General features: G+C 40.7%; 1 protein-coding gene and 2 long non-coding RNA genes across 3 annotated transcripts; 2 read left to right on the forward strand and 1 right to left on the reverse strand.

Moving 5' to 3' along the window:
• Positions 1–3,180: 3,180 nt before the first annotated feature.
• Positions 3,181–6,456, forward strand: LOC133266416 (uncharacterized). The gene is made up of 2 exons (XR_009742389.1): positions 3,181–3,388; positions 5,878–6,456. It is a non-coding gene; the product is annotated as an uncharacterized LOC133266416 (long non-coding RNA).
• A 13,880-nt stretch (positions 6,457–20,336) lies between these two features.
• FOXQ1 (forkhead box Q1) lies at positions 20,337–22,496 on the reverse strand. The gene has a single exon (XM_061449342.1). It carries the CDS (start codon positions 21,761–21,763, stop codon positions 20,537–20,539), a length of 1,227 nt encoding a protein of 408 aa, XP_061305326.1. The 5' UTR covers positions 21,764–22,496; the 3' UTR covers positions 20,337–20,536.
• A 13,700-nt stretch (positions 22,497–36,196) lies between these two features.
• On the forward strand, positions 36,197–195,129 carry LOC133266417 (uncharacterized). The gene is made up of 3 exons (XR_009742390.1): positions 36,197–36,510; positions 42,084–42,306; positions 193,917–195,129. It is a non-coding gene; the product is annotated as an uncharacterized LOC133266417 (long non-coding RNA).
• The last annotated feature ends 33,747 nt before the right edge of the window (positions 195,130–228,876 follow it).

The raw sequence follows: 228,876 nt of genomic DNA on the forward strand, positions 1-228,876 counted from the left end.
GCAAAGTGGATTGTTTACATACCACCCCTTGAACCTGGACCGCACACTAAAAGCTGCACACAATGCTGCTATTTCTGATTCTGTGCTCCCTTCCCCCTAGATGTAGGTATTTCAGCTTTCAGGGGGGGCTCATTAAGGTTCATAAAACACAGCAAAGAAACTGGCTGGAGACACTCGTAATTCTACAGGTCCACCATGTGGGATATGCAGTAAATAAATAAATAAAAGCATAGCTAGAAAGAGATGTCCTCAATAAAAGACTTAATTGAAAGCAGCCCTGATGGTCAAAATGGTATCGAGAGGAAGGAACTACTGTGACACTCAGGTTTGCGTTTGTTTCCTCCGACACTGATTTCCTGTATGGCTTTGAGCGAGGCACTTAATTTCTTCAGAGGTCCATTTCCTACCCATAAAATGGGGATAATAAGACTGCTTTTCTTTTATTGTCTTTTATCTTACCTATTTGGACTGTGAGTCCTTCTGCACAGGGCTTGTCTCTAACTAGCTAACTGCTGTGGTTTAACTAACACTATGCATCCGAATGGTTGTTTTAAGGTACCAGTGTTACACTGTCAGAAGCCAGGCAGTATCTTTGCTCTTTTCTGCTGCTCTGGGGTTTAAGAGGGTTTTATTATCAAGTGCAGGACTGGGTGTTAGATTCTGTTCTTCTTCGTAGGCCAGCCAGAAAGCCCCTTTGCAAGAGCTCACTTCAGTCACTGAGACCAATGTGGGGGCTTGATTGAGAACTACTTTATTCTTATTTACCCCAGTGTACTTCCACTGAAATAATTTCAGTGGTTTTACAGGTTTTGCTTTTTTATTTTCTTCTGTGTTTTCTCAGTAAAAATATACCCATCAAAGACTGGCCCAACTCATATTTTAAACTGGAAACTTTCCACTAATGTCAACAGCTTTGGACTGACTACTAGAAACAAGAAAGAACCTACTCCAAAAATAATTTTTAACTTCTAAACTAGTTATAACCATGAAAAAGCCCTAGTTGCAGGGAGTGACATTTGTATGGCTTTGTGCTCTTCTTAAATTCAATATTCAATCTCAATCTTAACTTTGGCTTCTGTTCCATCTTGAAAATATAGCATGTGCACATAATATTCATTGTACGTTTCCTTTTCTGCCATAATAGCAATAGAAATCCCACATTACAAGTTCACTTACTTGGGATTGTGACCCAAGCATTATATGTAAGAAAGACAATAGGTGTATGGGACTGAAATTTTGGGGCAGAAAAGTCAGGAGTTAGTTTTGGAAATGCTGAAATATCATAGGAATTTTCAAAATTTCTATGTCTGCCTCAAGGGTACAGAAAGTTAAGGAACTCTTACTGGAATACTGAAAAACATGTACTAAATTAAGCTTATGAGGTTCACATCATTCTGTCTTTTTGTTACAGCTTCATATTCTTTCCCTTCTTCTGTGCATGCCTGGTACCCAGCTGGGAACCACCCAGGATCACTGTGGTGAGCACCAAGTAGTTCAAGGAATCCATCTGCATTCTGAAGAAGTGGACTATGTGGCAAAATAGTAGCCATTCCTTACAGCTAATGCCTATCATGTCCACTTTTAATTGTGCCTGCATCAGAAGAGTGCAGAAAAGGTTGCTATAACATTAGGAATTACAATAGGGACTAAGAACCTAGTATCCACCCCAAACATACATTATATAAACATGAGGAACCACTTAAGGACCACCCCCTGCCTGCTATGCTGAAGAGACTGGTCTAAGAAAACATAAAGAAGGTGGATACAAATGTTCTGAGCCTGAACAGCACAGTTATTTTCAATATACTGCTGATTAAGGCAAACCATGAAAACAAGGATGGGCCAAACACTGAGGTTGTGACTGTGTTGGGGGGCTTTCTATGGCTTGCAAGCAGAGGGGTTGTTGTAGTGCTTGTGTGTAACTTTTAGAACTAAATGGCTAATGAGTAGATGTAGTGTGAGTTGTCCCTATGTCTTCTGGTTAATCTGGAAAAGACAGGAGTTATCTTTAGCAGAAAGTGGTCTGTCTGAAGGTCATTGTTGATTGTGTTTTGGAGCATACGGTTTAGTTCTTGGTATCTTTGAAGTTAAAGTTGAGTGATTCTTTATTACTATGCTGTTAACTAAAACTAATTGAGGCAGAGGGTGTAAGACAAGTAATGGTTTTCAGGGAACCTCTGAAGGACTTTTCCCAGAAGGAGAAGGAGGTGCCATGAGTGCACTGGCTAAAATACTGAGAGAAGAAGGGTTGTTGTTGGACAGAGGGGCTGTTGGTGATTTGTGGCTGCCTTCTGAAGGGAACTAGCCCTCAGACTGCTTCCCTGTTGTTCTGGCTAGTAGGACAGATCCTTAGGCCACAATTGGAGATACTTCCATTCCCGTCATGGGAAGATGAGCTGTAATGGTGTTCCTCTGAGTGCTTTTAATTAGGTCAGTTCAGAGGTCCCACAACCAGGTGTGACTCTTCCCAGGCTAGAAATAAGTCTGAAGCTTAGGAAAGTCACAACTTCTGTCACTACTTTAAGCAGAGAGCCAGGCAGGGATTGATAGATGCCAGAGGGGAATGATGCTGAGCAAAGGGGCCTAACAGAGTTGCTCTGATCTAGGCTTGAAGGGAGAAGTCATAAGAGTCCACATGTAAATGAGTATCCTGGCACCTGTGGAAGGGATAGTGGGGAGCTGTATGGAAGCCATTAGAGAAACAGGACTGAGAGCAATAGGGCAGTGAGCTGAGCACTTGACATCTCTCTACACTAATGCCAAGAGTATGACAACAAAAAAGAAGAATTCAAAGCTTTAGACCACAGCCAAAGCTATGATATAAGAGGTATCACAGAGGCCTGGCAGATGGGTTGTATGACTGCTATATTAGAATGAATTGCTTTGGAAGAAAGATGGGGAAACGTAAGGGAAGAGTTGCACTTCATGCCAAGAATACAAATACTTTCTCCAGAGGAGAAGGGATGAGTGGCAAGTTTACTGACTGCTTCTGGGTAATAAAAGATCCAGAAGTCTCTTGGAGGTCAGAAAACTGAGTGGAGAGGTTTTATTAAAAAATATAACACGACAAAACTAATCAAATTGTTGGAGAGTGCTGAGAATATTTAACTGTGTAGGAATGTGGAGAAGGCAGTAAAAGAAGATGTCATTATATTTCTGGCTTTTATTGTTTGGAGGAACTCACAAAGAAGCTGAAGTTCTGAGGAAATTTAAATGAAGAGGATCACCTGAAATAGCTTGAAAACGGTGGTAGTGGAGCACCTGGCCTCCAAGGAAATGAATATGTTAAAGCAATAGAGGGTGACAATAGACTTGAAAAAAAGTAGTCCTAAATAGGCTACTTAGTGGGACTGCTTTGAGAAGATACCTGGCTTCTAGATCAAAGAAAGTAATGAGTATTAACTGATTTGTTTCCCACTTCTTTGCTCCTTTTCAGTTCTAAGCATCTATTTCCCCTCTTACAACACTGGTTCTGTGTACCACTGAATTTGTCTGTCATCTTGAGGTTTTTAGCATTTTCTGTATCCATAAAATACATAAACATCCAGGGTTAAAGAAATAATTTTACAAATTGCCTTAACAAAGGTATTCAATTATCAAGATGGGGATGTGTGTGAAAGGTAAGTCATAATTTCCTTCTACTCATGAACCCAGCCTGATTAATTTATTTTGGTCTACTTAACACTTAGCCTACAAAAGTGATTTCAAAAGATCCTCCAGTCTGTCACTGCCAGTGTGCTCTCCTCTGGGAGTGGAAACATGAGCAGCAGCCAGGTGTGTCCTGGTGTTATCTTAAAAGGCACCTGCAGGCTGCAGTGTTGCCTTGATTATCTGCACACCTCTACAGACGCTCTGCTTAGTTTTGCTCATAATGGTTGTACCCATCACCGGCTGTAGAGACGGGGGAAAGCCAGCAGAAGAGACTAGTCAGATATTTCGGTCACTGTTGTTCAAGTTAATGGGAGGGAAGAATAATGTGGGTGTTTTGTCAGTTCCATGAGTGTTTTTGTTTCTACCATGTGGCTCTATGAGACACAGTGTGTAAGGGATGGTGATGTTCCTGTTGGAAGGTAAACCCATCTTGGCTTAGAAATGGCCTTTTTCTGCAAGCATCAAACTATTCCCTCTGATCAAAAGGTGTTCAGCTTTGTGTTCAAGTAGAATAGATTACTTTTCCTTCCATTTGAAAGCATGTATGTAGTGTCTTAAGACCAGAATGAAGGTCAGATATCTTCTGAAGGCATAGCTTCCACTTTTGTAAGGGTGGATGATGGAAAAGAGATTGTGTTGAATCTGAGCTTCCCAGTCTGTGTAGGAAAAGGTGAGCATGTCTCTTCTTCGATGCCAGTGTGATTTTGCTTGGCTCAGGGCAAAAGTATCACACTTGCTGGGTCAGATTTGGAAGTCATGGCATCAGAAGATGGGGTACCCCCAGTTCCCTATAGAAGCGAGCACCTAGGCAGGTTCTTGGTAAATTCAGTCCCCAGATCTGGTGCAGGCACAAATCAAGGCATGCAGCCCACCTTGCTGTGCCACTGGTCTCTGCTCTGCTGAGTGGGAACCAAAAGGAATTAGTTTGATGCTTTGCTGGAGTCCCAGGCTATTCAGTGCTATTATGAATTCTACTATCTAGAAAGCAGTTGAACAAGAAGAAATGATGCTTTACTGAAAGGTGACCCTGTTACAGCTGACCTGATGAATTTGCCAGATAGTGTTTCTATGTTTGGATTGTGTTGTAGAGAAGCATTGTGCAGTCAGTCCTTGGATGAAGCCAGGCTTAGGGTTTACGAAGTACATTGCGCGGACTGTGGGCTGAAGGAGAAATTATGAATCTAGAGAGCTCAAGGATGTTTTATCAGTCTTGAGTGGTGTGACTGTCAGACCTGGGGGTGGAGATCTGAATGTTGCAACAAAGTCAGAAGTCTAGAAAACAAGCAAAATCCTGTGGGAGTCTGCCCAGTGGGGCATCCCTGCTCAGTTGCAAGGAGACTTCCGGTGGGAGCAAAACAAAGCACCTGTATCCTACCAGCCTAATCTAATGGCCCTTGGGTTATTAGAAAAGGCAATTAACAGTTGGACCCTTTCCACATTCATCACAATAGTCAAGAGACTGTAGATTTTTATTGTATTCTGAGGTGAGTTCCTCCCCCCTCCTCCACCCATAAAGTATGTTGACTCTGTTATATTATTGTTAACTACTACAGAGCAGTGCTTCCACAATGAGATACTTTTTTAACCAGGTCTTGCAAATTGATCCCTGCCAAGTCAGTTTGAAGTCTTTGTTTTGCTGCTTTTGCAGGAGTCTTGTGTTTTCCGGTAAATGTTCAGGATAATGCCTTTTTTTTTTGACTATAGTATTTTCCCACTGAGCTGTGTCTTGTCCACAGTCCTTAACATACCTAAAGGAAGGGGTGGGAAAAAAAAAAAAGCAGAGTCCTCACCTGCAAGCATACAAATAAACTGTTCCACTAGGGTGTCCACTTCTATCCAAAGGGCTTCCTGATGGACACGGCTGCGCTTACAGCTGAGAACTTTATTTCCATGCTGCAGATGTCATCTTCCTGTTATGAGTCATGTGTTTTGCATTTTTCTTCACATAAAAAAAATGCATAGGTCTAGATATATCCACCCGAATCTGAACTGCTTGTGATACTGCCTGCAACTCCTGCTAGGCCTGGCTGCATAGGTCAACGTTTCCAGAACTGATATACCTAAGAAGCATTTGAACCCATATTTTGAAATTTGAATTGGTGGCCAGCTTTTTTTTTTTTTTTCTTTGAAAGGATCTAAAGGAGATGTTACTATCACCAAAATCAGTGCCAGCTCCGAGTTCTCAGGTCTGACAGGAACAAATGCCTGTTTTTGTTTCCTCCACAGCTCCACTCCAGTTCCACAAAAATCTGAAAGGAAATTCTGCAACATGGAAAATACTAGATGTCTGACTCAAAGCATGTTGAAATGCAGGCAAATCACTATGATGGGCTTTGGATCAGGTCCTAAGTAAACTAATTCTTGAACTGTCACCTCTGGTCATAATGGCCCTTTATTCTGTCTTTTTAATGGCAAATGATTTTGTTATAAAAAGCCTTATGTAATTTCTGGCATGGTTAGACCTCATATACGAAAGGTGTGTAATCTTAGAAATGCTCTAGCTGGTTTCTTAGGTTGTGTAACAAATAATTATGGAATCTCGCTGAGTCTTGCTTTATTATTATAGAGCTCCAGGCTTTTACCCCCAGTTGCTTTACATGCTTGTTAATATTTAAGCTATCTTGTAGCTTGGGTAATTTGTAATGACTTTTTTGTTACTGAAGCTAATATTAAACAAAAGTTGTTGGGGGAAAAGCGAAAGGTGTGATGGATGAGTTGTTTTTCTGAAAGTGCTTTTCCTAATTTTAATAGCTTTTGGCTGATTTGCAAATACAAATACGAAATAGAAAGCTCTTCCAAAGCTTTTCTTGTGCGCTTCTCTGGCTAATCAGGAATGCCCAGCACCACTCTTCTCAGCAGATTGGGCAATGGTGGACAAGCAAGTTTGCCAGGAAGAATACTCTTGTATGAAATGTAGATACCTCTTAAAGATGGTGGTTTTGCATACTAAAACTAAAGCTCTAGCCAAAACACTATTAAAACGGAGGAGGTCTTCTGACTACAGAAAGCATCCAGGCCTGTAGAGAGGGCCCAAAGACTTCAGCCACCCTTTGCTATAAAACAAGGTGGAAAAGACAGTTCTTGTTCCTGCTGCTTTTGTCCCATCCTGCTGAACCATTGAATCTTTCTCTGTCTGCACCAATTAAAACCCAAGAATTTTCTAGTTACATCTGTGGTCTCTCTTCAGGATCAGAAAAAACAGAAAAATTTTGTGTAAAATTGGAGTAAGTCTTGAGCTGGGCTGGTGCTTCTGCTTGCACAGGTGGTAGCCAAGGCTTCAAGAATGGTATGTGCAACTACAAATGATCCTGGTATCACGTGGAGGGCTTCAGGCATGACTCGCTAACCTCGCCCTGCTTCCACCAGTTTTCATGGTGGCCTTCAAGGGGAGCTGAGGTCAGTGTGCTGCATGACTACAAAATCCCATATTGCTTACTTAAAGACAAAGGGACAGAGCTACACACCTAATAGTGGTGACATACATAGGTCCAAGCTGACCTGCTAAAGTTGGGATATGTCTGGCTTTTTGATATACAACTCAAATGGTTAAAAACTCGTCATAATAGTTCAGGTAGGCTCTGAAACAACACAACACAGGAGTGAGACTTTAATTTTCTTATGAAAACCAAAGATCCAAAGCTAGTTCCAGTTGAAAAAAACTTGTAGCATCAGGTACAGATAATTTGTTCATGAATACCAATTTATATTTATTTGGATAATACGTGTCCGTGGTATACTCAGCACTCAAATCCTGTACGTAGTTGCAGGCCTCCCACCCTTGTGCATTTGCTGCCACCTCTGTCTGTCACAACAAAGTACAGTAAAGGTGGAAGAGGTTCACAAGTATGATCAAGATGAGGAATGATTCTGAGTCATCTTCAACACGTGACTTGGAAGGCGATATGATACAGGTCTCAAGGTGAGAGAGAAAAGTGCTTAGGGGAAAGGCTGCAAAACTCTCCCAGATGACATTCATTGATCCTGTGGTCTGTTATTGGGTGGCACATGGACAGCGAAATAGCAAGAGATGTTTCTTTGCATGACACAAATCTAACTGGACTTGAATTGAAGAACAAGGCATGGGCTCAAAAAAGTGACAGGACAAAACTGTGAAGGAAAAGTTCTTCAGGGCTATTGAGTACAAGGGTCCTGTTTTGGCTCAGGAATATCCTAAGCACCAAGCAAGTGTAGGAAATACTTTGGAAATACATTTTCCTTCTGTTGAACATGCCCTAAGCTGTAGAGAGTAGGTATGCTGGAGACAGGACCATGGGCTAGGCAGATTCTTACTTTGACATAGAACAGGTAATTTTTTTAAATTTTACATATTTGGGGATTTTGGAACTGAGTGGCTTCCTATGAAAAGATGCCTAACAATTAGCACAACGTAGCTTGGTGTTCTTTATGACATTTTCTATTAATTATGGGTCATTGGAAACAGCTATATAGGTTGGATGTAAACTTGGGCTTTAAGTGAGACGTATTTGAGCTTCACAGGGTGTGTTGGAGTTCATTTGAACAGAGCCAGGGAAGAGGTAATTCTCCTGGCAAGGCATGCTGGAGGTAGTCTGGCAAGCCTGTCTGCCCTGCTTGGGTCTTTCAGCATCCTGTACAGGTACAGGCTGGGAGATGATGTTGCCAGAGCTCCCAGGTTCAAGTGAAATGTATGGGCCCCTGGGGCGATGAACAGTGTAGTATTCTGTGCCACTCTGCAGGTGCATGCTAATGTCCAAAAAGGAGACTCATTCCCTTGCTTTCCCACATCAAAAGGCTGGATTCCTTCCTCTTTGTAGGCTTTGTGGGCTTTTCTCTGATTGCAAAGCATGAAACTGGCTCTGCAAATTCTTTTTCATACACAACCTCTATTCTTACTGGTCCCGTTTATATCAGTGAAACAGTACTTGCAGGTTTAAGATTTTTAATTTTTTTGTAGCTAAGCCCTATGTTCATAGCTCAAATGTGACCAATTTTACCCTATGTTTCTTCTGTCATTATATATCTTTTAACCAAGGCAAAATTATTTCAGTGAATGCAAATATGTATGTATTGGTACAGCCAGGAAAATAGGGTATTCAGCTGTTTTTGTTGTGTAAGGGTAAGTGGTGAGTTGTTAAATAACTGAGACTTCTTAAAATATTGATACGATTGTTTACATCACGTGTGTTGTTAAAAGGAATGAGCCCATTTGCTGATATTTTTGTCAGAGTATATTCATAATAATTAAGGGGCTTTTGTTGTTGTTTTTCTCCTTATTTTGCGGGAAGGTACTACATAAAGCAGGTACAGGAGGAAATACAGCAAATGAAAAGCAGCAGTATGTTTTTTGGTGTTGATCAAGTCTCTGACAAATAAACCAAATAAATGAAAATTGAATAATTACAAATAGGATTTTTTCCTCATAATAGAAAAACTGCTTTTGGCTTTGTCCTCACTCATTATAATTCTATTAATGAAAATATGTAAATACCGTCAAGTTTTTCTGTATATTCAATCTGTAGAACTAAAGGTAAGGAGAGAAAGCCTCACGCAAGTATGGTACCAGTCAAACTTCTTTACTAGCCTGTACCTATAAGCATCTTGTTCAAGTATGTTTTTAACTTGATACGGATGATCAACACTACACGGTTATCACATATCAGTGTAACTTGAATGCTAGTTGTGTTTACATGATAGAAAATGATGACACATCTATGCATTGATGGGCAGAAGGGAACCCCCAGGGCAGTGCATTCAGAGCTGCACACAGTGATAAGAATATTTAAATTGGAGTGTTACAAACCTCTTGACTTGCTGCTAGTGCAGACAGAGGTACAGCAAGGTCTTTGGGAGACAGTCAAAGTTGTTCCCTTCTCCTTTCTCTACCTCCTTCCAGCTGCTGCTGTGGATGTTAGTTGTTCATCCTGAGAGGCAGCAGTGGTTGGCAGGGCTTGGGCAAAGCGTCTGTCTTTGCAGACAACCTGTGGAGCACCTTTGGCTAGAAGAACATAAATCCATGATTCTTTGGACCTCAAGACTGTCTCCAAAGTCGCAGTCCTTGTATGTGAGGAAGCAACTTTCCTCGACTTTGTTAGAGAATGATTAGTTACTGTTCATGGGTATCTGAATGACTTGTGCCTATTGTGACACTCCCTGAAGAATAAGCATGCATTTTGAAGTCTTCAGGGTTTTTTTTGTGTTATGTCCATCAAGGAAATGGGGCATTGGAAGACCTTGTCTGGTTGTCTTCCAAGACAAGTTGCTCATTGTTTTCACCTCCCACTGGAGTCAAAAGGCTCCTTCTGTTTATGGTAAGGATGGCATTGCACGAGACAAACTTTTCCAGTCTGTCTGGGGCAGAGCCTTGCAGTCTGTGGTATGGGCTGTTAATGTACAAAAGCAAGCATGATTGGCTCTTTAACGTATTCTTTGCTGCATGCTGAAATCCTCAGAAGTGGATGCAGCCTGGTTGTGGTAAGCTTGGCACCCTGAAATCCAGTGGGTCCCTCACAGCTTGCTCTGGTTGTGGCCTTAAGGTTCTTTGCAATAAGTTTAAGATCCAGGTTGCTTTTTACGTAATCAGCATGTTCAGCAGCTTAAGATCTCAAATCTGGTCCTTGTATAGGAGAGTTTAAAGAAATGGGGCAGAGAGATGAAAATGTGTAACAAACTAATGCTGAAACTCATCATTAAAACTCATCAAATTAACAGATGAAAATCAGTTTTATGATTAATTTTTTTTTCCTTTTTGCCACAATGAGCCTATTGCTCAAAACCAAGTTTCATGTTAGTGTTTGAACCTTCTAATTTGAACACTTATTTGGCCTTTTAATAATACAGGGGACAAAAAAAAATACCCCTTCATGAGCCTTGTTGCTCAATTTGGCTGGAGTTTCCCAGCCTATTTATAGAATAGCAATTAAGATTAATGTATAGCTGCTCACATATAGTTCCTGGCTCTGCTAGGTTTTGAGCCACTCCCAACAAGATCTGAATGACTGAGATATTTAGTGTCCATGAGAACTCCTGCTGAAATCAGCTGGAGATATCTGTCATGTAGATACGTGTGTACCTTGAAAGCAAATGTGTCTTATCTTTCTTTTTTGGTATCATCAACTCTTTTTTTTTTTTTTTTTCTGTTGTGCAATGAAATTGTGAGGCTGAAGCTAAACAGAACATGCTTCCCAGTCAATATATGGAAATATACTTTCAGTATTTCTCAGTCAGGTCTTGCCACTGAATGGGTAAATTTTCAAATAAATAGAAGGGAACTCATTACATGCATTCATTACTATGGGCCTTTTTCTTGGAAGAGGTGTAAGTCATGCATACAACTCAGATGTCTTATGACTGTTATGAAGTAGTGAAATACAATGATTGGTTTGTGGTATGTTTTACTGGTTGCCAGCTTTTACGGCTTGTGCACATGGACTTGGATGTAACTGTGCTGCACTTCATATAGTGATGGCTGATAGATCTCTGTAGGAGATGCTGCTTGCTGGCCTTGCATCAGAGGAGATGGACGGACAGTACTTATGAAAGCAACCAACCAAAGTAACTCAAGCAGTGTTCAATCCTGTTTTGCAAGCAATTAAATAAGAATGAATATGAGGATGAGGGTACAGTTTCGTCAGACCTCATCACATTTGTGAGACCTGTAGGCACCAGCATGCTAAGCCAGGCTTCTTGTCCTGGTGAGGAAAAGCAGAACTGTGCCAAAGGGAAGGGTCCCATGTCTTAGATTTTTATCTGAGTTAGACTCAAGTCTGGGTGCATATGACAGCTCAGAAATTGCAAAACCTCATTTCTAAAAGGATACTATAACAGGGTGTGTATGATATCCCAAGGAGCCTGCCTTTTCAATTGCAGCATCCCCTCTATTAGAGAATAGATTCTGGTAAAGTAACAACTGCCTGTGTTCCTGATAAAGGTAACTACCAGAAATACTCCAAATGTAAAATATATGGCTTAGTTTACAGCAAGTTTCTATATATTTTGATACTAAGGTAGCTGAAAAGATTTAATAACTTTAGTTCCCCTATGTACATGCACATCTAGAATCCTATGACTTACATATTTAAAAATCCATTCTTCTCCAGAGGTCCTCTTTCTCACTTGGAATAAACCTCCTGACTTGCACTGAGTCAGGGCCCTGAAACAATATTCCTTTTAATTGCACAAGACTGTTTCCTCCCCGCAATAACTAGTTATTGGATGATGCAGGAATCCTATAGGAAGGAAAAGAGTGTAATCCTGTAATTTAAATAGTGCACTACAATGGTATGTGCACTGAATTAAAAAGGGCTAAAATAATGGTGTATGAACACAATGGTCCTAGGTTTTGAATGGTTAACTCTTAGATACTTTATTGTAGGGATTGTTTCACACTGTCCTGAAAATAAAAAGGCTTATATACTACCTCAGAGTAAGACAGTAAACTGTAACCTCTGTTAATAGCATAAGCACTACCTCCAGAACTCTTTATCCCATCCTCTTCTTTGTTACATCAGCTTAAACAGATAACAGGTTTTTGGCACCATTCCGGTGTTCACAAGCCTGTGTGTGAACTGACTAATTTCTAGCTGCTTCAGCTGTTTCCCAGTTTGAGGAGACATCTCCACCCTGTAGGAAAACCCAACGTAATTCCCCAACATTTAAATCAAACTGTGACAATATATGCCTTTCCCATCTTTTCAAGCTAGTTACAGGATCTTTTGGTCTTGAGGTTTCAGCTGTACAAGGAACAAAAATGTGTCTAGCAATTTTTATTGATGAAAATATTAATTAAAAGTAATTCGGGTAGCCTTACAATCCTTGCTCTGGTTGTTTGTGCTGGAGAGGAAGAAATTATAATAACAAGATGATATCATGTGCTGAGCTTGTCAAGTCAACTGGTCAGATTTGAACCTGTCATCTGTGGTGACAGAAATGATGATGTGCAGAGGAAATTCTCCTTTGCAGCCACTGAGAACGTTGTGGGGTGGAGGATCTTATTCACAGCAAGGGGCAAAACCAATCTCCTTCATACAGAGTAAAGAAATGTGGAGCAATGCCTAGTCCCTGGGAAACAGGAAAATTCAAACCTGAACGTTCCCAGGGAGCTCTGACAACTGTTTTCTTCTGCCACTTTTAGAAGATGCAGGGATTGCACAAAATTCCTTGAGAAGTGGCACTAGAAATCTATGTTTATTTTGCTTCGGCCAAGGTCTCGGCAGTGACTTTGCCACAGGATGGGTGCGATGAGCTGAGTTAGGGGCTCTGACCAGGAAAAATGCAGCTTATGTGCCTTATCTTACAAATTCAGGTTTTGGATAGAGAGGCGCTGTCTGCAAGAGATTTGGAACAAAGCCATCTTAGCAAAAGATGCTAAGACATCAGAAGAGTCTGTGGCAAGTACTGTTGTCTTGTGCTCAATGTTTTGTAGACTAGATTCAAGGGAGAAATTGCTTCTGCTTCCTCAAGGACAGCACTGGATAAGGGCAAGAAAGATAAGGGAGCAGAGAGAGGTGAAAGGGGAAGGCTGTTTCTCTGAACAAGACTTCTGTTGAAATATTATGGTGAAGGGTTTTTTTTGGTGGTGTTTGCTGACAAGGTTGAGTAACTGTAGTTTCTGTACACTCTTGTCATGTGTTAGCCTTGCTGCTTAAAACATGTATCTTCTTTGTCCTTCTTTAACCTGCTTCTTCTGGAGCTGGGGGGGGGGTGGGAAGAACCTGACATGACTCCAGGTATTGTGACACAGAAAGCTGTGCTTTTGCTATGTCTTATGATTAGTCAGAAAGATGCTTCAGAGAAGTTCAGAGAAACCCAGAAATGACTAGGGGGCTTCCTGGACTGACTTATGAGGAAAAAGTGAGAAAGTTGCTGCTGTACATCTGTGCAGTTCTGCTAAGTGATTAATGGGGAATGTGATGATAACATACAACTAATTGAGGCTTGTATATGCCAAAGAGAGGGGAATTACTTTGGTGTTGTTTGATGAGGATGAGTAATGAGCACACCACTGCATTGAAGACGGCTGTGTGAAGTACCCAAGAGCAACAGCAGTTGCTTGATGGTGAAAGAGAATTGCATTAGCTGCTTGGATTGGGAGCATCAAATACTAAACCTCTGTTATTACCTGGCAGTGCAGCATCGCTTCTCTCACAGAGAAAAACATATTTTTGTGGGTTTTTTTCTTCACAGCTTAGGATGTTTTAAACAAGGATAGTAGCTATTATCTTGTTTCATAAGCTATTAAAAATAAACTGGAAGAAACTGTGCTGGAAGGAAACTGAATTGGGCAATTCCACAGGCCTCTTATGTCCATATTGCCATAGATTCTTGTTAAAAATCTAGGGAAAATGATTTCTGTAGTGAGATGCCACAGTTTTCAATCGTAAATGCTGTGGAATGAACTGAAATAAACAATTTGGTGTCTTATGTTTATTTTGAAAGGCCATATGTAACCTCTGAGGTCTTACAGAAAACTCTTTTAAAAATCTTGAAGTAAGATTGACAACTTTTACTTGGAATATTGAAGTTTATCTGGCCATTTGTAACAGCTACTGATAAAAAATAGAGGTTAGGAAACTGGACTCTCAGGTTTCTGCTGAAAGTTTAAGATCTCCAAGTCAGGTAACTAAAAATTCTACCAAGATAAAAAGAATTTCACAGAGTAGTCTTGTTTAAGTCTCCTCCGGTCCAGTGAAGTAGCCTGGGATACCTCATGGAGCCACAGAATACTTGTAGTTATGCCCAGTTTGGCTGTGGTGTGATATTCATTAATACTGCTTCTGCATGGTGGACTAAAAATACTTTAATAATAGTAAGGACAACATGAAAAACACTATTTATGTGAAGTGCTATAGCTGGCTGTCACATGTTACTGGAGTAGTAACCGAAATAACAGGAGTTCAAACACAACTAGAGTAAACCCTTTGGACCCTAAACCAGCTAAATTATATTTAATAAAGCATTTATGAACCCTTATGTACTGCTTATAAACATATACTTCATGAATAGCTATTATCAGGAGGAATACACTAATAATAAATAATAAGGAATAAACTACAGTGGAATTTAGAAAAACATGTGTAAACCTATATATTTTTTTTCTTTTCTCTTGCATCTTTTTCTACTTGATGGTCTTTGGTCTTAGGTCCTGCACACTCTGTTCAAGACATTTTACTGAAGAGTACAGCTGTATTGCTCCATCTTGAATATCCTCTGCTCTGCTATTAAAGAGAGGAAAGAACCCACAGAAGCACTGCTTTTCCCCATAGCAAAGGAGGTTATTAGTATGCCATCCTGCTTGAAAGAACTCTGAAATTTTGAAACAGGCCATAACAAAGAAAACAATACTGTGATGCAAGAGCACAAATATTATGACAGTGTGTTCTCTCAATCCTTCCTCATACACAACCCCTCTGGCTCTGGAAAAGAGGACAAAGGCCTCTTCAGTCCAGACATATAGAGGTAAAACTTCCTGAAGGCAGTAAGCAATGTTTAGCTCCTATGCCAGGCTGGAGACTACGTAAATTACTAGCTTTCTGGTATATAACCTAAATAATGATGTATTAATACAGGCTTGAATGTTTAGAAAGTACGAGGCTCGTTCTAGCTATCTGTCTGATTTTGTGCTGGGGTACTTAGGCTTTGTAGATGTCTTTTCTGGAGCTGGTTTTGAGACTTCAGAGAGTGTCAATGAAGATGAGAGTTTATTCAAGAAGAAAATATTTCCTCTTCAGGTTGTAAACAAAAGATGGAATCCTATTCACGTCTTCATTAAACAGCTACTGTAGTACTCGGCAAAATTGCAACAGAATACAAGCACCCTTGCCAAGATCACAGCTTAGTGCCTTGAATTTGGCTGGAGGTGGATTTCAACTTTGTTTTTATGTCTACTTCAGACTTAAAAGGCAAAAAGCCTGGCATAATACAGGGACTCTCTTGTCTGTTATTAAATGAAACACCTCCCCCAGCTCAATGAAGAATTGTGCAAAATCTGGACTTTGATTAAGAAGCTCTACACTTCCATGTGGGGCCGCAGTTGTTCTTGCTCTTGTATAGGAATTTTCACTGTGGGCTACTTAAGGTATGGTGCAAAAGATGAAGGGCCTATGAATCTGAGTCCTTTGTATGTGCTTTTTTTCTGGGGTGAAATTTATTTTAGTTATAGGGCCTTCTGTGCCTGACACATCCTGTTCCTAAGAATAACCTTTTTGGAAAAAAGGTTTGGGGTAAAAAATACCTGGACAAGGTCCCAAGGCAAAATTACATCCATCCTGTTTCAGTCCTCTCAGCGTCTAGTGTGAAATTAAGCTGATACCAAGGGCTGCACTTACTTTGCTTAGGAGCTTTCACTACAGATCTGTGTTGAATTGTGCTCTTGTAGCTAGAGCTGCTGTGCTGAGATGCCTCTTGAATAAAATAACCAATTTCAGTAGATTTATTCTTGAGTAAGGGCTAGGGATACTTGAAGGGCTACTTATCCCGTCTTACCGATCATAGGGAGTATAAGAACTGAAAGCAACTTTCAGGCTTTATTGGGTCTGGATGGTGAAAAATGGGGTTAATTAATTTAATGGGAAAATAACACAGTCAAAATGCTCCCCTACTGGCATGTCTCCACTTAAGATAAAAGTGTAAAACTCTTTGCCTCCTGTAAAGGATAATAGGCACAGTACTACTTTAGTATCCTGCTGTGTGGAATATATGTAATTTATACAAGCTGTTATCCACAGATCACTTTTGCAAGCTTGTTTCTTCTGTGAGTGCATGTTTAGCAGTTACCAAATGCCTAAACTTCTGCTTAAATCTCTCCTTTGTGTTAATTTTGTCCTAATCCACAAAGGAGGAGTTTATGCAGTTCTGCTACTCAGTAGGTTAAAGAGACTTAAGAAAGTGGCTAGGACTAACATTTTTCAGGTAACTAGTTTTGCCACTATCTAGTATGGAGTTGGGGTAGGATGGGGAGAAGCTTCCCCCAGATGGATGAAAATATTTTGATTGCCAGGTTTGCTTTTTTTTTTTCATTTTGTTTTGGGGTCTTTTAATTTTTTTTTTTCCTTCCTCTTTAAATCATGGCAAGACATCCAAAACCTGCAAAAGATGAAACTGTTACAGACAGAAAGTCTCAAACAAAACATATTTATCTGGAAAGCCAAATCTCTTTTCAAAAGTGCAGTTAAAACCAGAACCTAGTCTGATCCAGAATTCATGCATAATTCTACTAGGGCTGGGGTTTCCACCAAGCGCATGAAGAAATTGTGGAGGTGATGGAGCAGCCAGCATAGGATGTTTGCAGAGCCTCACATACTGATGAAGAAACTATTATGCTCCCTGTTCCAGCTGGGCTTTTTGTGCCGCTGACATCATTTTTGCCTGTCCAGTGTGTAAAAATCTCTCAGGTATCCTGAACTGCATCCATTTAACAAACAGATACCCTGGGCGATGTAGACGCTAGGAGGGCTGAAAGAACAGGGAGAAAAAGTATTGGCTTACTGCTGATGTGTCAAATATCAAAAGGAGAAAGGCTTTGACTCTCTTCTGTCATCCTGATTTATTAGACGTTAAGAAAGACAAAGTACCCAGACACGCAAACAGCGCTGTTTTGGGACGGTCTGAGAAATGGTTAATGAGCTTGTTCCACACAAAAATGTAAAGTGTCGGTTCTCTGATTACCTGCTGCTGGAAAGTGTTTGGACAGGTGCTGTGTTTCACCAGCCGTCTGTCTCAGCTGACAGCCCGGATTTATGGCCGTACAACTAGGGCTGGCCTTCCAACCCCCCTCGACTCCTCTGCCGGCTCTGGTCCGAGTCCCGGCCCTCCGCCTCCCAGCCCACTCCGCGGAACTGCCATGCAGCTACCCCAGCCCGGTACCCGGAGCAGGATAAGAGTAGAGACCCAGCTCCCCCTCCTCCCTATTATTTTTCACCCCATATATTCACTTGCATGTAAACAAACTGTCCCAGCTCCCTTGCTCAGAAACTCACGCATGGTCTAAGCAATATCGCAATGGGGCAATTTCCACCCGAAGGTCAACAGTGGGAAATTTGTCCCTTGCCTCCCTTTCAGAGAATGACGCTCAAGCAGAGGGAGGAGAAGACCCGGCCCTTTCTCCAGCCCTGCCATCGACAGGGCTCCGGACAGCGGCGGTGCTCGCTTACCCTCCCACCTCCTCGCCTGGCGGTCAGGGTGCAGCAGGGTCCCCTCAAATACCCATCCCAACCTGCTAGAGAAACCCAAACAAGCACTAGGAAAGGACCGCGAGGACAGAGAGATCACTTACAGATACTGTATAGATCCCTTATACTAGGGTTTGGCCGTAGGTTCAGCAATACATTAAAAAAAATCGAGATTTATAGAAGATAAATTCTTATTAACAAAGGCACGTCTCGAAATCTGTAGGCTGTCTTTATTATTATTATTATTGCTGAGTTATTTTTTAATGAAAAAGTGACTTTTCTACAAGTAAAAAGCCGAATGTCATCTTATTATACACGCGTTCAGCCCTGTTCACGTTTACGTACCTCCGATTAAATACACGCTTGTGGCTGTAATAACAAATTCCACTTTCCATCAAGGTGCTTTTAACATACCCTGAAATATGACCATTTACAAAACGACAAACCGAAAAATATTAGCAGTTGCATATTGACGGCTCGTGGACTCCTAGAAAGAAAGACGTTAAAATACAAATTAGAGGAGAGGGTAAATTCTAGAAGGGTAGATTAATATTTGCACAGAACCTTGAAGGCAGAAGGATGTCGAAACAGTGTGTGTGTGCATGCGTGTGTGCACATAAAAACCAATTCCTTCAAGGGCTGGATTACTTCATACATTAGTCACTAATCTCCCGCAATGTTCTGATGAATGTTATGGTCTGAGCTAAACGCACCGTGAAATCTGCTTGAGCTTTATTGAAACAAGTCGGTGTTTTTGCCAGCAGACTCTTCGGTTTGAAGCTTTCTTTTCCCAACAAACCTTCTCTACTCGCCACAGCTTTTGCGAGCAGGATAGAAGGGATTCAATAGCTGAATCCCGCACTGAAGGAAAAGGAGGTGGGGAAGAAAGTCCGAAACAAGAATAAATAGAAAAGAAAGGACAACCAGCGCCCCAAATTCCGCTTGTCACCGTTTGTTTAGGTGATCTGTGCTTACAGAAGACTTGGAGGGGAAAAGAACCCGCCTGTTGCTATCCTTTTCTAATTAAAACAAACAAACGAACAAACAAGCCCCGAGTTATCATTTCGGCGTTTGTTTAAAGCTCTTCGAGCCCGGGGACGCTACTGAATTGTAATTCAGTACCACCGGCAGTTAAAACCCCATCCTTTCCTTTTTCCGACTCAGTCTTCCTGAGGCTTTCCTCATCACTTCTGACAGGACGAATCAGCCTTAACATAACGCGTGTGTAAGCTGCTTATGACCAGCAGATATTCGAGAACGTATCATCCCACCGAAGTTCCGCCCACTGTAGGGGCCAGCGCGGCTGCCTCCGCCGGGAGCAGTTGGAGCCCGGTAGTACCAAGGATCTTCCCGAAGCGAGTTTTCTTTGGATCGAGGGGTAACAACAGGATTACATTTTGTGTGCTGTCCCTCGGGGGAAACAAATGAAAAAAAAAAAAAAAAGAAAAGGAAAAGAAAATACTACTAATAATAAACAAGGAAGGCAGATGCTCAGGACTTCCGCAGACTGCCCTAAGTCGGGCTACCTGCCTGCAAATCCGCCTGCCTGAGGCTCGCCAGCCTTTCTCCGGGGCTGAGCACCGGCGGGAGCCCTGATTTGATTCGAGGAATTGCAAAGGACTTCCAAAAAACCTGGCGGCAGCCCAGGAGGAGGAGGACATCTCTCACCTCCCCCAGTCAAACCAAGGTGGGCCCGTTCGTGGCCCAGCTGCCCGCATGAGGAGGATGCAGGACGGATGGGAAGGAGCAGGAGGGCGGCCCGGCTGTCCCGCAGCCCAAGCGCTCCCCGGGAAAGGCGATCGGTAGGCTCCCCTCCCTCCACGGAGGCACAGACACCACGCTCTGCTCCTTATTAATTACCGTCTTTATTTAGGGGGGCAGCCTTTATTCGGGGGAGAGGAGAAAGAAAAAAAAAACGAAGGGGGAAAGAGGGTGAGAAAACCATGTGGCCGAGGGTCAATAAAATGCACACGCACATACATTATATACAAACACAAAAATAAAATATGAAAAACAAAATTTCTCTTTCCAGTAGCGGCGGTCTTGGCCTTAAATGTACAACGCCAACCAGCACAGGAGACAACGCCTGACATTTCCTTGAGCCCTTGCCCCATTCCGCCCCCCAACCCCCCAGAACAATAATTAATTAAAAAAGCTGCACTCTCTTTGTGTTAAAAACACTACTTTTATAAATAACTTAATGTTCTCCCTTCCCACGAAATGCTAGTTGCCGGACAGGAGAAAAGGTTTCTTTTGGCACAGTGATGCATTGCTTTGCAGTACAGTCCTACGGCTCTGCAGCAGCCCCCGGCCCCCTCCCTTTCTCGCCCCGGCAGGAGCCTCCGGCCGTCCCCCCAGACGCACAGCGTACCCCTGCGCGACTGCCCAAGGCTTTGGTGGCAGGAGGTGCAGGGGCAAGGGGGAGGGTGGTGAGCAAGTGGTGAGGGAGTGGCCGAAGTCAAGTAGTCTCAACGAACAGTAAGAAGCACTTGAGGCTCATGGCTATGTCCAAACCGACAGCTGTTTTGGGATTTTTTGAAATTTTTCTTTTTTTTTTTTTCCTCCTTTTTTTTTTTTGGTTTAAGTTAACCCCACTGTCATATCACTAAGGCACAGTCACCGAGGCTTTTGCTTGGAGGCTTTGGTCGCCTCTGGAGTTAAAGTGCGGGATCCAGAGCGTCCTCCTTCCCCCCTCCCCGCCTCCCCAGGCGGGCCCCTTTCAGGGGAGAAGGGGGGCTTCGTCAAGCCAGGGGGGTCTCTACAGCGTACGGGTGGAACGCGGCCGAGCCCCCCGCCGCCGGCGGCTGCAGCGGCCCGGCGAGCCGGAGGGGCCCGTAGAGAGGGGAGACGGGCGGCGGCCCCCGCCCGCCCTTGGGGAGGCCGACGGGGAAGAGCGGCGCCCGCGGCCGCTCCGCCGGCGTTGGCTCACCCTGGGACAGTGCCTGCCGCCCGCCCCCCAGCAGCAGCGGCGGAGGCGGCTCCCCCAGCCCGTAGGCGCAGAGCTGGAGGAGCCCGCCGCCGTACAGGGCAGCGGCGGCGGACGCGGCCTGCGCGGCAGGTGGGTAGGGGAGCAGCGGATAGGGGCCGGGCAGCAGGTGCGGAGCCGCGGGCGGCGCCGGCCAGAGGAGGCGGGCGGGCCTCGGCGGCGGCTGCTGCGGGGCGGCGCGGGGCCCCGCCGGCCGCCTGAGCAGGCTCTCTATGGCGAAGGAGCTGGAGAACTTGGTGCCGCTGCCCCCCGCCGCCGCCCCGCCGCCCGCCGTTGCTGCTTCCTTGGCGGCGGTGCCCGGCCCGCAGTTGCAGGGCGAGCAGGCGCAGCAGCACCGCGGGGATCCGCCGGGGGACGTGGCGCCCGCTCCGGCCGCCTCCTGCGGCGGCGGTGGGGCGGCGGCGGGGCGGGCGGGCTGCGGCGGCGGGGCGGCGCGGCTGAGGCGCTTGCGGCGGCGGCGGAAGACGCCGTCGGCGAAGGTGTACTCGCTGCTGGGGTTGAGCATCCAGTAGTTGTCCTTGCCCCAGGGCCGCGCCGGGTCGCGCAGCACCTTGACGAAGCAGTCGTTGAGGGAGAGGTTGTGGCGCACCGAGTTGCGCCAGCCGGTGTAGGCGCCGCGGAAGAAGGGGAAGCGGCTCATCAGGTAGTCGTTGATCTCGGCTAGGGTGAGGCGGCCGCCGGCCGAGTCTCGGATGGCCATGGCGATCAGCGCTATGTAGGAGTAGGGTGGCTTCGGCCGCCGCGTGTAGGGCTTCCCCTTGCCGCTCTCGGTCGGAGGCGGCTGCGGCAGCTGCGAGGCGGGGGGTGGTGGCGGGGGTTGCCCCGGCCGCCCGGCCCCGCCACCCGGGCTGTTGGCGGCGCAGTCACCGTCCGAGCCCAGCTCGCTCTCAGCCGGCGCCGGGGAGAGGGAGCCGCTACCTTCCTGATCGCTGCCGGCGCTCAGCTTGTCCTCGTAATGCTGCGAGAACACCTCCAGCTTCATGGCGGCGGTGCCGGCTGCCCCCCCGCACACGGCGGCTCCGCTGAGCGGGCGCGACCCCCGTCCCTCGGCGCGGCCTCAAGGGGCGGCGGGGAGCAGCTAGGCTACCTGGGGGGGGGGGTGTTTGCCCCCGCCCCGGCTTGGACAGCTCCGCGGCGGCAGGCAGCGCAGGGCAGCGGGGCTCCGCGCCCGCCTCACCCGGCCGCCCGGGATAGCTGGCAGGCGACTGGACCTTTCCCTGCCGCTGGACGCCGAAGACAGGCGTCGGTACCCTGCCGCCTGCGGCGGCGAGGCGGAGAACGGGGCGCTTCCTCCGGCTTCCACCTCCTTCTCCCCCACCGGGGCGCTCGCTCTCTTTCCGCCCCCCTGTTTGTCCTTCTCGGTCGTTACGCCCGCTGCTTCATGGGTCGGAGGAGAGGGGCGAAGAGGTCCCCGCGGAGCCGGAGCGAGCAGGCGGGTGCTGGAGCCGTTTCCTCTCTGGGTCCCCCCGCTCCTGGTGCTCCTCAGGACGCTGCCGATGTTACCGTCCGGCGCTCCTCCAGCGCGGGGAGCTCTCTGGGGACGTCTTGTCTCGCCGGCTTCGGCCCCCGTCAATGCCGGGACGCCGGGCTGACTTCTCGCTGCGGCGCGGGCAGCAGCAGGGTTATTAGGGTTATTAGTGTTATTGTCATTATCTCTCTCTTCCCCTGTGGTTCTGTGCCTCTCCACCACTTTCAGACCAGCCCATTATAACGCCGGCGAGAGGCGGAGCCAGGACAAAGATCTGAAAGGGTGGTGGGTGGAGAAGCAAGGTAGCAAAGGTGGGTATGCGCTAATAAGCGCTATCAGAGCCGTAATTAGCTGAGATGACAGCGTGGTCTTGTTGGAAAGTTATTTTACGAAACTTGTTTGTATTTTCTCCTGCCAGGTCCCTCCCCTTCCCGGGCATTTCGAATGAAGCCGCTGTTCGGCACGACTTCGCAGAGCCGGGCCCGCCTCCCAGGTGTAAACTGCGGAATGACTTATAGGTGGCAGAGCAGAACCTGTTACGTGCAGTGATTTATTTTAATAGCGCTGTATATAGCAACAAGTTGTAATGTGACAGCTCAACAACCTGTTGGAAAATAATGTACGGCTTCGCAGTTGTGAATTCCTAATGATTTATGTAGCCTGACAATGTCGTTTCAGTCCTGGCCCCTCGTCCTTTCTGTCATAACCATACCTGGTGCAGGGGTGAAGTGGGAACAGGTAGGCAATACGATGAGCTTTGCTAGGAGAAAATTAGTCCAAACCTTAACCTTAGTTTTAAGTGTGTTAACGTGTATATAGTAGCATTGCTTCATCTCTTTTGAATTGTGTGTTTGTAGCTTCTCTGACACTGTCACTCTCCAATAAAATATTTTATTGTGATTGCTTTTATCTATTTATTTAATAGTTATGCTGCTTTAACGCTTTTTTTGCACATTATGGATCTAGATTTTCTATAAAACCTGGGGCAAAAGTATTTTATAAGTTCACCTGGACACTTTTCTTTAGTGATGATTTTGGGGGTTGTTTTTTAGGTTTAAATTGTTGGGGTCTTACCCTCCAGAGATTTTGCATCCTTCCACAGTATGCTGGTGAGAACAACTCAGTGAAGAGAGCCATGCAGCAATAGCTTCTCTGAAAACTCCCTCTTCAGTCCTATGCTGCTCGCTGTTCAAAGTCAATTGCAAAACACCATTTGACTTCATGCGGCAGTAGTGCTAGCGTCTGCAAAACAATAACAAAACAAAAACATCAGCAGAAATCTAGTGTGGTGCTTATATTTTATTTCTCATATGTACACTTTGAATTTTGTGTCCTGGAGTAACAGTTGGATTGCTCCATATTTTCCAAAAGCAGTCTTTCTAAATCAGACCTTATTTTAGGATAAATACTTAATGCAGAGTTGCTCTGGTTAGGACTACACCGTTGTGGTCTGGCTCTTGAAGAGTGTTGTAGAGGAACATGAGAAAAGGCAGGTTTAAAAGACCAACAGAAGAAACAAAGAACACTGGTTTCTGTCTCGATCTCTCTTGAGCAGAATATACCTTCCCACACACACCTGCATTTTGTTTCAATGCTTTGCCATTTCTTCTGTCTGTGTGAGTTTTAAATAGTAAATACTGAACAAGGAGAGGTTCTTCTGTCCTTCTGGTCATACTCTTCCAAACTTTAATGATAATAGGCTTGATATCTTCCTGTTCTCACTAAAGCTGTACCAGTTCAGAAACTCTAGCAATTCAGAAAGACAAAAGTAAGAGGAGGGAGACCTCTCTTGGTTCCTTGTTGTTGTTGTCTCCATGTAATGTAAACTGAGATCTTTCAGTAAAGGGTTGCATTAGCTGTAGGTGCCAATGTTTATGTTCCAGGGTATGGGGAAAAGCTATCGTTCCTTCCAAAACTTGTATTTTCTAAGATGATGCCAATGGCGAGGGTAGGTTTTTTCCTCTTCCTGCTTTTGTTGTAAATAGCACTGAAGTAGTGATGATTTGCTAGCTTACCTTTGATGTTTATTTTATTACCGTTCCACTATTTGTGTGGAAAATGTACACATTGTCTCTTATCTTTATTCAAAGAACTTAAAAAGTCATTCAAATGCTGTAGGTAAACACGTCAGACATAACAGAAGCTTTTTCACAGCCGTACTTCAAGACTAGGAGTGGATGGCAAAGCTGGTTTTGCAAGATTCAAGAGGGGACAGAAGCTTGTGCTCAAAATAATACAAAGCTATTAGCAGATGGGAGCAAGGATCCTTTCTAAGATCAGCACTGATTCTTGTTGTGGCTCAGGCTCTGCCTCTGATCAAGTGCCTGTTGTAAACTGGTCTTTGAAATCTGTGGTGGATCTTACCTGAGAAAACAAATGAAGGTGCTGATGTGAAGGACTGTGTATGGTTTCAATAGAGCCTTCCTGGCCTGAGTGAGAGCGGTGTCAAGTCTGTTGCTATTGCTGCCCATGAAACAACGAGCAAAGTTGTAAGAAGTGTCGAAATAGTCCAACTGCTCCCATCTCTCACCACTGAGAGTGTGTGTAACCTCAAGTCTTTTCCTGCTATAGTTTTTTAAAAGGCACAGTATCGCCTTCAGGTTTATAAAGATTAACACAATCATCGGAAAAACTGATTCTGTTAAGTAAACTTCACATCAAAAGCACTTTGATGTGCTGTATTATAGTAGAGCCAAACACTCCACCCCCATCACCCAAGTAAAACCTCCAAAAACTTCTAGTGAAGCAATGTCAAGAAAAAAAAATCTAATTCTTTGTTCTGAAATGAAATGTCTCTTCCTTTTTAAGGCAGCAGAGCAAGACTTTTTTTGATGTATGACCCCCCACTTTTCCTACCTAAACCAGTACCTAATCAAAGACAAAGGGGAGAAATGTGAATGGTTGCTTGAAAATGATGCACTCAACTTTGCTGCCCATTTTCTGTAGTACTTGACTCATTTAATTTAGAAATAGTGAGTGTGCCAATGGGTATTTGGAGGTAGAGCAGTGTAGTCCTTTGCAGTTTGCTTGAGCTATGAATTCTAAAAATATTCCTCACTAAATGTAGGAAAATGCTGCACTGTCTGGTGGTTGTGGGTATATTTTCGGTTGATTCAGTTCTAACAGAATGCCTCCATGGTATTTTAAACCATGATTTACTTTAACATTTCAGCAAACAGCGTGCAAAGGTGTGTCATGCTATGGTCTTACTTTTTTTTCTTAGTTTTTTTTATTTTTCATCCATCTTTTCTGCCTTCTGTCCTTTCAGACTGCTACCTAGATAAGAGAGGGCTTCCACATAGGATTGTATAGGCACAACTGGTCAATGAAAGTCTGTCTGTGGTGACTGGGAAGGCCCTATAGTTACTGGTAGGCAAGCTTATTAGTACATCTGAGATGTCCAGCACACCAGCTGGACAAAGCACTTCATCATCTCTTCTCCTCCTCCTGTAGCAAGCTCCAGGAGTTCACTGCCTTGCAGGAATGATGAAATTGGACAATGCAACACACTACATGAGCAACCACAGACCAGTTCAAAGAGTTCTCTTTGGATGGGCTGCTCACAGCAGGAGATGTGCCTAGCATGCATAAAATGAACTACAGACTCTCTGAAGGTTGGCTAATTGCACTATGTATATTTTTATAGTTAAAGGAAATCCAGCTAGAGACTGAGCGGTAAGAAAGGAGCTTAGTGGAAATTCATTTAAACCTTGAGAAGAAGCGTTTGATCACTGAAGCAGAATTCATGTTTGTGTGAATTGCAACACTGGAACTTGGATTTGCACTTTTGCACAAGGACAGCCATTCCCTGTAGGCAGAGGTTTTCTCATATCTTTGGCAGGTACTAAGAGCTGAATTTACAATGGGGAGTTCCATTTCAGCTTTATTTTATGCAGTCTTTATTTTCTTGGGAGCTGTAGTTCAGAATGAAATTTTTCCATGCCAAGATCTTAGTATCACTTTTCTGTGCCCGCTTCATGTCCCATAAAGAAAGTCTATAAGCAAATTTGTTTTCTCCAGTGTACTGGATTGTAACAGATTTTGGCAGGGACAAGTTTTCTCCTGTGAAGATGACATTACTGCTGTTGTTACTAATTCTTAGTACCAGAGAAATAATTCCTGGTTCCTACACCGTCCTTTCCACCCAGAGGTCTCAGAGCAATCTGATTTTATAGGCAGAAAGGAGTGAAAGGGAGTCCTCCTGAAAATCATTTGGGAAGTCGGTTGCAACCCTGTCTGTAGAACTGAGCTGTTCAGAGTCCTTGTCCTGTACTGTCTCCATTGAGGTATCCACCATGAGGCCTTGTGAGATGGGTTGTGCCATTTAGAAAGGAGCTGTCAAAATGGATATTGCTCTGTCCTGAGACTCACACAATCTATAGCTAATTCTCTTTTTTTACTAGCTCTGTGTTAAGCCTTAATGGCTTGAAAGAGCTCCACACCATCATAAGATGAACCTCTCCGGAATATATTGCAGGTCTGCAGTCTGAGAAAGTACACGACATAAGAGAGTGCAGGGTAAGGAGTGAGGTTAAGTCAACACAGTATTTACAACGTATTTTGTGATGACTTAACTTAGTAACTGTTCCCACAGGCTTTCCTCATAGCTGTTAACCTGGTTTCATGTAACTGCACCAAGAGAGAGAAAAATTCAAATGGTGATGGACTTATGGGTCCGTCTTAAAGGAGATTATTCTTACAGGAAGAAAGAACCTGGTATTGGAAAGCAGCACAGGTACTGATAAGTTTGGTTGTAATTGTCAGGACAGAATTGCTTGCTAAGAGACAGGCTTCACTGCAATTAGAAGTTGTGTTATGTTTGTTATGAAGTTATGATGCAGAAGCCATTTGGTAAAATTCTGTGGCTCTCTGCCAGGAATAGGGAATGTTTCTTGCTACTGGTGCCAAGCAAACTTAAAAAGAAACCATCATAGCTTGTAATTGCTGGTGCCAGACCAAATATCTGTTGGCGCCAAACTTGGTATTGATGCCAGAGGCTTGCTATCACTGGCCCATGATATGAGGAAACTTTTGTCTGAGCTGTTACAATAGCTTCTTACTGGCTTAAAGTCCATGCATTGATAGAGCAGAGTGGACAACTTTGTAAGAGAAGTACAGTAAAATTAACTGAGAGCTGAAGGGCTTTGAATGTGTGATGGAGTCATTGAACTTTGCTAGCCCTTCCTGGAGTACACCTAAGCCAACTCAAAACCGCATATATTTTACATGGGTAAACAAGTGACTAGAGATATGAAGGATATGTTTCCATTCAACTAAGTTAAAGTACTATTTATAGCACTGTGGAATAACAAGTGAATTACCTTTCCAATAATATTCTAGTTGAACTGCAGAAAGCATTCAATGTTCTGGGCTGATTTTTTTTTTCTTTGTTGTTGCTTTGTTTTCAGAAAGCTATTTCTGGTTGGAATCCCATGATTTACATAAGCATTAGCCAAATCTATAAATAAATAATGGTGAAAAAAAATTGGTTTCTGCTTTTTTCCCAAAGACCAAGTCAACTGCATTGTAATAGGTGCAGGCACCTGATGGCCAGGTCTTCCTGTGGTTGGCAGGATTTGACAGTAACTTCCCCAGTTTATGTCTCTTGTGTGTGTTGTCCTCCATTTTCTGTTTTCCCTTTTCCTTCCCTGCTTCAAGATCTAAATCATCAGCTGTTGAGTCATTTTGATATAATCCTCTACCCCCTGGACAGCTCCAGAGCATCACTGGGATCTTTGAAGATCTGGTCTGTGCTGCTGCTGCTTGCTTACTTCTGGGACAGGTAGCATAGTTACACTGAGGGTCCATCTATTACAGTACTGCAGTGTATCCTCCAAACTGTGCTGCAGACATCAGCTGTATTTTCAACATTGTCAGATGGCAGAGAAATGCAGTAAAAGCTTGAGGAGCTGGTTCTTCAGCTGCTGCAGATCTGACAAAATCATTAGTTTTGTTGAGTTGCATGGGTTGAGTATCTCATCTCCTGTTCCTGGATGAGTTCTTAAGGGATTAGCTGAGTTTCAGTCTCTTGAAGGTGTGTGCAAACATACTGTTGCCTCACAGACATGAAGTTTCTTCCCTAAAGATGTCAAAGTGCTTTGTGCAGAGGGTGTTGCTATTTCTGTTCTGTAAGTAAAGGTTCGCGGGTTTTAAATGTCTTGGCCAAACTTGAATGATCTAAGCTGGGAATAGGACATGGGTTTCCCAGTTCTTCCACTATTGCTCTGCCTACTAACTTAGTTGTTTCCCTGAACCTTTACATAGACTTGAGTAGATTAATAATTAACCTCCAAGTGGGGCACTTTGAAGCAAATGTAAAATGAAACCAAACACTTGTCTTGGTTTTTAGTCATACCAGATTTGCAAGTAGGGCGTGTTTAAATGATGCAGGTAGATAAAGTCTTGTTAATTTAGATTAGAGTAAAAGTCAGTGCCTTATCAAAGCAAGTGACTAATTAGGAAAACTATTACCTTTTGGAAAAGAAACAGTCAAACTATCACTCAAAATTATTTTAACTAATTGAACAGGACCAGTATTTATGCTGAATAAAGGCTCGTGCCACTGCTGGAGAAAGGAACAAAACTGAGAGCTTTTCCCAGGAATTGCCAGTGTTCTCTTTTTTTTTTTTTTTTGATAATTTTGTTTTTAGAAACTTAACAGTACTTTTCATCAGTGTGTAAATATGGGGAAGGGAGGGGAGTCCTGTGAGTCATCAGGGAGCCAAACTTAACAGGATTTAAGTGAAGAGCTGCAGCATTTGTGTTAAATATACTGCCTTCAGTCTCTTCACCTTACCAAGCCAACAGGACAGCAAAGTGCTTGTGAATGGTTTGAAATGACCTCGTGAATCTCAGGTCTGTAGTAACTGTGATCCGGCATTTGAGAACCTGCAGGGATGGAAACACTAGGACAAATTCATGGTGTGAAAAGAAAGATTACCATCAGACTGTTTTTATGTTCAGACAGATACATGCAATTGTGAAGAATCATTAAATAACTGTTAACCACACCTGCATAGAGCCTCTGGCAATGCTGGCTTATACAGAATCTCAAGAACTGCCATGTGCCTGACATCATACCTTTGCAAGGAAAGAAGTCCTGGGTGTTAGCCCAAGACTGGTAAGCAAAACATAGTCCACAGACTTGAGCCAGTTTAATGTCTGTTAGTGATTTTCTGCTGGGTCACACCCAGTACCTTCTCCCCTGTAAATCTGTCAGTAGTCCTGATTTCTTTGATTAAGACCAGGTCTTACTAAACATCTCAGAATCTGCTTTAATGCAATGGCTACTTACCTATAAGTCAGTCAGGACTGTGAGGAGGGAATAAGTATGCATGTGCTCGGGGAGCTTAGCACAAACAGTATCTTGACTTCTCTGGGCTTGTAATCACTGCTGTGACACAAAGCTGCTTGTTTGGGTTACTTTTTACATGGATCATTTTCTCTTGTAAAAACATTGGGGCTTTTTGACATTTTTTCATGATGGAAATGACTTTTCTGAACCTTTTTATTTTTCATTGTAAAAACAAAAAAAAACAAAGGGATGCCTATAGGGAAGGGGAGCAAGCAGGATAAATATAGCAGAGGGAAAGGAAAAGGGAATTGGAACAAAGCTGAGATGAAGAGATGGAGATGTGAAGAAAATTGGAGTAGATAGCTCTAACCAAGAGCACATTGCAGAGAGGTTCTACTAAGACTCTAGAAAATTTCCAGGATGCTCAAAGACCTCTTATTTGGCTGCTTCTGCTGGTGGAATTTTTTTGGCCTGCTCACTTCTAAAGCTTTCCTGAGGCTAGGGAGTTCTCTGGGTTTTCATTTCCCATGGTCCTTTTGGAAGCAATCTTCTTTCATTTGCACTTTCTCTCTTGGAGTATGTCTCTTTCTAACTGCAATTTCTGTACAAAATCTCTCCTCCTCCCCACTATCCCCGCACAATGAAAATCTCCAGCAACTGTGAAGAATAGGAGATTCTGAAGCAGGAACAGAGCATGAATGACGTACAGAGAGGGTTTCAAGATAGAACAATATTTCAAGGATTTGCAGACTTCAGTATTCCTGTCAGAGAAGTGCCTGGCATTTGACATTGATAGATCAGACTATGGAGATATTTACTCATCACTTACGAGAGTCCTTCTTCATAACTTGATTTATTTAAGCCATGCAGGTTTGGAAGACAGTCCATTTTTACTTTCTTCAGTTGAGATAGAGTCAATGCCAAGAAACTTAGCAAACCACAACATATATTAAAACTTTTAAGAGTTATCAAAGTGTTGTGGGAAAAATGCCCTCCCACCATGCTACTTTAAATACCCATCAATTCTGTGTAAGTAAATCTTGGTTACTTAGAAAGAGTTTATTTTGAAGGTAGGATATGAAATAGTAGACCCTGTGCCCTCTTACCCCCACTTTTGCCTTTAAATGCACTATCATTAAAAGTTGGCTCCTTGATGAAGCTGGGCGTAGTCAAGTGCAGAGGCAAACTGAATAGGTAGGGCTTTCACTCCAGTGGGCCTGAATTCAAGCCTTCAAAACTTTGGCTAGACTCATGACTCTTCACAGTTGAGACTTTAATTAAATGGTGTTGGATATGAGAGTTAAGTGTGGAAACTGTATTCTATTATACTAGCTCATGTTGCCGAAAGAAATAGAGCTGTGCTTCTTGATTGAAGAGACAGAGCTAAGTGAATAATTCGCAACAAATAATGAATCTAAATGTTTCTAAATGTTTCTTACAGAATCTGATTATGGTTGAGAAAGATCCCTATTTATTATTGCTATGGGACTCCCTTTCACAAGGGGAAAGTTTATTTATATAAGATTAATGGGTTGAGGTATAGACTTGCAAGTTCTTCCTGAGTCATCAGACCCAGAAAACACGTATTTTATATTAAGGTTAATACAATCTTCCAAGCGAAAGCATGTATGAATGTACTTTAACTGATGGGTATATGATGACTGACATTCCAAAACCTCTTCTGCAAACACCTACGCTGACATACTTTTATACATAGGAGTAATCCTAATTAATTTGAGAAAATTACTCTTGTGCATGAATGTATTCATTAGTATTTGAAACATCACGGTCTTAGTATGGTGAGTCTTGCAGATACAATCTTAATCTTACACTTAAAGATGCCCACAATGTCCCATCCGGTCTTTATGGCTATCTTAGCACTAGTAAATAAAACACGCCAGCACCCAGTCTTTGCCCCTGCGGGCTTGTGTCCATATGGCTATATTCTCTTCCTTTCAAAGAAGTGACCTTATCTGTACTGTCTAGAGGGAGCTGTCCTTTGTCCATGTTATCTCCTGAACCATGCCTAAGTGTTGTGTGAGGAAGTACTAAGTTATAGGGGAAAGCCCATGTCGGGAAACTTATGGCTTAGTTAAACAGTGTGGATAATAACATGCCATTTCTTGAGTCCAAGTCCTGGCTCCTTTTTGCAAATTCAAGATATAACATTTCACATCTTGAAGCTTTGATAAGGTGCTATCGCGCTCATCAGTTCTTCACAGGGAAGAGCAGCACTGTTGGTATGTTGGTATCTTCAGCAGTATACTTTTGGGGATGTGTTGGCTGGGTTTCTGTTCCAGTGAGGCTGAATAATTTTGCCCAACAACACTGCAGGGAAACTGTCTTTCTCAGTGTGTTGCGAGTTTTCCCTTCCAGATGTAAGATCTGTTGACAGCCTAAGTATACGTACATTATATATATTAGTAAACACCATTTTAGTCTGACACGAGAAAACTGTTGGCTAAGGTATTTAAAAGTTGGAAAGTTATGGCACTAAGGGGGGTGGCTTTATTTTGAGAAGGTAGAGAAATTCATAGGCAAGAAGAAAAGAAAAGCTGTGAACTGAAGTCATAGTACTGAGTTTGAATTGAAAATTTGTACCTTTAACAGTTCCTAAATATGTAGATTCTGCTTTGCAGATAGTGAATTCTCAGGTTTGCTGCTTGAAGTTGTAAATGCTTGCATATGTTGTCACACCGGGGAATTGTCATCACCTCATCCCAAAGCAGGTGCTTGTAGTACCTGAAGTGATTTGCATTTTGCAGTGCCTATATCTGTTAGCTGAAAGGAAGCCTAAGGCTTACAGGTGATCACCTGGGATGTATTACAGAGTTCTAAAAGTATTTAAGGTGAATTGCAGCATGCTTATCTCCTCTTAGGAAGCACCTAAAATGGAGGTATCCCAGTTTTTGGTGTTCAAGATACTCTGCTTAATGGAGGTTGTTTACATAAGATAATTGTGTAAAGAGAAGCTACTTTTGTCGTTAGTCAAACTTCATCCCAAAGTTAACGCAAAATTTCATATAGTGGGCTGCAGCAAACCACTGTATAAGGTGAGAGGGGTTGATCCTCACTCTTTACTGCTTAGAAGCTGCGCACTAGGTTCTACCTCAAGCATTCAGTTATCCTCTTTTTTTGCCTGGCTACCAATTGCTTATTGCTCTTTCTCGTATGACTTGTGCAGGACATTTCACATTGGACTGTTTTGTAACATCTTTCCATGAAATGCTAGAATGTCAATGCTTGCTCCAGGAAAAGGTGAGTTAATATGTATTTTTGCGTGCCCTGATGGTTGCCATGCATAATCAATAGTATAAAGGATGTCTTTATTGACACTGAGAGCTTTCCAAAAGTGTTCTTTCCACTGTTAGTGATATGTTGCTTAATAGAGGTGGCTTAATCTTGCACAGTGAGTTTTGCATTGTTTGCGTTACATTGGTTGGTTACCTCTTTCTGTTAACTTTCCGTGTACAATTTAATTAGGTTGTGAATAATAGCACAGGTTATCAGATTGCATGGCATTATTAACTTCAGTGAAGTGTTGTGTGATGAGCTAGCTAAAGATCTGGACAATAATTTATACTTTCTTCATATTTAACTGTCTCCCTGCATTTTGGATGAAGATAACTGCCAGCATATATGATTGTAACTCTGTTGCTGAAAGAGGTGTGTCTGTTTATGCCAGTGAGGTGCTTGACTGTTGGTATAAATATGATGGCATGGTAATTACTTAGTTACTGGCTGGGTTTAAACCATGACAAAATACAATAAAGATCAAACTTTTTTTCCATAGAGCATACTTTCATTATCTTTTTTATTATATTTTTTCCATACAGAATATTTTTACATCTCTTGTCTTTTCATGTGAAAATGCTAACCAAGAGTATGATATTTCAGAGCCAGAAACACGAGTGAAAAAAATCATAATGCTTTGTTTCTGAAAATAATTTTTATGTATTTATTTCTCATGAGCTGTGAACGTTGTTCTCATGTGACCTATTATATAAATGAATTATGATTTATTTTGACCAAAAAACAACAACAAAAATGCCTTTATAATGGCTATAATGCTTATGCTTGCTAGTTGTATAAGAAAAAAGGTATGGGTGTCCTTTTCTGATTAGATACTGTATGGAATAAATTAATCTGATGCATGTGTGAATAATAAGGAAAATTGTAAATAGGCCAACAATATCTAGTTTTAAAGCTGGTTTTCCTATGTATCTGACAATTGAAGTATATCTAGTCCTGTCTCTTAAAGCAAATAAAATATACATATCAATAGGAATAAATGTATCACAAATGTATACAGATGGAAGTTGGCTTTCAATAGTGAATGGTAATCCATCATTTTCATACTCAATTCTGTTCATGCTTCTCACTGAAAGGTGTATGCAGTATGACACAACCTGTTGTGACTCCCCAGCAAAATGTTGCAATTCATATTGGTCAAAGTATGTAGTATTTCAGAGTTATGCATAATTTGTGATTGCAACAGTCCCAAATAGGATACAAGCAATGGGAGCAAGTAAAATGCGCTCAGTGTTTCCATCTCATTCATAATTTTGACTCAGCAGTTCCAGCTGATTATTAATAGTTTCTCCAACAAGCCTTGATTGACTAAGTGAATTCACTTTAACGTATTCAAGTGGTTTCATTAACTGTGGCCTATGCAAAAGTGACTGTCTGAATTGGATTCTCTGCACTAATCTTGGTGCCTGTGCTAGCGTTTATTGCATCAAACAACAAAATAAGCAAGAAACAAAGTGGTAAAAAATATTATTTAAACTGGAAGTGAGGCAGAATTCATTAAAAAGAGAATATGCACCATGCTCATTATGGGATTTGCTAATGCTCACAAGTTCTTCCAGCTAAATTTAAGGTATGCAAATGATTATTTACAAGCAGTTATTATTGACAATACTAGTAACTTCAATATTAGAAATAATAGCGATCTGGACTAATTAACTGTTTGAATTGGATTGTGTAATATTTGCAAGTTTTCTCAGTTTTATGGGAACTAAACAAAACCATCCCCCTTGGCTGACACAAAACTCTGTTCATAGAATATGATTCTGAGTTGGGAGACAAGATTTGAACCAGAATAAAGAGGCGCCTGAGAAGGGTTCTGCTTGTGCCAACAAAATGAATGGAGGAATAAAGTTAACATAAATGTGTCCATTATGTTTTCTCTGTTCATATGAAACCAGTATGTTCTGGTTGAGTGTAAAAGGCTATTTGAGAGTTTTGTACTGGAAATGCTGTATTTTGATGGTTCCAAATGGTTTGGGAGGTGATGTTCTTATGTTGATTCTTTTCTGGTTTTCTGATTAGAAAGAAAAAACTTTGATTTACCGGCAAGATTTCTTTTTTATTCCTTCATAGCTGGGGCAGGGTAAGAAAAAAAGAAGAGGAATCTTGACCTGTCTATAAACAGAAAGTAGAAGGCAAGTTCATGGGAGCACAGAAAAGGGGATCTTGTAAATTTTAACAAATCTGTTCAAAATGGCTTAAGGATGGCAATATTGTGTGTTAGTGTGCAGATTCACATGGGACCTTGTTCTGTCTGTTTGGGCAGTAAGGTACCATGCACATGAGCCCTATATAAGACATAAAAATAAGTGTGAATGATAGCAATGCAGATAGTATTACCTCTTATAAATAATAATTAATGCTAATTAATGTTGTCTTTGTATGTTGTGGCTTGGATGAAACTCTGGCAGACATGTTGATATGAAATCTCCACCCACAAAGATCTGCTGAAAGAGCAGTATCTGGTGTAAGGGCATCTGCCCTTGTAAATGCAAAGAATACAAACTTTTTCTAATGACTTTTCTTTTTTTTCTATTTCTTTTTTTTTTTTTTTTCCTTTGTAGTGTTCCCTCCCTCCTTCACTCCCCCTCCCCCAAGACATATCAGGCTTACATCTTTAGAGTCTGTCTGCATGCAAGTGTCTCTAGGAACTGCAGACATGGAACAAATGTGAGATCAGATCATGTTCCTTATGTAAGCTTATACATAGTATTTCATGTTAACTGAAAATAGCACATGTAATATCATGTTCTCCTATAATACCCACATGAACATGTAGATGCTGACATACTTGTTCAGGGCAGGCAATGCCATTTCCTGAATAGGGTGGGGGGCAGCTAAGCCCTGCTGCCATGGCTGTGCCACAAGATGCAGGAATGCATGCCACACAAACTGGTGCCAATAGGGAGGCTGACGCCTCCTCAGCAGTCCTTTGTAAATCTGTATCTGTATGTGTGCCCGCACATATGCATGCTATTTTTCCTCTGTTGCTTCCCTCCCACTCTGAGCTGCCTTCCTTTCCAGGCTGCCCTCGAGCCAGGAGGTCAATGCTACCACTTCTTTTTTACCAGTCATGCTTTTCTTTCTATATTTTTTCCTCTGATTGTTACTTTCCATCTGTCCAGTGGAGGGGCAGCAAGAGCTGTTTGGCTGATTTAATGTTTTTCTGGGAAGGAAAGGATAAGACTTAGAAAAATAGGATGCTGATTTTTGCCGTAAGGCAAAATGTGTAGGGGGGGACATTCTTTTTCTTGAGGGAGGAGATTTTTATTACCAAGGAGGAAATTTCCACTAACGGAGCAGTTTTATCTGCGTTCCTCCTGAGACAGGCTGTGTGCTGTTGATATGGAGGATCTCGGGCTGAACGACCAATTGCCATCACAAAATCATCCAGCTTCCTAGAGGAGAGAAAGCAGTTATGTGTGGCCTTGCAAACAAGAAGAAAAAAGAGGGGAGGAAGTGCCTGGTTGCTCCTGGCTTGGCAGGAAGGGTTGCAGGGTCCCTGATCACTGCATTGACTTCCAAACACCCTTGCTAAGACCTGTAGACCAGACCCTTTGCTCGAGCAGCTCTGTGACTCCATCAGCTGCCTTGCAGGGGATATATGCTAGAGAAAAGCTGGGCCTATGGGACTGTGCTAGCTGGCTTTTCAAAGGTAAGACATTCAGCTTTCTTGTTTGTTTGTTCACTTCCCACTGGGGGATCAGTTTTATGTCGAGATGACTTGACTCGATACACACCTCTTTAGCAAATATGTTGATTCAACATTTAGAGGATCATGTTTCTTTGTGGTGCAGAGTTATTTATTACAATATTTGTGGTAGGCTGATGACACTGTTGTGATGATCAAAAACAGTAAGTTGTGTATTTTTTTAAGAATGTGTTAAACCAGTTCTGTCAAAATAGAGCAGAAAACCACCAGTGATTGTTTAGACAGTTGAAAAGGAACAATTCCCCACAATTTCTGAAAACACTGTAGGTAATGATTTGACTGAATGTGTATGGAGACCTATACTTACCTCTACATTTCTGAAGCTGAGTGTAGAGTACTATACTTGTTTTGTGTAAGTCTGGAATCTGAGAAAACTAGAATTTTTCCCTGAACGTGCCAAAAAATATCTGCATAAAGTAGGCTACCTTTAAATGTTCAGATTTCGTCTGCTGAACTGCTCTGGCAGAAGTGAAACATTAGGATAGCAAAAATGGACTACACCTTTCTTCTTAAACTGAGGAAGCTGGTAGAAGGTGGGCAGGGACCAGGGAGATGGCACAGGTTCTGCCAGTTCAGTGGAAGGTTATTAAGTGGAAATCCTCACAGACCAACCTGGCACTGATCTTACTTAACATTTTCATTAATGCCTTGGGTGTAGTAGGTTGGAAGCCGCTGATGAAATTCTCTGCTGACACAAGGCTAGGAGTCATTGTTAGTGTAGAGATAATGTCCAGTTCTTCCCATACTGGGAGTGTGAGGGCAGGAGCGATGAAACAAACTGAAAGTTTAATAGCTGAGGGCTTTTGCCTTTAGTAGAAATTGTTGGTCCCTGCAAGCCCATGCAGCATGAGGTGGGAAAGAATGTGGTAGAGAAAGATTTGGATATGCTAATTGACTACAGAATAACTGTGAGCTGCTGGTGTAGTCTGGGAAAAGCCAAATAGAAATAGAGTGGTCATTAATGGATAAGGTTTGTAATTAGGAGGTTACTAAAAATGAGATTCTTAATAATCTCTCAGCTGGAGTAGGAAAGGCAGCAAACCTAACTGGAGCTTCATGAACCCATGAACAGGGAGTCCTGATGCAGGAGCTAACAGTATCAGGAAAGAGTGTAATGACACAAGGCCAACCCAGACCTTATTTCCAGTGCAAGAGGTGTGTGTGGTTTATTTAGCTATACAGTGCTATACAGAGAAAGGGAAATTATTGTAGGCATTGCTGATTATAATTCTGAAATCCAATAAATAAATTTAATATTGAATGATGATGTACCATCTTATTTCTCTTAATTTTCATTAATTTCTCCATGTATGACATATTCTAGACTTTATAGAACTCATTATTTGTAATTGGTCTTGTGTCAACAAGATCAGATTGTCTGCCATTAGTGACAGTTGGCTTAATTTAATAATAGTACTTAGCAGTTATGTAGTGCTTTTTCAAATCCCTATTCAAATATTAGTTAATTAGTCATCACATCAATTACTTTAAATATTATCAGGTCTTTTTAAAAGATGGGTAAGTAGCTGTTCTTATCCATATTTCAGAGATGAGGAAATTGAGACAGAGATGGGCACAGTTACATCTCTGTGTATCTTTACATGTAGGTATTTCAAAGGTGTCTATCATTTCAAGGTCTAACAAGTCTTGTTAGTGCCCACTGAAGCCAATGGAAATCATTCTAGAAACTTCAAAAGCTCGCCTTGCTGCCAAATTGGATTATTCTGAAAAGGCCAGCTTCCTAATATTACCTGGTCAGTATAGTGCACTTTGAGACCAGTCAATGAAAAACACATCTGCCCTGGCGGTCAGCACCCTTAGTGTTGCTGTAGAGGATGAATGGAAGCACTCAGAAATGAGGAGGTTTGCTCAGTGAGTGAGGTCCTGAGGTGAGGCTCTGGGACTTTTGAATGCTCTGTTTTCTAGAAAAGTTATTTAAGAGCTTTAAAATATTGCTCATCTGAGGATGAGATTTTCCAAAGTTCCTAGGTACGCATCGCCTGTTGATTTTTGGAAGGAGCACCCAGCTATTTTGACAGTCCCAGAATATATTTTTCAGTCTATTTAGGCATCCACATGACTTTCAAAACCTAGCCCTGCACTTCAGTGGTACGTGGGAGTTAAAACTCAGGAAAAGCTCAACAGAGACTTGCCTGAAAAATCCGAGACTCAGCAACGTGGTTTTTTATGTTGCTTTTTAAAACCTGAAGCTGTGTGGAGAAGAAAAAAGAAGACAGACAAGAAATCTTAGCCTCAAGTGTAGTGCTAAAGGACCTTGGAAATCCTTTACCTATGAAGTGGCAGACAGCTTTGTAGTGTCAACTAAATGTGACATACCTGGTCAAAGTTTGACCATTTATGTGCAGTCTTACGGTTCAGCTATGTTCACAGACTAAAGAATGTGCTATCATGTATATTTATTCAGAGGTATTATTCCTTAAGCAGTTACTATGCTTTGCATAAGGACTGTCTGTTTTTGCAAATACTCCCACCCTTAAACTTGTTAGGATTTGTGACAGATAGCATAAACCAAGTGAAAGATCATATGGAAATCAGGTTTTTATCAAAATATATGAATGATTTTTTTTTCTTTTAATGTTAGTGCTTGCTTTAATGCTATTAGTCAATAATGCAGTATGCCCCAAGCTTTGAAAGATAATATTAAATGTGGGCAAGCAGAAGACAATGTTTTCCTCATTGTCCTGCCACATGCTTTTAAAAGCATGGAAATATTGCAGTAGCAAGAACATACAGAACAATCTTTTCTTTGGGTCAAAGCCCTATGCTGTGCTCACAACTAAAGCTTTTCACGTTTGTTACTTGTTACTCAACAGCAATCATGAAATGACAGACATTGTAAGGTAAACCCCTCCTTAGGCTTATGTCTGTAAAGAAAAAGTGATGAGAAAGAGACATGTTCCTCCACATGCTTCAAGATGGCAGATATTATTTGGGCATTGCAGTCAAACCAGTGTGTTTCTGACAGATCAAAGAGGTGAAATGAACCAGAGAGATTAAGTCTACTGAACCAAGCTCTTTCTGTGCGCTGGCACGTTAGTGGCATATGTTGTTTAGACTCAGAAATGTGATCAATAGTAACGCAGTAACAAACGGCAGCTGCTGGACCCAGTCTCTGGTTTTGGCTCCCCTTCAGTATAGAAGGGGTTGTTTCTTTCTGACCTTGTGAATTGTGTTAAGAGCCATAGCTCTGGTTAGCTGCATCTTCCAGAAAAATGAAATCCAAGTTGGATCCAGGATGCGTATGGCCACTGGCACCAGCCTCCAGAGTGTGAGCAGGGGCAAGCCTGGCTCTCCTCATCAGGATGCCTGCTTCCTCCCAAGGGCAGCTGCTTTCCCTGTTTGCTGCTAGCTACAGTGTTTGTGCATCTTGGTTGGTGTTCAGGAGGGTGTTGTGCTTGTGCAGTGGAAATCCAAGATAGCAGATGTGTTCCTTTGTGTCTGCTGGAAGAGTGGCAGCAATGGTCTGGCCATGCTGGCAGTTTTATTGCTCTACCACTTCCACCCGTGTTCTTGTCCTAAACCCCAAAGGAGAGGTGTGCCTTCATCCTTGTAGTTCTCAATAACAAAATTCCTCTAGGTGCCTTTACATTCTCTCCTTCCAAATTACATACATGCAAGCAATTTTTCTGAACGGCTTTGGAAAAAATTAGATCAAAGTTTCATTTTCTCACTCTGATTCTGCTTTTGTTAGCCATGTGGGATTTGTTTTATCTCCTTATGTGTTTTTTTCATTAGCAATATTGTTGCTTTTCTAATAAAAGACATTTAGAAGGAGACTCTCCCACATGTCACCTAGATACAATGTATGTTTCAGACCTCAACCTTTTCCCCCCACTTTCACTTCCTCCTTGGGTTCCTGTACCTGTGATAAAAGTCCTGACAGAATACCAGCAAGCAATTACAGTGGAATTACGTTTTTATTTTGTCAATGTAATGGGCTAAGTATGATCTGAGGGAAAATCGTGGCTTTGGTTTGCGGCTAGTGCACAAGAGTTTTTCTTAATATGAATTCTTAGCTCTCCTGCTCCTTGGCCTGAGCACATCATTTAACTCTGGGCCCCAGTTATCCAGCCTGCAACCTCAGGATAATGGTAAGGATCCACATGTTTCCTAAAGCTTAGAATGAAAGTGCAATAAGTGGCTCCTTTTTGAAAAGGAGAAGGAGGTCTCGGTCATCTGATCTTTCTAATGACCAGACTTTATGCTGTTAAAAATGGTTGAAATAAGATTTAGTCTTACAATAGAAACAAAGTCATGTCATGGATGAAGGAGATGCATAAAAAGTCAGGTAGAGATCTGTTGTAGAAAATAGTGAAGGCAGCAAAATTGCTTTTAAAAAAAATCAGCTATTATTCCAAATTGTGCAAAAACTGTAAATGGATAATAATTTCTAGGACTGCTTGAAATGGAGCTTGCTAAGGGCAGTCTCAGGCTGTCTCCTATAGTCAAGCAAATTTCTTATTAAGAAAACGAATGGGAGTTTGTTGAAATTATTGGATTGTAATCATCAGTTCTTTCTTTTCTGGTGGTCCTTCAGTTCCTCTCCTCATAGTGCCAAAAGCCGTACTTAGGTTTCACAAATCAACATATGCAGAGAGGAATAAGATTATTGTGCTAAAGATCGCCATCTCCCTAGAGTACAGAAAAAAGTCATATACACATACACATGCTCTGAAATGCATACACATAAAGAAAAGATGACAGCCTACTGTAAATTAGTGTAGCTTAATTGAAGTCAATCAAACTGCTAATTTGATTTAGTCAAACTGTACTAATTTACACCAGCAGCTGAGATTTTGGCCCTTACTGTTTATAGCTTTCAAATATATGGAGCCAGTTGATTGCTAAACTGTTTATTAGGTGTGGTTCCAGGATTACAACAGTAATTATTTTACTGAAACCCTTTATTTTCAAAAATGCATGTTTCAGATTTACATAATAGGACTAGACAATGACTAAGGGGCAAATTATACCAAGATTATTGCGTGCACTTACGCATGTGTTATGTTTTTATGACTCAGAATGGAGCTTGTTTGTGTTCCACCTTTGGACAGAGGTGTCTTTGGGGGGGTCAAAAACATTGTAGAGCACAAGAATTACAAAAGAGTCTCAGCCTGTGGAATTCTGTGCCAAGACATGATGCTAGACGATAAAATATTACTTAAGTGTGAAGGTGGGGGACTTGGTTATGAAATGCCAAACGGTTTTCCACAGCTCTGCTCCTTCAATATGGCTTTTATTCCACCCTGAGAAATGAGGCCTTCAGTGCTAATCCTGCCTGTGAAAGACCTCTCCTCTTTGCTACCTGATTCCAAGTGCTGTCACAGGAGCGTTTGGAATTCAGAATGGTATTTTGGGTGGTGGTTGCCTGGAATTACCCACTCTCAGCACCTTTCCTCATGCCAAAGGATGGTGTTGATAAGGACAGTAGCACAGTGCTTTGAACAAGCTTTGAAGTACTGTTTTTCCTCCCTTTCTTTTGGTGTGCTTCACAGAATAGTTTGCATCCATTTGATATGCAGGAAAGCTGCCAGCAATCTTCTGTCTGCAGAACCACTGCAATGAGAAGAGCTTCAGTTCAGCCCTGGTGCCTGTGTTGGGACTGACAGAGCCCGCCGCTCCTCCCTGCCAGGTGATTGGGCTTAGTCCTCTCTTTCCCAGTGGAGCCTTGTCAATCAGCAAGCCAGTTACTACTAGGTTTGATGGATGCTGATGGTGGTAAGGACGCTTTCGTGTAGGTTGGATACTTGAATGAACCTGTTCAGCCTGGTTGTTGGTAGGATCTTCAGTCTGAAGGAGAACGGCTTTAGACTCTTATCTCTTGAGCTGTGCAGCCTCTCTCCTGGCTTCTTGGTGTTTACAATAATTACCTTAACAAAATAGATTATCATCTGCTTGCTGTCATCAGGTGTGCAGAATGGTTGTTGGAGGGTTCAAGACTGCAAGATTTGCTTTCTTGTAGCCAGAAAATAAATTAGTGAAAACATTGCTCCAATAATCCCCAGCCCTGACCTCTTTAATGGATCCTTAAAACTAAATGCATATAAATAGTTATCTAGGTTTTGTAAACAACATGAGGTAGAAAGATACAACCCACTCTGGGATCACCAACTTTGACAGCAACTCTTTAAAAAAGAAGTGTCTGTGAAACAACTTACTGTAACTCTTACAAGTTTGCAAAATGACCTCAATCTTCATAACTGCTTGTTAAAGGGTTTTCTAAAAAGAGCAGCAACACCTGGAGGCTCATTTATCACTGTCTCTGCCTACTGGCAATCCCACCTACACACTGAAGAATGACTACTAACATAATATTTATGCAATAAACCAGCTGAAATGTGTAAAAAGAAAAGCCTTCTGTAGGTATGGTAGAGATTAAAGAAGTATTTGAAGTCATTGGTTATTTTCTGCGGCTTGATAAACAGGGAGGATTCTTTTGGTTTCATGGCACAGCTCTCTTGAAAAGAAAAAGACTTTCTGGTATCCATTCTGACACAGGAAGGCCGCCTAAGAACAAACAAGTTTTCCTGTTATGAAATAAGTCGTGTGTCGTTCCCCCCCCCCCCCCCCCCCCCCCCCCATTTTCATGCTGGTAAACTATGCTGTCATCTTCTGCAACTCAAATCTATTGAGCAGGGCTGTCTGAAAAATCTCTTGAAGCCATTTGTTCTTGAGCATCTTTAATGATGTTCAAAAGCTTCTGCCCTGCAAGACCAGCCTGATAATACCTAGAGATGTTAAACTTCTCTAACTGAAAAATGCTGTGAAGTCTCCACCTAAGACCCAGGTGTGTAGAGTGTCCAGCAATAGAGGTGCAAAACTTACAGAGGAGTCAAAGCTACAGGCAGAACTGGAGCCCTGGAGGTGCATTGGTAAGCACAGGCTCAGCCTAAACCCTACAGAGGTGAGTGGAATGACCTTGTATTAACTTGAGACAATCCAGCAGCTTTGGTTGTAAGCATCAATTGGTCCTGTGAACCAGTTCTGACTTTGTGTTTACAGACAAAAGGGCTCTCTCCTTAGGCTTCTGTCTCTCCTCTGCATTGGTCCTGTGCATTGAAATTCAGGAATGGCCATGAAAACCAAATTTTATCTTAGATCTCCAGGTCATCAACCCATGGAGTTCTTAAACAATAAAAGTCCATTAGTGGTAGTACAAATACACAGTAGCTATGTTGGTCAGTATAAATGAAGAGGACTATCACTTCAGATCATGTTGGTCAGACTAAATTATGTTGGTCAGTCTAAATAAAAAGGACCATCTTTTCAGATCTAGGAAGCTTGGCACCACTGGACTAGCACTTTAAAACCATGTATGATAATTCTGTTGGGTCATATGTTCATTTACGGTGCAAGTAAAAGGATTGTACAAAGGAAGAGCAACTTGTATACAGACGGTCAGCAAAAAATAGCTCTGTCAGAGCACAGGGAACGTAGCCACCAAAGATGAGCTGAGAGACACAGTGCCCATGCCCTCGTGTTAGTGACTGACCACATGGTGGATATGAAAATATGTTGTAGTCAGCAAGAGTCCTTACTGGATGGGATGATCTGTCTTCTGTCCACCAGCTTTGTTCAAAACAAAACAACAACAAAACCACTAAAACACAACAATGAGCCAAACAAAAGAAAGCAAAAAAAAAAAAAACCAAAAAAAAACCCCAAAAACCAAACCTAATCCAGAACCACTCAGGGCACACAAAAGTAACACTTTGGAGCTCTCCAATACCTCTCCATCAAGGCTTTGACCAGAGATAGTTTGCCCTTTAGTTGTGTTACTTCAGCAAAGAATGTCACCAAGTCATCAGTTTGTATGAGTAAGTAGCTGGGAAATACTTCTTCAGGAAAAAGCCTGGCAGGTGTGAACATGATTTGGGAATGCTGTTTAAAATAAATAAATAAATAAAATTACCAGCCCGGGACATACAACAGGAATGTAGCTGACAAGACACATGAAGTAATCCTATTTCACTCAATGCTGATAAGGCATCAGCTGGAGCACTGGATCTGATTTAGGGCTGTGCCTTTCTAATAGGATGTGAGCTCACTGGGGAGAATCCAAAGTGAACAAGGGAATGGTCAAAAGTCTGGAAAATCTAATGGTAAGGAGAGCTTGACTGAATTGTGGTGTTTGTTTTGGTTTTTTTTTGTTTTTTTTTTTGCTGTTTCCTGAAGAATGGAGGATTTCAGAGGGAGAAAGATTTAATAAGGATCCTCAAATATATAAAAAGCTCTGGTACAGAGAAGACTAATCAGAAGATAATTGTATCTAGTATAATCCTAACTGGCTCTAATTGCAGTATGTGAGACAATAGAGTGGATATTCAGGAATAATTTGTAGTGATAAGGATAGTGATTGCCTGGAGAAGTAGGTGAGTTTCTGTGAGTGGAAATCTTTTAGAAAATGTAGGTAAATATCTGTGAAGAATGATGTAGGAGCAGATGATTTTGCCCTGAGGAACCAAAAAGAACAAGTTTATTGGATTCTTTTTAGTATTTTGTTGTTTTACTTTTCTATTTTTTTATGGAGAAAAGGAAACAACAGAGAAGATAAGACTGCCAAAGGCTTATGATGCCTTTTGAATTTTAAGATGCAATTCTATCATGGTGCCATGTATACAGATAACTTCCTCATCATGTAACATGATTGCAGTCCACGTAGACCTATCTCACTGGTATACCCAACTGTCTGTATGAGTTGTTAAAAGAGGAGTACCACAGGGCAGTACCTGCACAGCACAGAAGATGTCATAGCAGCCCTCCACTGTCTGAAGGAGGTGTACAAGGATGCTGGGGAGGGACTCTTCATAAGGGACTGTAGTGATAGGACAAGGGGAAATGGGTTTAAACTCTAATAGGGGAAGTTCAGGTTAGATATAAGGAGGAAGTTCTTTACTGTGAGGGTGGTGAGGCACTGGAATGGGTTGCCCAAAGAAGCTGTGAACGCTCCATCCCTGGCAGTGTCCGAGGCCAGGTTGGACAGAGCCTTGGGTGACATGGTTTAGTGTGAGGTGTTCCAACCTCCATGGCAGGGGGGTTGGAACTAGATGATCTTAAGGTCCTTTCCAACCCTAACTATTCTATGATTCTATGTGGTATGGGTTAATCTTGGAATGTCGTAGCACAGCCAACTTTGTCTAGAGCATATCTCCATGTGGTATAACTCACAGGATTTTCTTTTTCCTTGTAAGAATATAGATAAGAATTTAATTGGAACTGGTAGAGAACAGATTGGCTAGATAAAGGCTATATGCTATGCATAAGATGTTACTTGCAAAAGCTGCTTGGAACTTGTAATAAGTGCTAGAAGCTATCAATTTGAGCTTTAGTGTCAGCAAACAAGGGAAAAAGCAGAATCTGAAACTAACCAAGCTTCTTAGTTGGCATTTAGGTGAGACTTGGAATATTATCTTCACTTTTTTTTGTTGTTTTAAGGTGGGGGGGGGGGGGAGCAAGAATCGGAGAAAGATGATGAAAGGTTTTAATTAAAACACATGGAGACTTGGCTGTTCTGGGAATTTTCATGTTTCTCCAAACATGAATGGCTAGAAATCTGAGAGTTTTGGTTTTCAGATAATAACAGCAAGTTGACTGCACATAGAAAATGTTATGTCAGGATTGTTGTGAGTCCTTAGGGAATGTGAAGGCAGGTATCTCATATCTCATGTGCCCTATTATATGTTGGAGTTGAGGTTTCTGGCCAAATGTTTCTCTCCTATAACGAACTACTGTATCTTATCAGGAAGTGAAACCATCAGGTGTTAAAAGAGAGGGAGCCTGGTGGGACAGTCTGTTTAATACAGGAAAATGCATATAGCTACTCGGAAATATAACCATTGGGCTATATGTTGAAGGTTTTTTGAAAGATGTTGTTTCTTGTAAGGAAAACAATGCTCTGTTTGAGAAGGAAATGTGCAGATGGTGTGGATAGTTCGTAGGGCAAAGGCTGCTCCTGCATCTCTGACAACTCTAGTTTTCTTTGGGAGACAGTAAAATGTGCATATTACTGCACAGCAGTTGTCAACTTTGTCCATTTTGAAGAGCTTACAGGGATGAGAGTGAGCTGTCTGATTTTTTCCATTTTTTTTTTCTTTTTTGTTTAAAAATCATTCTGTACCACATGCTATGGGCAGCAGAAAATGACAAGGTATCTTCTTTAGATCTCTGCTTTGCTGTGCTGAAGAGATGCATATGCCTAGTCTAAGAGAAATGTCAGATGGGTCACACTATTACATGGGATCCTGTGGTGGGCTGATGCTGGCCAGCAGCTCAATACCCACTCAACCTCTTCCTCACCCCTCTCTCTCCTCTGTGATGGGGAGAAAAAAGAAAGAAGATGAAAAGACTTGTACATCAAGTTAATGACAGCTTAATAAGGAAAGCAAAAACTGAGTGTGAAAGCAAAGGAAAAGGGAATTTATTTACTGCTTCCCAACAGCAGGCAGGTGTTCAGTATTCTCCTCCTGGGAAGCAGGGCCTTAGCACAAGTAACAGTTGCTTGAGAAGGCAAGTGCCATAACTATGAACAGCCCACGTCCTTCTCCTTTTTCCTAAACTTTTATTGCTGAACCTGATGTTATACAGTAGGGGCCATTCCTTTGGTCAGCTGGCATCAGCTCTCCTGGCTATGTGCCCTCCCAAGTCTTGCCCATCCGCAGTTTACTTGCTTTGTGGGGATGAAAGAAAGACTTGATGCTGTGTAAGCACTGTTTAGCAACCAAAACATTGGTGCATCATCAACGCTTTTAGCCACAGATGCAAAAGTATGGAACAGCATGGGCCACTTTAGAGGAAGTTAACTCCATCCTAGGCAGACCCAGTACAAATCCCAAGAAGAATACTGGTCCAGTGGCTGCATAGCTGTTTGCAGTGTTTGTATCTGTGTTTTACTTGTTCAATATCATACTTCTATCTTTTTGCTGTGGGTGGAGGGGCCTTGTGTGCTAAAAATCTAAACTAACAGTTGCATGTACAAAACACATTTGCAGGAAGCTGTAAATGTGATGAAATGGCAGAGACAAAAAAACCAAACCTAGAAAAATCAAAACAACCTGCTGCAGACTTGCCCTTTAAACAAACAATTGGGAAATGCCAGATACTGAAACACTCTTAATTTCTTTAGAGATTATCATAACTTTTTAATGGAGTGATTTGATATTGTTAAAAAATCCAATGAAACTCTTTGTCTTGCTATTCCCACCATGCAAAAGGAGAAGGGAGCTTAGTTTTAACTTCAGTTTTCTCTAGCAACACTGCTGGCTTTTCAAGTTGCTTGAGATCTGAACATGATGAAAGGCAGTTATCCAAAAGGAAGCAAAAGCATTCCAGGAAAGGTAATGTGTATATGTTTCCACTCCTGTGGGAGGATGGAGGTGCACTCAGACTTTAACACCAGCAATGTCATAATGCTAGCCTCTATAATTAAGTCGTTAGGGTGCTAAATGTAAGGAATTACTGTTTTGACCTCTTTGAATCAACTTGACTACTAGGCTGAGATTAATCAATTTATCATATTGTGCCAAAACCCAGCAGGAACGGCCATCCTCTGTCCAAGAGGCAGGTTTATGTAAAACGTCAGAGGATTTCAAATGCTATTTTCTTTCAGTTCTTCTAATTTTTCAGTGAAGGTATAGCATATATTTTAGCTTTTGTCTACAGTTTTTGAAAATCAAATACATCTCAATAAAATCTGAGACCTACACATGTTATGGGGGTAAAGGCTGGCTGATGCTTAAGGAGCTAATGTGGGACTGAAGAACATCAGGTTTTTTTCTTTGCTCTGCCACAACCTTCACCAGTGAGCTTTGTCAATTTAATTTTCCTGTGCCGCTGTGCTCCATCTGTAGTTGGGATAACAGCTTTTTGTTGCCTCACAGTCATCACTGCCTGTATGTTTTATGAGATGCTGACTAGCAAATCCCACTTGTTCCCTGAAATTGCCACATTCCATGTAGATGTCTAAACACTGGAAAGATTTGAAGACCGTAATTGCTTGTGTGACAAAATTGGATCCTTCTTTTAGAGCAATTTTAGTTTGATAATTTGCCTTCTTTTTATTGCATGATTTACAATTTGCAGCAATAACAATGTGTATTCTCAGGCCATTATTTTTGATTGGAGTATAAATGGGGATATAATTTTTATCTCATAATGAAATGATGACAGATATACATAAACATATAGTAACACATTAAAAATTCCCACAGAATTGTAAGTCAAGCGTCATCTAGAAGAGGCCAGGAGACTGAGCTACCATGTTATTGCAGGCAGACCTGGTAATGACACAGACAATTAAGGCTGACTAACTTTTTCATTACGTGACTTTTGTTGCAATTGCTGATAACATTGCCAAAGTTTAAACCACTTGGGCTTGGATTTTCCATGCCAGCTATTTGGCAGATTAGATTGTTGTTATTTTTGAGGAGCTCTTGGTGAAAAATGGTTCAACCATTTCTGAGAATGATGTAAGGAGGAAAATACACTGTTTTTTTCACTGAGTCCTTTGCTATTGAGCAAAGGCTGAATCTTAACTTGGGAAGCTGGACTGATCTGAGATGTATTAAAAAGATGTAGTGTTGCAGAGTTAAGTGTTGAGAATTTACTGCATGTTTGAATAAGGGCTGTCAGTGTAGTGCTACAGCAGGACCATGGTGTTCATTCAGAAATAATTTCTAATCACGTGATTGCATGCCCACTCTTCTAGTGGGTTTCCATCACATTTAGAGCAGAGATGGACCATAGCACGAGATGTTTAGAGGTCCATGCGATTGAATACTGCATTGGAGTAGTCGATATGTCAGTAAGAGTTAAGCTTTAAACATTGGCAGCTTTACGAAAATCTGGGAAAAAATAGATTATGAGCATGGAATGCAAAATTAGAGGGCAACTTTGAGATATACCAATGTCTCAGCTCTGGTCTATATGATAGGGGTAAGGTAGTTCTTCCTTTCTCAAAGGAAAGATGTTTTATGATAATGAATTAATGAGAATTTCTTTGTTGCTTGGGGTTTCCCCTCTCCTTGCCCTGAAAGTGCTTAGATACTTTAATGACAAATACAACAGAGAAGCGTGTGAAGCCATTCATGAATGCTGGTTTTAGTGTTGTTGTAAGAGGTTGTGTTTTAAGTGTTTTGTGTTAAAGAGGCAGAGGTCCTGGGGAAAATCACCTGTCATCATGTCATTGCAGAATGAATACACGCAAGGAAGGCTTGCATGAATTTGCACAAGCAACCATAAGCCTGATGCTCTCAATCCTATTAATTTTTGCACCCTGATTTTTTTTTTAAATGCATTTTGTCATTCATGGTAGGGGGGCTATGTGTAGTTTTCAACATGAAGCTGTACATTAATAAATATAAAATAAAAACCTAAAATGTTCTCTTCAAGTTTAGAATTACTAAAATGTTATTAATAAAGCCTCAAATGTGGCTTTTCAGACTGCAAGTAATCCAACTATGGTTAAACTCCACTTTCTGTTGCACTTGATGGGGGATGAGGAGGCGGGGACAGACTTTTGGGGTGTCCCTACTGATTCCAGATATTTCATATGGCAGCTTTGTGTTACATTATAACATGTATTAAATGTATGCTTAGTTATAATGTGCTCACTGGTGGATTCCCATCTGTGCAAGATACGATGAAAAGGGAGAATTATAAGTGGAAGTAAGGCAATATTGGCTGATATAGTAGGTAGTTAAGACAGTTTGATAGCATTACTGTTGTCAATGTTTTGATAACTTTTACAAATGGGTGAAGAGCAGAGGGCAGCTAAGGAAAAATACAGTGAAGTAGCCATTGCAGACATTAGAAAGAGCCCCTTAGAAAAGCATGACAATGTGAGAAAGCCAAAAATTACTGCTTTGAAAACTCACCAAGCACAAAGATGGAATTGGGTCTCCTGGACTAACGGCAGGCAAAGTCCCTCTGCATGCTGCATGAGGGTGGTGAGAAATTTGTGATGAAGTTTTCACAGCCTCCTAGTAGCTTACTCTATGAAAAAGAAAGGGTCTGTGGGAGAAACAGCTTCTTTTCTATTTCCTTTTGGAGTTAGCTGAGCTTGACTGTAGCAGGCTAAATCCTTCTGCTGGAATGAAACCTGTAATGGTGGCACTATTTGGGAGCAATGATATGACAGCCCTTGAATACTATTGGTTTTGAGGGAGTTTGATGCTGAATTGTGTTCCAAGAGAAATGAGAAAGTGCTTGCAAAAAGGTGTGAGGCAGAAAAAAAGAGAAAATATGTGAAAAATGGAACAGGCATTAGTCATTGTGAGGAATCGACATAAAAAAGATAATAGGAGGAAATGCAGTGTGCCAGACACATCTTCAAAGAGTACCATGCATTGTAGAAGATTAGCTTCTGGAGGTAAGTGAAGTAGATCATCTTATTTTATTTACTTTGATGTCTTTCATTCATGTAGAAAAATGTTGATTTTTCTCTTCCTCTTTTAATTGAACCACCTCTGCAGAAAATACAGGATTGAGTTACAAAAATAAGGTCTATTGTAGTCAAACAAGTTTTGTAGACACAAACATTACTCAGAAGCTTACAAAATCTGGAACTGTGAAAGATTCATGCATTCTGAGTCAAGACTTTTGCAGTATCTCTTTTGCCTTCTGAATACAAACTGCATACCCTCTGTGCAGTTTTACTGTGATTATCCTGGAGACAGAAGACTAGCTTTGGTCACTGTCTCAAGTGATGACAAAGATTTTTTTTTAAGCAATCACCTGCACTGTCTGCTCTGCAATAGTTGCAAGTAGTATAAATAGTTTTAATGAGCATTAGCTTCAGCAGTCAACGCTGAGCATGGGTTACTTGGAACCTTGGATCTTTTTCAGTAGCCCCAGCTGTTCCTTTATTGTTCCTCTATTTTGTGTGGTGTGAGTGAATGAGGCTTATGTCATTGGTTATTAGGCATCCAGCACTCATCAATATCAAAGTGATTTTGTTTCCCCTATACTTCAGAGGTCAGCAGCTTTTTCTGCACCCAGGGGGATTGACCAGTAGCTCATGATTTATATATTAAATTGAGTTATCCCTGTTCTTGTTCCACAGGTATCAGTGGCCAATTTCCATTGGACTTTTGTGCACTCAGATGCTCACATGAAAAAGTTTGTTTGGTTTGCTTTTGTGTCGCATATACTGGCTAGAGCAAGGAAAACACGAGAGCTACTGCAGGTGACTTCTCACGCCACCCTTATGGAGTGTGAGAAGTTGCTTATGGAGTTACTTCTCAGAATTACCAGAGGTGCCAAAACTCTTTAAGTTTCAGCCAAGTGTGTGTGTGCTTAGGAGTTCAAAGGAGGAAACCAAGGACATGTAGGAAATGTTTCAGAAGCTGTCTCAAAAATTTTGGTGCTGAAATAGGGGCTAAAGGAGTGAGGGAGGTTTAGTTAAAACTTGGACGCATTTTTTATCAGAATTTTAAATGCCATATAATGAAGTGCAATGTTATTAAAAAAAAAACAACAAACCCAAAATGTCATCTGGTCATGACAGTTGTAATCAGGTTATTATACCGAATAAGAATTCAGTAAAAAGAAAGTTCAAGAGCTGGGAACACAGCTAAGTAGAAAGATGGAAGGAGGCACCTTATGTGAAGATGAAGAGAGAAAAGGCAGGGAAATTACAAATTTGTCCATCCACAGTGATGATCTCATACTTTAATAATACATGTAATGTGTCTTTGTTTTTCTCCTTAGATATGTCATCACTAACAATAGGATGAATGTGGTATCAGTCAACAGGATTGGAAGAGTTGCCATACTTTGTGCCAACGTATCTTTGCATATAGCTTATTTGGTAGGAACATGGGGAATGAAACATTCTGGATCTAATTCACCCCAACTATAAATCTGGTCGACGTTAAATGATTTACAGCATGGGTGTGCTTGATTCAGTATAGCTACTGGAAGGAAATTATTTGTTTATTTTAGACTGTTATTTTTTAAGCGCTACAGAAATGTGACAAACTGATCCTGGCAGGGGGAGGGAAAGCATGGATCTCTACTCACAAAAGTTGAATGCCTGATCTGGTTTTAGTGGGTAATAACTTGGATTTAATCCTTAGTAGCCTAGGTTTGTTCATTGGTTTGCTGAGAGGAAAGTTGTTGTTTTGTTTTTCTTTTTTCTCCGAAGGAAATGCCGTCTGTTTTCCTTCTCTAACATGCTCTCCTACATCTTCAAGCAGTTCTGTAATTTCAACCATCTGTTGTTCTGCCACTGCATCAACAGACAAGGGGAGGAAGTGACTTCAGATTTTCAGCTATATGTAATTTTTTATTAGTATGTCTGTGTAAGCAGCTATTAAAAGCAAGAAAGAACATGTAAATGTAGAAAGGTGCTATCCAGTTTAACTATGTCATGAAAAGAGATGAGTCTACCCCCACCCACAAGACTACCTAGAAGTTGTATTTATTTTTAGAGGGAAGGAAGTATAAGTTGCTCATGTTTGACTTCCAAAAACATTAATATCCTATATCCAAAGAATGGGTCTAAAGATGTTAATTTCTACCCACAAAGGTGCTAGGAACTTGCACAACAGAAACTTTAACTGATGTTAGAATATTTCAGACATACTACTTAGTGTCCAAGATTATTTGGTTATTATTACTGCAATATATGTTCTCCTTTTATGATTTCCGTGTACACATAAAGTACACACATAGAATCCAATGCTGCCAGGAGGGGAAAATAAATGGAATCAAACAGGTGCAAGAGCTCTACGAATAGTCAGAGTGTGCAGTAGTGCCTTTTAATTTCTTTGGCTGTAAGCTCTCCTAGTATTTGTTTAGTGCAGAGCTCAAGTAACCAAGACACTTGTTTCATCCCTTAAGTCTCATCTGTAGTTGCTAGCTTTTAATTTGTACCTAACTCTTGAAAATGAGTTAATCCACCTAGCTGGCTCACTGGAGTAATTCATTGGTTGGCTGGTGTCTTTTATGTACAGCAGTGGTTGACTGTTCACAAAATCAGTGTTAAATAGAGTAAGACCTCTTTATCTCATTCAGACTTCTAGCTGGAAATGCAGCAGTCCTCCTTGATGCTGCATGCTCACTCTTCCCATTGACTCTAATGTAGGTTACAGGTAGATAGTCTGGGGGACTAGTATTAGGGAACAAATTCAGTAGTTTGGAGTGATGTGTAAAAACTAGATTTTATTGTGTTTATTTGAGAAAATCAAAAGGTTTTCCTACCTGGCCCATAGACCAGCCTGCTGTTTGTCATCTCGGTTCTTCAGAGGAAAATGCAAGTTAAACAATTTCAACTGGGATTACTGTTAGTGTTCCCTATTAGACTTGTGAATTCACTGGCTTTGCTTATAGAACTAGTGGGAGAGGGGTGAGGGGCAGGAAGGGCAGAAGACCATACTATTTCAAGGTACCTCACAACAATTTTTGGAGTTCACTAAACCGTATTACCTCACTAAATCTTTGGAGGTGAAGTAAGGTGAACCTCAAAGACCAATTACTTGCATACACAATTAAGGTAAAGTGTTTGCATCCAAAAATAAAGGGTGTCATCTGTGGTGACTAGCACAATATACCAATATGCATGCAGTCAGTTTTGGACATGAGCAACCAGAATAGCCACTGAAGGCCTCAAAGCCTGGGACATCCCTTCAGGCTGAATTAAGAAATCATAAGTCATCTAATGTGGGAATGAAAAAAAGGGTAGCTTAGTCTCTGCCTAGAGCCCCAGCAGGTAAATGGTTCTGTATAAATGTCTAGATCAATTAAATTGCTTAACAGTAACTATTGTGGCATTGCTGCTTTTGTTAGACTAGAGTCAGTTGTTACAGTAATGAGCATCGCATACAGTTTTAAGTCCTGACATTGTAAATTACCTCTGGTAGCACCCTCAGGCTTGATCCAAAGTGGGGCTTTGATGCTGCAACACTGAGTGTTATATTGCCGAGCTTTTATGTGGCTGGTCCAAGGTAAGCAGACACCTCTGTCAAGTGCCTTGGCCCCATACAAGTATGTGGGAAGAGCAAGGCACATCAGGATCAGGTAGTCAGCTTTCTATTAGGAAATGCTGAGGATACTGTGGGATTTTTACCAGCACGTAGCTACCTGTTACACTCTTCATTCCAAAAACAGAGCTTGTCTCTTCTTCTCTGAAACATGGCAGAAGTGTAGGTGGAGGTGGCCTTTTGAACAGGAGCCTAGTGATTAAAGTACTCCCCCAGGTTGTGGGAAATCTTGCTCAGTTATTGCTTTTGCCTGAGGGAACTCAAACTCACCTCCCAGAGAGTTTCCTAAATAATGTGCCTATCTGCCCTCTGCAGCGCAGATACTGACCCTGCTGTGGAATTAAAGAGAACTAAAGGTGAACTAGGCTGGAAACCAAGAGTAAGACAGTGCTTCCAAGAAGCACAGTGACTTCCCTCTTCAAGGGCCATTTCATTCAAAACGTTTTTGCCATGCATAGGGTAGGAACCTGTCTTCAAGATTTCCTTCCTCATGTAAGAGGAAGGTGAGGGCTTTCAGTTCTGGCCAGTGAAACAATTTGAGTGAGAGAAAAGAAGAACAGGGTATACTTCAGGGACTGGGGGGGATTGCATGGCAGATGAATAATGTGCATTTGAACTCTCTGTGGCTGGCTCTAGCATGGTGGTGGCAGTGGCCTGACAAATGAATTAAGAATGATATGGCACTACAAAGAAAACAGTAGCTGCTACTGCGTGTTACATGGTACCAAGTGTGTAGGGGTGCTCTGCAGACTCCTGGCAGATCAAAACAATGAGGAGAGAAGAGCAGAAGAATGAAGAATCTTTGGATTTTGCCTTGCTTAAGTGGGAGTTACTCAGTGCTGTTGAGGGTGGGGTGCTTTGTGGCACATGCATACGTAGAACTTCAGGTGTCCTGACAACTTGAAGTTCATATATGGAGGCATGTGTAGAATAAAGGTATCAGCTGAACTGTGTTATGGATCCACAGCCTTGGATTTGATGGAATTTGGGTATTTTGGTCCTTTTTTGGATCTATATTCTTGTCCTGTATCAGATCATTATAATTACTTCTAGGACTGTGTAAACAAAATGATTATGCCATGAGTAAATTTGTACCATAATATTTGGGCCACACAAAGTGGTGTAAACTAGCATTTGCTTATGACGCATTTCTACACACACTCTGGAGTCCTCATAGCAGCAAGTGTTAACAGAAGTAAATGCGAACACAGCAAGGGTTACTAGATGGTTTTGTCTTTGGGCAGTTTTAGCATCATGATTATGCTTGTGATTCAGTTGGTTCAGTAACTTTCAACTCAGAGTCCACTGAAAATTGTTCGCACTGGTGCCATGAATTCAGCATTCTGTTCTAGTCACCTGGCTGTGTTAAGGCACTGCCACTTCTTTCAAAGCAGTATCTGAAAGCAGCCAAAGTGAAGGCAATGACATCTTAAAAGAGGATTGGCTAGCCACGGGGTTTAGTGTTGAAGCATGTTATAGACGAAACCAAACAGCAAAGAATATTTCATACTTTTGGCCTTGTCCATATGCCATTATATGATAACATGTCATCAGGTATTTCCTAGTACGGTGGGATATTGGAGAGAAGAGAGATTTAGATCATATTCCAAATACCAGTGCTGTCTGGGAGAAATATTTCTTCATTTTCATGAACTAGAAATTTGCACTGGTTTTATCAGGTGAAGCCTTTAAAGGGCCTTTAAAACACAGCTGGTTGAACACTCGTTTACAAGAAGGGCTGAGCAAAAGCAAGAGTATTTTTTCTTTATAAAAATGTTGGCTTCACCAACACTGTTCTCAAGCTAGAAGTCAAAACACAGCACTGCACCAGTTAACACAAAGGAAAAACATGACTGCTACTGCTGAACCCAGGACAAGTCTGAACTGGGACAAAATAATAAATAGTCATAAATTCGCAAGGAACAAAAGGTCCAAAATTTTGAACAACATTTTTGAACAAAAGTTCAAAATTTTATGTTGCTGGTAGAAAAATATATATATATATTTTTTAATTCTGAAATGGTACCGGGAAGTTGTAGCACATTCGTCTGTCTGGGATCCGACTGATCAAATGTCAGATCTTATGATGTAGACATCCTCATCTGAGTATGTCTCTCTAGGATCCATTTTAGTCACTGTAGAGAAAGAGACATTTCTAGAATGACATTCATTTCATGCTAAAGCAAACTGTTAAATAGATCAGATAAATCAACACACTGGAAGTGTATTTATCTGAAGTTATCTGAGATGAATCCTACCTCCTGTGTATTCACTCTTGTCCCATAGTCAGGGAGAAGTACCTCTGCTGTGGTGTAGCTGCTATGGCTCCAGTTAGGGGGAGGGATTATGTTTCCTTATTGGAAGTGTTATCTGACCAAAATTCCAGATCAGTTGCAGCTGAGATAGTGAAGTATAAGGTCATCTTCTCTCAGCAAAACACTCCTAAATCCAGTCTATCCCTGTTCCCTTCTCCCCAGCTTGCTATACTAGCTGTCAGGCTATACACCATTAATGAAGGTCCTGTTTAAACTGTTGCTGTTGGCATTACCTGCTGGGTCACACCATTTTTCGTGTGCTCTTGATGCTCGTTATTTATTTATTTTTATTTTTCAGGTTAAGAATGAATAGCGAATGAGACAGCTTTGGCAGAAGTTTTCTGAGAAACTGTCATTCATGCTAGAATTCATGGAACCTTTTTGAAAATACTTGGCAATTGTCCAAAGACTCATGAGGGGGGGGGGGGGGAAATAAGAGTAATGGGATCTCACAAATCGTTGATGAGCTGTAGTCAGCATTCTGGTCTTGATTTGATTTTTGACCCACACTACCTTGCATTCGATTTTGTTAAAAGCTCAAACTCCCTCTTTCTAGTGATTCTTATGATTTTGAATTAGCAAACAGCTGCCAGGAAGCACGTGTGTGTGTTTGCAGGAGTCTTTGATAACTATAATCAACAACTGTGTTTGAAATATAGCGTAACTTCATCAACAAATAGCCTGCCAGTTCTGTTAGCTCCTTTTAACCCAAGAGTTGCTTTCAAAGGTTGGATCTTCTTTCATACAATACTATGTGTGAGCTTATAGGTAGCTAGGTGTGAATTCATGCTGAACAGTAACAGGCTTGATTATGCTTAACAGCCTTGGGATGGTAGCTTTCAATTCACTTCAATTAAGACCTTAGATTAAAAGTAAGTCTTTAAATTACCTGTACACTGATATTATACAGGCAATTGCAGCAATACTTTTTGCCCAGGCTACAGGACATATGTACCACGAATGCATATAGTACATGTCCTGTAAAATTTAACAGTGAAGAGACTACCACCTCCTGGCATTGTAGACAAGTAGACAAAAATCATCCAGTCTGGGTGGCTCATGTTAACTGGGGCTATATGTAGAGCTTAGACTGCTCTTGATGCAGTGGCATTATTATTAATGTTAATAAAACATGAATGCATTTTTATAGGATGCTTGTATGCAAAAGCCTTTGGACATTTAAAAAATACAACAAAGCATACAGTTATTTTCCATTAAAAACTGCAACATATCCCAGTGAAATTGGAAACTGGTAGGAGAGCAGAAAATACCTGCTAAACATCTAACAAAGCACAAACGATAGAGCAATCACCCACAATACACTAGATTTCTGTGCATGCCAATGCCTCCTGGCCATACTGACATCAGAGGGAGATTTTTCACGACATCAATGGGAATAAGCTCAATCTCAAAGTGAACTGTAGGAGAGGTATTGGTGAGGGAATGTAGACAGCTGTGCTTGTGCAGATTAAACTGAAAGATGTATTTCTTGGAGACAGCTGTAAGTGGATTAATGACGCTGCCTTTTAGAATTTAAACTTCCTTTTGCTGGATGAGATGGGAGCCCTTTGTGTTGACTTAGGCTGAAGACTGAGATCTGTATTTAAAATGTCTTGTGATGTAAAGGAGTTCTGTATCACCTCTTTATGGTTTTCCTTGATGTTTTGCTCTTTGTATGCATTCTGGCAAACTCTTGTTATCTCAGCCAAAAGGTGGTCAAAATAGACTTTGCTTTTTAAGGGAGATCTTTTCAAATCAATGGAGTTGATAAAAGTGTTGGTTTTCCAGAAGGGCTGGCACACCCTTGGAGATGTAACGTGGGTTTTTTTGTTGGATTGAAAGGTAGCTAAACCACTCAAAAAAAGGTTTTGCTGCTTTTTAGAAGTCTGAGATTCTGCCTTCAGTTTGTAAATCCTCATTTATGTAAACCACAGTTGTTTGTGGTGAAACTGCTCTAATAGAGTTTTCAGTATTGTAATACACTTTCTCTCCCAGTTGTTATGAGTAAGGATATGGTCTAAATTACCATGTTATCAGAAAACACCCCCACAAATAGCTTTCACTTCCAGCAATCATAAACTGCATAGTTTTTCCTGTTTTAGCAGACAGTACATTCACAACATTGCATATACTGGATCAGATCAAAGCAAAAAAACCCCAACATTGCTGGTATGAAATGAAAAGAAGCAGATATCACAAAGCTTGCATTTTCTCAATTCAGGAAGGGAGAATAAAGATTCCAAATGCATTGGAGAATAAAAGCACAATCATTAAGAAGGTGGCCTTTGGTGTGGTCACCTCTGTTGAGATTCAGTCTAACAGAACGTTGTTGTCTCTACTTGTTCTGTAATGGCCCCACCCTATTCATTTGTGTAGAAGAATGGATCAAAGTGAGCTTGAAGATAGACAAAGTTTATAAAAACAGAAAACTCATTTTCTCATACATTCTTTGGTGCCTGAGGCAGAGGTATTGATTGTAAGGCAACCGAAACAAGCTAAGCTATTCTTGCCTTCTGTATGTTTGAACACACTTGTAATTGTGCAACAGGCAGTGAAACAGCAGAGTGACGCACAGAGTGCACTACAAATGAGAGACAAAAGGAGCTGAATTGTTTAAATAAGGCAAGGCTGTGAAACTGAGATTCAGATGGGATTTCATTTTGTAGATGCTTCACATAAAGCCAAAAAAAAAAGAAAATCATTAACTTGCTGAGTGTTTTTTTTTTTCTTAACTGTCAGTTCATATGGCAACTCTATACAGTATAAATTGACACGTGTTGGGTTGCTTTGGTTTTATTTATTTATTTTTTTCTGTGAAGAGTCACTGCACTTTACACAGGTCCATTAACTTGTCTATTACAAAACTGGCTTGTGCTTCATCCAGGAGTAGGATGTTAAGGAGAAAATGAAGGGGATCTTTTGTAATAGTGTGACTCTTTCACTCTGCCTAGGGCCAACGCAAGCGTCTTAGCCATGACTCTGAGGGCTCAAAGAGGGACTTGGTGATTTTAGTGACTCTGAAGAAATAGGTTCTCTGCACTGGGTAATTGTATTTCCTGTAGGAAGGTGTAATTCAAAGTTGTTTGCAGAATCAGTTGTAGTTAATTTATAGTGCTGATCCATGATGTATGTGTTGGCTAATCCTAAGTGATTTTTACAGTTTTGCCTCTGTTTGCCTGTACACCATCTTAACTGTAGCAGCATGTATCTACTGCTCATCTCGTGTCCGCAGGACTGGTTTGCGGGCAGCCTGTCAGACATATTTGATGGTCCGCTAACCTCTTTTATGTGTCCAGGCATGCTCAGGTTTGCATGTTTCAGCTGTGTCAGCACTCTGTGTACTGGTTTGCTGCTTGTATGGTCATGAAGCTGGTTTTGAAGAGGGCTTTGAGGTTGCCCTCTGTGGGGTGCATAGTATACTCAGGGTGGACAGATCTGTCCAGAGATGAAAGTGCTTCTCCACAGGTATCTTATTATGTTTGAGGGAGTGGAATAAATTCTGCTGGTGTGAGATGCCCTGATACTGGTGTAACTGTATCCTTGCTAGGAATGATCCTCATCCCTGGCTGGTGTACTTCTACTGCTGCTGTTTTACTGGTATGGACCAACAGTAAAGCATCTTGCATTGCTGTGGCAGCGTAGAGGAACCTCAGTGGGGAAATAAATGGTATTTACACCCAATTGAAGGCTTCTATTTCATCCTAATGCAGCAGAGAGCAGATAGAGCCTAAGGAGGAACTAGGCTCCCAACTTGTGCAAAGAAGAGCTCATTACCAAGCCTCTCCAGCCCCTCCCTGGAATTCACCTGGACATGTGCTTCCTCAGTAAGATGAATGGTGTTCACTTTCTAATGTGCTGACTCTGGGGTAAGGGAGAAAACAGTCAAATCTGATATGTTCCTTTTTATTTTAATTAAGTCATCTGTATTTGAAGGTGGTGACAACTCGGCTTCAGGCTCCTCTTGTTCATCCCATACTCTGGGAAAAGTTCCAGTCTGATTTTAGCTTTGCTCATAACAAAAGCTTGTATTGGTTTCCTAGCCCTGTAATAAATTGTGAATTCTGTCATCAGCTCTAATGGTATAATGAAATTTCAACAGTTACACAATGTGCAATGTTCTTGTCTTCTAAGGTCCCCAGCTGAATGGCCAGCTACTGCTGGGGAAGTTGAGAGCTCCTTGTATGCTTCATAGACAGCTGAAGTCCCACTTGTTCCATCCCCCGCATTTCTACCTCTGTTGTAGTTAACTTTGCCAGTGCTCTGTCCTGTGCTCTCCCCATTTCCCTGGTCACTGAATGTGCAGGGAATGCTGGTTCAAATGTTGCTGGATACAAGGGGAAGAATATGCAATATAGTTGCTTATGGCTGTGGACATGAGGATCAGCCCTTCCTAAGTTTTTTTTGAGGGATTGCTTTATACCCTTGGATAAAGATCTTAAATTCTTCCTGAAGGTCCCATCTACAGAGTGATTCCTTCCTTTCTTAAATCCATCAATAGCATATGTCTTCACATCTATGATTGTAGTGAGTACCCTGACAGACCCTGGGGTAAGTTACCAATTGCATTTTACTTTCTTGTGTTTCCTAGCCATGTCACTATATTAGTCTTATCCTTGAGTGGTTTAATACAACAGGCTGATCAGATTTGCTCCTTGGCCCTTTTGCTAGGGATTGACAGCATTAGGCACTGATCTGTCTTCTAGTTCTGTCACCTCTTGGCACTGTGAAAGACAACATAAAGCTGGCTAATGAAAATTATTTCTGATGTAGAGATATATTCCATCTCAGGAAATATGGAGAAGATAGTCACATCATTTACACTCTAATGATGTTCAGATGCTGGAGACTGGTAAATTTACCACGTGTTCAAGTGGCTTAATCCTGTGTTGGGAGTCAAGCCACGAAACTGGGTAGCTGCAATGAAAATATAAAGGCTTTCTCTCCTCTTACCCGTATTCTGCAGGTAAGAATCAAAACAATTCTTGTGATGACTTTTCTTAAAGTTGTCCCTGCTGGAATTTCCTTGATTCCTAGGAGAAAGGCACTGTGTAAGCTGAAGAATTATTGTGGAATGGACAAATGGATGCCTTCACAGAAACAAACTCAAAGGGCCATTCAAAGAAGCCTGTTTTCCTGTTCTTGAAGCTAATTTCATCAGTTGCCCTAAAGGCAGGGTTAGTTACTTACCATCAACAAAAATTATTATGAATACTTTTCAATTTTTAAGTCTCCAAGTTAATTCAGTGCTGCCTGAGCCACCCCCACAGAGAACACGGATTCTGCCAATGTAAGCTTCTTGTTGCCAGCCTCCTGCCAAGTGTTATAAAAAAAATGCACAGCACATTCCAGATGGCAAGGGAAGAAATGGAGGAGACCTAGTCAGCAAGGATTTAACTGGGGAAGGTGCTTTGTACCCACAAATTTGACAGGATCCAACAGGAGCTGCACCACCTATCAGAAACTCCACAGATCAAGTTTCTTTAAAAGAAATCTGTATCATACTAGAATGTCTACTATGGAAAGTATAAAAATGGAAGGTGACAAACCAGAATTCTAGCAATCTATCAATCAGCAGCAGAAAGATACTTCAGGGTTTCATTTATTACCTTCTGATGTTTTTTTGCAGTATCCAGCACAATGCAATCCAGAATGCTATTCAGTGTTTCTAGGTACTACTATATCACATACAGCTTATACATCGCTAGAGAAGGGCATAGAGTGGCTACACACAAAGATCATGAAAGCATATGGCCATCTTCAAAGGAACAAGAGGTTCTCCTCTATTGGAATAAGAGGTTCAGTTTGTTGGATCAAAGATACTTGTGTTAGTTTCCTGATCAAGGCATTTGTTTATTCCTTCTATACAATTTTTAAGTCCTTGGTACAATGAGATAGGGGATAGAGTCGTGGGGTTAAAGACAAAAAGATTTTAGGTGTCTGCAGTTTTAAAGACTGTCAATAGCTTGTTCAAAAGAGGCACTCCTATTAATGCCTTATTCCTATTAGAATGTTCTATTCCCTTCCTGTTAAATTGAAGGACTAACATTAATGATCAATGCCATACCTAGCCTGAGACTATAGCCCACACACTGGTGACAACATATAGCTCCAAATCCTATATAGCATGTACTGTTGCTTGTGCAGGCTAACAGATGAGCACATGGAAGGGAATTGAGGGGTACTGTGATTACAACGGAAAGTGGTTGTAATTGAGGGATGTAGGGCATACATCTGCAGGAAACTCAGCTTCATCCTTTGTGTTGCTCATAAAACAGCTCATTGACCTTATGCCTATTAGTTCTCTAATTCTCCACCCATTTCTGCGAGGACTTGAAGAACAATAGAGAGAATGTCAACCTAGTGAATCACTGTTGACTATGTCCTCCACATTTTCCTTATTTGGGCAGCCATTTTTGCTCAGGTATGCTGAACATCCACAGAGTGCCTAGGTACTAAGCCCTCAGACACTCAGACAGGTGTCTCAGGAAACATTTAGGAGACTTACTTCAAGGTTCATGAACTAGATTTTTAAATAAGCCTAAAGAATTTAGATGTGGGATTTGGGACCAAATTCCCTTAGGCTTCTTTACTCTCTAAAGGCAAGATATTCAAACAATCTTGACCAAATTAGGCTAATTAGAGTCCTTCATCTTACCCTGCAGCGTATCTATTATACTTGTCTAATGAGTGTACTATTCAAACACGTCAGGGATCTTTGTTAATTTACTGGGAATAAAGAATTAATCATCAGTATTTCTGCTAAGAAGTTTGTGTTTACCATCAACATGCCAAGTAGATGTGCAGATGTTAGCCTAATGTGGAATTATAGACAGACATAATCTTGCATTCGGCCAGTTCATTAACCCATGTCTTATAGCAATTTGGGGCTGCATTTGGCACAGGGTTAGAGATTTCAAGATCTGCTGATATTTACTGAATGTGGTTGAGATAACACACCAAAGGGAGAGAAGCATAATTCATGCTTCAGTTTACTTTTGGACTTGTAGCCTTGAGGTGCCCTTTGTGTACAGCTGTTCTCTTGAGTACCATGAAGCTCCGTCTCTCACTGATGTATCTGGGACAAAATCCTGTGTCAGGTGATGCAGTCTTGCCAGACAGCTTTCCCAGCTGAAGAACTGAGTAAGCTGGGATTCCTTTCTTTACTTTTTGATTTACCTAGCAACCATAAGAGCCTTAAAGCCTGCAGTTTTCTTAATTTGTCATTTTTATTTGCATATCTGATCCAAAGGAACAGTAATACACAGTCAAGTGCCAAATCAGACAAAGCAGTTCTTGTTAGTGTGTGCGCTATACTCCACACTTTCAAAAAAAAAAAAAAAGGAAAAAAAAAACAACAAAAAAACCTGAAAAAACTTTCCAGTTCTATGGTCCATGTTTGTCTTTGTGCGAGTGTATGAATGAATTACGTTGTTGACATTCTACTCAGCTTTTTTTCACTGGATTATATTTGAAGGGCTTTTGGGAAGAGGTGCTTCTATTTCATTATTTGTGGTGTTCCCTTGTTGTTCATCTAGTGCCAGCATCTCATTCAAATCCAACAAGAGGCTAATAAATGAATCCTGACTGTCCTGTGGCAAGAGCTCCAAGACGGGTGAAAGCCAAGTAAGTCTTGGAATTATTAATAGTGTTTAACAGTGCTTTCAACACCACTTTCAATTGAGAAAGTCAACTGAGAAGATTTATATGGTGGTTTGTAAGACATGTTGATGGTTGGTAGTTTGCAACCAAATATATTGATTTCAATTTGAGGGGAAAAGACGTGGAACACTTGACCTAACTGCTCATCTGTGAATATGTGCCCAGGAGGGTATTATATGAAATATAGCGATTTATTCTTCAGTGGCACAGTGGTATTGAAGCCGTATTCTGTGACAACATCATCTAAAAGTAGATAATGCATGAGGTTAATGAAAAGATTGAGGGTGTAAAACCTCTCTGCTGCTTTGAAGTGCCATATTCCAAGTCATTGGCAGCTGTGCCTTTCATTCTGTCTGCCTTTAGACCAGCTTCTTCATGTTGGTTTATGTGACATAAATGAAAGATTAAGATACTTGCCAGCCTTGGGTGGTCAGTCACATCTGTCACAGGTTTTACACTTGCCTTCCTCAGGATTAATTTACTAATGTCAGTGGGGTTACAGTGTTGCGAGGTAAATGGGTATGATAGCTGATTCAGGCTTGAGGTATCCAGAGCACAGATCTGGTAACAAAAAGCATCACTTCAGTTTCAGGAATGACTCCTTTCTCCTCATCTCTTTCTTGCCCCATTGACCATTTCTTAATGAGAGGTCATTTTCCATGAGAGATCAGGTCTGTAAAGCCTGTAAGTTCGTTTCTGGTGTAACCCCACTGGGTGCAATGCAGTTACACCCGGGAGAGACTTGGGGCATTTTTCCTGTAATCAGTCACATGGGCCCTGTCAAGACAGCCTTCCCACGCAGAGTATTTGCACAATGCTTTCCTGGAATTTGAGGGTGAAACACATCTTGCCTGTTGTGCTTCAGGCATTTCACCCAATGAGACAGAGCCATGCTAGCTCTATCACGTTATCTGGATTAGAACAGCAGTGCCAGTCCTCCAGTTGTATCACTATGTGTTTGTCTTCATCTTGTAGCTGTTGACCATCATCCATGACAAGGTACTGGTCTGGAAGGATTTTTGCTTGGGCCAGATGATTTTTTTTTTTTTTTTTTAGCATCTGGTATGCTTTCCAAAAGAACATTTGGGGATGTACCAGGAAAACTGATTTGGAGGTGTTTGAAAATGATTGTGAAGAAAATTCCTGAAGTGCAGCTGCTGCTGATAACTTGTGATGACAATTAGCACTGCTGTGATCAGGTTTTACATGGTCCATTAGGCTGAATGGACCTAGGCAGTTTCTCCCCTATGTCACTTAAGGGTCCTTTTACTGCCCATTATTGTCACTGGGTTAAACCAGGTTGTTGAAGGACTGCCATGTCCCCTGCTGTTGTCTTTACCATGTGGGATGCTAGCGCTGTTTTTCCACGTTTGGTAGAAGTGGAGGGTCTCGGCCCCTTCCATTCAACGAAACATCTTGAAAAGTTCCTGAGAGCTTTTGCCTGTTTGCAGTTGAGGTCACATGGGAGCAAACCAATTGCTGGTTATCAGTTGATGAAATCAGGACTGATCTGCAACATAAACAAGGATAAAGGCTCTTCAACCTCCCAAGAAGTAGAGGATTCCTATTTTGTAATAGATTATTTATCCATAGTTTGAAAGCTGTCACTGATTTATAACATTTTTTTTTTTCATTGCACCTATCCCAAGCTCTGGGAAGCCATACCCTGGGGGATTTCTTTTCCACTCTGTTCTCTCAGTAAGCATTTTAAATGCGCCTTCATTCCAGATAATCTTGTAAAGGGAATTTCATCTTCCTGGTTCCTCCTCAAGTCAAATTCTGCCCTTTGTCCTTTTGTAATCAGATGCTTAAAAAAAAAAAAAAAATCCATACAGAGGCCACTGGGGGGCTGTTCAGTTTGAGGCACAGTTGGGGGAAATTAGTGCCCAGAAAAGAAATACATGGGTCATGAGTCTAGAACACATACAACCCTCTTCATATGCTTCTGTTATATGAGCTATGTGAAAATGTGTGAGAGAAACACAATGCAAACTGCTGACAAATAGAGATGACAAATGATGAGGTGTTTATTTATCCAAGACTTGATTTATCTATTTACTTGCCTAATCCATGTGGAAGATGTATTTTGGTGATAAATTCATTCAAAGGTTCCTCAGCTATCTCGCTTGGTCATTATTAAGTGGATTGCTTGTGGTGATCAATATTTCCCCTCTGCAGTGGGTAAAGTCAGTGAATTTTTTTTTTTTTTTTTAGTATTTGTTCCCCCACTACATTGTAGGTAATGAAAATAGTATAGATTACTGCATTTCATTGTTTTTAGTTGTTTAGGTCTATGGGTCCTATTTGTCTGCATAGCCCTCTTGCTAATGTGTGTAGCTGGTTTTGTCAGAGAACCTTATGTTCCTTACATAAGCCATTTCTTCTTGTTAATAGAGTATCATTTTTGCTTATATAGTGTATGCAGTTGCACAATTTATACGGGGCTTCATGCTTCACTTCTTAGCATTCTCATCTCTGTTCTTCCCAGTGAAGCTATGAGTTTGGTTTTTGGTTAGTTAGGCTTAAAACTATGGAACTCCTAAGATTCTCTGTTTATACAGACCTATCTTTGTTTTTGCTTTTGATTTGGGGAAAAAACACAGCTGTAAGTACCCACTGCAAACTGCAAGAAAGCATAGGAATAGCCTGCTATGCTGGGATGAGTACCTGCTCTTTAGTCCTCTACTCTGAGGTGCTCCAAGGTCTCCAGGTGGGTCTTTAAATATACCATTCAATATGACGAGGTTTAAGCAGATTTGTTTTACTATGATAGCTGGTCAATCTCTAAACAGTGGGAGAATTCCATTAAAAAATGTTATTTGATAAACTAGAGGTAGCAAGTGAACATATGAGTCTGAGCTGCAGTCTAGAGCTCTGAATGACATTGTTAATGAATATTAACAACTTCATCTGAAAAAAAACCCACATTTAATTGGGCTCATAATCAGTGGGGGAAGAAACAGCCCTACCTAATATTTATGAGTTAAAGATATGTGGTGGAAAGATTTGTACCACAGCCATGAAAGAAAACACATACAAAAATAAGTAAACAGTAACATGTAGTCATCTTAATAGAGGCTGTATTAGAATGGCTAGTGTACAAGAGGGATACATTGTGCTGCAATTTTTTAAGGTCTTAAACCTTGACTTTGCAAGGTGAAAATATTTTATTTTTTTAACATAAAGAGTTACAGAAAAAGGTTGGTTTGTATTTTAAGGTAAAAAAGATAAACAAAAATGCCATAATTTGACATTAGAATGAATGAGATACCCCCGTGCAGCTAATACAGGACAACTCTGTATCCTGGCCTTTGTTACTGGAGCCTGCATGAGTTCTTGTCTCCCAGTAGTGCTAGTGGTGTCCCACATCTCACTTTCTCCACCATGTCTGGCTCATCGTACTGGCCTTTGACCAACTGGCTGCAGCCAATCTTCTTCCCTTCTGTCTGGTGTAACGTATTCCTTCTACCAGCTAATGTGATTCTGATCAGACTTCTTTGCTGGCTTTCAACTCCAGTCTCTTTGTGCAAATGGTCCCAGTGCCCCTTTCTTTCACTCATTTGCTATTTCTGTTCCTCCACTCAGTTTGATTTCTTTGATTTCCCTACTCCCCCTGCCCTTTTCTGTGTTCTTGTCAAAAGCCTGCTTCTTCTGTACTTCCTGGGAGTGAGAAAGTGGGCAATTGCTAACATGAATGATAGAGGGTGCCAAGTCTGATGCAAAGCCTAAAGCTGGTCCAGAGCAACTCGGAGACTCAGCTGTGGAGAAAAATCTGGATTTCCCCCCTGTACCTTGGCTGAAAGATAATTTCAGTTGTTCTTTGGGGCAGGGGCATGAACAGTCTGAACACAATAGGGATCCATTGAATTGTGAGATGCTCAGTGAAGTTGCACTAGAGAGATAATTATTCAGTGTGTTCAGCTAGCAGCTTTGCTAAAAATGCAGAAAAGATAGAAGGCAAAATTAATTTTGCAGAGCACAGTAAATCTTCTCTTACTCAACACCTCCATAGTCTATATATGGCTCCCTTTTTAGGATTCAGCGTGGGCTATTGTACAGCTTAATGACTGAATTACCCAATCATAATGAGCTACTGTGTGCGACAGCTGAGCATGATAAAGCACTCCTAATGTGTCTACAATGCAAGGTATTTTAATTCTGACATGAGTGTTGCAGGAAGACATGGCACTCTTTCGCACCAACACATGGACAGACTTAGGTGGGTGGTAGTGCCATTGATGGAATAAAACTCCTCACAAGTGCTGAAATTTTTCTCTCTGGGTCCTAAATATAATATCTGAAAACCCTAACTTATATTTTGTTCAGTTTTATAAAAATGCCAGTTCTTGTTTATGTTAGAAAATATTTCAAATATATTTTTATGCCCTTAGAAAAATTTGTAATTCTTTGCTTCTTTTTAGGGCCTCTCTGAAGAAAGTAGTTCTGTTCTGCTTACAAGCTAAGAATTGCAAAATTACAGCATGAGTCAATTCTTCAGAGTAAGTACTAAGGCATCTGCTGAAGTTTGCCATGCAGAGCAGCTCCTCAGATTTTGGTGTTGCAAGATCGCTCTTGACTCCAGAACTATTCAGCTGTTTTACCTCATTTTGTCCCCTTCATGTTTGTAAGGATCCTATTTTTACCAGGTTTTTCCTAATGGAATATTCTCAGGAAGAGTGTACTTCTGTAGCAAAGATCCAGCTTCTTTCAGTATCTCTGGGACACATGAATTTCTGGCGTTCCTTCTGCATCTTTCTTTTCCTAGCCTATTATTTTTTCTGGGTCTTGGACATTGGAGTCAGCTGGAGAAATAGCAGGAATATTTATTACGGAAGTGCAGAATACCTGGGATTGGGACTTCATTCCCCCAGGTGTATAAACCTAGAATAAGACCTGTCAGGTTCGTGGCAGGGCTGGTATAGCTTATGAAAGGTTTTCTTCTGTGCTCATCACTGCAATATTGGTGTATTAGTAATCTGAAGAAACAGAGAAACAAGACATGGAGGAAGCTCAGGAGCAAAGAACTGACGTAGTTTCCTAAATCATGTGTTTGTGACAAACCAGTTGGATTGTTTAGACTGAGGCTTGCGGAAATGAGAATGGAAAGAATGCTGGGAAGATGAATAGCTACAGATCATTGTCTCCCTGGATGCAATTGTTGCCATCATCCTTGGGTCTAAGAATTACATTTCCATCTTTTCTCTCTTTGTGCCTCTGTTTGCCTTCTTTTAAAACCCTCTTCATGCCCAGCCATGAATTTAAGGATTGTTCTGTGGAAGGAGATTAATACTTTCTTTGGCTTCTGAGTTGCTCAGGTTAGCTCAGGCCTCTGTCCATTGCTTCTGGCGCTCCTTTGCGCTGTGGTAGCAACACGTAAATACATATACATTTGAAAAGGTCCAATTTCTGTTTCAGGGTTTATAGTGTTCTCTGCCACGTGCAAAGGGAATGGTGGTTATTCATAGAATCATAGAATAGTTAGGGTTGGAAAGGACCTTAAGATCATCTAGTTCCAAGCCCTCTGCCATGGGCAGGGACACCTCACACTAAACCATATCACCCAAGGCCTTGTCCAACCTGGTCTTGGACACTGCCAGGGATGGAGCATTCACAACCTCCCTGGGCAACCTATTCCAGTGCCTCATCACCCTAACAGGAAAGAATTTCCTCCTTATATCCAATCTAAACTTACCCTGTTTAAGTTTGAACCCGTTACCCCTTGTCCTGTCACTACAGTCCCTAATGAAGAGTCCCTCCCCAGCATCCCTATAGGCCCCCTTCAGATACTGGAAGGCTGCTATGAGGTCTCCATGCAGCCTTCTCCAGGCTGAACAGCCCCAACTTCCTCAGCCTGTCTTCATATGGGAGGTGCTCCAGTCCCCTGATCATCCTCGTGGCCCTCCTCTGGACTTGTTCCAACAGTTCCATGTCCTTTTGATGTTGAGGACACCAGAACTGCACACAATACTCCAGGTGAGGTCTCACAAGAGCAGAGTAAAGGGGCAGGATCACCTCCTTCGACCTGCTGGTCACACTCCTTTTGATGCAGCCCAGGATACGGTTGGCTTTCTGGGCTGCAAGCACACACTGAAGCCAGCTCATGTTCATTTTCTCATCAACCAGCACCCCCAAGTCCTTCTCCGCAGGGCTGCTCTCAATCTCTTCTCTGCCCAACCTGTAGCTGTGCCTGGGATTGCTCTGACCCAGGTGTAGGACCTTGCACTTGGCATGGTTAAACATGAGGTTGGCATCAGCCCACCTCACAAGTGTGTCGAGGTCCCTCTGGATGGCATTCCTTCCCTCCAGCCTATCAACCGATCATGATGTGGCTTGATGGAAAGCAGGGCCTGTGAGCCAAGTCACACAGAATGAAATGTGTGCTGCTTTGTATGAGGGAACCCTCTTGGGCAGTGTGAGGCTGAGATTACCACAGGTACATCCCTTATTAAATTTAATGCTGCGTTCATGAGTTCAGCACTCTTTACATGTGAGGCAAATATGTTCCCTCAAGAGGTGGGGGGAAAAATATCCATGTTTACTGATGAAGTACAAAACAGTGTTGGAACAATGATTTCTCTATCTATTTGGGAGTCCTATCATGCACTGTTGTAACAAGATAGCTGGAAGTTAGTAATTTTGCACTTGATGGAAAAACATATTGTAGAGCTTAATGAAATTTCATCATGCACTTTTAATTGATTTCAGCAAGGGAGACCTTTTCAAAGCAAATATAGCTATTAATCCAATTAGTGTTTCAGCTAATATACTGAAATTATATTTGTATATCAATATGTCAGACAAATATTTGTACAAGATAGGCATTTCAATGACTGCTTGGCTGAAATGAACTTCTTCGATTGTAAGGTCCTTGTTTCCTACAGCTGTACTTTGAAATTCATTTTCTAGTGTGAATGCTTAAAGTAGGCTGTGAAGTCCACAGTTAATCTGGAATAATTGACTTTTTTTCCCCCCCCCAAGTGATCTGGGTAGTTGGACAACTGAGAAATACTGCTGGTTGACTCTGTGGTCTTTTTTTTGTAGAGGGCCATGCAAATGGATCTAAGTCTCTGGGTCCACGCAGAGTGTGGAGAGAACCTTTTGGAATGGGGCGTTGGTTGGCTTCATACTATTACCCTTTCTGGATAAGATGAAGCTGACTGCACAGCCTGACATGCTCTGGTACCTTGTTCTTCTGACCATCCAGTATTTAATTTTCTTTGAAGCAACTGAGAGGGTGTTAGGTGGTTGATATCATTCCTGGATGGGGCCAGGACAAGGCTGTGGCTGAGACCTCAGTGCTCAGAAGCATTCCAAGGTTTGCTGCTTGGCTATAATATGTTTTCACTAATCTCAACTGCTACTGAGCAGCTTTCAATGGACATGTATACAAGGCAAAATAATCACCCACGGTCAATTGTAGGTCCTCACTTGACTGTTGTGTTGACCTCTGTGGTGCACACTCTGGGCTTCACTGAGACTGAAATGAGTTTTATTCCATGCCCATTCAAATCTGTGGCAAAGTTCTCAACTGAGTACATGATCAGGCACATGGGTCTGGATGCAAGAGAGGACCTATATATTCTGCAGCTGTCTGCCTTGAACCACCTTGAGTACAATCCAGACCTTTGGTGTCTGAACCTTTAGAGCCCTGTGTGGTAATTAAGGACAGTTAGACACTTCAGAATGAGATCCAAAACAGCCAGCAGGCTCAAGAAGTGCCAGCTACAAGCTAAAAGACAAACTGAAAGCAGGAATATGTCTGAAATCTTACCACTCTCTTGGGCTATGGCACCAAATACAATACTTCAGTCAAACACCACTTCATGCACCCACCTGACACCTTGAAGAAATAGGTCCAGAGACTTGAAGCCTCTTCTGCTGCTAGGTATACACAGCTTTGGTTCCAAATTGCTGAACAAGATTAATTTCTCTCTCATACAGCTCTTACAGTCAATTTTTTCTCACATTTATAGAACACCTTAGTGGCTGGAGCTCATCCAAGATCTGGCAGATCCAAGCCCAGTTTCCCACTTCACTTGAAGTGTTCTTACTATCGTCTCCCATCTCCAAGGGAAGTGTGGGAACATTTTCCACTGCTCCCTCAAAAACCATTCCACTAGTCAGGCAATAATTCAAGGGAGCCATAGAGGGCATGTAGTCAAGTTTGTCTTTGTAGGCTCATGGTTAGGGAACACAGCCAAAGAGGAGGAATCCAGGACTTTTATCCCTGTTTCTAGGACTGTCCATGTATTTTATTGCTTGATGTGAAGTTCAGAGGAGCAAAGGCTGGATCTCAGGTCTCCCCTTCTCAGATAAGTAAATTCCTTCCAAGTCCCACCTTTGATACCTAAATCGTTTATCAGACCTCTAACAGTTTTTGAATTCAACGATTTTTCACAAGGCTCTAGGTCTTTACCTCTGTCAGGTGTACTTCCTGGAAATGAATGGATTCCATTTTTGGACAGAAGGTTTACACAATTTTTTTTCTACCCAAATTCAACCTCCATTGTGAATCTTCCTTTGAGTTCCATGAGAAGTCATTCTACCTCAGAGGGAATTAGCTGTTGTGTTAAACTTTAGCGTAGTTATAGCAGTTCTCATGGGTCCTCTGTTATGACTCATAGTATCACGTTCAGTCTTTTGTGTCTAGTTAAGTAGTTGGCAAATTCTCTCCAGCTATGGCATAAAAAAACTTAAATGCTTTACTTAAGGTGGGTAGAAGTTGAGAACCACAGCTGCTTGTGACTGAGGTTACTGCTGTCACAGAGTACCCTGTTTAAAGAAGAATACCTGATGACGATGTTGGATAGAAATTGGGATGAAAGTAGATGAATAAAAGAGACAAAAAGGAGAATGTGAAGTGAACATATCTGTACAGGAGCCTAAAAGAAACAATCCATGCTGGGATATCTTTTATTTTTGCATTGTGCCATCTTATTTGTTATTTCTGCTGAGAAAGTTTAGAGACAGTTTTCAAGAATGATGAAAATACAGGAATTTCTTTGTGTAATCAGAGTCGTGTAGTGGAAGGAACTTGAATTATCACTCTGAAAACTCTTTGCTCTGGTCTATGTCATAGAAAAGAGAGATTGCAGCTAAAAAAGTGTACATTAGCCACCTGATTTTTGTGATGAGTTCTAATACCATAGGTTGCTAAAAATGAAAAGTGATAAATGTCAAATTACATTTATATGTAGGTTTCCCTGCTTCCTCCACTTCAGATGGTGCAGCAAAATGAAATATCAGTACGAGCTTCTGTTGGGAGTCAGTTTTTAGTCCATGTTGTGTAGCAGAGATGCAGTTCTAAAGTCCTAGATGCTTTGGAGGCTCTTCATTTTTTTTCTTAAGAAAATATTTCACTGCAGTAGGAGAAAAGGAGTGGAAATATTTTTCTAGTCTTGTATTTTGCTGGTTTCATGAATGCCTACATTTTGACTGCAGGATATGGACCTTTAAATGGAATAAACTACTGTCATCATTAAAAACACCTTCCTGGAAAGAATTCAGAAATGTTCAAGACTATACCTTTTTTTCCCCTGGCACAGTATTCTAATTAAGTCTCAACCATTTCTTGAGTAATGTTTTTAAGGTCACTAGCTTGGCTGGGTATTTGGTAATAAAAATTACACCCTATGTCTGCAATAGGACCACTAATTTAAAATAGCCATTTGATTCAAACTGACCTGTTTGCCAGCATAACTAATGAAGTGCTACTTTAATATTTAAAGTACTGTTCTTTCAAGGTAATTGCTATTTACTGGTAATTCTTCTTCATTTGATGGTTTATTAGGTACCTATAGGAATTTAAATTGGGCAACTGAAAAACTGTAATTGTCTAACTAGCAAAATACTTTGCTATAAATATGCTTGGGCACCTGTTTAAGGAAGTTTTTTTTTGTTTGTTTGTTTCTGTTTTTAAGGAAGTTTTTTTTCTTTTTTTTCCCCACTGTGAAAGAATGGGGAAGGCTGATTTGGGAAAGAGATTTTACCTATTAATAAGATATTAGAAAAGAGCCAATAGAGGAACAGAGGGGGGCTGACATCCTAAGGAATGCAGAGACTTGTTTTGGCTAATTCTGCACCCACCCACATGGGCGTCAACATTCCACTCAAACGTGGCAGGGCTTGGCTTCTCCTCATGGCAAGGGGGATAGATTTGGGGGAGGAGGGAGAGGAAGAACAGCTAGGAAAAAGTTGATCTAAAAAGTAATCACAGAAAAGGCGTAAACCCAGCATTCTGTTAGAAAAGAAGAGTTGTATTGGGGAAAAAAAGAGTGGCTGGTAAAATAAATACATCACTTGTTTGTCCCTTTTCCATTCTGGCTTGTTAGGGCGTATCTTCCTTTGTCCTCCATTCATCATAATGCTCTATTTTGCCCACAAAATATAGATATTTAGATTAACCTTCTTGCTAAACAGATGTGTTGACCTCTGCAGTCTGATAAATGCATTAGAAAAGGGCCAAGAAATACCTCTTTCTGAGAAATTCCTGCTTACTTTTGTTGATGCTTGCCTCTTAGTAAAGAGCTTTCTGAGCAGGCATTGCAGGTTGCGGTCTTATTAACCTTTTCTTTCTTTCCACTTGCCACTAGTTCTTTTTATTGAAGCTTGAAGCCCTGCTCTGTGTCTTTAAATGATTTTTAGGGTTGTTCCTGTGATGCCTGTGTTTTGTTAGCCTTTCGCAGTAATAGCTGTTGAACAAGAAGCCTAAAAGTAGAGCTCTTGTGTCTGCCTTCTTATTTTCCTGGTATAACATGAATGCTTCAATTATTATAGCATTTATCATTTTCATACCTGTAGATTGGGGGTTAAGAACCAACACAGCCTGTATCTTACTAGCTTATGCAGGACTCTCATAAAATGGGAATCTGTTTCCCAAGACTAGGAGCTGATTTGCTTATACCATCTTAATTTCAAAAGGAAAAAAAAAGTTGGAAGCAGATCCTGCCATAGAAATTTCACCCCTCATAGCAGAAGTTCTACCAATTTATAGTTTACCGAAAATGAAGTACTCAGAATGGGAAATGTTGGGCATCCCTATCTTTAGGTAGCTCTATCAGCACTTTTTCTCTGCCAGAATTTAAAGTTAAGAAGGATAGCAATAGTGTTCCAAAGACATAGCATGTTAGATTTGATTTGTGGCTTGTCTGTGCTTGGGCAGTGGGGATCACTGAAATGTCTGTCTGCACCTGAATTCCAGTCCAGTGGTGTATCCAGTGGGTGGTGTGAATATACTATGTCATTGGCTCCTAGGTGCATCACCCAGTGGAGATTTGCCAGATGACTTCATCATCCCACTCAATTTTGCTACTGTATTTTATATTTTTGCAGCAAGGAGACAGCACAATATCCTGGCAATCTGTGTATGCATTAACGAAGTGTCTGCCTACACTTCTAAATGTAGGGTTACTAAGGATGATTGCTAATATAATGCACTATTCAAATGGCCTGGACAGTCTAATGTAGCTATATACATGCATAAACCACAAATTATTTTGACATGGTTGCTATACTTTGTACAAACATTTAATAAAAAGCACTGTTGCAATACACAGAATATCTAATTTTGTTCTTTTTTTTTTTTTTGTGACTGAAGAACTTAGTTCTTCATAACTGTGTTAATACTGCTCGGGTCCCCAAGTTTGATGAGTTAATATTGACATGTTTTGATCTATGACAGGTCTATGGAAAACCTAGACACAGTATCTTTTGTGGCCAAACTCAGGAGAGGTTTGAACCTGAATTCAGATTTGCTGCTTAGGCTCATTATTAATTCAGATCCAGTACTTGAAAAGCTATTAAAAATGGATATTCTTACTGAAAAGTGGTGTTCTCAAAAACACAGCCAAAACTCCCCTAGAAAGTGTGGTAGTCACTGCCCCTGGGTGTGTGAATATGTGAATGAGTATGTGTGTTTGTGTACATGTTCATGCATGCATGTGAACACACATTGCTCGTGTGTGATGGGTCTTGTGTCAGTTCACAGCAAAAGCTGTATACCTTGTATTTTGTATTTTTTCCAATATGCTAATAGAAAACTCAGTGTGAAGAAGTAAAAGAGATTTTCTTTGCATTCGTAAACTGTGTGGTTCGTGTCTTCCCCCCCATTCTTCTACATCAGAAAAAACCTTTCAGACCAAAAGGAATACACAAATGTAAAGTGAACTGCTATGAAAGAAGCTCATGACATCCAAAACTGTTGTGGTGCTTTTTTCCTGTCATGGTGCAAGCTCACAAATACCATTGTATTGAAGGCTCTTTTCTTCATTGGTTGAGGCTCTCTTTCTTCACTGACTTACCTTCTCTTATGTGCAGAATTAATGGGAAACCTTGCGAAGGCTTAAATAAATACATACATTCACATTGAAACTGAGCCGGCTTCCAGCAGTCAGGGTTCCCATTATCTCATCTTGTTTCAATCTAAATGCTTGTATGAAGCAATCCAATTGTATCAGAGTAAACAATATTGCGTACAAATTTATAAATACTCTGCCTGGCCCACAGCAGTTCTATGCTTGAATAAGGAGCTTCCTTGCCTTGAAGAGCTGCTGTGTCCTGGAGTACTGAGTAGGTGCCACTGCTCTCACGTAGGTAGTTTTATCAGCTGTGGAACATGGGGGAAGGTGCTGAGATGTCACTCTTGTCTATCCTTGGCTGATACTGTCTGTGTTCAGAGAAAGAAGAGTACAGGAATATTCACTAGGGTGACAAATCCTTCCATGGTAGGCTATTGGAAGATAGTTCCCAGGAGTATATTCTTCTCATGCTAAATAGTAAAAGTGGCAAGGTTTCTCCTTCTCTTCGGAGGGAGTGAATTCTGGAAGAAATTTTTTCCCTTCAATTTTTTCTCATAGACACTTGTTTTTTTATCCCATTTCCTAATGATGTGTGTCACTTTGTGTAATCTCATGTGTCTGAGGTCTGTGTGATCTTTTCTCATAACACTGAAGACTGGCACAGCTACATTCCTGCAACATTTCGTTTCTGGTCAGTGCAAAGCTGAGATGTGGAAGGATTGATGAATGGGAGGTTGCAGAGGGGTTTGCAGATCATGGAGGCTGGTTTCAATAGCTTTCTTGATAGTAACTCTTAAGGCAAATCTCTGCTCTTGGACTCATCTGATGTGGTCTCAATACATGCTGGAAAGAGAGAAAATCTTGGTGCTTTTTGTGCATTTGGTGCTGGACATTCTCCTGCAAAGCACCTGTTGCATTCTGCTCACTAGCTGCCCTTTGGTCCTGAGCTTTTCTACTGTCTTGCAGAGGGGATGAAAGGTGCTATGTATATTCATAAGCTACTGCCTAGTTGCATTTCCCTTCCATCCAAGATTTTGATGAGGGTTTTTGGCTTGTAAACATAGCACCATCTCCCAAAACTGTGATAATAGTTAAGTTTCCATTGCAGTGTTTGCTCACAGCAGAAGCATGCAAAAGGACTGTGCTTCAAGAATGACTAAACATCAAGGTGGTTGTACATGAGCTGTCCTGAGAAGCATAATGCTTATCCTGGAAGATGTCACAAGTGTTTGTTATGTTAGTGGCCAGAGTTCTCAGTTCAGATTTAGGTTCCTCTCTACCACAACTAGCAGATGAGAAATCTGTCTTATGCAGACCCAGATTTGTTGATCGCTTTCTTCTTAATTACAGTAAAGAGAAGCCAGGAGTATCTGTGATCATCATTCCTGCCTGCTTACACTCTCTCATCTCTTAGAGAAGTGCAATTCTAGAGAGAAAAGGTTTGCTTTTTTTTTTTTTTTATCCCCTATGGGCTTGCCTAGGAAGATACCCATCTTTAATATGAAGCTTTGAAGCATTATTATGGTAATGTCAGGTAACTGCTCTTCAACACAGATTGACAGCTAGCTATTAAATGAGGGTAGGGAAGAATGTGGCATCTGTGTGGTGAATGATGCATGTGGTTATTTTAAGATGTTTTTTTTTATAAGCAGAGACATGGCAATTGCAGGTTTTCTTTGCCTTTTTGATTTAACAGCATTTCAGAGTCTTTTGCCAAACCACAAGTAAAAGCAACATTTAGATCAAACTGCAGTCTCAAAATATTTTCCCCACCCTGATTCAAGCACAAAGGATTTAATTTCTAATCGATTGCAAGATAGGCTACTGGAAGACAGTATCTTTTGCACATGCCCAGTTAAGTCTTTGAAACAAGCAAAATGTATTGGTTTCTAAAGTCACTCCATTTTTGACCATTTTTCACTAAGGTTTAAATTGTCAGGTACCTGACAGCTGTAATGGATTCATCTTCAGTAGCAAGCTGGGCTCTGAGCTGCTACTAGTTGGCCCTGGCAGGGATGCCAAGATGAGCTCACAGAGCTCAGTACATGTGCTCCTTTTCACAGTCAAAATGACATGTTCTGCCAACCCAAACAAAATTGCCAGCAGGAAAAAGAATATTTTTCTCCATGCCATGGGTTTTGAGACTAGCATATTTTTCCCATGCCTGGTGAATATATTTCTTTTTTTCAAGTAGCAAAGTGTATGACAAGGATCAGGACCAGACCATAGAAATAGTGGCCACCTGCAGACTCACTCTCACTCGTTGAAGAAGACAGAGTGAGAACTATCTCATGTCTAGAGTTGGTAGCGTTGCAGGCATTTCCTATGTCTCCCTCCTTTGGTTCTAGAAGACTCCTGTGAAGAGCCAGCTACTGCTCACATATCCCTTGCATTGCCTTGCTCTTCATCCTGGGTAAGTCTTCTAAACAAAGGAATACAAATTCTGTTTTCATTCTTATTTGGCTTAGAAAATGGTGAACTTTTGAACCTTTTTCTCTTACAATTTTAACTGAACTTGACCTAAATATTTAGGTTGAAAGCCGAATTAACTTTTTCCTCCCTGTTGTTGTCAAGAAAGGGAAGGCAGAAATATCAGACTGACTGCTTGTTCTTGCAGCTTGTCCAGCCTGACAGGCTGCTGGGAATGCCCGTTGGTCTCCCACCCAGCTTACTGGCTCCTTGGGGCAAAATATGAAGCGGGTCTAACATGGTGTAACTTGCATTCCAGCTAGTGAGCAATTGCTTACTAAAGCACTCCTGAAAGTTGTTTTGTTTGTTTTTTTTTTTTATTTTGAAAAGTTGTTTTCCTTGTTTGCAGCAATTTTAACAAAGCTTATAAAGTCTCCTTCCAACTCTGTAAGTTGTACAATTTCAAGTTCCACTGCACAGAGCTAAATAGGGATAAAAGCAACATTGAGAGTCTCCTTTGATTTTTAGAGTGAGATTAGTTAGAGCATAGCAGTATAATTGAGTATTGCTGCATATGCTCACCGTTGAGTCTCGTCCGGGAGAATGGCTACTGAGGAATCTCAGGCCCATTGCAGTCAAGACTTATTTCCACATGTTTCCTTGATATTTTGACATTGCCCATTGGTGTGATACATTCAAATGCTTACAGATCCAACGTGCAAGAATGTTGAGAGGTTTTGAAAACACAAAGGGCCAGGGAATCAGCTTTACTTTTTTTTCTGGGAAAGAGAAAATAAATAAGACCATGATTAAACAGTCATTATGAAGAGGACAGTGATCAATCTTTAGCCACGTTCACTAAGAAAAGATTGACTTTATTAGCAACGAAATTAATTGATATTGGCTGTTAGGAGAAATAGTCATCATCTGAGAGATGCTTCAGCATTGCAACAGGGTACTTGCACAAGCTGTTGGCACTCTCACTCATGAGAATTTTAGAAGCAAGTTAGATAAACCTTTGCTTGAGGTACTTGTTCAAGTTTCCTGAAACTTTTTCAGTTTTCTTTTCGTCTGGCATTCCTGTGGGCTTCAGCTTTAACCCTGTAACTTCTGGAAAGGAATCCCCAAAATATGCCAATAGAAAATTGCCCAAATAAATACCATAAACACAACAGGGCATTTAAAAGACCTCCCATGAATCCACAGCCTCCTATGGTGAAAAGCATATCAAGGTATACCCATAATGCTTAGAATGCCTGTCAAGTTTATTGGAAAATAAAGCAGCGATGATATCTAATCTGTTACTCCTAACAGAATCTGTTCCTCTGCCTCAGATTGCAGGCATACCATGAAGTGCTGAGATTGGCATGAGCAGTACACATTTTTATTTGAGGGGAACATAAATCCTAAGTATCTTGTTTGTGTATAATTATTCTTGCCCTGAGGTTGTAGCATCTTGTGCACACAGCTGCATTGTGAACATTTTTCCAAGTTTATTTAGCACCAAGTGCAAGTACTTTACATGTCAGAGCTGGGAACGCTCCTGTTTCAGCTGACTCCACTCCTTTGGGGTGTTGTAGAGTGCTTAGGTGACTAAGCGAGAGGCAGTTGCACAAGTCTGAAGAGACAGGGAGCTTATTTAATCACCTTAGAGAAAGAGAGAGTAGGCGCCCAGGAGCAGACAGAAATAATCTGTGAAGAGAGTGAGCAAGTATGTCTTATGGAAAGGATTTGGAGGTCAGTGGATCAGCAAAGTCACTGCACCTTTAACAGAGGATTTCTACATGCTTTCTTGATTCACATATGTGCATATTTAAGAACATAGCTAAGGGCCTCAACTCCTCTGAGCCCACAGCAGCTAGCAGCTTATGATCTGAGACTATGTTCGAACAGGAGAGTTCATTCCTTGTTTTGTTTTTCTCCTCACCCACCTCTAAGAGATTAGCAAATGTATCGGTGGCAGTGGACTGAGATTTCATTAACCAGTATCTTGGTGGTTTCCTGTCCTTTTTAAATTGCTTCTTTCTTGTTAAATGGAACAGAGGACAAAGTGAGTCTTCTGTGTGGCAGAGATGCCAACTGGAAATAGAGATCCTAGCAGCAGCATGTAGATTTTTGAGGCTCTCTGGCTTAATTTTTACTGAAGATACAATGGACAAGCTGAAGGGCTGGGCTGTTACTTTATGGAATTAGTCTGTAGCATCTGTCCTTGATGGAAACAGACCCAGGGTGAAATGTGATCCATATGATTCTGACTAAATGCTGGTAACAGAGCACATCTGAAAATGCCTATGGATATATTGCAAAAGCATCTGGGCACTCACATATTATGGCCCGGGCAGCTTACATTTTTTTTAACATTTCCTGTAGTAATATTTTTGTAGTAACTGATAAATTAATTTTATTCTTCAGTCAGATCTTTCATAATATGTTATTAATAGAAGTACATAATATGGTACCCATAGAATGAATCACTATGTAGTATTGTATGTCCACTGCTGGCAAAGATGGCCTGCATAGAATGCATGAAGGAGAGAATAAGGAAGAAATACCTATAATATGTATGCATCCTTAGCAATGCTTCTGGTTATGGTTTGTATTCATTTTTGTTTTCAGTAAGATGTGTGACATAACCTATAAATTAACTCTGTTTTTCAGCGTCTTTTCAGTGTCGAACTTTGAGAGAACCTGTTTGAGGTTTTTTTTTGTGTGTGTGTAATCTGTATGTAAGAATCAATTCTTGATTTTTAAATCCACATGCAGTCCAGGAATAGTGTAATTGATTGAGACTTGTTATGGGGAAAAAATCTGATCATTGTGTGGTTTTTATGAGGTGACTGATCTCCTGAATGATGTCAGTATGCCATAAGGCCAGCCACATGAGGAAGATATCGTGTTTTAGTATGGCTTTGGAGATAGAGGGAGCAGTTGGACCCATGCTGGAAATGGCGTTGTTACAGTAGGTATAAAATTGAGTCACACGAGTAATTCAGAGAGGTGGAATTCAGAATCTGAGCTGTGGCTTATTTCAGACCAACATCAGTTCCTTGTAAAACAGAAACAGGGATGGCAATGAGAATAACAGTTACAAATCCCAAACCAGTTTTCTCCAGGTGACAGTATTGGAACACCCACTCTTGTCACTGTTCTTTGGGGTGTCAGAAGGACCAAGTAGGTAGCTGTGTTAAGCAATTGTCATAAACATTCAAGCTAGATGAATCTCCATTTCAGGTTTTATTGTAGCCCTGCAATTTGGGCTAGGTTCTCTGAACTTTGCTAACCTTGGCAGATCTACAGGGAAAGCCTGCAAAATCCTTGAGTTCAAAGCAGGCAAAATATATGACACCTTTTGAAAGTTTGGCTTTGCGTGTTGAGTTTATTTGAACTTATGTTAACCAAAGCCAATAAAAAATGGTTTGCATGAGCTCCCGCAAGGTGAAATTCCAGCAAGCAAAGAGAATAAGAATAGACAACCTGTTTGCCAAACACATTTATTTTTATTTGTGTTAAAGGGAGAAAGCTGATAGAGTTTGAGTACTTTTACGTTTGATTTAAGGTAGGAATGAGGAAGAGTATAGCTTAAGGATATTATGCAAGAAATGTTATCCCTCTCTGAAGATATCCCAAGCAACCTGGACTGTATCTATTAGTTCATAACACAAAAGACTCCTCTTTCTGGGCAGTTTATATTTCATTGTGGTAGTACCTGAGAATATGGAGAAAGAGAGGAAGAGATTAAAGCACAATGTGGAAATCAAAATATGAATAGTTAATTAGGCATATTAAAAATAAACAGATGAAATAGAAATAAAATCTGGCTAAAATAAATTGCAGTTTGCAGTGGCAGAAGCAACCTACGGGCATCATGCTTAGATGAAGGCACCTGGAAATGCTGGGAAGATTTTAAGTGAATATTTAAGGATATGACAAAGGAGATGACGGGGCATGGGGCTACATATATATTTGTAGATCTGGAAACAGTTACTTGAAGGAGAGGAATAGCAGGACTGCAGGTACTGAAGCATACCTAACTTGTGAAAGACAAGTAAACAGTGTGATGTTACTGTAAGCCTTTAATGAGATAAATAAGGAGAGATAATGAGTTAAATAACCAGCTTAATAGAGCCAGAGACATTCTGGGGAAGTCTGATTGCTGAGGCAGTGTGGTATATCTGCCAGTGACCTCGAGAACTGGATTTGGTAGATACAGATCTTGCTTGTTAGAGGTTTGTCATTATGGGAGACTTTGACTTCCCAGATTATACAGGGCAGCAAACACCTAAATTCAGACATTACTGAATGCAATAACCAATGGAGTTCCTTGCCAGTCACTGAAACATCATGAGGCAATACTTATTTTAGATCTGACACTGTTAAGATATAGAATAAAGTAGAAAATAAAAGCTTGGTTTGAGTGATTTCAGTTTCAATTAAAATGAAGGATAAACAAGTGCAGATCTATAGCTAAGCTTCTCAGTTCCAGACAAGAGACATTTGATACATTAGGGAACTAGCTAAACCCCAAGAGATCAAGAGGACTGGATTGTAAAGCAAGGCTGGCCCTTCTTTGAGTCAAAGGTACAAAAAATGTCCGGAATAGGCATATCTTCCAAAGTGAAAAGCATGGAAGAAGAATTGTCAAATATGGCTCAATAAGGTGTAGAAAAAAGGAACAGGTCAGCAAAGAAAGCCATATGTGAGAGGTCAGGGAATGTATGGATAAAATTAGAATTGGCAGGAGACAAGTTGAGTTTGACTCTGCAAGGAAAATTAAAGCAAATAGCAGAAGGTCCTTCAGCCCCATAATTAAAAGCAAAAAAGGAAGTAGTTGGGCATGGTCCAATAATTTATCAGATACTTCTGTTTCAGTTAGGATGCTGATTCTGAGGATGCAGGCATAGGCGGTTTTTAGAGAAAAACCTGGAAACCAAAATAGCAAACTAAAGTGGGAGAGAAAACTCTAGGAGTTCAGTATTGGAAGGCTGGATCATTGTCACATCGGTATCTGGAAGTAACTGATATACATTGCTTCCAGATAGGAGGCCCAAGAACAAGATTTTCAATAGTACTTGATAGAGGAAGGAAGATACCATTCAATGGAGAATGTAGGTCTGTCTTGGAAGGCATAAGGACAGCCCTGTTGGAGTGCATACTTATTTGTAGCAACTGTGCTACTATTCTAAATGAAAGAATAGAGCATAGGGTAATGGAAAAAGGAAAGAAAACACAGTAGGCTAGATATATCATGATTTAACCTGATCACTGCTCTTGATAAAAGCACTGGTATTTCTATACATGGTAATGCAGTCCTTCTTGCTTAGCTTCTAGCATGGTGTAGTACGTGAAACTAAGACACATGCTGGGTAGTGAAGAAAAATTGTTTCTAAAGGGTAGGTTTAGGTGAAAAGAGACCTTTCAGAGTGGAGGGAAGTTGCTATTGAAAGGTCTTAATGGCTGATCTTGGAACGACTCTTCTGTGCTAATTTTACTAGAGACTATCACCCAGAAAGTGAAAATGCGTGCTAGGGAAGCCGTCTGTAACTGAGTTGGGAGGTAATGTCAGAAGGACTAACTACCTGGGAACACGTTGAGGCACAGAATGAGAGAGACAGAGAAATAGATGTGAGATCAGTTATAGTAAAAGTAAATGCAAGGCTCTTGCTAAAAGAATTTCTGCTCTAAGTGGAGGGGGGTTCACCAGTCAGGAGTAAGCTGAAGAGGGGGAAATGCTGGCGTGATACGCTATAACTGACTGTCTCTGGCACTGTGTGTATGTCAGTGAAACAGCCATCCAGGTCCTGGAGTGTAGCAAGAAGTGTGCACATGTATGAATGCTACTGTGCTCGGTTACACAGTCTGGCTTCTGGGGTGGGTTACCAACTGAGGGATTCCTTTTAATGACAAGCATTTCTGATTTGTGTTCAAATATGAATACAGCCATTTGCATGCATTACTCACCCTGTTCCTTCTCCTTTGATCCTGAGCCTAGGATTTAGAAGAGCACAGAGCTGTCCAAAGTTTCTTAATGCAAAATTTGGTATTGACTGTCATTGGCAGGTTGTATTTTCAGGAAGCCTGCTTTGAAATGTCAAATCTTATCCTAATTGAAACCCTCTTACCTGCTGTGGGATTTGTCAAACCAATCCACTCAGGATGTCTTGGCATAAGACGATGTACTGCTGTTGTACTGCTGTTGCCTATGGAGAGGAGTCCCTTGGGCTCCAGCTAGAGGCAGATAAGAATGGATCATCTTTAACATTGTATCTTCTCTCTTTTGTCTCCATCCTAGTTACCCATTCCTCTTTGCTGTCCTGTTGTCTTCTTCATGTGACAGGTTGTGTGTTTTTTTTTTGTGTGGGTTTTCATTTTTTCACCAGTAGTAGTTGTTAAGATAATATGCAAGATTGGTGGTACCTGGAGTTGATCTTTTCAGTGTTTTGCCGTGTTCTGAGATACTGGAATAGAAACTGTATCTGCTTCTATCTCTCTCTGATGGGCAGCATAGTCCCTCCCATAGTCACTCCCCCAGCTAAGAGTGCTTTATACCTGGAGGTTTACAACATCAGTTGTAAAAACACAGATTACAGCACATACTGGGAGTTAACTTAAATTTGTACCCCTTTTCCCCCTGGATGGGGATGATATGCAGCATGGTAAAATCCAGTCAAAGTTCTACAAAGGACTACCTCACTGCTGTTTTCTGATTTTTCCTTTAGATAAGCGGTTGGCTGTCCACCACAAACATTCTGTGTTTGAGCAAGAGTGGTTTCTTCAACAGGGAGATTAAAGTGATCAAGCTTTGCTTGTGATGTTGTATACCTTAATGCCATATAGGGCTGTCATGGGAGGGAGAACTCAGAGTTAATTTTTGACCCTCTTGTGCTTTGCACATTTTCTGCTTTGACTGAGATGGAATCTGGAAATGTCTGTCACTTTCTCTATGTTTAGTAGTAGGTCTGGTTGTTTGCAGTCTGATGTGCTGCCATTGCATGCTGAGAGGGTATAGTTGAGAGGAATGCAAAGGATTTCAGTTGTTTGAGAAAAGGTGGGTGGGGGCCTTCAGAGTCCGTGAATTCATTAAAATTCCATGTTGTGTTGCAGGGTAAGTGCGTGGGCCTTAATACGCAGGGTTCCAACAGGTAAATACTCGAATCTTGGATACAAGATGTAGCAAGTTTTTACCTGCCCTTCATCCAAAAACCTCACCAAGTTCTCTACACCCACCCAAAAGGCAGTGTTCACCACTACCTGAATATAATGCAAACTGATAGATGCAAGCACAGGTTAGGGGCAGCAATTCACCTTTAGACGGATGGCTGCCACAGATGTGTGCATGTATTTACACCTACGAAAACTCATTCTCTGTTTTGAAGAAATCAGACACGCTTTATGTTTCTGTTCTCTTTGAACACGCGTCTCTTTGCTGACAGCATCCATTTGAGCTGTGGGTTGTATAAACAACTCCCAGTACCTCAAGCTGCCTTCCCAAACCCCGAAAGTCACAAAGCATCCACTGGGCAATTAGTCTCGTGGATCAGAAGCACGGAGAATAGGGGCCAAAGACTGCCTGCAGGAGCCCTGCCTTTGTGCACTCTTGTTGAACCCTGTGAGGTAATTTGGCCCTTTTCAAGCACAGTCTGCTCCATATGCCACGATCCTCTCATACCGAAGCTGGTAACTTTGCTTGCAGCAATTTCACCATAGACCTGACTCTGCAATCCCCAAGCCCACGTCAGTGCTTCTCATGACAGGCAGGGCACTGAGGGAGCTGTGGTGCTCGCAGTCTAGTCTCATTATCCAGATGCAATACAGTAACTTGGGACTGAATGTACTTTTCTCGCCTGCAAATATGTGAATGTGCAAAGGTGGCTCATGACCCCCCCGGTGGCACAAGAAAGAGACTAGGTACCCTCCTAAGCTGTACCTGTGGTGGCTCTCACCTGCACTTCTGCAGCTGCGGTTGTCCGCAACTTGTGGGGTATCTGGAGGCTTATCCTTCAGTCAGCGTTTCTCTTCTCTAGTTACTTGCTCCTTTCATTGGACAGCTCAACTGGGGAATGTGAAAATGCACAGCTTTAGATCTCTCATTTATTTCTCTTTTTAAAGATAAAATAAAGGTTAAAAGAGAGCTGTGGTCACAGAAAAAAAAATTCTCTACTGTAACAAGGGAACAAAAACATCTGCATGAAGAGAAAACACTGAAAGTAGAGAACTCTGTTATTCTTAGGAGAGAATGCTGGGATTAAGGTTTAAAAAAATCTTGCTTTTTAAGGCATTCAGTTTCTATGGGTTTCAGTTACTTCAGGGATCAGACATTTAAAAGATGTTTTCTTGATCTAACTTTTTTGCAGGACCTGAGTATTTTGAAAGACTTCCTGCACATACATGCCAGTTATTTGATCTGATCATTGTTTTAATAAAACTATTATTTAACTAACCACGAGTTAATTTCTTTGGCCCTCTGGGAGCCAGCCACAAATAGTAGCAAGTTATTGTGTAACCTGGCTAAATCTGAGCTCCTTGTCTTCCCTGCCAACTCCCACCATTGACAAAACCACTTACAACTGGATTTTTTATTTTTTTTTCTTAATGGAGTTTGGGCTCTTATTAAAAAAAAAATAATATTGTGAGATCCTTAAAAGTTGTCTTCATGTAACCATTTTCTAATCCCTCTTAATTTGCTTTTTTACATCTAAGGATGGGAGTAGATGCTTTGTAAGGATAGCGGGGACTGGCTGAGATCTGTTGTGTAGAGCGGTTGGCGCAGAGGAGCACTAACTGTAACTGGAGTGTGTGGGGCCTCTACTTCAGTAAGATGATATTAGAAAGCTTAGTAAAATTGATTGCTTTGGGTAACCTGTAAAATGGGATAACTTTCAAGGAATTTTCTAAGAGGATAAAATTGTTAATCGAAATGAAAGGGTGCTTTATTTAAGCTATTCTGGAGACGTCCAGAATTTTGCATCAGGATTGGGTAATTTAATTTCAAATTATCTTTGCCATCATGTTTCCATGAATGTGTCCACCTGAGATGTGCCCAGGACCAGACAGCAGAGTGCAGGAACAGCCAATGAGGTTGCAGCCATAGCCTCACTGTCACATCCATGCTGCTGCTGGGAGGGGCAGTCCAGTGGTCAGCAGCTGGCACCTTTTCCATTTTGAAATCAGTAAGAGTAGTTGCTGCTCAACACAGACATTGAGTGACATGAAGTGTTTCAAAACTCCCTTCTGCATTTCTAATGAAACTTTGAAACAAAAAAGAAGCCCATGCAAATAAGTGAAAGAGGAGCACCATTTTTTGGGAATGATGGTGAGACTGTTAAGTTCCATGGTGATGTGTTAGTAAAAGATGCATGATGTATACAAGAGGCTTAGTTTCTAGCAAATGCTTTCCTCTGCACACAAGCATTAGCTCTGATGTTCACTGCTCACTGAGTCAGAACATGAGTAGGCTGTAGCTTGATTTTGCTGGGACATGAGAGCTGTTGCTCCACCATAATGGAGGCCTGTGCCGATTTAGATATTTAGTCTGAATGAGAAATAAACCAATCATTTTGAAAAAGATGAGACAGCTGTTGTGCAGTCTAAGTGTGTAGAGCAACACAGGAAGCCGTGGCTCTGTTTTAGGGAGGAAAATGTGCACAGAATAATCAAGATCTCTTGGGAAACAGCCTTGCAAACAAAGGCAAATGGATGCATCTGTGACCAAGAAGTGCTATGCCATGCCTTTGAAAGGGGTCTGGTTGTGTGAGAACAAGTGACGTGTCCAGGAGGACAGTCATTCTGCAGAGGATTTCAACGCGACAGGCAACTTGCTTCAGAGGTCTTCCTAGGCTCTGTTATTATGGCCAAAAGGATTAAGACAGCCTTTGAATAAGGCTTTGTGTAAAAAAACAGGCAGGAGCAGTAAACAGGAGCTTAGGGCTTATTTTTACCTGGGTGAAGAGCACTTTACCAGTGAATCATAGAATCACAGAATGGTTCAGGTTGGAAGGGACTTTTAAGATCATCTAGTTCCAAGCTCCCTGCCCTGGGCAAGGACATCTTCCATTAGACCAGGCTCCTGAATGATCCATCCAACCTGGCCTTGAACACTTCCAGGGATGGGGTAGCCACAGCTTCTCTGGCCAACCTGTTTCAGTGTCTCACCACTTTCATGGTGCAGAAATTCTTCCTTGTATGTAATCAAAATCTACCCTCTTTCAGTTTTATGCCATTTCCCCTTGTCCTGTCACTACATGCCATTGTAAGAAGTCCCTCTCCAGATTTCTTGTAGACCCTCTTTAGGTACTGGAAGGCTGATAGAAGGTCTTCCCTGAGCCTTCTCTTCAGGCTGAAAGCCCAGCTATCTTAGTTTGTCCTCACAGGAGCAGTGCTCCAGCTCCCTGATAATCTTCATGGCCTCCTGTGGACTTGCTTGAGCAGGTCCACGTCCCTCTTATGTTTGTAACTCCAGAGCTGGACACAGCACTCTAAGTGGGATCTCACAAGACCTGAGTAGAGGGAGTGTCTTCTACAATCCAACAGAAAGTTGAAAACAAGGATGGGGGCAGAGAAGACTACAAAAGTACCTGCTGGGATGGGAAAGTGGGAAATACGTGGGAAATTTTTCTTTATATTCCTCTGTGGTTGAGGCCATCTGATGAACAAAAATTCTCAGGACAGTGCTAAACTTTTCATTTCCAGAGATGGCCAAATCAAGACCATAAGACTTGCTGCCTTCCCAGAGATGTGCTGTAGTTGAACACAGCATTTTGAGCTTAGCTTAGTAACAACAGAGCAAAACTTCTCAAACTTTTCTACATAATGCCATTTGCAATTATTATTTTTGGCTCAAGAATATATCAAATCCGTAGATGAAGCTAGTAAAATTACTTATGTTAGCTATGCCAGGCTTCATCTTTTGCAAAAGCAGCATGCATGTCTTAGAAATAACTGCATGATAAGGCATTTAGTGGCCTTGTAGTCATTCCAGTCAGATACTGAAGACAAGTCTTTTCTGTTGCCATTGGTCAACGCTAGGCAGACCCTCCTGATTTTGTGCAGTAGATAAAGCTGATCAAGGAAATGCAAAAAAAAAACAATGCCATACAACTTGTCCCAATACCACTGGGCTTTAAATAAACCATAAACACTCCCTGGAATGGTTTATGAGTAGGCAAATGAAACAAAAACAATTTAAAGGTGATAAAACTCTGTTGACATGAATACCATTCAGGTAAACCACCTTGGACATATTTCAAACATAAGCCAGCACCTATTTAACTTATCCCAGATGAATGAAATGGTTCACAGGTGAGGCTTTGCAAATACAAAAAGTGTTATTTGCAAGCAGACTGCTGCCTGACAGCTGTCCTTGACAACAACCCTGTGCTTTTCAAATCTGTTCAGGAAGCTTTGCCTCCATGTGGGTAGCTGTTGAGCCTTGGTTGTGAGGCTTTCAGAGCACCACTGCCTCTGTGCTCTGTGGTCTGGAGCCGGTGTGGATTATGTGCTGGAAGGACCTCTGCCACTAGCCCTGCTCTCATCAGTGTCTCTGAAAGCTTTAATTGGATCTAGAGACAGAAGTAAGATGTTTTTGCCAGACGAATAGTCTATGTGAGAAGAAAGGAGGTGTAACTCTTTGAGGATCTTCCAAGGGCTGCCTGGGGGACCCAAAGCCTTTACAGGTTTAGTATTACTTTTAAGTATTGCTTCACTGTTACAGACGAATCATAGAGGAGCAAAGTAGGGATGAAGATGTCCTTCGTGGGCCCTTCAGCTCTATGGAGAAGTCCTGTCATGGTGCCAATGTCTGTAAGTGTTCTCCCTGAATAAGGTAGAGCTGCCATTGTAGTTTCCCTCTCTGAAGGAATAATGGTATTTTGCTTTGCAGCAGTTTAGCATTTCTGTAATCTTCAAGCAAGGCTGCTTCTCTGGTTATTGCATAGCTTTAATTCACACCAAAGAGCTCCCTGCAGATTGGGAAGCATCAATGTATTTTAGCACTATTACTCTTTCAGTTAGCATTATGAATGAGGGTAGATGCCAGCTCAAAATTAGAGCCCAGTCTCTCTTGTTTCCTTGATGAAAATCTAAAGTAGCTTTGGCTCTGCTGGGGAATCAGTTTACATCTCATATCCAGGTAACAGATTTATCTCAGGATGCTTTCCTCTGAAAAATATGCTTGTACTTAAAAGGACAGGATAATGAATACATAGACAGTAGCCCATATGCATTGTTCTCTGCACCTGTTACTCTGATCTTACTATTATGAAACCCAGATAAACAACCAAGAATTCACCATCCATCTAGGTAACCATGAAACATTAAAAATAACAAATGCATGCTCTCCTTGATATACAGAAACTCTCAGACGACTTATTCCTCAGGGACAAGAATGACTGATGGGTGAAGTTTAAGAGTGAAAGGCCAATAACATTTTTAGATAATGAAGAAGTTAATTTGTGTAGTTCACAGCGAGCTGGTTTTTCCTCTTTCTAGTCCTGCTCATCTCTGCTCATCAGTTTATGATTTGTCATGTTCTGAAAGGATAGAAAACCAGCCCCTGGGAGGATACACATTTTTGAAAGAAAGCTGAAAGTTGAAGTGAATACAAAATTGCAAATGTACCTACTATAAGGAATAAAAGTGTACTCATGCACTGGAACAGGTTTGGCTAGTGAGGGTATTTGGAGGACTTTAGGAACAGACATAGAGAAATACATGCAGGAAATGACCCATATGATTTCTGCGGGTCCTCTGAAGATCTATTCCTCTCTAACTAATAGTGGAGTAGTCCACTGATCTTTTCTGTACCAGAAAGTCTTAACGTGAGGTAGTGATGTGACCCTTTTTCTTTTAATCTTTACATCTCCTGGCCTTATGGTAAAGCATTTTGTCCATGTACAATTTATGTCCTCACCTATACAATGGGGATATTCACAGCACTTCCCCAAACAGCTTGCACTAATGGCCTAGAATAGTGCCAATATCCCAACTGTTAGAGTCTTGCTCACAGGCTGTGACTGCTGCTAACCGAAACAGGAGTAGGGAGGGAGAGCTGGGCTGCTGATCACCTGCACTGCTCCACTCTTCACCTCCTCTGAGGCTTTGTTTGGACTCATACCACCCAGCTAGGACCCTCTGGGTAAAGTCCCTGGATAGAGTCCTAACTTCATTGCCTCTGCTTACCTCTGTCCCTCTGAACTCATCTTGGGCTTAGTTCAGAAGTACACTAATACAGCGCAGCTTTGGTGCCAGCCTGCTGAAGTCTCTGATTTGGAGAAATGTACTAAAGAACAAGATTTTTAACAGGCTTGCTCATCATCTTGCTCAGTGCTTTTCAGGAACAAACATTTTTCAACATTTTTTGTCTGTGAATGGCTAGCCACAACTAATTCTGACAGTATTATACACTGAATTTCTCTTGTTGTGTCTATCTAGTGTCAGTGGCGTATTTAGTTCAGGAGTTCTTTGCAAAAGCTGGTGTACCCTATGCACAATACTAAACTAAATGGGAGTGTGGAAATGAGTTGGCTACAAAACTGTGCCTAACATCTGCTTGCAGAGAAATTAGTGCAGCTAAAACTGCATAGCTGGTCTTCTTAACCATGTGGTGTTTTTCATTTGCCCTGGCTGTCTAGTAAAGTGTTGGAGGATTTATGCTGAAATTCTCTTTTCCTTTTTATTTCCCCTTTTGATTTGTTACATTCTGAAACCCACAAGAGACACCAGGACGGTAAGCAAAATATTTTTAGCATGGCACTTTCATACTTTAAACATAGTACAACATATATTCTTTTGTGGCTGAATATATAAAAATATGTTACATGTATGTAGTATTGAAGGTATTTTGAAATATATATATACAATATAACATAGTAATTATAAATTGTATATAGCTAAATACACACACTTATTTGCCTGTTTGCCTACCTGCCTATATAAGAGCATCTGTGAAAATATACAGGTGAAGAAAAACATACTTATTAATATAAAAAAAACAATATCAGCATGCATGTGAAGCGAAGATACGAAGGGAGTCGTGCCAAAATATATTCCCTATGTATTTATTTTGTGCGGTTGGGAAAATAGGGGCTACAATGCACATATTGGTCTGTATGTACTACAATCCAGGTTTGCTGGTGTAATATTGGATCTGGGTTCTTAAGTAGGTTTCTTGCTCAATTCTGCTACTGTAAAGAAACCTGACAGGGTAATTCAGTTTAATTCCTATCTGGGTTTAAAATATCAAAGTATATGAGTGCTTATGTAGTTTGCATGTGTATGACTGTCCTAAAGTCTTGGTCTTGCTTGTGAAAGGGGAAGGAGATATGAAATGGGTGTGGGTCAAAAGACAGAAAAACAGTGAGCTCTTTCTTCTGACTTAAACCTGGCTGGCGTGAACACAAGAGACTATATATGCAGATCAAGGTTACCAAGGGACGTAGACACCTCTGGCTTAAGTTATTTTCCTTATTAAACTGGCAATGGAAGAAGTAAGCAGTGTAAAATTCTCTAGATCAACTCAAAAGCACTGAAAGATCATCCGTGCCCTGGAAAATTAAATTAGCTTTATGGTCAGACAATGCCCAGCAGTGTAATCCAGAGACACAAGAGGATTTGGATTGTAAAGTACCCAAATTAAAGGAGTGCTTGTATTCTGGGAGTTTGAGTCTTCCTACCACAAGTGGTGTTTGGTTCTGGGATTTTTGTTTGGACCTGCCTGTGCCTCTTACAAAACCAAAACAAGCAAGCTGTCATTTTTACAAAAGCCCAGATGTGTTTTTGGTTTTTTTTTTTGCAAAGACAGACAAATGTCAGTGCTAAGGTATTAAAAAACATAGCTACTAAATTGTGTTGCAATCTTTTCTGTTCCTTCCCCCCCCTTTTCTACATTTGCCTGCTTTTTTGTACCATTCAACTTGTTTGCTTGTAAAATCTTCCTTGGGGCCACATTCGTGCAGACAGACTAAAACATTTTTGACTATGAAGGAATCCCCTGAGGTAAAATTTACTCAGATAGCATCTTGGTTACTACCTAACCTGTTTGGGTTATTTTTGAACACTATAAAGTGGTAGTACCAACAAAGAAAAACTCTGCGTGGTTCATACCAGTAGCAGCTCACTTCAAGTAACTTAGGAGCTCTGCATTTGCACAAAACACCTACATTACGTAGCTCTGTGTAGATGTCAGAAATGAGGAACTGAAGTGTTTGAGGTGTTCCTCCAAATCGCCATCCAACTTTTTAGCTCCTTTGCATGAAAACAAAAATACATTTAATTTGGACATAAACGGGTAAAGAATGCCAAGTATACATAACAGTATACAGTAGTACAGAGGCCTCAAGATGAATGAACTGGACAAGCACTGCTGAGTAATCACTTTATAACCAGCTGTGATTAGGCACAGGGCCCAACCCAAAAGCCAGGCTCTGAACATGCCTGAGTTTTCTGATTCAGATCAAAACCTTATGGCTCTTTGTTTCTATAAAGCATTGAAACAAGTCCCCGGCTCTTCAGTTTGGAAATAAATTGAGATTTGGATTCCAAACCTGTAGCTTAGCTTCATTTCTAATAATGCTGATGTTCCACAGATTTGCATTTCCAGCCGCTCCTCCAGATGCGTGTTGTAAGATGGATGCTGTTCCAGTGGACACTGCCAACCTGGCAGTGCTGCTCCTTCTTCAGTGTGTCGCTCTGGGTCCGAGAACAGCAGCTCTGCTGACCGGCTCCACCAGCACTCTGTGTCGGGGGAAAGAGATAAGTAAGGATTTCTTTGTCTGATAGAGAAAATACCTGTTTTACTCTATGCTTCTGCAGACTTAGGAGAGATCATAAATCAAAATATATCTGCACTGGGATTGCAAGACAGGCCCTGAAATGGTGGGAAAGCTTTTAAAGGGAAACCAGGTTAAAATAAAAGCTATTGGGCATAAGGAAAGACCATGAAGAACAAGTCCGGACACATTAGCCAGAATGAATTGAATTACAGCTATGCAACTCTTAAAAATAAATAAATCTCTATTAAGCACTACAGATCTAGTCCCTAAGAAGAGTTTCTATTGTGAAGGAGATTTTGGTTTTGTCTTAGGAGTACTATGAAGCATAGTCTTGTCAGTCTCCTCTATGGTGCTCAGGTATTTACCCATTAGCTGTCAGAGAAAGAAGCCAAGGCCTGGAGAGCAAAAATGGCTTTATGAGGCTCATCTGCTGAATGCTGGTGCAGGAGGAAAAGCCTATTCCTACAGATTATTGTCATGTCTCAGTGCTGCTCTTTGCAGGCAACACATGTACCTCTTCAAGTGTAAAGTGTGTTCTGTTGTTTAGGGATGGTGCTAGCAAAGTTTTCAAAGAGAGCTGCTGTCTTGGTGCTATTTTGAGCACTGCTAGCAGGGTTCACAGGAAAACACCTTGCTCCTACAGCAACAGGGGTAAGTAACAACGGAGTGCATTAGTAGTTACATGCAGTAATGGGAGCAGACCTGGCCTAGTGAGGAATTCAGCTATGAAGAAGATGGGATTTCACATTTTTGTAAGTTTTATTAAAAACAGGGGGTTGATCCTTCTCTTCATTTAAGCAGTTTTTAACTTCCATTGATTTAAATGAGGGAGGGGCAGAACAATGAATACAGGAATTCAGAGCCAGCTTCAATTTCCTTTCTTAGAATAAGAACTTTCTTTTGGATAAAAGTGTGGAACAATTTACTCAGTAAGTGAGTAAGTTTACTCACTGTTCTTCCAATAAGTTGCTGGAAAAGATAGGATAAACTGTATAATTTTGTATATGAAAAGAAACCTCCAGGGATGAAGTTTACAAAGAAAAATTCGGAGAAAATTCTAGCCCAGGGCGTTTTTTATAGCTGCTTTATCTATCAAAGCCTGTAGGTAGAAATCCTTCCTAGGCCAGTGCTGCTGCCATGTGTAAAGTCTTGGCTGTATCTGTCCTCTGTCAAATACTATTTTTTTTTCTAATATATAGGTTTTTTTTACATAGATTCTGAGCTTGTCTTTCACCCCAATTCCAAAGTGTCCTTTTATTCTTGGGAGTCTAGATTGGAAGGACTGGGATCTACTTTGAGTACTACAATGATCTTAGTATGATTGCAGAGATTCAGAGAGTTCTCAGAGTTTAAACTATTCCTTTTACTAATCTATATGAGAATTTAGAGAATTAAATTTAGATGCTCATCATAAAATGTGAAGGTCAGCAGGGTAATGACATCCATTTTTCAGACAGACTCAAGCACTGTGAAATTTTACAGATTATCTTGTTGAAGGCCCACAGTGTGATCCAAAGCAGAAAAGTTGTGGGTGTTGGTTGTTTTTTTTTTCCCCTTAATGCATTTCATCTGATAATCTGCTTGGTGTAAACAGCAAACTATTGCAATTTGCTGAACAATTAAGCTCAGATTCTGTAAAGCATGTAAGTACATATGTGTTTTAAGTGTCATTGACCTTAGTAAGTGCTTACATGCCTTGCTTATGCCTTTTATTCAATCAAGACTTTATGGCTGCTTTTTGTACTGAAGCTGTGAATGCCCAGTTCAACAGATACACTGACAATCTGTGCATGTTCATGCCTTGTTTACTAATCAAAACGGGCTGTTTTATTTAAAGCTGAATTGAATTCTATTGTTTTGGTTTATGCCTTCAGAAGCAGTCTGAGATGTGTGCAGAGTGAATTACAGACATTGACATACTCTATATTTTTCTGTCCTTTTATCATTTATAGCTACTTAGATAAATTCAGGGTAAACTTTTCCTCCCTCTTGAGGAACTCAGGCAGTTCCTCAGATTAACGCCTCTCGCTTTAGCTGGGTGTGCCTTTAGTTTTTAATTAACACTGTTAAATAAACAAAACAACCAACAAACAAATCCTGAAGGGAAATAAACCACAAGAATGATGTTGAAATATTCATAAGAGCTAAATCCTGAGTCCCAGGAGATGCAATGTTATGGCCATGACTCTGCCCTTGACTTGTCCTTTTGCTCTAGAGGAGGAGTTTGTTCCTGAGCAAAGGGGGAAAGGTGATGAAAGGCTCACTAAAGGAAGCAGCAAGAGCTGCTCGGTGCTGGTTCAGGTACAGACCATGACTGCCCTCCCAAACCTGGGGGTGGGCCTTGGCCTCCTTTTCTCAGTTTCTCGTCTGGCAAAAGGAAATACCAACACGAAGTTCTGGTAGGAAATACTTAGAAGCATTGATGCTCTTCACTTCTGTGTTTTGGGATGAACAAAGAGGTGCACATCCTCCCCCTTCCTCATCCCTTCTTCCCTTGATTCTCTGCTGTGCAGAGCTGGGAGGCAGCACAGTTTATAGGTGCCATGTTGAAAACAGCTAAGGAGAGGTTGTCTTCTGGCTCCCATTTCTCTAGGTTGATCCTAAACACAGCCAAAAGCTGTTGTTTTTTTTTATCTCACCATCAAGAAAGAAGTTCCCAAGGCTGAATTTGTGTCTTAGCCCCAAAGCAGGAATAAATCCTGTTGATAATCTGGATTTTGGTTGTTATTAGGGACACTGAAACAGTGCATTGGAAGCAATGGGCCTGAGCACTGCTGAGGCTTGATGGCAAAATCCTGAAATAAAGGAGTAGGGTAAAGTTTCCAAAGTAATAGCATTTAATTAGTTTAACTTAGAGACTTTAAAATGTCGCTAGGATAGATTTTCCTTTGTTCAGCTTCTTTTGGTGTGGCTTAGCAGATTTTAACCATCTAAAACTGACTCTTGGTTGGGGGGACCTTAGGTGGTACAGCACATATCCTTTAGTGGAATAATGAAGTGTTTACGTTATGCAGTCCTATTGTGAGATCAATCAGGCTACAAGGCTGGATGTATAAACAGAATCTGCAGGTGGTCCCTGCGTCTCCTTGCCCAGAAGACATGCTTTAATCCTCAGGAAGTAGGCAGTGTAGAGGTTCCAGGAGGCAGCCAGCCCAAGCAAAATAAAAGAACAAAACTAGCCTGAACAATGCAATGCATGTCAAGCTCATAGCGCAATCACTACAAATAGCAGCTGACAGGAGACTTTATGACAATTCACCCATCAACTAAAATTGCCAAAGTCGGGATCCTGGGATTAATGAGCACCTTACTCAGGCAGTACAAGCATGAAATGTGAGGCAGAAGGAGTGGGTAATGCATCTCACGTGGCCTCCAAATGGTTTGCTCCTTTTCAAGCTGATTTGTTACTCAGCAAATTCTCTTGTGGAAAATCTCTCTCGTTCTGTGTCTTTGCATCTGCTCTTGTGTACTTGGCTGTTGTAGCCCATAAATACTACTTCCGCCTGATGCTTCAAGGAGGATACTAATTACTGAATTACTTGGATCGCCAGGTGGGAGGCAAATGGGAGAATCAAATGTTAACGCATGTTAGTATGTTTGGTGTGGAGATTGTGTTAATAACTCTCAGGCACATGACACTCAAGGGGTGTGAGTATAAAAAAGTGTAGCTCAAGCTGGTTGGATAGAGATATAAATTAATGACTTCTGAAAAAGGTTTTTATCAATGTTCTTCCAGGGTTCCATGGAATAAAGGAAAGTTTTGCTGCAATGAGGAAGGATCTGACTCATTAAAAAGAGTTAGAAGAAGATTTTGTTACTATGGAATAATTAAAGAGGTAAATGTCAATTCAGAGGAAAAAGAGTAATACTAAAAAAAAATCCAACCTAAACCCACATAGTTCAGTTGGCTTAGGTTGTTTTAATTAGACTTGTGAAGCAGGGAAACGCCAAATGGGATGTTATGCAGCAAGGAAAGAAAAAAAATTTCCAAGCTTAAACATGGCACATAATGGAATTGAGTTGTCCACTTGGGTGCATTCTCTTCCTCTTTTTGAAGACAGCACCTAAAACAGTTGAATCAGAAACTAGTGAAGGGTAAAGACCTCTGGAGCTCTCCTGTCTCTTTAGATTCTTATCTGAAGTGTTTTTAAGCCTTTGGAAAAAGCTTGCAGTCTTATGAGATCTTGTCTGTTGTCCCTCTCCTCCCTCCTTGCTCCATGTTTGCATGTTTTCTGATTATGAAATGGCTACTCATAAGAGGGAATGGATGGGTGGTAGGAGAAGGAGACAGCTCTATCCTGCCTCTCTCTCTCTCTCTCTCTCTCTGTTTTTAGCACTTTGCATTTCATCCTGTCCAGAGGCAGGTATTTTTGTTGTGTGGAAAAGGGGAAAAAAGAAGTCTTTTGCTGCTGAAGCAATTGAGATGAAATTACATGTAAAAAGTGTGGACAGTATTTGTATTGGCCAAACAAGTCCATCTCAACTGTGTTCAGGTGACCTTTTTTTATGGGCACAAAGATGTTGCCCATACATCCAGCAAGATCAAACTTGCCCGATTCCTGAGGCAGGAGTTTTGTTGACAAAATTAGAAATACCAAACTCTACATCAAGACTTATTTCCAGTTTTAGCTACTCTTAGATCTCTCTGCCTAGCTTCTGCTCTGTCTTCCTCCCTGCCCTAGTTTTATTGTATACAGGCCAAGAAGTTTTATTGGAAGGTAATGTCAATACAAACTTTGTCCCCCTCTTCCAGGGCAGCCCTGTATGTTTCTTCTCCTAACCTATTATCACGCTTATCTATCACATAGTATTTGTTCTTTTTAAACCACTTTAAAGGTAATACAGTGATGGTTTCCCGTGATCTCATTCATTTCTGCATTATACGTATTTGGATTTGCTTCAAAGCCTGGGAGATGTTTAGATCTGAGATTCTCTAAAATGGTGTAAAATGAGTGTTTATTAGGAATCCCTCATTACACAGAACTTCAAGAAACCCTGCATGGGTTAACCTATAAATTGCAGACAGAATTTTGGTGTTTATTTGCTGTGAGAATTCTTGATCTAGCTACTTATTTACTTACAAGAGCATTTATAGTACCTGAACAACCTTATCCCAAAAACTCTATAGGACAAAACTCAAAGATGCTTTTGTGTACTACTTGTGGCCTACTGCTCATATCCTACAGGAGTGTGTGAAGGTTCTGCTCTTTGAGGCATTTTGGGGCAGCTGTTAGAACTAAACATTTAAAGATAAATTCATGCCCTGTCTTTGTGAAGTCTTGAGTTCAGCATGCCACAGGAGGTAATAGCTGGTTTACGTGAAAAAGCAAGAGTAATTGGGGTGCAGAAGAGGATAGGGTGCTACTCATAGTTATTACCAGTTTTTCTTCAATTTTTATTCTGCTGATCGTGGAGACTGTATGTCAATATGCCCTATATATAACTGATATCAGTGTCACAGTTTACACTGAGGTCTATTTGAGATAGTTTAATCATTCCTGTTAGCCCTAAGCTGTTCTGACCAAAAAGTGAATTGAGTAAGATGAACAGGATCTCTCAAAACTGTGGCTTTGTGGGGATCTCTAGAAATTATTAGGCTCAAGAACTGTCTAATCATCTCTAGAGCACTGTCGCTATTGGTCACATTCCCCTTAAGAAAATCTGTGTACAGCTCTTGCATAGTTTATGCTTGGCTTTTTGTTCCTGGATGTCCCAGGGCAGTTACAGTTGTTGTTATTCTGATACAGAAGGTCTTTGATGTGTTTGGAACTGATCCATCAATGGTGACATGGGAATATATTCTACTGAACTAGTGATGTGAACATCACGTACATGCAGACACTTACAAAAATGACAGCAGATTATTAGCTGAAACCCTAGCTTACCATCTGCCCTACCCATTTGTCATGGACTAAGCTCTGAAGGAAGAAGAAGTAGACTTAGGGATTTTCTAGAATGAGTTGTGTAGAGCCATCATGCATACCAGTACTTGGAAGAAAGTGACAAGGGGGTGGTAGGAGAAGAATACTTATTAGAAGCGTACAAAAAGGTTTTCATAGAGCAGACAGCATAAGGTTCATTTGTCAGGGACTCTTCAAGTTCGTAGCCAATGCAGAAAGGTTATGTGTGACAGATTGAGAGTGCTAGGTGAGCAGAGGAATGGCACAGGCAGAGCCGGGGAACAGCCCTAGGCAACTGTTTTGAATATGCGGAGCACAGGCTGAGATAGGAACAAAGGTAGGCTTGGCCACAAAAAATGCAGGTGATGAAGGTTTAGCTTGGGAGGCTGTAGGGGTATAGGTAAAACAAAATGAGGTGTGCTGTGGCCATAATTGAATTGTGAAGCACAAAAGTTCCAGCATGGTGTTCTGAATAAAAGGAATAAAGCTGTCAGAAGGTGAAATTGGACACATGGAGCAGTGTTGGCACTGGTTTACTCTTTGCAAGAGCTCAGAAATGAGGATTTAGCCTTAGAAAAATAAAACCAGATACAGTATACAATGTATCACTTTTCTGAACTGCTGATTTAAGTTTGATGTCTAATTAGCTTCACTTATGAACTTCAATGGAATTTGGAAAGATTTTACTTTGTTTACCTGTTTTGTATTTCTCAACTTATCTCAGATCTTGAAGAAGTAGTCAAGGACTTCTACCCAGAAGACCACATACAGCCCCTGAGTTCACAAAATTTCTAAACTGCAGATTTCCAAAATCTGGAAGGATAACAAGTAGGGTATGTGTTGCTGAATGTTTGCCTTATTCTCACATACTTTCACAAATAACTGCCACTGGCTATGAGATGCAGCACTCTGATATCCTATGCTATCAGATAGAAGATAGCAGCTGAATGTCATGCTTTTCTTTTTTCTGTGTACAACAAATCCAAACACACCTAGCCAGGGAAGTACATGAAGTATCAGTAACATCGCAGGTTTTTGCAGAGCTGTCTGTCAGTGCACTGAGGAAATAATAAAATTCTTCCTAAATTCTCAGTATCATGGGGAAAGAGTAGTAGTGGATATGGGTAATTAATCCATCCAGCCTTAGCAGTTAGCCCCCTTTTCTCCCAAATATACAGTCTGTGCAACAAAATGTGCTCTCTAAGGCAAACTCGTTCAGCAAGGCTTATAGGTGCCATATAGCTGACCAAGCAGATGACGGAAAGAAGCCCGTGTTTCCTGGAAGTGATCCCTGTGAGGAAGTGTGTACCTAACTTAACAGCCTGGAAGTACCACCACTGATGAAGCCTTATAGGAGAGGCAGGATGTGACTTTGAGACCTTTTGTAAAACTGAAACTAAAAGCAATAACTGTAAGACATGGGCACTTACCAGAAGAGTTAAGTAAGACTAAATATGAGGTGCTATGAGACAAGCACACTGAGTAGGAGCAGACTTCCAAAATATTCTGTTCAAAACCTGGCCTGTAATTCATAGATGCTAACAAACCATCAGTATGTTCAGGCTGAACAAGAAATTTGGCCTTGTCCCATTGTGGTTTAACCCCAACTGGCAGCTAAATACCACTCAGCTGCTTGCTCACTCCACCCCTTCCCCCTGAGTGGGATGGGAAGGGAAGGAGAATCAGAAGAAAGTAAAACCTGCAGGTTGAGATAAGAATTAGATTAATAATTTAAATGAAGTAAATGATGATAATAATATAAATAATAACAGAAATAATGGTAATAATAAGAGGGAACAAAAAAAAGGAGAAATAAAAATTCAGAAAACACAAGTGATGCACAACACAATTGCTCACCACTTGCTAACAGATGTCCAGCCCTACCTGAGCAGCCATTGGTTGTCCCTGGCCAACTCCTCCCAGTTTATATACTGAGCATGATGTGCTGTGGTATGGAATGCCCCTTTGGCAAGTTTGGGTCAGCTGTCCTGGCTGTGCTTTCTCTGTGCTTCTTGTGCCCCTTCTCGCTGGCAGAATATGAGAGACTGAAAAGTCCTTGATTTAGAGTAAGCCTACTTAACAACTAAAACTTCAGTATGTTATCAACATTATTTTCAGACTAAATCTAAACCACAGCTCTGTACCAGCTGCTAGGAAGAAAATTAACTCTATCCCACCTGAAACCAGGACACCCATGTATATGAAAGAGCTACCAGACCCTAAGAGGTAAGTATTCTACCAACATAAGATGCATATGGAAGTATTATTTAGAGGGAAGGAATATTCTTCCATCACCTATGCCCTGAGCTGAATCCTTCTGAAGGTTACCTTTCTGAAGGAAAGGCTACCCTTTCCATGTGGACTTTCAGCATGTGAAGGGGTGGCGTGGATAGACTGGGGAAGCCTTTGTCTTTCCCTCTGCAATCCACAAGAAATTGAGTGGCTATGAAGGTATGGTGCAGTGCCTGATCCATTCCCATATTATGATGGGTTCTTACTGCATTGCTTGAGAATCCAGTTAGTGTTTCTTAGGTCCCCTTTTGAGTTTATAATAGAGAAATCTCTTTGGGCTAAAGCTCTCCCTGAGACACATAAGTGGAGGCTGATTAGTTACTGATAATAGGTCACTATTGCATGCATTAACAATTCATGAGGAAAAATGGTAAGGATTTTCCACCACACCCTACAGGTATAGAAACATAGGCATGTGGAACTGAAATGGCTAGCATGAGTGCACAAAGCATACGAATGACAGAGCTCAGTTTCTCCTTTAAAGTAGTTTGGCAAATCCTAGTAAGCAGAAGACTCCACAGCTTTCAGTATGCAGAGCGATGGAAACACCTATTGCTATTTGACCCATAGACAGTTTTCTGCTTCTGGGTCAGGCTGTTTATTTGTTTCAGCTGCTTTTCAGGATGACGAGTTGTCTGAGAATGTGCTGGTGTTTAGCAGGAAGGCGGGTTGTCTTATAGCATGCTTAACTACCTGAGCACAAGTACCATGAAGTGAACTGCATCACTGAGCTTACATCTTACCCATGCCCTGATGACCAAAAAGAATTTGAACATTGAATATGATCTTGCATCTGTACTTGTTGTGTGTTGTATCACTGCAATGAAAGGTGTCACCATGCAATTAAATGAAGTTCTCATAACAGGGCTGGGTCAAGAAATCATCCTCTCTGTCAGGGTCCATCACTTTTAGACTCTTTCTCACACTGATAAAAGCTCTAGTAATTTTGTTAGCTAAATTATGAAGACTGCTCAGGTAATGAAGTTTATGGCCCTCAATAAATAAACATTAAGAAAAATTTTGAGCTTATTGTTAAGAGACAGGTACAATAAAATCTCTTTATGTGTAAGTAGATGTTATGAATTGAGATATAGACAATAACTCTCCCAACAGAACTCTCTTGATGAATAACCAGGAAGAGGATGTATAAGTGAAGGTGATTAGGTGTAACCACTTAGACTAATGTATTCTGACTTCTTAGCTTGTCCGTCACACTATGTTAACTCCCTTTTTTGCTTTGAGTCCAAGCAGGTTTAGATCTGTTAAGAGTGGAGATTTGTGATCAGTACAGTAGATGTCAGTTATAGTCATCACAATGTAAATGCGCTCTTGCATCTGCTATGAAGTCAGGATAGTCTCCAAGTGGTTTCTGTTCTTGCTGTTTCTGACTACAGCAGCCCTGAAATCATTCCCTGTTTTACAGGAAAAAGATTCTGCAGTGCAGAATGGCTTCAGGCTACATTGTATTAATAACTTTCTTCTGTCATTTTTCCTGTAAACAGCTGCCAACTCAGCCTTAATCACAAGATGCCCCTGGTTTGTCTCTACCTCCTGCAGCCCCTCTATAGCACCCACAGAGTGTGTATTAACAGCCCAATGCCCTATGTTTTCTTTGCCTTTAGGTTCTGTCTGGCATGAGGTCAGAAAGCAGGAGGGACGACCCTTGGAGAAGGACCCTCTGTCCAGGCAACAGCATAGCACTGAATGTTTTCCTCCTGCTTAGTACACACTGGCCCAGGAGGGAGTCCTGTGTGTGACTCTTGGCATGGGATTCTCCTCGGCTGACCCAGACTTTTATTGGCATCCATAAAGGGTGAGAGGTCTGGGTAACGTTAACTATGGAATCTTGGACACAGCTAGTGTTACTTTTGGCTTTGTGACTTTTAAATTCAGGGTGTACCTAGGGAGGTGGAGTGGCCAGGAAAGTATGGTATTCTCCCCCCTTTTTGAAGAAAGTGTCTGTCCAACAGAGTAGTGATTTGCTCCAAGACTTCCACTTAATTCAAAAGAAAGGAGAAAGAAAGCTATTTCCTTTAAGTCTTCTTTTAAATATCACAGAAGAACAGATGATTGAATATGGTTTAGGTCAGAGATGAGGCAAAAGATAACATTATTCCAAAGGTAATTTCACTTGCTGGTTGGTGGTCAGTGGGGACACTTTACAGAATCATTAGGGCTGGAAGGGACCTCTGGAGATTATCTAGTTCAACCTGGCTGCCAAGGCAGGGCCACCTAGAGCAGGTTACACAGTTTACATCCAGATGGGTTTTGAAAGTCTCCAGACTCTGCAACACACTTCTATCACTCTGAAATGCTTCACATCTATCCATAAAAATGTTCTTGTCTTGCACCAGGTAATGACATACTGGGCACCTGTGTGCTAGCACAAGAACAGTTGTTTTCAGAAATATCTGGAACCTTCAGCTTTTAAAACAATTTCTGGATGATTGCTGGCTGAGGTGTTATTTCCACTGTTTGCAGATGGCAGATTTTTCTCAGAAGATCACCAGAGGCTGGGAGGAAAGAATCAGAGGTTCACCTGAGTCTAGGCAGTCCACAGGTACATAGGGTTTATGATTTTCAGTAGACAAAGCAGCCAAATGAAGTGCTGTGGTGATGATCAGCTCAGGCTACCTTTGATTCTTGAGCATGAGGGTAACCATTTACACAGCGTTGATTCAAGGTAGTTTTGACATGAGCATTTGACTTCCAACCGTATAAATCTTCTCTACCTTGATACTTGCTTAAAATAATGTGAAAATGTTGTCGTAATGGTTTGCAATAACCCTTAAACTGTTGAGTACATAGAAAACGGGCAGTTTTGTTCTTGGAACTACTTCATCCTTTTCTGGTGTAGCTACATTAAGTCCTGTTTGCAGCCTGTTTGCATTCTGACTCACTCTGGCAATAAGAAACCTTTTAAAAATAATAAATACATTATAAACTAAACACCAGCAATTATTTTAATACACAGTTAATGATGTGACTAGAATCATTAGTTTCTCTTGATCTTTCGGCCACATTTGTTCCATTAGCAGTGTATTTTATCATATACCAAATAATGCTTTCTCTGTTAATATGCTGTGTGAGTGGAAAGAAACAAACTCACAAGATCTGTTTGGGGATTTTTTTTTTTTTTATATATATATGCAGGAGCACATATGCAGAAACCCTCTTACAGTTAAGCAGATGTTGTGAACTTCATCAAACTTCCTTCACCTGTTGTATCTGGGTTCAGGTCAGCACTCATGGCTGCTACCATTAAAGTACAGAGCAGTTGTTCTCACATACATATCTTTCCAGGTGACCAATCCATTAAATACAAGTTAAAGAGAATGCTTCAATGTAAGAGTAGTGGAACTGCCATGAATTTATCTCTGATTTCTGTTGAATACAAAAATGAATTAAACCCAAAGTAAACCAAAAAGCTATCTATTCACACTAAAACCAGTCTACCCACCCACCCCCAAACTCTCCAGGAAAACCTGCATGGATGTGTGGTGATTAAGAGAACAACATTTATTAAACATCTTTTAGGTCTCAGTCTTGAGGTTTAGAAACAAGGCATTAGGCTGCATAAACTCATGGAGATCACTGCAGCTTTTTAGACAAAGTTCTCAAATCTTTAACGGTGAATTAGGATTAAAAAACAAAACAACCCAACCCAAAACAAACAAAAAACCCCAGAAAATGAATCCTCTCCTCTGGCCCCACTGCAAATGTCTGCTAAATACAGGAAATAAAATCACCTTTTTTTCTTGTAGGGGAAGCTGGGTGTGAATTTTTCTAGATCGATCCTTGTTCTCCTGGCCACCAGCCAGGGCAGGGACCATGCTTACTGCTGCAAAGCACCTCTTGTTTACAGCTGCCTTAAGAAGTGAAACCTTCTGTGTATCTCTGCTAATCTGAAGAGGCCTGCTGTTGAGAGAAATCTTCCCTACATGGACTGAGTTCAGAGGCAAATGCTGCTTTGCACACATGAGCATGATCTGCTCACCTACTTTCAATCTATGTTAATCTGAAGCATACTGCTTTCATAAAATTGATTACAGATTGCCACATATTGGGTCAGAATGACTACATCTCTGAAGCAAATTATGCAAGTGTAAATTAATGCAACTTCAGTAACAGAACTGCACTGATTTATGCCTACAGTGCTATGGCCTTAAAGCATTCTTTTTTTTTTTTTAATTCTTTTCTCTTTTTTTTAGGTGGTTAAGCCTCTAGCCTATGCTTCAGACAGCTTTACCTAAAATTACCCTTAAAATATTAGATTATAAGGACTTGAGAAATCAGTTTTACACTAGAACAGGGTGAAATTTCCATTTCAATGGAGAACATGTAAATATTTAATAGCTACTGTCATTACACAGATAGGTGTGGTTCTTACGGTGCTGTTTCCCCGTGGGGAGAGGAAAAAGCTGCATAAGGGTTTTACTACAGAACTATGAATATGTGCAGTGAAATCAGTTGAGAGATTTGAAATCCATTTTTCCTTTTATCTTTAAACAAAGCAATTAAATTAAACACATGTACATTAATATAAAGTTAAAGTTACAATTATGATCATGGAGCCTTTGAAATCAGTGGCAGAATTCCCATTCTGTAATAATGAAAGCCAACACTCAGGATAAAAAATAGAAACAGGCGACTTGGCAAAAACCTCTGCTTTCCCCCTCCTGGGACTCTAAGGAGAAGCAGGCTGAAAGTGCTATCACTCCATAGCAATGCTGGATAAAAGGCACACTTACGTTTGCTGTAGTATGATGACTGATTTTCTGTTTGTAAGTGTTAGCTTATAGGAAACTGCTGGGTGTCATCACCCTCCCCCACTCCCTCCCAATCCCCAAAAGATATTCTGTGTTTCATTTAATTATTTTAGCACTGTTGAGAAGATTATTTTAGTACTTCTTGTGAATTGTGATTGCCCATTGGACATTTGTAGGTGGGAGATTCATGTTCTTGTTATCTTGAATGGATCAGGCACTTATTTAGGCCACTTTTGCCATTACACAGAGTGTTACCTCCACATCCAAGACCTAGTCTGATCAGGAAGATTGATCAGGACTACAGAAGAGATGTTGTGCAAAATCTTCACAAAGATTTATAGGGAAGTGCCTTCATTAAGATTGTAGCCAGACTGAAGATGCAGAGGGAAATGTGGATAAAAGTGGCACAGCACAGGGTTTTTTGGCTTGCTGCCTTGGGGAAGAGCCTCAGTACCAGCCCTTTCTTGTGGCATTTGGGTGAGTCAAACTAGACCTGGTTTTTTACGTGTTATTTGTTGCAAATTAACATCTACTCTGTGGTACCACCTTAAGGTCTGACCAGGTCAGGAACTCAGTGTGCTAATCATAAACATGAGGCAAATGACTTTCCCTCTTTCAAAGACTCATTAAAAAATTTCAGCAAATTCTTTTTTTGTGTTCCAGCTCTCCAGTGGGTGTTTACTGGCAGCAATGTTTAAGAAAGAAAGCTGTGAGTGTTTAACACAGTTGACGAAGGCAGAACCATGAGTATTCCCACCAGAAGCCAACTTCTAGGAGTTAATTCATCAGAGAAGAGAAGCATGGTATTCCAGGTGACCTGTATATGTAGCTTAAACTACAGATACCAGGTAGTCACAGCAAAATGTTAGCATGTCCTGTCTGAACAGGGCATATAGTCTAGGAGGTAAAACCTAATCTGAATTTCTCCCTCTCTTATCACGTGATTATTCATTTATTACAGGTCAAAAGGGAGAATGCCCAGGCTTCAGATGCCCATGAACACTTGTTACTGGCTTTGTAGTATTAAAAGCAGCAAAGAAACTGCTAAAAACCTTCAAGACCACAACTTGCCTTCTGTTTCCCAGTGTGGGGAATATAGTAGAATTTTTAGGGGCATTGGGCAGAGTTTAACCCAAGGATTCTGGTAAAGGTATCAGAGCAACCCTTGAGGAAGGGTTTGTCGTTTTGGAAGTCCAGAGTTAGGAAGGTAAAGGTTATGGTGAAGTTTCAGGGTCAGAGAACATGCAGCGTTTGATGTGCTGTCTAGGAGAGTGGGATTCCTACCAAAGATCGAGGCCATTCCCGAGCTTCCACCTGCTCACTTGCTCTTAGAAAGAAGTGCAGCATCATATGTAGCTTCTAGCCAGTTGGTCTTTTAGGCAGTTATAGAATAAATGCATGTTTATGTATAATTTATGCATGTTTATGTATAATTTATGCATGTATGGTTTGTTTATTTCCTCCCTCCGCCTCTCGCTTACCTTCTCTACCTTCTTACCAATCTTACTTTCTCTATGGTGTCTAGATTGCAAATCCAGTCTTTCGACTAAATCCTAATCAGAATTTGTCATTTTGAACTACTAGCCTGCCATGTCTAATGCCTTTACCCCAGTTTTCCAGCAGTCTTCTTGTTTTCACAAAGAGCTGTGGTGTACCATAGCTAGAACAGCCACTTGTGTGAGCTGTTGTCCTGGGTTCAGCTGTAGCAGTTATTTTTCTCCTTCTTGGTAGCTGGTGCAGTGCATCTCTGAAGCAGCCCATGGGTGATTAGGTATCCATGTACCTAATATATCTCTGCTATCAAAAATCAGAAGATGGCTTTTCTGCTAGAGCAGCCAATGATAATATTTGTCTTTCTATGAATGGTGAAGTATACTGTGGACAGAATTTGAATGAAATATTGAATATTGAATGGAAACGGTTCATATTCTTAGGCTGAAGAGAAGCAGTTGCTCTAAACTGCCCTGTGGTGTGTACTTTCAAACACTGATACAACATGGGGCACACAATAGATGGTTAAGCAAGGACATTTCAGGCAGCAAATTTTGGGATTTAGATGTCTATCCCTCTCTGTTAATTATGTGATTTTCTCTGTTTAAGCTCTTGCATGGTACTTGGGTACAAACACAGGATCTTTGTACATTAAGGGGTAAATTCATGTGCAAGGTCATCTAGTTCCAATCCCCCTCCCCTGGGCAGGGACACTTCCCACTAAACGAGGTTGCTCTTTGTTCAAGGGTTTGAAATCTTCTGGGAATTCAGACTTTCATTCTGCACTATAGTAAGTGTTAACAAGTCTTCCCTCTGGTTCGAGTTAATGAGCATTGCATATCATCATCCACAAAGATGTAATTTGTAGGGATTAAATCAATAGGAAGGAACAGTTATTAGCTGTCATTTGCATTAGTTTCCTATCTATCCTGTGTTTCTGTCTACCCAGTAATTTCACACGTTGAACTAGCAGTGGAAATGCTGCTGCTCTGCAATACCGAGTGGTTGCACTTTCTGGCAAAATGCCACAATGCAAGATCTGCTCTGTTTCTGACAACACTGCAGAAAGGAAAATGCTATCACAGAGTGCCTAATACCATGAAGGGCTGTATCACTATTTGGTGTGTTCAACACAACACAAAAAAAAAGGGAGGAATTTTTCATTTAAAGATATTGTTTGCACACTTGAGGAAGAAGCAAGGGGATCTGTATCTGCTCACTGAAAAACCTTGGAGATTTTATGCACGCTTGTGACTCATCCTGCTTGATATTAGACACTATGTTTGTTTAAATTGCACAACATACTGATCCTACCATGTACCAACTGTTTCCTCATTTTATCCGTCTGGATCTGTTGTCGTGCCTCTTCATGCATGCGTATTGAACTGTGAAGCCAAGTGACACTGTAATTGCTAATTCCATCCTCTGGTTTGGCAGGTCACTCCTATATTCTAGCTGCGCAAAAAATAAATGGCGCTAACTTCAGCCCATGCCTTGTCAGCATGTTTAATGTTGTGGGTAAGCAGTTTGTGCTAATAATTTGATTTGGAGAAGCTGTGTTTCATTTCCTTGCAGATCAGCCATCTGAATATTCTGCTTATCTTCTATATTGAAAAATTTTCTCACAGGCAGTAATCATCAGTCTGGGCACTCAGCTGAATTCTCAGTACCAGAAGTGTTAGGGGCTAGGAGCTCCTGCCGAGTGCTGAGCAGAGATCTGTTATCAAACAGCGTGGCAGACAAGTAACTAAAATTCAGGCTAGGCCAAGTCAAACCAAATTAAACCTCTGTTTCTAAAATGCCGTTAAAGTTTCAGTGCCTGGAATCCATAGACAGGCTATGTAGTAAGGGTTTAAGGGAGCAGGCCAAAATCTATTCCTAGGTGTAAGAGGAACAGCAAGCGTGTAAGCCCACTGGCACTTGCATGCTTGCGTACAGCACTGACAAACTCCAGGTCACATTGGCTGCAGTTGCTAAGAACCTATTTCAATACTCAAGTAGGCCAGTGGGTGTTTTTCTTTCTCTCTGGTTTGGAATAGAATCAGGCTTTGTGGAAAGCACTTTCCCCCCCTCCAAGTTTATGCTAGAAGTGTTACAATAATCCACATGCAATAAGGAAACACTATTACCTGGGAAGCTACCCATGAAACAATCTGTGGTATTGAAACCTGATGGTGTTAGCGTGGAGAATCCAGAAAGTATCACTGGACTTCCTTTCCTTAGGCATTTGGTGTCCACTACAAGCTAATAAGAATTTTAACCACTGAGGGCATTACATTTTCTTCTGTGTTTGTGAGAATATATTTAGCATATCTTTAACAGACATCATGCTGTCTGTGTTCGCATTACTAAGTATAATAGGCAAGTGAGCCTTGTGTGCTGCAACCCTTGACTTTCCCAAATTGTGCTCAGATTTTTCTGGGTCACTTATACAAGTGATTTCTTTTTATTGTGTACTTCATCAGATGAGCATACAAAGCAGGAGGTTAATCCTCACTGCACCAAACAGGCATACTTCAGTCTACTGCAAATGTTTGAAATCTAAGACCAGCTCAAAGAGAAAGCAAAGTCTATCATAAGCCATGTAGGTTTTGCCAAAATGATTTTCATTGAACTCCTCTAGTTCTGCATTGAACTGTTCCAGATAGCAAGCACAGCAATCTTTTTTTTGCATATAAAATGTCTCCTTTAGATAACTCAATCCAAGAGTGAAATTGTTTTCATACCCAGAGAAAATTGCTTGATGTCTGGTCATTAGCATAGTTCAAAGCTGGAGCTGTTCTATAGATATTTAGCATTTGGAGCAGTGTGTGAAACCAGTTGGGGATGAGAACACAATGTACTTCCAAAAAAGAAATCTTTCACTTAAGCAGAGGACAAGTTAATTGCTGGGATTTTCTTTCTCAAATCCCAACTGTTCACTTTTCCTTGTTAAAAATACAGAAATGTCTTCAGCCTCTTTAAATCTTAATATTAAAATGTTCATTAAAATGTCCATATCACTGAAATTTCTGACTCAAATGTCAGTTATTTATGTTCTGATGAGCAGTTCTTGGTTGACTAAAAGGCATCTGTAGGCTGCTATAATGTGTTTTAAATTTACTTGCTTGATAGGGCAAGCTGATTTATATTTTCCTTGCTAGGGTCACTCTTCATTTTCTTTGCTGCCATATTATGTAACTGCAATACTGCTAATGCATTTATGTAACATGAATTGCATTTTACACTGGAACAGAGATTTGTTCAATGTGTAGCTGTAATAATATCCAGCTTCTTTGGATTGGTTATTTGAACAGTAAAATAGAATCCCTCTTCACAGCTTCACCTTAGTGAACCTGAGGGATTAGGAGGCTGGTGGTGAAGATGACAGCAACAACATTAAGGTTTATTATTAATTGGGTGGAAATAATTTGACAATTGCAAAATTTGATCTGTGTGATGAATCTCTGGGTCATTGCAATGGCCTTCTCAAAAGATGCCCTGAAGCAGAAGGTCTCGGAGAAGCTACATCAGACCCTGCAGCCACATAGGCCAGAGCCCCTTTTTGGAGACCTGCCTTGTAGGCTGTAGGGCTGTTGCTGGCTCTGTGCTCCAAAGCAGTGGGAGATAGGCAGCCTGCCTTTCCTCAGGGTCACAAGCTCAGATAGCATGTAAAGTGCTCAGCAGTTAGGGAAGAGGGGTCTTCCTGAAGAGCCCTTCAGTATTTCCTGTGGATATAGAAGCAGGCTGGGCATGGGTAAGGTGGGGCTAGAACAAGGGTGTATGCACACTGTACACGGCAACCTTTATTTGGATGTTGAGCTAGTGTTTTCCATCTAGTAGTAATGTATCTTGCCTGAAACCTCTGTTAAAGAACAGTCTCTTCCATATGGATACCGTATGACCAAGCATTATGAGGAATGATGTGTGACAAAGGTGCTCTAGAAGTTGTCAACATGTGTTGAATATCACAGAATGATTTGGTTTGGAAAGGACCTTAAAGCTCATCCAGTTCCAACTGCCTGCCATGGGCAGGGACACCTTCCACTAGACCAGGTTGCTCTAAGTCCCATCCAACCTGGCCTTGAACACTTCCAGGGATGGGGCATCCACAAATTCTCTGGGGAACCTGTGCCAGTGCCTCACCACCCTCATAGTGATTGTTTTTTTTTCCCCTAATATAAATGCTTTATCTTGACATAGCTATTGCCTTTAAGTGAGCAATGTCTGCAGATGTGTTTGAGTTATATTGGAGTATTGACGATTTACTTAATCATTGAATCACTGAAGTTTGAAAAGACCTTTAAGATCATCAAGTCCAACCATTAACCTAACACTGCCAAGTCCGCCACTAAATCATGCCCCTAAAAACCCATCTACAAGTCCTTTAAGTACCTCCAGGGATGGTGACCCAACCACTTCGCTAGGCAGCCTGTTCCAGTGCTTGACCACCCTTTCGGTGAGGTTAACAGGGAAATTTATCCATATGAGGAAAGTATGTTTAGAAATATTTCTCAATTTGAAATCTTTGATCTCTTAGTAATTTGCTCTACGTTTTTCCCTTCTTCACTGCAGCTTCTAAGGAACAGGTTAGACAAACATCTGCCAAGAATGGTTTAGGCATTGATGATCCTGCTTAGATGACCTTTTGGGGTTTATTTCTTCACTGCACTCTCTGATACTGTGGCTTTCCAGGCTTACTCTTATGAGCTTCTAAAAATGTTTGAAGATTAATGGTTAACAATGAAATTGCTACTTCCACAGAGCATTAAGGCAGCTGTGATACAATAGGATTGAAAATTGCCAGCAACTTAGTGTATATTGAATTTAGAGAAAGTAAATTGCTTCTCGTAAACTTTACTGCTGTGTAATTTCCTAACACTTTTTTAAGAATGTCCCCTGAGAACCTAGAAGTGGGTTTGGTTGGTTTTGTTTATTTTGTTTTCTTTTTCTGGGAGCTAACCTGAAAATTCTAGATAAATTGCACAACACTAGTTATATAAGGCAACAAACAGGTTTGTTATTTATGAACTTTATGTAAATAGTACAAGTCTTGCAGAAGCTATCATTACCTGCAATAGGAGCCACAGAAATGAAATGTAGAAATGCTTGATCATATTCAGCTGTCCGGGTTGACAGAGTCAGGGGCAATTCATTGAAAGGTAATAGGACCACAAGGTAGAACAGAGGCAGAATTCTGTTTGTAGGTGGATGCCTAAAGTTCCCTCCTGCTTCCTTCCTCCCTGAGAGACTTGCTTGGTGTTGCGATTATCGGTATGTTACGTGACTTCTCTATTCTTATCTGTGGTCTCCCCACACCCCCCTGTTGTTTAATCAGAGGTTTTCAGGTAAGGGCACATTACCACATCCATGAAAAATGTTTTGCCGCCATGTGATTTGGTAGTCAGTCATTACCTTGCTATCAGATAAAGCCTATCTGATTTGAGCATTTTATTCACTGTTGAATAAACATTTCTGATAATTTTATTTTTTTAATGGGAATAACTGAAAGAGTAAAGCTCAGTTATTGCCCCTTTGGAGGCATGCCAGTCTCAGAGGCGCCATCTTATTTCCTTCCAGTTTTCCAGCAGAACGCAGGTCAAATCTTTTTCCCCTTCATGAAATAGGTGTTACTGTCAATTTGGGTTGATGTTGGCAGGATTAGATCAGATTTGTAATGCCTTTGAACCAGGACCTTAGTCAAATTAAGGAAAAGAGAAGGAAGGGGGAAGTATATAGCAGTGCTCTGTATATAAACTGGGAGCTCAGATGTACCAATTGCCATATAACTCCAGGCTGGTCTTTAGGTCTTTTCATCTTGGTGAGTAGCACCACACTCCTCTGAATGCTGCTGCTTTCAAAGATAGTACTAACATGTAGCCCAACAAAAGCCATGGAAAGCAGCACTAGTGGCCCTAAATCCTGCAAGACATATCGTCCATGCAGGTGAGCTTGCAGTCTGGTGGAGACCTGGTTGCAGAATCAGGCCCGTGTTTGCTCCGTCTGAGAAGTAGGGATGTTAGCTGTGCAGACAGGAGCTTGACAAGCAGGAGTTGATAGGAAGAGAGGTTAAAGCAGGATTTCCAAGGTGCTACTGTGAATGGCCCTATCTTCTCTCCTCCTCCTCATGTACAGTACCGCGAGGTGTCGAGTATGCAACCATCGCTTTGCTCTCCCTAGGGTGAGGAGGAGGGAATCGGTGTGTGCAAACTGAGGCCGTCGCAGCAAATTTTAGAAGCGTTGGTTAGGTGTGAGGGAACATTTATTTTTTAAAAAGAATGAAAAAATATAACTCCAATCAACAGTGTCAAATTTTATTTCTGATGAAAAAAATAAATATGAAAAAGGGCCATTTTGGGGTTTATTTTTTTTTTCCTGTGGAAGGAAAGATTTGTGAATTTATTTTTTTTTTCTCCTTTCTGAGACATGTTTATAAAGATTTTTTTTTTTAATGTGACAAAATAATTTGAGGGGAGAAAAAACTTTTTTCCACATTTCTTACAATTTCCTAAAACTTTCCAACACCATTCTCCATCAAGGGAGAAAAAATACCCTGGATGTTTTATTTTTTTTTGTGTGCGTGTGTGTGTGTGTGTGATAATTCCCTTAAGGCAGAAGATAAGTCTTCTATCTTATCTACTGTGTCTTTAGCTTTTTAAGTACAGAAAAGTCTTTAAGAGGTGGGGGGGGATGATGGGGGGACGGGGGGGGGGAGGGGGACAGACGGACGGACGGGGACAGGGGACGGGAAGGGTGGCATCAAATTAACAACTCCATCAATAATTATAGAAACTGCAGTGTTAATTGCACACTGAGTATATCCTTTATTACTTATTGAAGCCACTACCTTCAAGGTTGCCTGACTTTTCATTCAAACTCCTTCTGTTAGTTGGCCACAGTTACATGCAACATTCACACACAAAATCTTCCAGTCCAGTCTTGGTTTCTGTACAAATCCTGTATAATACCTAGAGTCTAATGTCTTTCTTTTCCATTCTAACAGTCAAACCCCAGTTCTTCTTTCTGGCATTTTAGTGCTGGTATGATGCAATGAAGTGGTAATTTCTTTAGCACAGTTAGAATTTATGTGGGAACACGTATAACAAATTCATCACACAGAATTGGAGACAGGAGTGAAGTGTTGACAAAGGGCAGGGCTTCACGATAGTGTTTGTGTTAGCTCATTCTGCTTCTGGTAAAATTCAGTTTGCCATTTCCATAAACTGGGTCTGAATCCAGGTTAGTGATTGCAATCATGCTGACTGGCATTAGTGCTGAAGAGTATTGTCTTTAGAGAGATAGTCTGGGCTGGGCTGATTGTTACATGGGATAGTTTAATTCAGGTTGGATAAACAATGAGCCCTAAGGCAAGACAAGAGTGCTTGTGTTCTTTTCTTCCTGTTTCTTTTTTATGTTTTCCATAAACTGTTACAGCATTTTTTAGCTTGTTGAATGTTCCCATTATGAATAAATGCCTGATCTCTGAATGAAACTGCTGCAAAAAGCACGTTTCGAAGGACATCTCTTTCAGAGAGTAGCAGTGGCTTTGCAGATTTTCATGCAAACGCTTTTCATGATGTTTATCATTCAAAAAATTTGGGATACTATAAAATATATTGAATACATTTAACAGTCACACTACAGGATGTTGAACCATCTTACATTCTCAGTGCACCTCTAGGTTTTCGTGTCTGCTGAAGGGAATACTGTTACTTGCTAGGTTCTACAAAGTGACTTAAGATTGCTGTGAGCACATTAAACACACCAACGCACTGATGTTCATAAAGTTACAAATCCAAACCCTAAACTCCCTCAATGAGATTTTTAAGACTATATCTAAAGACACAGTGAAAAAGGCTTATTTTGAATTTTTGAGGGATTGCCTGGGAAATCTTCCCCTTAATTGCTGCTTTTGGATGAAAAGGCTTCCAATTATGTTTGTCTAACTCGGGCAGGTAGGGACAATGGTGATCTTTCTTTTACAAATGGTTCTTTGAAAGGTGATAGATGATCTACTGCGGGACAAATAAGATAGGAATATGAAGTCACATGGCAGCTTTTCCTTGGAGTGGTGGTCTCCTTTTGTTAACACTTGGATGGTTGTGTAGTTCATCAGGTTGGGTCAAATGAGTGTATCTGATCTCTGGCAATGAAAAAGCATCTCCTCTGTGGTGACGAGGGGGTAACAAAGCCTCTAATCAGGTGAGAGAGTGCTGGTGGACAGGTGCTTTCCTGTGTCCTCCAACATCTGTAAACTCCTTTACAGGGTTTAGGAGGTTCTTAAAGGAAGTTTAAACAAAAGTTGCATACACACTTTTTTTCCTTCTCCTCCCTAGCTCCTTTGAAAAGCTGTGCTTTGAAAGTATACCTGTGAGGCTGGTGAAGCATAGTGAAGTGTACTGGCTTTCTTTTAGAACAAGTATCTTTTTAACTCCCAAAAATTCCCTTTGCTTTTGCAGTTTAGCCTGCTCAAAGCCAGCAGCCTGCATGTGTGCGTAGTTTTGTTTCCCAAAGATACAATCATCTGCTACACATCTCCTTAAATAAACAGCCCCCTCCTACAAAAGACAGGTATGCCAGGGGTCAGAAAGGTCAGTTCTTTGTTAGATTCACTACCCTGCAGTTGGAAATTTCCTTTGTGAAAATTGCCTACATATTCACACGTATATAAATAGCCTAGTTTATTTGAGAGCTAAAAATCTGTGAATACAAGCATATATGAACATATCTATGCGTGCACAGCCTACGTAAAGAAAGCCATATATCTATGCCTTTTTGAGCTAAGCTATATGCAGTCCCTTGTAGACACAAACCAAACCAAATAACTCCACAGACAGCCTTACAAGAATGCAAAGTCTGTTATGTATTAAGTGGATGGAGTAAAAGAGGTCACAGTTTATTGTTTGTTCTTGGGTTCCTGCTCAGTTTTGCCAGGGTGGAGAGCTGCAGGGCACATTTGGAAGGCAAAGTGACTGGTAGAAAAGGTCCCTGAAAGAACATGAATTAGGATTGAGGGACTTGAGATCTGCCTGTGATTGGGGGCATTGTTTTTTCTTTTTGAACAAACGGGTGTTGGCTTTTGGAATATGCTCCTCTTCGTACCTGCTCAGGATCTCACATCTGTGTATATTGGGCTACTCCAAAACATTTTGTTTCCCAGTGTTGCCGACAGCAGGTTTCAGTATGCCAGCATGAGCACATTGGCATATGAACTACGAGCACATCAAGCCCTCATGATTACAGCGAGAGCTGCTGCATTTGTCTCCGAGCAGAGAGACCCAGGCATTCATCTATGATTGCTGCTGCAAACATAAGGGAGTATTTATTACCATACAAGTTGTTTGAGAGAGCCAAAGCATTTTGCTGGGGAACTGGGCATGTGAACAAACCCCACTTTGGTATGTGCACTCCAGTTGGTGCATCAAGAGGTTGTTTAGAAATCTTGGAGGGAGTGGAGGGTGGGTTGCTGGAACCTGTATAATATCTGTAGTTTATATGATGTTACTTGGACAGCAGGGTCAGATAGAAAGAGGAAAGCAGGAATGGTAAATCACTGAATTCTTTGCTCTTCTGGGGGAACATGTAATGAGCTTGTAAGCATCTGCGTGTTTTTCTTAATATGAAGGGCTGTGATGAGCAGGTATACCTACAGAATTTCATCAAACCTGGTAAAACTGGGCTGCTATGGCTGAGTGCAAGGTTTATCTCAGTTGCTGTTAACAGAGGTGTATCAATTGATCAGGAAATGTTAGAGGGGTATGAAGGAGGTGATCAGCTATGTGCACCTCTTTCCATCAGCAGGATTCCTTTGCCAATGTATTTTATTTAATTGTTGCAAGTTCAAAACAAGAACTGAGGAGATGGGAATGAGGAGTGGAGCAGGGAAGTGGTGCTAGAAGCTGTGTTTTCCAATTCAACAGCTCAGAATAAAAACCCAAGAGATTCTTTCTCCTGTGCTTGTGCATGCATCCCCTTTCCTCTTAGATGTCTTTTGTCCTCCCTACCCTCTTCCATCCCTTGCAATTTCACTTGTTATTGGGGGAAGCTGGGAAATTTCTTTCTGCTCTTCCAAAAGCCAGTGTACTCTGCACCCAGCATGCCCATGTGCACAAGCACTTCACTGTATTTGGGCCTAGCGTGGCCCCAAGGAGATGAGGGAAAAATGTTCTATCACCTCTGCACCCTGTAGTTGGTGTTACTCACTCCTCCAGTGTGATCCAGAATCCTTCTTGTAATGGGTGCTGCTGTCAGCCAGAAGACATGCCTTTCTCCTGCCTGCTTTCACTGCAGAATGAGTCCTGTGAAAGCTGTGTTCTCCCTTGGGTGAGAAGGCAAGAGAGCGTCTCTTTCACATCAGTTGTGCAAGAATATGCCAAAACATCTCTGACTTTTCAGGTTAGTTATGAGTGTTGGCAAAAGCTGGGCTTGTCAAGCAGCAGCTGGTATGTGAGACTTCTCCACCTGAATGTTCTTCTGTTGGCAGAACATCTGTGGTGGAGAAGAAGAAGAAGAACCTGAATAAATCAGTCTGAGAAGCACACAGCATCCTTTCTAAACATCGAACAGTCAAACTTCTGGAACTCAGTTATCCCTCTTTTCATGCCAAATTTAATGCCAATGATTTAAAGCTATTCCTCATTTTCTAAGTAAATGAGAGGAGAATTGGAAGAACTTCTAGTAACGTCCTACTAAGTGAGTAGGAGGTAATAATACAGTGGATAAATGACTTTTAAATAACAAGAAATTGTTTATTAAGTTTTGTTTTTCTCTGGAAGAATCAGTAGCCTAGCAGCTGTTACTGTCTGAAAATTGTATCCATGTACTTTTAATATACAAAGGAGAAAATATTTCAGTTTGAGGTGGTGGACTGAACCTTGGAACAAACTGGAGGCACACTGGTCAATTCTTGATTCCTTTGAATTTAAATCAGAAGCCATTCTAGAACAAATCATAGAATCATAGAATAGTTAGTGTTGGAAAGGACCTTAAGATCGTCTAGTTCCAGCATCCTGCCATGGGCAGGGACACCTCGCACTAAACCATGCCACTCAAGGCTCTGTCCAACCTGGCATTGAACACTGCCAAGGATGGAGCGTTCACAGCTTCTTTGGGCAACCCGTTCCAGTGCCTCACCACCCTTACAGTAAAGAACTTCCTTATATCCAATCTAAACTTCCCCTGTTTAAGTTTTAACCCATTACCCCTTGTCCTATCACTACAGTCCCTAGCGAAAAGTCCGTCTCCATGAAAACTTTTCATTTAATAATAGTATGAAATAAAATGATTCTATGAGATACTGGAGGTCAAAAGTTGTCATCTGGAAGTTTTTTTAAACATAATGGCTGGGCATCTGTGAGTAAAATCTTGTAGGTCTTGGGCAGAATAAAGGTTGGGAATTATCCAGACAATGACCTCCTTCTCCCACAGCGTGGATGGGGACCATGTGACAGGACCTGGAGACTCTCCATTGCTGCCAAGAGCTCCTTTCCTCCCCATGCCATGCAGGCATGCTTGTGCTTGCAAGCTGTGCTTCTTGATACCAGAGCATCACTGCAGTATCTGTTGCACAAGGGGGCTCCTGGGGTCACAGGATTTGTATGTACAGTAGGCTTTGATGCAGCTAGCACTCCTCTCAAATCACTGAGTCACCTATAAGTCTTAATCTTTCCCATGATGCAACATGTAGACAACTGCAAGGACCTGTCAAATTCAATTTACTAGGAAGGAAAGTTTTAAGCAGTATACAGGAAAGCACCACTGCTCCACATTAGAGAAACATAAACAGAGAATAAGCCTTAAGCTTTTTTGGTATGGGAAGCCTGGAGATATGAAACATCACTCAGTGACAACTACGAGTTGTTCATATGTAAGTGGGTTATTATAAGGCTGAAATGAGACTCCTGGGGCATCAAAATAACACCAAAAGCAATCTTGGAAAAAGTGGGAGTGGTACTGTACACTCGCATGACTTTCACAAAAATACTTCTTGAAGGAAGAGAATATATTAAAGATTGCTGAGCCTTTGGAAGTAAGCAAGCACCTCAGGAGAAATTAAAAAAAAATGGAGCTTACTTGACAAGACAAAATTGACTCTCCATCTTGACCCAAACAGGATATCGCTATCTGGAATCTTCCTACAGCAGCATGCTTTAACTAATAACCAAACATATTTGCAGCATGCTTTACATTTAGAGGTGTCCCAGTCACTGCATGGATGCTCATCACTGTACTTCTGCTTGAATTGACTTGTGGTGTGAACTTTAATGGGATCTCACCTGTTTGTCCCTGTAGAGAATTTTGCCTGTGGGTTTTACTCAAGACACTGGAAAGTTCCTTTGAATCTGTCTTTCTGGAGCTTGGAGTTTAAACTACTGTGCTTTGAGTGGATTTACTGGAGTGGGGAGAACTGCATGTTTTAGAAATAAAGGCATCCTCCACCTGCTTAAATTAAAATACACAAGATGTGGCAACACAGGAGCAATTAGTTTCAATAGTAACATTAGCTAGTTATTTCAGAGGCAAGTCTGGATGGCAGTGTGCATGTCAGATTGTGCAGCCATTCTTCATCAGGTGATCTGATGCAGACACTCAACTGATTTTGCTGGAGCTCATTTGACTTGCATAAACTGAAAAGTTGGTCTGTGGCATCTCCTGTGTCAGCTTCTTGGAAATCTCAGTCCTACCTTTGCTCAGCTGTGCTGATTGTACTTGCCTTTTCCTCTCATGTGCTTGCCACAGTCTCTCCTTTTCCATCTGAACAAGACAGAGTGCTCTTGTTGTAGGATAATGCCATTTTCATGTACTTTCATTTCTTCTTGTAGGATAATGCCATTTTCATGTATTTACCAGCTCCAGATTTTGACTTCCTACAGAAGGGCATCCATAAGAGCAAATTAAAGATGACAGAGATTTTGGATGTAAAGGTGCAATGAGTTTGAGTGAGCAACTTGGCTTAGTGTTCATATTCATTTAAGTGGAGGCTTTTTTTCCCCTCTGGTCGTACCACTTTCACACTTCTAAGTAAGAGGGTTTTTTTGCCTTCAGTAGGTGTGGTGAAGAAATCTGACTCTTCTTCTCAATAGGGAAAGGAGGGGGTTGTTTATCACTTCACCCCATCTACAAAGTCTGGCCTGCTAACATTGTTGCTTATGAATTCGAGTGTGAGAATATATTTCACAGCTCATATGAGAGTTTGCTACTTTAACTGTTGAGTTCTTGTGGCTGTTGGTGATGCAATCATGTTGGGAAGGTGCAGCTCCAGGCAGAGCAACTTTTCTTTGAACTCCTGCTGCAGCTATTAAAAATAGGTCAGGGTAGAGAAAAGTAGGTCTAGTTTTCTAGAGTATATTAAACTAATCCATCTTGCATTGTAGACTGTAGATCACGAGAACAGTGATAGAGCCTGTCTTACGAACATTAACAGTTTTACTCAGTCAAAACCAGTTGGATGTACAAAATCATTATCATACATCAGGTGAGGGTTAAAAATCTGATGTTTCCCATAATTAATTCATTTTTTTAACTCTTCCTCCTCCTCACACCCCCAAAAAACAGAAAAGAAAAGAAAACAAAAACCAAACAAACAAGCCAAAACCAAAACCAAACCCCAACAGTTTGTCTGCCAGATTCTGGCTTTGTTTAATGAGTTACTTTGCACAATGATATATTAAAAAGCAAATCCCACAATAACAAATCAAGATGTTGAGCTCCTGAAGCAGAGATTTCAGAGATACAAAGGAGCATTATTATAAGCTAAGCCAATGCATGACAGTGATGAATACTGTATGACAGAGAAATCAGCTGTTCAGAGCTACTCTTGGAATGATATTAAAGATACTGATTGACCAAAACGATGTATGGATAACTTCTGTGAGACCTGCACACAAGGAAATAGTTCTCTATGTTGGGTTGTGCTTTCGCCCTGTGCTGAATCAGTGTTACCCAAATAAGCTCAGATCAGTTGATTTAATTTGTGTTTGTGGGAGTTGTATCTCACAGTTTCTATGTTCTGCATTGCTTCTATCTTCATGGAAGCACAAGCCAAATTTTTCAGACACATTTAAAAAATGTAAGAGGCTTGAAATCCTCTAAGTGTCAGGTCTTGATAATTTCATTATGAGGCTTGTGAAAACTTTGAGTTCTTTTCCTGTTTCAGAGGAAGATACTTTAGGGTGGTAAAAGACGTTGGTTCTTTCTTCATCTTGCTGTTTGCCCATGCTAATTAGAGAAAAAATGCACCAGAAAAGCTTTGCCGTCTTAACTGGACTCAACAACTCTCCCTTGTGAGAGAGTGATCTCTCACAATGAATCTCTCATCATCCAGGATGCAGGAATAGAGGGAAGAAGGAAACCAGGCAAATGAGTACATGTTGCAGAGGTTCATACCATGGTCCAAAGGAGATCATGTAACTTGGGTTGTCTTTAGCTGTGTTATCCTGGGGCTCTGTGGCAGCAAGGGTAGCATTGTCCACAGTGATAGGTGAAAAGGAGGAGTTCATAAGGCGTACTGAGAATCCAGTTAACCCTTCTTTCTTCCAGAGAAGTAGAAAACGAATGCATACCCTGCAGTTGTCATGAAAATAGGGGGTTCCAAGGAATGGAATTGTCCCAGTGCTCTTTCTTTATCCCAGGGCGGATATGAAGCTTGGTGGAGTTACCTCAGCACGATGTGAGCACTGGTGACAGTCCAGTTTGGGGCCACATCAATAAATCATTGATGAGTTCATAAATCACTTTCAGAGTTGGTGTTATATTTGGATGCACTAAGGTAACTTACGAAGCAGCGCTTTACTTGACCGCTCTGAACTGGTAATAAGAAAAAATATGTCTTCACAAATTTTTAGATTATCTCACCATTTTCCTTTCCAAATTTACAACAGCTGGTGTAAAATAAAAACCCACAAACGAAAAAACCCAAATGAATAAACCATACCCAACAACCCTTCACCGTGTGCAACTGCAGAACTTGTGTGTTTTTGGTGAGGATGTGTTTTGCTAGAAGCATAATCCAAAGGTACTTTCCAAAAACGCCGGCAACTCTTTGACGCATTGCTTTAATTTGTTGTGGCCATTATGGTTGCTATGATATTGTCAAAGCTCCCAAGGGATGACCCTGACCTGTGTTTGATCATGGCCAGTTCAGGCATCTTTTTGACAGGTCTGGCAGAATTAAACTTGCTGGCCCAATGTAAAAGAGCTAATGCCTGTCTGCTCCTGCCACCAAGCTGGGAAGTGCCCTGAAGAAAACCTGGGCTGGCTGCCATTCTTTTTGTGTGATGAGAAATCTGGGGAAAGTAACAGCTGTTTTGGGAAGGCTGCTCTTTCCTTCCATCAGCCCTGCACGATGTTCATACCCCTTTGCACCCTCTCTTCCTGCCCACAACAGTAAGCTTGGCTTTCCCAGGCTCTGGCATAGGCAGCAGCAGGGATTTTGCTGCCTTAAGCATCTCCCTTTATTACTTGGGCTGAGTCAAAACAGTCACTAGTACTCACCACACCATGGATATCTTTAAAAGGCTTAGACAATTTATGTTGCTTAGTATGACTGTATCCTGCCCCAGAAGCTTTTGTATCCCCATGTCTTCAATCTCACCTTGCAGGAGGATCGAAGAGGGGTGCTTGTGTAATGACTGTGATGTGAAAGGAGCTAAACACAGTGATTTTTTTTCTTTCTTTTTTTTTTTTAATTCCCCAGACTCCTAGGTTGCCCCAGAACCTTGTTGCCCCTCAGATATCTGGGGAAGAGGGGAAGAAAACTGAGACAGGTTTCCTGCCAGTAGTTATTTTGCATAGATGAAGCAGAGGAAAACTAGAGGAAAGGGAAGGCAGCACAGAGAATGATTTCACAGAGGAAAAGACAAAATGCAGAAGCCAGAGCCTTGCTTGGAGCCAGCTGGCCCCTTAGCTGGCCTTCTACAAGGCTCTCTCCAGCTGAAAAGCAGCCTGCTGAACTTCTCCCCTTTCATTTGAGACAAAGCAAGTGGCTGCACATTGGATGGTATGGCAAGGGCCTGGTTTCCACTTTATGGATTAAAGGGTTTTGCCTGAGTTAGTCCAGGAACAGCAAAAGTATAACTTCTTCATCTCGCGTTGGCTGCAGAGGTTTGATTCTCTGAGAGGCTGCCTTCCAGGGACTTTTCAGCAAACAATAAAATCATGAAACAGAGCTAGACTTAATGGTCCTTAATTGAGCAGATCTCCCCTGGAATGAGTGAGTTGTTTACTGCTTTGCATCCCACGGAAATTTGATCCAACACTTGGTTTTTGACTCTTGTTTTCTGTTTGAGATTGAAGGAGAAATGGAAAGAAAAAGAAAACAAGCAGTGAATTTTGAGCTGAATTCTGCTCCCTAGTGTTTTTCAATGTTTCTAGTGGGTTGCAAAGGAACAAGGAAATTTTCCTGGTGTAAGGAGTTCTCAACCATCACACCTGATTCCCCTTCTACCTCCACGTCTGCAGCATCTTGTGTCTAACATAGGAAAGAGATAGGTGCAACTGGTACATTGTGAGCTGGGTACCAACAAAGCTTGGCTGCCATGGAGGTCTTTCAGGGCCATTCCTACGTGTCAGCAGCTCTGAGATGGATGGATAACCTTGGGAACCATGCAGAACATGACTTCCTAGTTTGGGAGTGGATCTTTATAGCATTTAGTTATTACAATTTCTTGAGCATGAGAAAGAAAAAAGTAGGCAAAGAGAACAGAATGGGTGGAAAGAAGATTTCCGTTATCAAGACATCACTAAGTTTTGCATAGAAAAACTTTTATTTACACGTAAATATCTGTGAGTTACCTGAAGTAATCTGGCTTTGCCTCATGACCACAAGAATACAAGTTCCCCATTACCCCAAGTAATCTAGAAAATAGGAAGCAGATAATGGCACGTTTCTGTCACCACTGAGGAGGGCTCCCATTAAATAGCTTGTAGGTCTTTGGAAAGGTCAGTCAAAGCTTAAGCAACCCCCTGTTGTTTGACAACATCAGAGCTCAAACACCATGATCCTGGAGAACTCTGCTCTTTGAAAAAGGGGGATGTTTAATTACCTTTTGAAAGCTGGCAGCAGGACAGGATGCAGGGATGTTTTCTTTCTTTTGTGTCAATTGAACAAGTTACTATTTTGGTACATGAGAGCAAGTAACCCACCACACTGGAGGAGACTGTCCCTTCCTCTGACCTGCTGTTGGGAGAAAAGCAAAGGCAGAAGGATATTAGTGAAGGTGAGCCTGCTGCAGGAAGGAAGCCTTGACATAAGAATGTTTGTGGAAGGGGAGGCTGAGGCTCCTGGTGCCTTTCTTAATGCCGTATCGCAATGTCAATTCCGTTTGCCTTTAAATATATACTTATTTATTAGCCTTGCTTTACAGGAAGACATTGGTGCAGTTGCAGGAAATCTACTGCTGTCACTTTAATGAAATTTGCTTTCATCCTCAAAGGAACTGGCAAACTGGTTGCAGGAGTTTTAATTTTTAAAATCGCGATGCATCTGCTCCCTCCCAGGGGCTGCCTTTCACAGCACTTTTTTAATACTCTTCAACTATATCTTTTTTTTTCTTCTTCCTCCTCCCCCCCCCCCCCCCCCCCCCGAAGGATTTGGATTTGTGGCATTTAAACAAGCTAAACAGAAACTACACCTCAGGGAGAAACATTCTCTTAAGTAATTGAAAATAAACTTGGATGGCATGCCTTGTGTATTATACACATTCAGCTGTGCACATGGTGGGAATGGAGCATTAGACATGGTACCTACTGCTGTAAAGAGAATGTAAACGTATGTGTCACATATGCTTGTGGTAAACATAAAAGAGATGTATAGGAGGAAAAGATCATTCTGTTTGGGTATCTCCAGCCAAATCTGGCCAAGAGGTGGAGTATCCCTTATTCTACTTTTGTGCTCAATTACAGTACCTGTAGTAAGAACGAGCGCCTACTGTGCTAGTTCTTCCTTCCATCAGCATTCACGGGGGATTTGTTTTTGGCTTGGTGGAAGGGCCTCCTTCAGCAGTGCCCAAGGTTTTGTGGTGGAATACAAAATCTGAAGCAGGTTTGTCTCATCCAAGGCAAACTGGCTGACCAGCAGGCAAACCAGCTCAGGGAACAGGGAAGGAGTTTGGGCCTACCAAGTGTTTAGTAGGGCAGGTATAGCCTTGCACAGACATGGCAGTCTTAGGAAATGGAAGTCTGGCTAGGAACAAAAGTTGATGCTGTAAATGTAAGAGTTGTTTATCCACAGTGTGATACATATGATATATATGGAAGAATCAGATCTCAGTTTGATGTAACAATGGGTTTATCTGTTCATCATGCAGAAATTACATAGTCTTCCTGAGCTCTGTTCTTTAGCTATGTACTTACTGATTTTGGCTGGGATAGAGGTAATTTTGCTCATAGTAGCTTGCATGGTGTTCTATTTTGGGTTTGTGATGAAAACAGTCTCAATAACACAGAGATGTTTTATTTATTGCTGAGCAGTGCTTACACAGTCTTTTCTGCTTTGCATATTGCCCCCTCCAAGCGAGGAGGCTGAGCGTGCACAAGAAGCCAGGAGGGGCCACAGCTGGGACAACTGACCCCAACTGACTGAAGGGATACCCCATACTGTATGCCGCCATGCCCAACAATAAAAGCTGTGGGAAGGGAGGAAGGTAGGGGGGATATTCAGAGTTATGGCATTTGTCTTCCCACGTAACTGGTGTGTGATGGAACTCTGTGAATTAACTCTTTATTTTACTTTGCTTGTGCATGAGGCTTTTTCTTTACCTATTAGTCTGTCTCTATCTCAACCCATGAGTTCTTGCCCTTTTACCCTTCCGACGCTCTTCCCCATTCCACTGAGGAAGGAGCTGAGCTGTCTACCAGGCTTAAGCCATGACAAGCTGGTAGACCACAGTGTTCATTGGCCTTTCCTAACCTTTGAAGATCTATTTACACAGGTAGCCCAGAGCTCCTGTGCCTGGAATAGCCATTGTCTCTGGTGCTAATGGTTAGCTTTGCTGTGGCCAGGCAAAGCAAGTGATTAAAAATTTAAGCAACATTAAGAAAGGTCAGCCATGCATCAGCTGTTCATCATCCTTCACCATAGACAAGCAGTGACCAGTCTTGGAGGCCCCAGGCATGATGGATCTTCGCAGGCTGGACACAACCACACCTGAACTTGCTCAGCTGGACTCCAAGGGCAGCCTGGAAACCCCTGTCCAAACAGCCTCTCATTAGACTTGGAGGTGCTGAGAGTGTTCTTACTGAAAACCGCTCTGCTGATTGTCATTTTTGGTTGGTATGAAGGACGCAGTGGTTGGGCAGTGTGTATCCCTGAGCTGGAAGTGTGGCATTTGTGATGCCTGGGTGATTAGTTTTAATGCCACATATTAAGCAGAGAGATATTGGCTAAGACAGGTAAGCAATGCTAATTGCATACCAAAGGAGTGCCACAATACTATTAGATGGAAACAGCCGTGTGAGATACCTCAAATCTGTTGTTGCTGGTCAGTGCTAATGCAGATTTATCCTTTCTGATGCTGTGCAGCTTTGGCTTCAGGTATCTTTGACAATGCAGTTTTCTTCATGTTCTCTGAAAATATCACTGACAACAAAAAGATCTCAGCATCTGACTGTATATACTGGATCACAGGTGCTACGCGTTCTAGAAAGAGGAGGTGTAATTATGGAAGAGGAGTTGTACTGTAGTATTCTAAACATTCTGTGTAATGCCTATTCTAGGTGTTAGAAACTAGTCTTCGATAAGCCCTCACCCATTTTCCTCATCACCTCAAGCCTGGCTTAACAGGAAGGCTTACTTCTTGATTGCCCTGTGAACAAAGATGTACCCCTCTCCCCAGCCTTGCTGGAAGTTCTTGCACTATAATTGTTTCTGACAAAGTGAACATGTAAGTAAAATATTTTTTGCTTTGCCATGCACAGTAACGATTTTGTGATGACCCTGTTTGACAACTAATTGGCTTCTTACCAAAAGTGAAAACAATAGATACCTATTTTCAGCTGGGAAAGCCACACTCAGTATGTTCCCTGGCCAAGATAAAGCACTGAAGCAGCATGACACAAAGTGCTCCAAGCTCCGTCTATGGCTTTTCTTTTTTAACAGATCTGCTGATCAACTTACCTCTTTTTCTCCCATGTCTTCTCTCTTCTAAGAGTTCTAAGAAAGTATGTTTTCCTATAGTCTAGATTTTTTCTTTTGCACCAGACGAGTATGTATGTGCGTGTTGCTTGAGAACAGACGTGGAACTGTGTGTGTTCACAGACTTAGTGAGAAGTTGAGAAGTCCTGACGTGATGAAAAAATGTTGCTAGCTAGACTGAAAATGAAACCTTAGAAAAATGTTTGACATGTCTCTAGCTATTACTGTTTCCTTGGTGCATACTGTTGCTATGTTTAATATGTGGAAACTGGTGAGAATAAATCAGATTGCTAGAAAGATTACTCATACTTGAAATGCTAACTGCTGTAACTGACAGAGGAACAGTAAATTATCTTTACACATGCCAGTGGGTAAAAGAGAACAGTCATTCAACCTTTGCGCGCTTGCACAGATGTATTCAACATATACTTCTCAGACATGACTAAAGTTGGAAACGGTTTATCAAAATCTAGATTTGTGGAATGAAAATGTGCATGTTTATTCTGAGAATATTTTACACTCTTCCTTTTTAACTATTCTTTGTAAATGCAGCAGTTCCTATTAAACTCAGTACAGGCAGGATGTCTAAGTAGAGAACCAAAAAACCAAAATCAAGCAGTTCTTGCTTCAAGCATCTTTTGCACAATCTATATGTTCTTGAATTTCAGTTTCCTTCCCCAGTAGAACAGTCCTGATATGTAATTTTTTGCTGTTTGTCCCCCCACCCCACTTTGCCTTTGTCAACCATAACAGCACATGGAGCAGATGCTTTTAAATCTTCAAGCCCACAAGATTTCAAGAGCTATGAGTCTCTTCATGCTATCCTAGGATCTTTGTGAGGAAGAAGGTATAGCAGAAGACAAGGAGCTTCGTAAGGAGAGCTTTCTGGATCCCACCACCCATGGCCCCCTGGCAGGTGGGGAGAGCTTGTAGTCCCCCTACCATCCAGCTGTTTGGGATTGTTTATCTTACTCTTCTGATGCTGTGTTTAGTCAGTGGTGATGCATAAGATACAACTGGTTTTGACTTCCTGGTAGACAAAAGTCTATGGAGCAACCAGAAGGAATCCCAACCATTTGTTGCTGGCAGAGTGCTAAATAAACAGTAGCAACACCTACCTGTGTGGGTGGTAATTAATCACATCAATCAGCCAGATCAGCTAGCAAAGCCTCTTTTTTTTTTTTTCCCCCTTTCCTTTTGTTTCCTCCCACCTGCTTGTTTCCTGGTTGTTGCTCCTGTTGGCAATAGAGCTGGTGCTCAGCCAAGCAGTAGGTCAAATGCCATTACATGGCATTACATGGTTGTGTAAACCTCGTGCCACCTCTTCTCTAATGGCCTGACCATTTAATGTTGTCAGGTCAATTTAGCAGAGGACTCTCAACCCATCTTTGAGCTTGGATTTCTTCTCTTTCTGGGTTTCCTAGAGAAATGAGGCAAAACTACTGCCTGTGTGTTTGTAGATCTGCATATGCCTGTCCATCTGAACAACCCTCCTGGGAACTTTTAAACTCATTGGTTTATTTTAGTTGAATTTGGTGAAGGAGTAGAGTTTTCAAAGATAATCAGTTCTTAAGATAAATGTACGAAAGAGAAAATAAGTTTGTTGCAGTGAAAGGTTCTATCTTAAACTCTTATTAGGCACCTGTAATAAACATGGAAGAGAATCTGTAGTTTAGTTTTCCAGACTTCTGTTCTTTATTTAGGTTTGGTATTGTTGTTTTTGTTTTGTTTGGGGTTTTGTTTTGGCTTTGTTGTCATTGCTGTTTAATAGAGAGGAAATTTAAAATTTTTATCAAAGCAAAAAAAATTAGAAAGAAACCATTATTTGTCTTAAAATTGGAGGACAATTTTTCCAGTTCTCTAGATGCATGCTTGCTTGTTTGTTTGTTTGTTTGCTTTAACTAGATGTTAGGCAAAGACTTGCTGATGTGAAATGATAGAAATTGCAGAAACTGATACTTACAGAAAAATATAGACACCAAGCCAGTAGGTGGAGTGACAGTGGCAGCTGATGGGGAAGAAAAGATGACCCGCTAGAAGAACTAGTCATTTATTTGAAGACCTGACTCCTGTCAGACAACAGTTTACCCAGAAACTGGTTATTGAGCATCTTTATTTCTTGGTGGGTTGTTGTTCCAGAGTTGGAGGATTCCAAGTGAGAGAAAACAAGAGACAAATCGAAAACGCTCAACTAGTTTATTAATATAGGAAAATATAGTAAAGGATACAGTAAAGGATATTTCTCATGTTTGGTTATCTTACCAACCCCAAGGACCCTGTGAAGATGATCAGGAAACCAGCTCTGAGAATCATCATCGCAGTGCGAGGTGGCAGGCTCAACCTTAGCGGGCGTCCCCGCAGAGGCAACGTTGACCTGGGTGGTATAAAGCTCTGCCTCCCCTGCATCACATGAGGCTCGGGCTTTTATCCTGACAAAAATGCACACTCATTCTGATGCAGGGGGCCAGCCTACATCAGAAGAAGTGGCCAGCAATATCTAGAAAAGTCTCCAAGGGTTGAGACTTTTCCAGGGAGTTCTAAAATCAGAACTTTCTGGGTAGGAACCAAAGCTGGACATTCTGGGGAGCAGCCAAAGCAGGACTCTGGGGAGGAGCCAAAGCAGACAAACAGTACTTTTCTATCTTTGTGTGTTTCACCATGGACCATTACCTATTTTCTCTGACACAGTTGTTATTCTAAAATGCCTGAAACTTTTATGTAGAAGACGTAATTATATATATATTTATATAAAAAAAAAAATCTCAAGACTAGGACAGTATCCAGTTTTCCTTATCACCTACACTATTATGGGTTTCTTCATTTTTGACCTCATGATGGGATCTTAGGGCTGTTTTTTGTCTCAATATCCATGCTGTCATTTTTTCCTGGAGCTGAATTCATCTGTTATGAGAGTAACAGATCTTGGCTGCATACCACCTGATGGGATTGAGCTCCCTGTTCAGATGAATTTCCTCTAGCCCTGATGCCACTTTCATGTTGTACACCTAATGGAAAAGCAACCTAACAGGAGATTTGAAGAAAATAAATAGTATAAAAATGTCCTTCTGAAGTTATGCTTTCTTACACAAAAGACCAGCTGTACCAAGCTGGACTAAAGGTTCTTCTAGTTTTGAAACCTGCCTCCAAAGGCATTAAATGTGGGTGTCTTGGGAAAGAGTGTGCAGATAGGGCAAGGGGAAGTAGTCATGCTCTCTCAGCCTCCTGTGTTTTGTGGTTGTGAGACTTTGTGAACCAGATATGAAGTCTTTGTATAATTATATAATGCTATGAAAAATCCCAGCCGTAAAGTAGTATCTTCTATTTACATATTATAACATTAATTAATTATCCCTGCAATTCTCCTGTATGTGCCAGGAAAGAGCTGTCTGAGCTGTTCTATCTCCTTGGTGGTGGTAATTGATTACCACATAATAGGCTAAGAAATACCAGAACAAGAAGAAAATATGCAGGAAATGTGCAGGTGGGAAATTTTTACCATCATCTGTAGCTGGGCCGATAATGGTTTATTTCCATGCAGACTAAAAGCTGTGAGCAGTCTTAACTTGTCTGCAATATTCATGCATCTTTTGCATAAACTTAGGCTAGTTTTGCAACCAACCTGACTTGTGGGTACTCAGAGAATGTAAAATTGTGGTATTATGTGGTCTTTGTGTGAAGCTGGAGGAAGCGCAGAGCTTCACTTAGTGGCTCAAGCTCATGAGAGCCTCATACCTAGGCTGGAAGGCTTAAGGTGCTCATTCCCATACAGCATGCAACCAAGGGAGAGTTTCACACTAACCTTATCTGCCAGTCAGCTGTAACAGGCAGCTCATCTTGAGGGGCTGCAGAAATAATTTCTCAATAGCTTGCAGGTTATTTTGGAAACTCAATCCATGTAATTTCTTTAATGGCATAGGCAGCAATTGACATACTAGAATATTGTGGACTTGCAATACAGAATACACTAGCTTTTAGTATATTAAATAGCTCATTTTAACTGTCTTAAAATGGAATCCTTTTACATCTTTCTTTTGATGTTCATTACATAAGAAACAACCATAAGCCACGACCTTAGTCCTTGACCTTGGTGGAAAGCATATTGAACAAATATCTGTCTTCATTGTGGTCCTTGGCAGTAACAGGTTTAATTTAGTGAATTTAGAGTTGAAGTTTATTCCTGTGTGAGTCATAAAAAAGGCTTGTATGTTCCTCAAAGCTTTAAAACTTCACTAGAGAGAAAAAAATGTCCTAGATTAAAATACGTGATCCAAAGCATAGAAACTTCTCTGTCCACTGTATAGATTTTACAGTAGATCCAGTTAAAGCTACAGGGAGAAATAACATGGTCAGAGGAAAAGGGGTGAAGTACCACTTCAGTAGAGACTGCAACTAAAAAATTCCAAGTTTCCATCTCTTCAGTGCTCTGTTAAAATTTCAGTTGAAATGTCAGTTGGTTTTCCAACAATTTTAAAAATTTCAGTAACTTGTTGCTCCAGATCAAATCTGTAGACAAACATCTACCCCCACTTTAATGGAAATGGCTTAAGCACTCAGCATGATGTTTTAGAATTAATTTGCTATTCAGAGTTCAAGTTAAAAAAGCCCAACCCAACTCAGCAACTGGTTTGAAGGAATATTGCATCCGTGTCAAGTAAAACTCTTACAGGATAGGATTTTTTTGTTGGCAAAATTTACAGTAATGCCTGCATGACAATGCTTTTGCAGATTTTGTCCAATAACTTTGTAGTCTTCTCATTTCTTAGAAATGGAAAGCTACTGGTAGCTGATAGTGATGAATTTGGCCAGGTTGCATTGTCAGCCTCCCTCTTATTCAGTCCATAACTTGTAGTTTTCTTCAAATACCTTTGAGCAGTTTTCTCCCATTGCTCTTCACTTACATGTATGTTTTATGGTTATTTGCTAAGTAAAGATTTTAGGATCTACTGTCTGCAACACATGATGTTGGGCTACCATAGTGCTGAATTAGATGAAGTTGCTTCCACTAAAACCTTCATTCACTTTAGTGATTGACAGGAAGGTGAACAGGAGACTTGATTCAGAACAGAAATCCCTTTACTAAATGAGGCATGTTCTGCTTTTTACAAAATTAGCATGTCGAGATCTAGCAGGGATTAACATTTCTTGCAACTTGGAAGATGGTGTATGAGAAAAGAAATTCTTTGTGGTGTAATTAACTGATATCAATGCAAAAGTAGATTGTGCTATTACTCATTTATAAGAAAAACAGCGCATTTGCCGTCTGACTTCAGTGAAGTGATTTTACTATGTTGAATCATTAGAATATGAGTTCAGAACCTAACAACTACATAAATGCTAAAACGGCTAGCGTTTGCTTTACATGTTCTATCAGTGAAGTACTGCCCATGAATTCTTCAACAATCTGTTAATATGTAAAACAGAAAGGTAACATTTACAGTAACTTTAGTAGAAATCACATTTAAATGACAAAACTCCACCAACCACACAGCTCAAGAATGTTTTCAGGTTTTTTTACAGACTCCTGGAGAATCCTGAGGTCTATGCAGAGACCAAAGGGATCATCCCTCTGCTGAGTAAAGAGTTAAGATGCTCAAAGACAAAGGGCTTGAAGATGATGTTGATTCTGTATGAAGGTAAAGGTAAGCATCATCTTGGTGTTACCGCTGAGTTTTTGTGTTCCCCTTTTGGTTCTTTCTTATGTTTTCTAGAAGAGAGGAGGAGGAATATGTACTGAAGTATTGGCACTTCTAGTAATGCAAATCTTCCTGTACTCCTTACCCTTTCCACCATTTACTTATTTTCTGCTTAAAATGCTCACATCCCTCTCTCCAGTGCATATTTATGTTTAGAGGGTGACATTTCATTGTGCCTTATATGTAGCCATTTTTTGTCTGAATGCATGTAAGATAATATGTGTAAAAACACACCTGGTTTTGTTATTTTGCTCATTTTTATTTCATGAACACAGCTGAGCATAATTTTCTTGAAAGGGTTGTTCAAGGTGTCCTTCTCAAGATATTTCAGGCCTTAATTTTGAAAATACTCCAGTGGACTTGCCTTCAGAATGTTTTATTGCTCTCTTTACCGTGTAACAGTTGCTTATGTGGACAAGGTGCCTCTGTTTTCCTAAGTTCCATTAGTCTTTAAGAAAGATGGAAGAAGCAGTGGTAGGAGTTAGAGTTTGCAGTGTTCGGAGATGAGGAGTAACCAAGGAATTTCTGGCACCTGATGTGTGAGGAGCAATTGTGAGGATTAATCAAACAACAAATTCTCTGGTAGAAAGGGGCTCTGGTTAAATTTTGTTACGGTCACAACTTTGAGCCTCAGTTAAGTTTTATTATCTGAAACTGTTTCAAAGTAATTGCTGAGAAAATCCAGGGAAGCCTCCTAATGACACAAACCCAAGGAAATATATCACTGAAATGAGAACATCAAGATTTCCGTTTAGTCTGAATTGCCACCCAAAGATGCTTTTCCAAAGATTTTTTGGTTCTCTCTTGGAAGCTGTACAAGCATTTGTTTTCCCTTGGGACTTCTAGAATTTCCCTGTTTAGACTGGAGGCTCTCTGAAGCGGAGGCTGTTTTGATAAACTATGTGTACAGCACCTTACACAATGGACCTCAGATCACAGCCTGCATCTCCACATTATGGCAATGCAAATAAATATATGAACACTGTCCTTGGACAGGAAGGAAAATAAAATTGTATTCCCCAGAGAGCTGATGCATATATGGTAATCAGTCTCCTACCATAATAATATTGTATTTATTGAAATCTAAGATTTAGCAGAGGTTCAGCTTTCTTGGGATAGCAGAAGTACTCTCCCGTTTTGTCCTATATTCTTGTGTCGAATTTCTCGCTTGTTTGCTTTTTATCCTGTTTTGCCTAACACTAGGGGAGACTCTGTTTTACTAACATTTGTAGCCGTCACTTTGATCTGCAACAGGAAAGCTCAAGATTTGCTTCTCTGTCCATAGGGAAACAGATGAGATCAGAATATGCCAGTTTAAAAAGCCTCATTAGATTAGCTGTAGAAGAAATAGTTCTTGTTCCTTGGTTGACTGCACATTACAACTTTATTTTTAACAAAACCACTGTTTTCTACACATGATTTTGAATTTGTGAAGGCTAGAGTCTGATTTCTATTTATTCCTGACACACATGATGTTTCTGTTCCTTAAAAATAAAAGGAAGATGATAATTACCGAATTCTTTTGTTTAGTACAGTTTTTTTTGTGCTTGTTTGTTTCCTGATGTTGTGTCCTAGAGTTTGTTAGCAAAATTGTCACTCTTGGTAAGTGCTTCCAAAAATGTATGTAGTTATAGAGCAGGGTAGTATAATATCAGATTGGGTGTGGGTAACAAAGGATTCCCCTTCAGTTCAACAAGCACTGTGTAATTGCACTGGTGATCATGACTAAGCTGATATCAGACCATCTTCCTTCTTTGCTAACAAGGGAGGAAGGGGATTTTATTCAAGGGCATTCCAGAGAGTCAGAGAAGAACACCAGAGGAGCAGATGAAGGTCATGCCACTTCCATCAGTGTCTCCTGCCACAGGATTTGCTTTGGTGCCTGAGCACCGGCACTGGCAGCTGTTTTGCCCTCAGTCTTCAGCCTTTGACGCAAGGTGTGCTCCATTGCCTGCTCCAGGATTTTGTAATCACTGAGATGGACTCAAGTGGGAGTGTCTCTGTTAATTACTGAGTCTTCTGGTGGGTAAGAAAAGTCTGGATAGAAGTCTGAATGTGCTAAAATGCCGGCCTCTTTGGTGACAGCTACAAGTGACTATGAATGTTGCAGCACATCTTAGGAAAAAGGCAACTGTGCAGACTGCTATAAAGGGCTAAGTTGTGCAAAATGATGTGAGGTGTCTCAGTCATATCCCCTACCCAGCTATCAGTGCTCTGTGAGACCTCTGAGGTGTTTCCCTGCTTCAGCTTGTTCACACTAGAAATGGAGGGAAAAGTCTGCCTGTATTTTTCCCCCATTACACTGTGACTATTCAGGGGAGCCTAGAGTTTCTCATGATAGGTGCAAATGGCTAGAAAAGGATCTTCCTTGTTGCCAGCTTTCCTCTTCCATATATTTCTTTCTTGTCTCTCCTTGTGGAATGAGCAGTTTGTAAGAGTACAGAAAACTCTAGGGGCTATAAGGACTCAGCAGGTGCTGGAAACAGTTTTACAGGGATACTCATTTAAAGTTGAAAACAAATTTTCTTTGACCTTTTCCATGCCCTGTTTGTGCTTGTTTGCCACCAGTGTTCATGTTGGTGCAATTTGGGGCTGGGGGGTATAGGAGTGGTCATAGAATAATAATTAAGTTGGAGTATTTGCAGCAAGACTTTTCATTAGCACCAGAGAAGTGACTGATCATAAGACAGAACCTTAAGGCAGTGTGAAAGCAAAGCAAAACAAAACAGTTGTGTCCAGTCAGAACAACTCCAGTTGTGAATTTAGCACTTAACAATCCTTACAAAGCATTCAGTCATTATTAACAAAATGATGTAATAGATAATTTTACATGAATAAATATGAGAACTCAGGAGTAGGTGGCTGCCAACAATAATAACTTTTCTTTCCTATTTTCTTTTCATCAAATGTTATCGCATTGAGTGCTAGCTACCTATCAAGACAGTCTATGATTGTAAACAGAAGGGCTTCTTTATCCTATTGTAGGAAAAAAGGAAGTAATCCATAATTCTCTTTGTAGTCAGTAGACTATATAATGGAAAATGGTTGAAGCCTTGTAAGGTGGTGCCTTTCACTCTTCTTTCTCCCAAACCATGTGCCAAGCATTTAGGTTTTTCTGTGTTGGGAAACTACAGAGCATACCCACTTACCTTCTTTGGAATAAAAAAATCTGTCATTTTTCTTTGGAAGAAAGCTATACTTGTTGGCAAACCTTGTCTTGAACAAACATTGTGAAATTTTGGTTTGGGCAACAATTCAAGAATACCCCAAAACTCTGTTCTCAAGGGAGATATTCCTGTATTTGTGCAGTAGTTTCTGGTTTCCTATAGTTTCTCTCAAGAATGAAGGTATTTTTGAAGGTAGCTTTACAAAATCTATCTCAACTCTAAACGTTCTACTTCTGAAACACAGAAAACAAATAAACCAGCTGTTAAGGAGTGTGCCTGGCAGGTACCAGCGAGTTAGATGGTAACGTGACATTCATATGAACTTCCTGTAGATAATTCAGCCTTACAGCAAATCCTATAATTCTCTCCTCTTATCCATCTCAAATATTGCAATTATTGCAAATACGACTTGGGTATTTCATGAGGCATTAATCATCTTTATCAGGTCTTTGGCTTCAGAAATTATTTTGTAATGTTGTTTACTTTGTTACTCAGAGATGAGTTATTACACAACAGTAATGTTGGCCATGGGAAAAGGCTAAAAGGAGGTAAAAGGCTTTATCCTTTGCATTAGGAAGCAATTGTAGAATGCTAATGTGGCTAGGTGAGCACATTTAAAGGCAGCTATGCCTATTCATTGCCATTGGATGTTGAGTAACGGTTCCTCTCTGCTGGTCGGTTTGGGTTTCCACCCAACTCTGCTTTTTCTAGGCCACAAAAGTCAGCACACCTTCAAGGTGTGACTTTATTGGGAAAAGCAGTGCCCATCAGGTGAACTTTCTTAAAAAAAAAAAAAGTGATAGAAGTCATGACTTGGTCTGTTGCATATTGTGGTGTGTGCGTAACCAGTTTATGAAAGCTGTTGAATCCAAATCCTGGGCTTGACTGGAAGCAGACACAGTACAAATCCCAGTAGAAGAGGTCTCTGCCCTGGTTGCACCTGCAAGGCTGCTTGGTAGCGTTTAATGAGGTTTTCCATGTGCAACATAATTGGCAAGTAGTTGCCAGAAGCATTTGATGAGCTCTTCCGAAATTCTGCTCCGTAGGGCTGGCTTTCTGTAACCAGCATCAGGTTAGGCTACTGTGTAGGAGGGTATCACAAAGCATAATTTCCCAGAGGAATTGTAGCCTAACTCTCCATTCTTGAACTATTTAGCCAACATGGAAGAGCCATCCAGACTTCTCTCCAGATACCCCAATTTAAACTTGCAGTTCAGCATGTTACATCTGGTTAATATCTCTGGCAGCATGTGGGTGGAGCATCCTCCCATTTTTGCTGCAATTAAGAGGGGGGCATATTGCACCCTGATTGCATTTAACACTGCTTGTTACGTAGTGTTCATGGCTGAGATCTGCAGCAGTGAACTGAACTCTAGAAGAGTGGGTTTTATCTTCTGTAGCTGCATAGTCTTTCAGCAGTGTATGGAAGACATAATCTGGACAGTGAAGTGGAATCAGACTCTTCAGATTGCAGTCCCTGTCCCCCCTTCCTGAGCCAAACCCCAAGCCTTCTGTGGGTCAATATCTGAAAAATTAATTCCCCAGCAGCTCCCCCTCAGATGAAAGTAGTACCAAAACAAGCCAAAAATTAAAGCAGCCATTTTTCCAATCCTTTGGAGATTAGTTGTTCTCCGATGTGATTGGTACAGGCTAGAAAACAAAAGCGATTTGAGGTTGACTTTGGTTAAACTGTGAATACAAAGTGGTGTTTGGTTATTTTTGTTTGTTTTTTAATCAGTTTTATCTAATCTTGTTGATATTTTAGAGTTCAAGAGCAGGCACAGAGAAGTGAGAAACATGTGATGTACAGTCCTGAGTATTTTGTCACGTTACCATAGAGGTAGCTGGTTTCTGTAGTTTTGCTTGTTTGTTTGCTTGTTTCAGATTTAGATTCTCAGTTCCCTTCCTTTCTTGGCTTGTTAGTAAAATACAGTAAAAGTCAAATAAGTACTCAATGTGGGAAGAGCCTTTTGGCTGCTCTAAGAGCTCCATATGGTTAAGAAAATAAGACCAGACTTGATGACTGGGCTTGGGAAATTTACAGACAGCAGAGAGGAAAAGGCAAAGGCTGATCCCTGCTGGACTTGCTTGAGTGACATGAGCTGGTCTTGCAAATCTAAGTCCATCTTCCCACGATGTTGCATTACTCTCCTGACAGTGGGGCTTGTAAAGTTTGGCTGATTCTTATAGAAGGCATCTTGTTCAAGGTTCACAGAAGTGAAAGTGTGAGGAGAAGGTTCTTTATTTTAAGAAGTGTTATTTTATATTAAAACGTGAAACATCTGCAGTAGCAGTAATGCTCCTTCTGAATGATGGAATGGAATCTGGGGTTGAGGAAAATTCTGTCCTTCATCTTTGGGACTATTTTGTTACTTTAGATTAGGAATATATCTTTCAGGAGAATTCAAATAAGATGAGAACTGTTGAAAAATCACTATGATTTTAGCTTACTGGCTGCATGAACCTCTATTAGAGAGGACCATGAGAAAAAGTCAGCAAACTGGAAATACTTTCTCATAAGAAACAGCATAGCTTTCATGTCTACATGTGCCTTGTGTCTTGCATTCAGGAATGATGAAGTAATTGCTACCTCTGAGAAGGGATAAATAAATACAAAGCCCAAAGGGAAGGAATGTTTTGCAGAGCTGGACTATGAGAGAGGTAATTTCAGAAAAATGATGACAAAGAATGCCTACAAATAGGGTTATATTTCTAAAGGAAGACATTGCTGTGCAAGAAACCTTCAAATCAGAAGGAAGCAGATCATGCAGAAAAAAGTTCATGCAGAAGCAGGTATGGAAACATCACATGGATATGAATACAAAATGAGAACAACAATTCTTTCTGCATTTATGTGTCTATTAAAATATATAGGACTATGATGAAGTGTTTTAGGGAAGATGATAGTGGTACTGTTTTCTTGTTTATAAGAGGAGAGTGAAAGGTTGAACGAAAGCAGAGAGAAAACAAGTGGGTGTGTTGGTGCATACCATGATTAGATAAATGGACTTTTTCATTCTTTTTCTTCCTGCTCCTCCATTTCCGAATCATGTTGTATTTCTGGATTGTTTTGCATCCTTTGTCTTCCTCTTACCACATGCCTCTCTAGCTTATCAAGTGTTTGTATGAGTTCTCCATGCAGCATTGCTGAAATGTCAATACCCTGAGAAACTTGTGCCAGTGATGATCACAAGCCACTTATCAAAACTAGAACCTTGCAAGGCAGGTAATCATGCCAAGGCCAACCTTTACAAAAAAGTAATCTTAGTTTAAATTGGTAATCCCTGCCCCAACAATATACAGCCTTGTGACACACTGTTATGATAAGCTAGAACAGCAACTGTCTTTTTCACAGTCAGCTCTTGTAAATTAATCCTCCTTGAAAGAAATCTAAGTGAAAACATTCATTTCTATATCTGGGCTGTCTGCTGCAGGTGTAGGGAGAAGATCTAGCAGGAGTGGTTTGCAAGCTAATTTTGGAAGCCTGATTCAACAGGAAATAATAAGCAAAGCTTAGTGAATAGGGCCAGCCCTGGATTCACGGATTACTGTATGTAGGGAGGCCAGAAGGGGACTTTGTGACTTTCTAGTCTGAACTCCAGCATAAAATAAAAACGTCACCTGAGGATTTCCTGCAGGTGGTTCAATCATTTACAGCCCAATAAGAGCCTTTTAATCTGAACTACTGTTTAGCTAAACTTTTAGGTGTAAAATAGGAATCACAAGTCCCTGTTCTTTAAAAAGGTAAAAAAACCTCTTGTCATTTGTGTACTGGCCGGGTTGTACTGCAGCCAAGGGAACATCATGGAATCTAACCTGTACTATTCAGCTCTTCTGAAGGGCATGAGTAACAGGGCTTCATACCTGTAGATTTCATTGATCTTGAGGTGTCTAAATAGAATTTAGGATCCTATATAGCTTTATCACAGGGTTTGGCACTTTGTAACAATTAATGTAATCACTTGCTAAATTTTTGTCCCTTTTTTAAATCTGTGAAATTGGGCATTACTTATAAATAAAAACTTACACAAAAATATTATCTCTTTTGAAGTTTTCCTATTGAAGCTGAAATTAGATACATGAAATGGAATAAATATACTTCATTGTAATAAAAATGGACACCAATCTAAGCTAGTTTTGGTGAAGGTTTTTTGCTTTGTATTTTAGCTGATATCTCCTACACTTTCCAGCTGGCTCCCTTCAACAGATGTATGTTGTACTAATCAAGTATTGTGACAGCTGAAATTCTATGGAAATGCTACTCATTCACAACTGGTAGAACTATCAGGTATTTCATAGAGCTTGAAAGTGTGACATTTCATTACAGCAGCAGGATATAAGGGAGGGAACTCAAAGAGACAAAATTCCCCTCCTTTGATGGAAAAATGCCACATGTTAATCTCTGGAGGGAGCTGAGCGCAGGTAAACTTGCCAGACTCTTATGTCATCTTTGAAAATTTCTTGTTCCCATTCTCTGCTTTCTGAATTTGAAATTGTTCAGATACGCTATTCCCAAGCACACAGAAGTGTGTGTTTATTATAAACTGTGATTCTTTTTGTTTTCCTCCCTCTCCTCCCCCTGCTTCTTTCCTTTTTGGATTAATTGTTCTTTAGTGAACCCGTAAAAGTCACATGAAAATTGCTGCTTCACTTTTCCCTCCCTCCAGCCTCCTCCTAAATCGCAAATAGCAACTGAAGACTATCTCTAGAATATTGTGGCTGGTTTGTTGGTTGTTTTTTTATTCTGCCCCTTCTCCCTCCCACCCCCCCTTTTTTTTTCTTTCTCCTGGCTTAAAAACGTAAACAGCAAAGGAACATTTTTGTCCATTGAGAGCTGAAATTCTTAGTTTCTGCCTGTTGCTGTTTTTGGTTTCAAAATCCTGCTAGCAAAATTCTGAGGTCTGGCTCCTGCTTCTAAGCTCATGGTGATCCCAAGTGTCCCTTCCAACATATTCTGCTTTGTGAAAACCAGACATCACTGAGCAAAGCTGTAGTGGAACTGGCCGGTTTCTATTAATTTTGCAGTTTTTTTTAGTGTTGAGTTCTTGAGTGGCTATTGCTAGCCACCATTAGTTTTTTGCTTTACATTTGTAATCATACATTATAATCTACCTTGGTAGATTTCTTGACTTGTTTTACCGTGACTGCGGGTTAATTATTGCTGGGGGTTATAGAATAAGTTGCCTCACAGAACTTCAAATGTGCGATCACTGCTGACATTTAAAAGCAGATTGAATTAGTTAAAATACCTGCTACAGCTATTATAGTTAAATAATAAACTATTAACATTAGTGAAATATTACTATAAAATTATTTGCCAAAAGTAAAGAAGGTTCTTTTTCCCCAGAGTGCTTTTACTAAAAAAAGTAGCCACACAAGGAACCAGATACAGAGGGAAGTCTGGTGGATTGGACTGGAGTAAGGATATTTTGTCAGCACTTGTTCTGACCACGGTGCATACTTGCTTATTGCATGTACACATCTAAATATAATTATGTATTACCCAGCAACTAGCAGAATCAGTATGAACGTGGCCAGGATATTTGGCAGATTCATCCTGTCCCTTATACATTATGGAGCTGTGAATGACAAAATCAGATGAGTTTCCACTGAAACCCATGATAAAAGCTGAAGAAATGCTTCCCTCTGCAGAGTGGTCCTGGGTACGTGGAAGTGGCCAGCAATGATTTCACTTCTTTGGACTGCTTGATCATTCTTCCTAACTGGGCTGCAAAAGCACCCCTTCACTTTTTCCTTGAGATGTTGGCATTTGTTGGCTTTCTGCAAGTGGATGTGTGAACTGGGCATGAAATGGGCACTCTCATAGGCAAAACCTGGTTAAGTTGTGCAGTGTTTCCCCTGCCTGCAAACTCCTCCTTTCCTGTAGGATGTATATAAGCAGGTTGTGTCCTACTGGTGAAATGCAACTGCTTCCCTAGGCAGCGGAGGCTTGCTTTCTTGTCTACGCCATCAAGCATCTATGCTGTAGAGGGAAGGGATACACAGCTGCTATCTGCTACTGTGTCATATCATCAATACATTTGCATTGTACCAGGCTGCTAGTGACAGACATAGCTGGTTTTGCTTTTTAACAAATCTGTCTGACTTGTACATTTATTTTGTCTTTTTAGCATAAAGCATGTTTTCAAATATTTAGGACTTCCAGCACAGTCTCAAAGGTAGAGTTTCTTAACTTTTGGCCTTTGAAAGAGACAATGGAGTCAAACGACTACACATTACGTCTGTGGTGGAAAAGGCATGCAAAAAGTGAATACAAAACCAACATTGACCTGGACTATATATAATCTCCTCTATTATGAGATCTTTGAAATAGTTCCTATTGAATGCATATAGAGAATGGTCTCTTACTCCTGCTAGTAAAGGGGTTAAAAGTCATGGCTATCAGCATATTCGGAAGAGTCAGCATGAAGTGCACTGAAAGGGGAGGGTCTGTGTTTGATTTCCATTTCCATGGGAGTCTTCATTCTGTGCTAATAAATGGCACCATAAACACAGAGGTGCACAAAACTCCTAAACTTTGGGTTTAGTAAAGCTACACAAGAAGCAGTACCCAGCACAGGGTTTTCTAAAAATCATGAGAGATGTGAACAGTGGCAGAAACTTACTGTAATAGTGCTGTGGGAGCTTTTTTAAATGCAGAAAGAATACACAACTCAGTGCTGAGAACACTGTGATTAGTTAGTGGAAAGAAATAAAACCCCAAGAACTGCAGTTTAAAATCCACTGCTCCTGATGCAATCAATTACATTAGTCTTGCTCTGCACCTTTAAGGGGTCACCATTTATTTAAGGACTTTTAAGTACCCATAATATTCATGTTTCTCTATCTGTATTGATTGGAATGCATGTTAGATGCTGCTCTCCGGAAGCTGATTTAAGTAGATGATAAAAGACAGATTAAAGTTGCCAACTAAGAGAGGCAGAAGTGGCTCAGGGCTGTGCTTTTGGCTCTCACTGAACAGGATTATAATTCCATCACCAGATTCTGATAAAGATAAAATATCCCCAATCCAGGCTAGCCTTGGGCTTCTTTTCCTGTATGTTCATTGACATGACTTAAACCCAGCCACTTAAAACCTATGAAAAAACACACTTTTGAAAACTGCTGCTTCATTGCATTCGATGCTGAAGACTGACTTGGTTTCTTCCCAGGAAAACTTTTGCATAGCTAGCTTCAGTCCATCAGGCCACTGAATGTATTAAGAAAGGTGGTTCAAAACTATCAAAGATAATTGGAAAACTTTCACAAGCTACTGTCAGAGGCTAATTTTAGTGAATTCCTGACCTGGCATTTTTACCAAGGGCACCACTTTATAGTTAGCTAGGATGAGGTGAGGCATCCACTTTATGTAATTTAATAGTTTTGACCATGCGACCTAATCCTTTCTGCCTTTTCTCAAAAATGACACTGAAAAGCCACCCCCAAAAAAACAAATTAAAAAAAAAAAGCACAAAAACCCAACAAAACCTTAACAAAACCCCCCAAAACCCAACCAAACAAAAAAAAAACCCAACAAACCCAAACATTAAAAAGCCCAAGACCACAACCCCCCAGAATACTAGAAGGATGTCTAGTTCTCAGTCTTCAGAATAATATCCTGCTAATGAATATTGCTTCAGGTATTGCCCAGCCACCATTTCAAGAAATTTTGAAGCTCCAGGATTCATAAATAACCAAATTGTTAATTTTTGAAAGAAATCAAGCTTTCACTGTAGAGGGCATGGAAAGGAAAGAACCAGATTAGACAGAAACCTAGGAAGGAGCAAGAGACTCAAGGGGAATTAAAGGATGTAAAAGAGAAAGGACTAGAGGAAAAAGAGAAAATGGAAAAATAATGTAAAGGTCAAAGATACGCAAAAGTTCTTCTATAGTTTTGATTTTTGAAAAATCCTTCCTGGTGCTGACCATCATCTAGATTATTATTATTTATTTCTTTTTTTTTCTTTATTTTCCGAGAAACGTGTTTTATTGTATGTACAGTCCTAGTAGCAATTGGCTCTGGCATGAGTAACTCACTTTTCTTTTTTTTTTACTTTAGTTAGAACCATTAGTTACCATTACACACTCAGGATGAGCCCAGCACTGTACCTCAGCGATAAAGTCTAACTGGCATACAGAGGGAGGATTAGCTAGGCTCATCTGCAGCTTCTACCCTCTGTACTCTGAATAGTTTTACCCTAACAAACTACAATATATCTTTTTTCTTTCATATCAATGGTAGCCAAGAAACTGTAACCCTAGTAACTTCACCTACCTCAATATGTTTTCCTCAGTTTAAAAAAAACATTTAACATGTTGAAACAAAGAAGAGGTGACTGTACAACAGAGCCCAAGGCTAACCTTTGTAGGCAAGCGTTAGCTTAATCATGGAGAGACAGATTAGGAGGGGAAAAAAAAAGTAATTGGATATGTTTTATTCAGTAATTTCATTTTGGTTTTAAAAGAAGGTTTCAGGCAAAAAGATAATGACAGCAATTTATTTAATTTATCCAATGAAATGTTTTAGATTGTATTAATAGACCGAAGTGATGTTTACACGTGTAGTTGGACGTAAAGTTTCCTATGGAGACAAGATCATTAGGTCAAGATTGCATGTCAGTAGTCATTCTCCACCTAGATGCAGGCTACGGAGATGGGTATTGCAAAAGCACATAATTGATAATGTGGGCTGGAATTCCTTCAACAAACTGCCTCTTCTCTGAGGTAAGAGGGAACAGACAAGCTCTGGTTTGTCAAAAACAGAGCAACCTTTGTGAAATCTTCAGATTTGATTTATTTCTTATTCAAAGAATGTTTTTGAAAAGTTCTGAGGTTGTAAAAATGACCCATTAGAATATATCCAGGAAATAATTTAATTGTGAATTTAAATTGACCTCCCTCCTACCTAAACCGACAACAAACAAAAAATTCAAAACTGAAATGAGGAATTACAAATACTTTGATGGACTTGAATTGGGGATGTTGGTGTTCCATTTTTCCTTTTTTTTTTTTTTTGGTGTGTGTACTTTCTTCTCCCTCCTTATTTTTTCCCTTTGGCTTACCAATTCAGAAAATAGTTGGGTTTTTTTTTCCTCACACTATGAAACAGGATAAGTTTTCTTAACTTTGATGAATTTATAAGAAAAAAAAAAGTTTCCTGGACTCCAGCAGTCAGGCCAGGAAACTTGTTCTCCGTATGTAGCAATGCAATGTAAAGTATGTGTATCTTTCACAATGTAGCCCATTCTGGCATGTGGCCAATGTGTAGATACCCATCAGAGATGAGCTTGGGAAGAAATAGATTAAGGTATTTTATGCAGTCTCACATTTTCTCTTACTTTATGTAATTTTTCCTTTCTTGTTGTATTTAGTTATTCCTATATTAAGTGAAGATGCAGTTGTTCAATCAGTGGATGGAAACAAATAGTCCTGTTCCCATCAAGGGCTGCACTGTACTAACCTGTACAGCTTTTCTAGGACTTGGCAAACAGTTAGAGATGTCTATGTTTAGAAGAAACCCATAAAATTTCTACACTTGCATAGCCAAATACACATGCTGTTAGTACTGTCACAACACCTCACAGCTGTATGCACAGGTAACCTGTGTGGCAGCAAACACTCCAGTAATCTCAGTTTGTTTGTGCAACAGCTACTTATGTAGAGAATCCTGAAGTTCAGTGTTACAGCTGGCCCAAAAGCGTCCGTTGAAATGGATGTGTGAGCCCTAGTAAGCAGTTTGCAAGGAGCCAGTCTGAAGCCCTGTGAGGTCTGCCTGGAGCGGGGTACTTGGTGGATTACTGCAGCAGCAATTTGAAACCAGCACTATCTTTGGAACCCATTCTAAGACCATTCCTTACAATATACAGTTGAAAATCCAGGGTGTTTCCAATTAACTTTGATCTCTGGAACAACAGACTTTCACATATGTTATTTCTAGTTGGAATTAAAAATGCAAATTACTGTGAAGACAATAAACAGTTTTGGAGCAGATTGACCAGAGGTTCATATATTCGTATTCTGGCAGTGGCACATGTGGTCATGCACGCTGGCAGCTCACCACCGTTCTGCATACGTAAATATAAAGTGAAGCAACATGCTTCTCAGCTGTTTTATCCAAACACAAGCTCTGCTTTTATGTCCAGAGACACCCAAATGCACATCCTTTCACACCTGCAGTGCTCTCTACTTGTTTCTTTGGGGTGGAAATCCAAATGCATAGGCCAGAAGAGAGCAGCAGACGATGAGGGATTATAGTTGTGGGATGCTCCAAACAAATCCCATGGTTCACAGTGTAGGTATAGATGCAACTAAATCCAGCTTTCTTCCCTGCCCCCCACCCCCTCTTCTTCTCTAGTTTAAAACATTAAGCTCCTATATGCCCTTATATCAAATGTCTTAGAGGACTTGACACAAATCTGTCATATTTCCAATGTCAAGAAAATCAGTTTTCGGAGAAAGATTGGCAGTCAGTCTGTTGTGGCCTCTTTCTTAATCAACCCAACCTGCAATTTATGCTCTATCTACCTTTCAAGTGTTCGCATACAACAGCAGTGAGAGTTACAGATCTGTAACAGCCATCAAATTCATCCTTTTACCTTTCTTAGCTATCAAAATAATGTTTGCTCTTCTCCACTCATATGGTACTATTTTATTCCTGTCATAGACACAGAGTATGGTAGAGCTATATAAAGAGGGAAAATCTAGAATAGCTCCAATACTACAGGAGTTCTCTATGTGAACTGTCAAAGTATTCAGGGTTTGTTGTATAAACCCTTTACAGGATCAGGTTTGACATAAATAGTCTACCAAGCTAGCAATTGTACTAGTGTGTTCCTCAGTGCAATAATGATTCTCTACACAAAGGCAGCAAGGGTTTGTCTATCCAAGTTTACTTTAAAAGCATACAGTATGGAGGGACCTGAAAGCTGGGGAATGTTATTAGCTCTGATTTTGGTATATGTAGGTTGCATACTACGTCAGCAAATTGGAAATAATGTACTTTTAATAGCTTACTAAGCAAACATTATTAGAGAGTATCAAATATAAGTTAAAAAAAAAAAAGTAGTTAAGGAGGAGTTATTGTAATTCATTTTCAGCACTCAGAAACTTATGTGGGACTTACTTGGTACCGAAGTGTGAGAATGTGAATAAGCAAAACCTGTGGGTATCATGGTGACCCAGCCAGCAGCACTGTAGGTGCTGGGTTGGCAGTCTGAGCTTCTCGATCATAGCCTTGGCCCTGGTCATGGAAATGCACGCAGTATTAACTAGAAGCAAAGTGCACGAGGATTACTATATAAATTCAGTTCATTGCTGTTGTGATGCTGCAGATCAAATCAGCATTTATTTGACTAAAGGATGTTTAACATGATGAAATGTGCTTTAATTATAATGTGCTGAAAGAGTTGATGAAAATTTATCTGCTTTCTGCTTTTAATTTAGCTGGAGGCATTGGAAAAGAAATCCAGGGGGTGGAAAGAATTTCTTCAGTCACAGTAACGGTTTCATACATATCTTCAGAAAGCTTCCTTGTCTTTTCTTGGTGTTCCAGGCCCTGTCCCACAGCACAGCATGCATATTTGACCTCAATGATACTGTAAGTCTCATGTGAGATGAGAGATGCACTTGAAAGTGAGCGTACATTGTATGTACTTTGGCTGAGTTTGGAGCAAGGCAGGTCCCCATATCAGACGGATTCAGTTTTTAAATTGTGTGTCAGGCAGACCCATTTCAGGTTGGGTCCTTTCAACTTCTCCTTGTCTGTCCACACTTTTTCCAAGGTGACGATTCCCAGATAAGTGCAATACTAAAGCAATATTGTCTTTTGCCCAGAATGTTTGGTGTCTGTTCTGTAAAGTAATGTTTCAATATGCACACCATAAAACTGTACTGGGCTTTGGTTTTTTTCTTTGGTTGTTTTCTTTCCTTCAAGTCCAATCACATCGCAGAAGCACATGTTGTTTGTTGTCCTCTCTCACTCTAAGTTCTATATTACTGTTGCTGCTTGTCATTCTTCTTTAAGCATTTTGTAGCTTCCCAGTGCTCTCACTGTCTTCTTCAGCGAGTCTTCTCTCTTAAAATGTTCATTCCAGACTAGTGCCAAAAAACCATATAATATACAGGTTATTTCCTCTGCTAGGTCAAAAATTGCATCCATGCTCTTCTAGGATTCAGTCCTGTGGTGTCCTCAACAGCATTCAGGAGGGCAAAGCTGCTGAGGAAGAAGCATGCTGTAGGAAAAAGTTGTGTTGGTTTCTACAGGACTGTTCAGACGGTAAAACCAAATACCTGTCCAGGTCCTTCACCATCTGGTATGTCAGGGTTGGCCGTGATAAGTCAGTGACCATGGAGCTTGAGGGTTGGGAGCTGGGCACCCACTGTGCTGTTCCCACGCAGTAGACAGTTTTCCCCTTCAGAGCAGACCTTGAGGTGCCCTGATAGCACTGAGCAAAGCATCGTCACTCCTCAAAAAGTCGCTCCCATGCTGCTTTCTTCACAGCTCAGCACCGAGCCTCTGAGATCGCAGCCAAAATGCTCCTCAGGAGGCTCTGAAGTCATGTTGACACAGGCAGTATTGTGGAGGGAGGACCAGGGAGAAGGTGGGTTGCTGAGCCAGAGGGCAGGAAGAGAGAAGGGGTTGGAGACGTAGGCCAATCCAGAAAAATGTGGGTACTTTCCACCAGCATACTGGCATCTCGCCAGGCGATCCTTGGGTCTGCTTGGAGAGGATATTACTGTTTCCATTCTTGCTTCAGGGCTCTTTGGCTCCCAGGTATTGCTAGATCATTTCCAGAGTTGTTATTACAAAGTAATATTCACATGAACTGATCTGGGAGGCGAAAAAAAAACCCTTCAGCTGGGTATGTGAACCAAGGTGAAGTTTAATCAGCTTTGTAAGGTATATTTTGTATCCTACTGTTTCAAATAAATAAATAAAGCTTTATATAAAAATCAGGCATTTAAAAAGACCCTCTGGGTAACGTTGTTTTGGTGTTTTTTTTTCCAATATTGCTTCTATTTATAGCTTTTTGTGAGAAATAGTCACTGTTTTACCAAGATTAGGGAGAGCTTATAATTATGCATACTGGCATTTTATGTGACTTCTTTGGTTAACTGTTAGCAGGCATTTTGGATATTTTCAAGGGGATGGATGCTGACTTAATGCAACTAATCTTGATGTCTGTGTGCATGTGTTGTGGCATCACACTTGTTTTTCTTTAGGAAAATGGGATAGAAATCAAATAAGAACAAATAAAACAATACTGACAATGTCGTTTGGAGCAAACGAACACAGATGGAGCATGTGAAATTCGGGTTGTCAGTCTAAACGTGGGGCAACTGATCTTTTTCTAAACTTTTTTTGGCTTCTTTTTACATTAAAAATATATATGTATGTAATATACAACTATTCACATAATATATAAAATAATTGCAATAGCATAACCTGTTTTAAGCATAGAGACACAAACCATTCAAGAGAAGAAACCCATAATGTTCATATCTGCATCTTCTTTAGACACTTCAATGATACTTTCTGCTCTGTGTGTTCCCTGAAGTTGCTGTGGTCTGCACCTCTCCTCTTCAGTTTTATGACTATAGTGAGCTCTTGATGTTTTCAAAGACCAAGCAAGCTGATTAGAGAGGTAGGTGTCTGCCCTGCAAGGGCACCAACAAAGATCGAAGCCTTATAGTTCTGTGCATGTGAATACACGTGTTCCTATCTCAATAATTTGGGTCATTTTGTCGCAGAATAAATTTTGACTGTACGTTTGGTGCTGTACCAAACATTTCTGGTAACTTAATGTCTCTCTCTCTCTTTACTTAGGGGTATATTTACTTAGGGGCATATTCTTAGGGTTATTCCTATATATTTAACTATTAATTGTAGCCATTAATATGCTCTGAAAACAATTTGCAGTTTGCCAATTGGATGCTGAACTTCAACCAGTTCTGTGTATTAAATGTCTCGTTACAAGACACTTTCTTGAAATGTCTTTGAAAAATGCAGCCTGTGTTTAATCTTGTTCAGAGCTCCAGCACTGTTATTTCAAGTTCAGCTTGCAGTTTACAACTCTGAGATCCCTTTTTTGAAGAGCTGCTAACCAATTATTCTCCATCCTATGACTGTAGAGTTGTATATTTGTGCCAAAACCATAATACTTTGTTCTCCTTTCTACTAAATTGAATGCTGGTTTTGCAAAGCATTTCTCCAATTTTCCTACAGGCATGCATATTAATAAGAATAAAGTTGTGCCCCTAAATCAGTCTTAACCAAGTCATTTAATGAAGGTCAGGATTATTTAAAATGAAGTCACGGGAGTCCAAAGAAATTAATAAATGCAGATGGTAAAGCGGAAAGTTGTAATATAACAGCTAAAATCATGATAGTTCAAGCTGTGAAAATGTTAACTCTCGGAATAGCAAGATACAAGCAAGCAAATACAAATAAATGTATTATCATACCAATAAAGACAATATTCAGTCCTTTTTTTGCTAATAATCTGATTACCCCGAATTAAATCATTTTGCAAAATAAGTGGTTTCTCAAAATGGCCAGCATGTGTAATTACAGGTTTATATAGGTGCATACTCATACACGTTTTCTTTAAGAGAGCCTTTATTCAGGTTTGTTACATAATTTCCATTCTTCACTGTATATACCTGTGAAAGCATGTAGTCAGTGGTTGGAAAAAAAATTAGAAGTCCCACTGGATCTTGTATTCATGTCACTTCTTTTTCTGGAAAGTGGCAGTGTATGTGTTTAGAAGTGGTGACGTGATCACTGGAGTGAATGTTACGGATCCGCCTAATGTGGGTTTTCCCGAAGGTTATTTGTCGTATTTGTGTCAGTTAAAATCGGTACAGATAATTTCGGTTGTAAGAATGTGTCAGGCAGAGACTCAAGGAAGCTTTGCACATTTTCTTTGCATGTATTTGTCTACACTAGGCCAGCTATATAGAAAAAAAAAAAACCAACCCCCAAAACAAAAAACCAAAACAAAACACAATGAGAATACAAACAGTAATGAGGAATATTCGATCAACTTGGCATGCTAATGAAATCCTTGCTGAAATTCCTTCCTTTCCTCTCCCCTCTTATTTTTTCAAGTGCATCTTCTCATAAACTCCTGTGACTGCTTGACTACTATTAACTTTTCTTTCCACAAGATCCCAAGATTTTAAGGGTAGATATGGTCATATCTATGTGTTTTCCCATAAGCATAGAACATGCCATAGAACTGCACAGTGTGATCTCTGCCTCAAGCCCAGAGTAACTGTTTGAACTGTATCATCTTTTGAGAAAGCCAGATCCAACTTTAATCTGCAAATGAAGGCAAGTCTGCTGCATCCATATATAAGCTGACCCAGAGGTTAGATTCTGATCTAAGTTTCTTTATCCTCAGCTTCAAAATATAAGATGTCATTATGCTTTTATTTTCCACAGCTTGCTACGCTAAAAAATGTCTGCTACTGGAATTTTTTTCTTTACAAGCTCTTTTCATCATTTTTAGTGTTGTCAAGCCACTTCTGTAACTCCCCCAGAATAATATGGTTATTACATATATATTGAATCCATTAATTTGTTTCATTTAAAAGGAAAGAAGAAAAGATTAGAGTACTGAGTGGTCTTCCCTGCCCCACGCGGCTCAACACCCAGTCAGTCAGAGTCCTTACATCAAATTCCTGTTTTCTTAAGTAGAACAATAACTCCCTCTGGATTACAGTAGTTATTATCTAATTTTGAGGTTCTGAATGCTAGCTCCCTATCAAGAGAATATTGTCTTAAAACAGCACTGGGGTGAACTCAAGTGGTGCTTTATGGTCTATGCCTTACTCTGCAAGCCACCAGTACATTTGTGTATTGCAAGATACCGCAAGGTTCATCTCTGCTTGTAAAGGTAAGTCAAGACTGAGGCCATCAAAGCAAAAAGTGTTATTAGTAATTAGATTTTTTTAAAAGAACTGAGTAGGAAGAATTCTTTAATTTTGCATTAAACCTTTCTTCCAAAATATAGGATGGTTTCCTTACAGCAAAGCCATAAGAAAAAATAATCAAAATAAACATATGTTAATTATACTCCTGGACCTGCTTGCATGTCAAAACTATTTTTACAGCATTGCTTCACTGTTGAGGGTTAGTGTACTTCACCAGCAAGTGGCAGAACATGTCCTAAGTAGGGATTTTCCATTGCATACCGCAATTACAGACAATTGCCATTTGATTATAATAACCAGCAAACTTTCATGAAATAAATGACACCTGAGTAAGTTTCATAACCTTTTGCCTCACCCTACCCTGGAATGCATCTGCGCTGTGTGAAGGTTAGGAACGGTTCTGGCGATTGCAAACAGAATTATTTGAACCCAGGAGAGTGCGGAGGTTTCCCAAGATAGGCTGCACCAGCTAGCTCACACACTGTTTGTAATGGCTTTTAGAACTATTTCCTTATGAGCGGTTCGGAATACGTTTACAGAAGCAAAATGGTAGTCTGTGTGGGGATTATACACTTGCATCCAAAATTTTCTCTGTTTCCTGGGCCTGATTCAACTGTGTCTTGCATTTTTACAAGCTCTCTGCGTAGGTCAGTGGACACGAAGAGGAGGTCACGCTGCCAAAGCAGGATCGTTTTGTACAGAAGTGCAGGAATTGCACCACTTGGTTTTGGTGCCTGTGGTTTGAGCGGCAGCAGGCAAAGCTGTTTGCCTGTGTGAACTCGTCACTTCGTTATATAACTGTCTATTCTAAATTTGCTTGCTTCATGACCAAGTCCAGCTAAATTACTATGAGATCACAAACAGTGTGCCAAGAGAGTTAGGGTTGGAGGCCTCTCTGGCTTTGAGTAGTGATGTGTAAAGATGCAGTGCAGAAAAGGTACATAAAGGTACAGCTTGCAGTGAGGATGGTAGAGCTGTATTCCCATAGACAGAGAGTTTTTGCTTAAAAGCCTGTCAATGCACACACTTCTTTCACCTACACAGTAAGTAATGTGGAAGAAAAGTTTTCCTCATTCAAAGAGCTAACAGGAATGACTGAGAAAACAGATTTGTACCATCTTGATGCTGGCTGGAGTGGGATATGCTACTGCCAGACTACATATTGAGACTTGTCATTTACATAGTTGCCTCTCGGTACCCTCTAAGCTATTCCATCTGACCAGCCTCCTTGACAATCACCTGCTCACCTCCTGGATCTTACTTCAGAAAAAAAGAGAACAGCTCAAGTTGAGAAATTACCCTTTAACACTTCTTGTTCTGTCGGGGAGGAACAAACCCTTGCAACAGCAGGGATTCACCTGACTGATGTGTGTTGGGATCACAGAGAAAGCATGGGCAGTGTCTGTAAGATGTTTCAGATACTTACTTGCTGCATAGTGTTGCGAATACTTTTACAGTGTAACTGGATGATATTTATTAGGTTCCTAGCAATCCCATTGTTTTCTGCCCATTCTCAGTTTTGCTATTTTTTTTAACAAAGGGTATTAGATCATGGTGTTTGTTCATCTTAAATGTAGCGAACAACTTAACAGGTCTGACATCTGAACTTTAGGGACCCCTTAAGAACGTTTAATTGCTCAGCTTAAAAAAAAAACAAACCAAGGCCCAGCACTGAACAGATGTATAGTAATAAACTTATCTCATAATGTCAAATGATTAAACAGTGGATTCTTTTTTGCATTTAAATATACAAGACTTTCCATTAAGGGGCTTTGTTGACTCTGATAACAGTTTCACAACCATTAAGTTTATTTCTACAGCTATTTGTTAAAAGCTAATAAGGAAAATAATAGAAACTAATTGAAAAGCAAAGCAAACAGAGCAGAGCCTAGAATGTTTCAGTTAATAAGCAATAGAGATTGCATTGATTTCATTTTATAAACAACATTAATCCTCAATAACAATTAAAGTGTAGACAGGTTGCTTGCTTAAGTTATCAGATAAGATGGGCCTACTCAGGTATATATCTGGTGCAGTAATTTGAAAAGGATATGAGGATTCAAGAAGCTATTGATCTATCCATCAGGAGCCTTTGTCATGGGAAATGTTCTTGGCAAGGTGCAGCAGTTCTTAAAACCACTGCTGCTCACAGACTGGCAGCGCGAAGTTCCTGCTGCTGGAAAACATCGCAAGCCTGAATGGAAATGGTAGAGTTTCAAAAGTAGCTTTATGCTTTTTCCCCAAATCATAGAGGTGACTGCAGTGAGGTGTCAGATCTTGTCTGCTTCCGGTACACAGACAGCTGAAGTGAGTGCTTGTAGCCTTAAAGCAGAGTCTGCATTCAAGGCTAGGGGAAGGTTTGGTCCTGGGTATCCTCTGCTGGCAGAAAACTGCAAAAGCTGTTCCTGAGACACTTCTGCTCCTAAACCAGAAGTGGAATATAATCCCCCTTCTATATGGTGGCTTAGAACTGTAAGGAAGGTTGGAAAATAATAATGTGAGTGCAAACCTCTAGAAGTACAAAGAAAAGCTTTTTACATAGTACACAGAGGACAGCAGTGTAGTATTCACAGCTCTGGTGTTGACAGGTATTTATTTGCAATCGCTCTGTGACTCTGTGTGCTAGGTGGTGACTGAAGGCTTCTCTCGAGGTATGTTGGCAAAGCTGGCTCTGGAGGTGCTTCTTTTGTTTACCTGATGATGTAACTGTAGCTGGGAAGAGTGTCAGGATGGACCCTAGCATGGCTGGGCTGCCCTCTTTTAGTCTCATGGGAAGTCCAGAGACTTAGCTCAGTTACTAGGTTGTGCTGAAGACCATGCTATCCCCTCGTGACTGCTGCCAGTTCCTGTAAAAGCTTGCTGAAAGCTGGCTGAGTAGATGTATTGTGCTGCCCTGGTACATTCAGCTGTAATGTGGCTATGAAAACGGAGCTATGCAGCTGTGGATTGGATTGGCTTTGACAGGGGGCCCCCAGTATAGTCTGAGTATCTAGCAGCTTGGTACTTGCCTTATGCTTAAGCTGTCTGTGGTTTCTTGAATAAGCTGCTCTCTGCATCTCACTGTCTGCAGGATCCTATCCTGTGGTTTGCCATCAAAATGCCTAATTGGCCATGGTCTGCACACAGCTTTGTATGGCAGGGTCATTTAACAGGGATGTGTTTAGTGCAGGGACCCATGGTACAGAAATGGATGCTTGGGCTCAGGTTCCTCCACTGCCACAGGGGACATTGAAGTTGCACGTCCTTCAGTTGGCAGTGGTAGGACCCGATTTATTGTTCTCCTGCTGAAATTGGGCTGAATTTTAGGGACTAGTTCAACATGTGTTAGATTAAAAAGGAAGGAGATTAAAAGGAGGACAGAGATTGAGTGTGATTGTGTGACCTCATCTTAACCACTCACATGGGAGAGAAACTACTTTGATGTCAGTTAGTGTTTTATTAAAAGTACAGCACCAAAATATGAAATAAGCAGTATGAAAAGGACCGACACTCTGCTTTCCCTCATCCTGCTGAATATCCAAGAGCCTACGCACTGTCTCTGGCCAAGAAAATATCTGGTTATTCCAAGTAGTGTGGAATAGCTTTCACAGAAAAGGAGGACATTGATCCCAAACTTCCTCACAGGCTCTTCAGAAGAATTGATTCAAATTCTTCTGTTGTGGGGAGGGGAATGAAGTCCAGTCCTCTGTGGATGTGAGTGAGGGGCCTGGTTCTGAGCCAGGTGGACAAACCAGGGATAGCCTCCTCCAGCTGTGCACTGAGAAAAACTGTGTGATCCTTCCTCCAACTGTACTGGAGTCTGACTATAGCACTGGGTTTGGAAACCCCTGCAGAGTGCCCTGTGTTCTAGGAAAAGGTAGGATTTAAGACAAGGTCTTCTCAACAGCAGTTTCAGTTCTGTGAAAGCCCTAGTCTGTGATAAAAGTATGTTCGGACAACTTCAAATCAGAAAAGACCTTTGCTCTAGGAATTGCTCTGAGAGGGCAGTGTGAGAGGGGTGCCTTTTTCTCCTTTCTGAGCTGAAATCCTGTGTTTAGGATCAAATCTGTGGCTTTGTAAAGTTAAATCAAGAAGGGCCATGCTAGAAGCTTGTAGTTTAACAATCTTTATTCAAGATAAAATACATTGTACTGTATACAGACGCATTTTAAAATGGAGCAGTATGCTCCATATATTTGCATTCCTGTTTGTTTAATATATATGGTTAATTAAAGAGAACAATACATACTGTTGGAATTAAGAGATGACTGACAGATAAGCTAGCAAGCTGACATAAATGGAAGCATTTATGCCAAATACATTTCTGTTTATGATAAGATTCCTTGGATTTAGCAGAGGAGAATAAAAAAGATGGTAAGGAAAAGGAACCAACAGAACTGTCTGTCTTAAGGCAGAAGCCTGCAATTGCCCTGGCTGAAAATTTCCTGTTAACTTTTGTAGTCCTTGGAGAGTAGCCGACTGTCATCAATTCCTGGTCAATATTTGAGTACTGCTCGTTGGCAAGTCACACCATTTGCTATTTGCTTGATCAATGTATAGCCCAATGACTCAATATTATAAAACTCAATGACCTGTGAAACTTCAACATTTACATTTCTGTTAAAATCTCAAATAGTTCTTTATTAGTAGGAACTCAAGCTAAAATGCCAATCAGATAAGCATGATGACAATTATTAGCTATTTTCTTAGTCACATTGAGAGAGGTTCTAGTGCTTTTTCTAAAATTGAATGCTATGAAATGAATTAAACTACTTACAGGGGAAGACTGTACTCACAGTACTTTTGAGGGATTAAGATGTGGAGGTGAGAAGCTATCTCAGGCAACCTGTCTGAATTTTCTTCTTTTATTCATCATGCTTACTATGGCATGTAGTAGTTTTACCTGAGTGGGCATAAAATACACTTACTTGCACAGGAACTCTTTGCATGAACCAGAATTAGTCATCTTGTTATCAATATCTGCAGTTCTGCAGGTTTTAGAGGGGTAAATATATTATGAGATGAAATCTTGACCCTGCTGAAGTCAAAATGAAACTCTCAAGGGACAATATCCCACTCCTTCCGTTTACAGTCTCCTGAACTATTGCAGTTATAGCCTGTTCCCCATATTCTCCCTGGATCCTGGCAGCACAGGAGCAGAGCATACCATAGGCAGGGAGGACCAGGGCTGTTACTGCAGCTGGGTGCTCAAACAGGCACTGTGTCTTTGTGCAGGGGTGCCAGGCTCTGCAAGCACATTTCTGCCAAATGAGCACTCCCGTTGTATTCCTGTGCAAAGTCAAACCTGGAAACTGAAACTGCTGCTGTGTGTGGCTTTCACTGTTAAAAGCTATGTATTTGACTAAGAGCATTAAAAACACTCAGGTGGGCCATGAGGTCTGAAAAGCATATCACATTGTTGGTCCTCAGGTGGTTACAGCTCCAGTTAACAGTCAGTGGTGAATGGTGTCAGCACTTTAGTCCATTTCAGTGCAAGACCAAATGAGCGAAATTAAACTACTTAGTGCCAAACACAGTTCGCTGATACCTGAGAATGCCGACACCAGCAGGTACAACAGAGATACAAGAAAATGTTTGCCTCTCACTGTTGTAATTCACAGCCTCTGAGCTCAGAGGTAGGTGTTACAACGTTGTGAATGTCCTACATCAATCATCGGGGCTGATTTGGCCTGATTTGAACGCGTTATGTCCTAGGGTAGTAATTCTGTGTTAATAAAGAAGATTTAGGTGTGTTTGACACAGAAATGCACAAGTTAGTTCACAGTCATATTTGCCAAAACAACAATTTTGACAAATATTTATTTTTCCTATTAAGAAACTCCTCATCAATACATCAAGATTGGGTTCGGATGTGAAGTGAAATCACTAATAAGAAAAAAGAAGCTCTTAGTAATGCTCTGACCTAATTAACAGTGAGGGCTGATATAAGAAATGCTCTGCTGACCTTTGACGCACAATGCTTGGAAGATTTAACAGCAGAGAAAGCTAGCAAAAGATGTGATGTAGGATGAGAGAAACTCTCTGCTGGCCAAGCCTTAGCTTCCAAGGCAGGTAAATGGAGAACAGGGAGGTGCCCAAGTGAGCAGTTGCCACAGCCCCTAGGGTCCAAATCGGTGAGCCTCAGCAATTGCTCCCATACACTGCTCTCAAACCCTTTGTTGAACAGGAATAGTTGAGATAGGTGAGACATTTTAAATAGCACAATTGAAAGAAAGTATTATCTTGTTCCAGACAAAAGAAAGATAATATTTATCAGAGGCGTCCAGTATGTCTGAAGACCTCTTCTAATGATTTCAGCTGATTCTGACTGTGTTGGCCACAGTACAGCACCTCTGTACCAACAGCACTGTGTGTCCCTCCCTTGGCACAATGGGCTCTGTTTACCTTGCACTGTATGAATGATCAGTAAACATACGTGTGTGTGTAAGTGCAGGTTGTTACATGTACTTGCTACTTGAAGCAACTAAGAGCAACTGTTGGGTCACTATTTGCATGAAGAATGTGTGTGGGTTTATCATTATGCAAAAGGTATCAGACACACCTGCTAAAACAAATGAAACATTTCTAGAAAAAACAAACCTGCCTTTTGCTGTAGTGAGTATCTGCAGCCTTTTCTCTTACATATTGCTCCATTTCATCATACTTGGAATGTCAATACTGGCTTGGGAGTTTGTGCCACCCCATTTCATGCAACTTTTAAATGCTCAGGAGCCAAACTAAGTGTGAAGCAATGCAAGGATGGGATAAAGAGGGAAGAGAGAATCCATCTAGCAAGGGAAAACTAAGGTTGTGTCAACATAGTTCAATGCTGCTCAGAGCCAACACATTAGTATTCCTAAGCTGCACTGTACAGCTGGGGGAAGCTACATTAGGTAGCTTCTTAAACTGCCTCTGTGCTACTAGTGCTTGCTTGTCAGAGCTTGGTGGCAGTGCAGCTCAGCATCATCAGAGCAGTTCTGTCTCTTGTGGTCCTTGCGCTGCGGTTACCCTGCTACAACTTTATTTTAGATACTTCAGTGCCTCATGGTTATTTTTGATGGGTAGGGACACATTCAGGCTGCCAGTGAGACCAGGCTTTCATGTCCAGGGGAAGCAGGTACCCCCTGTCTCCCAGTTCCCTCCAAGGGCAGTCCTTAGCAGGAGTCCCCACCAAGCTCTGGGGAAGCCTCATGCTGCGCGGAGGAACTTACCTGTTTTCCTTTCCCCCTTCCTTATGTATGAAAGGGGATTGTACTGATCTGGGAGTAAAAACATGCTTTGGAGGCTAAAGTTCAATTTACCCTGGCTACCTTTTATTTATTCTGCTTGCACTGTAGTAAATGTAGTCTCGCTCACAGCCTCTCCATTTAGAAAGTCTATGAGGCTGTTGGGCCTTTTAAATAAGCTGTTAATTGTCTTATGTTGAAGAAAATTGGAGCTATCAATCGTATAGGTATAAAAAGAACGAACAGTGTAGCCCTCTTGGGAATAACGGATGAAAAAGCTAAGTGGTATAGAAGGCAAATAGCAAATGTTGTTCATTATCCTAATTACTTGAAACACGTGAACAAGAAACTTGGACACTGAAATAACAGTGACTATGAAATAAAAGGAAAAGTGAAGCAGTGAATGCCAGTTTAGGGTAGGGTATAGTAAGTAACAGAGTTCAATATATTAATACAAAAGTTATAAAGATAGTTCTCGATTCCATTACTGCTCACTGTGTGTTGTTGGGCATTACATTAACTGTGCATGGATTAAACAGGCTGAAATAATAGACATAATCCTAACAGGTAAATTACGTCTAGTGTTTATCATTGCGAATGTAAGAAGTTGCTTTGTATGAATCCAAGCATTTGTGCATACAGTTCTGAAATGTGTTTTCACTGTCGTGGGAGAAATACTCATATAGAGCCCTGAACCTGCTACAGTAATCTCATATTTCTCAGCCAATGCGCTAGTCATGTGCCACTTTGTCTTGACTTCCTCACCTGGATCACTTGTCATCTACCTAAGCACACTTTTTGGGTTTTTCTGCTTCTCCCCCCTTCTATTCTTAAACTGTATTGGTGCTCAGACCTTTAGTGGAGTGAGGAAGGCTTGTGTGTAGTCTCTCAGTCTTAGAGACCGTTGTGAATACGGTTAATCTGCACTGTCAAACAAGGTTTTTTGCTCATGTCAGTGAAAGAGAAGTTAAGTTGCCTTTTTTGTTACTGTCAGCCTTATAAACTGCAATGGAAAAGGAAGATGATGCTACCAATGTAAAGGAAAGAATAATGTGCATGTGTATTGTGTGCATATATCTCCTTACACCTGCACACAAACCATGACACATATTTAGTGAAATCATACTGCGGTTTCTCAGGTACATCGCAGACAGAAAGAAAAGGAAAAGAAAAGAAAAGGAAAAGGAAAGGAAAGGAAAAAGAAAAGAAAAGAGAAAAAAGAAAAAAGAAAAAGGAAGAAAGGAAGAAAAAGGAAACTAGTAAGTCAAATAAATCTTTCAAGTCACTCCATCAAGGTCACCATTTCTGCAGTTTTTTGGCCAGTGAAATGTTCTCTGAAATGACTTCATCCTTCTATTGTGTTTATAAAAACCAAGACCAGGTCTTTTGCTCTACGTTAAGCATGTAAGTAATCCTAAGGAATTCAGTGTGATTCTTCACATACTTCTGCAATTTTTACACCATCAGATCTGCCCCCCCTCGCCAACATGTATCCATGTATGAAAAAAAATGAGTTGAGTATCGGCCCTTCTTATCTGAGAAGCAATGTCATCCGCTCTGGAACTGATTGGAAATACTACTGAAAAATTGAGAGACTAGGAAAGAATAAACAACAATCAGAAACATACAGTGCTACAAAATGGTGTAAACAGGTGAACATAAGGAGAGCTGTTCAAGTGATAGAGACTGAAAAATAAAGTTCTCATCATCATTATATATATACGTATTACAAAAAAGCATATGTAATAGCATAAAAAGTATGTATTTATTACAATTCACAGAATCTCTCTTGTTTTCTTACTATGCTCTTGTGTCCTGGCAGATACCTCTTCTACTACAGCATCTGGCTAGGAAATAAAATGAACTGTTCCTTTCTCTAGTTTCTTGCCCCTCAAAACAGAAGATAAAAAGAGCAGATGGACACAGCTTAGCTAGTTCCTGATATTCATAGTGCAGTGTGTTTGCCAGTGAGGTTCCCACCTATGCCACTGCATTCTCCACAAATACCACTGACAAATGGTATTGAGGAATGTCCAGGGAAATCTGTAAGAATCATCTTGGCTTTGCTAACCTGTTTGGTGGTGAGCCTACATTTCTCTGTAGAAAGCAAAAAAAGGGTGGGAAGGCAGTGAAAGGGAACCTTACGTACTTCTGCTTTTGATACAATTGTTTACATTTTCCAGCTGACAATATAGATGTTGAAAAATAGCTGAGTTTTTCCTTGCTTTCACTCAAAAACATTAAATCCTTTAGGCTTTCAAATAGCCAGGACAACTCCATTATTGCATTTACATTTAATTCCTCTAGCTTAGATTTTTATGTACAAAGTTCTCAGTAGTTTAATGTCTATCATCATCCATTATGTTAAAATTAGATCTATAATCATTACAGGTTTCCTCTGCTGTTAGAAACATAATAATGGGGCTAAGAAGTGCTGATGTAGTAACATCCTCTGATCAAGATTACAAATATCATTTTAGCTTTTGATTATAAAGGAACTGAAGGATTATACTTATGCATCTTTGTAGATGTATCATAGAATCATAGAATAGTTAGGGTTCGAAAGGACTGTAAGATCATCAACTTCCAACCCCCTTGCCATGGGCAGGGACACCTCACTCTAAACCATATCACCCAAGGCCTCATCCAACCTGGTCCTGACGATGATTTGCTATATTTTTAACTACTCTGCTTTTCCTACGCATATGTTACACAACTTAACCACTGTTTCTCCCTTAAACAATGTGAGGCATTGTCCATTTGGTCATTTTGGTTTTACCATAATTAGTCTAATTTGCTAACAGTATATTGGCTCTTCTTTCTTGCCTATGAATCTCAGAGACCAACCTATGTGGTCAACTTCTCCCACCACATCACTTAATAGAAGGATTCCTTTCCTCAACTCTTACCATCTTCTCTCCAAATGGTACCCTCCTACTACCTCTTGATGAAAACTTCTGCAACACTGTCCAAGAAAAAGGGAAAATCCCAACACATACATGCACACTCACACAAGTACCAGAAGTAGCTTCTCAAAACATGCTTTCAGGGACTTATTCTTAATGCAGATCACACAGACCAAAATCACTCTCTCTTTTAGGCCTAATTACTAATTCCTTATATAAGTGGAGCCAGCTGTTTTTTTTTCCAGCTTCTTCAATTCCTAGAAGGTTACTCTAGCTCAGTGCCTATCAGGTTACTGTTGCCAAGGAGTTTACATCTGTACATGGAGAGGGTAATCTACTATCAGTCATCTCATCATATGATCACAGGTCAGCTTGTTTGATTGAGGACTGCTTTTTTTGCCATTTCTGACATAATGTCCTCCATCACATGTGTGCTCTTGAAAGAAGATGAAAGAAGTTACCATAAGTTACCCTAGACACATTCTCATACTCAAGAAATGCACTCAGCTTAGCTTCAGCAGTAATTGGGAGGATGGGGTGAAGGGGTGAAAGGGTTTTCTTTAGGCTGTGAGCCATCATCCATCTAAAAACATCCTCATGGTGTAGTGTGTTTACAGGAAGGAAATGCCTCTCATGTTCCAATTCTTTATTATGCCAGTCATGCTGGAGGGCATTTTTTGAGCTGTGGTAGAAAGCCTCTTTTTCTATTCAACAGAAAGTGTTTAGACAGTTTGAAGAACTCTTGTCTCCCTTCCTCTATTTGAGCTCAAGTCTTCAATTAGATATAATTGAAAAAGGTAGAGTAAATGGCAGGTGTCTGCCTCTTTGGAAGGCATAATTATGACTAGCATGAAGACTTGGAATTTTGATGACTGAATAAATAGACAGATGCGTTTGTGTACACACTGACAGCAGTACTGAGAGGATGACACGGGCATTTGTAGCTCTGTAGTCTGTAGAATGAGGAGAAAAGTGAGGGGTTTGGGCTACTTTCCCCTTTTTATTTAGAAAACTAGCATTTGTTCTCTCTCCATGTCTATGGATGAGGTGGATTTCTATTGTGCCTATGAAAAATAATAACAGCTATAGCTGGGACTTAGGCATCTATTTGTGTTAGCTGGTGGATTCCCATTCAACATATTCAATAAGAGGTCCTCTCTTATTTCTACTTCCACTTTCTCTTTTGTCTCCTTTATCTTCTCAGCATTCTAAAGGTAAGGAATGACCTTGAATCTGATCAGAAATTGGAATGTGTTACCAGGTAATCCTGTCTGCTAAACTTCTTGCACAAAGGACTTCCATCTCTTTTAAAAGCACTGTCATAGCCACGTTGCTGCATGGTATTTTTATCAACCATTAAAAAAAGAAAAAAAAAAACCAAAATGCCAGGACAAGTAAGTATTGCTTGGAGAGGAGCAATATTTGGAATGGAATAAATGGAAATATTTGGGTAACCAAGTTCTTTACAAGGTCTTCATGCTCCCTCTGATGTGGCTTGCAGGTGGTGATACTGGGGCAAAACAGGTTTTGCTAACAAACCAGTTGAGAACAAGTTTTATCTAATCTAGAGCTTAATAAAATATTGGTGCTTCTAAGACATTACTGATCTTCTCTTCATATATTGTTAGCTTGCCTATCATTATTGTATCTCATGTCAAAATACATTCTCAAAACATTGTTTGGTCTGTAGTCCTCTGGGGTTTTTGTTGTTTTTTGGGGGGTGTGTGTGTTTTTTTTTCATGTTACAGATTCATGTACTCATGTATTATGTTGTTGTATTCTTTGCATGCAATCACAGCATAGTCACTGTTGAAAATGACTCAGCATTTCTGAATTTGCAGAGGCCCTTTTTCTCATAGAAAACCGGTGGGTATATTCTTAACACATTTCTTGAGCTCTGTTCAAGAATGGCATGTTAGTTGGAGATAACTTCTTTCACACTCTGTAGAACAGACTTCATACATGGTCAGGCTTTGCTAGACCTATTCCGATACTGGTCAGGCTTTGCTAGACCTACTCCGATACTGCTCTTGTCATGTGGAAGGGGTGCTGATTTGCTGTGTTTTAGAACTCTCTTCCTCTCTTCTCTTTCACTGATATGTAAGATTAAATAGCCAGTATGTAAATTCACATAGTTAGCATGATTATTGTTTCGATGGTGTACGTAAGGCTGGGGGACTTCAGCATACAGACTGATAGCATAGTAGAGTCTTTATTTTCTTCTCAGTTGGGAATTTGCCTCTGTTGTAGATACAATTTCTTATGAACAGTATCTGAGAAAGCCCACACAAAGGGTGATTAGGACTGCCTAAGGAAACAGCTTTACCCATCTATTTATCTTAAAAAAAACCTCAATATGCTGTCATTGCTCCCTAAGGAATAATAGAGGAAAAGAAAACAACTAAACTGAAGGTAAAATACTATAATAGTGAAAGAGGAGAAAGGGATAGAAGTTATATTGCAGGGGCTTTTTTTTTTTTTTTTTTAGACTGTTGGTTTTTTGAATTCAGCTATTTCCCATTTGCTCACACTTCATTTATGTTTGCCCCCCCCCCCCATTATGCTCACTGAAATTATTTCTGTAGCTGTGTCCATGATGTTGCGTACTTGAGCCCTTTGAACTGAAAATACTTTTATACTTCTCTTTCCTTCAACCGAAACAAAAGCTTTTGCCTGTGTGACATCCGGTTTCTAATCCCTGTATCTACTATTGTGGGTTCCTTTGCTGTGTTATAGACCTGCACAATCCCATCTGCCTTTGCATGCTTGTACAATGTGCATTGTTTGATCCAAAATTGCTATTTTGACATATGTCCTGTTCCTATCACATATCTGGCATAAATCCTTAGATAGCTTCTTCATGTCCTCTGCCAGTTTTACACCAAATTCAGAAAGTGATAAAGTATATCAATATCATGAGGTTTATTGTTGTAGAATTAGCTCACTTCAGCCTATGTTGGTTTGGTCTTGCAACTCAAAGGTATTCTTCTACCTGTCTCCATTTCCATAAGAACTGTGCTGGCCTTGCATGCTCAGTGAATGTCATACAGATCATTGCTGTTAGAGCACATTTCAGCTTTGTTGCTTTAGATGATAAAGTAACCACTCATTCCATGTGTGGTGTAATAGTAATCTAGAAGATGGGAGCATATGTTTAAAATTTCTGGATGTGGTACTAATTCTTGATTACAGCCCTCCTCTTACTGCTAGCACTGTAACTAATGTATAGCACTGAATTTTTACATAGGAAATGAGCAATGGGTGCACTTAATAAAAAGAAATTACATTTGCTGCCTTAGGTCACCTTCCTGCCTTGACTGGCGTGAAGTAACCCTGGAAAGTTCATTGACAAAGAAGCTTTTCCTTCTGATATGACTACAGTACATAGTAGCAAAGTGGCATTTTTATTTGTATCATTTATTCTTGTTCCTGTTTCCTTTCATAAATTAAAAGAAGGCAGGTCCCCCCCCGCAGTTTGCAAATAAAGCTGCCTCTGTATCACAAAGGCAATAGCACATTTATCTTTGACATTGGTTGTACCTCTTCATAAACCTTGTTGCTACCAGGATATCAGTTAAGCTTGTCATATCATGCTAGTCTGAATCAAGGAAAATTATGGTGTGAAGATAAAAAGAACTGAAAGGAAGGAGGAAAGGGAAATGTTTTCTACAAACTCTTATTTAGTTCTTCTATTTAATTTTAAATTATTTTTCCTAATATTAAAATAAAATACGTCAGCATTATTTTGTTTTGTTTTTTTCCCCTTTAATCTGGTTAAAGAGAGGAGAAAAAGAAAACAGTTGGAAAATAAAATTATAAATATTACTTAAAGTATAGAGAACGGGGTTGAAATGGGAAGCACGCATCCATATATAGTGCGGAAGTTATGCATGTACGCTGTTGTAAGGTCTAGCCATCTCCTTATAGAATTTGGAGAGCTGGGGACTGTGAGAGGGAGCTGCAGAGGAGAGTTCCCATGAATAAGAAAGGAGGCAAAGACAAGGTCTCATACCATGATAGTGTATTGCAGCTATTGTCCTGGATCTGTGAGTCAGAAGTGATCCACTTTCATGATCTCTTTAGTGTTGTTATAAAATATTTTGAAGAAAAAGACATTCTTATATCAAATTATAATTCAAAACCTAAAGAAAATAAAAGCCCTTCCTTGGACAGGAAGAAAACTTGCATCTACTGGAGTTCAAACTGCTGTAAAGATCTAGGTGCATGAGCTACAGCTTAAGAAATGGAGAAAAACTTCAGTGAAAGGATTGCAGTTGTGCTAAAAAAGATATTCTTCTTGTCCCTATATACGGCACATCTGTTTGCCCTTCAAGTGCATTTTGGGCTGATGTTGTGGACTGTTATGGGTGCATGGAGTGCTTGCTTCCCTGATGGTCTCGTGTGCGTGCATATACCTCTGCCCATTGACTCTTTTCCCAGAGATACAGTTCCTGCCAGCAAAAGCTCTTTGCTAGAGTGTTCATATCAAATGCACCAAAAAAAAAAATCTTAAAAGTTAGAGGCTATTATTATTATGTATATATTTTATATATATATATATATATATATATATATATACAGAAACTGTTCAGTAGTACCTCACCCAGAAGAAGTAAGGGAAACTTAAAAAATGAAAGTACATTATACAATATGTTGGAATGAGGAACATTTTGAGTTGTGCAACATGAACCACAGTGAAGAAGCATGTTACAAGCAGAACGTGACTGATATGACATAAATGATCATCAGTTTTGATGTGATTTGGAGCTTTGCCAGTTACACTTTAGATGAAACACTTGATTCTGATGATGTTCTTATGGTGTATTAAAATATCCTCTATGATATGATATCAACTATGCATTGCTGTAATTCGTGTTCCAAAAGTGTGTCCCATGTTCCAATGACCTTAAATCATCATGGGAATTCACCATTTCCTTTGGAACTCGGTGTTCCAGTAGTGATTCTCTCACATGTAGATATGAAATTACTCACCTGAAATATTTTTGTCTGTGTGGCACCAGAACTGCAGCAGAAGTTTACATTTTCAGTGGGAAAAAGATATTAATCTTCTAATTAAAAAAAAAAAAAGTGAGAGAAATAGTTCAATGAAATGATCAGTGAGCAGGAAAGGAAGTGATTGGTCACCTCCCCAAAAAGGTGGAATTGGTGCGTCTGTTGAGATGTGTGGTGTGCCTCTAGTCATACTCAGACACAAGTCACTGGTTTTGTACACAGACATTTCACATTCCTGGGCTATTTCTCACTTCACAGATTAACTGTATCCACTGCTGTATAATGCTCTGAATTCATGTAACGAGTAATTGTTACTTTAAGCAAAACTATTGAATATCTGAAGTATTACTGATATCTGATGTAGGGAACACCTTTTATGTTCTTTGATTCATAGTGATGTTCTGCTTCTAGCATTTCTGGCATAGGCATCCTAGCCTTTAAGGCTTGTTTTCTCCTGTTTAAACAGCACACGTGTATTTAATAATCCATGAAAGAGTCCTTTTCTGTTTCACATGATCTGTGGAGTACACGTACATATGCTTCAGCTAATATTAATTCCATTGAATAGGAAAATCACTCTTTGGATGCCTAACAAAACTGTTCCACCTCACACCCAGTTTCCACATCGAGATCTTTTTAAGGGCTGTTGTTCATTAAGGTACACTAATGTGTTGCTACTGTAGTTCTTGAAAATTTCTGTCAAGATGCTTTCTCTCTCTTGCAAAGGGCAACATCTGGCACCTTACTGGCAAGCAACATGCAGAACTATTTTTTCTTTCAATACATTTTTGCCCTCTGTTTTCCTCTCAACCTCACAGCAATTTAAACTGTGGTATTTTCATTGTGCACTCTATTTCAGGATTTGTTTTTTATTTTGTTTATTTTATTTCCTGCAGCTTTTTAACAAGTTCTTGGGGGTTTTCTCTGCTTCAGCCATTGGCATAACAGCACTGCCCTGATAATGTGTCCGTAGTCATTTCCTGTTCCAAGTACTGCAGTATCTCAAATTATATCGCTGTGTGTAACTCTTGCCAGGAAAAAGGGGTCTCAAATTGATTTTTCACAGAAAAACACGGATATATTTATTTGGTTTGCTACTACAAATATTCTTCCTCTAGGTTGTGACCTGGTGAATTCCAGGCCCATTGAAGCCAATAGAAATCTGGCACTTGACTTCAGTGGAGCCAGGATTTCCACCCAGATTTTTGTCTGTTTGGAGAATTATAACTGACAATGATTGTTGACAAAAACCCTGGAACAACACAGCAATTAAAAAAAACCAAAACAAAATAAAACCCCTAAAACCCCCCCATGATTCAGTCACTTCTGATGCCATCAAATAATGACTTTTTCAGCACTGTGTGAAAGCAATTCAAATAACTGAGCCTTAAGCTTTTGCTTTGCTTTTCTTTTAAATCATTACCTGTTGTTATTTATGTGACGATAGGATCAAGGAGGCCTAGCCACAGATAAGAACCTCAGTGTTGTATAAACAGAAAGAAAACACAGCCGCCTTCAGGCTTGCCAAGTAAGTGCTTGCTGAGAGATGAGGGAACATGGGAAAACACCAGGGCTACACTGATCGGCACATCAGGCTGTGCATCGGCACTGCAGGAGCTTCTCAGGTTTTCCTAGGTGTGATGGCAGAGGAGAGCTTTAGGAGGCATTTTTAAGAATATAGAGGATATCTCTGCTGGCACTGACAGATATTTCTTTCAACATAATGAGGAAAAGAGAGGTGTGTGACACACCTAGAAAGCTGGTAGAAAAGGCTGGTGTTACGAGCTGCTGCCTTTGATAGCCAAGAGGAGAATGGAGGTGAGGGAAGAGCAAGAGTGGGAAGTGGACGAAAGCATCTGTGAAGCAGTAGTGGCAGTTACAACAGGACCACTGAGACTGGATGGCCTTTCCTCAGGAGAGGAAGCTATCTCAATTCAACTCTCCTTTCTGATATTGTCCTCAGTGTGGCTTCTTAACACATCTGTTTGGTATTCTAGTGCTGGTTGTATTCACAATCCAACATTCAGAGGCTCAAATCGCATAAATGTCCATATCCAGGCACTTTTTCTCACACCATCAGCAAGTGTGTACTGGATATAGCCCAGCTGGAAAAAAGATGAGAACAGATTTTCTTGCAAGATTTCTCATACAGACAGCTTTTGGCTGGGTTGGAAATATTTTGGAAAAAGTAATTTTTCATGCTATTTTAGCATTTCTTCATCCAGTCATAGGCAGGAAGTTCAAGGATAATAATTTTAAAAGGGAAAGAGACTGAAACCTAATTGCAGACTTGCAGTGACTGGCTCAATAGAAATATGATATGCAGATTTTTTATTAAAAAAAAAAAAGAGTATTTGGGGTTTCAGACAATCTATGATACAAATAATGACTCAAGCAGGCCACTCCTCTTAACCCATGGCTCATCTTCCTTTAATATACATGGGTCCAAATGAGATCTCTGCCCCTAAATACTTTTAAACTTCAATGCTGTTTGAAATCAACATCTACAATATATTTTCCATATAGTGAGAGTATACAGTTCATCTAAAGTCAAATCTAAGAGTGCACCAGAATTTTGAAGCATTGTAGTGCCTTAGAAAAATAACACAGGAACTCAGAGGCTGCCTGTACTTAGATACAGATATGCTGCCCTCAAACACAATGTGTATGTACCTTACCTCTGCCTTTATAACTGCTGTGTGGAGCCTGTAGTTCATTGTAGGTGTCTGAAACATGGATTTTGATGTTGATGCTTGCAACCCTCTCTATTTGACTGCCACAAGGTAGGTCTCCCTTTCTTTTCCATCTTAAGTTCGTTTTATTCTCTTCTTGAATTGTGGTACCGCATGCCTCTGCTCCTTCAGGTTTTTATTTCCTGCCCTACTTTTTCTAATCCCTTCCTATCTGAGCACTTTGTTATACAGATACTGTTTATTGGGCTTATATTTTTCTGACAGTGGTGGGAAGAAGAGATAAATATTGTTCTTGTGTGTGAACTTGGGTAACAGTTATCGTGTGTGTTCTTTTGACTGTTAAGCCATGTTTCCTGCTGGCTTTGTTACCCACAGCAGTATGTAACTTTCCTTCCTTTGTCCCATTCAAACTCTTAAAAAAGGAATCAATTCAGAAAGCAGTTATGAGTTCATGATTTCTAAATTTTCTGCTTTCCTTCTTTTTCCTTACCTCACAAGCAGATTCTTTATGAGAATAAACACTTACCCTGGCTTATCTGTGCAATGCCAGAGCTGCTCAATATGCATCTTCAGTTTCCCAACATGAATACTGCTGCCCTTTCAGACCATAGCAGGTTGTCAAAACTGGTGCCTCTGTGCTTAAGTAGCAGGGTGTTTGATATTGCCATGCCCGGAACTGTACAAGAAACAGCTTTCCCGTCCCATGGTTTGGTGTTTGAAATCGTGGCTTTCATTCCAATTGCAATTAGTTGGAAACTTTTCCCTTGGACTGTGGACTTCCTTTTCCGTTGTAAGTACTGGGTAGCTAGGAAGATTTTTTTCAAACAAAAATAATTTTGAACTGAAATTGGTACCTGTGTGAACTTTTTCGAAATGCAAATGAAATATTTTGTTGTTCTGGAAACTTTTTCATTCATATTTTTCAGATTGTGAAATTTATCTAAAGTGATTGCTCCCTGCAAAAAGAGAAAACTCATTTAGTTTTGACAAATGGTGTTTTCTGACTGGGAATGTTGCATCAAGAAATTCCCAAGTGGCTCTTCTACAGGCTTGCCGATTCAGAATAGTGGCACATTAGAGAGCTGTTTAAAAAACTTTAATTTCACTACTCAGTAATACAGGTTTTATTTAAAGCCTGATCCATAAGGTGGTGAGGCACTGGAATGGGCTGCCCAAGGAAGCTGTGAATGCTCCATCCCTGGCGGTGTTCAAGGCCAGGTTGGACAGAGCCTTGGGTGACATGGTTTAGTGTGAGGTGTCCCTGCCCACGGCAGGGGGGTTGGAACTAGATGATCTTAAGGTCCTTTCCAACCCTAACTATTCTGTGATTCTGTAACTTACTGTAGTCAGCCACTCTTTGCATTTAGTGGACTTCACACCTGGGAAAATCAAAGACATTGACCTTCAGCCTCAGTGACCCAGCCCCAGAGTCTGTGCCTTTAAGGCACAGCTCTCAGTACCGTAATTTCTATTCAATGGAGAAATAGCACTTAAAACCCCAGCAACCCAATAGCTATAACACAACCTACAGATTGTTACACTCTCTCCATGGGGTCACATCCTGAGCAGTTTTTCCAGCAAGAACATATTTCATGGTCAGTATTTCATTTAGTCAAGGCTTTCAAATAAGATTGGCTCCTACCAAATTTAGTTTGTTATCCTAGACTTTCCTCAAAGGCAGAAATACATATGGCTGCACCATGAGCCCCACTTAAATTTGCCTTGCAGGTCATATATTTGGTAGCTGAGAAAATAGCTACAATTGCACTTTTTCAGAATTTTTGCCAGGCCCTTTCTAGCAAAGGTAGTAAAGCATTTACAGTCAATGTGACGTTAATAAAGATACCAAACCTTTTCAACCTATGGCTTAAAATTACAGCTATCCTTTTTCACTGCTAGAACTCCCGATGTCTCAAGCTGTCAGCTGTCAATTGTGAGTGTGTTTTGCTGTCAGACCCTGAACTGGTATTTTTGGGGGATGAATTAAATGTTATTCTTTCTGATACATAAGCAGTTCCAGGACATCTTTAATTCTTCAAGTACTCCAACTTTTTACACTGTCCCTGCTCCAGTAGACCAATAAGCTACAAACTTCCAAATATGTATTTTGTTATTCTGAGCAGTATTTTCATGTTTCCTTTGTCTGTGAGGGGCAGAACTCAACTGAAACATTCCTTGTTGTGTTGCCTTTTTTCTCCCAGAGATGCTTTTCCTCCCTTATGCAGACTTTTTCTCATTGTCAATCTAGGTCTAGCACAGCAGCTCTGTTGTTTTTTCTAGAGTTTCCCCAAGGCTCTAATCATGTTCTTCCACTGGTTTTCCCATAGTCAGAAAATGTTGCTTCTGTAGAATTTAATGCCTATTGTAGATCTCGGCAATCTAATCTTGCATGCTCTGATGTAACTCTAGTGCCCTGAAGTTAACCCAAATGCAGTTTGAGGAAATACTGTCATATGAACTGCTGCATCTGCCTGGACTTGTTGAGCATGAGTATGGTAAATGTTAGCTAGCACAATGTCACAAGTTACAAGGCCATCTCTTGCTGGGTTCCAACATAAATTGCCGTATTGCTTTCCATTCCCAGTCTTTTGTCATCTCTGGATTTTCTCAGGTAGGTCCACTGGGTTCCCTTATTTGGATAAATCCAAGTATATTGTCAGGGTCTGTTTTTGTGTTCTCCTTGGAGCTCTTTGCTTCAGGCATATATGACTCATGCAGCATCCAGTTTTAACTTTATCAAACTTTGTAAGGCCCTGCAGCCTGAGGTTAGTTGCAGACAAGATGCTTTTTTATTTGTCTTCTATTTGTAGTCTTCATTCAAGAACTTCCACCTCTCATATTTTATTTTTCCCCTGGAATATAGCAGGCTTCATATTTTTGTAATGTGATTTCACATTTTCTTCTTTCTGTCTGGATTGATTAAAGACTGTAAAAATCTACCAGCTGCTTCAGAACCCACTGTTCTCAGAAACAAGAAGATATTCTGGTTACTTTTTCCTCTCAGACTCAAACAAGATTTTATGCTTTTTCCAGTGTAATCTCAGAGAGGTTCAGCTCTAGTGGAGCTCCTGGGTGTGCTATGCTCCCACCAGCAAATTGTCTTACCTCTTTTGTGTGTATAGCACTTGAAGCCCAGTGAACATTAGGTGCTTAAATTAGGACAGGAATAGATGAACCCTTTATTCCGTATCTGGTCCCATCTGGCTGCTCATAACAGGAGTTTGAGAGAAGCCTACACAGACCCTCAGAAAACTGAAAGCGTGAAGACAAAAGCCCTAGTAGCAAAAGGGTTAATTTAAGCTCCACTCACTGAAGGCATGGAAATCAGTCCAACCACTGATGGTACCTGTGGAGTAGAAGTAATTTGGAGATGTTATAAAAAGAGCTGACAGTGATGAGCCAGCAAGCTGCGCAGTTAGATAGGATATATGCTATTTCAGTTCCAGCTGAGGCACACTTTAGCATAATGTGTTTAACTTCATTGGGAAACTACGTGTGTGATCATCACAGAGTGGAGGTGGGTCTTACCTAGCCCAGTTTATTGCCTCTCCCACTTCCATGATAGCTTCCTGTCCCCGTGTGGGACGCTATAAGAAGCGTCCTTAGACGTGTATGTGAAATTTAAAAATTCCTGCAGAAGTTTAATCCAGGAAGGAACAGGAACGACTGACTTGTTACAGTCTGTGGACAGTCCAGTATTTCTGTGATGCAGCACTGTGTTGCCTTCTTTGCATCTTGGGACTGGGCTACCTCTTTGATCCAATCTACAAAAGAAATACCCTGTAGATTGTGTATCCTGCATAATCCTTAGGCACTGAGGAGAAGAAAGGGATTTTCTTTGCTTCTTTCCCACCTATGTTTCTGTTGCTGTGGCTTTTTAACAACAATCTATGAGTTGCCGCTGAGATGCTGCTTTGAGTCCCTGCTGCTGAATTTCAGCCCTGCCGGGATACAGCTAGGAGCATAGCATGGAAGTGGGAAGTGGTGGAAGACAGACTGGTATGAGAGGGCAGAAAGTGCCATTGCTCTGCCTGTTGTGTGTAAACAGGATACATCATACCGTAAATGGAATAACTCTTTTGAACTGCCTCTGAAGTAAGAGCAGCAACATGCTAGCCATCAGATAAGACATGGAGGAGCCAGATACCTGCTCCTGCACCGCCATCAGCCTCTGAGCAATCACATGAAATCTACCGGAATTTTTGCACATTTGCCCAGAAGAAACTGAAGATGATGTGCACAAGCTCTGTTGATTACCACAATTAAAACAGCTGTGGCAGCAAGCAAAACCTGCTAACAGGCTATCATATTCACAGTCTCCCTGGTTTGGAAGGACAAGAGATTTTAAGGACAGTGGCTTGGGGAATGCAGCTTTAAAGAGTTACTCCTTATGTATGACACATCATTACAGTTGTTCATTTCTTCCCATACATACACTTTGACATTAACTTCATTGTCATGTGAATAGTTACATACCAGTCTTGCAGGCATCTCGTCCATGCCTAATTTCTAGTACCAAAGCGGCTCTGGGACTTAGTTCAACACATCACAGGGTAACAAGCAATCATATCTTTTATTTCCTAATCGGCATAAAACTTTATTTCCTTCCCAGGATGGAAAAAGAAGTCTTCTTTAACTCGTTTACTCTGTGCATGTTGCAAAACTCCCACCAATTAGGCCTCCTGGGGCAGATACTTTTCTTTGGCTTGCATTGCTGTGTTGCTAAAAGCCAAGTGTAGTGAACAATACAGCAGGGACACAATTCATGAGATTCAGACCTGCATGCTGTCTCTCTACATTGCCTGTTGGCCCAGGTCTGGACAGAGTGTGACAAACAGAAAGGCCAGATCTGGAAGGAGTGGTAAGTGACAAAAGCCCAAGAAGGAACACTTTGGGAAAACAATTAATTTATAAAAATATAAATGCTCTAGGACTTATTCCTTAGTTTATAAAACTATTTCTACACCATCTGTTAAGTAGTTTGTAATTTGCCAATAAAAATCAGCGGAATGAGTAAGTTAACTGCCTGCATGACTCTGGAATATGGGCAGCTTTGGAACCCAAGTGAGAAATGGCCGTAGGTTTCTGCAGGATGTTGTATTTATTGTGCCACCAGTCTTCCTAACCTGCAGCACAAAATACAAGGTTTAAATCAAGTGAATGCAGAAAAGGCACTATTAGAAGCCTGATTATTTGCTTATTTTGTTGCTGAACTTTGTACCTGCTTCTCTTTTAATGTGTTGATTTGATCTGTTTTGGTGGAAGATGCACTGTGTGTGCTTTTCTAACTATAGGCACCTCACAGGCACTGCAGCTAGCACATAGCAGTCATCTGCATAGGAAGTTTAAGACTGAGAGTAGAGTGCCGTGGGGCACAGGATGAAGCTTTCCCCCCAGGTTGATGAAAGGCCCACCCTTGGCTTCTGCTGGAATGCTGTAATTCTCCTGGAAAGGAGAGCAGAGAAGATCAAAGGCAAAATACTGCCAAAGAACAAAACTTAGCAAAGATTCCTCACCCTGCCTAATTATCACATCACACTTTGAGTCAACATGCAAGGCTGCTGGTGCCAGCTGTGAAAAAGGCAATTAATATCTTTAAACCGAGCCCAGCTTCAGGCTCAGGATGAGAAGCTGTGAAGAGCTATGTACAGGTAATAGGCCTGCTGTTTTCAGCCCTTGATGCGGCACACTGATTGTTTCGTGGTGGTGTAGTAAGGATGGTGGAAAATACCTTTGAGAGACCTTGAGAAACATCATGAAGTTTAGGTAGATTTTAAAAGGTCTCTGTAGATCCTAAACAGGTAGTAATAGCATTTCAAGAGGATAAGGCAAGTAGTGCTCACATCATCCATGCTGGAGAGCTGCAAGGGAAGTAGCAAGGGGTTTGTGTTTTGCTATCCTGAGGTGAACTGTTCAAAAAGAATATGGCTCTTTACCAATAGCCCCGAAAAGATGACAGTTGTTTGCAACCAGCCTAATGCTGGTGTTCATCCGGGTTCAAAATTCCAGTTGTGAGCCTGTGCTGGGGTTGTGCCCACCAACACAGGGCACTTTCCTGTCACTTGCTCTGACTTAGAGGGAAAGTGAAGTTCAGTGTGGCTGAGTGAAGGCTAGGAATTGGGTGTCTTCATTCCAGTGCCTGTTCTTGAAGCATAAGGTCTCATCTTTTTTTAGCATGTGAATAACCTGTTCTGCTTATGCCGTAATACTTTTGTGCACCACACACCAAGCATTTGCCATCAATGGCAGGCTTGGCAGACAGAAAAGCGTTCCCCAATACCTGATGTGTGGTTTATGGAAAGAAGGATTTCATGACCAATTTTACTACACATTAAGGGCAAGAAAATGCCCAAGTGTGTTTTATATATACATCTAGAAGAAACCCCTGATATTTCTGAAGTTGTTTCTAAGCCACCTTGTTTCAATTTGAGATTTTGCTATAAAATAAACCTTCTTAAAAGCTGCATGTCGTTATGTTTTGACTGAAAATTAAAGGAACACTGTAACTCCTTTTATTTTGCTAATATTCCAAAAATAAACATTTTAACTTATAAAGCTTTTAGGAAAATTCATTCCTGTTTACAGTCCCAGCACATGCACCATGCTGGTTCCAATTCTGTCAGCCAAGCAGCTGTCCTGCCATTAACGCTCTTTAGCAGCTGTGTTCTTTCTGCTACCTGGGGACCTGTTAAAAAGCATTTACAGAGTTTTGTGCAGACAGGTGTCCCTGCGAGAGCAACGCTGCCTGCAAAGGAATGCAGTAAGAGTGACCTCCCTTCCAACACCCTTAGATATTATAGACATTTCATTTCAGTAGTAACAGAGAAAAACAAATTATTAAGGGGATCCACCCGCCTACCACTGCTCAGATAATCTGAACAAGGAAGTTGTGGAAGTTGTACCTTCATGAAAGTGTTCCTTGGCAAGGAAAGTCTGTCTGCCTTGCTTTGTTTCTACAGGGCTTTCAGAAATGAGCTAGGAAGGTGCTAATGAACGAACTAGCACAGCACAGGTATTGTACATCCCTGGCAGCTGCCTTTTTGTGCAGGCTAGCACAATTGAGGTATCTTCTTTCACGCTTAGGTATTTTGAGGACAGGCACTATCATAGAACAGTCACTCTCAGGTTTGGACACATAAAGTGTCCTTTTGCTTGGCAAACGAGTACATCTAATTCCCTGTCCTATCTTAACACCATAATGTCTTATGTTGAAGTAAATTCTGTTACAGAACTGGATGGACATGACTGTGGTCTTGAGGAAAATAACTTGGGTTATATAAGAGCAGTAACTGTGAACTAAATGTCAACATTTACAAAACAAGCCAGCTCATGAAATTTTCAATGTGCAGGAATTCCAGAAGCAGCATAAAAAGAAACTACCAGCCAGCATTTTCATTTATGAATGATCAAAGTTAGGCACCTCCACAAAAGTCGTCCAAGATACAAGCAGTGCAGAAATGAGCTTGTTTCCTCACCGTCAGTTGAGTGGCTTGCTCCTGTGCCCTTGGCAAGTTCTCCCTTTGATACTGGGAAATGGAGCTGTGGTTTTTTTTGTTTGTTGCTTTCTATTACTGTAAATCTTTAAGAGACCATTGAAGCCTGCAAGTGTTCCTTGAGAGTCTGATGGACATAACTAAATCCGTGTTGTAACACCTCTGCTGTGCTCAAGTGCAGCATGACTTGTACACTTTGTGGTTGATGGATGTCTTTGTGAGTGGTCTGGCAGAGGCTGCCACGTGCAGGCAAACTGGCAGAAAGCCTTTCAGTCAGGTTTGTCTACCTGCAGCTGAGCTAATAATGTTTTGCTGTGTCTGAGATAAACAGTCTCTGAGGAGAGGTGTTGGTGCATACATGGTCTAAGTGCCTGTGGAAGTCCTTATGCTAGGCAGGGATCTCTCATGAATCAGGGGGTGACCCGTTGTAACTGGGCATAGCTGTGCATATGTTACTAGAACCTTTCTGTAGAGGTGGATGTCGGGCATGCTGGTGACATGTCTGCACCAAGGATTGACCTAGAGGCACCTGAGTGAGCTCCAAGCCTGCTGATCCGGCTGCCTCAGACCCCATATGCAGTACTTCTGCATTAGCAAAGCTTGCTCTCAGACTCATCTGCCTTGTTTTGTAGAGCACTTGTGCGATACAAGGGGACCTTTGGTCAAGGCCTCTATACTGGACCTGAGACAGGTAAGATCTCAACAAACATACGCAACACTGCTGGAAAAATTCCCTGCTTTCTACCAGTTCCTGGTCTGTTAGATAAGTGAGCAGTAGAGACTTTGTTTTGTCTGGCTAGCCCCCTCATGATTTCAGGTATTTGAAAAAATTCATAAGTAACTATATATCTAATTGTCTAGCCCTCTCTGCTGGAAAAAAAGAAACCAGAGCAGAAGGATAACTTTGGCAGTCAGCCAGGAATGGGAAATCTCTTCTTGTCTGCATAAGATCATAGGCCACAGAAGTGTTGCTTGAGAGCAGCCTCTGGATTTCAGATCTCTGCTCCGACTTCACCATCAAAACCCTAAGCTTTATGTCACGGTTTATGAAGGTAGTATTGCACTTGCACTGTATTTCTTCACATCTGGTTTTCTAGCTGACAATAAGACACCTCTGAGGAGTTCCTCTTTGCTTGTCAGAGCCTGTCCTCATTCCACCACCTTTACAATTTTCCTGGTTTTCTACAGTTAGATCCGCTTGTAATGCAGCTCCCTGTCATATCGGGAGTTGACACATGGCAATGCCAAGCTGTTCTTCGCAGACGGTGGCTACGACAAATGGAACAAAGAAATTCAGGGAGTTAAGCAAAAATCATCACTTCACTTGCTTACTGAGGCACCTGCAATTGGAAAAGGACAGACACTGGTGTAGCATGATGCCCCTTGGACAAGCTTCTTCATTTTCAACTTTACTTCCAGGGTTAAAAATTCTCAATTAAAGAAAAACAAACAAAAGTGTGCCCATTGCTCTCACAGATGTGACCAAAGGGGTTTAACCAGTAAAGGAAACAAGGCTGAGAGATTATCTCAAACCTCTTCCCTATTAAAACAATTCATTTCATATATTGCCACAATGCAGCAACTTTATCTGAACTTCCTTTCAACCTCTGTAAAATAAATGCTGTGAATTAATATTTGAAAAATACGCTCTCTGTGACATTGGGAAACATACTTTGAGGAGTAGTAGGAGAACTTGCTTCGACTCAAACCATTACATTAATGGATGAAAGAGAGCTTAGTTGGAAAATACTCCTAGTGTGTAAACCAACCAACCCTTAATGTAATTTGTTTTCCTGTCTTCTAGTGAACTTTTTTGCATAAAACTGAGATTTGGATCTAACAGCTGTTCTGGGGCAAAGGCTCCGTTGACATAGTTTGAAAAATTCTGTGTGATAAGGTGGATAAGAAAAAGCATGTATTTTTTTTTAATTCATGGTATAATGAAGTGAATTGTAAAATCTTCTGTTAGGGAATATCCCTTTTTGATGCTCAGTCCCATTCTTCAGAAGGTGCAATGTGTTTTCAGAGTGATAAAAAAAAGATTAATTGAGAGACAAGGTACCAGTTTTAGGAACCGCACTCCAAGGAGTGACAAAAATTGATGCTGTCATTCAGCAAGGATGACTCTGTTTTGTTACTGCTGTGGTTATCTGGACAGCTCCATTGGAGACTATGAAAGAAGTTATAGAAGAGAAATTTTCATATATACATGACCCCAAAATTAATGAAGATAAATAGGATTGTGTATCTAGCCATTTTATTGCTTTAGCTTTTAATGCTCTTGTATTTGGATTGTGATTTGATTCCTGTTACTATAATCTGAAAGCATGAGTATACCTGCTGTGTCAACCAGAGAAAACTGTTCTGGGGAAGCAGTATAATACAACAGAAAATTTAAGACTCAGGATTGAGGGAAGGATTATCAGGCTCTAGGCCTTTCCAGTGGCTTTTGTTCTCCATCTCACAGCTTGCCACCCCTGCCTGGCTTCCTTCCCTTTCACAACTGTTGCAGTGCACTCCAGGCTGCTTTGGCTGCATAGGGTGGGGGGCTGTTAGGGATTTTAACATTACTGCCTCAAGGTCTGTAGTCCAGTTTCTTGCACCATAAATGGATATCAACAAATCAGTGTGGGTGAGAAAGCACTTGAGTGCGTTTCAAGTTAGGAATGGGGGCACACCTCTGCCTCTTCCCCTAGACACGCAGGCGTTTGCAGGATGGCTGTGCTTCTGCGCCTGTGTTTCTGAATGGTGAGGGGTTTGGGGTGCCCTCTCTTGATACGCCATCGGGCAGCTAGTTGCCAGAGAGTAAGAGCTACTGCTCTTAAAAGGTCTTTGTAACGTCTCACACCACAGGCTCGAAACAGCAAGGAGCAACCCTCAGAGTGTGAAAGCCATCCATGTACAGGGATGTGTGTGTGTACACACAGGGATCAGCAACCTTGGCCAAACCCCATGCCTACAGCGAGCTCAGCTTATATCAAAATGAGGGCTGGGTCAGAAGGGGGACTGCGCACCTCCCACCCTGCTCCTCCTTCTCTTCCTGTGTGTTCCTTTCCCCCCCGAGGAGATTTTGTTTTTTCCTTGCCCTGGCAACAGTTCCTCTGTGCTTTTACTCTGCCAACAGCAGCAGGCAGCAAATCCTTTGCACACCTTGAAACAATTTATTTTGCAGGCCATGCTATGGAACAAATCTGAACAGCTGAGGTGCTGTCAGTGCAGAGGAGCTGGGTTTCTGCATGTGGCGGGGGCCACATGAATCTCTCTAAATCTCATTGACCTCAGCAGGAGATGATTAAATGTATGCTTGGGGTTTGGGGGAAAGCGGTGAAAAGCACAGGAGAGAATGGGGTCCTAAGGAGTGGGGATTTGGTGGTGAATTCTGAACTCCTGTGTTTTCCTAATTAGAAAAAGAAATCACTTAAAACACTGAGTCAGACATTCTGGACGCATCCAGGTTTAGGAAGGATAACTTTTACCTCAAGAATACTGGGTGTCCAGAGGACTGATTAGAACCCCAGTCAGTTTGAGGACCCCAGATGGCTGCTGTGGATTACAACCCCTTACTGAAAGAACAACTTAGCTGTTGACTTCAGCCCAGACAAGCTGTGAGACCTGAATTTTCCTGTGCAGTGAAGTTTACATTTGGACCTGGACAAACAGGAAGGGTGGAAACTGAAAAATAAGTTAAATTAAATCCTGTTTTGTTGCTCATGTTACACAGAGCTTCGGCATGTGGTCACTGTTGGTAAGAGAGGAGGAGAAGGCTACCGGCATGGTGGAAAAAGATACTGCAAATAAAAGGACAACCTACAGGACAAAAGGCCTTGAACTGAAACATGAAGATTCAAACCTAGAACAATTGAATATAAGCTGTGTAGAACAAGGTAGGGGTGTCTTCATCTTGAACAACCAACTAAATGTCTTACAGTATTTAAAGGCTAAAAAAGGCTGTCGAAATGTTTGTCTCGAAGTCCTTGTAGAAGGAAATGTTGCATTTATGCAATGCCACAGCCTTGCCTTGCAGATGCATTGAAACTGTGCTATTACAGAGATGCCTTTTCTGTGTCCCCATTGTACTTATATCCTAACCTGCCTGCACGCCTTCTTGCCTGCAGGCGATTCCCCCCTGGAAGATGACAACAGCTTAATGCTGGCACTTACCTGGAGAAGCTCATTCCAATTTTCTGCTTATCTGCCAAGGGAGTGTGATCAGACATGCTGTTTGAAAGGTGTATTGGGGTTTCTAAGCCTCATGAAACAAGGCAGAGGTTAACCCAGGCAACCACCCGGCTGTAGCTGAAAACTGGCCTGCCTTCAGAGGATAGAAGAACAGTGGGAGGGTCTCTTTAGGCAAACACAGTTATCTAGTGAGCTGCTAAAAAACCTTGATCTTCAAGACACAGAAAGAAGGAGCTTTCTGAAATGGAGAATGTTGGTAAATTGGAGGCTGACAGCAAAATGTTGGTGCCCCCCCACATGGAAGTGATGGGGACTTTGTTGCATGGATGCATTCTAGTTGGAGGAGAGCTTTGCTATGAGGGAATGCTCTTGGGTCAGGTGAAGACAGTGAGATTCTTACAAGCCAGATAGGCAAGTCAGCTCCTCAGAGCTGGATTTCAAATGAAACCTGGACCAGTTCATTATTCCAGGGTGGAACCAGGAATTTCCATGGCTTTGATCAAAATCCTACAAAAGTAATGGTTGTGGAGATGGCTTCCTTTGATGTTTTGAATTTGAGTTTTGAGAGAATTCAAAATGCAAACTACAATAGGGTGAAATCTGTTCCAATAAAAACATGTTGTGAAAAAATAAACAACAAAAACAAAAAACAAACCATGAACTCTCATGGAAAGGAAGATGCGTTTAAAATATTGTTTCAAAACTGATGGAAAATGTACATCATGTTTCAATTCATCTTCTTCATGAAAAGGTGGTATGACTCTTAAAATAAAAAATGAGAATGATTTCACTGAAAAGGGGGTTTTACATACTATGCTTTCTCTGATGTTTTTCGTTACTATTTTAACTCCATCAGAAGGAATAAAATATGGACTTTCTTGTCATGTGATTACACAATGATGTGAGAAGCAAGGTTAATAGTTTTCTACCTGCTTTCCAACTTGCAAAAATCTTGGAAAAGATAAATATGCTCCCATTTATTCCCTGAATGTTCCTTTGGGAAAATCTTTCAACCTTTCAAATCATTATTTTTGGTACAAATTCTCATGAGGAAAAATTCTAACGATACTCACCTCCGCAAATGAAATATAAGATCACTTTGTACAAACACTGGTGATCAAGGACTGCTGAACTTAGACCCACTCTGCTCCTTCTAGGGAAACTGATTACTGCAACTGTGGTTATTGAGGAGGCAGGAGAAATATTTTAATGGAACTCCAGATGTGGTTTGTGTCTGTGTGTGTACACGCAAACATATATATAGGTATTGTATATTAAGTATATATGTGTGTGTATAAAGTACGTGGGTTTGTGTTTTCCAGATGCCTGGGAACCTTTGTATTAAGACACCAACATTTGATTGCATCCTGTGAGAAGAATAGTTTACACACAGCTGAAGAAAAGAGTCATTATTTAAATTGTAAAATATTCTATTTCACGCCATTTTCATCTTGTTAGACATTAATGTAACTTTCTTTTGCCAAGCTGAAGATAAACAGTTTGTCTTGCAGTCTCATTCCAAAATAGACAAATGACTCTAAGTGCCTCACCCCTAAAAGGAACAGTTTGTGATGAAACAGAATATGCCTGAACTTACATTTAATTTTGCTGACGAATGTCTTTTGAGTGACTGGCTATTCCTCAGCTTCCTTTCCAGTCCTCTATTTTTATGAATTATTTTTAAATACTGATCTTTCCATGAACTGGTGACACAATGTTATCACAAGATTGGAATTGGTCAGAACATGTTTGATGAAATATATTCTAACTAAAATATGCTGCTGCTTGGACACCAAAACATTTTGCAGAGGAGCTGGTGTTGATGAATGGGGAGTTTTTTGTATCGCAGGATGAGGTCTCTGGTTCTATCTGATCTGAAAGCCTGATTGAAAGCTCAATCTCGCTAACTCAGAAATAGATGTTTCAACACAATTCCACGCCCTTCCATTTGAAAAGTTTTTGTTTTCATTTCAAGACCATACAGAAAAAAAAACAACCAACCTTGGAAAACCTGCACGGCTTTGGAAGGGATTTATTCCCTGTCACCCGGCCAGCTCTGATTGAGACTTTCTCTCACAGAAATGCTGTGCCAGATTTCCAGAAAAGGGTGTAGGGCTACAGCTGCAGTTTTTTTCCTCAGAAGTCACCTGTAACTTTCACTGTTCTGCTGAAGCGAGCTATGGGCAGTCAGAGCAGACCACAAGCATGTGCCCAGCCAGAGCTGTGGCTCGGCTTGTTAGCTCTGGGTTTCTATTGCAGCTGTCCTCACTGGTTTCGACAGTGTGACCGCTGTGGCTGTCACAAACACAACCAAAAGAGTTTATAAACGTTTGACTTCAAATTCCTGCACAAGGGTGACTTAATTGAAACCCACACCTAGTTGAGCAAGGTTAGGCTGTGCCAAAGAAAGTCTCTGGTGGTTTCATTTGAAACCTGTGGAGGGAAGATAGGTCATTAAGTCTGCGGCTTCTAGAAATGTCTCTGATGTGGAGTTAAACTTCGTTTGTTTTGAACTCTTAGTTTGTTAAATGAGTGCAATGTTAGTTGTATAGCCTGAATTTTAATGATCTTTTTCTTGGTTTAAATAGATGGAGTCACATTTTCACCCTTTGAGGCCATGACTGGAAATTAGGTAGATAAGCTAAAAGCCTGACCAACTCCCCTAATTAGACTTTGCTTCTTGCAGTATATGCTGAACTTTATTGGTCATGTCTCTGCTCACTGAACTCTTAGGCCATTTCCCAATACACCTTGAACTTAAGAGTAAAAGCTGAAATGCCTTCTCAGAAATGTGTTTTTCTTTGGATTCCCTGGAGGTCCTAGACTTGGTCTGGAGACTCTTTTTCCATAAAGGACCTTGCATCGACATTCTCAGAAATACATAAGGGCTGAATTCTCCAGGAGCTCATAACCTTCCAACCATATCAGGAATCAAATGTCTATAAATACTGCTTGAAGAGGTAGCCCTTGGAGAATGAAGCATTGGTGTCTGTCTGTGTCTGACAGGCTGTGAGAGGGTGGGCTCCTGATCCCTCAAACCAATTCTGAAAATGGGACTTGGAGTGACTGAAGTGCTATAAGAAAATGGACTGCAGACCTTTGGGAGATTCCTCTTGTAGACCATTGGAAGGCGCATCCCTGGGGATGGTCTGTGCAAATGGTTCGACAATGGTGGCTGTAAAATTTAGTCTGTCAGGTTGTAAGGTTTTTTACCTAGTTTAAACCACCTAACACACGTGCTCTGGAGCTGGTAGGCAGAAACCAGAGAGGAGCTTACAGGGGATGTCACCAAGGTGACGGCGGTCCATTGATGAGAAAATATCCAACTCCACCTTCTCAAAGTAAGAATTTATCATTGTGCCTAGCTGTTAACAGTGGGTGGTCTCTATATTACTAATATGATGTAACTGTTAGAAAGCTATTCCCATCCCTCATGATTTTGTAGTGTTTACTTACCCTTGCTGTGACATTGCTATTGACTCTGCAGTTATAACTAATAGTTCAGTAATCCTGCAACAAATCGACCAATTATTATATAGAAAACTGTATTGTGGCAGTCACTGGGGACTGCCTAGCCTCAGACAACTTTAATTATAGATTATCAATACCTTTTCCAGCCTTTTGGGTGCAGAGGATGTTGAGTGCTAAATGCTAACATTTCTATTAATTTACATGATGTTAGAGGATGGCAGTTTGCTAATTGTTCAAATAAAAGAATCTCTTTTTGAAAAAAAAATTAGAAAGAAAGAAGAAAGACTGGTTTGTGGTGCATGGCAGAACACCATTTCAGCTGCTGTTAGGTTTAGCTGAAATCAGCAGCATCTTGGATTGCCAAAATCAACCAGTTCTGTACAGAGTAGAGGAAGAGCCTGCAGAAGTGCCTGGCTCTTTTACAGGCACTAAGTTGGAATCTCTTCTTCCCATATTCAGAAAATACTTTTGAATCAAAAATATGTTTGCAGCAATTAGAGTCAGTTACTGCAAGAAAAAGTAGGTACATAAACTGCAGAGGAAAACTACCCCTCTCCACTCCATTCTCTGCAAGAATGATGTTTCTATTTTGACGAAATGTGTGTCATGTGTCACTGTTGAGGGGTTTTTCCAATCTAATAGTGAGATGCAACATGAGAAGCTCTTGGGATTCATATGCTACTTGTAAGGGACCTATAAACTACGAATTAGAAAAAGATAGTCTGTATAGTCTCTGCACAGCCTCAAAATATGTCTGTTTGCAGTTGTCTGCAAGTAGATATCACAGTTTATGAAAATACCATAGCAAACATCAACAGATACCTACTTGCCTATTGTGTGGAGGGCTGCTTTTCAAGGTACTGCTGTGCTTTCCTCCACACCATCCTTAATATAGGCACCACTGTTATTCCTTTCTTCCTTTGAAGTTACTTTTCTATATGCAGCTCTACTGCAAAACCAGGCCTTCTGTAGTGGCTTCAATGCAGAGGAAGAAATAAATTCAATCACATGCACAAATATAACCATGGAAAGTTAAACTTCTCCCATACCTTTTGTTGCTTGTTTTCTAAGCTTTGGGATAGGAGTCTTGTATTAGATATAAGTTAGCATAACACCCTAATTTTAAATATGGACCTGTAGGCAGCAGTATAACATAAGTGTTAATACAGTAACTTTGATTGCAGACTTTAGCTGAACCCTAGAGCTGTAGTTATTCTGCAGTGCAAATATAGTCATTCAGGAGTGATCCTCTGCTTGGATAAAATGTTTCCATTTTAAAGTAATGATAGTTTTAAATTAATTAAGTTATAACTGAAGTTTTTCCACGATGTTATCTTAGAGTAATAACTACCAGTGGTACCCACAGCCTAATCAAAATCAGGCTCTGTGGTTTTAGGTGATACACAAACACTTCTGTAGACCTGAGGTAAAAATAAGTGGAGCATTTCTAAAGGGAATTAAGAACCTCAAACTCACCTTCTAAAGTAGTTGCTGGAGCATTTTTTTCAAAGTGTTTATGTGTTGCTCCTTTCAACAGTAGCAAAGGGTAAATGATAAAAAGAGCTGCAGATTATTGGTATGGATTTTGGTAAGCCTGTGGTACCCGAGCACACATCTGCAGCTATTCGCACCTCTGTAATTCTAAAAGCCTGAGCTTCAGTACCTCCCTCACTTTTAAAAATGGCAATTAATACCACAAAGCCTAAGCATGAACAGAGCAATGTGAGCCAGAACACCTTTAGAAAACGATTTTCAAAGGTATATTGTTACCTTGGGTTGTAAATAAACTGCCTGGAAGAGTTTATTGCATGAGGTTAGTTACAGAAGTGACTTCAACTATCTTAAGAGTCATCTGTCTGTCTGCTTGGCTGGCATGTTGTTTAGAAAATCAGTGTGCTAAGCACTCCCCACTTGGAAGTTAAGCTCCTAAGTCACTGTTGAAAACTGCCTTCAGAGTTGCCCTGAAGCACCTGTACTGTACCTGGGAAAGGAATGCACAAAGGAATGGAGCTGTTAAAAGCAAATGCTCATAACAAACCAGGTCTTTTTATGTTAAAAAGAAATCGTGTGTCTTGTTTAGTGTGCCTTCAGAATGTTAGAAGCTTTTCTGTCTGAAGCAGTCCTGTGAAGTGAACAGGAGGCAAGAAGGAAAGCTCCTTAAAGGCTCAGGCTCTCTTTGAGCTTTCAGTCATAGAAATGTTTTTTGACTGGTGTCTTGTATAAATTAATTTGGTGTCACTTGTGCCAAAAGGACATGTTGGCTCTTGATCTAACTGCTCACGGGCACTTTGGGTACCAGAGAGACAAGAAAGCATCCATCAAATTACAGCAATTAAAAGAAAGAGGCTAAGAGGAGTCTCTCCTTCCTGCCTCCACTTTTCAGCCACAAGAGTTTCTGAAAGAGCTATATTACTGCTCCCCAAAGCTTCCCAGCACTTTCCTACAGTTCAGACCACCCCCAGCACAACTTTGCAATACAGATGTACGGGGTTGAGATGAGATTTCATTAGGCTGGTGGAATCAGGAAGAGGACTTGAGCATGGTTACAGCCCAGGATATACTTGAGAGATTTTTCACTGTGTCTGCACCAAGTTTGAGTTAATCCTGAAACTAATTTGAGATCAAAAGCACAGAGACTTTTGAAATCTTATCTGAATCAGCCTGCCAGATCATTTAAGGCAAACGTTAAGTAAGATCGCTTCGATTATTCCCATCAGCCAATCTTGGTAACTGAGATTGGGCTTTTCAGATCAGGGATTGATCTACTACTATTAGATTAGGGTAGTAAATGGGGTAAATTAACTGGCATGTATTTCTTAATGCTGTGGCTAAGCAGCTGGAAGGTTAGCAGCTCCATGTCTAGACCACAACATGCATAGCTATAGTCTGGATTCACAAGTCCAGGGCTATCATCTCCAGCGTCCAAAGCAATCAGGGTCAGGATTGGAGTTTTGACCCACTGTAGTCTGGGCACAAAAAAATTCTTTCCAGGGGTATTGCCTTTGAGAATAGAGTTATGCCATAGATAAACAATTACCATAACACTCATTGTGATAGCTGAGGGACCACAGGAGATGTTCACTGTGATAGGAGATAGTTATTAAAAATGTTTTGACTGAATCTGCAGTACACCCAGGTGCTGACTGAAATCCTGACAAGATCAGCTCATTAAAAAATGCACCTGTGTACAAGGAGATTGGCTTTCTTTCACCTGCAATGGTTTGTATTAGGAAGAGAATACTTCTGATACCAGTTTGTATATACAGAATTACACAGAGCTTTTTCCTAGCAAAGCATTTTTTTCCCCTTTTCATGATTTGTTTTGGCTTGCAGTCCCCATGATTTAGGGTTCAGGTTCAGTAGGTGGAAGTCGAGACTGGAAATGCGGGGCCAAGTTTCTGGCTCCTGCTTTCTGGTGCCTGCCTCAAGTAAGGTCCCTGGGTATGTCCCTGCCTCTCTTCCCAGACTGTGAAACAACTGTCAAAGCATTTTTCTGTCTTAAAAATGAGTTGAAACTTTTGACTGACTACAGAAGGGAAAAGCCTTTTTTCCTTTTCCCATTTTTAAGCTGTTTAGGACCTATACTTCTTATGCCAATGTTTTCTTTTGGTAATTCCCTCTCTTTCTTGGAGTAACAAGCAAGTTTGAAATTGTTTAAGAAAAAAAAAAAATTAAAAATACCAAATACCAAACTGGATCCTCTGAATTACAGATTTTCAGCTCTCCAAAATACAAAGTCGTGGTTCACACTAGAGCCAGGAGTAGGTATCTTCTTTTTTCCTCGCTGTTTCTGCCCTTTCAGAGAGGACTATATGCATTTTAGAAGAGAACATGGGCCCAGCTATGAGAATTCTTTTGTGTCACTCTGTGGAGGTACCTCAGCCCTCTCTTCAGAGCCTGCTTTTGCAGGAGCCCTGAGCATGCTGGTGGGTTTATAACATCCCCAAATGGAGGCTTAGGGTAAGGCCACCAGATTCCTCAGGAGGGGTCTGAATGCAGATAAAAGGTTGAGGCCCCAACACACCAGGTCACCTCACTTGTAAAAGATGATGAAGGAATCAGTAACATATGTAATTTACAGCATAGCAGTAATAGTGGAACTTTAGAGTGGCTTTCGATTATAGCCTTGAAAGTAATTTCTTTACCTTCTATATATTAAATATGCATAACACTTGCTACAGTACAGGGCTAGAGCAAGACAAGTGATGTGCATTAGATCCAGTACAGCAAACAAGTCTCAGTGTAATGTTGTCATCCATTTATTTTGGGTGCTTATGCTATATGTTAAGCTCCAATAGCCCAGATATGCTTGCCCCTCTTTCCATATATATTTCACGAGTTCACAAGCCATAACTCTTAATAATACCAGCAAATTCTTGAAAAAAAAAAAAAAGGCAGGTTCTTTTGTAAATATAAGCAACATCTGGTTGTGATTGGGGAGGAGATTGGTGTTGGAAGTCATTCTGAGAGGTTTATAATGCTTCTCCTAAAACTGTCTACAAAATCCCCTCCATCTTCTGCCCCAAGGCCTAAGAAAAATCTCTTTCTTTTCCCCTTTGATATCCTGACACTTTCTTTAAGGAAAGCTCTAGTAGGGAACAGTGCTTAAGATGCAAGGCAAAAGTTCTTATCTGTTGCCTCAAGCTATAGCTTTTACCTGCTTAACACCTGTAGTTTGATTGATAACACTTTACAAGACGTGATAAAGACAATTAATGCCATTAGCGATATTCACACAGTAGTAGTAATCTTTGCACAGAGTTACAAGTTCAGTCATTACCAACAGTAGTTTCTATTTTCTGCTGTTAAGCCAATTTATCGGGGTGTGCAAACTTCACTTTGGACATGCAGTCCCAGCACAACTATGACCAGGCACATTCTTGTTTCATGATTAGATCTGCATGAAAATTAAGAGGCAGTACCTCCACTTCCTTTATATTATGAAGTAGCTGTGGACAAACCTGTTGCTGTAATAATGTGAGATAGCAGTTGAGAGATTTTGTGCACAAGCTCAGTATGAAAAATAGTGTCATAGAATCACAGAATGGTTTGAGTTGGAAAGGACCTTAAGATCATCTACTTCCAACCCCCTGCCACCGGCAAGGCTGCCTTACCCTAGACCATGTGGCCCAAGTCTCTGTCCAACCTGGCCTTGAACCCTGCCAGGGATGGAGCATTTACCACCTTTTTAGGCAACGTGTTCCAACGCCTCACCACCCTCACAGTGAATAACTTCTTCCTTATACCCAACCTGAACTTCCCCTGTTTAAGTTTGAACACGTTACCCCTTGTCCTATCACTACAGTCCCTGATGAAGAGTTCCTCTTATTTCTTTCTGTGAGACTTTTCTCAGATGTGACGTACAGCTTGGTGAGATCCTGTGTGGTTTTGCACACCAGCCTTCAGACATCTTTGGGATATGACGGATATCTTGTCAATAGCACAACCCTGTACTTTGTTCTGCAGCTTTCTCACTTCACAGCCCCACATTTTCAGCACTGAAGGAATGCCATACTGGCACAGAGAATCTGGTTTTCCAGCTATCTAGCTTCTTGTGTGGTTACTGTTTGTTTTCACAAAATGAGTGCATGCTGCTCTGTAGTGCTGCAAATGAGTTTTCCCAGGTGCCAGGTAAAACATCAGAGAATCAAACTACTAAAAAAGAAGAATGAAAATGAGAAAGTAGGATCATATTAATGTCCTCTGGGGATGTACAGCCATACCAGCAAGAAAAGGAAATTTCAGCTCAGTGGGTCTGGGAGAGAAGAATAGGCTTGGCCTGCAGAACACCCAGAAGTCGAGGGCTATCACTTGGACTGCTGGTGTTTAAGGACAGTCCTGCCAGATAAGACTTAATAACATTTTACACCTGCCATCCTACAAAGCAAATCAGGGATTGGGATCAGAATCAGGTCCAGGTCCTCTGAGCTTGCCATGCTTGTCTCTTCTTTGATCTTCTTCCAAGGCAGCACCATAGTATCAAATCCCACTCCCAGAAAAGTCCCTGCAACCACAGTGGTTGTCTGTAGAAGGCTACCCCTCTCTGATCAGTTCCCAGGCAAAAGTTATTAATGAAACAAGTGTTCTTACTCATTCCAGGTGAAGTGGCAGGTACCAGCTATCTGGAGCTCTGCCCCAGGAAGCAGGCAGAGGTCTCCCTCCCATCACTCTTTTGCATCTCCAGTGGGGTACAAAGAGGGACAATGTTTGTAAAGCTCTTCCTGACTACCCATTCTGCGGGGAAGCGTTCTAAATTTCTGTATGTGTGTGCTATTTTTAACTATCAACATCAATGATCTTTGTAACTGACAGAAAGTGATGCCTTAAATACCTGTTCAAAAACCAACTTTATTATGATCTTCTCAGCAGGACAGTTGTGCTTTTTATTTCTTCACTTCCATTGCAGAGAGTTGCTAATTAAAGATGTCATGTAGACCCACACAGGAAGGAAAGAATTTCACAAAATATCCTGTTTCCCACCCGTTGGATGGGAATAGAGTGGGGGGAGAGAGAATGAATCAAAGGATGAGCGCAAGAATATAAAGTTAAAACTGCAATAACGACAATAAGGGTTTGTTCTTTTCCACAGGAGCCTGTCCAAAGAAAGGATTCCTGATGGGACATTTCCTGTTCACATTGCTGTCTTTCTCATGAGAATCCAGTCTGAGATCCTGTGCCTCCTTGTGGACTCTGACAGATGGTGGCATCCAACTGGACCCTGACTGAGCAAACAGCCAATGACGTGAGACAGTACTGGTGCTGCTGGAGTGTGAGGCATAATCCACAGCTAGCACTCATGGTACAAGAACTGCAGCAAGAATAAAAATACTTGCATAATTGCTTGTGGCTACGCCAAATGAAAATAATGCAATTGATCTCAAGAATGCAAAGACACTTCAAGAGCTTGATTCCATTTTGGCTAATGCATGTTAAATTATACATGTGGGGTCTGTACCTATGGAAAGATTTCCTGAGAAGTGTTAAGCATATCTGATGTTTATAAAGAATGTTTGAGAATAATTGAAAGATATTTAGTGCTCTCTACCGCTGCACTTGGAATAGCTGTTCTGCCAAGGGTGCTCTTGGCCTAAACTCCTATTCCCATCCATCTTGAGTGAAGAACCCTGTATGAGAAGGTGGATATTGTTAATGATTTTAAATACAAAAAGATCCTCCAAAATTTAGGAAAGATGGATTTCCCTACTCAATAGGAGTCAATTTCCAGGTAGTTGTAGAGAAATAGCCTATAAGCCATTGAGGGGACAAAAAAAATTCCTTTTTCTCCCAAGCAAAATGACCATTTTTTGGAAGTACCTTTTATTCCTGATAAGTTGGCAGAAGCTTTACAGGGAATTGATAAGAGAATGGCAGTACTGTCCTTCAGACTAAGGAATTTGGTACTCTTGTTCGGTGACGGTAATGCCTGCCTGGCTGAGTGCAGCCACTGAAGCCTCTTAGTGCCACATGAATAAATTCAAAGCCTGGTAGGGAGCACAAGGCTGTGTTCTTTCAGAGAAAGCTCTAGAGACAATCTCAGAATGTTTCTTGTGAAATTGAATGTATGCTTGAATTCCTGCTACTGTTAAACTGATACCCATTTCCCTACATTTCATGAAAGACTTTATGTGTTACTAATCTTAGTTGATCCCATTATTAGGTAACAAATGCATATGGTGGAAAATTGCCAGAGACTGGAGTTTCACAAGCATCATCACATGCTGGGGTTTCCAGTTTTGTCCCTAATGACAATGGCCAGAAAGCTGTCGCCTTTGCAGAAGCAGAGACTTGGCCATGTACTTTTACAACAGGTGTGAGTTTGGGGTTTTTTAAGACACATACAAATACAAAAATCAAAATACTCAAAGGCAATGTAGAACATAACTTCTTACAATTTTCTGCATTTCTGAGGTGATTTGATATACTCATTACACAATGGCAGCAACATAGGCAAGCAGGTTAAAATACATTCAAAAGCTCTCTATTACATCTCAAAAAATCACCACGGGAAAACTAACAGTTTGTTTGGAAATGGGTAGAGGTAACTCAGAACAAATTTTTCTTATTCCATTGGAAATGGGTAGAGGTAACTCAGAACAAATTTTTCTTATTCCAGAATCACTCTCCGGCCACTTGTTCAGGACAGTTGTTCAGCAATAGCTGCAGAACAGCTGTACTAAGATAATACCCCTAGAGGTAAACCTGCCACTGGACAGATGAATATTTTTTTTTGATTTCCATATTGTTGGCTAAAACCAGATGGAATATCATACAGTTACATCATATCTGAATATCGTACAGTTGCTCATCATATCTGTGAGTCTCCCATCGCAATCAAGATCTCAAAATGCAAGAGAAGATGCCTGTAGGTTGTGAGAGGTGAGAGCCAGCATTACTAAAGAGAAGTCCTTGTGACTCTGTACTTCACAGTGACAAAATTCACACTTATGCTCCCATACTCATGTATTTTCAGTTCCAAATCCTACTCAGGAAATGTGGTTTAATTTGTGCTTGTTGTTTCTTTCCTAATGACCAATTGTTACTTTTTCACCTGAAATCACTGTTTATATCATTCACTAGTTTATCACCAAGAACACCTGCGTGGGAACTGAAGGTGATAAGGAAATTTTCAATACATCACTGTTTCCTATTAGCAAGGTGTAAGCATGTATAGAAGTCACTATCTGTCTCCTATTTAAGTAAGATAAGGGAATTATAAAATGGGGTGTGTTCTACCTATAGTCAATATGTAAAATCCCACCTGAAGAGATAAACATTTGGAAACTGTAAATTAAATGTAAAACCAATGTCCCAAAAGTGTTTACTAAGGGATTATATCATGCATTTGTGTTCCAGAGCAAATCTTGTTTTATTTTCTTTTTTTTCTATAACCATTATTAATGGCCATACCACAGTGAGGTATTCACTTAACATCACACTTCTTAGGAATTGTGGTTGGGCAGCTTCTGGGTTTTATGCCAGATTAGTGCTTGCAAGGTTGTATGGTTGAATACAAATGTAGGGAGAATCCAAAATATAATAAAGTGGTTCTGGCCAAACGAATCCTGAGTTAACATGAGGGTCATCTTTGTGACTTTACTGCAAGCAGAGTGGAAAGGGGACTTGCCCATTGAAAATACTCATTTGAAAACATCCTGTGCTGAAGATAATACAACTGAGAGGAAGGATGGACTTAATAACAGCACTGGCCTGGGAATCAGGATACCTGTCATGAATTTTCTCAGCTTTTTCTTTCCCTCAGAGATAAAGAGTGCCTAAATAGTACTCAATTCAGTAGCCTCAACTGTTTTGTGAATCTGAAAAGTGTTACGTTCGTAGACACGCTGCTGTCTAACCTGAGGCATTTTCCTACCCCCATATTTTGATATTTTGATTGCAGATATGTAGTCTGACTTTTGAATCTGTTGAATTCCTAGAGCATCTTGCCACTCTTTGAAGAGTTGGTTCTGCTATCTTACTTTCTTGATGCTTCTCAAAATCCACTTTTCCCCTACACACAAGACAAGGCTTCTTAATGGTATAACACAGACCTCCTAGTATGCTACCCCATCACTAGCTGACTTGGAAGACCTCGCCAGTCTTGCTTTGCATGGGTCAAAATTTATCACTGCAATATGTTTCTTGACAGAGACTATACAGAAGTCATGTTTCCTGGGACACAAGAGACTTTTTTCTAGCTTGGAGAAGTTGACTCTGGTTCACTGATCAGTCCTATGTCAAAAAAAAAACCACTTGTTCTGATGCTTTTTGGGAGTCTTCTCATAGCTCCCTTTGTTTCCAGTGTAAGCTACTATCCTCTGGTACCCAAACAGACAAGTCCTTCTGGGTGAGTTTAGATCTCTCTGCCCATGTAAGGCAGCTTCCATTACTAGGAGCTATTTTGCTATATGAAGGAACTTGAGTGTTGCTTCCACAGAACTGAAAAGAGTGGACTTGGCAAGCGCATTGGCTTAATGAGGTCTGCAAACTGTCCTTGAATTCAAGACTCCCATGATGGCAATTGTTGGCACTTTTCAACACAGCAGTCTTTATGTGGGGTAAAATATTCAAAAGTGCTTAAGTGAAGGTCAATAAGACCTAGCTATTAAAATATATAAATAAATAAATAAACCCTGGACCCATAATTAACAGATGTTTGTGGTCCTGCAATAACTGAAACTATTTTAACAGCCCTTTGGTAGAAACCAAATGCTGAAGTAACCCTTTGGTTGAAAAGCAGCATAACTTTGTAGCCTGGTGGGAAGAATCCCTCCCTAAGAATAAGCAACCCCTAGGTTCAGAGAACATCTAATTATATAGACAATCCAAAATAGGACCAACAGAAGGGTGCTTGGAAGCACTTCCACACCCAACACTGTTACCTCAGCAGAGCATCTTGCCTGTGGCAGAATAACCTGCTACTTTGAAGGCAGTGGTTTAGGCTCTGGGCCCTCACCTCTGCTCATTTTCTTACGCATCGCTACCATGTTTGGGACAGCACAAAACAGGCAGAATGGAGGAAAGCTGCACAGCTGGTTGGCTGCCTGGAAAGCCATCCCCTGGTTGTCTCCCTTAACACAAGGGATCGTGGTGAGTGGCATCCCCAGGGAGGGGAGATAGTGGCTTCAAACACCTCAGGAAGACAAAGGACTTATCTCTTGCATCCTGGCTACTGAATAAAAAGGGGGAGAATAACACTCCTTCCTGTGTGAAACCTAGCCTTTTCATTTCCTATGCCTTTACTACATGTACAGAAATTAAGTATTTCATTTCGGGGGTCAGAAGGAGCTTTTCAATGCCAACTGAGGTTTTTATCTTTTTTCATTTAATGCAAAAAATAAGGGGGGAGGGGGGAGTTACATCAGTTGAATCCAAGCTTCCAAAGTATTTTCAGTTTAGCAGTCATGCTGAAAATAAATTCAATTATTCATACAGCCCTACTCTCTTTGCACACAGCAGCAGTAAGATGATACACGACTACATATATTCCACTTTAAGGCATTCACTGACACAGTGGAGTAAGAGAGACTAAGCATGGGAATATATGTTTCAGATTCAGGGCCTGGATTTGTGAGCACATACGATGGGCATAGATGATAGAAATTGAGTACAAATCCCATTTAGATTTGATTTCCTCCTACTGGTAAATCCAGCAGCTTGTGCAGTGTTTCTGATTGTTACTTGATTTAATAGTAACAACCCGGTGTGGGTTACAATGAAAGCTTTCCACAATAAACCTCAGCTCTACTGACCTGACAAGCTTTGACCCAAGTATTAGACTGCTTTCTACTGCAGGCTGTGGAGGTATGATGTAAAACAAGAGAAGCATTTGTCCCTGGGTTGAGCAAATGAAACCCAGTTTATGACAACAAAACTTTTGGACGCTAACTGGCTATCTCATTTATCCTTCTAAACGTAAATGAAAGTCACATGTAAAATATTATTAACAAAACAACTGGCACCTTTGGTTATTTTAAGCCTGGACTCTCCCAAATGCAAATATAAAAAATAATGTTAGAGAGAGAACTGGGTAAGCTAGTCCAAAATCTGGTTTTGTATTTTTTATAGAGATGCCAAGACTGTTTGATCAGCATGGGAGAGCAATTTGTTGACTCACGAACCCAGCTCGCTCCGATTACTGCTTACATAGCACTTTGGAAAGATTGGCCAAATACCTTCAAGTCAAGTACCTTGTTATTATGAACATGAGTGCCAGTAACAAAGAAAAAATAGCCAACATGTCACTGAATAATAAATCACAGAGGCAAATAAATGACTTTTCTAAGAAATGCTCTATTTACATTTCATCACGTGACATGACTTTGCTTACGCTTGTGGATGTGATAACACTTAAAAGAATATTTCCTTTTCAGTGCAGCATCTTGGCATCAATCATCTTAGTGCAACTGCATATTCTGGGATCTGTTTGCAATCAGGCAAACGAAGCGGCAAAGGAGATTTAGCAGCAAGACCAATTTTTAGTTTAAATGATGAAGCTGTGTAGGTAAACATAGCTAGCCTTATTCAGCTGTCATAAACTACCTCCTTCACATGAGCCTTTGGCATAATTACTCATGCAGAACAGGTATTCATCCTCTCTAAGCACCACATGAATGAGGCCATGGTAAAGTTATGCAAAGGGAATATGTATCCAATCTGATAAGAAGTCCCTAATAATTGCTGGTATTTTCCATAATATTAGTTTAGGGCTAGAGCCACAAAAATGGTTTAGGCATGTAAGCTCTGCCTAACTGCCTCATAGGCATTTGCGGCCAATATTTAGATCCTCAAAACCCCTCTTCAGCTACTGCCTAACCCTGGAGGCGTCTGAAGTCTGCAAGTGCCTACGTTCCTGCCAGTGAAATTCCTGAGGTGCCCAAAGGTCTGCTCCTGGGCATGCCTGGGACTGCCTCTGGGTTTTTTTTCTGCCTTTTTTTCCACTCCCTTCTCTTCGTGACCTCAGTAAGTAGACACCCAGCTCACATTTAACCCCTGATGGCATCCATGAATGAGAGCTCTGAGGCACTTCCTTTCAGAAGCCCCAACTTCAGGTCCTCTGCCTGCCAGAGATGGGACATCCGTCCTCATTGTGGTGCTCCAAGCTGAAGGAAAGGATCATCATCTAGTCTAGGGCATCATGAGGGCTCCCCAGACAAGGCTCTGTTGCAGGTTGTATAGACCTGCCTCTCTTAGCTGGGTGAGGGGACATGCCTGGAGCTCTGCCCCTGTCGGTGAGTGTCCCTGTGCACTGCCCTGGGGAACACCCTGGGGTGCCAGGCACAGTGCCAGCTTCAGCAGGGAGGGCCTGGGAGCAACAAAGCCCTGCCTGCCTCCAAGCTGCCTCCATTTGGCATGAGGCTCAGGCTATGCTTCCAGGGGCAGCCAAACCAGCACAGTCCCTCTCTGCTGCCAAAAAGGGGAAGCTCTGCTCCTCCACCCCACAGTCATGAACCTTGCCCTCTCTTGTGGCAGTTCTGGCATTGCTGGCCTTTGTCAAGGCAACTGAACTTCCTAAAACGTCAGAAAGCCTTCCCTTCTGCTGTTGGCAGCTATAGCTTTCTGCAGGTTTATGAGTTATCCTGTGAAGGGATCCAGTCACCCTTAGAACTTGTGGGGAGAAAGTGGTGTGAGCAGCCTTGCTAGTGGCAATCAGCTGCTGCCAGCTCCAGCAGAGGTCTTCTTCAGACACCCCAGGAAAGTAAGAAATCTGACTTCTTTTTCTTTATTTTTCACAGAAGCAGTTCAATAGATCTGCAAAACCAGTCTGTGACCATCTTGCACAGAAGCTGATGTTTGTGAGAAGGGGCTAACAGAGGTACCCTGCACCAAAGAAAGGTGTAAGTCAACATGAGACAGCTAATCTATTTGCCAGCAAGGTACTTCTTCTAGTATCTTTAAATGCCTTCAGGTGACTTGTATGAAAGTAGGTGTGGCAATTGTGCTTCAGAGTAATATGAATCATGTAAATGTGATGAAGGCATATTCCCCTTCTTGCCTTTCACTTTGTCAAATGAAATCTTAGAGGTCAACAATAGGTAAACACCCAGGAGAAGGGAAGTGAGATGGAGTCAGAGCACAGCTAGGGCTGGGAGGGAGAAGGGAGTTTTGATGGCCCTCCAGGTGCTTCCTGGATTCAACACCCTACTGCTTTGCAGTAAGTGGCCACCTGCACTTCCCTAGTTAAAAATTCCTGAGAGTCTCACAGAATTTTTATCTATGTCCTTCATATTGGACTTCTAGGATGAAGATCTCAGTCTGGACCTTGTCTGGCCTGGGCACCAGCATTTAGCATGCCCAGGTGAAGTGCAAACACCTCGCTGAGTCACAGATGGAGCTGACATTCGCCCCTCTCAAATGGCTCTTTGGGGGCAGGTTGTGCACAGGTAGGTGGCTGCACAATTTCAAACCTATTACTGATCCGTCTTTTATCTTGGTGACAAAACAGTGGGAGAAATATTGCCTGTTTCCAACTAGTCTTGTATGAATTGTGCACATATATGTACTTGTCTGTATAGTTTATAGTTCCCTAATTGCACAGCAGCAATAGGAGATGAATCTATCTTTTCCCAATAGGTAGCCCAATATCAAGTATGTAGTAGAGGTGATGTTTGGGTAAGCAACCAGGGTAATTGGCTCACATCACCAATGAGGTTTAAGTTAGACAACAGTGCCAAATGCACAAGATGCAAGTGCAGGGAAGGCGGCTGCTGATGGCTCCTTTGTTTAATGCTGGCACAACTGTGTGACATTTCTGACTTGGCCTCAAAAAGAAACATTTAATTTTTATAACTTTTCAGACTGTGGTCCCCTCACGTGACTATTACCTCTTAATAGCTGCGCTACTAAATAGCAGGGTAATGCATCCAACTCCTTTTCTATCTCTTGTACACTTAGCTTGAGATTTTCTGCCCCTTCCCCATGTCTGTGAATTCCTACAGCACCTGCAAAGGCAGAGAACTAACCACCTGGAGGACTTCCTGGTGCTACAGTATTGGAAAGGGTCATTCACAAGTAGTGTGCTGTATCCAGTAAGAATACAAGCAAAATACTTCACTGCTCAAGTGTTCAGTCCTTCCAGATTCTACAGTATAGTGGACTTAAAATACCTTGGATGCTTTGCTTTTTCCATATATCACCCAGTTTCAAGCATGGTATAAGCCATGTTTTTTCTCAATCAAAGAATTAACTTTAGGATAAATAAATAGTGTTGTCAGCTTCTGCCTGTTACAAAAGTTTGAATTCAAGACATGTATTATAGAAGGTCCCGGTGTTCCTGCTCTCTCCCTCCCCGTCACCTCTCTACCACTTGGTCTGTGAGAAAATGTGTCCTCCTGGTAGTGCCATATTAGAAAGGAGGGGTGAGTGTTTCCTGTCTAGTGGAGCTATCATCAAGTTTCAGTCCAAATAAAGCTGAAAGAGTCCGCAGATTGGGAGGTTTTTCTGGTGAGACTTGCTCTGTACATTTGTTTTTATAGTACTATAGTTGCCAATCAAAGAAGCAAGCAAGTCACTGCTTAATCCAATGCAGACTAAACAGCAAGGGGACTGGCTATGGGAATTTGCTTACAAAGAGATTTCCTGTTCTGTTTGGAGGTCAGCCCCAGTAAAAATAAGATCGTGAGGGATTTACTTGGTCCCTCAATATATGAGTGTGGAAGCAATAATCCCAGTTTAACATGTAAAGAACATGGGTAGGAATCTAGAAAGTGCCCATGGAGAGAGACTTTTTCTCTACATTGAGAGGAGGAGGGTATCCTTTCAAACTGACAGCCAATCCCCGCATTAGTTTTGTCTTGATTGCCTTAGTTTTCAGACCATAACCATAACAAGGGTGTAGATCCTTGAAGGACAAATTATAGCAGTTTATTCTTTTGCAATGATATTGGCAAGGTACTCTCATAGCGATGAGCTGTTAGTATGTTTTCAAATCTCATTTGCTTTTAGTTGTCCTGAATTTTCATGTAAATGAGGGAGTAGTCACTCAAACAAAAATACAATCTCTAGGCATAATTTTAGAGATTAGCTGAAACATCTAATTGCTTCATCTGATGCAATCACTCTCTTTCAGACACATAGAATAGAGGAGGTTTGTCATCTCTGTTGCCTTGGGGAACTCCAGGGTGTTTTATGTAATCACACCACTGTATTATGATAGATGGTTAGAATGAAGCTGAGGTCAAGAGTCACAAACGTAGGATGCTCCTGGACAGCAGTAGTCAGTGCATGAAGAAGCACAGCCTGGAAGGCAGTAAGTCTGTGAGAGTCTATGAGAGTCGATGCTCCTTCCATTATGCCATAAGTAGAGCTGGAACTGCTTTTCCAAAGAGGATTGCAAACAAACACACTGTTCCTTCCTGCTTCACCAGAAAGGTCCTGCAAGAATAGCTGCCAAGGGTGGTCAGATTGCATTAATCATTTTTGCTTGGAAATGTCCTCTTGTTAGCCAGTGACAATTTGCATGCAAGTAAAATGATGCACTGGGAGGGGCTATTGCTAACAAACAGTATAGTTACTGAGTAATACAGCTGTTTGGCTTATTACTCATTCACATGTCTTTCCATTCCCTCTGAGGATGGTAGTGAAGAGGAACTTTCCCACTGCCTGTTCCCAGGTTTGTGTATATGTGACTCAGGTAGAAATAGCAAGAGCTACAGATGAAGGGCTGGACATACGCAAGAGCTGAAGTTCTCAGTGAAGGGAGACTTTGGAATCCAGAGTTACCCCTGGTTATGAGTTAAGGTAGAAGAAGAAATTAGCAACGCTTGTCAGTAAAGTCATAAGGGCCTCAATTACAGACACAGGCTCATTACCTCCCTTTTACCTTCTCCTTCCATTATAAGAAAATGTGCCAGCAGAGCACTAGAGTTCAGTCCAGTCAAAGTTCAGCTCAGCCTATATCACAGGTGAACCATTCCTATTAGATGGGCTACAGGCTTGAGCAAGTCCCCTGCCATTCCCATCTGTTTCTGGCTGCTCCCTGCTTGTTCTCTGTGTTAAGAAACCCCATGCATTTTTCTTGTGCTGAGTAGTGGGTTTTGTCCTTGCTCCTCTACATATCCCTACCCCAGCAGATGCTCTGTCTTCATTCTTAACACACACCCCAGAAACATCCTCCTGCTTTTCTGGATGGCTTTTGGTTGTGAAGCTATCTGATTCATCCTGACACTTGCCAGAGGTTTGTTCCATTAGATGCCTAACTATTTGTTTACAGAAGCATAGTACACCTTTTTCTCTCTGCATTTCCAGCTTTCACATCCATATATCACATAGAAATAATAACCAAGTTGAAAATCTGTAGCTTATTTTTTAAGATACAGACTTTTGATGAACAAATCTAGTTTATTGTGGTAAACGTAGTTGTTACCTTTTGTGTCATTAAATATCATTCCATATAGAGATACGTTTCATACTTCAAGAGTCATCCATTCAAAATTCTCACATAGGCTGGAGTTGAGGTCTGCTAAGGTTCTTGTTAGATTGTTTTGGGGTGGGAGGTGTGGAGATTATAGCAGATAATTTCTTTTCCAAAAATATGTTTGATTCTTTTTTTGCAACCCTGTCCAGAATCTTTGTACATGCATGTACACCAAGTTGTCAAGTACATGAGCTATGTATTATTACACTCACTACTTCTGTGTGTCTCCTGGTGTAATATTGTCAAATCGTGTGGCATGTGTGTTGTGTTCATCTGCGCTTTGTCTTTATAGTGACATTGATGGCAAAGCCAAATAAGAGCAATGAGAGAAGGCATCCTAGTTTGACAATAGGGTCTGTGCTGCATTTCTTTAATTGGTAAATTGAATCTTGGTATAAAACTTTGCTCATATCAATTATCTTTGCTTGTATACATTAACTTGGTCAGTAAGTGCCGATTTCTCCAGTTATTTGTTTTACTAAATCTTTCATTTCTTTATTTGGATATGAGATATAGTGCTTCGTAATTCTGGGTGTTAATCTTGTTGTCTAAATCAATCCCTCTTTATGACATTGATCTGTTTGGCATCTCTTGAAAGCAATCTGCAGATTTCATAGTCTCATTCATCCTCACTTTAGGTTTCTTCATCTGAGAACAATTATAGTTTTAGCCAAACACACAATGCTGGCAAGAGCTGTGACATATCAATATTGACTACTGGTGGTGAATCTGACTGTAGTAACTCGGATTTGTTAGTTTGTATTTTAAATTACTGCTTCTATGCCTTGTGCAACAGCTTTTTTGCTGTTCTTTTCCTTGGTGCTTCTTGGGCTGGTTGGTATTTTTTTTTTGAGTTTGACTTCAATTTTGCCACATGTCAATTAGAGTAATTTCCTAGTTCCTTTATAAACTTAGATATCCTGGAAAGCTGATTCAAATTTCCCTCTATAGCATAGGTCAGCTAATCTGGCTGGTAGCGGATTCTGTGGGGAATTCCACACTCTCTAGTGGATACTGTTGTTTGGGAACATTTCTTTTCCAGTTACGAAGCAGGGCACCAGCCCTGGTTCCACCAGCCTTCCCAAATTCTGATGGAGAAATAAAGGTTGCACATGTCTTTGACTTTCTCAGTGAATTCCTGTAAGTGGATACAGAAAATGTGGTTTTGGATTCATCGATATTTTTGGTTTCATGGTAAAAATGTCATTTTGGGGAACTGTGATACCTATATTGGAGCAATTGGTTACTCATGTGCTGATGATCTGCAAGTATTTTCTTTGCTTTGAAAATTATAAGCACCACTGTTGCTTTGGAGGATAACCAATTATGGCCCCCAAAAGACATAATTTCTGAAAAGAAATTACTATTTTAGAGTTTAAACTGTTTTCTGTCATCTCTGGCTCCTGACACCCAGCTATCCAAAACTGAAGATTTTGTGTGCATTTATTTCCTGTCACTGCTTATGCTGCTTTCATAAATTAGCAATGCTTCTTATTTTCCAAAAATGCGTCTTCATAGTTTGTTTTACTACTTATAAAGAACTTACTGATCATTGTTTTCTGCACATGTTTTCTTTTGCTCAGACTTGTTAAATGTGCTGGGGCAAAATTCACTCCTAACTTGGTCACTAGCCTACCAAGCGAGGTTACCTTTTTATGTCTCCCTGTCCCCATGAGTCCTGGTGGTGCTTGCTGGAGGGGCTGAGAACTGTGTGAGGGTGATAAACCTCCACCCAGAATAGCTAGAGGAGGTAAAAATTACAATTCCAGCCCAGAGGAGTGGCTGGGCTGAGAAATGGAGGCACCACCATATTTGCCTCTTCCCTGGGTTGGGAAGGCTGACTCAAAGAGCATGAGAGGCACGAGCCCCCTGGCAAAGCTAGGAGAGATTTCTGAGGGGAAATCTGGGATTCATTCCTAACAGAGGCCAGTCTAAGCCAGCTCTTTGAAGCAAAAGCTGGCAGAGTCCCACAACCCTTCCCTAGGTACAATCCCCATGTGCCGTGCATCTCGCTACCCAGTACCAGTCCTCTTTGCTGAACGGAGGCATCCATCTTTTCTCTTACATGTGTACATGTTAAATGGGTTGCTTTTTTTTTATTTCTGCCTCACTACACAGTTGAACTTTGTCTTAAATAAAACACAATTCTGCGCAAACGAACAATAAAACTGCAACCTCTGTACTCAATTTTCTCCCCAAGTGCCACAGTCTCTAGGTCTTTACAGAATTTACCACACTTTCTTCCATAAAGAACATTTTTACTTTCAACATTTTGTGTGATTGAAGTAGCAAAGTATTTCATGTAATGTTTGGGAGCAACAGTAGCTATGCAATCTATTTTAAAAATCTCTTTTGACAATCTCTATACATTTCCTAATATATTTACTTTGAAATTATTTTGGATTCACTGTGTTTCCTACAAATCAAAGCTGATACAAATCATGTGTTGTATTAAATACTTGATCTTCCCCCAAAAAATCCAGCTACTTTTCACTCAATGGCCTATCCAAACAATGAATTAGTTTCTTCATTAACTGGATAACAAAAGCCAGCCACAACATATGTTTTTTTTTTCTTTTGAAGTGCTCTCTTAAAAAAACAGCTTACATTCAGATGTTTACCAGTCTGAAAGAAAAAGTTTCCTCTGCGTGAGATGTACCTAGGGAGTTTAAAAAGATTTTTAGTATTATTATCACTACTGCAAATTTAGTAACATGTAGAACCAGGAACCACAGTGAAACTCTGAAATTAAGGAAACATGAAAAGCAGCATGTTTTTCTGCATGTAATTCTTCATCATTGATCATTCCCTGGAATATATCCTTTAAAAAAGTGCCTAAAATAATGGCCTTGGCTACTCAGGAACGTTACTGAATGCCTACATTAAAGGTTTGGTTCTCTTGATCAGAATTTTAGTTACACAGGGAAACATGTAGAAATTTACACTGAAATTAAAGGAGCCAACACTGTTATTTTAAATATGGCTATAAAAAGTCAGACTTGTAAACATGAATTCTTTGTTAATTTTCAATTTACCAGAGTGGGAAGATTTAAGACTAGTGCAATATATATTTTAATTACTAGCTTTTGTCTAAGGATGAAAGAAATCTGCCACAAAAGGAATACTCTCACTATCATAATGCCATAAGTACACCGCCTGTCAACAAAGGAGCATCTTGTAATGTACTGTGTACCTTAAGATGATGAAGATGCAAATGAGAAATAGGATTTAACCAAATATGTATGTTATCCCAGAATAAAACAGAATGTTAAAGGGCACCAGATTTTGGAACAGCTGTCCTGTGATACACAGTTATGATTGAGGGGTTTATTTTTTTCTGGTTCAGCTCAACATAGTTGCAAAAAATTCCCACTCTATTGTCAGAATATGTTCCACCACATCTCTCCTGCAGGACTTCTGTACGTGGGCAACCCCTGATACTGCCAAAATATTCTGAGACCTAACTTATCTTTCATGTGAGAAGGGATAGTGAAAAGATCATCTCTCCATTTAAGAAGGGAGCAGTTAAAGTTATATAAAACAACAAGAGGTAGAAAGAAATTAAATCTAGTGTTCCCATTTGTTATTCACAACAGGAGGATCAGAGAACAATTCACAGGCTTGAAAGGCAAGATGTTTGAACCGTTAGAAGACTCTCTCTTGTTCCTTAAAATAAAATGCAAAAGTTGCATTTTGAAAATACAGCCCTAATAAACTGTCTTCCCATTGAACTGAGAGACAGATTGGTTGTACTCTTGGAACTGGTCACACCATTTAAAAGCAAAATAAATAGGCTGGGTAAGTTATGAGTCAGACATTATCTGTTGAGCTGTTTAGATGGTGGAAAAGCACTTCAGCACTTCCTTGAAGGAAGCCCATGATCATTATGGATAAACCTGCTGGAGAGAGGGGCGGTTCTAGCACTGGGTAGCTGGGTACCCAGCACTGGGTAGCTGGGTAGATGAGTGAGGCTCACTGCAAAAGCCCTCATCAGCTGGGGCTAAAGCATGGCATGCATCATTAGTGCAATGTGTATGGAAGGCCCCACTAGCTTGTAAATTGGCAGAATGCACCCAAACTGCACCAATGGGTAACCCAAGGACAGGCAGGTTTGTGGTCCCAGAAACACTAAACACAGCACTGAGACTACCCAAAGAGGCCAGTCTGGCTCATGCTCCAGCTCGTGTGATGGTCAGAAAGTTTCTCCTAGAAAATACAGATCATTCATGTGAAAAGAGGGAACCGGTCTACCTGCAGCAGCTTGTTCTCGGGTCCTTTTTCTGCCCACTCACTGCTCAGAAGTGATGTGCCCGAATCCCTCTAACTGGGTGTCTTGTGGTGGAAGTTCCCAGAATGTGTATTTTGAAATATTTATGGTGCCTCCATGGGCCTTACTGCTTCCATGGGAGAAGATCAGGAAGTCTGGCATTTAGAATCCCAGAAAATCTGATGGACAAACCACTCCAGGCACACAAAGGTGAAGGTAGAGGGGAGGTGTTACCCAGTCCACATTCAGGAGAAAATGATGCTTTAATACCTTTCAAAGCTTTTAACAAGTGTGGCATGTTTTAAGTTGCACAGTCAGAATCAAACCTGAGGATAGCCCTGGGTCATTTTCTTCTATTGGTTTCTCTTCCCACCTCAGCTCTCAAACTTTTCTCTTCACATTTAAACACTAAGTGGTGACTAAGCAGGCATTTTAACTCTAAAGGGGTATTATAGAAAGCAAAGAATGGCTTTTTAGGTGAAGCAGTACTGGCTTATCAGGCATACAAAAAAAAAAGATAAGGTTTGGATGTTACAAGAGAGATATGTGCATATAAAAATAGCCACACTAGAAAGCGTGCCTTCTCAAGAGATGTAAGGCTGCTCCATACATGAATGCAAAAGGCAAGACTGACACTACAGTGCTTGTGGAAAGCAAAGTAACATTTTAATTCCATCCCTGACAACAAATGCCATTGTAATGTTAAAACTGCTGGAGCGTCCTTCTTTATCATGTTATTTTTCAATGAAACAGTCCTAACCCCTTCTCCAGTCTCTTTAGAGAGAATCATCACCTGCATGTACAGGTGGAGGACTTGTGGCAAAAGCTGTGTAAGGTAGGCACAGATCAGGGCAGGGCAGAAAGCACCTTTCCATCCTGTTGTCCCTGAGCATGTGGCCTCCTTCAGACACAACTGATTGTGTTTTCCTTGGAGGTGGGCCATGACATTAACAAAATTGCATTCTATAAATGGTGTTTTGACCTTCATTCTTGTGAGTGTGGTAAAGCTCCTTTACCCATTTGGGCTGTATATCTGTTGCTAAATAACATTGGTCTAAGGAGTGTGTTTGAGCATGACCTGCTGAACATCTTTGCTGCTTAATTTTGAGTAAGTTCCATGGTTGGTTTAGCCTTTGCCAAGTGCTGATCTCTAAGGCAATGCCTAGGCTTGGCACAGTGAAAGCATGAAGCAGAAACTATTTCTGGTAGGGCATATAGATAAGACTCAGCCAAGTTCAGAAGCCTCTTGCCAGGACAGACCTCAGGCTTTGTACCTGTCAACACAATGTGACCTCGTACAATACATGTCAGAGCCATAAGACGAAAGTATCATTCTGGTGGATGCACACATTACTTCAGGCACACTGAACTGAAAGAACACACCAAAACTGTAACTATGTCTTAGGGCCCCCATCACACAATGTAAAGGATAAAGGTGGACTGGTGGGAATGACCAAGACCAAGTACTGTAGATAGAGTCAGACTGGCCTCCAGGCCAGAAATAATCTTTGAACCTGATTTATTTAGCAGTCTGGACACTGCCTTAGAATCCAGCATGAAGAAGTTTTTTCCCACTTTAAAATGTTACTGTAGTAAAAAAGCCTTTTTCTTACCTGATTTCTTTAGCTTTTAAAATCCCTCTTCATCGTGCCAGCAGACCATTGAAGAAATATGGGGAAAATGAGCCAGAGTTAATGTAAAACAATGATTAACATCTTTTTCTCTTCAAACACACAATGTAATTTTTGTCAGAGTTTCATTGTTAAGTTCTTGCAATCTTTTATTCAGTATTAGATATCTTATTAATATTTTCCAAACATTTAAGTAATAACAAAGAATCAAATTTAATATTCCATGAGCTGGAATGATAAAATATTCAAATTATTTTTAAGTTTCTCTATAATTTTTTCCTGGCATTAGCAGTATGTCTTTAAGATCTCAGTTTAGAAATATATTAAAGGCTCAAGAAAGCCTATAGCAATTTCACTCTATTAACATGTAATTTAGAAATATCAATCTTTCTGCATTCAGGCAAAGCATAGCTGTCATGCCATTGATTTATAGGTTGCAATGAATGCATGTCTTATAATAGAAAACCAGGAGTGTTGGGAGTGTTGTGGATCTGAGGTTTCCTTTTATTATCCAAAATGCATCTTGAGAAAAGCTGTTCCTGTGCTTACAAGATGGGAGATGCTCATCTTCACCTTCTACTAAAAGGCAGAATTGTATCCAGCATGTAAGTCTGCCAGCATCTTGGTCTGGTAGTATATTAATAAATACTGTGCTCAAAAGCACATGCACAGGCTTGCTACTTATTGGAACCAGTGAGTTGCTTGTACGCATCTGAAGATAATTGAGATTTTTTTCTGCATGTTTGTTCTTAGAAACCAAAAAGGTTGCACGATCCAATGGGACTTTGTAAAATGGGCTGGTGTTACAGAATTTCCTCAACCTTTTGCCCAAAATAGTCTTGTAGCTTCCCGAAACATGTTTTCACCATTCGCGGTTTAAAGCTTGCCTTCTGTTCCAATGCTGTACCAGAAGCATGGGTTTGACTGTTTAATGTTTTGGTGCCCCTAACAAATGGTTAATGAAGCTTCTGAGTGAGATAAATGCTGAGGACTTCACAGACCTGAGCCCAAAGAAATGTTAAAAAGCTGCTTGATCCAGCTGATTCACTGTAGAGTTTGAGGTTTGGCACTCCCTTAAATAGCCCTTCATGAAAACAATAATGGGAAGCTTGAAATACACTTTAATCAATTGTAGCAATTTATAAGGGAATAAAAGTAAGTGAAAGTCTGGGCCTTATCACCGAAAATTTCAATTCTATGGAATTCAGTCTTGAAATCTGCTTGAAGTCATGGGTATCCAAGTTACCTCTGGAGACAAACCTGCCAGCTTTGACTCAGTGCGTAAATTTCCATTATATTTTTACTAATTCTATTTGGTTATTTAAACTTGTTATTTCTATTAATTTGTTAAAAAAAAACCCACAACCCCAAAGCAGGCACATCAGTTCAGAAAAGCACAGCAGAAGGGGGTTTGGGTTCTTGGTTGGTTTGTTTGGTTTTTTTGGTGGTTGTTGCTTTGTTTAGGTTTTTTGGTTGATTGTTGGTTTTGGTTTGATGTTGTGTTTTTTTTTTAACTCTAAATCGGTTCAATGCCAATGTCTTTCACATAAAAGGACTCTATCACAATCTGTAACTTTACAATTAACCTTATTAGGAATCAGAGTTTAACATCTGTGGAATATATGAACTAGATTTTATTTTTCTCTCAGAGAAAATGTGCAGGAAAATTAATTTCTCTCCAAAATATCTTGGAGACAGAACATTTTTGAAATGAGAAGTAAAATGGCAAACTATTTCCCATTTTGTTTTTTCCTTTCATATATGAACATTGAAGAAAAGTGGGTAGAAACAGTTTGTACATCTTTCAGAAAGATCTTTCAATGTTATCTGGCACAGCAGGTGTGTTATTTGTCACTTTTTGATCTGGTCCATATTAAATATAATGCAGGTTTCATGTTGAAAAAAAGAAGAGAGACCATTAAGGCTCTTTGCAATCAGTAATGCTTTACAGCTTCATTTCAAGACAAACAAATATTATTTTTAACATGATTCTACCATTCTAACAGTGCAAGATATTGCGTTTCCTACAAAAATTATGGAGTGAAATCCTAGGGTTGGTGCTTTTCAGGAAGGCACTGTGGATGATCATCCTGTTGCCTTCTGGCCACAAATTTTCAGAGCCTTGAAAAGCTTCAGCTTGAGAAATGCAACCTAGGACATTTGCGCTCATTCCTCTAACCTGGCTTTTTTGTGAATTTCTTTCTGTGTAGGGAAGGTGCTAGGTTAGATTAGGGGCCATTTTGTGATTGCAGTGTTTCTGTCTGTTATGATGTACTCTTACATTAAGCCCAGATGTTGTGTAGTAGATGTAATATAAATAAAATAAATGTGTTTCAGCTTGTCCAGTATTGGATTCCCTAAGCTCTGTGCAGATGCCTCGGCATAAAGAGCAAAATCCTCTTTGTGAAATGTGGTCACAATGAACGGTATTTCCAGAGCATAAAATTATGTTTAGCTTTATTCTGGTGACTCTAAAGCCCACCAAAGACTCCCAACAGTTTCAGTGGAAGCAGAATTAGGTCAACAGTGAGGGTTTCTGATGGGCTAATCTTTAAGCAGTGGCTGTTTTCTGTAACAGGTCTAACCTTTCTGCCTTTGGTCAAAACTGGCTGTCATACTCTGTTGAGTTACCTGTCAGCAGTCTAAGGGCTGCTTATTTTGTGGGATGTTCTGTGAGACTTCAAAATAGAAAGTGCTATACCAACTCCATTGCTTTGCTTATGTTGTTTTTTAAACAAAACCTCTGAAATAAGGACTACCGCCCACATGAACAAAGCTTGTCCTGAAAGCATTGCCCAGTTTTATGGTTTGTTTTGGTCTGTCCCCTCATGCATTCATCCTGGTGCCTGTATGGTCCTGTTGTTGTGTGTTTGGACCCCTTGCAAGTGTTTGAAAATAGGAATTAAAAGCAGTATTTCTTTGGGTTGTCCTCAAATATATCTCCAGCTGATGGAAGGCGTAGGTGTGCTCCAAGGCCAGCTACTCAAGTTACTAATATGTACACTCAGGGTTTCCTCTGAATGACTATGGGTCAAAAAAATAAGCCTATGTTGGAATTTAAACATCATGAGGTTATAACCTAAGCACCACTCCTATATAGCAGGAGTGCTATTTCCCTATTTAAAAGAATTGGACTTCAGTGTTGATTCTCATTTCCCAAAAAGCAAAGCAAAAATATGTATACTGCCTCCTATCCCCATCAATAAGGATCCCAAAATCAGGGGTCCATCATGAATAAAGCTTCAATGCATTTTTTCATCTGTGCTGTCAAGTGTCCATGAACTGGAAAGTATCAAAGCTATTCCTGAGTGTTTATGTTAGGTTCCTTCTATGCAAGGAGGGTGGTTCCTTTTGCTCCCTGGGTTGAGGTTAGTGTTTTGAAAGCTGAAGGCTATTACGAGTTCTGGTTATACACGGCCGGCTTGTAAGTGTGATGTCTGCTCCTGCGATACGTGGCTATAGAAGGAGCCAACTATGTCTTGCCCAGAATGTTTTCCAAGCACAGTTTATGGAGGCCAAAATATTCTGGGTTAAAAAAAGAAGGCTAACCTACTTTACAGAGCCTGTTACACACTACGCTTTAAAGTTGCTCTCAATTCAGATTCTAATAAGTTGAAATCTTGATAAACTTTGTGTAGAAACCATCCGAGGGGCTGAAATGTATCAAGGTCGAGAGGCATAACTTGGAAGAACACACTGCTCTTTTTTTTTATAATTCTGAAATATTTGAATGTCTCTAAAGGGCACTATTTACAATTCCTTCTTCTTGCCACTCAGGCTTTCCTTAGCACTGATATGACTCAAGAGTAATTTTTGAGAGTCTGGAAGTGCAATCATAAGATCTGGAAGAATGGACACATAAAGCGTATTGATAGCTTCAGTAAGATATGAGACAGAGAGTTTTCAGTGTGCCAGTTTGAGAAAAATGTTGAAATAATAAATGGAACATATTATTGGGGTTTTAAAATTATTATTATTATTTATAATTATGATTAGACAGTATGTGTCTCTAGCTGCAGTTGCAAAGGAGCATGCATTCAAGACTACACCATGCCCAGGGCAGTACAGATTAAATATGCATCCTAGGTGGTAGTATCTCGTCTAACCTCAGCATTAAGGGCGTCTCTTCATGAAATGCCAATATTTTATCCTAGAATACCTCTTGAAACCCATGGTGCTTCTTAAAAACCCAGCCATTCAGGGGCTACAACAAAATTTCAAGGACAGCAGGTCTAAGTGTTCTCTATTCCTACCAGCAAGAATTTCTATCTGTCCATGGTCTATGACCTGCTGACTGCCTCAATATTCATGGCAAATATCTTAGCCAATACTTTAGTGCTTTTTTCCTGTTTCCTCTTTAAGATATTAACCCTCTGATGCCCAATTTCATTTCGGCTCTCAATAAAGAACCAGGCTGTTTGAATTAATCCAAGCTGTCCTGGGTAAAATTAAAATAAACCCCTGACTTTCTTCTACCCTCACATAGTCTTAATTTATTTAATTTTATGTAAAGCCCTATTTTGTTAAAGTTAATACAAGATTAAACTGTTGCAGGGCAAAAAAACTTGCTGCCCCCTTCTTGTGCTTTAGAACTCCCCGCAGTGGCACTTGCAAGCTCTGGTTTCCCACTGTTACAGGGGCTGGGCAGGCAACTGCATCGTATGGTGTGAACTTTGCTCTGGCTGGCTCCACTTAAACAGGGCAGAGGTTTTTTTCCTCCTTCCCTTTCCCTTTTCCCCAGCAAATCTGTGTTTGTTGCTGTTGAACACAAGCTGTTGCACACTGTGCCATAATGTCCTACCTGTAGGAAAGCATCGGAAATGCCAGCACAGCAGCATTCACTCCTCTTGCTGTTAATAATGCTTTTCATCTACTTGGCACTATCACAGATAGCTATTCAAAGTGCAAATCTGAGAACAAGAGGGCATTTTGGTACGGTTTGAGTTTGTCTGGACTCATATATTTCCCTATAAATTCAGGGTGAAAAGCCAGTAAGACCGTTTGCTAGTTTAGTGGTCTTTGCAACATCATTCAGAGACTGAGGCTGGGAACCTAGACATGGTACTATGCCTGCCTTGGAGAGGTGGGCTCTACCTTCTGGGAGCTCAGCTTGAGCATCCATCCCCAGAGCACCGCGAGATGTACTTAGCATTAGGCACATCCAATTCCCAGCAAAACTCTTCAGAATGTGTTGAAGCACTTGGGTGAACTGGGAGAGATTATTAAGATTGAAGGCATGGTTATGGACTTTGTCTGAATCAGGTTGTTGTTTGCTATGTTTTTGTTTGGGTTGGTTTTTCTTAATAAGAGGAGCATGTACGTGCTTCCCACTTTGTCTGTCAGTTTGAGCCTGAGAGCCTTGTAGAGCTGCTCATAACTCCTCCTTGCAGGAAGATTCAATAAGAACAGCAAACAGAATGCTTTTGAAAATCGTATCTTTTCCAGAAAACCACAAAAAAAAAAAAAAAAGAGCTGGAATTTCTGAAAGCTTCTGTCTTTAATGTATAGAACAGAAACTGGAAAAAAGAAATCTAGCAAACTCCACTTCTAACATACCAACACCATCTCTGATTTCAGCCGGGCACAAATAAGCATGAGAGAATACAAGTTTCCCTGAAGCTAACTTAGGATAGCAAGTGTTTTATCACCATATTCAGGCAAAGTGGATTTGAATGAGCTTCCATGAGCCCAGTCATTCTTTGGACTTGACTCAGGGCCTGCTGAGCTTAGGGGAAGTCTTACTGACCCTAACCAGGCCAGACTCTCCTCCTATTAATGTTAGTGAGAGTTTTGCCTGGATTTAACTAGGAGCAGGCTCAGGCATGGACTTATCACCAATAGGAAAACTCACACATACATGTATACATTATACTATAAATAATTATAAATATTAGTGAATGGTTTAATTTCAGCATATATTTCCCAGCTCTCAAACAATGGTCTCATAAGAAGTAAGAATAAAAAGCCTTAATAAGAGACACATGTTTTGTAAATATATAAATAACATGCTTAAGTTATTCTTCAGTTGTGTTTTAAGACTTGCCCTTTCTAGCACCCCAGCTTTCCAAGAATGTTTCCCAGTTTAAAAGAAGAGTGGGGTACAGCTCTGAAAGCCTTTTGTTCACCATATCTCAGTGCTTTCCTTCATTTCAGTGGTAATCATGGGTCCCAAATGCTGAGCTGTATGGGTTATGTTTCCCCAACAACAACATCTGGCTGCCTGGCAGAACCTCCTAGCCTGCTGCACTGACAGCTGTTAAATCCCTTGGAGTTTCTTCATGCTCCAGTAGCAGCACAGCTTTGCTATTCTTGGTCTGTCTGAGCAACCACGCTCACATGGATGCTGTTTGTCTTTGATCCTCATAGCTTAGCTCTTGGTCATTTTCTAGTTCTCTGTAGGAGCACAGATCTCTCATCAGGATTCTTGGACAGCAGTTGTAATGCAAAAAACACACAGTCACCACATACATGCGGCAGTGTCCTCTTTGGTAGGAACTTATGCCTCACTCCTATCAACGGCCTACTCAAACACCAGTGCCCTGGTGTCTAGGTTGCCTGGACAAAGGCAGAGCTCCTTACCCCAGCCCCGAGCAGCCACAGAGGGAGGGTTTATTTGTTGGGATGCTAGGAAGCAGATGTTAGTCTGAAAGAGGGCTTGTCCAAGGAGTGCCGATAGGAGCACTGACAGCAGCAAAGGAAGGAAGGGGAGTAAGCCAGCAGCTCTTTTTCAAACATATACACATGTATCATAGAATCATAGAATAGTATGCATGTATTTTATATTATACATTTATATATTTTTAGATTATATATTTGTGTGTGCATGCATTGCTAGCAGCTAACCGTGCACTTCTCTGGCCTCCTGAAGGCTTTGGGTCACCTGTACTGTTGCTTTGAGCAAAACAAAAGAGAACAGAATTGGCTGAAATTTTCCACTTCAGACATTGACTGGCTTTTTCTCTCTGAAAGCTGCAGAGGTGCATTTGCAGCTTCTTTTTCCTTTCCACCTCCTGTGTACAACAAGCTGTAACAGCAGGGGAATATTACAAGGAATAGTGCCAGGTGTGGAAGAAAGAGTTCAGAAAGCTGAGGTCTGAGAGGGAAGGTGCAAGGAAACTGGAAGCAGAGCAGTGTGGAGAAGAGCCAGCTGACTTCTCCAGTAGAAGAAAACTCTCATAATTTTTGCCAGTAACGACTGACGTGTTTTATACCGTGTTTGGAAATAGAGGCACATGGCAGGCAGCAGATAGGACGTGCTCTGCCCTCGCAGCACTGCTGTGACCAAGCAGTTAAAATAAGAAAAACAAACTTTCTTCTTCAACCATTCAGCTGCCTCTGAACCCTGCTACAAACCCTGTGAGCAGCAGCCTTGTTGAAATCTTGCTCTGACACAAGTTTCTACTCCGGCTCCAGTCCTCCAAAATATAAAGTCTGCTTAATTTTATTTGAAAAGTTCCTCAATTTTGAGCAATTTCTTATGCAAACAGTGATTCCCAATAAGGTTTTCAAACTTCCTATGAAACACATCCTTCTAAAAGTATTCTGGTCATGTCCATTGCCTTTGATGGAAAAAGGCTATGGCTATATGAAAAATACCAGTATGATTGGGAACATATTTGAGCCAACCCACGTGCTAGTATTAATCAACACAACTTCACTGAACCGGCTTAGCCTCTTATTGGAAAATACAACCTAGAACTTAGTTCCTTGCTGTTGCTCCTAGAATCAAAGATTTGCAGCAGTGCTCTAAGGATATTAGAGACATGGAGCAGTGTTTCAAAGTCTTGCCTGCTAGAGCACGAGATGCCCACATTTTCTTCAGGGGTCAAGAAACCTAAAGGTCTGGTTCTTCTTCCACATTTCAAGAAGTTATTCACTGCCTTTACTTCTGTAGCTATGTAGTACGTAAACATCCACATGTATACATATATAGACACATCAAACAGGGAATGGCTGTTGAAGAAGTCTGAATTTGAAAATATTACAGTGAGCTGGATGTACCTTTTACAAGTGGTATCACTCCACTCTTTAATCTACTTAGTGTCATTACCTTTAAATCTAGGCCCAGTTTTGGCAGGTCAGTGTCTGATCCAACCAACCCTATCTTTACGTTGGCAATTGCTATGTTGATAGAATTATGGCTGTCAATTTTTCTCCAATCTTCTGCATGTTGAGTAATACTGGAAATAGCATGGGCTAAATAGAGCTTAGGTCACAACCACTGCTCCTGGGGAAGAGGCAGAAACGTTTCTGAGTTGCAGCCATTTTATGAGTTCTCACAAACAAAGACAGTACTTCTGGAGGTCATCTTTTGTTATCTCCAACACTGAATTAAATAGTTCTGCAACAATTATATGACTGGTTTTCTAATTGAGACAGAATAAAGCATAACTATGTTTTAGATAGATACGATATTGCTTCATCCTGTGCAAACAAGCTGTATAACGAGTAATGTTCCCTTCAGAGGAAGTAGTTGTTATAACTGAGAGCAGGAAAAATGGCTGAATGTGGAAAACTTCATTATATTACAAATGTCTTATTATATTTGCAGTGCTGTTGTATTTAATAAGAAGAACAGTTTGTATCGCAGCAGGAGGGAATATATAAATGTTCTAACTTACAGTAAAACGTGCAAGAAAATTGTTTTGTCCAAAAGCAAGCAATCCTAGGGCTGGTCAGAAAATTAGAAAAATCTTTTGCTGTTGTTGTTACATTTGATTTATTTTTCCAATTTGCTGCACTATCACCAGCATTAACCATATTACTGTATTTGTTGTTCTGATAAAAGAAAACCTTGTTAGAAAAGAAATCCCTTCTTAAAAAAGTTATTTATGTAAGGCATAAAAAAAAATACGTGTGGGGGTATGTTTATAAGCATATATTTTCTTTACATGAAAAAGAAAAACAGCTGGATATTAATTAAAATATCCTGATTATTAAAGTGCTCTAATTATTACCACAAACACTGGCCCTGGTTCAGGAGTGTTTGAATACATGCGGGTTTATTTTTTACGGTCTCAGGGACTTTCCTGCGTTCTAGTGTGTGTGCATAAGCATTCTTCCCAATTTCAGATCCTCTCCTTGAATCAGCAGTGGAGAAATCTTGTCTCCACATGCAAAGAAACCCAAGGTTCGCAACGCAAGTTCAATTACAATACACAATTTCTGTATTCCAATTCTGCAGTTCCTCACTCAGTGAATGCAAGACCAAGGTATTTTCATATTATGCAAAGTTGCACGTTTAACTCACTGTTGTTTTAACCCCCCTGGAAGCTTGAGGCTGAAGTCTGTTTCCTTGCTACTGTAGAAGCTTTTCTTTTCTATTGTGTGAGTGTCCTGGGTTGTTATTGCAGGGTTGTGATCTCGGGCTGTTTGGCTAGCTGCGTTTCTTTTTTAGTTTTAGTTCACTGAAGCATTTGATCTGAAACAAAGTGAGCTGAATGTGAACTGAATTAAAAGAGGCTCAGATTTGTCACCTGGTACCACTGGATAAAGTTTTAGACCCACTGTATGCACAATTTCTTGATATCCATAATCTTCTGGTAACGTTTTTTGTCAGACACATTCCCCACGCAATAAAGTTTCTGGCTAGCTGGTGGGGTTGCTTCAGCCCCCACTCATACCAAAGAAATAGCCTGAAATCCATCTCTCATGGGTGTTTGGAGATAGAAAGCTTGCAGAGCTTTCTGCATCAGGTTGCAATCACGCTGAGCACAAACTGAAACCACGGTGAGTGGATGCGCTCAGTTCATTAACTGCCACATGAATACAAGAGAGAATCGAATGGATGCGTGCGTGCCCCGTGACGGTGTCAGAAACGCTCACGAAGTTTCCAAACGGGTTAGGAGAGCCGCTCCGGCCCGCCCGGTGCCTCACGGCACGCTGGGCCGCGGAGCCGCCGTCACGGCGGCCTTTTGTAGAGGCCTCGCCTGCCCCCTGGCGGTAACGGCGGCGCGCTCGCCTCCCTCCTGCCTCTCTCCCTCCATCACCTTAGCGCGATCTAGACACCGGGCTTCCGCCTCCCGAAAGACGGGTTGGAATGTCCGCGCGGCTTTTTGTTGTCCTAATGGAAGGAATTAATTAATTTTATTTTAATGCTTAAAAAATAATAATTCAAAATGGTTTCGATATATGCGAAGGAAAAGAGTTAAAATTTAAAAAAAAAATAGCATCTCAAAACTGTGTCGTGTAATTACATGTCTGCTCTTAAGAGTTCCTGTTACATAAACTCCATCACCGCCTTCCTTCAGGTTCTCTTTGAAAACAGCCTAACCAAGTATTCATTCCTTTTCATCACATCTGACCTTTTTGACTCCCAAAACAAAAGCTTTTTTTTTTTTATTTTCCTGCACATATTGAGTTTGGGTTTTTGATACACACAAAGGAAATCTGTCAGTGGAAATTTGTCAAAAGAAACTGATTTTTAAGAAGTCCAAATCACTGCAAGTTCCTTGAATCAGACAGACACTTGGTTCCCATGAAAAGGAGGAGGCAGACCACCAGTTAGAAAGAAGTGTGATGATTAGTGCTCCTTGATACCAAGATTAATTCTAAGGAGGTATTCTGAGTAAAAATATAAAAAATACTTAATTCTGTTCTTTTTTTTTTGTCTGTCAGGAGTGAATTACCGTTGGTGATACACAGTGGTGGTATACAAGTGCTTGTAGATCCAGTCCTGCTTTGATAGCTTGGACCTGAACACATCTTGTGCATTTAATGCTCGGGTTTAATCTTGCATTCACTAGTTTCAGTATATTTGCCATATAACTTGCATGATGTGTGTATAAATGAGGTCTGAGACTGTTGCAGTCTCCCTTCACTTTTGGAAAGACTTGCTGAAAAGGAAATCCCACAATCTTGTCACAAGTACAAAGATAAGTAACATTCCTACTAGATTCATGATCAAAGAGCGCAGTGCAGTTGTATTCCCACATTCTTATTTCTGCTTTCAATGTATTCCAAGCTCTTTTCCTTTTTTATTTCCAGTCTGAAAGTGTTGTATATTTTTCATGAGACCTTTCTGACCAATTCCCACTAAATCAGCAGGGTGAACATATCTGGCTATGTTACAACCTTCTCCTAGTGGGCCATTTGCAAAAATCTCTGTTTTTTTCTTCATATGAAACTTCTAATTGTTTTAGAACCACAGCACCAACATTGCCCAATTTCTTTCTTACCTTTAGTTTCTCAATTGTTTGCTTAAGAGATGGAGGCAGACTCTCAGCTCCTGCAAGTTATGGAGCTTCATGGTCTTTAATATGGTGGTATAATTTGTACTGAATAAGGATGAAACTGTGACCTTTTGGGTACACTCTGCCAGGTCTCCCAGCTGGTAAATTCCAGCTTGGTCCTTGTAAAGTGGGCAGGTTCTTATCCCGGACATCACTTACAGGACATCACAGATATAAAGGATATCTCTGGCCGCTAAAAAATCTGGGTTTATGGAATCTGCCTGTCCTTTGAGTATGAAGAATTGTAATCTTCAATTTTTATTGCTATGTGTTGTGTTGTTAATATTTGATTTTGCTCTATAAGGCAAGCCAAAATCCATCATACCTGATGCGGAGAAGGCTTCATTAGCAGCATAGATGAGCAGTAGAGGATGTGGCTGCACATAAGATGACCTTCAGGTCCTTGTTGGCTTTTACCAAAAATCTGTGTTCTGACAAAAGATGACACATTTCTTTCTGCAACTTGTTTTAACTAAGTCTTCAAATAGCACAACTACTTTTTTCTTATTTACTCTTTTAAGCAGCAAATGTGTCTTGGATCTTTAAGAAAATCCAATTCAGACATTATTAGGTGAGGATCTATGTGGTATAGTTTGAAGAAGGTCTGTCTTTGGCTGGCTGAGGTGATTCCTTCCTGGCCTTAAAAAGTGTGAGAAGTTGTGTGCTCCCAGTGATCCCTGATGGTGTTGATGAATAAAGTTAATAGAATTTTTAATATAAGATACAACCACTGGAACCAAACCCACCACTTTTTTAAAACATGAAATAGATGCACTACCTTATAAAGCTGGGAAGTGTTTTGTTGGTAGCCATGGCAGGTGTTAAATTAGCCACAATGGGGCTGCTTAGTTCCCTGATGCAACAGAAATATTTTGAGACTTAACAATGAAAAAAAAAATTAATAAAGCCCTGCAATATAAAGAGCATAAAGTTCAAACAAGAAGGGAGAGTGAAAAGTTATATCTGTATTTCTATGACATTTCATAAAATGGGATTTTGCACTGCGGAATGCAACCTGCTGCTTCAACTGGAGGAACTTGGTTTGATATTGTCATTAAATGTAAAGTGCTTGTGGATACTGGTGGCAATTAGGTGTTGCAAATGCAGTCATCAGGTTGAAACTGAGCATATAAAAGGGTATTTTAATAAAAAATACAGTCACCTTGGTACCTGAATCTGTCCTTATTGTATTGCATGGCAGACACTCTATCCATTAGGCTGCTGCCACAGGTTAACAAGAAGGGAAATTTCAAGGCATAGAATTAGCTACAGGAAAGCTGTCCTATTATTGAATGAATGCAATAAAGTCACAGCAAAAATTTACAAGGAAAAATTTAATAAAATATTGACTATAAAAGCTACAAAATTCTATGTCTGCTCCATAGCTTATACCCAAATCTGTGCATGTTAAGAAGTCCATGCAAATTGGACTTAATTTACTTTGCTTCTACCTTCTTCAGGAACATGAAGTGATCACAATAATTTTCCTTTTTTTTTTTTATATCTATAAATGTTTTCCTAAATGGGAGCTTATTAAAGAGGAGGCAGGGTTAGGATGTCCAGGATGTTAGAGTGATTGTGAATCGGCAGCACCAGAAGAGGCCAAGTCCAAGGGCCTGACTGTTTGTTAGCATCTAGCCAACATCCTGTATTCCTAATATGTTTAAGAAATATATGGACAGTGACAAGTGGACTCTTTCCCAGCCTTAACTTCATCACTGTTGCCAACTGACAGCTTTCAGTATGTTATTTATCTTTGCCCATCTAGAGAGCTATTTGAATTGCTATACCCATTTGAATCTGCCAGGGATCCCCAAGCTTCTCTATTATGGTTCCATATAAAAAATGTTACTTTCACTGCAATTGTTTCTATTGTGAATAAGAAAGATAAAAAGAGAGAATTTCTAAGAGATGCTGTGCCTTCTGTCCTTTATCCAGGAAGAGCTCATTAGAGGTAGGGGACAAAAATGCTCTCTAGACAGTTTTTAAGAACCTAAAGGTCCAATCCAAAGACACAAAACCTAAACCAACTTCATGTCATGTCTCTCAGACCCATAATAAATTTAGCCAGCAGTAGTTTATCAATTGGTATGGTCTTACTCTTCCTACTGCACTGCATATGTGTGACTTAGACGGGCACTGACGGGGGAGAACTGAGTTTGCCAGCTCCTACCTGTACACAGAATCACTCTTCAGGATGCAGTAGTGATGGAGTATCCTTCTCAGGCCCTCTTAGCAGGGGATACACCAGCATGGAATAACCTGTCAATTACACTATTGCAGATATTTAAACCCCAACTCTGTGTAAACAGCAAATACGCATACTCCTCTCATGTGTCTGAAAGAATACACATAAAGAGCAACACTTCATAGAGTCATAGAATAGTTTGGGTTGGAAAGGAAAATACCATCTAGTCCAACCCCCTGCCATGAGCAGGGATCCATCCAAATTGTCCCAGAGAGGCCTGGACAATGTTTAAAGATGAATCCTGGGTTAGAAGCTTTCCTGTAATCACATAGTTTTCTGGATGACTGTTGTGGTTTAAGCCCAGTTGTAAATCAGAACCACGCAGTCACTCTTTCACTCCCCCCACCTTCCCCGCCCCTGCTCCTGGAGGGATGGGGAGGAGAATCGAAAGAATGTAACTCCCATGGGTCGAGATAAGAACAGTCCAGTAACTAAGGTATAACATAAACCACTGCTGCTACCACCAATAATAATAATGATAAGGGAAATAACAAGGGAAGAGAATACAACCGCTCACCACTCACCGAACGATACCCTGCCCGACCGAGCAGTGAACTAGCCCTTCCGAGTAACTGCCCCCAGTTTACATCCTGGGCATGACGTGCTGTGGTATGGAATACCTCTTTGGTCAGTTTGGGTCAGGTGTCCTGTCTCTGCTTCCTCCCACGTTCCCCCCTTCCCTGGCAGAGCATGAGACTCACAAAGTCCTTGGTCAGAATAAACATTACTTAGCAGCAACTAAAAAACATCAGTGTTACCAGCGCTGTTCCCAGGCTGAAAGTCAAAACCACAGCACTGCACCAGCTACTAAGAAGGAGAAAAAAGTGACTGCTACTGCTGAACTCAGGACAACGACTTACATATTTGGGAACCTGCACCTAGTTCATACCATCAAGGGAAGAAATTTGCCAATTCAAGAGGAATAATGTGTCAGGGGTAGTGATAGCACTTTGTCATTCATGGGCCCAGGTTTCAATGTCTTCTTCCAGAAAAAATGCCCTGCAAGCTAAAAGAAATTTTTAGCTAAAGGAAAGTTTTGGCCAAAGTGAGATGCTCAGTATGAAGTATTTTGCACTCTTTTGTTTCTGCAGTAGATGAATGGGGAAATAATGATAGGGTAAGATATGTTACCTAAGTGTAGACTGGTGCAAATGTTTCTGAGCCTTATCTGCTGTTTCCCTCCATCCTTGTTATCTTACAAGACATGGTGGTCAGTGAGTTTGCCTGTATCCTTGGCCACTAGACAAAATGACTTTTATTTACTTTAAAACCTGTGGTGTTGTTGTGCCAGCATTGTCAGTGACTCAGGCAGTGATTAAACACAGAAGTATTTTTCCTTACATTTATGAAACATAAAGATATTTGTTTTGATTCAATCACTGTCACCTCATTAGGCACCAGGAAAGTTAGGTTATACATTGAATCAGTTTTGCACTTGGTTTTGTTTACTTTTCATAAATTAACATGGTAATTCACTGTAATAAAATTCTTCGTTTACACAAAGATATCAAAAGGCATCGTCCATTATTCTCCTTAATGTTACAGCTTTAGAATGTGCAAAGAAAAGCTCTGTTTATATTGCAGCTGGATGGAGCACTTAGCACAGAGCGTCATATCCCAGATATGCTCTGCTTTAAGGAGCAGGAGAGAAATCCCAAATAATGAAAAGCCCCAAACCCATCCACTCCATTAAAATGTCTCCCGTCTTACTGAATTACCCATCCTAAACTCTGCTTCCTTCCATTTACATTCCTTTATCTTGGTCTAGCAAGTAGCAATGAGGTACACACCCATAGGCAAGAGAAGGCTCAGTCCTATTAGCTGCAGAGCACAAAAGGGCTGTCCGCAGTCATTACAGCAAGAGCCATCTCCAGTGAAGGTGGCACAAAATTTGGACAGACTGTGCGCTTTTATCATTGGCAAACAACCGATCCTTTACAGTTGCAAAGCATGAAATGACCCTCAGTCCCTCTATGCCTCAGCAGGTTATGGATTCTGGGTGCCCTTCCCTAGTGACCCAAAGCACTAGAATTCCCCAAAGAGAAAATGGTTTGTATTGCCTCTAATTTCTGATGCTGGTTGGTGTTTTCCATCATGTTATTTTAGTCTGCTGTGTAACTGGTACTGGAATTGCAGGCTAGAGAAGAAATGATGCAGCTTACTCACTTCCCACATGTGGAAGTCAGGTACTGAGAGCAAAACAAAGCTTAGCTTGAACTTCTGTTTCTTCTTTTCTCTCCCTTTCCTCTTTTAGGACTGTTTATGTTTGCACAAGCTGCAGGGGAACTGGAAGTGTACTAGCTGATCTAGAAAGGCACAAACCCCCCACAAATATCTGTGCTTTATTTGTGTCTCCTCTGAACTTTTCTTTTTTTGAGGGGAAAAAAAACCCAAGGCAGTTAGAGAAAGGGAAGCATCTCATGGGTTAAAAATTCACTATTGTGCTTCACATCAGATAACATTCTAGCCTGTACTTGCACCAGTCTCAGCTAATATCATTGAATGGAGAACACACAGCAGATAAGATTTGTCCATGCTTTGTCACAGCATACAACAAAAGCACCCACAAGAAGATACATTCTTCTGTGCTGTGAGCCCATCGTGATTTTTAAATATTCCTTACTGGTCACAGAAAAAGGCTTTCAGCACTGACACTTTAAAAACCAGGAGGAGGGGTATTTTAAAAGCCCATTTTTTTGGACAGGTCAGAAAATCCTTGCATAAGTTTTACGAGCATGTATGGGATATATACTGTTAGGAATACATTAAAAAATCTTGCAGGTTTAATTTGGGGATTTAAAGAATAAACATTATGGCATTTAGAAATAGGCTAATAATTAAACCTTTCATCCAAAAGATACAAAAATCCTGTCTCTTGCATATTGATGGATGACATGCAAAGTTAGTAATTTTTACTAAATTTAGTATTATCACCCATTCAAGATAAGGGGCAATAAATTAACAAGGTTCCAGACATACAGAATGATTTATCACATCATTTCCAACATCTGTTTTGTAGAGCACTGATGGTTGTGCTCCATAAAAGCATAGATCGCCATCAGTTACTTGCTGGTGGCCTTCACCAAACAGAATTACTGTGGGTGTAATTCAGGATGGATCTGAGCCCTAGAGTACATAGGAGTGGACATAAGTAGTTGTGGTGGACTGACCAAACTCCTGCAGTGGAGGTTATCAACCATTACTGCAGTCAAGTGCTTGAACTGAGTAGGGGAAGAGTAGTCGCTACAAACAGATCTGAGATCTTCAGCCAAGTTAGAGAAAACACAGAGCAAGAAGTATTGGGATATTAGAGAGCAACCATAACCAGGGAAGGCTCTAAGCACAGGAAGGGGTTAGTATTTTGGCAACCTTTCCTTGTGGAAGGAACCTCCCCACCCCACGGGTCAGGTCCCCAAGCAGGGCAGAGGCACATGAGCAAGTGGCTAGGGCTGTGCTCCTTCACCCAATGGTCCCTCACTGCTCTCCCACTTCCTGAGAGACTCCTCTTGCCATGAGGGCTTCTTGTTGGACTTCATCCCAAATCCACAGTTTATGGAAAGATTCCTGCTAAGGACAACTGCTTTGGTTTGAGTCACTGCATGGAGGCACTCTTGAATTTCATGAGTTCAGAGTGGGGTCCTGAACCTCCATCAGGTGTCAAGAGAGGTGAGAGGGATGGCAAGAGGCTTGGCAATACCTGTGAAGGGCCGGAGTTGCTTGAACTGATTTTCTACATTCCCCCTTCCGCATTTTAGGGATTTTTATGGAAAACACATTTGTAATGTATTCGATTGCATGTATGCAGTGGAGAATTAGATTGGCATAAAGGTAAACAACTGGCAAATTATTCATAACTCAAAATCTGCCCGATGTCTTTTTGTTCCAAAACTTTAGAAATCAGAGACTGTGCACCAGATGTTATAAAAGAAATTACTAATTTAACTACTAAACTGCTAAAAGGCTCACTCTGGTAATATTTTCCTGCAGAAAATGTCTGTGTCTTGTTAAATGTTTATTGAATACTGTAATTATATTACATTTGCTGTTAAACGATATTGACATTTTTGAATAAAAGGGGGTTTTTTGTTGTTTTTTTGTTGTTTTTTTTTTTTTAATCCAGGCAGGATCTATAATGTGAACATCTGGTTGCAACCTAATGTGTGGCATTGAAACAAAAAAAAACTCCCCACCCTCAAAGAAAAAAGCCTTCTGCCAATGTTTTTCTCTGTGTATTATTTTTTCAAAGTAGCTCCGGCTTTTGTAGCACCAGCTATGATTAAGTACCAGGACTTTTTCACTATCAGCAAATACTTAAAGGCAAGTAACCAGCAAAGCTTCAACAAGTTGATGGCTAGTGAAATAAGGATCTATTTAGCGATGAAACAGCTGTTTTCTTGAGCAATAACCCAGCTGTTTGGCTTCAAGAATACCTGTTAGAGTTATTAATCATATTAAAAAAACCCTGACCCTGGAAGGTATGAAACAGACACTTTAAGATGTGGGGATTTTTAATAAAAAGGTGGCTTTGTCACTTTAAGAAGTGTAAGGGAAAAAAAGGGGTTGGGGAAGAGTTGGGATTCTTTTAGATGTATATAGATATTTAAATAGATGCACTTAATATGCTGCCAGCTACCAATCAAGTTTCTTTTTCTTATTTAGCAGACTATGCTCTTGTAAAACACTTGCAAAATGTTTTGTATCACAGTGTTTCCCGTGTCCATTCGCTCCCTAAATCTTTCTGCTGAATTACAGAGAAGGGTTTAGATGTGATGTTGGTTAACTGCACCACTCAGCGTACATTTATTTTTTCCCATTTCCTATTGGGTAATGGAAGACAGAAATTTGGCTCACTTTGGCCTTGGGACCTATCCATAACTTAAAGAATGTGATTTCTACTGGAGGCTAGAGTAAGGAATACGTATAAAATTCTACCATCTAGCTGGAATGTTAAAGACAGACTTTCTTTCATAGGGTTTGCCTGTCACGCAGTAGATTTAATCAAGAGAACCAGTCAATTACAGTATGCTTGTGCTGAACAGATGTGAGACACAACTCCAGTATTTAAATTGCAACTTGTGATTTTCATAAAGGTGTTGCTGGCTGGGAACATCTTCAAAAGCAAAAGTTTCCTTGTACATAGACAAGACCCAATCCCGGCTGCCATATATGCATTAAAAGTAATTCTAGTGGCTCCATTGTTATTCCAGGTGGTCCTACGCTGCGCAGCTGGAAGCACCACAAGACAGACCTACATATGTAC

Source organism: Pezoporus flaviventris, unplaced genomic scaffold (genome assembly GCF_033815535.1).
Source record: "Pezoporus flaviventris isolate CSIRO_AGI_PZ_B2104156 unplaced genomic scaffold, CSIRO_AGI_Pfla_v1 ptg000007l, whole genome shotgun sequence".
Taxonomy (NCBI): Eukaryota; Metazoa; Chordata; class Aves; order Psittaciformes; family Psittacidae; genus Pezoporus; species Pezoporus flaviventris.

What these genes read in the sequence shown, in the direction of transcription:
- FOXQ1 (XM_061449342.1), bottom strand. Translation starts at nt 21,763, where the DNA reads ATGAAGCTGGAGGTGTTCTCGCAGCATTACGAGGACAAGCTGAGCGCC.